The sequence below is a fragment of the Ochlerotatus camptorhynchus genome, unplaced genomic scaffold, assembly GCF_037179485.1.
Source record: "Ochlerotatus camptorhynchus isolate MF236.1 unplaced genomic scaffold, CSIRO-AGI_Acam_v1.1 ptg000351l, whole genome shotgun sequence".
Classification (NCBI taxonomy): domain Eukaryota; kingdom Metazoa; phylum Arthropoda; class Insecta; order Diptera; family Culicidae; genus Ochlerotatus; species Ochlerotatus camptorhynchus.
Window position 1 is genome coordinate 128,632 of NW_027040839.1, and position 279,178 is coordinate 407,809.

The window sequence follows — 279,178 nt, forward strand, 5'->3', positions numbered from 1 at the left end:
ACTGGGTGCGACCATTGTTCGGAGACAATGCGATAAGTCGTCAGAAAAGATGGTAGAAAAACGACGAGTCCTTCTCGTTTCACCAGAAGGCGATTCACGTATGCTCTATACTAGCTTGCGGTAAACGGTGCTTATGTTTTCTGTGTAAGTAAGGGTCCTGCTGCACATCCGATGCAAAGGATAGGCCAAGCTAATTGTTCCACTGGTCGAACAATCTGAAAAGCGACTTTCCCAAGAAAACACAAAAAGGTCCGGCAAGCGGAAAAAACACGACCAGATAACAGAAAATAATTGGGTCTAATTACGCTTTTCGCCTCCTAGTCATTCGGAATGTGGCCTTGTAAATGTGATAAAACACTACACAGCTACATGGGTGTTACGCCAAGAGCGTGAGAGGGGTGTGTGTGCCTGATTTCTAGGCCACAACGAGTATAAGTTCAGCATTTAAAACTACTATCTATGCTACAGATTATGGAATGCAACCGACAACAAAGAGAATACATTTATATTACTTTCGCTGTTAGGTTTTTCCCCAATCACCACTAGGGTAAACGCTCGTATAGTTGCGGTACGTTAGAAGTGTTAGGTTCCTATAGTTGTGTATTGAGTCTCCATGTACAACTATAAGAACCTAACGCTTCTAACGTACCGCAAATATAGGAGTGTCTCCCCTACTGTAAATCTAGGTTTGCTGCTTTAATCAAGTCAAATTAATTCACCTATATAGCATACTTATTCCAATGATTCCGTCATTACACACATAATACAGAAAGAATATGGCCTTTTTGATTCAACTATAACAAACACATTGTCAATTATTAAATTTACATGAAAAGACCATTCTAGCAACTAATAGTAAACTGAACACTTCACTTTTTAGCGATGGCCTGTCTAATAATGCACATGAAATCACTGGAATTACCAATAAAATCACTGGAATTACCAAATCAAATCCATTGATTGATATGCAAAGAATTATATAAAATTTTGAAACACATAAACGTAACTGGTGTTCATTTTACATTTACTCCCCCTGTTTCCCTACACTCTATTTCAATTCTAATCAGATATTGAATAGAATTTTATTGCCACCTACCAGTGTGTACTGAAAAGTTGATGCTAAAACTGTGGCGAAAATGGGACCGATATCACAGCAAAATAATAATAATGATCATGATGTTACACAAAATACGACAAAAAGACTGAGTGTGTCGTTGCTGGTTTATTATTAAAAGGAAATCTTTTTGACGATTAAGGTTGTTTTAGGCTTTAATGACGTCTTTTGGCCTTTTAAGGTCCATTTAACGTTATAAGGCCATTTCCCATCGATTTTACACAATTTCTAAATTTTGAAGTCATTGACGGGTTGCCCACCAGCTAAAATTGTATAGAATCACAGATAATTGAGGGACACATATTTTCTTCAGCAAAGTTGTACTTTAAATATTAAGTCTTCGTGCACTACATTGAAAATGTCGTAGACACTTTTATAAAAAGCTGAGTCGATTGGTGTAAGTACACAAATTGATCTTTTGCTGAATCTTTACACTCAGTTGATGAAACTTGGTTTTACTTATAGCAATTGAAGTCGTCATCATTGGAGCCAGGTTTGAAGGATTACAACGCGATCATGAACGGTGTGATGTCATATGAGAGGCTCGGGGGCCTTAACACGATCGTGTTTGCTTACTGAGCAGAGCATGAAGGGTTTGATATCAGGTCCCTTCACATTCAAGATTCGATAGTCGCTTTCTTTTATTAAATGAATAGTTCATTGAACACATCATTTTAATTCAGCCGACCGTTTGCCAAAACGAACACTGTAGAAAAACCGAACCTATTTATCCAACATCCCAGTTATTTCTCGTGAAAGTGCAGAAGATTTCTCAGCTTCAAACAAAGCGAGTAACACGTCAACACATTCCTACTCATTCCTTAAATGATCTGCATTTGGAGATCACCCGTTTTTACATATTGAGGACGATGGCAACTTCTGTTCGTTATATGTGCAAATACAGATGAGCTGGCAATACCGGATTAGCAACCTTGGGCGATCAACCATGCTAATGCTTTCTTCTCGTTATCCCTGTGGCTGCGCGCTTAATACGATCGTGTTTCTTAAAGTTTATTTAAGTTTTGAGCCGGTCAAATTCGGGATTCGTGGAACAAGTAAGTTGAAGAGTTGAGAGTATTGAAGGTTTTTATTTTAGCCCTTTCCTGATCAAATGAATGCAAAGGTGGTGCAATTTGAATTCTTGGTGTATGAATTTGCAACATTGGACATCGACCGTGGATTGATTTGGTGAGTTCGTTCCAGTTGAAAAATATTTCTATTAATTTATTATCATTGCTGTTATCGATACGCTTTCGTTACCTGGTGGGTAAACCGCGATCACGTGTGATCTGTTGTTCAGATGATGTGGTTTGGTACGTTATTTGTCTGTGGTAAAATAATGCTAGCTCTTTTTTCTCTTCACCGATGGCAGACACGAAGCGACTGCTGCCAGCCGTTATGGAAAATTCGATTGCGTTCGGGTGTAAAGCCAAAATCATGAAATTCAATCTCACCACAGCTTGGTGAGATTTGCAGCTGGTGAGTTTTGTTAGCTTCATATTCCGAGCTGCGTTATCACAGCTTGCAATATCAACCGCAGTTGCTTGCTTGTTGATTTTTGTCTGCGAAAATCAAGCGTGATCTTGTTCTTTGATGAAATTAGATTTTTTGATACCTTTCCAACACTGTTTCAGATGCAGTTTTCTTGCACTATAATTCAATGATAAAATAAATCGATTATATTGGTAAATCGATTTTTTTTTTCATGTGCATAATCGAAGACGATAACTATTTATGAAAAATATATTTGATTATTTGAAAAAATACGACATCCAGATACGTTTATCTTCATTTTCAATAATTTAATAATACTGATTGATAATTTGTCGTTTGTTTTGGTAGGTTTTATGGCTCTTACTGACTTTTCATGTGATTTGTGTCATTTTGTTACATGTTATCACTTTGTATCGTAGCATATTTTTACAAATCCATCTCGCAAAAACTGAATGAAACTCAGCAAATTTTATTTTTAATTGAAAGCTTAGGGCTAGCGTATACTTTGTGATTAACATAACCGTTATGTAAGCTTATAAAAAAATATGGAAACCTCATGTGTCCGACTAGTTTTTGCAGTGATCACTCCTTAAGAACAATGTGAAACAAAAAAGATAAAAGGCATAAGCTACTTGTTTTTTCGAACGCCCTAATTAAAATCGGAGAATTGCTCTAACATGGTCAAACGAAGAGCTAAAAAAATTAAGGCGCCTGAAAAGGTTCTTGGTATCAAATTCCTACTTTGGTTGAAATAGTTGTAGCCATAACTGGTTCATCTCACCTATAAAATTACAATTTGAGGTTCAACTTTTAGTAGTATGACGAAGACTTGCAGAGATAAAAACAGCCTACAAGCTGTCAGACAGTATGTTGTTATGTTTTGGATTTCATGAAAAACATGAAATTTTCGATTTTTTGTGAAGACTTCAAAAATCAATTACTTAAATTTAAAAAAATGGTTGTTCCTCAGTGTAAACTTCAAATGTTTGCTCGTTGACTTTCAGATACCATTTCAAGAAAATTAATTATCTGCCTACCGTCGTGACATTTGTACATTTGAAGACTTATACTTTTGTGTATATACTAATCTTAGCTTTCCAATCTCAGGTGATGTCAACAAAAGTTGATATGGAACTCATTAACATTTGAAATACAGGTCGGACTCGATTATCCGGGGTTCGATCATCCAGAGTTCGATTATCCGGGGTTCGATTATTTGGAATTTTAGGCTCGATTATCCGAAGTATTTTTTAAAGTTTTTTTTATTTTTTATGCAAAAATTTGAAATAATTTAGTATTATAAAATACAATGGGGGTTATTCCGAGAGTCGAAGTGACTTTTGTCATTAGTGAAGTGAGAAAATCACGTCGTGGTGACGTGACTCTCTGTGCAAATCAAATTAAGAGTCACGTCAACACTACGTGACTTTTCTCACTTCACTAGTGACAAAAGTCACTTCGACTCTAAGAATAACCCCAATATGATTATTTCAACAATATTGGACGTAGCTAGGAGGAGAGGGCTGAAAAAGGTTGTTTTGTGTATTGAAACTCGTTTATCCGCAGTGTATATCAAATTCATTAATTAAAATGCATATATTTATTTTATATTCATTCATAATATGAATACAGTGGTGATCCGATTTTGTCAGCTTTTTGACCCAATTTTGTCAGGCTGTAGGATTAAATTATTTCGTTTGAGGTGAACTGTTTTCTACACTTGTTGAAGATATTATATTAATTGCTGTACTCTATAGTGACATTCTTCGAAAATTATATTCGGAATATGGACGCTGAACACCACAGGGTGACCCTTTGGAAGATCCGAAACAGCCGTAAAAGTGGTCAATTCATCAAATTGGTCTTAGAGCTTCGCGTTTTTTTTTTTTTTAATCACTTGTTGATGTGTTGTAAGAATAAATTTCAAGTTGTGACAGGAATATGGCAAGTGAAGGCCTCAAGGTTTTCTTCCTTAACGCGAAGCTTACCATCACGAAAATATAGTATTAGTTTTGCCACGTTCATTCTGAGAACACACCAACAAGTTCATTAAAAAAAACACGAAGCTCTAGGACCTGTTTCATAAACATACCACTTCTACGTTCGTTCCAAATATCCCGAATGAACATACTGTAGTCCTCAAGGTCTATTTCCCGGTCACAATTTGAAATTTTACGGTTGTTCTGGAAATTCCGGAGGGTAACACTGTGGCCCCAGTGTCCTTGTTCGGGTCACGACTGAAAATGGGTAGGTTTTTTTTTCAGTCTGAGGCGGGTCATTGGCTAATTTATTTTTTTCTTTTCAAGATCCCATCATACAAGTAAAATAACAAAAATAGATCAATTTTACGTGCTTTAATTCCAGATTTGATTTTTTTTTTTGTGATTCGATTATCCGGAGTATTCGATTATTCGGAGTGAAAAAAAAAATCGATCTGGATAATCGAATCCGACCTGTAAAAGAATTATAATTTAAAAATAACTATTTGAAGGGACATCCTATTTGAAATCATAAAAACTGTCATAGATAAGTTCTTCAGTTCTTCAACAAAGTTTATTTAAATTACTCAGTCTACAAGTTTGTACAAGGTTTCAAAGTTAAATTTTTATTTTTGTATATTTTTAAGAACCACCCTTTTTGCAACTTTCATTTAATAAAGGCGCCTTTTTGGTGACCAAGGTCTTACTATAGGCAACAACTTAACAAGAGGCACTATGCTGATTTCAATATCTGGTGTCAAATATTTGTGTCCTCCTTATTTTCATTGTTGGATCACTGTAACCACAATTTCAAAAACCCATTCATTCATCCCTGAGCAATTTCTTAATGGGTTCAAGTTAATCCCAGGAAACAGACAGAAAACGTTTTTCAGAGCATGAACGAATTGTTATCATTGATCATCATTATGGGATTCTTAAAAATTGCATCAGACAATAAATTGTCACCTAACTCTAGTGCAAGTGTTTTTACTGAATCCATACTCCATACATCGGTAACTATCTACAGAAGTCCCAAGTTGTACACAAAACCCACAAAGACACATTTCGAGAAATAAATTAATAAGAACTTATAATCATTTAATCAGTGTTTAGATGAAGTCAAACGACAAAAGAAAATGATAAAAAAGTACAGTGAAAAACTGACAGGTTGATTTCTAATAGCGCTTCTGATATGAAACAGACGTAATAGAAGCATAAATGATTATCTTCCCACTTTGCCAAGAGCAAACTCGAACAAGACCGGAAAACGGATAGTGCCATCATAATTCTATGATGTTTGTCAACAGCATCACAACTAAGAAGTAAATATGACTTCGGGTCGCTTCCACGCTCGAAGGTAGTTAAAATAGAAATTAGTAGAAATACATGTTGACACTCTGAAGCTTAAAGCAGTGACTGAATACTGCTTTAACTGCAAACTGGCACCGTTTGATTTGTGATACGTTCTATAGACGCATAATCTTGGAAGAAAGCTTGTGATTAGGCATCACAATGGTTAAATAGTAGATCAAAAACAAAACAGGTAAAAATTTAAACGAGTTAGCCACCATTATAGTAGACGTATTTATTTAATGTTGCAAAAATCAGAACTTTTAATTCGCTTACATCGTGTGACTAGACGTTGAAGAGTTAGTGTCAATGTGGATTTTAATGATACCAAATGTAAGGAACGACGGTTTTTGTACAAGTTCATAACTATTTAGGCCAATAAACTAAATCTTTATTGACAAGCTTTTCTAAATGGAATGATGGATGGATTGTGTGTGTGTTTTATGCGTAGCACTGATATCACAGCATTTCGTAAACCTTCATACTAATTGCTTACGCAAATAAGTGTCTACCCACTCAAATTGCTAAATGAATAAGCCTAATTATCTATCCTCTATGTCGCTTTGTTCTCTCAATATAGCGCAAATCTCAAATAAGGCTGATGCTAATTATAAAAATTGAAAATATTGAAGGGGCAATAAATAATTTTCCCAATCCAAGACAAGAAGATTTTCTTTCGTTATTAAAACAGCATTAAAGGAGGAGAGTCATGATTTATTTATTGTACCCCCCACCCCCTCCTTCTCAGCCTCTCACTCAACCTGAGTGATGTCGGACATAAAATGAAAATATTAGTTGTATCAGCCTAACGTGACATTACTCTTTCGGTATTTCACCTTATGCTGACTCCCACAACGAAGATTTCACTCCATTAATCTCCATACCAAGCAACTGTGAAAACTTCCTCAATGTAGGCAAACAGTAATGCATATTAAAAGCTACTGCCTCACTTTTTCTTCCAACTGCCCACTGCCAGACGAAGAGCAAAATATAAACTGTGGAAAGTGAACAACAACCAACAACAAACCAAACAAACTGGAAAGCTCTTTCACGATTCAGCTCACGAGGTAGGTACTATGGCAAAATCTCACCCGAAGAGGACCATCAGTTCGTCCGCTGAAATGGGAGGTGTATGGCATCCGGACGAAATGTGTTCCAAAGTGTTCTAATAGGGAAATAAATGTGGTGTAAAATTACTTACAATCCATTTGAGGAACCTTTTCATCCCACTTTGCAGACATTTTGCTAAGCAGCAGCGTGCGAAATGCGGCTTACGATTAGGCTTATATAATAAAAGCTGCTGCGTGGGACGAGTGAGAACCAAATTGTTTGTCTTCGCTTTTCCATGTGTGGGGTTGAAGTTCATGTTGATTGTTGTTGCTTTCAGTAGCCAATTCTTTGGTATGAACAGTTGAACTTAATTTTTTGGCGCGACAATCATGAAACATGGCATGCTGATATTAGCCTGGTTCAATTGATCAATTTTAGTTCATTAGATAGAATCTGAGGGAGAGTCGCGAAGAGATAAAAATATATAGTCAATTGCAGCCAGACGGCTGCTGTCACGAACTGTCATTGGGATTCAAGCAATTTTACAATGCTTTTCTTACAGATGAACAAGAATACACAAAGTGGTGTTGAAATCTTTCGTAAAGTAATTTATTAAATTACTTTATCAGAAGAGAAAGCCACCCCATAAAGAAATTCAAATCAACCAGTCGAAATCACCATTAGTAGTTTATGACAAACTGTTGTTTCCATCTATTTTATTCGCTTATTTTTAACCCATTCAAAATACACACAATTTATTATTGAAAGATACCATTGAGCGGTTCCATATCATTAAAGCAACGAGTAATTTTCATCTTTTTTGATTTGCATGAAACCTTGCATACAAGTTTTTGGGGAAGAAAAACGCCGTTTTGCATACTTGGTTCGCCATTTTGAATCTAGCCTTACTTATGAGAAGGGCCTATGAAAAATGCACATGATATCTTCAAAAAATTGTATCTCGGAGACGGTTTGTCCGATTGGTTTGGTGTCTTGCGCGAAGTTTTAGAAAATTGTTGGTGTTATATGGAGAAAATATGCACGGTAAAAAAAAAGTTTGGTATTTGTGTTTTGAACTAAAATATAAATTTTCCCTTTAAAGTGACATGTCAATAATTTTTTTATTATCCTTATGTTATAGCTGACTGAAAATGATATCTAGTGCACAGTAGGTTGTTCTGGAGAAAAATAGGTTACGATGAAAAAAATTGTTTTTTAAAAAAATACAATTTTCAAAAAAGCTATTAAGAAAAGTCAAAAAAGTTTGTCACCCTAATTTTATGAAAGTACATCAAATTTGCAAACAAAAAATACTTCGGTAACATTTTTCTAAGATGCACCGTTTAGAAGATATTACTGATTTAATATTGTTTTTTTTTTGATAACTTAATAAGTTTTGGCCCTTTTCGGATGTACTCCGTGTTTTTCCAGTTTCAAAAGTATTTTTTTCGGAAAGATTGGAAAATTTTGAGTTAAAATGACACTGACAGCTTAAAGATTCGAGTGATATTCTCTGCCTTAAAAGTATTTTGAAAAACAAGTTACAAAATCCCACTATCAGGAACAATGATTTCTTCAAGTGATTTTTGGTGCGTTGTGCTGAAAATGTGCATTCAACTCTTGCATATCGCCTAACAGTTTAATCCATTTAAACTGGATGTGTTTATACTGTGCATATTTTCTCTCTATTGCCGAACATCGCCACAGACATCAAACCGATGAGACAACTCGATTTCGAGATACACCTTTTTGAGAACTGCAAATGTAAGCTCCTCAATTAGCAAGATTCAAAAGAGCGAATTAAGCTTATTTTTCAGGGATGGTGATTGTGTCATCAGTTTATTTTTATTCCTGTATTTTTATAAAATTATTGTTTACACAATTTTTTTAACAATATTGAATATTTTGGCATCATTGTCAGGACAGTTTGATAAAGCTTTGCCTTTATTGTATTTTCTGATAGAGGAAGAAATGAGTGGAATTTTAGAGTTCCTTGAATTGTTTTTGCATTATTATATTGATTATTTAGCTGCAAAGACATATTTTCGTATTCTTCTGTAGTAGAATAACAAAATGACAACTTTTTAAGTTCTTCTTCTTTTCGTTTGTTTGCCCAATTAAATAACTCTCTTGCAGTCTTTATCGGGTGTTCGCGTTCTTTGGCTAAACTTGCTCTGGTAGCCATGCGTTTTATCGTACCTCCAATAGCATCGCATGGACCTTTTCCGTGCGATGTTGCGAAGAAATGCCATTCAGCGTCAATACCATACTTTGACTTAAATTTACAAAGGCTAGAAAAGTTTTTTCGGTTTTTATACTGTGAAGCAGCACCATCTGACATAAAATATTTTTTTTATGTTTTTATTTTGATCAATTTGTAAAAAGTTTATCATTTTATCAATAAACAAATTGACAGCGACTGAATCATGTCTTAGTTCTTCAGAAATTATAATGAAGCTAAAATGTTTAATTTGCATATTTTCAGTATAATATATTACGAAAGGATGGATTGTGGCCTGTTGCACGTTCCAATGGTGTGATTGAACTTCATCCTGCAAAACGAAGCTGTAATTTTCAGAAAAGTCACAAATAGCTAAAAATTCACCATCTTGCAAGTTTTGTTTTGTAGTTTTCAAAAAATTGGATTGTTCGGTTTTTACAAAATCATGCGGAATCAAACTTTCTAATTTTGAGCTGAAAAATGAAACAAACTCATCGGTTTGCTTTACAATAGTTTCTAAATCACATCTGTCAGTGGTAACCCATTGTTCGAATGAAAGCTTTTCAACAAAGTTTTCTTCCAGTTGTTTCAATAAACTGTCTTCTAAAACTGAGGTATCTGGGCAGTTTTTACATCTTCGTAGATGGCAATGAGTTGTCTTATTTTCGCAAAGTAATCTATTCGTTAATGTTTTTAGATCATTCAAGACATTGTATTTTTTTAAGCTATGTAGAATTAAATTGACATTTTCATGCGTAGTGCAAACGCAAACATTATGTGTTCCTGTGATAGTCAATAGTTTACATTGCCTTGGCCGGAGGCTTGCAAATGATGAAAACCCTTTTTTTACATTGACGTACATTTCATTAAAGCGGTTAAAAGCTTCTCTCAATGTCATCATTAACAATCTTTTCTGAACAGCTAATCTCTTATTTCCTGTCTTTACGCTAACAAAATCTCTTTGGCCTGGCATTGCACGGCTTATATCATCGTCCTCAAAAAATTCAAAACCAGTTCTTTTGTTTCATTACTCAAAGCTTTTCCAGAGCTTGAACCTTGAGATGAATCAAATACATTATTTCTTTCCTTTCTTGCATCTGATGCCATATTTCTACTGGTTTTAAATTCGTCTACAATTTTTTTGTACTGACCATGATTTTGGCAACAATGATAAAATTGATAGTTTTTCTTGCCTTGTGGCTGAATTTAAAAATTTAATTTTCATATTTTCTATGACTTCATCAAACTCGTTTGCTTTTTCTGTTTTAGCGTCTAATTTAAAAAGATTTCTTCGTACACCTTCGACGATTTCAGCGCACTTTTTTTCAGGATAGTGAACATTTTTAACCTTACCTAAATCTATAGGCGAAACACGAATAGCTGCTATTCCTCGGTTGAATATTTCGACGTCTACAGGCATCGTGAAGTCTTCATTTGATTTAATTGTGCTTAGCGTTGACTCTGATGGTATCGTGACCAAACTTTCAACAGTTGGCATCCTTGAGCCACCGGCTACGCTTTGTTCCTCGTTTTGGGTGAGGTGAGCTCTTGAATCAATATGTAGACGGCAAGACGAACAAACACGAAAATCCTTGGTGTTCAGTGTGGATACCTTGGAAAATCCAATTGATTTTGTTTTTTTTTTTTTTTTCGAACACTGAATGTCTTTGAATGGGCGAATACATCTTATTTTACTCATTTTGTAATCTGTAACATAGAAAATATTTTCCAATTGTTAGTTTTGTACGAAAATATCACAAAACATATAATTAAAATGTGTATTTAAAACTTACCTTTGCACCAAAACGTGTTACACTTTCCTTTACAATTATTATGTTATCAAACAACACTGGATCTCGTTCAAAAACACAGGATTATGAGCTGAAATTACTATAATCACTATGCTACTAGCAACCTTTCTGCATTTACTGTTTGGTTTTCCCTAGTAGATACTGGATGAATTCAGAACTGAGTCAGACATTATTATACAGCTCACGGGTAGAAATCATAGAATGCTGGGTAAAGACTGTTGGAAGATAGGTAGAGTTGAACGCTCAGGTATCGTCGAACCTACAGGTACGAGTTTGGAGAGTTGGAGCGAGGTAGATTTGCTGGCGTAGGTATATTGTTATTGAAGAAGATTGTAAATTGTATATACCTGGAATGAATAAAGAGTGCGGCGGTTGTTGATTGAGGTATCAGTCGGCAGCCCTCTAGTTTGATGGAAGGTGACTACTGCGTTCTTTTTATTTATTATTAAGGAACGGTCAACGACGGAGCTAGCCTCGTTATGGCCAGCGTGGCCATGGTGGACTAGTTCCAACAAAGACCATGTTTACAATCACCAACTGTACGTAGTACAGCTAACTGGTATCTGATTACCTGTATCTAACTTGTTAGTACGTTTTCAATCTAACTGTATCTAACTGTATCTAACTTGTTAGCACGTTTTCAGCACAACGCACCAAAAATCATTTGAAGAAATCATTGTTCCTGATAGTGGGATTTTGAAACTTGTTTTTCAAAATACTTTTAAGGCAGAGAATTTCACTCGAATCTTTAAGCTGTCAGTGTCATTTTAACTCAAAATTTTCCAATCTTTCCGAAAAAATACTTTTGAAACTGGAAAAACACGGAGTACATCCGAAAAGGGCCAAAGCTTATTAAGTTATCAAAAAAAAACAATATTAAATCAGTAATATCTTCTAAACGGTGCATCTTAGAAAAATGTTACCGAAGTATTTTTTGTTTGCAAATTTGATGTACTTTCATAAAATTAGGGTGACAAACTTTTTTGACTTTTCTTAATAGCTTTTTTGAAAATTGTATTTTTAAAAAAACAACTTTTTCATTGTAACCTATTTTTCTCCAGAACAACCTACTGTGCACTAGATAGAATTTTCAGTCAGCTATAACATAAGGATAATAAAAAAATTATTGACATATCACTTTAAAGGGAAAATTTATATTTTAGTTCAAAACACAAATACCAAACTTTTTTTTTTACCGTGCATATTTTCTCCATATAACACCAACAATTTTCTAAAACTTCGCGCAAGACACCAAACCAATCGGACAAACCGTTTCCGAGATACAATTTTTTGAAGATATCATGTGCATTTTCCATAGGCGCTTCTCATAAGTAAGGCTAGATTCAAAATGGCGAACCAAGTATGCAAAACGGCGTTTTTCTTCCCCAAAAACTTGTATGCAAGGTTTCATGCACATCAAAAAATACAAAAAATAAAAACTGGAAAAATTTCCCACTTGTTCGTGGAACCGCTCCATTAACCAAGGTTTTGCCAAAACATCTAGTGGCATACCCAACAAACAATTTTAGCTGCAGTTTAGCTTATACAGGCAAAAATTAGCTGCATAAGGCAAATTTTGGCTGTATAAGCTAATCTGCAGCTAAAATTGTTTATTGGGTAATGCATGAGGTTTGCTATACGTAAGCTCCCATGGAATGATCCAGTCATTCTTCCTAGTTATGCAGACCGATGCATGCTTATCAGAGCTGATAAATATCACGGCCTTCATGTGACAATGAGAAAACAGGTCCTCTCACACTATCACGAGACGAAACTACCTATCATTAGCTTTCTTGCCATTTTTCAATGATCAAGCATTCATGAGAATAATTCTTATGTGGTTTTGACGTAAACATTTCTAACTAATTTAGATTAATTTAAGAAAGTAACCGTATGTAATCGGTAGAGTGAATTTATTATTAAGATTTGCTCGGTACAAGTAACTTTCAAAGCAATAAATAAGCTTGTAATTACTATGATCACAATACTATCACGTTCTGTCATGATAGTGACAGAAGTACATATCTCTGTAAATATTGCGTGAAATCTTTCATTGAAAATGACATTTGCCAGGCCCTCATGCTGATTGATTTGGAATCTCTCTCAGCAAGGCGTATCAACATGCAACGACTGTTCATGTACGACCTATTTTTTTTAACTAGTTCGTTTATTTACTAGGCTCAGTCGTGTGTGACACTTTGCGGAGCCAAATAATCAGTAATGTTTGAATTTACATTTTAAACAGCAGTAGTTCAAGGTTAGTATTGGATACCAATTACTCGTGGCGGGCTCGAGGTTGATGAGTAGCAATTTCGATTGGAAGAAGCTAAGTAGAAAATTGGTTTATGTAGCCTCCTTTAGATACTACTTTCGGACGGCTGTCCAAGTCCTGGCTGGACAGGGGCTAGTAGCACAGAAACAGCAGGATAATAAGACTGCGACACATTGGCTGGAAATTGTTTGGAAAGGAAGGGATTGTCACATCAAACTCTAACTTCAGACAAACATAGAAATTTGTAGATCGCCTGCATGTAAGGAAGATCACGGGTTCCCAATACATGTCTTACTTCACGGAAGGGATCTCCAGGATATTTTGGAGACCATTTAATATTTTATTGAAACCATTCGATAATGTGTCTGTAGGAAGAAGGCTCTCTTGAATTTCACGTCATCGTTCAAGATTCCATTGAACCTGCAGATATTCAAGATTTGAGTTCCTGAATACTTTGAAGTACGAATGTATTTAATATCTTCTTGAAATCATCCGATGATGTGCATGTTGACAGAAGGCTCACTTGAACTTCACGAACTCTAAAATACTCTCAGGACATTGTTCAAGACTTCATAGAGCCTGTAGATCTTTAAGATTTGAACTTCAGAATACATTGGAGAGCAAAAAGTATCTTATTGATAACATTCCATCACGGGTCTGTTGTCAAAAGTCAGCATAGACTCATGGATTTTCAGGTCATTTTTAAGCTTTATTGAGCCTATATAACTCCAAGATTTGAGCTCGAGAATGGTTTGAAGAACATTGAATACATTATTGCAACAATTCTGAGACGCGCATGTCATCATATAGGTTTTTTAGGGCTTTGATGATGTGTCGAATACATGCCAAACAATGCAGAATGCCTGAAAATATTATTATTTAAAATACCATTTGTACGCTAGGTAGCTTGCAGGACCAAGTGTAACAAACCAATCCAAACAATTTGACGACATCGGAAAATGTCTAGGTATTCGTTTATTTGTTTTTTTTTATAGTAAGGTTAAGGAAAGCTTCAAGAAGCCTGGCCTGTAGCGAAGTTGGCATGGTGTGGTATCCACTAGTTGCCTAGTGCAGCTCCACTAAAACCCATTTCTTACTTCTCTCCATTTACGCTGAAGCTCCGACATAATCTGCGTGACTGCTCTGTAGACGGCATTCCAAGTACCCTCCTCTCGACACATTTCATCGACTAAATTCTCCGCGTTAAAGACATGCATCTCCCTTCGCACTGCCTTGAACCTTGGACAGTCGAAGACACATGCTTCGGCGTTTCATCAACATTGCCACACTCCGGACAGAGGGGTGATGCTGCGTGTCCGAACCGATGCAGGTATTTCCTGAAACAGCCGTGGCCAGACAGAAACTGCGTTAGGTGGAAGTTGACTTCTCCGTGTTTTCTGTTCACCCAGGTCGAAAGAATCGGTATTAGTATTAGACGGACACACACTACCCGAGCAAAGTTAGAGATCAAATTGAAATCAGAATTTGCTGTTATGATGTAACTTACTTTGAATACTCCATTTGATCTCATTTTGGTTGACTTAACGGTTAACACATCAAAAATGAGAGCAAAATTTTACACTGTTGAAGCAAACGGAAAACTAATCCTGCTTTCAATGAAATCAATTTGATTACTGATTTTGCATTCATAATGTTTGACTGAATACGGGCCTGGTGTAAATGGTTAGCATCCAAGCTTCTCACGCTGAAAGACTTGAGCTCAAATGTCACCTCGGGTTGGTTGCGAATGACCTAAAATGTGTTAAACAAAACAATTAAACAATAATCGTTAGTTCAACGACAGATAAGCTTAACTTAAATCTTAAACAAGACGTTAACAGCAGAACTTCAAGTTAAGTTGCTTTCATTTAAAATGTCTTGACTGCATAATGAAAGCACAATATGATATCAGACTAATGTCGTGAAAATTGAAATCAAAATGAGTATTCATTATGATAGGAACTGCAATCTTTAATATCGATTTGCTTTCATTTTGTTAACCGACTTTGCTCGGGTACCGTTCACTCATGACTCGCATGGTCATGAGCCAGAACGTATTGTCAGTTTCCTTTGGTTCTGCTTCGTTTCCAGTTCTGCAACCCAGGCTGGACCTCCATACCTCAGTATCTATGACGACACACTGGCCAGAAGACGCCTCTTGCTACTGCTGGGACCAGCGTTGGTCAGCAGAATTCTAGCTATCACGTTGATGTCATTCGAAGCCTTCTCACAGGCATATTCGACGTGGCTGTTGAAGTTTAGCCGGTCATCGATCATCACTCCAAGGTATTTCAACATACGCTTCGAGGCTATGGCGTGCTCCCCGACGGTGATTTCTTCCCGCTGTACCGCTTTACAGTTACTGATCAAAAGCACTTCCGTTTTGTGGTGGGTTATCTGCAGCTTCGCTCCTTGCATCCAGTTACCAATCATATCGATCGCCTCGGTCGCAAACACTTCCACCTCTTCCCGCGTCTCGCCTGTTACCGTCAAGACGACGTCGTTCGCAAAGCCAACGATCTCAACTCATTTGGGCAGTTTCAGCGTTAGCACGCCGTTGTACATTCCGTTCCAGAGCGTTGGATCAAGGATGGAGCCTTGTGGAACTCCCGCTGTGATCCTAATCGATCTCTGTCGCATGTATGTCTCGTAGACCAGGCAGCCAAAATGGCCATGTCCAGCCATTTTTTTTCGCAGCCAGATTTCTCAGCTTCCGATCCGTGATGTCAAACGATGTTATGAGCATGACCTTGCAAACCTTCGCCATACCATTCACCCCTGGAAGCTTGTAGGACCAGGAAAAAGTACGCCTGGAATTGACAACCTGGAAGAGAAAAACAACACCTATTATGTAAGGGTAATAAAAGGTACAGGTGAATTGGTTGTGAAAAATGAGGATGAAATTAGGTAGAAAAGTAGTAACTGGCTAGTTTTAATTAACGACATATAATATTTTTTGAGTCAGAGACAAACAGACATAGCTCTTTAAATAAATATTCCTTAAAAATATCGTCACGGAACTCACTAGCGACATCTTGCGAGCTATTCGCAGAAAAAAGTTTGCTTGCCAAGTCTCAATCAATGCTGCATACAAGTTTGATAGAATATATAAAAACGTCAAAGTGTTGAACGTTAAATGCGTGTACGATGATCTAGGAAAAAGGACTACGTCTGTTTGTCTGTAGTACACTTAATAACTCGTATTGAGTTAGTTGAGACTGGTTACACTACACTCAGAATATTTTTCACTTCATTGTTACGTGAATTCATACATGGATATTTTCCATAATGGTTTTCATATCAATATTACGTGTTCCACATATAGCTGTAGGCAAGCCAATTTTTAGTTGAAATAACTAAAGATTCACATACATATTATGTGATTTATCCAATGGACTGAATTAACATTTCATGTAAAATTTAGCAATTTAATTAATACCATTATGCAAAGTTATGCTTCTTTTTAAATTATGTTTTGATTATTTTGCGAAATAAAACAGTATTTTTGGTCGTTATAACTTTATTTTATTACCTGATATACAAATTAGAGCTTATAACTAATAGCTATTTTCTAAATTTAAGTTATTTTTCACGCGAAAGTAAAACTTTTCTGTAGCGTTACTGGGAAACTATCAAACAGTTCGATTTCAATTATGTCTACAAGCGGCACTGTACCACGTTTGTTACTTCAACTATGTAATCAGTATCAAGTTTTATAGGTAGTAGTAATTCTTCCAACAAGTCGGGTTCTGCTACCCAGCTTTCGGATTCTGTCGAATGTTCTGCTGGAGGTCTGTTCTGCTGATGGGTACCTGCTGAAAGATTTGTTTTTAATATTTGTATTTGTTTACAAATTATTTCTATTACATACCTTCACTGGAACTACATTCGCCTTCAAGCTCGATGTGACGAGCTCTGAGCAGGCTTAAAACAGATATTTTCTGAGGAAATGAAGCGAAATATATCGTGAATGATATTAATTATTCTATATACGTTGAGTTCTACTTACATTTCGGAATTTCCACGCACAAATCCGCTCGTAAACTTTGCCTGCAACCCAAGGCACATCAGTTCTAAGCAACAACTCTGCTAACAGCTCGGGTGTGATTGTTAACAAATCGAATTCGTCAATGCCGTTTGCTGGGGAATACAACTATGATGCAATTAATTGTGCTTATTAATTTAGTTTAATCAATCTTACTCGCAAAAAGCTCCAATAAATCAACCAGAAATTCCAAATCGTTGAGCATCGATCGTCAGAAACACAACGTTCACTCGCCATCTTGAAATATTTTTTCACACTGGAAAATAACATAGAATCTATGTGACAGCACGTTATATGAAAATCACGTAGTTTTTACACAAACAACCAATAGTTTTGAATAGTCTCAAAATTGAATTTTAATATAAATTCTAATACGTTTTATTGGTGTCAAGTATTTGCCAATCCATCGATATTTTTTAGCTGTACGTGCTTTTTCACATGAAATTTATGTGATATTTTTTTGGAGTGTAGAGTGCCAATATCAAAATCCATAAAATACTCTTATTAGATACCTGTGGACGAACTGTTTTAGTACTACTCATATGGTTAGCAATGAATTGGTTTTGTCCGGACAAGTTGAGATCCAAAATATTTCGAAGCAGTTGTTTTCGGACAGTGTCAGGGTATTTTTCGGAACATTTCATTTTGCAATCGGTTTCATGACCCTTTCTGCCTAAGCAGTTTGTTTAGCTTCCTCAACGACACATTTTTCACTTTCGCCTTATGTAGCTCTTTTTCAAAATTATTGTGGGTTGTATTATTTATTTCATTCTCATTTACTTCCAGTCCTGTGCCATTTTGCCCAAAGCTTGAATTTTCATCTGTAATTTAGAAAAAAAAACCAATATTACCACACATTCTAACATTCACTCCATGAAAATCTGACCATGTCCTACGGCAATTTTAGATTTTGGATTTCCGCTCCGGTGTCTCCGTTGAAAATCATACTCATTGTCTGAATCGGGAAACTCCTCATCATCGGTGTGCATGTTACGGTATTCTTCAAAACATTCGTAAATTGAAAACTCGTTCAGTAGAGTACCCGAGCAAAGTTAGAGATCAAATTGAAATCAGAATTTGCTGTTATGATGTAACTTACTTTGAATACTCCATTTGATCTCATTTTGGTTGACTTAACGGTTAACACATCAAAAATGAGAGCAAAATTTTACACTGTTGAATCAAACGGAAAACTAATCCTGCTTTCAATGAAATCAATTTGATTACTGATTTTGCATTCATAATGTTTGACTGAATACGGGCCTGGTGTAAATGGTTAGCATCCAAGCTTCTCACGCTGAAAGACTTGAGCTCAAATGTCACCTCGGGTTGGTTGCGAATGACCTAAAATGTGTTAAACAAAACAATTAAACAATAATCGTTAGTTCAACGACAGATAAGCTTAACTTAAATCTTAAACAAGACGTTAACAGCAGAACTTCAAGTTAAGTTGCTTTCATTTAAAATGTCTTGACTGCATAATGAAAGCACAATATGATATCAGACTAATGTCGTGACAATTGAAATCAAAATGAGTATTCATTATGATAGGAACTGCAATCTTTAATATCGATTTGCTTTCATTTTGTTAACCGACTTTGCTCGGGTAGGGTTCCCTTCGGCATATTCTTCTTCTTCCACCTCGTAAATGTCATCTACTAACTGATTTTCAACATCACAGGCATTGTTGATGTTATCCGAGAGTTTTGCGACGCACAAGTCCATAGGTCGATAAGATAAATTCATTGAGTTGGGATATCGCAAGTTAAATAGGCATGTCTGATTCAACACTAATCCTTGGAACTGACAAATCTAGAGGTGTCTCATCAACGCATAGTGCTGACGGTTTTGTGTTATGACGTGTCGGCAACGGCGTTGATGTTGCAGCTCACAAGACGGATTTATAGAACGACGGGGAAGAATTAAATCCTCATCCAAATGTTATTGTGATGTTAAAAACACTATTTTTTTGCCAGTGGCTATACCTACCAGAAATATCGGAAAAATCGAAACCACGTTCAGAAACATCATAATGCACGGGATCTGAATTACCTTGCTGCTGGAAAATGCTGGAATGTGCAGAACGGAGAAGCCACTTGCCTTTCCCTTAAATTACTTCATAGAGTGCAGAGGATAGGGTGAGATCCGTGATTTGGACCGATCTGCAGGAGCTGGTAGTTGCAGCTTCAACGAGGATGAGGTCCAAGACTTGGGTGGATTATCGGGAACGTGTAGTTCTGTTCTACTGCTGACATCTGGCCATGACCTGCTTCCAAAATATCGGTTGGGCAAACTAATAGCCCTTTCTTGATTTGGTTTAATCCAGGGCAATGAAGAAAGGTGGTTAGTGGGATCTGATCGTGAATAGAGTATTACATTGACAATTAATTTGACATTATAAACCAAACTTAATTGAATACGAATGAAAATACTAACTAGTATCATCGGAAAGTGCAAAACGTTTGGTAGAACTACTTCCTACCCGAACGGACTTAAAGTCACTCAAAAGACTGTCAGACTTATCGGGATTGATCGAGAAAGCACTAAGCGTTTCCGATACTTCAAAAGAGGTTATGCTGGTATTTGTGTCCATGATACCCAAACAGGCTACGGTGCTGGAAGTCGACGGCTCTATTAGTAGAGCATATCGGTGGTCATGGCCTGGATCGTGATACATATTCTCCACTTCGAGTTGTATAGCAGCATCTACGAAACAACATTATTACTTTAATCGTTTGTTTACACAATCACAATTCCATTTACCCAGAAGCAGTTGAAAACCAGAACAATTTTCCGCATCTATATTCACCTTTTTTCCATTTCTTCCTGAATTTAAAAGAAATTATCAGCAACACTTTTCCACGCATTTTTTTCCCACGTTTTCACTCGCGTTTTTTCCACAGATGAAAAAAAAATAGCGAATGTCGATTTGGTGCAAAGCTTTTTTTATACATCACTGATGTCGTTTTTGTAAGTGCATATCTGCACTGTCAGTCAATTTGACATAAACGTCGATTTGAAACCAAAAGAGCGTATTGGCAATAATTCCAAAAAGCGTGAATAGGCATGTTTGTCGTTTTGCAAACATTATTCAAGACACTTAAATAATCGATTATCACAAATTTTATCAAATTAGTGCGCATATTGCAGATTTTGAAATCAAATGCAATAAAAACCCGCTTTGTTTACATTTTGCGGCTTACGTTCATTTGAAAAAGTACTCGCAACTTTAATAATTAGAAAGCAAAACGACGAACGTACACTTTTCACGGGTTTCTCTGCTCTGTTACTTAAGACAAACGACATCTCCATAGAAATCAGGTGTAAGTAACATCAAAAAATACTTTGATCGGAAGATGATAACGCCAAAAAACAATTTGACTGGTAAATAAATTCAAAAATAAGATGTATATAGTGTAATAGCAGGAGCATCGATTGACATTGATAGCTCGACTTTGTTTACCTTTGCTACTTTCGACGTGATGAAAATTTTCTCTTGATTTTTACTGCAGCGGTGTCACCATACAAATTGTATGGAGGAAACTAATGTCATGACATCTTTCCTTATAACATTTTCATGACATTTTCCAACTCTGGTCGGGGTAACATATTAGAGGTACATATATAAAAACCCAACTCGACCGCGTTACGAAAAGTGGTCAGGTTTTGCCCACTTATAACCTATCAATAGCGGATGGATTTTAATTCGAAACAAGCCAATCGATTGAAAATTTCTCTACGAATCTGCATAAATGAGCATATTATCAATGTTCAATAGTTCACTATTGAAAATTACACAAATATCCAATTGTTGCAATAGTGATCAAAATTATCACCGATTACCTGCAAAAAGCACTTTCCCTGACACAGATTTCAAAATCGAATTTCATCCAGTCTCGCTGCACCGTTATACAATGGTCGTGGTGTTCGGTCGGTCGAAAAATTCTTAATTTTGTCATCAGAAAACGAGGCGTTTCTGTGATGGGAAAAAGTGGTTTCCCTAACACAGTCGCCGAATATTGATATCAAGTACGTAATCCAACACAGCAAAAAAAAAGTAATATCGATCAATGTAATTCAAGCTGATGTATAAAATAATGATGTAATAGCAAAGAGCAGATACAATATTACATCAATGGATGTAATTTTGTTCGCAAAATCGATGTACATCGTACAACGTTATATAACACAACCGATGGATTGACCTGGATGCAGCAGTTTGGATGTAATATTCAACAACTTTTTTTTCTGTGTACGTCAAATCAACGGTCGTGTCCTGGATACAACCTCTTACTTCTTTTTTTCTTATCGTTTATTTTTTTATTTTTTTAAACTTTATTCCACCTCTTCATGAATTTGTTTAAGAGTATTTTCTGTACATTTTTCAAGGTCATCAATCGGATGTCATTCCCATATGATTAAATCTAACATACCATGTATTTTTAAGGCAACATTGGGGGTGCTATTTCAAAAACCAAAGCTGGTCGTGGCATGAAAGTGGTCTGATTTTGATCCAGAGATAATGTATTTTCATTCTTAATACGCCAATCGATAGGATTTTGTTTTTAGAAATCTATTAAAATTAAGACTTTATTTTCAAAAAGCCACTATTTAAAATTGCACTAATGTGCAACTGTTGCTATGATAATTAAAATTATCACCGATTGCCCGCGAAAAGCGCTTTCCCTAACATAGATTTCAAAATTGAATTTCATCCGGTCTCACAGGACAGTGTTTATTCAATCACCGCATGTGGTTAGTGATGGTGTTCTCCAGTACACAACGAAAGGCTCCCCGCAAGCAGCTAGCTACCAAGGCTGCCCTCAACCGATGATCGGATTCTGTAGCTTGTCGTGAGCCGCTGTGGACCATCTATGCCAAGCGCGTCATTCTCGTTCCGAACAACATACAGCTCGCCAGCCTCATCCGTGTTGCACACCCTAATAGCTCAACATTACTATACTATCACGACAAAAAGGTTCTTTTCAGGAACACCATATATTATTGTTGTTAATTTTCATTGAAGTTTCGCTCGCCTTGCTCCCAGCCACATCATCCCCAACACTCTTTGATCGCAATTGGAAAATTTTAGTAACAAATTCTTGCAATCAATTTTCGCTTTTTTATTTATTGAATAAACCAAAAATAAATGGCAATTATTCAGAATTCTAGAAAAGCACCACACCATGGTAATAATCGAAAAATAAAACAATTTTAAATAAAGAAAATCTATAGGTCAAAGTGTGTCATGACTTTTAGTATAATTTTGGTATTGGTATTGTAAATTCAGAGATAAATTAGCATTTGGCGTCAGATTATCAACTTTAATATTGCCGTTTAAGGGAAAATAATTCGACACAACTGACAGCCACAGCATGCTATTGTCAATTCAGAGAAAAATTAGCATTTGACGTCAGATTATCAGCTTTAATATTAGCAGGCTGTGGCTGTCAGTTGCGTCGAATTATTTTCCCTGAAACTGCAATAGCTTCAACCCTGCTTCGCAGTTTTCAAATTTACCAAACAAACTGTTTCTTCAAACCTAAACACTCATACGAAAATAATAAAAAGCAAACGCTGAGACACTGCTGCTAATAGAGACAGCATAAAGTTCTCTCGAAGGCACTCGTATGGGTAAGCAACGCCGGCAACGCCTGAACAAAACATCAACACACCACACCGCACCGTGTTGATTGCCAAAGCAAACACCACTGACTGGGTCGTGTAGAGTGCCAGGTGCGTTTGAAAAATATCAATACAGTGCGAGTACGGTAAGCATATGATCGGAAGCAACGGCAGACCTCAGCTACGCAAGCAAGCATCTGGTATTGTTCGGAAGGCAGCGGATGTGAACACACATCCCAAAGTGTGTGCCAGGAAGGTTGTGACGTCCGGAAAAGTGCGCAGGAAATATATTTTGTCAATCACTGCCGCCTGGTTGGTTAGACCAAGTGTTGTGTCGAAAATTCTGTGGTTTAGTAATGAAATAAGAAAGCAAAATCTGAATAATTAAACCAAGATTGAAAGATAGTAAATTTCAATAAACCTACTAAAGCACTAGAAGTGGAGTTAGAAGAAGACATGTTATTTAGCACCTTGTACACACATAAAACAGCTTAATATATCTTCATCTTTGGCATACAGGGAATCTGACTTTCTTCCTAGTATGATATCACTCGTGCATTATTGATGAAGTCCCTGAAGCGTTTACCGACGTACGTACACATTGCTAGCACGAACCGAGACACGCACTCTTATGTTTTCCAATAATAAGGACGAGTTTTACACGTAAGACTGTATGTATAAATTCACGAACAAGGATACAACATATAAACAACCGTCGACATGAACGATGTGGAAATTCAACTAACATGTCGAGGGGATGTAGGTCACTGAAATCTTACTGAAAAAGATGTCAAAGTGGTAGTTTATTGTAACTTTCAGTAATAGGTGCCCTAAAAATGTAGAAGGCAATAGAGGTAAAATCCTCTCTCATTAATTTAAATGTTTTTTTTAAAACTTCAGAACTATGAGAAATATGGTGGCATATTTATCATCTTATCAAGTGATCATCTATGGTGCCTATACAGCCAATCTTCTACAATATTATGCATAATCACCATATGCCGGCATAACTGTAGCATCTAAAGAAGACGTAATTTCCCCTAGTTGACTTAAAATTCCCGTCAACGTAAAATTAACATTCGACGTGGCCATTTTATAACAAAATAACGACAAACCAATAAAATAAAAAAAAATACGCAGAACGAATTTCGCCAAATGTTTCAGGTTCCTCCAGGTTGACTCACTGCACCATGGTGATTATAGGATGGTGCTTCTGCTTTGAAAATATATGGACGAGGAGAGAGTGGGGGAGGGGGTGGTGCAGTCAAAGAGAAAATTGTAAACAAACTCATTGGGGACCAAACATGTCTGAATCACGAATTTGACACATTAGAAGACCTAGCTATACTTATCTTGCACTGCACTGTCTTACTGGTCCTTCTTTTAACAGTTTTTTTTATATCCACAACGCAAAGGCTTGGTGCGTTCATTACCTACCATGTGCAACGAACGATCATCAATGGTTCCTCTCATCCTCGCTCTTTCTCTCTCGCATTCAACTACTTTTCGTTCGGAATTATTTTCCCGGTTTCTTTCATATTTTATACCTTCGCAAAGCCGGTCGTCCAAGTTCAACAGGCACAACACATTGTTATGTTACGAGACGGCTGTTATTGTATTGGTATCTTACTTGCGTTCACATGCTTATGCTTCGCGAATGTTTTTAGGGACCTTAATTTATGCGAGCCGAAAAAAAACGCATCACATCTGCTCTTTCTACGCCCTCCCCACTCACCTCGTGCCTACTCACCCGGGCCCAAGTCCGTAGTGTGCTCATGAATTTTTTGATCACCCTCGATGCATAGTCAGACTCGAATGCTGTTCAATGGTTAAACTTGTTTTTTTTCCTTGTTTGTTTTCCGTCGTTCTTGTTTTCCGTACGGAGTACCAATGCAACCGAAAAAAAAAATTGAGAGAGAAAATTCTACCTCAGGAGCTCCCTCTCACAGACATCAGAATAGAAGCCATATTGAAAATTAAGGAATTCCGGCACAAACTTGGTTCATGCACCTAGTGAACAATTATGCGAAGTTTCATGGTGTCGAAGAGGGAAACACAAAAAGCCTACGTCAGTTGGCGTTGAGCTGCTACAACAGATAAAACCTGACAATTTTGCTTTCAGAGAGTCGCAATCAGTGACCGAGTTATCAGAATGATGTTTTCTTATCAAGATCAACAATTGAAAAGGTTTCAACTCCATTTTGTAAACAAACCTTATAAGGCCATTTTCTCACGAATAGAAACCTACACTAATAAAATTACACACATTTTTATTAACGAATTTCCATGTGAAATTCCACAAGATTTTCATGTGAAACTCCACATGATTTTCATGTGGCTACACATAAACAGAATCCACCCAGAAGCACACATGAAATTTATGAGTCAAATGAATAGTATATGTGAACACATATTAAGTATGTGTCCGACACATAAATATCATTTGTTGATCACATTGCAAAAATTCATGTATTAGACACATAAAAACAATCTTTGAAATTGTATCAGTGTACATTCGCAAACCTGAAACAATCGGGTAGAAGAGAATTTCTCCTACGTGTTCATGTTGTTGGTTTGCGTTGGTTGACTTCGGTTCGCGACAAAATGGCCTTACAAGGTTTGTTTACAAAATGGAGTTGAGGCCTTTTCAATTGTTGGTCTTGTTATGTGGTTTCCATAACAACGATTAACAACATCGTTGTTGTGGTGAAATTGGTGTACGGGGTATTGAAACATGAATATTATCGAACTTGCATGAACCACGGAGTTGGGCAATATGATTAGAAACTAGATGCAGAATGTTTGCGAAGCAAAATCTATATTTTGAACCACTCTAAAATTTATGTTTCATTAATTTAGAGATAAATCAAGTTAGTCGAATTATTCCTAATTATTTGACGGTAGGCTGTCTGGATAATTTTAATAAAATAAAATAAGCATTTTTTAAAAACTATATCAAAACTTTGAAACTTATATGTTGCGTGGATCGTTATAGTGTAACGGAGCATGTCGTCGAGAAGAAATTTTCAAATTGTCGCTGAACAATATCGACGATATGGAAGACAGCGTGAAAATAACCATCACTAACACAAAAACCAAGATTCTACGGCAGTTTGTCATCAACAAAGGCAATGCACCTGACGTCGACATGCTGGAGCTTTTACGCTCGTATGCCCAGAAGCGTTCAGCTGACATTAAACACTCGCATTTTTTGTTCGTTATAATCTTGGAAAGTGTACAAAACATTGTTTTTGTCGTTCATCAGCGTTTTTACTTGTAGATTCAGGAGTTGACATCTCTGAGCTCAGTAGCTGAAGGCTATGTCGAAAATTCCTTACAGCAGATAAACTGATTGCGGAAAAAATGTTGGGCGATTCGGGTGAAAATTCGGGAAGCACAACAGAAGCAGAAAATGTTCATCCCAAAATCACTGTTCCCCATGCTTCAGAATTTGGTGTGCCGCCACCAATGACAACTACGCCCAGGCAATCAAATCCGAATCAAGTACAATTCAATATTTTAACTAACTGCACAATTAATTTCTATCAGAATAAATAATGTATGATATATTCGACAAAAAAGTTTTGATTTTAATTAAAAGAAGAAGAAGAAAACACGATTATTCTTTGCCCTCTCGATTTAGAAGCTGCTTTGGCCTTTTATCAAAATCCAAATCACAGTACGAAAGCTCGTGAAATTCAACGAACACAGAAAAGTGGCGAAAAGTACTACTTTTTGGCATTTTTGTTATAGTAGGCCATTATGTCATGTTAAAAAATAGATATTATAATGCGTAGTTGCAAACAACTTTTTTATGTATTTCAATCATGTAATGTGATAAATTTTCCGCTACTGTATAGTATGTAACTTCCGGGGTTGGTAACATTAAATCTTTAATGTAAAAACTCAGAAATTCAGAAATTTTGTCCAGTATACAACGATCTCTAAACCACCATGCAAAGGTGGAAGCATAACTCGAGGGCTCCTGGCTACTGCGATGCACACCGGTTGCGGCACTCTGCTTCTCTCAGCCGGCAAGCCTTCTGCCTTCCGCTAGGCATACGGTATGGAATGGGCGTCGGGTATGGGCTCTGCCGTAGGAAACGACGGTGAAAAATGTGTTTTCCTCCCGTCTCTTTCGCACCAACCGGACCCCTAGGCAAGGCAACCGGCATGCATGTTGTCCTCCTGTTGATGTATGTGTAAGCCGGGCGCAGGGGTTTTGGTCGGTTCAACCTGCGTTGGGTGGGACTGTTATGCGCAGATCGGTTTCAGAACAACGCCGTGCAGATCGTCGCTGAACATCGTAGGTACATCGACGTCGGTTTTATTTTTTACGTTCCGTTGTGAGTTTCATTGGATGTCGTGTGTGTTGTTTTATTTTTGCGGTGCTCTTCTTCACGACCGGTAATCGATATATATCCGACGGGCAAGAACCGGCTTTTTGGGCAAATTTCGCGATCGTTATCTTTCCCTCGTCCGATCCAACGATTCGGATGCTGCGCTGATCCTGGGACCCGTTCGTCGCGATGCAGTTTTGCAAGGTCCACTCGAGCGATCGGCAGCAGTGACACACCAGGCGACCAAGGTGAAAACGGATAGAATCGAATTCATTTGAATAATTTGGCTTGGGTGACAGGAAGTGATATTTATTACCTGACGGTGAAGATGGTGCAGGTTTCCTTATATGGATCGTGAGAATTATTTGTGTGAATCAAAACGAAGGAATACGTTAGAAGCAAAAAAATTGGCGCTCCATACGATGTGTTCCTAAAAATTAAAATTGTTTTGTATCAGAGAATAGGTTAATTCATCAAGAAAATAATTGAATTAGCCTGAGTGAATGAGTGAGCTAATGCTATAATCAAGGAAAATAGAGCTTGATTATAATTATTTTGAAAAAGTATTGTGAGAAATACCGGAGAAGCAGAAGCCGATAGTGGTACGCCCTAGGCGTTGTGTTGTTTGGAAGTGCTGAACGGTGCGAGAAATCCAAAGTGCTCGTGGGTTGTACTGAGGGAGGGTGATTTTCCAATCCATCTAATCAAAATATAATAAAGCAACGGCGAGGGAAAACATAGATATGGGCAAATTAAGCAATTACCGCTTCGCTGTTATGATGCTGCTCGTCCACATTGGCGCAGTTTTCGGTAAACTCGAGCCGATCCGCCACAAGTGGTCGAGGTCGGAGATAATGGATGGCAACGGATTGTACCTGTTGGAGTGGAAGGTTGACCAGAAGGATATCGTGTTAACGGTGACGGTCAACACACGTGGATTCATCGGTCTAGGATTCTCATACAAGAGTGAACGGATGAGCGGTTCGGATTTGGTACTAGCTTGGGTAGACGACCGCACTGGCAAACCAAACATACTGGTAAGTGATCTACGTATGATTCAACAAAGATCCAAACGCTGCGATCCTAAATAATTATGTTCAAAAATAAAGTTCTGAATTCTAAACATTGACAATTCCCAGGACACTAACAATTCGTTGGTGTTAAGTAATGGTAAAATATATTATATATGGTATCATTATTAGCTACTTGATTTACGCTGACTTTAGACGAATATTACCACTTCCATTTTGCAGATGCGCTAGATGTGAGTGGGATAGATAGAACATGTCCTACGCACAAAAATCCCGGGTGGGACAATCAAAGCAATGTGCCACCCATAATTTTATAACGAACCGATACACAAATTAACGAACTATTTGAAGATTGGGAGCAATATCAAACATTTATGGAATATAGCTTTGATCAAAACATTCCTTTGCAACCCAAAGATGAAATCCTCTCTTTATTGGTTTTGGTATGTCTTGTCCCACCGTCTCGATAAGTCTCAAAGTCGCCCACTGGTCACCATAGCTGGTCGAACTTCAGCCGAAGCTAGAACCGCACTAACGTTCATGAGACAACGAACCCTACCCCTAGCTCCTCCCCTGATCCTATCCTTCAACAATGTACCCCTCTAGCCTAGAGTAAGCCGCGAGTATTCGGCCCAACTCCTACTAGACATAGATATAAGTGAATATTGTTAAAAAAAAAACAATGAACAATGAATTATTGGCTCCGTAAAGCTAAAGCAATTGAGCCTTCCAACTAAACCAACTAGATAAAAATAAGATGAAATTAATAATGCTCTTGAATCTTTGACTAATTCCTTAAATGAAGCAAGAGCTGCATCAATACAAAAATACGAGATTAAAGTCGATTCAATTATAATAGACGATAATCTTCACCTCTTGATCCGTCTGAAAAATGTCCGTATGAGGCAATATCAACCAACACGTGATCCTGCCATAAATGTTATCTGGTGGGATTTGCAATAACGATTCCCTGAGGAACAAAAATTTTGAAAATAATATTTGGAAGTTAGACCATTTTTGAATCGGAAAAACAGTTTCCGCACATTCAAGGTACGCGAGCAAATCGGCGATCATCTCTTTTGCCAGTGGTGGCGGGGGGGATACCCCAAAAGGGGAGTTTGGAAATGGAGATGATCAACCCGATTCGTACCTTGCTCAAAATTGACCTTTGCTCGCTTTCTACTCTCTATATACAATTGTCACACTGCCTTTCATCTCCTCATCTGTCGTATTAAATTACCACTTTAAGTGTGATATTTGACTTTAAGCATCTCCAACTAGGTTTTTATATGTTAACACTCCACGAACACGATGCCTCCGGTAAAATGTTTAACGGCAAATTGACAAGGTTTGAAAAAACATTGCTCAGCAAATTATCAATAGATTTTTAAATTATTAATATAAAATTCATGTTAAAAGTATGTAGTTTCAAATGGCGTCAAAAGATTAGAAATTCGTCACTAAATGGCTGAACTATGATTTTTCAAACATTGCAAGAACTGCTCATGTTTTCAGGGGAACAAAGAGAATTGCTTCCAAAGCTCAGGGGATAACTATAAGCATATTTATCTATTCAGAGAAAACTTTAAATCACAGTCCAGCACTCTCAATACTTCACAAAGTCCTCAAAACTATTTCCAAGTCAAAATTATCTGAAAAAATAAACTATTCAAAATGATTATTTTGTATATTATCAATTGCAGAGCCTAAAACCTCGATATTATCATAAATTCTCCATAAGGCAATAATCCATCGTTCTGACCGAAAAAAGCAACATAACACGTTCCACAAAGGTATATTCGTGTAAAACGAAAATAATCATTTCGCATTTGATACTCAAAATCATCCCCACCAAGATGATTATGAATATTGATGTGACAACAGAACAGGCAATAATCAATACGCATCTTTTAATGACAGTGTTCACTCGGCTGTCGACAAAAGCAGGCCACTCTCGATGTGTGCTACGCGATCGTCTGTTTTCTCGGCAGCAACCATTGTGTGGTCCTCCTCATTGTTCTTCATCAGCAGTTCTTTCGGTCGATGCGTCGTCGACTTTGGAAAACAACCGTTTCGTGATGAGTGTATGAGTGCTGACCACGTTTTGCGTCCATTGCTGCAATGGACGCGCTCTGACCCTCGTTGGCGTACAACAATTTGCCATACAATGAAACTACTGGAAGCGGCTCCAATTCTGATGGAGGAGGCTTTTTGGATAGCGGAAGATAAAGTGTTTATTGTGTTCTCCTTTTGACTATAGTTTTAAAATGTATTGTATAGTGACCAAGAATCCTCGGCTCTGTAAAGTTAATTCGGTTGAGCCTTATCAAATAAATTAATAAAAAAAAAAAAAATCTTTTAATGAACAAAAACAATGTTGACTTCGAAACTCAGCGGTTGCCTTGATCAAGAGCATGTTATCATGTCAAAATTAAAATTCATGCAGGTAGTTGGTTTATCTTTCACGGTTGCCTTCCTTTTCAGCTTATTTGAGTGTAGAAGATATGATTTTTATCAGCACTGGTGTAAATTCAATATTCGGCCAAACGTCTATTCAACCAAATGTATTTTTGCTAAGCGTCCTGGCTAAGAAAATAAATAAATGAACGTGGACGCTACTGTAGGATCTTCATTCGATCAAACATGGCCTTAAGGTGAAAGAGAGTAAATAAAAATTTCAAAAATTAATGTCTCTGAGATATCACTTCAAATTGCAAAAAGCACTCGTCAATTTTTTTTTCCTTTTATTATTTAGCACAACACGACGAGATTTTTTTGCAATGTGAAGTGATGTCTCAGAGAAATTAATTTTTGAAATTTTTATTTACTCACTACACACCAAATTTTAGCTTTCCTTATCAGGAAAACGGTTTGCTGGATCAGCAACAAAAAAGCTTTACTGAAAAACAGCAAACGATATTTTTACCGAAAAATTCAGCTAACATAAACGGTTTGCTGGACACCCAGTAAAGAGGATTACGAGACGAACCAGCCCAAGGCTGAAAGTCTCGTTAATAAAGAAAACTAAACTAAACTAAACCCAGTAAAGAGCTGTCAATCTCTTAGCGTCACAGTCGCAAGTATTTGCATTCGCACGATTCGTTGGTTGGTAGTTGGTAAGAGCACTGGTTATATTAAATTTTAATAAATTATTCATGGAAACGACCCTAGCGATTTTGCCTTAATTATTTGTGTATTTGTATCAAACTTTTTTAACAGAAGCTGACATCCCCAAGTGAAAATAAATTCGATTGACTGAGTTTATTCAGCAAAATGCTGTGAACTGTCATAATTTTTTATTGCTGAAAAATCAGTGAAGAAATATTGCTGAAATTTTTGCTGATTATCAGTAAATTACTGATGTTGTCATTTTGACAGAAGTTGGAATTGCTGGAAAATTCAGCAGCATTATTTTGCGGGAAAGTTTGCTGATCTTGCATCAAGTCTAAAATCAGCAAAATTCTGTTGATTTTCAGCGATTTAAATTTGGTGTGTAATAATTCACTTTTATTAGTGTTCGGATTTCGATGCCATCGGAAAAGTTATTTAAAAAACATGTTTGTAAGATAGTGGATAATGCGGATCGAATTAGCGGTGCCGGTGGTGTAGTGGTAAGCGTGATAACCTCTCACCCCAGCAGGCCTGAGTTCAATCCCAGTCGGCACCGCCGGGATGTTCTGAGGCATAACATCTCTGATCACGTTTCTTTCGGAAGGGAAGTAAAGCCGTTGGTCCCCCGGTTCATGAGTTGATGAGTCGATAGGTAGGGTCCAGGTGTTTTTTTTTAATACAGGGGGGAATCTGCTCCCAGACACCTAAGAAGATAGCTCAGGGTGTGGGGATGGGAGAGGTAGCTCTCCCGACCCACTAAACCTTACCCTGCGCTCTAGGCGCTTGCCCTCCCCGGAACCGCCCGAAAGCATTACATCATGGGAGGGGGCCGGTTGCGCTATGGCGCATCACTAGTGGTGTGTCAGACGTGACACTCGCTACTGCACAGTGAGCAGCTGTGCAGGGCCTTCCTCTTGTTGTTCGCTGTTAATTGTTCACCTGAGTTCTAGAGCAGACGTGATAGCCAGCCAACTGTCCAGGGCCAAACAGGACAGATGTGACCGCTTACCAGCTGCATGTGCTAAGCACTCTAAGAACCAGGTGTCACTCCTGCCTTTGCACAACGAGGGTTTGTGCAGGGCTTATCGACCTCCTGGGACGAGCTGGATGGGGCTCCAGCGTCCTTACTCTGCTGTAGTTCATTTAGCCGCAATATCTCTCCCTTGGGTTCGATAATTAACGTTTCCAGGGCACACCATGCGGAGGCGCACTACTTCATGCCCCTAGGGTCCAGGTGTGGGAGCTGCCTTCCTGGCGTCGGTAGCATTGGTGCTCAGCACGGAAAACAATATCGACGGAAAACAAATCAAGGGAAAAAAATGCGGATCGAATTGGGTTCAAAAGTTTTGAAAAACATCGAATTTTGGGCAAAATCTGTAAAAGATAATTTTATTGAGCACACAGATTTTGTTTACCTATACATTTGATTATTTCGTTTATTGACACATAGCTAACATACGGACAGCTCATAACATACTAAAGTACGACCAAGGAGCGCTTAGATGGTGATTTTACCAAGGTAATAACACTTGTTTAAAAAAGCTTCTTTACGGGAAAATTGATGACATTTTGAATTTCGGCTCTATTTTTGATGAAGATTACGAATATGCCATTATCCCAATACACATAACGTTCGCTAATTGAAAGAGACCTTTTGATTTTTGTTAAAATCGCATCTTTTGTCAGCCCTTCTTTTATAACTGGAAAAAGTAAGTTACTGGCTGATTATTTTTTGACATTGGATTAGGTTGGACTAATTTTCCATTCGTTTAAATTCCCGCATGCGACAATTTGATTAAATTTGATGTTTCATTCGTATGTTCATGGTACCAAAAAGATAAATTGCCAATCCTAGACGCTGTGTCCTGAAACGTGATCACGGCATCTATTCTTCTATTCGGTAGTGATGCCGAAAGCGCCAGCCACGCAGAATGTTTTGTCATGAGGTAGTGTCCGATGCGAATGTGAATTGTAGCTACCCCTGCACTAGTTCTCTTTGGTAAAGCAAAAAAGATGTTCTGGTGGAGACGAGTTTTGTGAAAAGAACCATTTTTCCGAATTAGCTGTTACCCAATACCATTTGTGCAGGGGTTTCTGCCTTATATGATACAGCATGATTTTTCGGGAGCCTTGATCCGGTTGTGTCAACGGTGGAGAAGGCGGAGAAGTGGCAAGGACGCAGTGATGAAGTGAATGGATCAGAGAAGTGGCAATGGAGAAAAAGTGGCAATAGCAGCAATGTTTACTAATCATTTTTCATGAATAATGAACATTTAGTGTTCAAGATTGCTAGATTGTAAACATTGCTCGCAGCTTGTGTCACTGTTTTCTCTAGCGAGTGAACTCAAACCCATCCTTGCACTCGTCTATTGAAGATGGTGAGCTTTTGACAGAACGTATATCACAGTCTTTTACATAGGATCATCGATTTACAGTAGCCCTAAAAGCAAACTAAGCTAAGATCCTTACTTTTTTACCTAGGGGATGAGTACTTAAAGGGGTTAGATTTTGATAAGTTCTTCAGTGGGAATGACACTGATGAAGACTGCACATTGTAGTCGAAATACTTATCTGTCATGGATACCAAAATTAATTAAGTGGAATTAAATGGAAGATAACCTTTTTTGCTGTTTTATGAAAACTTATAGTTCTAAGTATATATGGTGTAAAGACACCAAATACGCCCTCAGAGAAACTCTACTGGCCTAAACGAGGATCCGGAACGACCGATAAAGTGGCCACATTATAAAAAATGTCCTAGAACCTTGGGGTTTATTCTATATTGCTCAGAATCAAGAGATCAAAGCGTATTCAATATGGAAACTATATTTTGGAGTATAGTGGCCATATTCTGGTTCTCTGAATAATGACCGATGGATCGACCGATAATTTGGCCACATTATAAAAAATTTCCTAGAACCTTGCGATTTTTTCAGTGTTTGTTCAAAATCATGAGATCAAAGCGGCGTCTAATGTATGTAAAGTTGTCGCAGTGATGTTAACAAATGGTATGAGTGAGTCAGATTTGCCCCGTGTACGTTATAGTGTCAATAAAATATTAAACTCAATCACCTAATAGACATTCTAAAGAGAACTAGGATATGATTTACCGATTCGATTTACTGATACATGCATCAATCAGCATCAAGTATCATTTAATTCATGAAACGTTCAGACTCTTCAGCCAAATTAGTAATACCTACTAAAGACGATTATCATTGAAATATTTTTAAGCTAGCTTATGATAATTGAGGACCTTAGAACATGAAGCATGGTATTTATCCTGGATGGTTCAAGGGATCCAACGATAAAATGGTTCAAAGAAAAACAGCGAATGGAAACTAGCTGATACTCGGGGTCAGAGTATGTCATAAAAAATAAATATCTGTTATCAGAAAAGCTGAGAATGGTAATAAAAAAAAGCTATTCTGGTAGAACAATCAAAACCTGAGTTTATCTCTTTCAACGAAACAGGAACAATCCATTACGATATCTACCGGAAGGGATACTGACGCAAAAAGTCTTGTCATGAAACATACTCATAACGGTCTTCTTTAGATGCTTCTGTTAAAGAAAAACAGGGAAAGTCGTATAGGTCATATAGGCTGTTCGAGAATAGCTAAATTCCGGACATACACTTCATCGAATTGAAAGAAATGTATACATATACCTTATTTGGAAAAAAATCTTCCTTCTTCGATGAAATGTATGCCCGGAATTCAGCTGCTTATGAAATAATTCTAAAGAAAATTGTTCTCCTCCAATAGCATCACCGGAGGCATCAACTATTTGGTTAGTATTTAATCTATTCAGATAAGGATATGAAATAGCGCTCAGGATATTGATCTTATTATAATCACTTAACCCAACTTGTCTGTACCCACTAGCACTACTTAGTGAGTCACTTCCGAATTTGCACATCAGGATTTCATCCAGCGAACAATATTGTCAAAGACATATTTTTCTTTTGACGTCAAGATCGATGGTAACCAAAAACGTTACTGATCTACCAACTGTGGCTTTCATCGCTCCTGATTTATGAACTTATTAAGCATTCCTCCACATATTTAGCACGGTGGATGCTGCTGTCAATCCGTTGCTGTTTTTTCGATCCTAAGAATTAGGGGAAGTTGAAACGAAACGCTTTTCGTATAAGCGCTTGTATGAAACAGTCATTTCGACTTGGTTGCCAATGTGAGCCCAGGAAACAGCCACACACCGCAATTGTCGAGGGAATGCTTTAGATCGAACTATTATGCTGCCAATGACAGCTGCTTGTTGGTGTCGAAGGGGAAGACGGGGTAAAACGGTCACCTTTTGTATTATTGAAACAATCAACTCTTTTAAAAAAATATGACGTAGAGTTCTTTGGTATAGTAAAGCTGATGTTGTAAAACACATAAAAGGTTAAGCGTCAAAATTAACAACAAAAACAAACATTGTATAGGGCGGCAATCTGTTATAATGTGTTTGAGGCTATTACATTATTCATTAATCCTGTAAAAGTAACGTTACGTTACCATGGGACCATTCATAAACCATGTAGACTTTCTAGAGGGAAGGAAGGGGTAGAAAAAGTTTGCACTAGTCTACGAGAGAGGAATGGGTATTTGACCAAGTCTACGTAGTTTAAATTTGATTTCCAAATATCTGATTTCTCTTAAAATTAAAACTAAAATCGTTGCAGAAAATAAAATATCATAAAAAAATACGTTAATGTGATTTGTTTTTCGTATTTTATACTATCATGTATTCAAACAGTACCGCTGGAATTTGGGCAACACAATCTATTTCACTCATCGTACAAGCTTAAGGTTTCTGATGAAGTCATCCTAAGCAACATTGCTAGTTTTATCAAGGTTCTAAAGCATTCAAGTCTAGATCTTGGTTTACAGAACCCTTATAAAACCGAAATTGCTACTTGGGATTGCATGCTGTGAGCAATTGTCCATTCGTATAGCGTTTTAAATTTTTGATGAACTTTTGAGAAACTTTCATGCATGCATGATAGAAATTGTAAATTATCTAGTACATTAGGGTCTTTTTAACCCAGCGTCACTTTAAAAAATCTGAAACTTTGTAACGAAATATGATAAAGACCTGGAATTTCCTCACTTTTTCTAACTTTCAAAAAAGAACATTTTGCTGTCAAAAGAAGCTTTAAGCGACCTCTATGAGTGGCGCTACAAAAAGAGCAACACATTTTGCAGTACACGCAAACCAAAAATCTATTACAATAAATGTTAGTTCCGTTTCCTATCATTCTCTGTTCATGAACATCGCAACGAATGTTAGAAATTGACCATGCAGGCGATGTAATGGTTTTTTGTCTTTTTTATTTCGTGTTCTATCTACGCTTTCGACTATACCAGTAAGCTTGTAGAACGACGCACACACTTGCCTCGAATCTCTCCAGCAGAAAAAGCGTACGAAGCCGAGTATGCGAGAAAATTAGCGCTTCCTGTTTGCTTTTAGGCTATCCATATTCAGGAGCATGGAGAGAGCAGTGGAGAAAGCACAGGTCTGATAATTGCAACGTTCGTGGTTCGACTCCAGTTGGCAATCTGATTCCTATTTTTTTCAACATAACTAATTTACCTCACTAATACACTTTACATTTTTCGGTCTACAATTTTCTTGCATTGGACCGCAGCTAGGTATATCGCATCCTCGGTTCATGCGGTCTCCACTAACATCCTCTGATGATGAATCCCACATAATTGAAAGCGAATCTTACATCCTCTGGTTGGGTGTAGGGTCTAAAAAGCCGATTCTTGATCTTTTGGCCTCAAATGAATGATAAAGGTTCTTATAATGTCACCCAGGATTTATCCAAATTGGCCATTTAGGACACCTGGCACTGGTTCCGATAGGGTACAAATGGTCTTTTCCAAAATCTCTTCTACTGGTACCGTCCGACGGCTCAAAATCTTTGATTTTTCATCCAGAAGTAAAAAAAAACATCATGTCATGGACCGTAAGGTGAATCTGAACACATCCGGATACCCGGAGCCAGTTCCAGTAGGGCTCAAAAAGGACACTTCCTAAACCTCATGTACTGGTACCGTCTGAAAGCTCAAAATTGTATGATTTTAATCCAGAAGTAAATAGATATCATGCAACAAACAAACAGGTGGATTTTTCCACATCCGGATACCCAGAGCCGATTTCGGTAGGGCTCAAAAAGGACACATCTTAAGCCTCATGTACTGGTACCGTCCGACGGCTCAAAATTTGTATTTTTTTTTCATCCAGAAGTAAGTAGACATCATGCCATGGACGAACAGGTGGATCTGGTCACCAGAACCGGTTTACTTCTGGGTGAAAACCATAAATTTTTAGCCATAATAGTACCAGTACATAAGGTTTTGGAAGTGTAATATTGTGCCCAATCGGAACCGGTACCATGTAGGCTAAATGGCCAAATTGAAAAATACTGGGCAGGGTGCCATTCTAAGAGCCTTCATCTTTCATTTAAGGCCAATAGGGTTTTTGGGAGCGGGTTGCAGTTTGGGTCATTTTTGACCCGCTAATGCACAATGTGTAACTTTTTTCTAATGCATTAGGAAGGTTAAACACGAATACAATAATCGACTAATTCAATGTTCACTTCCCTGTATCTAATGGAAAAGTTCAACAAACGAATTTACCTTCCTAATGCATTAGGGAAAAAAGTGTTTGAGAAGTTGGGTCAAAAATTACCCCAATGCACTAGGAAGGTTTAGTTCGACTTCGTCGTTTGAATTATTGTGAAACTAGGTTCTGGCTTTCTATGAAGTTTATCTTTCCGGTAATGTTGGTAAGCTGATCAAGGCCTTCAAAATAGTGATGGTGAACGGGTAAATTTTTAATTCTCTAACTACGCAGCGGGATTGTACATGTCAACTTCCTGTACCAATAAGCTGTATCTTGATATCCTGACCACCTGAGAAATTACTGTTTTTGGAAATCTTGTTCAAGTAATCAAGGCTTTTTCGATGGTAAAAAAATTAGTTTACAACCTTCTCACTACGAGGCATAAGTATGAATGTGAATTTTCAGTATGTGCTAACGGGTGTTCAATAAAAAATGAGAATGATTTCAGTGCCGTCCAGCGCTCTTGTGAGAGCATCGCGACTAAGTTGCGTCGTACGGCTGACCAGGGCCCCTTCTCCAATATTCATTGACGTTTTTTTGAAGAATAAACATTATGTTTTTAATAAAAAAATACTGAATCAACTGAAAAAAAAAAATTTTTTTACTAGCTATATGACTGAAAAATCTCTCATTTTTTATTGAACACCCGTTAGAAACATCTAGAAAAACTAACCATCTAGAAGTTGGTTTTATGACTACCTAACAAATATTATTAGCTGATTAAAAGTTGAAAAAAGCTTCTTTTTAGCCGGATAAGCAGATTTTTGCCAGAATAAGCTGTTATTCGGTTATCAATGTTTTTGTGGTAAAACTTACCTTACAGTGATAAAATTGTATCTATCTCCCATTTGAGGTTTAGGTTAAATTTCACAGAATTCTGTGAATTATTCTTAGGGTGTTCATGATCAGGAGATCAACTTAAAGGCCATGTGCACTATAGCACCACGTAGTGACAGAGTTCTGAACTATCTTACCCACCATTTAGAAGACCATGGTCAGCTTTCCCGAAGACAAAAACTTCATATATAGTCAAGATATGTTTTATACTGGAAATTGACTTGTACATTAGCGCCAAGAAGTTAAAAAATTCTGAACTACTGTTCTCTAACCAATTGATCCACTTTACAACTTTGCCGAAGACAGTAATCATCTATATGGCCAGAATCCGTATGGCAATCTTACCCCTAAGGGTTGATGTTTTTCTTGCATTATTTAGGCTTTTCATGTTCGTGATAAAAAAAATCATCAAATTAAATGAAATGAAAATCATTGAAATTAGTGGAAGTCCTCTTAAGATCATTTTTCACTCAATTAACCACGGAAATTTCATATAGTTTTGGCAAAAGTTTACTGTAAGCTTAGGGTGGCCGTCTTACCCCGTCGTCCGCTACATAATTCATGTTCTTTTTTCAGTAACAGCATACAGACGGCTGCTTTTCTAGAGAATAATGTAGTGGTGCTTATTGTAAGCGCATGCAATCAAGAGACAGCTGTAGATCGTGTACAGGAAAAAGCACATGTAGGCCACCACCATGCAAACATTGAAGGGTGAACTTCCTTTTTTCTCCCCCACTCCATTCGACGCACACAACACATCCATCGGATCTGCCCGTTTCCGAACCACGTGTGTGTCTGACGAACGACTTCGAAATGTGGCCATCCCGTCCGTAGTTGAGATGATGGGCGAGAGGGGAAACCCCTTCCCTTTTGAGCTATTTGTCCTCTCTTCTCATATCCTCATCCAGCACTCGATCCTCATCACTTTTGATCCAGCACTTTTCCTCCCGATCCAGCTACTTTCCAAGCATTGACAAGGGATAGAGAGAACAGCCCTTGAACGCCTGAGAGTGTAATACACGAGTATTTTTACAGGATTATATTTCAACGAGTATTCGTGCCGGTGCCTGTGTCTATACACATCATGAGCGAAAGTTTTCCGTATCGAAATGAAAATAATATTGTAGCTACATCATCCACACGGTTGGCATCTGTTCACAATCTGACAGGCCGTCCAGGAGAGGGCTAATGTGCTTTCCTTTTGCGATAATGGCAATATGTGCGGTCGCGGAAATGCGGTTCCGGTTTTTTCGGATGAATTAAAATTAATTACTCCTCACGGAAGGGGATGAGAATTTCAGCATATGCTACAGTGAACTTCCGTCATTGTTGTTACTAAATTGGAGATTATTTGGAGCCAAAAAAGGATGGCAATGACTGGGATGTGCATTTGACATTTATGACGAGCAAGATTTAAAAATAAAATGAATTGAGCATCGATGAGATTTATTTTCGATATGTGTCCAACTATTACCAAGCCTCTGGAATGAATGAGTAATGAATTTTTGGTGGTGGCATGCTTCAAGGAGAATTTAATGGCAGCATAATAAACGCTCACGTAAAGAAGGGAATACACTGGAGTCGCTTTTTACGCGGTTTTTTTTTTTACACGGTATTTTTTAAGCGGTTTTTTTACGCGGATTCCGGAATTTACGCGGTTTTTTTTACGCGGATTTTGGTTTTTTTACGCGGATATCAGAATTTACGCGGTTTATCATTATACATATCATATACTCCCATAGTCTAATACGCAATTACCAATACATCTGCTTGCTCAGGAGCAATAAACTATTGAAAATGAGCAATTTAAAATTAAAAGTTGCAAAAGAAAGTATTTTGTTGGTCGTAAAACCGCAAAAAATCAACAATAAATTGAAAACTTGCAACAGAAAATTCAAAAGTACTTATAGAAAACACATGTAAACAGTTCCAAGCCAAATGGGATAAAAAAATTTAACTTGCATAACTGTTTGTTATGGGCAATCATTCACATTTTTAAAAACATTGGATCTTCTTGTATTTTTTTTTTTTCAAAATGGCTTCTTTGACATTTTTCAATTAATTTAGCACGATGTCGTCACTACTGATCGAAACGACGTCTGCGACAAAATTGTAAAGAAATGTAAAGTCCTCATGGGAAAAATACACGGTTATTTTTTTTTAATTTGGAGTAAAATTAAAAAAAAAAAAAGTGCTGAAAATTCAAATATTTCACAAAGTATATCCTTGATATTAAAAATTTATTGTTTAAATAAAGCTTATGAAACATGCAAACATTTGAAGTATTTAAACCATGGACACATGAAAATTTAAAAAATCGAAGAAGTTCTACTTTTGGTAAAAAATTTAAACTTCTTGTGAACAATTTCTAAACTTCGTTTTTTTTTCAAAATAACTAAAAATGTACCTTTGCTATGTTTTCCAGAAAAACCTTATTTTTCACTACAACTTAATAAAAAAATTATAATACCCGAACGATAACCCAAAGTAGAACGTAGAACGGGTTGGCTGAACGAACATGTAACAAATTATGAAAGATTTCGAACGTTAATAACTCAGCTGCCTCTGGACCAATTTCAATAATTTTAACACCAATCGATCAGAAATATTTCTACGCATCTGATATTGTTTAGACTTTAACATTTTAAAAATGTCACTACTGAAAATTGCTGATCGGATTCAGTTCCAATCACCGTGTGTGGTGGTGTCCGGTCGTCGGCAGCAGCAGTGCAGCATGTTGAACATTGTTTTCCAGTACACAACGAAAGGCTGCCTGCAAGCAGCGAGCTTCAGCCCACATGAGCATCCATAGAAGGAGGAAGAAGTACCACCTTCGTGAGTCGCTGTGGGCCATCTATGCCAAGTGCGTCATACAAAAGAGTATAAATAGGGAGAACCCCGCACAAATTCCTATTCCTACACAAAACACAAGCTCCTGCAGGCAGTTAACACATTAAATTTATTATATAAGACCACGTAGTCCTACGGCACCATTGCGTACAACCACATAGAGCTGTCCCTTGTAGTTTTTCTTTGCGTGAATAAGCTTAAATTTACCTGCAGTTTAAGAAGAACTGATAAAATAGTAAACTTTGTTCCTGAAATATACCAAAATAACCCCCACTTGTTTTGTCCCATGTTGATAATATTCGCATAACAGTCATACTTATGTTCGCACGATACTCTATGAAAAAATAAGTTGGAATAAAGGCTTTTTTTATCAAATCATCCTATCTTATCACAGTTAGAGACCTCTAACTCGTGTTATTACCTATTTTGATTTGTTTCATGGGGTGTACAAACGAAATGGTTATTGTGGGTGGAGACATACGAGGTGACAATTGTCACCTCACCGGTGATTGAGAGTCACGACACGAAAACAATGCATTTTAAGCTTAATTTAATATAGAAAGATATAGAAATATAGATTTTATTTAGAAGATTTTCTGCATGTGATTCACAGTTAACAACAGCGTTCAATTATGTTCCCTTTCGTTCAGGGAGATTAATCCAAAATTGCTTCTGGTCATCTTTGATGATTAGTACATATGCCGACCGGATCAGTTGTAAGGATGTTTAAAAAAAAATCACTATCAGTAACCGTCTTCATCTGTTTCTTGGAAAGGATGCAGCAAGTTTTCATTTCTTCGCTGTCATCCACTGAGCTGCTGTAGTTCATCTTGTAACTGCCTTTCCTTAAAATTATTTTTCTTATGCTCTCTATCTATGGGCGTGGCTTACATTGATTCAATGTGTACTGAGAAACTGTCAACTTCATCTCGAAGAAATCGCTAGCTGCCATGAGCTTCTTCGTTTTCGGGGCCACATCGGTAATTTCTTGGAACGTTGATGTAGGTCGTGACGCATGGCTTTATTGACAGCCGCGTGAAAACTGTCGGCAGTCATAAACGTATGGCCAGACTCAAAAACCTGAGGAGAACTCCTTCACTTTATTTTCTTTCACATTGAGCAAGAGAATTAAATAAAGGTATAATTTTCAATTCTTGTTTTGGCAGGAGCAGTTGTTCAACCAGGACGCAACCATTTCCATTCCGTTGCACCACTTGACAACTTTGTTAAAACAGCTCGTTATGTCAACCGCTGACCTCCCATAGGTAGACTCGACACACGGAATAAGAGGAAATTCTTTGGCATAGTGCGGCTATGCCAATGCGGTGCGAATGTTTCATTAAAAGCTAGCACACGCTGAGTGAATACAATCGACTTCCAGATCATCCAAACGAGCAAGTTAGATGACCTGTAATTAGAAAACAAATGGTAAAAGATTAATAACATATATTATTTTCTAAATAAAAAATCACCTTTTGGAGGACCACAGCAATTATGATCTCTTTAGGCTGGAATTCATCTCCATCACTTCGGTAAACTGATCGTGAAAGTGTTGCCAACCGTAAATCCATACATGCGACTTACAAGCAGAACATACAGTGAAGAAACGATCTTCTTCCGTGTGTGTGTTCAGATGAACTTTGATGTATTGTTACAGCAACACAAACTTCGCATAACTCGTGACCGAGTTTTACGAGTGAAATGTTCATTCGTGACATTACTTTTGAATAAAACGAGTAGTTAACTTTTAAGGCAAGGTTAACTGAATCTAGGTAGCTCTGATGCATCGAAACATGTGTTAAGTCAGATGCAAGGTAGTAATGATTCGGTGCGTGTGCTCGTCGGTAATGTGACACAGTCGGGTTGTAAGACATGATGTGCGATTTCAGAGCGTCCCGTTTGGCTTGACATTTTTCATATTTCGTACGTTTAGTAGGTTTGGGAATCGCTGTCATCGATATGTGATATTTCTGAAATTATACAATTTAATTAATAGGGGAAATGGCTCTAATGTTGGCCTATGGATCTAAGATTGGGCCCATCGCTAAAAATCTGCTATTTATCAATTGTATCTAGATGAACGCGTCATTGGGACGGTACTAATGGAAATTTTTGGTTGCTATTGAAAATTTAGTCGATTGCTGAATTTATGTATGGGCCCAAATTAGAGACACTTAGGCCACATTACATACATTTCCCCTATTTATCATTTCAACAGGCCATTTACCCGCAGTTGTCTCCATAGACAACGGTATTCAAAAAGAATTTTCGACAAACACGCACATCAGCTCCATTCATCAAACAGAGGGAGAAAATGTACGTAGATCTTTTTGTTTTGATCGTTCGCTGTGGTTCGGTTCTTGTGTCGGAGTGGTACTGGGCTTCAGTGTACTTTTTCCCTGATGTAAAGGGTTTGCTTGGTTTTATCCAGCTTCCGGAACCGATCATGAACATTGAGCCGCTCGTCCTTCGATACACTCTGATCACAATTTCTCCGGCATCCGCATTTTTTGAACTAGACGGCTATTTTTTGCATTCATTCTCGATTTAAAAAAAAAAACTTCCGTCGGAATCCTGCAACTCTTCCTCTTCTCTGTTAGAAGTATGCTCTGTGTTCTCCATAGTGTATTTATATAGTTTTTGATTTACTTCTGCGCCATATTTGTCCAAAAGAAGCGTTTTAAATTATGAAGGATCACCAGGTGGTTCACCATCAAATCCAATGAATTCATCGTCAGATGTTTCCTTCTCACTCAATAATTGCAATGTAGACATTTTAAAAGTGTGACACTACTGTAAACGCACGCAAGTATTGCTTTTCAGTGCGTAATATACAAAATAACATAACAAGTAAGATGATCGATTACGACAATTAACTTGTCAAACTGAAGGCACTAGAGCAATAAACTGGCGGATACGAATTCTATGCATTCAAATGAACTGTCAAACTTACATATGGTTGTTGATGTTTATCATACTTACATTACGTGATGTGTATGTATGCATGAAATGTTTCTTTTTATCAGAAAAAAAAACATGCGCCACCCATCAGAGAAAGTCCATAAATTATATCACGCAAAATGGCCAATTTTACCCTCGATGTCATGTTTTTTTTTGCGTGAACATTTTTTGACGTAGGATTACGTCTTTCGGCAAAATATTGGGGGTGCAATTAAAAAAAAACAAGTTCGACCACGTTACAAAAACTGGTCAGGTTTTGACCTCTAATAAATCTGTCAATATCGGATGGATTTTAATTCTTTACAAGTTAATCGATTGGATTTTTTTACGAATCTGTGTCGTGGTGTCCGGTCGGTCGTCATCATCAGCGCACTGCTGCGGCGCGTGGTGTTGAACATTGTTCTCTAGTACACAACGGAAGGCTGCCCACAAGCAGTGAGCTGTAGCCCACATGAGCGTCCATTCACCGAAGAAGGAGGAAGAAGCCGCACCGCTACTGATCTGATTCAGTAGCTCTTCGTGAGTCGCTGTGGGACATCTATGCCAAGTGCGTCACCCTCGTTCCAAACAACATACAGCTCACCAGCGTCATCTGTGTTGAACACCCTAATAGCTCAGCATTACTCAACCATCACGACAAAACGGTCTTTTTCAGGACCACCATAAATTATTGTTGTTTAAGAGTTAATTTTCATTGAACGTTTGCTCACCTTGCTGCCAGCCACATCACCCCAAAGCCCTTTGATAATGTACCCAGCAACCAAACGTTTGTGGTCAAATACGTAACAGTATTGAAGTGGTACAGAAAAATTCTCGCAATGACCGAATACTACATGACCTTGTCAATTAACCAGAAACACTTTGAACTAAGGTAAAGTTTTCTCCAGGACGGTAGGAAAAAGCAAAAAATCACGAATGTATATGATTGATCGCGAATATGTCACGATTGGAAAATTTTAGCAAAAAAATCCTCCAATCAATATTCTCTTTTTTTAAATTATCTATTGAAAATCTATCTATCAAAAATTCCGTGCTTTTTGTGCAATGCGATGCGTAATTTTGTCATCAGTAAACAAGGTGTTTCTGTGATAGTAAAAGTAGTGTTTTCCCTAACACAGTTGCCGAATATTGATACCGAGCACGTAATCCTACGTCAAATCTAAGGTCGTGTCTTGGACAGGGATGCCAAAAATACAGAATAATCTAAATCTATACAAATTTTTTAGCAGTTCTTAAACCAAGAATACAGATATACAGATTTTTTGATTGGGTAAATGTATATACAGATAATTTTGAGGTCTCCCTCTTGGCCTTCTTGAAAATCGGTAAGGAACAGGACTTGGAAAATGAGTTCCGTGATTGATCTGTGGAGAAGTTCAGGTCGATGGAACTTCACTTTTTAAATATTAACTTAAATTTGACAGATGAGAAATTTAAAAATAACTCTGCTATTGAGATTTTCACGGCTGGTTGTATTGGCACCGACAAACCAACATGAAACTTGCACTTAACTCTTGATCAAGACTCCATAACGGCCGATTCAAATCTGCAGTGGCCCATCTGTCAAAACCATAAAATGTTTTAACTAGATAAAAATATGTTGTCCCAAATATATTAGACACGAACCAACCCATAAATGTTGAACGCGTGTTCGTGGCTAGGATAAATATTTCCGCGAACACGGCAGCAGATGTCAGTTTAATGCTTCGATCAGATTTTTTTTTGTAATGTGTATGATGATTCATGTTGGTTTTTCGGTGGTATTGTTGCTATATGTGAGAGCGTGTTAGTGAACAAATCGCTGTCAAACGCATTTTGACAGATCTAATTTCATACAGGATAGCTAGAGGGAAATAATAAACCACTTTACACGGTGATGCACCCGCTAGTGTGTGTGCGTTAAACGTCACTAATCTCTTTGAAAGCATGTTCATTTCTGACAGACAAATACTTAAATCTGACAAGCACTGAATTGAAAACCATTCTATCAACAACAGAGGGATTTTCGAACATCATAATTTATTTTTGAAATGTCTTTTCTAAAGCTGGGTTTAGACTAGGCAATTCAAATGATCAACTCAGTTGAATTCAATTGGCTTGAAAAGTTGAGCCTGGCTCAACTTTTTTTCAATTCAAGTGAGTTGATCAAGTCAGATGAATGGCATGGTTTACACGTTCAATTCGCTTTCAAGTCAGTTGAATTCAACTGACTTGATCAATTGACTTGCCCTGTCTAAACCCAGCTTAAGGGAAAATTAACAAATTGAGTGTGTGAAGCTTGGGTAAGTAAAAATCTCACTGTCATTAAGAGCAAGTTTTGTGTAAATATAAACAAAAAAAAATCAAATAGTTTGCTTTCAAGATATATTGTTAACTGCAACCGACACTACAACCGATTACCCTAAAAGTGCGCAAATTATGATAAAAGTTCGCGATGAACATTAATCTTTTATTTTTTAATCTTTATTTGAGAGATTTTTAGCCGAAGAACTCATAATATTCTCGGTTTAAATCCCGATAACGAATGTTGGGTTTATTTGGTATCGACGGTGCTGTATCAATCAATTGCTAATATCAATTCAATCTCAAGCAAACATTTGGCTGATTTTCCAAACAGGGACGGTATTAAAAGTAAATCCGAGTTGAAGCTTACCGCCGTTAATGTATTCTGCGCAAAACTTACTAACACGATTTGATGCAAAAGCGCTTTTTTATGACCGTTACCGCACTTACAACACTTGTTTGTTCATTTTGGAGCGAAATACGCAATATTAAAACTATACAGATATTGATACAGATTTTTCGAAGAAGAAATACAGATGAAAAGATTTTTATAAGCAAACATACAACCCTGGTCTTGGATACAACCTCATACTTTTTTTTATAGAATGTCATGGCATCCAAACCCCCCCCCCTCCCTCCTCCTCCTTCTATCGGAGATTGTGACCAATAAACACGAAAACATTGTAAAAAACATGAAATGACTAAATCATCTTCTTTTCCAACAATTTGCTACAGAAACGACAACGAAATCAGTTCGATGGCGATGTACTGTTGGAATGTTGGTCAGGTAGAAAGTAAGAAGACATCTATCGAAACCTATTCTCTCCCATTACCTTTATTTGTATAAGGTTCTTTACCGAATGAAAATTGCTTATGATTGTACCGTCGCTTGCCTTCTCAGGGCATATGCTACATGAACAATGAGCTGAATTTGTATTCAGAAGCGATTCATGGCAATCCTCTTCTCCGAACTATTTATGCATAACGAAAGTAGCTGAATTTGATCAATAATGAGAAACCATGTCCGCGCAATGCTAAGGTTGGGCTGATGAGTGATTTTCTCCACACATCTCATCAAAATAGATATAAAGGTAAATATAACAGAACTTAACTTTGTATTCTAATAATTCTATAATGTTGAAAAGGGTCAGTAGTATAATCAGGCTAAGATTTACGTAATCATAAGTAATCATTGATGATTACACCTATCCAAGGCATTCAAAGCCGGCATTGTAAAATGCCAGAAATATGCTACTCTACCCCAGGAAATCATGTACGCTATCCTAAATTGCCCTGGTTTACTTTTCCCGTAAAAGCTGGCAATCAGTGCGAAAACTGATGGAATATTTAAATTCCCCCATACAGGCAAACCATTCGCGCACGTTTTGCTTGAGCAAACACATGATTGGCTCAAAAGCATACAGAAATTAACGGAAACAAAACGCTACCGATCGAGGAGAAATCCAAAAGACCACTTCCACTGTACAGGCACAAGCTGAACATAGGGTAAATTGGCCTATTATGGACCCCCTAGTAGCTGTTTTAGCAACTAAATTCAGCAATGTTTTTCAATAAGGTGCACGATTATCCTTTGCTTCGTATAACTGATATGTAAAATTGGTATATTACTTAATTTTACCCAGGAAAATCCGCTTACAAGTTAAAATCATCATTAACCATTTATGGACCATTATAGGATTGTTAGCATCCTATGATGAACCATATAGAAAAAAATAATTTTAAACATAATAATTCAGATCATACACAAGGTAGATACAATAGATGGGGTTGAAATACATTAAATTTATTTAAAAAAAATGGTAAAAAATTTCCACTTCACCAACAGACACATTTAAATGTTGTGCCCTTCTTTGGACCCTTTGATTATTTGACAGCTTCTGGCGTACTTCACATAAAAACGCAATTTTCTCCTTGGTTTAAATAGTATTTGAACAATATTTCCCCTAATTCGATGAGTTGGAAAAGGTGTTTCCCGACGGAGTTTACTTCTAAATCGCACTAGTTTTTCATGAAACTGCCTCAATTCGTAAGTGGTTCACCAAAGGAAGAGCCCATTGAAGACAAATTTACCCTATTTTGGATTTATGATTTATATTTTCATAACGCGATGTTTTTTTTCATATATTAATCGGGCTGGGCAGCTGCACAAAGCTACTTTGCTTCGCTTACTCAAAATCATCATCATCATGGACATAGGTGCTTTTGTGCACCGTGTGTTTTTTCTTTAATTCAATTATAAGTGAGTTATTGAAACATCAAATGAAGATAGGCGGAAAAAAGTATCTGATTCTCATTCACGGTCTGGTGGATTGGGCCTCTGCTGATGGTGGTAGGTAAAGAGAATAGCCATAGTTTGCGAACGAAAAAAAACGCACCGTCATCGGAACACTATGCGACTGCTATAGCATCCTATAGGTATATCTGTTCCCCGGACTGACTACTTCATCATGGGATGATGTGTATGGTGAAAAGCAAGGGAATTTAGAACCACCAAAAATCATACCTTATTAATGCGAGAACCCCATTGTTCGCATTCTTGGCATTCTGTTCACCAGTGTGTAAACATGAATAGAGAGAGAGAAAAAATAATATTTAAACAGACAGACGGGATAAGACCGGGCTACTGGACACACGGGGTTCAATTTGACGAACCAGAACGTTGTTGTTTTGATTCGAACCGAATGAATCAGGTCGGTATCTGAGCGACAACGAACAGCACATGCTGAAATGATCCGAATTCTTGGGAAAACACGCCGCATGATATTCGAATGGGAAATAGGCACACAGTGTGATTTTTGTCAACCAATTGTCCGTGTCCATCCAATTCATTGTAGTACAGGCAAATTTGATTTATCTCTTGTTATTCAACGTTACACTTTGTCTTCTCATAAGCAAGCGCTACGCGGGCATTGTCAATACTCAAAAATATTGGCAATCATATTGATGCAAATATTAACGACGAAAATATGTATGAACGCAAAATCTGAAAAGCTTGATTTCATGTTCCAATATTTCTCCTCATTGTTCCCTTCTGTTTGACAACAGCAGCACGTGGAGCCTGTTCTTCGGCAACTTTTGTCAAGGGGGTTGTGATTTTACTCGGAATATTCCATCGGATGTTAGTGAGAAACGATCGTGTATTGATAACCCCCCGAAAATATTGATTGAAATATTGACAAGAAAATATTGATGAAAATCAGTGTTGAAAATATTGCCAAAAGCCAAGCGAGAAGTTTTCGATACGAAAAATTCGCATCATTTCGCGTTAAATCCCGAGCAAACTTTCTTGTTTGAGATTGAGAGGAACTGATATAACTCCCGCTTTGACTCACCAGCGTACAAGAGCGTATGTTAAACGATATTTTTTGTTATAACTTCCTTAGATCGCGAACTATGATGACGCTTGAAGTTTTTTTTATTGGTAACTCGTAAGCAGCCATTGAAGTATGAAATGCTGTTATGAGTAACCTATATCAAGAGTTAAAAAATTTGGAAGCCTTGTTGATGTATTATGAGTATTAAATGCATCATGTGTGTGTGTGTGTGTGTCATCCTCTATCCCTCACCCAGCCGGGGGCGTTGGCCAAGTAGAGCTGCGAATAATTTGATCAAATCTCATGCTCCGTAATGGTGTCCTTTATGTTGTGAAGACTAGTACTTCACATAGACGCCCTTATTTACACTAACTACTGCTGAGTAGGTAGAAGGTCAAGAAGAGCCACCGCCGTCAACTAAAGCTTGAACCGGGTACCTGGGACTCCCACGATATACCCACGGCAATGGTCAGCAGACGATGTCCTGTGCGTATTTAATATGTAATATGTTTTACACAAAATGTTTGAAGCCATGCGTCATCTAAACCATACACTTAACGGCGCCGGTGGTGTAGTGGTAAGCGTGATTACCTCTCACCCCAGCAGGCCTGGGTTCAATACCAGTCGGCGCCGCCGGGATGTTCTGAGGCATAACATCTCTGATCACGCCTTCCTTCGGATGGGAAGTAAAGCCGTTGGTCCCCGGTTCATGAGTTGATGGGTCGATAGGTAGGGTCCAGGTGTGGGAGCTGCCTTCCTGGCACGTCGGTAGCATTGGTGCTCAGCACGGAAAACAAGATCGACGGAAAAAAACAAACCAAAGGAAAAAAAAAAACAAATACACTTGTCAACAATCTTCAACTGGAACGTACTCATGAGTATTAAATGCATCCTAAATGAATACTTCCACAAATAATAAATCACAGGTTACTCCTACGTGTATGCAACCCAAATATACACCCCGACAAAACATGCTCGTTTCTGGAGTTTTTGTAAAACAGGCTGAGAGAGCGAAAACAGAATTCTCTTTCGAAATCTTTTGTTGCATGCACTGTTTCACACATCTCGTTCGGGAACTTTTATTCTCATTTCGTTCACGATTTTTGCTAGTTCTGCAGCGGAATGATGCATACTTTTTTAAAATGAACTTTCCAACACTGCTGTAATTATTGATGAATATCTGTCTTGTGGGGTGCACTATAGGATGCTGCACGCTGACGTCACGAATGAACGCGATGAACCCGAATTTATCAGTTTGACATCCAGTGGTGGTTTGTTCACCTTTGCTTGTCAGTCAATTCAAGTGGATTTGAGGTTTTAAATAAAAAGAATTAAAAGATATGATATCCGACTATGTTCGTTTGAAAGATATCCCTCCCCAATAAATCTAAAAAAAAAATTTAATAAATTTTTTAAACTTTTTTTTTCTAAGTCCATGTAAACAAACCACTGCCAGATGTCAAAAAGGCTCAACTTTTTGGCTCAGTTCTGGTACTCTCTTCGATCCCAAGCTAATCGATGCACCCCTCAAAACATAGGAAAATCCACTAACCCCTCATTTTATATGTCAAACTTTCATAGCGAATCAAAACAAACTTAGTGTGGTACTAGAATTTCGACTAGAATGGGGTTAATCGATGTACTTGGGACCAATATGCTAGTCATGTGTAAGCCAAATTAAAATCGTTAGTTTCCATCAGTTGCTCTTACTGCGTAGCTACTCAGATTTACTGTCTTGTCCGTGTTTTTTAGTTATAAGAGTGAAGCGACGAGCAATCATCTAGCATAAGCTACCAACACAAGCTTATTTTAGAATTTTTTTTAGAAGCTTCTTTTTAGTAGCTATTTCTTTAAAATCTTCTTTTATAGGCTTATTCTAAACTCTTGCCCGTCGCACCACTCCTCTAACAAAAACTAAAACACGGACAGGACAGTAATTTAATTCTGAGTAGCTATGCAGTAAAAGAGCATTTCTCCAAGGCTTAAAGAGCATTTAATCGTTTGAATATTGTAAAAACCATTTTCTCGCATCCATTATGTCAAACACCGAAATTTCGGATTGCCCTTGATGTTCCCTTTTCCACTAGATCATAAAACTTTTCCATCACCCAAATTTGATTACACTTTTCAATCTGCAGGAGTCGAAAATAAAAGAAGGAAAAGGAACAAAAAGTGTAACTCCAACAACAAGTTTATTTAGTTTTTAATGTTTTCTAGCCCCGCGAGCAGAAGATTTCATGCCTAAAGGCACTACTCACAATTGCTTCCAAAAGTTACGTCGTGAATCGTGTCCCATTGTGGTTCGTCTGAAAATAATCAACTCGATTTAACTCGACCTAATTATATTTGAATACCGATGAAAGCACAATCGAAAGTTGAATGCTTCAAGGAATCAGTACGTGCTGAACGATGGATTTTCCTTGTTTCCTAAAGAAATTGAATCACTGGTCGATAAAAATGTGGTTAAATTTAAGATTTGATAAAAAGCGATATCCCTAGATTAAGCATAGTATATTTTCGCTTCCATGGTATTCAGTAAATTGTCAAAGGATGTAGTTGAAATCAGTTCCAGGCCAAATAGGAAAAAAAAAAATAAAAATTTAAGACTCCTATTTGCATTTAACATTGCATAATTATGTGTTATGAGCAATCATTCACATTTTTGCAAAAATCTGCCATTTTGGAACTCGTTTTTTTTTTAATCCGTATTTAACATATTTAAATAAAGGTTAGTACTAATACGTCTCTTCTGATTGAAATGAAGTCTGAGACAAAGCTGTTTGGTAAAATAAACTTATTGTGGGAAAAATATACACGGTTATTATTTTTATTGCAATTTTGAGACAAATTAAAAAATGTTCCAAAAATTAAAATATTTCAGTATGCACCCAAGTAACCAAAAATACTGATAAAAGGCTAATGGAGGCTTTAGCAGCTTGGTTGAAAGTGGTTTATAGAATTCTAAGCAGCCTCATTTGTATGTCGTTATAATAACTTGAAAGTTCCGGTACCATAATTCAAGAGTATTCAAAGCAGCTTCTGGTGGAACTTAAACGGCACTTTTAGAAAATATGTTAAACAAAAATTGTCCTCTACACCAATTTTATATATTTAGTCCGCACTTTTATAAAATTTAATTCTTAAGTCAGATGTTTTTGACAGTTATTTCTAAAGCCAGGTATGAACGTGTACTGATTTATCAGCATTTGTAGTAGCAACCGGTGGAAACTAACGATTTTAAATTGGCTCACACTTGACTAACCTATTCGTCCCAAGTACATCAATTAACGGACCCCATTCTAGTCGAAATTGTTTGTTTTGATTCACTATGAAAGTTTGACAGTTAAAATTAGGTGTTCGTCGATTTTCCTATGTTTCGTGGTGTGCATCGATTAGCTTGGCACCAAAGAGAGTACTTGCATAGAGGTAACTCTAAGACCAGATGGTCCCGAAGAAACGTGCTCAAATTTTTGGCTCAGCTCTGGTACTATCTTCGGTCCCAAGCTAATCGATGCACCCCTCGAATCATAGGAAAATCCACGAACCCCTTATTTTATCTGTCAAACTTTCATAGCGAATCAAAAGAAACATTGTGTAGTACTAGAATTTCGACTAGAATTGGGTACGCTTATAGATGTACATGGGACCAATAGGCTAGTCAAGTAGTGAGCCAATTTTAAATCGTTAGTTTCCACCGGTTGGTACTAGAGCTGAGCCAAAACGTTTCTTCGGGACCTTCTGGCCTTAGAGTTACCTCTATGGTAGTAGTGTTTGAATAATTAAACCCAGTCCTTTTGGGGTGAGAGCCCAAGCACGAACCACTACGCCATCTGAGATATATTAAAGTGAGCTGTTGTCCCGCCTACTGTTGGAGTTTTCAGTGCGGATTGTTTCATGCGGGCTTTGACGGACCTTTTTAGAAACTGTCAAGTTGCTGGAACTTCTTAGCAACTAGGGACCTTTTAAGAAACTTTAAAGATCCTAAGAAGTTCAGCTGGGAACTTGTTCGGCCTTGCCTAAAGCTTCTAAGAAATACTTAGAGATGCTTTTTGGGACTTTAGGAACTTCAAGTTGCTAAGAATACGCAACCGAACTTTTTGAAGCCTGAAGTTTCTCGTGCTCTTTCTCTAGCTGTCCACGCATCCTTCGACCCCTGTAGATTCACGAAATTCATAGCTGTTTAAATAAATTTATTTAAACTCGAATCATTTCACAGAATCATCTTTGTGGAAAATGCAACGCAGAAGACCTGGCCGTTTTGATATTTATGTCATATCTCAGATATGCTGCAAACACCAATATTGACAAGAAAAATGATCAGACGCTATCTTACCTAATCATTTTCCAGGATGCTTTCTCGTACTGGCTGCGTTTGTATTAGATTGGATTGAAAAACTTCTTGTTCAACGATTTTTGTTAATTTTCAAGTGACCATGGTTTTAAAAATTCCGAAAGATAATATTGTTTTTGAGCTTTTTAATTATAAAAAATAAAAAAAATAAATTGAAGATATACATTTTGAGTAAATTGAGTTTTGAATCAAGAAGTTACGTATAATTATACAATTTATTGAAAAATTACAGACGCCATTATGAATGAAAATTACAACATCCAAACGGCAGAATTTTTATAAAAATGGGAGGTCGAGTTTTTCTAATACGTCATTTGGCGTGGAACTGCTCAGGCAGCCCTTTTACCCTGTGCAACGAACCGTACGTGAGCAATCTTCAAGGGAGCTATAAAATGTGTCTTCCCTGTGGTTCATGCAATTCGAAGCACATTGGCATCCGTTGACACATGCTTTTGACCCAATTAGAAACCACATATAGGCAGCATTGTGCGTCGTAGTATGTGCACCCCAATTATTTCACTCATTTCTTATAACAGCGTATTATTATGCAATACAAGAAAAGATAACTATTCCATGCATATATACTAGAGTGGTTTAAAATATCAATTTTGCTCCACTAAGCTCAATAGATTTCAAATCAGCTCCTGGTAATGGAATTCGAAGCCAATAACTTTCTGATATGATTAATCGAATGCTTTCAAGGCAACACTGCATCTTGCACATACGGCATAGTAGCCTGGATTTTTTACCCTATTATTCGCGCCAAGCACACTAATGTTGCCTGCTGAGCAGTTAATGTAGCTTGTCAGAAGAACATCATCTTCCTGATTAATTAATAACTAATTATCCTGACGTTCAATCCAATTTCACATTAGTACAGATATAACAGTTTTCCGCATATCATTACAGTGAAGGCAAATATATCATATTAACAATATGATCCATTCATGCCTTTTCCAAATATTGCAATGGCAACCCGCAAAATATCGCTTCACGCACCATCTAGCGTTGAAAAAGGTCAGCAAAAATCATTCAATTACAGTTGAAGTGTGCGAATATAGCACTTATTACAAAAGTAAAAGTCATATTATTTTCTTTAATTACATTGTGTATATTACTTTAACATTTGTCTGACATGCCACTATTCTCATCAAATAAAATAATATGCTGAAATACATTCATTTGAAATATTAAACAAATTTTCATTTGGTTTACCCCTCGTGACGATAAACAAATACATTGCTAGCCTTTTTGACCACAGAGGTGCTTTCATCGCTAAAAATTTGGTTCGCCAGCTAAGCGAAAGAGTGGATCATATTGTTAATGTAATATATTTGGTGAAGGGCTAGAGCGATGAGATTAAATTGTTCACATTTCCCAAAGTAATACCCATTGTAGCCGTCGGTAAAAGTAACACCCGGTTGCGAAAGGGCTACCGTTGGTGAAAGTGAGCACCCAGTTGCGAATGGTGACTACCGTGAACGCGCCCTTCCACTGACGGCAGTAAAGATAAGCTAAATGAAAAGCATGCATACATGCTCTTGCAGCTGATCACGCAGTAGGTTCAGCCATTACTGTTTTGTTATTGTTGACTTGAAACAGTAAAAATAAATGGTGTATTTTGCAATTTTGTGATAGATATTTTCCAGTCAAATGAAGGAAATTGTCCGTCTTTAATTAACTGTTAAAAATGTTACATGTATGTGAAATTGTGTAGATCAATTTTAATATAGTGTAATTTGTTGTATTTTTTTTATTATAGAGTTCCGATGATTAGATGTGTATCAATTTGAGTTGAAAGTGAGAATAGAATTATTTGTACCAGGGAAACTGAATGTAAGTTGTTTGTTATTAGTGAAAAGTATATCTGTGATTATTTTTTGCTGTATTAAAATTTTATTTTCAGTATCGCTTAAAGCATGCTTCGTAAATCATTATCTATGATTCTATGACTACGAGCAACACCCATATAAACTTCCAAGGGCCAGTATAAGTTAGCATCCAAATGAGCTCATATTTTGGGAAAATTTCCAGGACCTGATTTGAAATTGATTGAGCTTGTTGGAGCAATCCAACTTTTTCAACTTGTTTAGAGAGAATAAAAATCAGGATTTTACATACATACATACATGTAGAGCATCAAATAAGGTTGAAACCGAGATTGAAACCAAGGTTGAAACAACAGCAGTACAAAATCTGATGGAAGGTGTGAAACGTACAGCATGACAGTTCACATTTAGAAAATCGGAAACCTAATCAAATAATTTTCCTGTATTTTGTAGTCATTGAACTTCAAAAAGAAATAAAGTTTGATCATGTATGCAATAACATAATCAGTGTGCACTTAATCATGACTGACCAATTTTTAGACCATTCCTCCCTTTAACAGCACGTACATTTTCTTCAAGGCAGCAAGGTCTTTTACGAGCGTTTTGATGGCTCTCAACTAAGTTTTCTAGTTACACTTCAATTTTAATTCAGTTATAAATTGAGAGCTTTCTATGCCAACCAATGCATGAATTTATATATTGTGTGGCAATCACAATGATACTCTATGCCCTATAAAAAATGAATGCACAGCATTCGGTGCCAAACGATACTGAAATCAAAATGCAGTTCCTCTAATAGTTAATCCGACGTAAAAGTGGTCGGACTATCAGGGTGAGTATGATATTCCGACACTTTTATTCATCTGAATTGCGAAGGAAAATTATGTTGCTACTTTCAATATTGTTGATATTCGACCTACTAGCATAGAGGTAACTCTACGACCAGAAGGTCCCGAAGAAACGTGCTCAACTTGTTGGCTCAGCTCTCGTACTCTCTTTGGTCCCAAGCTAATCGATGCACACCTCGAAACAGAAAAATCCACGAACCCCTCATTTTATCTGTCAAACTTTCATAGCGAATCAAAACAAACATAGTGTAGTACTAGAATTTCGACTAGAATTGGATACGCTTATAGATGTACTTGGGATCAATAGGCTATTCAAGTAGTGAGCCAATTTTAAATCGTTAGTTTCCACCGGTTGCTACTAAGTATCTGGTTGAGCACTTTGTAATCCGACATCGCCAAATTATCGAGAGCTCAATTCAAAAGGTGCCAGATTAAAGAGTAACAAATTATTAAGGAAATTGAGGGGATATCATACTGAAACGAATACCATGGAAATAGCTACCATATCACTGGGTTGAATTAAACGCAACACATCTGCCTTTTTTTTTTGCTCAATATATTGTCGGCTTGTTTCTACGGGAGTCGTAGTAATTGTTACCATTCAGATTTCTATCAAGCTTTTAGGTATTTTCAACTATGTTTTATGTCGTTTCTACTAGGCGTACATCGTTATGTGTATCGTAGATTTTACCATGGAACTGAGATATTTTTTAACATGCATTGTACAGTAGAATTAACCATAGCTCATTAGTTGTGTAGTTAGCGGTGCCGGTGGTGTAGTGGTCAGCGTTATTGCCTCTCACGCGAAGGGCCTGGGCTCAATCCCAGTCGGCACCGCCGGGATTTTCTGAGGCATAACATCTCTGAAGTAAAGGGAAGTGAAACCGTTGGCCCCGGCTCATGAGTTGATGGGTCTATAGTTAGGGTTCTGGTGTGGGAGATGCCAGGGGGGAGCTGGCGTCGGTAGAATTAGTACTCGGTACGGAAAACGAGATGGACGGAAACCAAATCAAGGAGAAAGAAAGACAACTAAATTATGGAGTGGTGTGATATTATCCCGTCATGCTTATTTAGTTAAAATCTATTTTAGTGTATTTAAATTACTAAATTTCTTTTTAGCTGTCTTTAGATGTCAAATTGTCTTATTATATTTAACTAAAATGTTTATAATCTCAGCATTTTTATACCTAAGTATACAAGTTTCAATTTATATATCTGTCATATGATGTGATATGTCAGTCAAGTTCAGTATAGTAAAAATAACTACTGGTGCGTACATATAAACGCACTTTACTGTACTTACAACCAATCACCAAAACACAAGTACACGCACGATGAAGCTAACTACATGGTGTTGTCGTCGATTGCTGTCGAAACACCCCATGATAGGACATGTAGATAGGTGTACCGACGGAACATCATGGTGATCTGTAAGCGAGATATACTTTGGTTGAAAGGGATTGCTATTTGCAGTAATGCATCGATGGCCGGTGAATTGCGAACATGTGTTGGTTGAGGATCAAAATTTCCCTAAACAAAAGCGACACACAGGGAGACCAGTTAGAAAAAAAAGGCAAAACTTATTTATTTAGTAGAGAGAAACTAAAATAAAGTAAATACTTGCTCTGTTCTAATAATTTCATGACTTCAATATCTCTATTGGCGCATCTCACAACCGCCTACTGAGTCAATAACAAATATTGTCTCTCGTGTAGGGTATAAGCTGTTAACTTAATTATTATTCTTTAAAATTACGTCAAGTCCGATGAATTTTTAAGAAAAATACAAGAACAAAAACTATTTCGATAATTATTACTCTACCGCATCATTCATACTCAATAATTTTAGCACACAAACACAACTATTCTAGATACACTTATAAATATAGTTCTAAAATGTAGTTCTAGCATGCCAAAAATTAAAGAAAGCACGAATTTGTAATATAAACGATAAGACCGTCTATTATTCAGAATGTTCCCATTGTCCATCAAGCAATGTAGAATATGCTATTGCGTGGAATTAATATTTCCATAGTTTGTAGGAAATTTTCTGAACCATCAATAATGAATTCTCCTTTATGCCGACGAAATCACTTCAAATGGCATGTTCGTTTCGAGTCGCTTATTTTGTCAGCTGACCAAAGAATAATGCCAATGCATGACTGGGAAGAACATAGGTAAAAACAAACGTCCCACAATTAAAATGCAAGCCATCATCCATTTGTCAGAAACGGTAGTCGTTCGGTCCCATAATAAATCGTTCTTTTCTTTGGAGAATTTCCCACCCAACTTGCATTGATCCGCTAACGTGCGGAATTTAAAATTATCATTTTAACCCATTCCCACTGTGAGAACCACTGGAGGCGAGGGCAACACAATGGGCTGGATTACCGAGGTGAAGCAATCGGTTAAGTTGTGTGAGTAAAATCCCTGTACGATACAAGCAATTAGTGACGTCACTACTTGCGTTTAATTTGATTTTTGGTTTACTAATACAACAATATTTCACGATCTGCTTCACCTCTCTCTGTACGACATTGAGGGCAACATACCTAACAGACCTGTATATGAACCTGTGTGCAATGATATAAATTAGTGGCATCAAAAACAGCTACTCTTTCCTGAAATGCTGGTAGAAGAATAAGTAGTTTAAGGAATTATTATGTAAGCCTCTTCCACTTTCGAAGTTAGGCAGTAGAAGAGCCGTTTAGAAGCAACATAAACACAGTTGATCCGAGTATCTCTTGTAATTCTTTCATTAGCAATATTAGTTTGGTGATGTATTTCACAAAGTAATACGAGATGCTTACTCATTTTAGGCCTGCAGCAACGTAATGTTAAATCAAAATGCTTAATATTGTCTTTGTTCCAATTTTGAAGGCTTCCGTTATAACTCAGACTTGGAGCAACTTTTATTTTCATTGTCTTTTCAAACCAGAATTAATGGATAAATATTTTAATTAATTCACAAATAATTGCCCCTGGCACAATTTTATCGTCAGATTTTAATTCGATTATTTCATAACTTTATGGAACGCAGTAGTTTTGGTGAACACGAGACTGTTGAAAGCAATAATAAATACAAGTGAAATGTGGGGGTGCGGATAGAGAATAATCAGTTGAACTCTCCTTTATGTAGGTGAATGGACATACACTAACGGTACTCCCATGCACTACTGCCTAATCTCTCATTTAGGGCTTATCGAACAGAAAACATCATGTATAGGTATCTATGATTTTGGCATTAACGAGTCAGTTATACCTTTGGTGCGATATTTCACTTCAAAATCTGCATCACAAAGACTTTAAAAGTGCATTTTTTCAAAAAAAAATTCTTTTCCTTTTTTATCTTCATCCGTAAACCAACGTGAAGCCAATTGTGTTTCAATGCGTTAGGGCGGATTAAAAATCTGTAGGCCGATTTTATAATTAAGAAGCAGTGTAAGATTTGCAACAACATCGCAACAATTTATTATTCATTATCAAATCTATGAAAAAGTAAATAAAATTAGAAGTCAACTATTGCATTCTTCACGGTTTAAAATTATGCTAAATAAACATTAAATCAAAACTTTCAACCATTAATGATATAACATATATCACATGGTGGAAAAACCAAGTGAAATACCATTCCAGTTCTTCACCAAAAATATTCTAGGAAATCAAAACAAGACATTTAAACATTAAGACATCATGGCTAATTGTTTTAAGATTGACTAATTGATTTTTGTTTTACTTCAGAGCGGAGTTCTTCAAAGAAATTTGAAAACTATTTTACAAATACTCGCGGATGGGAAACAAATAAAACTACTAATTTTACTAAAATTTACATCTTAAGCTCAATTAATTTCACCTGATGGGTCCGATGCCTCGGAGGAAAATTGATTGATTGACTGATTTATCTTTTTTTGGAAGCTTTCAGCCTGAGGCTGGTTCGCCTCCAAAAGGGAAAATTGAAGGTTTTCACCAAAACATGCCTTTCGATGAGTCATGGTTTTCCATGAAGAGGCTATTTATAGTCTTGAAATGAATCATTGACCATATTGACCACACCGAGACCTCCGAAATGCCCCCACAGAAACCTGTTGTAGGCGACACTTGCAGTTTTTCACCAAAAGCATGCCTTTGGACAGCTCTATATAGCTCTAAATATAAATGGGTTTTCAGGAAGAGGTAAATGTATCATTGACAATATTGGCTACTCCAAGACCACCGGGATACACCTCCTGTAGTAGGGGAGAATTTGAGTTTTTCAACAAAACATGCCTTTCGATGGCTCATGGTTTTTCATGAACAGGCTATTTATAGTCTTAAAATTGACCATTGGCCGCCTCGGAACCACCGCGATGCCCCTGGGGAACCTGTAGTAGGTGACAATTGCAGTTTTTCATCAAAACATTCACTTCGACGGCTGTATATTCATGGTTTTTCGTGAATATGCTATTTATAGTCTTGAAATGGACCATTGGCCTCACCTGGGACCAACGCCCTTGGGGGAACCTGACGCGGATATAGAGGTAATGCCGCTATTATTGGGCCCATAATTAAATTTCGAAGGAAAGGATTTTTTAAAGTCTTTCACTAACAACCAAAATATTAATTTGTATTGCCCAGATAAGTTTTCCTTTAAACAAAATTATGAACAGTAGATTTTTTTGATAACATTAGAGCCATTAAGCAGCGCCGGTGGTGTTGTGGTAAGCGTGATTACCTCTCACCTCAAAGCCTGGGTTCAATCCCAGTCGGCGCCGCCGGGATTTTTTGAGGCATAAAATCTTTGATCACGCCTTCCTTCGGAAGGGAAGTAAAGCCCAATCCCTGGTCAATGAGTTTGATAGGTTGATAGGTAGGATCCAGGTGTGGGAGCTGCTGCCTTCCTGGCATCGGTAGGGTAGCATTAGTACTCAGTACAGAAAACAAGATCGAAGGAAAACAGAAATCAAGGGAAAAAAATTAGAGCCATTTCCCATTGGAACCTATTTGAAAGTGAGAAGATATAAGGCTACGCGATTTTAACTAGGCCTAGCCCTTCAACTCAGCCTATCAAGCAAACAAATCCTTTTTCAGTAATAAATCCCAATTTTAATGACACAACTTCACTACTAAATTCAAATTGTAATCCGCATACGTATCACATAGAAATGAGACGAATTAAGTAGGATAATTTACCAATTGTCGCACGCATCATTTTTATGTATGTGTATATTTACAATCCAATTCCCACTATCTGGCAGTAGTATTATGGATAAAATCTCCCTGCAATCATTACGACTGCAAGAAGCATGAACCCGGAAGTTAGAAGGTGACAGCTCTACTGCAGAGCCAATAGCCCATTTCAAGAACGCAAGCATTCCGAAGCTATTTTCACAAACGATAAGCCCCGCCCCAATTCATTATCGATGCCAATAAACCACTGATAATGTATTGAAACTTCCAATCAAGCTGAAGTGCCATTTTTGATTGATGCGTATGTATTTGAGGCGAACCAGCCATAGAGTGAAAGCTTCTTTGGTATAGAAAACAAACTTGACGCGTATTTAATGAGCATCACTTAATTATTGATTGATTTTTTTTTCTTATAACATAGCTGCATTTCAGCGCCGGCTGAAATAAACTGCTGTCTTCCGGAACTCCACCAATAACTGTAAGGAGTTGGGCCTCCATTTGGATACCGCAATCCACTTACACTTTCAGCACGCAATTTTTACTATTCCGCTTCTAATTATTCTAATTCAAAGTACATTTATTTAGCAGTGCGCATCATTTGTATTAAAATTCTTTTATTTTACAGGGTGATTCGGAGTAAATGTCACTTAAAAAATGATCATAACCTGGGAGGGAGAAGCAGACTCAAAAAATATGAACGTCAAAAGGAGCCAGAATCAAGCTTTCACGAACTCTCATTGAGAGCCAAGCAGTTTACTGATGCTTTTCTTACAGTTCAGCAAGAATACACAAGGCAGTATTGAAATCTTGCTAAAATAATTTATGACAAACGGTCGTTTCCTGCTATCTTATTCAAAGGGATACCTTTTTTATTTTACTCATTGAATATACTCAAATCAATATTGAAAAATACCATTACTATAAGATAAAAAAATAAAACATAAAAGTACAATTTCTCACTGAAAACTGCACAATATGAAGATGCTATCTGCATAGGGTAGAGAACTACTTCGTCCTAAGCGCCCATTTTGGGCCTATCAAGCAGAAAACATCACATAAATCCATGATTTCAGCGTCAACAGGTAAACTATGGGTTTGGTACGATACTTTAGTTCAAATGCTACCGAATGAAGTCAATAAGAACGCGTGATATGAATGTTTGCACCCAATATTTTCAAATACAAATGAAGCGCTCCAACCGAATCAATCTTTATCTTCATCCGGTAGGGCGAAGTGAATTCATTGGAGTTTCAATGGCGTTTCAATGCGTTAGGCCGAGTTTAGAATCCGTGGGCCGAGTTTGACGTCAAGAAGCAGTGTTAGACTTTTAACAATATTTCAACAATTTGTTACTCTTCATCAAATCTTACGATTGGTAAGGAAAAGTAAATAAATTTGGAAGTCATCAGTAATAATAACATTCCGTTTGGTGCTAAACTACGCTAGATTAAGAAAGACTAAGTGCGGGTTGTGCTTAATGGACAGGAAATGGGGTAGTCAACCTTATCATTCCCAGATCATAACGATTGAACGCTTGCATACATTTTTAATATCAGTATAGTATAGTATCAGTATATCAGTATCAGTCCCTGGTCCTGATGGTTTGCCTGCAGTTATAATATGCCGAGGTATTGCCGCTTTAGCACAACCGTCGCTCACTTCAGCAAGCAAAATTCCCTCGCATTTGGAAGCAATCGTTTATGACACCCATTTTCAAACGTGGTGATCGTTACAATGTTGTTAACTATCGGGGAATCACGAGTCTCTCAGCTGTCTCAAAATTGTTTGAGATTATAGTGGGTGGAGTTATTCTCGATGCCACAAAAAGCTACATATCCACTGATCAACACGGATTCATGCCCGGACGATCGGTTACCACCAATTTGTTGAATTTTACGTCGAAGTGCATAAAAAGTATGGAGGAAAAAGCGCAAGTCGATATAATTTATACCGACCTGAAGGCGGCGTTCGATAAAATTGATCATAACATACTGCTACACAAGTTATCTCGTCTTGGAGTTTCTATGCAATTGGTTTTTTGGTTGGAATCCTACCTTACAGAGCGTGTACTTCGAGTGAAGGTTGAGGGTTGTGTATGTTCGCCGTTTTCAAACAAGTCTGGAGTTCCACAAGGTAGTAATCTCGGACCGTTGCTGTTTATTCTGTTCTTTAACGATGCTGCTTTGGTTTTGGGCGAAGGATTCAAACTGGTCTATGCAGATGATTTAAAGTTGTACATTGTGGTACGCACACAAGAAGATTGTTGGCTTCTGCAAAACTCGCTGACTTTGTTTGCCGATTGGTGTCAGAGAAACAATCTGACTATTAGCATAGAGGTAACTCTAAGACTAGAAGGTCCCGAAATAACGTGCTCAACTTTTTTAATCAGCTCTGGTACTCTCTTCGGTCCCAAGCTAATCGCTTCACCCCTCGAAACATAGGAAAATCCACTAACCCCTAATTTTATCTGTCAAACTTTCATAGCGAATCAAAACAAACATTGTGTAGTACTAGAATTTTGACTAGAATGGGGTACGTTAATCGTTTGCTTGGGACCAATAGGCTAGTCAAGTAGAGAGCCAATTTAAAATCGTTAGTTTCGTATTGATAGTTGCTATTAGTGTGGAAAAATGTCAGATAATCATGTTTCACCGCATGATACATCCAATTTTGTTTGACTATTATATCGACGGTGATACTCTTAACAGAGTTACCAGTGTGACTGATCTAGGGGTTCAACTAGACACCAAAATGACTTTTGATTTACACCGTTCAGCGCTCATATCGAAAGCGACAGTTGGGCTTTATTTCCAAAGTTACGAAGGATTTGTCGGATCCACATTGTTGGAAGTCATTGTACTGTGCACTTGTCATACATACAATGTTTATTACAATGTTTACTTACATACTATGCATTAATTCTATTCTGTTTTAGCTTAGTTTGTATTTGCTGCTTGGACATAGTGATGTCAATAGTTCCGCAATGCAAATTATATAGGCGCATCATTCGATTGATTGGGCTATTTTTTGCATAGTTTGTTCTGTACGATGTTTCTGAAAATAAATTCCGTGTTCTAAGATATCGACAAGGTGTGTAAAAATTTAATTGTGCGAGAATTTCTGCCGAATCTATGCGCATTGAAATAATGTCGTTGATGAAGAAAAGCATTGCAAATTGGCGGCGCTCCTTAAGTGTTTGTATATTGATGAGCATGCAGCGCGCTTCATAAGATGGTAATGGAAATGCAGTCCAATTCAATTTACGTAAAGCATATAAAAGGAATTGTTTTTGGACAGATTCTATGCGTTCTTCGTGTATGGAAATGTATGATTCCATACTAGGTGGCAGTATTCCAGAATTGGCCTTACATATGTGGTATATAATAGCTTAATAGTGTATGGGTCTTCGAAATTATGACTGAACCTTTTGATGAAGCCTAGCATTCTGTTTGCTTTACTAATGATAGTATTATAATGTTCTATAAAAGTTAGTTTGGAGTCTAGGATTACACCTAGATCTCTTACAATTTTGCATTTTTCTACTATTTGGTTGCCTAATGATATTTCAATATGCGGTGTTTCAATTTTTCTGCTAAATGCTATTGCAGTACATTTTTTTACGTTCAGTTTAAGTAGACTTTTACTACACCAGGTGTGGAATATATTGATTTCATTCTGGAATTCTTCTGCATCGCTAGAATTACTTATTTCCATAAAGAGCTTCATGTCGTCTGCATATACAAGCAATTTTATTTTTTTAAGTATGTAGGAAATGTCGTTTATGTACAAAATAAAAAGAAGTGGGCCTAAATGAGAACCCTGGGGTACCCCAGAGGTGACTGAAATTGGTTCTGAAAGTTTATTTTGAAAGCGAACTATTTGTTTACGATGTGTTAGGTATGATTGAAGCCAATTCAAAAGTCCAGGCTCCATTCCTATTTTCTGCAATTTGAGGATTAATAATGGTATGTCGATGCGGTCAAATGCTTTACTGAAGTCGGTGTATAGCGCTTCAACGTGCTTGCCACTGTCCAACGCTTTAATAATGAAAGATACATATTCTAGAAGATTAGAGGTAGTTGAGCGACCTTTAAAAAAGCCGTGCTGTTTACTTGTAATTAGATTTTTCACCTGCTGAAAAATATTGCCGTTTACGATTGATTCAAAAAGTTTTGGAATGCAAGAAATAATAGCAATTCCACGATAATTTCGAATGTCTGATTTTGCACCTGATTTAAAAATAGGTACCAAATAAGATGATTTCCAAATTCCAGGGAATTTTCCATTTTTCAGAGACATGTTGAAAAGACGCTCTAGAGGAAATGCGAGTTCTTCAGAAAGGTTTTTCAAAAATATGGGTGCGATGCCGTCAGGTCCAGACCCTTTCGACGCGTTTAAGTTTTTTAGTGCATTGAGGACTTCATGTTGAGAAAGTTGGTTGACAGAGATGTTTTTAGAAATTTCAGGAATGAATGCAAAGAAATCGCGGTCACGATCTTCTTCGGAAAATGTGGTGTATACTTCTTGGAAGAAATTTGCAAAGAGATTGCAAATTTCAGAAGAATTCTCACCTACATTTGCATCCAAATTCATTCGCGAAGGAAAATTGCTGCTTTTTAATTTCGTGTTTACATAATTAAAAAAGTTCTTAGGACATGATTTGACTTCATTTTCGACTTTGCGGTTATAGTCCTCATATGCAGAGTTGGTGGCTGTATTTAATTGGTTGCATAAGTTGTGATAGTTTCGCAAATTGGTTTCAGTTTTTTCTTTTTTGTATAGTTTATGAGCTTTCTGTTTTTTATTCTTCAAATTTTTCAGTTGTGGATTGAACCATGCGGGTAGTTTATTGTTTTGTGTTCGTCTTCTTTTTTTTGATGGTACAGTTTCTAAGATTAGGTTTTGTAGAATTAAGTGAAATTTTTCTACTTCAGTATCGACATTTCCTTCAATACTTATTAAATTTTGCCAATTTATTGTACATAGTCTACGTTTGGCTTCTTCGTAATTTGCTTTATGGTGATCCTGACAATTGTGTGAGTGATCCTGACAATTTGCCGCCGTATCCTGATAGTGCCGACTGTTGGGCTTAGACACACTGGAACAACGACGGAAAGTACAGCAATCGTTGCTTATTGCTAAGCTGTTGAATGGTGAAACTGATGCCCCCGACCTGCTTGCGATGTTGAACTTTCGTGTGCCGAGCAGATCTCTTCGGAATACAACGTTACTGCAACCAAGTTTTCACCGAACCATGTTTGGGAACAACGAACCAATCTCAGCGTGTATTCGTGCGTTTACGGCTGTCGAAGAGTTTTTCGAGTCCAATGAACCAACCGAACGTTTTGCAAATCGGATTAGGTCTGTGTTAAATTAGCTCTAATTTATTCATTAAGACTAAATTGTCAGATGAATTATTTTAAATACAAATACAAATACAAATACAAATATTTCAGATATACTACATTACATATGTAACCTTTAATTAAGCATACTTAAATTCAAATCTCTCTCAAACCGTTTCAGCCCAAAACGCAAACCGGTTGGACAAAGGTGTTTCCAATTTGAATGAAACATTACTCAACTCATCTGTTTGCTGCTACCAATGGTTGCATTTTTTCAATTAAGTGGTATTTTTCTTCACAGTAACTTTTGAAAATCACGTATTAAAAAATTGATCATATTTTTTTTCAAAAAACTACAGCAAGAAAACTATTGATCTGATCAAAATGAATCCTGAGAAGAAGTTGTAAATAATTAAATTATCTTTACCTCACCTTCAATTTTTATAAAAAAATATCAAAAAATCTGAACGAATGCCCTTAAATTTGGTGAAGAGTGTAGGCTGATAACTTGCTTCAAGAAAATTTATTTTATTTTTTTTATTTTTTGTTAAGTTTTGAAGTTAATGAAATTGCATATTTTTTAGTAATGTTTTATGCATAATTTCCGATATATTTGAACAAATTTTTTTTTTCAAAGTCTAGCCGAACACAAGTTAATGCGAATTAATAATAATATTTTTTTTAAAGACTATTTTCAAATGTAAGCCGTGATGTCCAGCAACGAAATGTTTTTTTTTTTTTCATGATCATCAGTCAAAATTGGATTCTTTAGTAACAAAAATAACCAATGACACCGATAATGACCATACATCAGAACCCTAGTCTTAACCACTTCAAACTAGGGAACAACGAATTGAAGATCAGGAATCAAATTGATGAAGACTAACTAACTCATTTTTTTCCTTGTTTCAAAATCATCCTCGGTCCAGGCAACCCGAGGACTTATCACTATTAACAAGGACTAAGATGTGTTCCTTGGATTACTGAAAAATCCTGTTCCCCTAGTTTGAAGTAGTCAGACTAGGAATCGGTGGTAGATCTTACATCCCGTAACGTACCACGCAAAGGTGACCCACGTTACGGGGGAAGCTCCCAATTAATAACTGTGAAAGCGCACCAAGAAAACTATGTTGAGAGCAAGCAAAAGCTTGTGTTTTGAAAACGAAACTAAACTTGATAAAAATGTGGCTAACTGTAATACTTTGGCCGATTGAAATATCATAGCCATCGTTTAACAAAACTGGGCGAAAAATTAAAATTTTACTAATCATAAATCTGTATAATTGGATTTGCTTAACGTCAAATATCAGACTTAGAGTGGCAATTTTTCATACGATAGATGAGGAGATAAAAGTATAGAGTTGATATTTCCGGTAGAGTACGGCAGTGTGAAAATTGTATATAGAGAGTAGAAAGTGAGCAAGGTCAATTTTTAGGAAGGCACGAATCGGGTTAATCGTCTCCTTTACCAATCTCCCCTCTTGGGGAGGATGGTGAGGGGTACTACCCCCCGCCACCACTGGCAACTCTAAGTCTGATATTTGACTACGCTGAAGCTTCTCGAACTATGTAAATCTTTTTTTTTTTTTTTTTTTAATCTTTATTTTAGAGATTTTTAGCCTGGGGCTAGTTCATCTCTTACTATGTAAATCATTAACTTCGCGTATGAAGTAATATAAACATAATTAGTTAAATTACATAAATCTGTACTAAATTGAATTTAACAGCAACTATACGTGCCTTTTCTATAAGTGCTGGATATGGAAACATCTTGTGTTTTAATTTGGATGTGTGTGACATCTTCCAATCGGCATGTGCGACTTATGTTGCGTGAGCGCAGCCCAGAATTCATGTGAATCACATACCTAAATAGTTAGAGAAACAAAACAACGAACATTTTAAGAACAAAGAAAAAGAGCATACACTTCTATATGCTGTGTATTGTGCATTCTCAAAAGATAAAAAAATTCAATATTGAACAATAGCTCTGACAATGTTGTAGAGTGGATTATTTGAGAATCCTTTCCACATTTTCATGTTCAAGTTGTGTCTTAGAGAGATTGGATCCATGGCTGTTGTCAACGGTTATATAACATTAAGCATAAACTTCAGTAGTCTTGAATCCACATCGAACGAAATCATCCTGGTTGTTCGGAATTGCGATTAAAGTTGTGTTTAAAAAAACAATAGCAATTGTGTTGCGATATCCGATAGCTGTAGACAAATTAAAATAAAAACCAATCAGCCTTTACTAATATCTGGTAGTTGCAATAATTGATCCTAAATAATCCATTCATATATCAGATTGCCATCGGTTATCTGAAACAATTATGACAAACTGTCATCAAAATGTGCCGGATATCCGCCTGCTAGGTGTGTTTATAGATACCAACAGCGTTTCTTTACTTCACACATAAAACAGGCGTGCACACCCAAAGAGCTGAACAAAGCGGATCGAAATAAAAATAAATTCAATATTATTGGTTCCCGCCTCGGAACCGGTCATGAACCAGGATATTAAGCATCCAACATCATAGACCTTTTCCGCAATTTGTTCTATTTTCATCTCGCTCACAAAAACGGCAAAGTGCCAGCAACCAAAATACGATGGTACATTTTTTTATGATTCCCGGACCGAGATACAGTATTGGACATAAAAAATAATACACTATGTTTCCTTTTTGTCCCTCAATGAAAGCTCATGGAGCTGTTACATTTCAGTATGTGCATCAAAATTCCAGAAATATTGGCTGCTGGTTGATTGAGTATTCAGGACTCATTAGACACATTTCATGTGATGTGACAATCGTTTTTACCAATATTGCTGATTAGGAAAGATCGTTGAATTTTATATAAGAATTGATCAAAAGTTTCGGGTTTGAACTGTCATTTTTTAATCCTTAAGAAAATATGGCGAAATACAAACTAATGACTTTTGATTTTCAAATTAGCCTAAAATAACTCCCATATGAGTATTTAAAAACTAGCATATCGATACTTTTGGATGCAGAATGAAAACTCATTTTTCAAAGACGCAAAAAAAACAAACAAAACTTGTTGTAACTTTTTTTTCGTCGTGAACGGATTATAGGAAATTTTAAGCAGTTATAAAGAATAATGCTTTTACTACATCTGATAAATGATTTAGTAAATTTAGTTCATTGTACTTCAACAAATAACAGATTGAAAAATGGTAGTCAAAAATGAAGCGATTTACTAAAATTGCTCTTGCATTTCAGACTAACTTGGCCAATCAAGTCACAAATTTTACTAAGCACTGAATACTTTATCAACCAGGAGCAAACCATTCAGATATGTTGATGCACATACTGAAAAGTAACATCTCCTTGAACTTTCATGGAGGAAAAAATCAAGGTGTATTATTTTTACGTCCAGTACTGTATAACGCGTATGACATTTCTGTCTGACAAAGTAGGACGCCGGATGATGGCACTCTAGAGCGCTATTGCTCACATGTGAATCCTGCAGTGGACGCATCCTCGGAGGATTGTCAAAGCAGTCATACTTTCCTGAAAAAATACGAAATCCAAAAATCCACTCGTCTTTCAGACGTTTGTTTTTCTTGGCCCAGAAAACTCAACTGCAAATCCAAATGTATTTCATGACGGCACAATCCAAAAGCCGATTATGAAAAGAACCAAACACATGTAGGTGTTCGAAAGTGTAAGTGCTGCTTTGAACACTGAAACACCATTATAAAATCGATAAACTCCATTAAATTGTTTGTACGAAAAATGCCCCTATTAAGCCGTTAAAGTAGACTCCGTTTACTTTCCTGTCTTGCCGCAAGACGTGCATCGCTTGCTACGAGCCTGGATCGAGGTCGTCCTGGAAAGTAAACATAAATCGATGCTGATTATACCCCGTCGTCTTCGATGAGCGGCGCAAAATATGATTACCGCGTTTCGCGTGGCATTTTTCGCGTTCTATTGACATAACGTCCACAAACCATCGTCGTCGCTATCAACTGCTGATGTTGTTGGTTCTTGGTAAATGATCTATTTCTCGATCTATTTTTTGGCTCTATTGGACACAATGTTAGATTAGGCCTGTTTTTATCTCTATATCGTTTTCCGCTTCAATTCGTATCGTAATTGAGTCTCTATTTCGACGCTAATGGCACACAGAAAGATTACGATTGATGAGATGTGATGATATAACAGTCCGTAGCTTATCTTGAACCATCATGAATGATTACGGAATGTATATGACTTTGACGCTAGAATAAATTTCAATGGCCTTCAGAACAGTTATGATATTTAAAATTAAAAATTATGAGAGACGAAAGGTAGGTTATCAAGTCTCATTAGAAAGGTGGCTTAAATTTGACGCATTTAGAATTTCAAACAAGTCTTTCGATGCTTGTTGAATCAGAGATTGATTTCATCACTGCAGTATAGGCCACAGTTAAAAAAGTCGCTTCAATATTAAAAAAAACTAAACCGATTAACATAATTACACCACATAGTATAACATAATAAATGTCAGAAGTCAAGATGGGCTCCAATTGATCCAAAAGGTTCTCATTCAAGAATTTATTTATGCAATTTAAATAAAGGTTTAATTTTCGTTTCGAACTTTAGAAAAATGGTAAATACAGTCAACTCTGCCTTACACGATATTCTTCCTAACTCGATTGAAAACCAGCCTACAGTCAAGAATCCTTATTGCCGGATCCCTTATTGCCGGTATCCCTTATTGCCGGATCCTTATTGCCGGGCTATCCGCGAATAAGGATACCCACAGCTTATGGGATTTTCACTAATAGGGGCTGTGGTGGATTATCTCATTTGTTTCAATATATAGAGCTATACTGTCTTCGACAAAGTTGTTGTAGGGTTTTTGATCTAATTTCCGTCCTACTAAGCACAACGCGCACTTTACCTCTCTTTTCTGAACGAGTTTAAACTAAAAATGGAATATTTCTGTCAAAGATGACTTCTAAATTTATTCACCTTTCCATTGGATTTGATAAAAAGCCACAAATTGTTGAGATATTGTTTAAAATCTAATACTGCTTCTTGAGTCTAAATTCGTTCTACGAGTTTCAATTCCGTCCTAACGCATTGAAACGCCATTAGATTTTCTTCGTCCTACGGATAAACGTAGAAAAAGAGCATTCGCTAGGAGCGCTTCTTTTGTTTTGAGAACAATGAGCGTAAGTATTCATACACTGCTCTCTAACAGGATTTATGTTGTAGCTAATGAACTAACGCATCGAAACAAACCTATTATTGATTTGTGCACGGTGAAATCATTGATATTATTGATCTTTTCTGATCGATAGAACGGAAATGGGCGATTACGACAAAGTAGCGGTCTACCCTACTGGGATAGACCAACAAGCCTGTGTCATTGAATTCAGGTTTAATTGGGAACTACGTCGCTAGAGCCGCTTCACTTTTGTGTTACTTTTAACGGTCGCTATAATATATGGATGTTAGGTCTAACATAGTATATTCTGTGATCCTGGCCATATAGAAAGTTACTGTCTTCAGCAAAGTTGTTCAAGCGAATAAGTTCTTTCGGATGGTGGCCATTTTAGTTCAGAACTCTCTCACTACGCAGCGCTAGTGTGCACATGAGCTTGCTATATAAGCTGTATCTCAAAATCCTGGCCATATAGAAGGTTACTGTCTTCAGCAAAGTTGTTCAGGAGATAATTTCCTTTTGGTGTTCATATTAGTTCAGAACTCTCTCACTACGCAGCGCTAGTGTGCATGTAAATTTCCTATATAAACTGTATCTCGAGAACCTGACCATATAGAACGTTACTGTCTTGAGTAAAGTTGTTCAGGTGACCAAGTCCTTTCGGATGGTGGTCATATTATTTAACAACTCTCTCACTACGCGGCGCTAGTGTGCACATGAACTTCCTTAATATGTTATGTCTGGAAAGCTTGTCCATATAAGATGTTGCTGTGCAAAGAGAGGACACGCAACGGAATAGGGAAGACTTGTAGAGAGGCTGTTTATCGATTTCGGACGCCATTTTAAAATCTAAGATGGCGGTTATCGATTCAAGAAAAACTGTCAAATACTCTACTTTATGGGTATTTTCGGAAAGGGAACGACGTATAGAGGCTGGAAATCTTCGATAACTGAAATATATTTACTATTCACTTAGCGAACGGCATTTTCTATCTGATCTCGGCATAAACTAACAAAATATTTTAACTCCATACAGAATCATAACTCATAAGAAGAAAAATAGGAAAGCAGACACTGCTTAATTTTTATTGAATTATTTATTTCTTATACTATTAAGACAATATTGCACTTTTTACTTTTCATCCGAAGATTTTTTTTTATATTTAAGAAAAAAAACTGTATATTTATTAGTACTAGTCTACGTCGGTTGACGAAATAAATAAATCTGAAATCTGAAATGTATTTCATGTGTCAGACCAGCTGTGGAATGTATTAAAATGCCTGTATGTTCATCCTCCATTCATATACATTTTACGAAAAAAAATCTTTCAACTGAGATTTTTTCAGTTTAGCGGACGTATTAGTTAAAAGACGTAGCAGTTAAAAAACGTTGCAGTTATTTGACGTAGCAGTTAAAAGCAAACGTCTAATGTAATAGCATTCAATTTCTGGTCTTTAAAAACATCCAAGATTCAGTGTTAAAAAAAATTCTGAATCACCAAAAAACATTTCCAAGATCACAAAATTTAGAAAACTATTCAGTAACGGTTTAAGCCACCCACGGGGTTTTCCTCAAGAAATTATTCGAAAACCTATCCAAAAGATGCTATGTATCAGGTGTGATATTTAAATGATATGCATGATGTATCATGCTGTAGGAAACGAAAGTTGAATGTTTTTGAATTCAAAATTCTTGGAATACTGGCATCAACATTCTATTTAAATTCTATGTCCTAGATCCTTTTATGAAATCTCGGATCACCACATTAACGAAAATCAGGAACGTGGAATAGGAAACTGTTCCCTATACCCACATTTCAAAACCCTTTTATTCAAAATGATCAATTCGCTTCTAATATATGGTGATGTTAGAAGTGAATTGAATTTTGACTGAAGAGAAGTGACATGAGTGAAGGTTCTGGCCTTTGTTTAAGAATATCTTTCAATGAATGACTACTTTATAACTACAAAAAAGACAAATTGTCTCACACATCCAGCCCTTCTACACCATCAATGCATTTAACACAATGTCGTACCAATGCTTTCTTATATGTTCCTCATTCATCACCAGAAATAGATTAAGATACAAAGGAGCACTCATCTTAACTGTGACTGACATCCTACCGTTTATACATACCTACACGGTACGTATGTGATCTCAGTCTAGATAATCCCATACCACGCTATTCTGACATCAAATACCCTTTCAAAGACACTTTCGATGTCAGGTAAAATCCTTCATAATCTTCTTCTTCTTCTTCTTCCTCGCATTTCAAGCTTATTGCGTGCTCTCAACTTAGTGTTCTAGATGCACTTCCACAGTTATTAATTGAGAGCTTTCGATGCCTGTACCATTTTTGCATTAGTATAATTGTGTGGCAATTACAATATACATACTCTATGCCCAGCGAAGTCGAGAAATTTTCCAACCCGAAAAATTCCTAGACCGGACCGGGAATCGAACCCAGCCACCTGCAGTATGGTCTTGCTTTGTAGCTGTGCCTTTACCGACTGAGCTAAGGGAGATCCCATAATCTCCAACAATTTTAATCAGTGTTAATTCCGGTAAAATACAGTCCTTCCTCAGAGCAACTTGTCAGCCTTGGTCGTATAGTATCGTTCTAGGAATTTGGCAAACCTTGTAGCTTCTTCGCTTGATCTATATTTACCTGTTATCAATAATCTAAGATTATGCCGCTCAAAGAAAGCTGTCAAACTTCATGCTGTAATAGCAGCAGCAGCAGCACATACTCTCACCTATTTTCTCTCGTTCATCTATCTACTCTGATGCTTCATCGTGAAGCCACTTCAGCAGACAAAGCTACAGTGTCTTCCCCATTTGTGCAATGTTTGCTTTTTGTTTATTCATCGTCCATTTGTGTTGAACTATATCAAATCTATTACTACTGAATGGCTCATGATTTGTGTTCTCTTCTACGTACTAACGCTAACCAACTAACTAACTAAGCTTGAAAAGAAAAATTAAACTATAAACTGTACGACACTAATCAAGAACTCAAATGGGAGCTATACTGTATATGTTTATGTTACAAAACAGGGACTCGTCTTCATGTTTCGCATCTATCTTACCAACAATAGCTATTTCTTGCCATCACAGGAATCGGTTTAACGACAGTTTGGCTCATGCATGCCTACAACATCGGGGCGGATTGGGAACATGGATAATATTCTTAAAGTACTTTGATGCACCAAACCCTTCTCTACCCTACAAACTAACTAGAATATGACATATTTACGTACCAGATGATGGAAAACCCCGTTACGTTCCACTACTGGAGGTTATCAGCAGCGCTCACTCGTTAGAGAAATGAATCTCGTGTAACGAAAACATCTCATCCCAAACAAAAGTGGCTCCGTAAACTGAAACTTACGCTACCGATAAACAAGTAGGTAGGTAAGTATACGCAGACGGCAACAAAGTTGGTGATGATGATTATCCTTATCTTAACAGGTGTCCTTTCGTGCTGAAAATGAGATGTAGGTACTTTGTACACTGTAAGACGATTAACAACAAAGGAAGAAAGCACAAGTTTCTGCTGAGAAGTTGTCTCACAGGCAATGTGGCCTGTTTGGCCTCACAAAAATACCTGATTGACAATCTGATTGACCTCGCAAAAAGACGTGTCCTATCACATTCTAGGAGGTATCAAGGCTTTGGAAATACACTAGACGTATGCTAACTGAAAGACTTTTCACTGAAAACGTCTTTTAACTGAAAGAAGATTCAGTCAAAGGACATTTGTCTGTCAAATGAACGATGGGCATTGATGCATTTTAAACTCATTTGATAGCTGGTTTGACTCATGAAATACATTTCAGTTAGCGAATGCCGTTCACTAAGTGAAAAGTGTTTCAGTTAGCGAACGTCTAGTGTGCCCTTATCTATTATCGTCAGTGTGGGAAGTCTTTTCATGCATGAGGATACATCATGTTTCAGAGCATCGCTTGTTTACGCTTCTTGAGATAATAGGTAAAGGTGTTGCCACTGAAGGTTTAGGCAGTTCCCACAATTCATCAAGAAAGTCTAAATATTCATAGAAAACGCAATACTTTCGCTCTATATTTGGTTCAAGTTGTCAGAATGCTTTTTATATGCGGTTTCCATGACAACGATAAACAAGTCTGTCGCTGATTTGATTTAATTGGTACTGTTTCCAAGCACATACTCAGCTGTCAATTTAACTTATTTTAATATATATTTTTTAATATTATCATCAAACTGACCGTAATACAAGAAAGCTTGTTGGCCATTGCAATCAGGCATGGAAAATCATTTGCATTCATTTCATACATTCATTTACATTCATTTGCCTCTAAATTTTTTCATCAACAGCATTCCGCAAAATGATGTATAGCAGTTTTGTAGGTTTTATTATTAGCTACACATTTTGTTCATAACTAAAATCTGTATCTCTTATGCATCACGAACTAGAGCGGGCAGTACTTGTTACTGTTTTTCAGTGAATGTAAAATACATTCACTGAAAAACAGTAGTGGCTTCTGTTCGCTCTGCTTCATCATGCATAAGACATACGGATTTGACTTGTTAACAAAAGTTGTAGTTAATAACAAAAGCTACAAAAGCTCTATACATCATTTTGCGGAATGTTGTTGAAGAAAAAAGTTAGAGGCAAATGAATGTAAATGAATGCACGAAATGAATGCAAATGATTTTCCATGCCTGATTGCAATAGCAACTAAATATTAAATGTTAACGTCGTTATCAGAACTAGAAACAAAAACATTTTTGTGGAATTTAAACTGATTCCTTAGTAATCGTCATACAAACTTCAAACTATTTGCGCTACCTCTAATCCTTCATTTTCCAACTTTTCTCAGGCTCATATTATTTTATCACAGGTCTTAATGAATGTACACATATTTCTACAGCACACTAATCGCCAGCTTTTAGAAGAAGACTACGAGTTTTTCCTTTCTTAGGCTCGGAGCAGGAATCTCTTTGGACCATAGTTATTTTTTTTAATATAGAAAACCAATATTAAGTCCAATTGTATGTTTTGTTAATCTATTTAAAAAAATATAGATTAAAGCTTGTATTGTACACATTCCATGTTTTCAATGCACGGAGTGTTGCTCTACGGTGTGAAAATGGTGAAGTTTGCTTTAATCAAACTTTTATAAGATGAATTATCAAAAAATTCAATTTTACTTAACGTTAGTTACTGTTTGAAAATATTGACCGAATTTTTTGCGTTGCCATCCCTGGTTCAAAGGGTCAAGTGTAATCTACAAATTGAATCAGTTATTTAGGTTTACAGCAATTAAAAGCTACACAGTTAGAAAAATTAGTATAAATTTATGTTACTATGATGCACATAAATGGAGCGACATAGGGGAAACATTTTAATAAAAATATGGCGTAACGATCTTGCTCAGTCATAAAAATAAAATTAGATTCAAGCTGAAAGACTAATTTTTGATTTCCGAAAACAGTCCATGGGTGCCGAAGCCGACATTTACCCTATATCATACATGTTCACATTATTATCGTGTAAATTTAGGAGAAAAATCCTGAAATATTTCGTGCCAAGTGTTCGAGGCACATTACACTGACCTTTTCCGATTTGCACCAAATTTGGAAAAAATGTAGATAAACATTTCAAAAGGTCCTATCTGCATTGATCAAATCTCTTCATCGAATTTCTCTTCCGTTAATAACTCAACTTCAACAGCATTCCCTGCTATGTTCAACGTTCTAAGCACAATATAGAAATTCCTGCTATCAAACTGTGTGGCAAAAATAGGACGAAATGCATTTGCGTAGGCGTGGTTATCAAAAGAGAAATTCGATGAAGAGAATCGATCAAAGCAGATAGGACCATTTGAAATGTTCATCGAGAAAATGTTTATTTTCATCTACCTTTATAAATCCAAATTTTTGTGGCGATCGAAGCACTCCGAGGGGAGCATTTTCTATTTTTCGTGATTTTCAAGAAGCACTACTTTATTTTACCAATATCTTCGCAACAAATAAAGCTACAATTAACATTTTACATTGTTTTCATGCAAAAATTTGACAAGGAATCGATGGTATTGAACGATTTTAAGTGAGACTACAATATTGCTTCCCTCTTGGATTCCATTCAAATACTACAAAGCACCAAATACATTGTCGTTGAGTAGAGTAAAATAAATCCTGAATGTCTAGTACTATTTTCAACAATTTTTCCGAATAATCTGGTTATCTGTAGAAACGTTCACTGACCAGATGGTGGTCAAATTGATTTATTGATATCAGTTTTCCACTTTACTAAAGGTACTATATTTTGAGGTGAAGTGCTAGATTCCAAAACCAATTCTAGAATTTATTGAAATCGGGTGCTAACAAATTTCCACTTTGCTCTGAATTCTATACTATATGATTTTAAATGCTGAGCCCTAGCACCACTTTTCCGGTAAAACTGAATATCTGGATTACTGTTTTTTAGTCAACCGCTACAAGAATTGGCTTGGTGATGTCATCCTTCTTGGATGCTAATGATCGTTTGCAGTAAAAAAAAATAAGGATCATTATGACCACATAAATTTCCCGGTGAATCTGAATATCCGAAAGGACGTTTTCTGGTCGCTCGGAATCAGGCATATTTGTGTTGATATATTTCCTCTTTGAACAATATTGAATGAATTTAGAAATTTAGAAAAAAAATCGTGGGTCTCCTGGTCTACTTTAAAGAATTGACCTTTCATCGGTGATTCCGGATATCCAGAGGATCATTTTCTGGCCGCCCGGTAGCAGAATCGATTTGGTGATGGCATATTTCCTATATGCTCATGATTGTGTGCAATCTAAAAAAAATCGTGGATCTCTTAGTCTATCTTGACCATTTTCTCGGTGGTTCCGGATATCCAGAGGACCATTTTCTGGCCAATCGGTAATAGAATCTATATGGTGATTGTATATTTCCTATATGCTCATGATTGAATGTAATTTTAAAAAATCGCGGATCTCCAGGTCTACTTTCAGGAATTGACCATTTCTTCGGTGGTTCCGGATATCCACAGGACCCCATCTCATTGCATAATCGATATGAAGATGGCATATTTCCTCTATGTTCATGATTGCTTGCAATTTAGAAAAAAATCGTGGATTTCTAAGTCCACTTTCAGGAATTCAACATTTTCCCGGTGAATCCGAGTTTCCGCGGAGCCAACTCTCACGGGTTTTCCCGTTCCGACTGGCCAACCACAAGTCCTTGTCTGTTTCGTTCTAAAGTAGATAGTCATAGCTTTCAAAAAGTGGCTCAATCTTAAAATTTGGTAACCAAATTGTCATCAAATTGGGTCTTTTCCGAGCTTTTCCATGCCAGCTGGCCAACCACAGGGAGAGGGGGTCTTCATCTGATAAATATGAAATAAGATAGCAATACATTTCGAATAGTGGCGGAATCATAATGATTGATCATTGCATTGTCGAGAACCAGCCAAGTCAACATGCATCGACACATTTTGCAACCTTGGGGTTTTGTTAGTTTAAATGTTTGAATCGCTAAAAAATCTTTAAAATGCGGAGGACAAAATTACACTACATCCAATCCATACTTAGGTCCCAAACATCCAGTAACTTAGCTTTCCATGTTTGTTTGCTTGAAACTCGTGAATCTGACTAGAAAACTGTAAACTGCCAAAGTCAAGGAAATTAAATGCGCCTTTTTGTTAAAATATATTCAAGATTAGACACTAACGAATATTATTCCTAAAGGGCGAAAATTTTCACGATTAGTAGATTTTAAGATACGAATATCTCTAGAATTACAAAAGGGGTCGATTTAAGAATATTGAACGTTTTTGTTGCAAATTAAATTTATTTTAATGTCTACACTGCTTCAAAGATAATCATTGATAATAGGCAGTATTTTAAAAAATGCTACATTTTTCAAAAAAATATATTTTTTTTATTAATTAATTGTCCAGCTTAAACACGATGTCAGTATTTTACGGTAACTTTAATATAAAAAAAATAGAACCTCATGTTCGAAAATGTTTTTTGGCCATCCCCTGACGATAGCAGATGAACGTACTGCAAAGCTTTCATTTACCCTATTTCGTAAAGTACAAGGGATCAAATTATCTGATGTTTTACTCATTTGTAATCAAATTTCACTAAACATATGGTCACTACTAAAACAGTTAGAACACGAGCGTTTTACTGAAATTGCGCAAACTTCATACAGCCTCAGTCAATACAGCACAAAATTTTACAAATAAATCAATAAATATTTGATCAACCAGCAGCTAGGATTTCGTCAATCTATGTAGATACACAAAAAAGACGACAGATATCAAAACCTTGCTACATTAACCAAACTTCATCCAACATGGTATATCTGATGGACGAATACGAAAGAATTACCAAGTGCTTGTCTGGCTTGCTTCTTTTGGGTATCAAATGTGACACACAAGCTAAGCTCTATGGAACCGGATGCAAATTTCTGTAGATGTCATATCATGTCGAAATCTTTTTTAAAGTATTTGGATTATACCTTGGTATAGTAATGGTATGTGTGCCCTTCCACCACTATATCACTAATAATACTACAAAATTGCATCTCAATCCGATTCTCACCCTCGTTACCATGAACGTACCGATGCCCACTCGTGCACCATATACCGCTCTCTGGTAATAAAAAAGCGATATTTTTAAATAGTTATTTACCTGATATGATATTGACGAATATTTACTTAATCGTTGTCTGAAGGATTTTGACATCAGTTGATCGGTTAATCAAGCATGAGCGGAAATTGTTACACTACACCATCCGCCAACGATTGGCACCGGAAGCAAGCCAATAATGTATGTTATCAATATATTCGGAAGCATCTCAAAATATCAGATGCTTCCAACAACAGCTCAAGCACTTCAGTCTACAGAAAGCTCCAAACCGGGGAACATTGGGGAGACCACATACAAAAAGTGGTCATAATGAAAATGTTTGTATAAAATCGTTACCAACATTCTTTTTTAATAATTTGATAAGCCTGATGGTACAATTGAAATTATCTATTCATATGTAGGGGAATTTACATATTTTCGTCAATTTTAGCAGCGTCCGCGCTTCTAATGACACTTTCACGTACATATATGACGTGTTTGTTTGCTTATCTATCAATTACAATCGACATAATTTTCCAAAACTGTTTGAAAGCATTTTTACAACTCTTCAAACTTCTCAGGTGAGTGTGACTATTTTCGGCAGAATATTTTTCTTCGGCAACGTTTCTATTTGAACTGCCTGTTAACCAGCTGTTCTATTACCGGCAGTTCGAAATCAGTCGCATTTTAGAGTGCGTATATTTTGTTTATTGACAAAGCTGGTAAAACAGGATTGCTCAATCGTAAAAATGTAATCAAATTGAAGCTGAAAGAATCAGCAATGGTGTGAATACTATCAGTGAAGTGTTTTGATGGGAAAATAAAGTGAAATTAAATGTTGGTTGTCGAAAACAGTCAGTGTGTGTCGACACTTACCCTATTGAATTTCTTGTCGAAAAGTCGACATTTACCCTATTAAATTTCTTGAAAGATCGATATGTTTTTAATTTTTAAACGAATTTTCATCTTCTTTTGCTGGGCAAAAAATTAAATTCTTGCCTGATTATCCTGAAATTTTGCCTTCGAGGCTAAAATCTATGTTAGCAAAATTTCAATTACGGCCGTCTTCGCCCCACTGTGCGGTGGTAGCAACATATACATCCGATATCGGAGTAATGGTGATGTTGTACTCCTACTATTGACAAGAAGGTATTGTGATTCATGGTTGGTAATCAATTCTTTCACCAGCAGGGTGGGTGAGCCAATAGTGGAGGAAGATTGCAGTGTGATTGTATTGTATATATTTTACGAAAATTCGCCCTCCATTAAACACATTTCTACATAGAAAAAAATTATCAATTTTAACTATCGCGTAAAATCTCCCTTCGTTTAATTTTGAGCTATACTTGGCATAACCAGCGAAACCGGTTACTAGCTTGCTTACAATATTGATAATTTATGCGATATTGCGCTTAAATTTACACGAAATATCGCGTAAGTTTATGCCAAATCTAGCGTTAATTTTATGAGCGCTGTATCTCGCAGAAATTTACATGAATTTTTCGAACGGTGCAGTAGTTGTGGTAGGGGAAATGGCTCAAATGTTGGCCTATGGATCTAAGATTGGGCCCATCGCTAAAAATCTGCTATTTATCAATTTGATCTAGATGAACGCGTCATTGGGACAGTACTAATGTATATTTTTAGTCACTAGTGAAAATTTAGTCAATTGCTTTGTATGGGTCCAAAATAGGGGCATTTAGGCTGACATTACATCCATTTCCCCTAGTTGCCAACTTTGGTTCCTATTTTAGTGGAACGCATTGGTTTCTAATGGACACATTGGACACACGATGGTGTTTTGGAATACGAGAAAGAAATAGTGGAATATCGGACCTTAGATTGAAGGATTTAGGAGGATTTCACATACAAGTTCAAAGGAGTCCGCAGTTTGAGGAAAATTTATTGTTTTTCGTCATATTTGGGTTTTTTCAAGCTTCAAGTATGTGAATCTACTTTATTTTAGGAGTCTTAAAACTAAATTTATCTGGTTTTCCTCCATTATTCTGGTATAAACCCCATACCGCAAACTAAAGGTACACCACTATTACTGGAACAATCGTTGAATATCCAACCTTAATACCCTTGGGAAGGTCTTCGGGGGAATTGTACATGCTGCACTACCGTGTGGCACAGCTGATCATATCAGAATATCAGCATGGTTTCACCAAAAATATATCTTCGAGAACAAACTTGATGTACTACACAAGTTTCATCAATAAGGTGCCTGTTAGCGCGAGAATTAGGAGCGCTACCCTATTCGTTGCAACCGCAACCTATTGAATTATTTGCCTCGCACGGACAGGGTCAATCAACTAACACATTACTCAACAATAAAATGTGTGTATCTCTCCCTTACCGTATTGTAAAGGGAATCTTCTGGGCCTTCTGCCTTTTGTAGTAATGGGTTATATAAACCCCACACTGAAGAGAAAATATATAGCACCCAACGCTAGCTTCAAGCTACAGACCAATCAGCCTCCTTTCAGCGCTGAGCAAATTGTTCGAGAAACTCATTCTCAATCGTTTGCTCAAGTTTGTCGAGGAACACAACATTCTCCTACCGGAACAGTTCGGGTTCAGGAAGGGGCACTCCACAAATCATCAGCTAGTACGGGTGATGAATAACATCCGAAGTAACAAGGCTGTATCCAAGTCTACAGCCATGGCATTGTTAGACGTTGAGAAAGCGTTTGATAATGTCTGGCACAATGGACTTGTATACAAGCTTTGTAACTTCAACTTTCCTTTGCATCTGGTTAAAATCACCCGTAACTACCTTCAGCAAAGGTCGTTCAGGGTATCGTTGAATGGTTGCAATTCAAGCACATTTTCCATCCCAGCAGGTGTTCCGCAAGGAAGTCTGTTGGGCCCTTTGCTATACAGCATCTACACTTCCGACATTCCTCCCTTGGGTAACGGTTGCGTGTTATTTCTGTTCGCAGATGATACTGCTATAACCGTCAAGGGAAGGATGCCTCGTGAAATAACAAACAAGCTTCAACGATGCCTTGACGCCTTTGCTGATTATGCCACCACGTGGAAAATGAAAATCAATGCTTCCAAAACCCAAACAATAATGTTCCTCCATCGGCAATCTCCCAAACTAAAACCAGCTCCCTCTTGTACTGTAATCATGGATGGCACAAGGGTTGAGTGGTCCGCCGAAGTAACCTATCTCGGGATGTTGTTTGACGAAAAGCTCCTATTCCGCTCGCATGTGGAGAAAACCGTAATCAAGTGTTCCACCTTGGTTAGGTCTCTGTATCCGCTGATTTGTCGTAGATCCCGCCTCTCAAGGGTGAACAAACTGGCTGTCTACAAACAAATCATAGCACCTGCGATCCTCTACGCAGCTCCGGTGTGGGAATCATGTGCTCAGACTCACAGGAACAAAATCCAGGTTGCTCAGAACAGAGTGCTTAGGATGATCCTTGATCGTCCCTTTGACACAAGAATTTCAGACCTCCACCAAGAGGCGAACATTCCAAAATTAGATTTCAAAATTGATGACATTAAGACTAGGTTTATGCAGAAATGCATTACATCAGAACATGCTTTGATAAGCAATTTGTATATAGTAGGTTAGGTGTATATAGTAGTTACAGGTTAATTGTAGTTGTAAATAGTAGTTATAAGTAGTCTCCTTTTTCAAATTCAAAACAAACCAATCCCACCAAGGTGGTCATACTCTAATAACAGGCCTGATAGGACTAGGAACTGTAAATAATAATTAAAAATTTCAAATGTACTAAAGTTGAAAAGACGCATCTGTGTCACTTGATAATCCATACATGTAAACCAAACAAATACAAGAAATAAAGATCATTTGAATTGGTAGAACTTACCTTTACAGAAAATATATAGCAAGTATTGAATTGTTAGAAGTAGCACGTCGTTTTTTTTACCCCGTTTTCTGAAAGTTTCCCGGTAGTTTGTCCGCCTCTTCTTGTGATTTTCCGCGCAGTTCTTTTGGACCTCACGCTAACAGTGCCCGAGAAAAGGATGCAGGTTGATGGAATTTACGTCCATTTCGCGAAAGCATTCGACAAGGTACCACACTCTTTAGCAACCGAAAAATTAGATAGTTTAGGATTTCCGAATTGGATCACCGACTAACTTCGTTCACACCTGAGTAATCGTTGTTCTTTTGTGAAACTGGAGTCTACACGTTCGTAAGTAATCCAGATTATGTCAGGAGTCCCTCAAGGCAGTATACTTGGGCCCAGGGTGCCTTCCATTCATTTTGACTAAAAAAATGTTTTAGGAAATTATGGAATAATACGATATTATGATGGTATTTTGTATGTGTAAGGAACAAGACAAATTTTTAAAGGTTGTGTTTGACACATAAAACCTGCAAATTTAGCTTTGACAGAGCCACAATGAGCGATTTTCTGATCGCCTCTTCGCGAAGAGTGAAGAGTGAAGAGTGGGTGAGATAAATGACAAAATCGCTTATTGAGACTCTCATGCAGCAACATTGGCTGGTATTATGTGTCAAACACAAACTCCACAATCTTTTCTTGTTGCTTACACAAACAAAATATTATTATAATATCTTATTATTCCATAATTTTATAAAACATTTTTTTAGCCAAAATGAATGGAAGGAACCCTGCAGAGGCCCATTACATTTATTCTTTTTTTTTATCTAGTTCGTTTATTTGGAAGGCTCAATCGCGTTAGCTTTACGGAGCCGATAATTCATTGTTCACTGTGTGTAACAAAATTCACTTAATTCTATGTCTAGTAGGAGTTGCGCCGATTACTCGCGGCTTACTCGAGGTTAGAAGGGTACATTTTCGAAGGATAGGATCAGGGGAGGAGCTTGGGGTAGTGTTTCGTTGTCTCATCAGAGCGTTGTCGCCAGTATGAGCGGTAGTGCTGTTCTAGCTTCGTCCGGAGTTCGACCGGCTATGGTGGGTGACCAGTGGGCGACGATGAGACTCATCGAGACGGGGGGACAAGACAAACAAAAACTAATAAAGAGAGACAAAAGACAAAAGGAATTAAATTCTTATACTAGACATTTGAAGAAAAACATAAACGGACTGCATATAGCAGAGATCACGGGTTGCCAACACGTCTCTGATAGGAACATAGGGTTGTCTTCCTTGGGCCTCGAGGGTATTCAAAAGTCGCTCTCTGGCGGCGTCATTATCCGTACATTGCCAAACTGCGTGTTCGATGTCATCGTAACCGTTTCCACACCGACAGATGTTGCTGTCCACGAGGTTTATTCTATTGAGATGAGCATCTAGCGAGTAGTGGTTGGACATAAGTCTACTCATCACGCGAATGAAGTCACGACTTAAGCCCAAGCCTTTAAACCACGCTTTCGAAGAAACATTAGGAATAATTGAATGTAACCACCGTCCAAGATTTCCAGTGTCCCAATCGGTTTGCCAACTCGAAAAGGTACTCTGACGCACTAAATGGTAAAATTCATCGTGTGAAATTTGCCTGTCGTACAATTTGCCTTCCTGCGCGCCCACCTTTGCGAGAGAGTCCGCTTTCTCATTGCCTGGGATTGAGCAATGTGAGGGGACCTATACAAAGGTAATCATATATGATCTTTCGACCAGCACACTCATCTGCTCCCTTACCTTTGAAAGAAAATAAGATGAGTGCCTACCTTGTTTCATCGACCGAAGGCATTTATTCTTTTTATAAATGATTTGATCGGGATGATCGGGAGCACGGTTGAAATCGGAGAAACTATTATTTGCGGATGATTTGAAGATCTTTCGGACCATAACGTCATCATTGGACTGCTGTGCACTTCAAGCCGATATCAATGAGCTACACAGATGGTGCATTTTAAATGATATGTCGATTAATATTAACAAGTGTAAAAAAAATTTCGTACACGCGCCGTCAAACTTCTATCGGAAATAAGTACTACATGAATGATGTAGCTCTTGAACGTACAGATTCAATCCGTGACTTGGGAGTGATTGTGGACAGCAAGTTTCGTTTCACTGGCCACACTTCCAAAGCGTTTGCTGTTCTAGGATTTATCAGACGTATCACGGTAGGACTCGACGATACATACACACTAAAAGCACTATACTGCTCACTTGTTCGGAGTGTTCTGGAATATGCCTGTCCCATTTGGGCGCCGTACCATACCTGTCAAGACTTGCGTATCGAAAGGGTGCAGAGAAGCTTCATTATATACGCTTTGTAACAGCTGCCGTGGCGTGATCCACTTATCTTACCAGAGTACCAGTGCGATGTTAACTAATTATTTTGGAAACGCTCTCCAACAGAAGGGTTAGTATAAGGAGCTTGTTCATTCGCGATCTATTGACAGGCGAGATAGATTGTCCTATGTTGCTGGCTACATATAGCTAAGGATCAACGCTTCTTAACACCAACTTCGTAGTCGTCATCTGCTATCTCTTCCTCTACATCGGACAAATTATGGCAACAAAAATCATCTATGTGCTTGTATTCGTGTTTTCAACAATGTTTGTGACGCGTTCGATTTTAATATTTCAAGACAGACTTTTAAATCATCCATGTTAATGTTAGTGTTAGTGCAATTTGTTTCTGTGTAGTCTGTTCAAAGATGAAAAAATACCCTAGTTGTTCGTTCTTGTGCATTAAATATCTTCCAAAAAATCAAACAGCGTGCACAAAGCCTATTGATGATTGATTTTTCTTGTTTTTCTCTATTTACAGGTAGGTTGACTGCATTTCCAGATATGATAATTGGCCTGAGCTCATGCGTGAACGTAAGATAATTTTGCACAGCCATATTCAAGTATTTCTAATATATCCATTGTCCATATATCCAAAAATGAGCAATGAGTCTGTGAAATATTTCAAGCAAAACTGGTCTACTTGAAACACAAACATGTCCAATGTTTGCAACACGTCGCCTTTTTTCCGTAGTGCTTCCAGGAAGGTTCAACAGATACGAAAAATGCTAGTCGCAAACAAGAACCGTTGATTATCAAGTGCTTAGCATACCGGAAACTCGCCACCGGTTGGAAAATTCTTTGTGATGTAGATTGGCATGTTTGTTTGTTTCGTTAGATTTCATAAATATGTTGATTACAAGCTAGACACTAGAAACAATCAATTTGGAAACAGGAATATAGAACCATAAGCCACAAGCTCTATGAACATCCATCAGAAATAAGGTGATGCCAATATTTCCGGTACTAACCCTTTCCCATCCAGAAAGTTTTTCGTTATTTGAACTGTAAAAATTCTGTTTTGAATAAAGAGCTTAAGTAAAAATATACCATTCAGCTTAAAAATGTTTAATTCATTAAAGAAAAGTATTTGTTCACAATCAATAATATTTCGTTGTATTTCATTAGTTGACCTATTGAAACAACAATAATAGATGTGGAGGATGATAATGAGCATATAGAGAACCTTAAATCTATGCTGACTATTTTAAGATTACCTGTGCTACCATGGGAAGAAAAGGGTTAAATTTTCTTCCTTGAAGTTTAAAATCATGATACGATCAGAAAAGCATACCAACCTGCATTTATGAATTGGGTATATCGCATATGGTTTCTATGGAACAAACTGGTTACAAGAATTCTATTGACAACTTTCAGTGCTTGATTCCGTCAACAGAACATGGAACGATACATGGTCCCAAGTCAAGATCGAGACGACGCAACGTTGTATGGTGACTAGGGCAAGAGCTCCATTTAAAGCTATGTGTAAGAATTCTCCCTTTAATTATATGTTTCACCTATGGTAGCATGACATTTTATTGTACTTACGTTACTGACAAGAGCAATGTTCATCCCATAGCTGGTACTTTTACCCTTACTTTTTTGGTATGATTTCACGCATAACAGTACAGAACGCATCATCAGTATGTAGTGTATAGCGTGCTGCCGTGAATCACATAAATATTCCAATATAGAACATGTCGTGTCGTTTACTGCATCGATAATAAGGTAACTGCTGACTACATGTTGTGGTTATCATCGGAACAGTGACTTCAACTGGCAGAGGATGACGATGCTGAACTAAAATTTATGCTTGAATACGCACAGTAAAGCAGGCACCACACGAGCAAAAATATTGTGTTGACGATTTCCTGTTTCAACATTTCCCCTCATTTCCCTGTTTTGCATGACTACAGCAGCAGATGGGCCTGATCCTAGGAATTCAATGAAAGGCAGTACATATATCACGTGGATCGCCTAGGAGGGGGGAGGGGTAAAATTTCCATGATCCATACCCAGGGGGAGGGTGCATATAAAATAATTTCGTTTTCATGGAGTATGATCCGTAGATAGGTAAATTTGTTTCTACTGTAGGAACCATGGCTGAATATAATATAAATTTTCCATAAACTGTCACACAAGTATATATTTTGATATTGATGTGCAGGGAACGAACTAAAATGTATGCACTTTTTTAAAAATCAAGAAAATCCGTTGAATTTAAGCTCAAATGTTAAACATAAATATCCATAGATCTACGACTAAAAAAGGGGCATAACAAACATTGTTGACAAAAGGAGATAAGTCACTTTTAAATGTTTCGCGAGACCCATTCACGTTGAATGCGGACAACCTCTGATAGGAAAGTTGTCATTTTAGTCGAAATAGTTCACCGTTCCAAAAAAAAATAATTACGTTTTGATTTTTCTAAATAATATTGGTAAAAGATATCAAAAATCTAAAAACATTTTTTCTTTCTAATTTTTCAAAAAAAATTCACATGCGAAAACAAATTTTACAAGTCATCATGGCATAAAGTTGGACTTAAAAAACAACAAAACATCAACTTTTAGGTTTTGCTGAGGGTCCAATTTTTTTTCATGATGAGATAAAACAAACATTTTACATGTAGATTTTCCCAGGAATCTAAGGAAACAACTTATTTTCTTGGATTTTTGATTATTTTTAAAATGTTTTTAGAAAAATTAATAGCTTGCAGGAAAAAGATATTTTCGGGGCGGTTAACTTCCCCTTAAGTACCAACACTAGTGGGAAGCGACCCTGTATTGATGACCTTGGAGTAAACGGAATTTCCCGGCACCTATGCGGCACAAACTTTGACATTTTTGGGTGGTTTAATTTGGCATCTAAAAATTAAAATGGATACAACAAAAACAAAAAGTTAGAATAAGTGAGACCGTACATTGATCTATCGTTGCAAAAATTGGCGTGAAACTGGTGTGGGAAATATTGACGAAATTTCTATCGTGTGGGGTCCACTTAACAGAAATGTAATAATAAACCACGATGACTGAATATGCACAGAGAGTAACGTTGGTATTGGGATTCACATTTCGTTGCTACCATCAAAATGCGATTTTGAATAGCGTAGCAACGTTTGCATGCTTTCGATTTCAATACCAAAGGTTTTTGATTCAGAAAGTCAAGGGTACTATGCTTCAAGCAGAATTAAATTTTATTGCAAGCGCTGTATGGAAGATATGTCCCATGTTCACTGATATCAAATTGAATTGATGCGTTATCCGTCAACATTTGACTAAAATTGAATTCTTTTCGATGCGTTTTTGTTTTATTCGTTTTTGAGTTATATATTGTTTTAAGTTATCAAGTTTTGGGCTTTCAAGCCTACAAAAGCAGATGCAGAAAATAGGTATAGATTATGAGACTATGTTAGCTATGTATCAATGGTAGTCTAGTCGCATAGGAGTATTGAGCAAAAACCCTAAGCTTGAAAACTTCTAAAAAATATAACTCAGAAACGAAGAAAAACAAATTACTGATTTCTTAATAGGGTAAATGACAGCTTCGGCAATACTTTATTCTATTATCGCCAGCAGGGTTGCTTCCACTCACTCGCTATAAAAAAATGTTTTTCGGAATTATGAAATCATGAGATGTAATAATGATAATTAGAATTTGTAAGCTACAAGAAGAGGTCGTGAAGTATGTGTTTGACACATAAAATCTGTCAATATTGCTTTTAGTGCGTCACAATCAGCGATTTTACGACTCATGAGCGCTCACTCTGAATGAACGCTCACGAATCATAAGATCGCTGATTGTGACGCCCTAAAAGCAAAATTGACAGGTTTTATGAATCAAACACATAATTTACACCCTCTTCTTGTTACTTACAAGTACAACAAATCATTATATCATATAATGATTATATGATCGCCATGGGGGTTAATATCGTCCTTGTGAGCTCAACTTTGGCATGTGGATACATTGTGTTTCATAGCATCTATTGGCCAAATTTGAGTGCTCTAGGACTTTGTTTATCCCCTGACGATAGTAAGTTAAGGTATTAGGCCATAAAAAAGCCTAATTTGTCAAGGAAAAACATAAAAAAAAATATTGCGTCCTCTATTTACAAACTTGGTATCCTCTATTTACAAACCCACATTACCTTTCATTTGATATTTCGATCTTTGAAATCGGCCAAAGGTTCAAAAGTTATGAATTTTTGAAAAATAAAATATTGTTTGGACCACTCTAATAAAAAAAATCCGGGTCTAATGTTTTGCGATAAAGAACAAAACTACACATTTTTACAAAATTCTGCACTAATTATTTTCTCGCCCTGTGTACACGACAATCGTCAGAGAGGTCTATTTCTTTCCTACTCCCTTTAAAGTAAAATTAAACAAGCGTGTAAGGACTCATGGGACAAGGCAAAACTACCCTGGTTAGAAAACTTTTACGTTGTTGCTATATACTATTAGGGGTGCTCATATTTATGAGTGAGCAAATGTTTCTCGTTACAGTTACTTGCATACGGCGCTAATAAATTACAGTGGAATGTGATAGAATTCAAAAGAATGCCCATCTTCGTTTCCAGCCAACAAACTTTTTGAAGTCAACAATATGCTTCATCCACCATTAAAGTACTAATAATGTACATCTCACACAATATTCCTAAGCCTCAGCGGAATTGCAATCTCAGTGGTAATAGTAATAAACTTCATAGAAAATTACATCCCACACCGTTCTCGGATCAGACGACAAACTTGGTAGCACCATCCAACCAAGTGCAGTGGTGGTAGTGCTGAAGGCGTCAGCAAAACTGGGAAATGCATCACCGGGCGAAAGTGGTGTCACAGAACGGAATGAGAAGAAACATTTTTTTTTATTCGACAAACACACAGAAATAGATAATAAGAGCTGTCCATGCCCGGATCTGACGGTTCGTTTTCTATACAGCTACAGTGGATATACATGAATCCCCCTGAATAGCGCGATGGGTGGTGCCGTCCACCCACCGCAATTTATCGGCTGTCTCCCATCCAATTGAGCTGGTTTTTCTGTGTGATTAGAAACTAACCGCGCTATTCGGGGCATTCCTGTACCTAGTGAGGTGGATTTTCACCCATTCGCTTGGTTGCTTGCCACTAACGAAGTGGAGCCACTTTTGAGTGACCCGTTGAAAAAAAAACCCTAATTAATTCACCTACCGATGACAAGTGCCTTTCTCGTACAGTGTGAACCTTTTTAACATTCAAATTTGTTAACCTGAGTGACATACAATGTCTGTTATCGTGGGTTATCCATTTTCGGGTGAAAAAAATGCATGAATATGAATAGTTTTTTATTATTTTTTTTTTTTTTTTTTTTTATAGTCACTTTAACACTCTTGGGTCATTCGTGACTTGTCCGGAGGTGAGATTTGAACTCGTGACTTTGGCGTGAGAGGTATGGATGTTAACCACAACGCCGGGGTCGCCCCCTATTATTATAGTTACTTTAACACTCTTGGGTCATTCGTGACTTGTCCGGGGTGAGAAATGGACTCGTTACTTTGGCGTGAGAGGTATTAATGTTATGCACTACGCTAGGGTCGCCCCCACATGAATAGTTTGTGACCTGGCGGTATATTAGTTCAAATGCAAACGTGAAATTCCCGTAACTGCTTTGTAAACGATAACCGTAAACGTCATATTTTAGAAACATGCTTTTTACCTTTACGTTAACTTAGACCACCATTAAGTAGAGCTAAATTTGCCATCCTTGAGGTTGCGTGTGAGACCTCAAGACTATTAATAGTTGGCATTCATTTTCAAATGCAAACAATACATCTAATTTTAAGTTATTGTCACCCAAACTCAACGTCAACTAGGGTAGAGAACTACTTCGGCCTAATCGCCCATTTTGGGCCTATCGAGCAGAAAACTTCAAATAAATCCATGATTTCAGAGTAAACAAGTCAATTATGCGTTTGGTACGATACTTCAGTTAATAAGCTACCGAACGAAGTCAATGAGAACGCGTGGTATGAAGGTTTGCACCTATTATTCCCAAAAACAAAAGAACCGCTCCGACCGAATCAATTTTTATCATCATCTGATAGGCCGAAGTGAATTCAGTGGCGTTTCAAAGGCGTTTCAATGGCGTTTCAATGCGTTAGGCCGAGTTTAGAATCCGTAGACCGAGTTTGGAGTCAAGAAGCAGTGTTAGACTTTTGGCAATATCTCAACGATTGGTTTCTTTTTATCAAATCTTACGGTACGTACGGAAAGGTAAATAAATTTGGTAGCCATAAGTAATAATAACATTCCGTTTGGTACTAAACTGCGCTAGATTAAGAAAGACTATATGCGGGTTGTGCTTAATAGGCCGGAAATGGGGTAGTTAACCCTACTCAATACAAGTTCTACACCACTTACTCGACACTTACGTATTTTCGGGTACCCATGCCTCGACCCATGTAGTAGTTACCAGGATATGGAGTACAGCTATTTAATATTATACGAGAAAGGTACTTGAGCCATCCCCGAGAAAAGTGAGTAAGTATCACACACAATCTTGTGCACACACATATATCACACACTGTGAGTTACTCACACAAACACCAGATATTTTGCGATTTCGTCGAACTGAGTTGATTGGTATACGACACTTGACCCCCCGGACCGTTTATCGAAAATGTGTTCTTCAAGTGATATTATAGCCTTTCGGTAAACCTAGGTGAACAAGAAAGGAAAAACCTAGAACAATCTCGCTGGCGAATCTGAGTACCTGAGCTTAGCCGGGATAATTTTGATTAAACGGAAACTTTAATGATGATTTTTCCTTAAGCTATTCTCTTCTTGAAGAGTAATGGATACTTGTGTTCCAGTTTGCAAGGTAGTAGTCAAAGAGCAAAGATGCTAATGATATGTGTGAAGCCGGTTTTAAGATTCTTCATCGTATCGTTTATAGTTTTCTGACCGAAGTCTGCACTGGATCCGGGGTAAAGGATTTTCATTCTGAATTCAAAAGGGGAGCAAGGGTGTAGTGCGCATCAGTGGGTAGTAGTAATAGAATAGAAGCTTTGAAGTTACGGGCATCGATTCTTCTAGCGGGACAGACAATAAAACGCATAGTTTTCTGCTATTGCAGATATAGCAGTAAAATTTAATAAATTCTTATGTATGTAGGGTTAACTACCCCATTCCCGGCCTATTAAGCACAACCCGCACTTAGTCTTTCATAATCTAGCGTAGTTTAGCACCAAACGGAATGTTATTATGAGTGTACCCCATTAGGCATAAATACGGTACACAGCAAAAAATTAATTTTAATATTACATACAAGAGGATGAACTTCAATCATGTCAAACATCTCATGTAATTTTTATGGCCTCACAAATAAACAAATGCAGTAAAAGCAACGTAATGTCAGCACATGTACTGTATTAATGATAATTCTGCACTTTTTGGTAAGTAATATTACACCATATTTTCGACACGATTGAAATGCATCCACTTTGATATGATATTAAAATTAATTTTTTGATGTATAGACATACGGACGATAGACATACGTACGGTAGACATAATGGACGTTATCTATAAATTAATGAGGCATAATGGGTGTTAGGCGTAATATACGATAGGCATAATGGGCGTTAGGCATAAAAAACTCATGCTTTTAAGTGTGTGTTTTATATATGTTCTGCAACTTCAAACATGGATCTGGAAATTCAGCTTGCTTTGTCATTATCACAGCCTTCTTCTAGCTGGCTTCTGATATATGCTGGTTCGATAGTCGATAGGGATATCTGAAGGGCCAGTTCCCCCATTCATACATTAACAGCAAAAAATTGAGAATTCAGAAATCTATACTATGTAGACAACAGATGGAACGATTTTTTAGCAATTGTTGGAACTATATACTAGTCTCCAAGTTTTGATAACTTTTTAAGTACACGTTTTTGTTTTAGGAAATTAAGGCCATACATCCTTGAAATGTTAAATTTGGAAAATTGAGAAATAATTCAGAATACAAGGATTTTTACGTTATCAAAAATCTCAGAAATCTCATGCTTAGATCAATCTTCTTGTACCCGGTTTAAAAAACTTCTTAAGTTTGAATTATGAATAAGAAATGCGAGATCTCCGATTAAGTCAATTTGTCATACAGTGGATTTAGAAAAAAAAATAATAATCACGAACCACATCTTTCAAGAATTTAGGTATTGACAAACTTCAAAACTTCCAGAAGCCACTCAACTCACAAAAATATAGAACATGCTGGGCTCCCCAATTTTACTATTTCTTTTTTCAAAGCATCAGAATGGTAAATTTTATGATAAGGATCAATGACTTTTCATATAAAAAAAATTCCATATCAAAACCCAGCTAAGTCTTTGGATCTCATTTGAAAACAACAGAAATAATTAATGTTTAAAAGAGATGAAGAATATTATTCTCAAACAACAGCTCATGAAAAAAACAATGGTAAATTTTGTCATTCGGACAAATGACCCATCATAAAAAATTGCCCATATCAAAACCCCAGATAAGCATTTTGCTCTCATCTGAAAATAACCAAAATGTACAAATGCGATTAGCGTAAGATTGAATGTACAAATACGATTAAGATTGTTTGGAAAGAAGAGGTTATGACAGAAAGAATGATTTTTTTTTATTTTAAATATGATTTATGCCTATCGTCCATTATGCCTAACGTCAATTATGTCTGTTGTATATTATACCTATCATATGTACCTTTAGATCTTATAAGGGGTCGCAAAATATTCGTTTATTGTTGAAAATGCACCACTGCTTCTGGCGGCTCAACTTGGCCTACGGGATTTTTTGGGCCTAATAGCCATTGAAACGTCATTGGGATCCTCTTTGACGTATCGAACGGAATGAAAAGTGAATTCGCATGCACCTTTTGTTTTCGAGATCTTATTTTGCGTTCTTCAACACTTCGTCTTGCAGCTATTGAATAGAAGCATCGTACCAAACGTTTGTTAGACACGTTCACGCGGAATAGGCCAAGAATGGGCGATTAGGCCTAAATAGATTTTTCACCTAATATTTCAAATCATTATAATTTAAAACAACTCACATCTTCGGTGATTATTAATAGCAAATGAGTAACGCCCGTGCTTTTAGTTCTAATGTTCATATCACTGCTCTTGTTACAGTTTATTTAAGTTGTCATCAAAGCGAAAGCACATCTCCCTAACTAAATATAAACAAAGTGCACTCACTACACACTAAGATAATCTCAACAGCTGAACGTTCGTTAAACAGATCGGTGATTTTTCACAGGTTTCCTGTAATTTTTCGAAGAATATCTGTGAAAAATTACAGGAAAACTGTGAAAAATTAAAGAACGTTCAGCTGTTTGAGATTTCGGTAAAAATACATATAAATCTATGAAATATTCTTAGTGTCTATAGACAATAGTGCACTCACACTCATGCGATGTTCTTGGTGAGGGGTGAGCCGATGCGTTTTCACGTACCAGGTAGTATGATCGATTGTTGTTTTTTTTTTTTCATACGTTTCAAATTTCGAATTGATATGACAATTCCACCAAATGATAGTTTTTCAACACATTTAGCAATTCTTTATAGCTCTTGAATCTATTTTGAAAAGTCAGCGCGTTTTACATCATTTTCCCCTACCGGCACAAACAGCACGTTGGAGGTTTCATCTTCGGAAGCATCCATAAAGGACGTAGCATATTTTTGATCAATTGTAGACTTCCCCTCTAGTACCTAGAACATGGCCGGTCTCAACTTCTGAACCCGCTAAAAGTCTGCGTCATTTATACATGTTCCCTTATTGATATTCCGCTAGCATACATGCGAATTCATATCAACCTGTGAATAGTTTTAATCAAGAGAAATTAAAATTACCGAGAATTGGAAAGCGAATGATGAAATGCCAAACCAACCCGGTTGGCATGCGCGAATGACAATGAGATCCTTGAGTGCCCATAAATGATGATCTGGCTAATATGCCAAATGATGTTTCCTGGTTTTTAGCGTTAAAGCAACATTGTTTTTAAAGCTGAAATTTTCTGTTGGGATGCCTTTTGGGGTTATGAATTCAGTTTTTACTAGCAATCTAATACCTGGTGGTGCTTTTAGCTATTTGACATGGATGGTATATTAGCCATTTCCTCGCAGGTGAGCAGTCTTCCTCTCACACCAACACGAGGTGGTTCAAGAATGTGGAATGCGGAAATTTTGCTTCCCAGCTTTTTTCTCTTCATGCAGAGTTTAATTAATGATTTATGCAGTTGATTGATTGGAGTTTTTTATGCCTTTGTCTTCCATTATTGAACGGTGAAGTAATTATCATTTTTAATTGATTGTGACTCAGGTCAAGTTTTAACAATGGAATTAAATATACTACACTCAACATTTGGTATCTGAAAATAATTACATACATCATACCGTCAGATTGCCGCAGAACCCTCAAATCTCAAATTAAAGAGCAAGGATCTCTTTTAAAGATTTGTGTTGCTTTGAAACAAACAATCGATTCTAGTTTCAACTATTTACCTACATACATTCACAAAACACTTAATGCTTTCACTTGTAAAATCGCCAAGCGTCATATGAACAAGGATTCTACATACAGTTTATCTCAAAATTTACCGAAGATGGTTTTTAAACATGGTGAATAGACGTATTTGTTTTAAATCATGGCTGGTGAATGAACAGATGTTTATTGATTTATTGCTATAATTTTGGTCTTTATTGGAGGAGCATGTGTGAAGTTAGATTTATTTTAGTAAAATGCTCGATTTTCAACTTTTTACCTAGTGGACTAATTTTAGTAAAATTTGTGGCAGATGAATGGTCTTAGTGATGACTAAAAATTGAACATAATTTCAAGAAGTTATAATCATTTTATTTCAAAAAAATAAAAAAAAATCAAGAAAAAGGCGTTTTTCTAAAATTGCTCTAACTTTTTGTAAACTCAACCAAATATGCCCAATACTGAAACAATAATTCATAAATGTATGCTGAGTCAGCTGCCAAAAAATTTGAGACGTATCTTTTTAACTTGTGCTTTTAGAGCCGTTTTTCTAACATTTAAGCACTTCTGTACGATCAATTTTGAGATACACTGTAGATTCTCTTTAACAGAAACTTGTATCCGTTAGCTTAACTAGTGAGTTAGTTTTCTTAAACAGTAAAAAGGTTATCTTACTTTAATTCCACTTAATTAATGTTGGTATCCATGTCAGATACGTATTTCGACTACAATGTGCAATATTCATCAGTGTCAATCTCACTGAAGACTTATCTAAATCTAACTCGCAACTTGGAACTCATCCCCTCTAAGGAAAACATGTCAAGATCATAGGAATACAAATGAAACTACAACGTGCATAATCTTTCGCTCGTAGCTGTCAGCAGCTGTGTTTTTTTTCGGAGCGGGTCACGCGATAGTCTGTTTTCTCATTGTTGCGGTGCTTGCTCATTGTCTGAGTGGAGATGTCAGGAGGAATAAAACTGACGATTAGAGTCAGCTTCCCACATGAATCGCCGAAATTATCAATAGAAGAAATTGTGAATTTTCCCTAATATTTTTTATGGTTATTTTGCTTAACGCCGTGTTCGAGATATCATCCAAACCATATATGGGTCATTTCAGCTCAGGTGGGTACAGAATTTAAAAAAATTGTCGTCGATGTCACCGATTTGAGCCAAAACGCTTATTTTGGCATTCTGAACAAACGCTTTTTTTTAGTTTACTCATGTTCTGGGCAGGATTCTCATTATATGAAATCATAACTAGCGCATTTATTTACTTCTGTCCATAATTTAATTGTGGTCCTAAAAGTGAAAAATACGTTCCTATGAGATACAGCCAAAACGTTGTGCTTTAGAAGTACGAAGAAATTAGATAGATTAGCAGGTATATACAATGTGTTGATGGTAGCTGCTACTTGAATAATACCCTTATTTGAGCATTTTTTTTTTAGATACAATCTCACGAGCAAGAATGCTCTTTTTTATTATAGTCTTAAAGATAAATAAACTTTGAACCTTTATTTTTCATTTTTTGAAAACACACTTTCCATTCATGTAACGTAACTGTCATGTTCTTCTTCTACCCATTTGAAGCTTATTGCTTATCGCATATTAGCTTTTTGCGTGCTCTCAACTTAGTGCACTTCCACAGTTATTAATTGAGAGCTTTCGATGCCAACATCAATGCATGTGTTAAGCGTTAACCTAACTGTCATGTATCGTCAGCAAAACCATAGTTCAAAATCAGTTTGTAAACCATTATTTACCATTATTTCTGTCTTTTAGAAAATCTATCTATTTTCTTTACTAGTGCTATAGTACTCTAAATTAGTCATCTACAATTAATCGGTTCGATTGGCTAGAGGACAACCGAGAAATAGCGATGGTACTCATTTTACATACTTGCGATTCAACCTGGTCTATACGTCGTCACCATCGTCTCCCGCAAAGTTTACATTTTTCCCTCTACCAACACATACGTCAGGGCTAGATCTCCACACCTTGTATAGACCATGTTGCTTGCGATTTGGGTTTAGATAAATCAAGCTGAACATTGCATTAGGTCCTAAGTAACATTTACAGATTTTCTTCGTCGACTTTCTCTTTGTATCCCTAAGGCCATGTAAATACATTACCAGGTATTTTCAGCACACTGCATCTAGCATCTAATACGACAAACACAACAAGAAACGGTTATGAGCTCAAGTTATTAACGAAAGAGAAGGTCGACGAAGAGAATCAATCAATGTTACTTAGGACCTAATGCAATGTTCAGCTTGAAATATCAGTTTTCTACCAGCCAAGTGAGATGAAATAATTTTTGTAGTGCTCCCAACATTGAAAATATACCTCTTATCACAGACAAACAGACATAACTCTCATAAGTTGTTCATCGAACAAGCATTTAACGGTCATTTTGAAACTATCTCAGTTGTTAGTACTGCCACCTGAGGCGCGCATAGTAAATTCCCTTGCGTTTGACGTTTACACACTAGCACCATCTGTTCAGCGTACTACCCACCACAGTGTACTCAACAGATGGCGGTAATGTTTTAGCGACGATGTTTTACAATGAGAAATATTCAATGTGTTATGTCTGGTTGTCTGTGCTCTTATTATGTCCCAGGCGAATTTTGTCTTCTGAGTACAAACACAACTTACTACATGTTTTTTTTTATTTCTCTAAATGAACACGTATAAGTGCAAGTTCATCCACTTGTATGCGTGCAAGCCTAAAAATCTATACTAATACTTAGACATAAAGATAAGTAGCAGCTGCCATCGACAACTGAAATTTTATTAACCTGCTAATCTATCTGATTTCATCGTACTTCTAAAGCACGACGTTTTGGCTGTATCCCATAGGAACGTATTTTTCACTTTTAGGACCATAATTAAATTATGGACAGAAGTAAATAAATGCGCTAATTATGATTTCATATAATGAGAATTCTGCCCAGAACATGTGAAAATAACATAAAAATATTAAGTTATAGTCGGCTTGAAGGAATTCAATAAAATAAAAAAAATATTAAATAGCATTGATTTTCCACCAGAAAAGCTCAAAACTACCACTCACTCATATGGTCATATCTCAAAAACTGTTTGTCCAAATAATTTGTCCTTGGAAATAAATCAAGTAGAAGATTTTTCCAAAGTGTGATGAAAATTTGAGCCCAAAATATTAAGAAATAAAAAATCCCGCCCAAGGTGAAAATAGGTCATTTTTTACAATTTGGATACCTTCCGCTAATCAGCGTTCTTACTGTAGTTACTATAACAAAAACAAAATGTGGGTACACCTATAACCTATAACTTATAAGGAATCTAGGCACTTCAGAGCAAAATAAAAAAAGGTATTTGTTCAGAATGCCGAAATAAGCGTTTTGGCCAAGTTTGGCTCAAATCGGTGACATCGACCACAGATGGTGTACCCACTTGAGCTGGAATGACCCATATGGAATAGTTCTATGAGTTGGGTTATCGTTTGCTTATGGTATTTTTTAATTAGGGTTGTGAAATCGCTGGACTTGGATCAAGTTCAAATCAGAGAATTCGAAGCTTTATTGTTTGCTAGATAACCGTAAAAAATTCATTTTCCATTATGCCGATGGAAAATCAGTCGAGGTACGCATTTCGCCTGCTGGAGGCACCGTTCAGTACGTGAGAGTTTACGGCTTACCACACGAAGTCCCGGATAGTGATCTAGCATTGGTGCTAGGGAAATACGGTGATTTAAAACGTGTAGTACGGAAGAAATTTTCTGTCGCCTTGGGCCTCGATATGCTTACAGGTGTGCGGGGCCTATATATGGATGTAAAAAAGGAGATTTCTTACTCGCTGCATTTCCTCAATCGAAACGGGGACATATTGAATCAGGGGAACAAAAATGTGTGTTTGCTTTGTAAGACGGAGGTGCATTGTATGAATTCCTGCCCCAAGTGGAAGGATCGAAAACAGCCAGTACAACAACGAACAGAAAAAGAAAACCAACAACGGAATGATGAAGAAACCAGTACGTACGCTGGAGTGAAGGTGCATTCCCAAACGAGGAAGTAGTTGAGCTCCTGGAAGAAGAGGTGGTAGTGACGAATGTGACGTCCCAGGACACCGAGAAGAACAATGGAAAGGAAGCAAGCACTGCTGAGAAACAGCAGCCGCCTGTTTCAAGTACAAAATCGATGCGTATTACTACTACAAATTCGGCATAGTGGACTATACCGAGAAGGAGCGGATAAAGGACGAAGAGGAAGCCAATCGGCTGGCACTGTTGAAGGAAAAACAATTGAAGGAAGCAAGGCAGTTGAGGGCACGAATGAAAGCGGAAGCTAAACTCTCGCCTCTAAGGAAGTTCTTCTTAACTCATAAACTATGTCCCATTCAATATTTTAATGAAAAACGTGCAGAATCGGAACCTACCTAACTAATAACCCAAGACTGATCTTTACATGTTTACTTGGGGATAAGTACTTAAGGAGATTTTGATAAGTTAGAGTTTGATAAGACTAAACGTGGTACTTTCTTCAGCAAAAAATTTCAATGTAATAATTGCAATTTATGCATTCCATCATTGTCTACCCAAGCGGCGCCATTAGTGTATTGGTAAGCGTGATTGCCTCTCACCTCAGCAGGCCTGGGTTCAATCCCAGTCGGCGCCGCCGGGATGTTCTGAGGCATAACATCTCGGATCACGCTTTCCTTCGGAAGGCAAGTAAAGCCATTGCTGCCCGGTTCATGAGTTGATGGGTCGATAGGTAGGGTCCAGATGTGGCAGCTGCCTCCCTGGCGTCGGTAGCATTGGTACTCAGTACGGAAAACAAATAAAAATAAATAAAATCAGTTCCTCTTAAATTTTTTTAAAATCCTGCTTTTAAAAATATATTTTCTATATCATCGTGAAAAGTTACACTCTTAGTAAAGTCGAAAGGTCGAATTTTGCAATTTTTCGAGTCCAACTTTATGCCATGAATATTGTCACACATACATTTTCTATAGAAACATAGAAAAAACCTATTTTTTTTTCCTAGATTTTCGATACCTCTTTCAATATTTTTAGAAAAAAGCAAAACGTAATTTTTTAACTATAGAATTAACTACACCAGAAAGACACTTGTCACAAGTAAGAGGATTAATCAGAGTTTTCCTATGTTGCAACCTGCTTTTTTCCTATTTCATTAAAGGAAATTAAGCTTTCAATCTCATGTCTGTTAGCTGATTATTTTCTTCAATTTAACGTTGACGTTGAAATGAAAACCAACGTAGATTCGTTAGATTATTTCGGCGGTAACGAACTTTTTAACTTGTGGCTGTTGGTGCTTTTTTGCGTTGTCATTCACCACGGGATATATGTATGTAAACGAAATAACGAAACGACACCTAACGAATTCAATTGGATGTGTTTTACTGATAGCATTTGATAATAAAAGATGTTGTTGCCACTTGTCGCTGCCAAAAGTTACTTTTTTTCTCTGGTTTAGAGAGTCTTTCGCTTTTCGAGACACTTTTCCAAAATCACGTCTAGGAGCTACTTTTTTCCGGTCAAGAAGACGAGTATTCACTTCTAAATATCGAGAGTATTTTCGGATTCAATGCAATAAGCTTCAAACTTAATTTTATTCAAAAAAAATTGTACAAAGTGATCTTACGGCTACGTGTTGCATTAGCAACTTATAATTATGTAAAACTTTTCCTTGTTTCGTCCAAGATTTTACATTTCCCTTTTCAAAACCAGAATTTTGCCTTATTTTGCCTGTTCTATTAGCTATGATTCCAATCGCCCTTGAAAGGGTAAATTTGTATTTTTAGACCTTATATTCTTTTATTTATTTATTCGTCAATCAATCAAATCATAGACTACATATTAACATTAGGACTTATGCTCTATGACTTCGCCGGGTTCTGATATTTATGTTAATTCTGTTGAGGGCATATTTAGGTCAATCATTTCACAATGATGATTATAAACAGTTATCATCTGATTTACCGGTCGTAATTGGTACAATGGCGATCTACGTATATACTATCCCAAGTGACATTGAAAGTTTTATCGAGGTTTTAAAGCATGCTACAAGTTTAAATCATGGTCTACAGAACCCTCATAAAACCAAAATTGTTACTTGGGATGCCCTCTCAGATCTGGTTTATTGCATTTCTTCTACTCGAATCTGAAGAGGCTTACAAGATAAGAATGACGAACATTTGTAATATTTAATTTTGAAATCATATCCTTCCTTAAGGATAAATAGGGAGAAAAGCTAAACCACTTATCAGCTACATATGGATAGAACGCGTGGGCGTGTTTAACTTAACTTAAACACATTATCGTTCCTAGATAAATAGTGCAGGCAGATTATGTAAATGAGCGATCGTTCATTTTTCCATGCTTTTCATTTCATTTTCTTGAATCTGGCATCGACATCAGCAGAACTTTTGCAACTATGTGGATTAGCTTATGGCTTCGCCGTAACACCGCTACTACACTACTTTACTACTTGCCACGTGTAACACAGTGAACTCAATTTCGGGAATATAAATTTGTACGGATATGATAATTTACGATAAAACTAAACAGTTTTGATGACACACGTTCCTTTTTTTCAACTTTATAAAACTTATTTTTTTATAAAAAGACTCAGCTCCAGTAAAATTTATCATTATCGTCTATTTCGATTGGAGTTTGATAACTAGTTATCCGTCATTGAGTAATATGATAGTGAAAAGTTTCGGTTTCTAATAATCATAAGCTTGATTCATCATAAATTAACGTCACTATTTAAGTATTAAACAAAATTAGGGCATTTCGTCACGATAGCCTGTTTTAGCTCAGCTTTCAGCTATTATTCTTGCCCTACCCGTCTGGTTGAGCATCTTTTTGCATATAACTCGCCAACAAAGCTGAAGACAGGCGTAAAATTTCAGTTTGGACATATTTAACAGTCTAGAAGCAAGAAGAAGAACAATGTGAATCATGAATTATTCATCGTTTATGGAAACTTGGCACACCACTCACATGATGTATTCCCATCCATCAATCACTTGTTATGCTAAATGTTTTAAATCCACCAAAAGTGTAAGGGTACTATCACATTCTGCAGAAAGCATCTTTTGTAAAGTCTTGGAAAAATCCTGAACAACAGTTCCCACACTTGAGAACCGTTCATGGAGATTCAAACAGGCAAACATTAAAGTTTAACATTTATAATATCGATTTTCTTTTTCATGAGTAGAAAATTTGATCCTGATTTGAAATCAGCGTATGGTTGCCATGATAGAATGAAATGGATGGCAATCATACAAGAAACAAGAGAAAGCAGCGTAATATAGTTTGGTCTTGATCCTGTTCGCCTTTGATGTTTCAAAAAGATGACTATTATCAAGTGATGTGTCGGTTATTTGAGCTGAGTGGAGTTTTATTTTGTGACGAAAGTTTTCCGTCATTTGTGGAATTATTTCGCGAAATTAAATTGTCAATTGTCAATTTAATTTTGCGAAATAAATCCACAAATGAAAAGAAAATATAGTGAAGCTACTAAGATTTTGATTTTTATTTTACCGTCGCTCTCTAACATCTGGATTATTATTTTTATCAAATTTTCCCAGAGGCCAGAACTTTTTCATTTGTGCAATTAAAATTTAACTATAGACCATTCTATTAAATATTTTTAAAAGCTTTCAAGGAACAATTTGCATTGAAAAATTAATCAGTCTTAATTTCCAAAAAACGGCTAGTCCACAAATTCTTCAATAAATGAAAAACCTCAAAATGATTTGACAATCGTACCCACCATATGACTAATTGCACCATTATACAGCGGAACTAATGTTTTTCCAACGTCAGAAATCTGTTTAATATTAAAAAGATAGTGAAAATTAAATTTTGGTGCCTCAAAAAGTGAAAAGTAAATTTAAATTCCACTGTGGAAGAAATTTGGCATAAAATATCTGAATGTATCCCCCTATGGTAAAATCTAACCCTTCTTATTTAAATAATTTCCGACAAAGTTTCTCAAGCTCGCATTGAGGGAAGAGAAGTACTATATCTGATAAAGCTGACTTTGAATTTTCAGGCGATACGTTTTGGCTCATGATAAATTTTGGCCAAGGAGCACTCAAAAAATGCCCAGGTATGACCAATGCGAGTTTCCGCGATCAAAATGCCCGTAAATGATCATATAGGGTAGGATGTACCAGTTACTACAGGCTACACATTCCTAATAGGGAGTGTTCCAATTATGGCCTATGAAATTTCCCTATGCACTTGGATTTTAATGTGAGTTGATGTAACCACTAGCGCAGGCTTTAAACCCCGTCAGAGCCTTGAGATAAATATAACATTGTCTTTTTAAACAAAATGTTACTCAATTTTTACACTTTTTCATATGCACAGAATGGGAATCGTTTTTTTGCGATTTATGAAAAATATCGATGTCATATTTTTATGTTCAAGATTCCCGATGAATATTTTGTGTTGAAGTATTAAAATCAGAGAAATGTGTGTTCTTTTAAATCGTGGAGATTTCTGAATTGAAATTCTCATGTGTTTTCATGTTCATTAAATGTTTGTTAAATGAATTTAACAAATTTAATTTAATATTTTGATTTACACTGGAAGACCACGTGAATTCTCCCCAAAAGTTTCGTCCGACTTCCCTGAAAATCAACTTGTTCCAGATGTTAAATCCAACTACTCCAGGAAGTGTTATCCACCTTCTCCAGATTATTTTCCCAAATTTCCCGGTTTTTTAACTTTCTTCAAGAGTTTCTTTTCCGGAAGTTTCTTCTGATTTCCTTTGAAAAATTGTTCAGTCATCCCTTGGAAGTTTTTTTTTCACTTTCTCCGGAAGATTCTTCCAACTTATGCTGATATAGTTGAAGATGCTAATTTCAAATAACAGACTAAAGTGGTAATTTTTATACGATAGATGAGGAGATGAAAGTATAGAATTAATAGTAACTGGAGCGCGGTAAAAATCGGTAGAACTGTTTCAAACACATCGTTGGTACATGAGCGGGTCGGTAATCATCTCTTTTTGCCAGTGGTGGCGGGGGGACACCCCTCACCATCCCTCTCCAAAGGGGGAGTTTGGTAATGAGAGATGATAAAACTGATTTGTACCTTCCTAAAAGTTGTCTATCTCGCTTTCTACTTCTATATGCAATTTTCACACTGCCGTACTCTAAACGGAACTATCAATTCTATACTTCAACATTCTTCCATCTGTTCTAGTTTTATTATATTATTATTTTTAATATTAAGATGTTTTTTACGGCATTCACCGAAAGAGTCCTGCAACTTTTCCTGGAAGATTCCGGATTTGATAATCTTGATCTGGAAGTCGAGAAGGCTGTTTTTAACACCGATTAAAGAAGTAGCGGCAGCATATCTATAGGAGCTCTTCGAAATCATCGTGATGTCATTGATTCCTTTGCAACAGCGGGTGAGATCTTCCTATATTTTCTTATAACTTGCATTCCATTATTATATGAAACATTAATTGCTGGGGACTGGACGGTCCACCAAGGTACCCGATAGAAGCGATATGCCCAGACAACCAGAAGTCGTATAACAATGTACAGAAAGTATCGTAAATTGCTACCGTTTAAGTCAAAATCGCATATAACAATGGCATACCTCGCATTATGTTTAAGTGAAATCGTATAGAATGCAAATTTCCGACCTATATGCGATGGCTCAATTTTTCGTCGTACTGTATCACAAATCAAATCGCATTACATCGTAAGACTTTTCAAAATGAATTTGTTATTACAGATTAAATCGTATATGATGTTAAACCAACTCGTTTGAAGTTAAATTAAAATATGCACGTATATGGCCTCCACTTTTCTTTGCATTTTATACGAATTGTTGGCTTATATATATATGTTTGTATATCACAAAAACAACTTTGAATATACGTGCTTTCTGGTTGTCTGGGTGGATGGGGGGAGTGGAAATGCCAACTCCCTGTCTTTAACATTTCGTGAAAAGAGGGCGGGCTCTTCTTCCCACTAATTGGGACATCCTCCTGAATGGCTTGTTTTTTGACCGGTTGTATGATGCTGTTGTTGGAAGGAGATTCTCATTTATCCCGTGGATGCACGTGGGCGATGTTGCCCACGGATTCACCCAAACCGTTTTTGGCCCTTCATACAATGGCAGTTTAAGTACAATTAGAGGTTATTAAACTTGATCAAGTCGAACAGCGAGGATAGTCCACAGTCTACCGACAGTTGTCTTGCTACAGTGAGAGGTAGTTCCATAACATATCATATCATGTCAGAAACTGGAAACTACCCAGAGTGCATCCGGTACATTTCTGGATGGGACCTATGTGATCCTGAATACTCGATATTTTTTATAGTCACTCTTGGGTCATTCGTGACTTGTACGGGCATGAGATTTGAACTCGTGACTTTAGCGTGAGGATGTTAATTACTATCGGGCCGTTCCCAAATACTCGATATGACTACCATTGAACTTGTTTTAGGATTCACATGTAATGTTAGGAGCTGCATTATGAGTTTTGGTCCAAGTCAGAAGCCGGTCACTTCTCCGGGGGTACCCAGAAAATGTCCGTATGCAGCCATGGGCACTTGAAATGCTTACAATTGAACTTGATTTTGAATTCTCATGTGATAAATCGCATGATGGGTTTTGGTCTGTGTCAGAAACTGGCCACTTCACCGAGGATACCCGGATCATTACTGGATGTGTATAATGTGGTCCTGGGCACTTTTTTTTCCTTGATTTGTTTTCCGTCGATCTTGTTTTCCGTGCTGAGCACCAATGCTACCGACGCCAGGGAGGCAGCTCCCACACCTGGACCCTACCTATCGACCCATCAACTCATGAACCGGGGATCAACGGCTTTACTTCCCTTGCCACAAACATAATGCCGACTGAGATTGAACCCAGGCCTGCTGGGGTGAGAGGTAATCATACTTACCACTACACCACCAGCGCCGCTAGTCCTGGGCACTTGATATGGCATCCATTGAACTTGTTTTTGAATTCATGTGGCCAATTCAAGTCCCCGGCAAGGTGACAGATAACCTTAGTATCACGTACCCACTTGCATATAGTGGATGTCGCCACACAACGTAATCGAAAGGATTGTCCATCACCGCTGCAATGGTATTTCTCTATGGGAAACCAACTTTTTGTTTCACCATGTGTGGATGACAAACAACAGGTAAGAATGCTATATGAAAAGAGCGAATTTATGATTTTCGTGGTGAACTAAAATAAATGCAAGCTTATAATAACGAAAGATTTAAGTAAAGTAAAGGAGAAAAATATATTTAAATCTCTAATAAGGAAAAATTCCCAAAGGCTTGGTAGCCACCATAATAAAGTAGTGAAATTGGGTTGTTAGAGGAATGCAATTTTACTGTGAGAAAAGCAAAAAATTTCAACAGCGCAAACACAATATCATAGAACGCATCAAAATACAAATGTAATGAAGCAACAAACGTAAATCCTGCAAATATTAAATGTAAATTTGCATCGATGTGCTTAATTCCATCAAATTTCAATACATTCATTTCACAAATTCGTCCTTTCATGAATATTCAAATTACACCGTATTAGCGACTTGGTTGCACTGCATCCTCTTTTTACTTTTTTTCGCATCCGCGTTTTTATTTAGTGCTTGTAGAAAATTCAATTTTGGCTCAGCGAACTGAGATTTGGGCGTAAAGATTTTTTGATTGGTATTTTTCATTGTTTGCTGTGCCAATTCAAACCGAAAACTTTAAATTAAATCAGAGTTAAATGAACAAAAATTTAATTCTGGCTGATATTAACTCTTCTTCCCGAGCTATTGCTGTCAAGCTCAAGACCTGAAATTAATCCGGTAGAACGAAATTTGATTTGAAAGCGGGTTGGTCTGCTGTGACTTTGTGCATTTTGTTTCCGAGCACATTTTAATGGGTGTTGAAAACGGTAGATGTGATGGTTATAACGCTTACATCAGAGAAAATGTAGAGGACAAAGTTTGATGAAATTTTGCCATTTTTGCGCTGCCAGCTATGCAAATGCCATGCTATAAGCAATTATACCTAGCCAGCATTTCTGGTGGCGTCACCTAATAGAGAAACTTCTCCTGCGGTACTTTAGCGAATGGAGCTTACCGCTTACATTACGATTGCTTGAACTGGACAAAAATAAAAAAAAATAAATGAAAAAGTCTGCCGACGAAATGGCAAAACGAATAAACTTAAATATGGGAGTGCAGGTATATTTCGACGTGACGTAACTGTAACTTTTCACCTCCATCCCGGATTTCGCAATACCAATAATTTAATTGGAAATGTTCATTTGTGTGATTGAGTTATTATTTGCTAGAAATCCACGATGGAAGTGAAAGTTACGTTCGATCGTGGTACACGTGTACCATTTACGTATTTTTTTATATATATAACACGTTCCAACTGGAGCTTTTCGAATGCCACAAACTGTTCTTGCTGTTGAGCATTTCCACAGTTGGAACCTCTAAGCAGAGACTTCAAATTAATTTTCTTTAAAAATATCGTTACTGAACTCAATAACAACATTTCGCGAGCTATTCGCGGAAAACAATTCAAACAATGTTGCACACAAGTTCGATAGAATGTATAGAAACGTCAAAGTGATCCGATTCCAGCGTTGGGGTGGTGAACGTTAAATGCGTGAACGACGATTAAAGATAAAGACCTACGTCTGTTTGTATGTGCTTTAAGACTGCGTGTCTCAACCTATGGTTCCGGGTGGATCACACAAACAGAGTCAATTGTTCTTACAATTTCTGAAAAAAAAATATCTGAATTTAAATCTTTGCTTGGGTAGGTAAAATACCGGACCAAAGTATATAAGGTCATGAATTCAGCGGTGCCGGTGGTGTAGTGGTAAGCGTGATTGCTTCTCACCACAGCAGGCCTGGGTACAATCAAAGTCGGCGCCACCGGGATTTTCTGAGGCATAACATCTCTGATCACGCCTTCCTTCGGAATGGAAGTAAAGCCTTTGGTCTCCGGTTCATTTGTTGATGGGTTTGATATGTAGGGTCCAGGTGTGGGAGCTGCCTCCCTAGCGTCGGTAGCATTGGTGCTCAGCACGAAAAACAAGATCAAGGGAAAACAAATCAAGGAAAAAGAAATAAATATCATATTATAAAAACTGCAAAACTAACTGTTTGAATTACTCTAGACTGAGAAAGCCATATAAAAGAAATCTCCATACATACCAGTCGAAAAATCTAATAAATTATAAAGATATTCAACCAACTGTCGTGTTGGTCATATTGTTTGTTCAATATCGTCACAAAGATCGAGCATTGATCCAAACAACATTAGAAATAATTTCGAAACTGTCCCGAAAAGATACCGAAAAAAAGTTTTTTTTTTCGTAGTAATTTCAAATAACGTTGTCTACAACATGCCACAAATATCAACTCAATATTTTCGTTACATTTATGTAACCGTTAAACGGTTAGAATGATCACAAAATTATTAAATTTTTCTTTCTCATCTTAATGATATTGATATAAGATAATTTGTTAAGTATTTAATTAGGTAGTTTAAAATTGTACTTTTGAAACATTTCCCCTCACAAACGATGCTTTGCGATGCAATCAGCATTTATTATGAAGTTGTGTTTATTGAAATAACTTAATTTTGGGACACATAATCCGAATATGAAATAAAATTTTGGTAAAATGAACGATTTCGTTACATAAAAAAAATAACCACAACTTTTGATGACATTTTAATACCAGATTCTTCTTCATTATAAATGCTAACTCCTAAATATTATATTGCATAAAAACCTGCATTTTCAACTTTACCCCAGAATTTAAAATTGTAATTTCTGGAATCCAATTTTAAATCTTAAAAATAAATCAAGCATCAAGGGGATGGTCACTCTCGTACAGTTTGCCAAAACGCAACTTGGGCACACTCATTGGCACTGCTTGGCGCCCATGGTGGGAATTTTTCATAATCTTTAAAGCTACTGGTTGATACATACATTATTGGGAACTGCAACCGTGAAGTCCCGCAGAGGTAATAAATTACTACTTCTGCTTAGAGCAATTAGTTTTTTTTTTTTTTTTTTTAGTAGGCGAACCAGCCCAAGGCTGAAAGCCTCCCTAATAAAGATAAATTAATTAATTAATTAGTTTTTTTAGCGTTCGCTAGCCTGATAAAAAATGCTTCTGTAGTAGATTGGTCGAGCTTCTCCTGGATGTTCTTCTGAACTTCCTCAGGCATCTTGCTCTCATAGTCGGCCATGAAACTCTCCAACGTGTGCTTAGTTACATTGTTACTGCACAGAATGATCGCTTCCGTCTTCATCTTGTTCGACAAGTTGTAACCGCTTCGACTGACCAGCAAATTTTAATTGCATTGGGTTCACCTTCGCCCCATGCTACAATAAATTGTAGATGCATGATTCTAGTTCCGGGTACAGAGCCACGCTAATACAGGCTACCTGCTCCACGTTGGCACACGGCTACCTGTTAGTACGGCTTCTCAATGATAAAAGGCAAGTAGGACGATAGAAGCTTCAGATCAAGGTTCCAGCAAGTGTGGAACGTCTACCGGGTTAAGACCTTAGGTCCCGGGACTGGAACTCCGGCTTCAAGCACTCCAGCTAGACATCGCACAGATAGTACAGCCAAAAGTCGTGGCACGCACTGGTGGTTTGGGCAAACTCGTACGCCTTTGTTGGACATCTAGATGCTGTTTGCCAGCCGGTACAGGATCCAGCGGTCGATGTTGCTCTCGGAGCCACTCTGGAGCATGGCAATCTTACCATGAATTGCCATGCACTGCAGCACATCATACTGCTTCTCGTCGGTGAAGTACATCAGCACAAACTTAGTCGCGATCCTCACTTTGTTGTAGACGAACCGATAGCCCTGGATGTGCATAGTGTCCAAGTTGATGTCCCGTTCCTGGGTGTTGTACACACACAGGACAAACCACATCGCGTCCGTTGCGCACTCCAGAGTACCGTTTGGGGAGTTTTGCTTCTGACCGGTCTTGGCTTTCTCGATCTCTCTCGGGTCCAGGTTGGAATCCTGTATAGCTGCAGGTGCAGGTCCTCCTCGCATTAACTGGCATCTGTGAGCATTTATCACGCTAATTCGTGTCTCGGTTCAGACAATCCCTATGTTTTTTTAAACTTGTGGTTTCATCAAGTAAAACAAAACATACGACCTGTCAAAATACCGGGTTGCCAAACATGAATTCACAAACATACAACGTCACTCCGATGACTGGCACTGTCGACACTTCCCACACAGTAAATATGGCACACTTCATGCACACTGAGGAAAAAGTGGGTGCAAAATCAATGTGTAGAGTGACCACCCCTTGCCAAGAATGCAATTGCAAAGCTTCCTTTATTTAACGTCGGTCTCTGTTTCGCAATCTAGTCGCAATCACCGACGGACATCGATTGCCATCCATTGATGGCAATCGAATGTGCAAGGAAGGCAGCTTCCACACCTGCGTAGGATATCGCACCCATTCAACACACACATGAGCCGGGACCAACGGCTTACTTCCCTTCCGAAGGAAGACGTGACCAGAGATTTTTATGCCTCATAAAAATCCCACCAACCTCGGCTGGGATTGAACCCAGACCCATCGGGGTTTTAGAAAGCAGTCACGCTTACCACTACACCACCGGCGCCGGCTAATTTCAAAGCTAAATTCGTGCATTAGAAAAGCATTTGATAGCACAGGTTTGAGAGGTTTTATTTTGTGTGAACAATATTCGGGTTTATTGGTAAAAATGATCAACTTCCCCCCGTTTTACGGTATCTTACTTGAATTCAAGTTGAATATGCGATTTTTTTACGACTAAAGCCAACGGTGTCACGCCACGATGCCGCAGCCGCTGATGAAAAACCGTCGCACAGGTATAACGTTTAACGTTTCAAGATGATTATGAAAGTTGTCGTTTTTAAGAATATTTTAAGAGTTGTCAGATTGTTATTTGATATTTAAAGGCCATTTTGGCGTTGCTTAACCGAATAGGTTTATTCGTATGAGGCTATTTTAACGCTTTGAGAAAAAATTTACGTTTTTTGGCAATGTTTAATGCTTTTTGGCGTTGCAAGTTAGTCCACACTTGACTGCAGTGTTTTCAGATCATATTCGCATTTTTGTTGATTTGGTGTTTTAGCGCAATGTTTTTGTGTACAGTCATTTGAATTTGGCATTTTTGGGGGATATTTTGGCTTTTTTTAAGCCCTTTTAATTTTATTCTATTTTTGGTTTTCAAGTAATCATGCAGTTTTTTTTATCGAAAAACAATTTGAGAGTTGTTGCTCTAAGACAGATCTAAGCCTTTCTATACCATTTTTAGATTTGTAGGAAGGAGCATGTCGTGAAATTTCGCATCCTGAAAAATTTCTTGATCGGGGATTGAACCCGCCACTTCCGAGAAGTGCTGACAGTTGAGACGCTTCACAATTAACATCGATGTGCTCAATCCCATTTAATTTAAGTGCACTTGCTCGCCAAAAATAAATTCACAACCTAGAAAAAAAAGCATCTGTTGAGCTGTGAAATTCTTTTTTTTTTGTCCCCCGATTATTCCTAGCTGAGTAGAACGCTACCAATAGCAATCTCCACCAACGCATTTATATCGAATGTTAACACCTCGCCTTCATTCCTAGTATGAACCTAATCGAAAATAATATGATATCTGATCCTTTGAAGATCATCAAACAGGAGCACCGACATCACCTTGTTTGGATGTCGGTCTAATTTTGGTTCGCCATCGCGAAGCGATTCCTATTACATGACAATATTAAAGAGTAGAAACCCTACATAGCCGTCGATATAACGTAGGCAAAGGTTATGTCTTCAAAATGTATTAGTTAGACTGTTCAAATTTTTGGTTTGAGAAGGATCCATTGAACTTCAGAATTGTTTTCAACTTTATTTATATTTATTTTGCTAGAAATCAATAAATTTTCAACCGCCTTGTTTTTGCAATTATTGCATAATTGGATCATACTTTTCCATAATTAAGTGGGCACTTTATGTTATGAATAAAGAATACTATGTAGCTAATAAGTTTCATCTTCACTAGAGAAAAAAATCGAACCAACGACCTGCATATCACGCAATATAGAATGCAAATTAACCCCCTTATATTCTGTAACTATGGCACAACTATCGGAACCACCGTCTGTTGCACAATTTTAATTGTTCACAGTTTGAGATTTTGTGTGGCTCTTTCTGCTGTTTTGCATTCTTTTTTTATTTTTTCAAATGCACAGTGCAGCGTACAGTGTGTTCACTGGAATGTAGAAAATAATTGCATGCACTTTATGCTTCCCTGGTAGCCAGAATGCCACAGTTTATATGATACTTTAAAATGTTTCGCCATAGGAAGGTTGTTCCCGTTGGGGTTTCTTTGCGGTTTGGCCATTAGAGTTACGTTGTCGCTGTCGTCATTGCCACCGGTACCGCTTCCAGTTTGATGGTGCAGCAACGGAAAACCACCCAGCGAGTAAACAAAACACAACCGCTGACGATAGTGATGATGATTCCTACTCCCGTTGTTGTGGTGCGGCCGCCAGCCCCAGTTGAAGAGATAGCGCATTTCCGTTTTCCACCCAGTTTCGGCTAATGGTTTCTTGCTTTTAGCAGCCGGAACCCTCGAAAAAGTTTATTTCTGCGAATCTCCTTTTTCTCCATGCAAGAAGATATCCTATTTACGTGCAAATTCAACTGGAATAGATTAACGTAAAACATATTTTCGGTAGTTCTCCTCATTATCACATCATAGCTTCAGAAGCACAAATATCAGCTTGCATAAAACATATAGCTTTTAAATCGTTAACCCACATGTATTTCAGTGCAGCAAACATGGGATAGAAATTTTATACACGCAGTTGTAGTAGACTCCACGATTTGTGCACTGGAAAATTCTAAGTGGTAGCGCGACAGTGCAGTTCACCCGGTAAGTCCTTGAAAACTGTTGTAATCCTTTTAACATCCATGCTAAGTGGATAGCAGAAAAACAACAAGTTTGATCATTTTCTTCAACCACTGGTGCTGAAAAAGGGAACGCAATTGTATATCGAATAGAATCTAATTTGGTATGCAGCTGGTAACTGTCTCACGATTGTTTCGTAAAAACCTCCTTTCTACGAAAAAAATAACCTTCAAAAGTGGCAGTGCGAAAGAAGCGGCGAATCAAATGAAACCTTTTGTTGCTCTGCCAACGGGTTTTCTATCAGTACCGTTCTGATTCATGTTTCGGACACTTAAGGCAGGTGCTGCAGAAAATGAACATATACTGTACATATGTATCCTTAAATTGATTTATCTGAAATTATATTTTAAAGTATATATCAAAACATTTCGAAAAAATGAAGTTTTTAAGTGCCCTGTTGTGTTTGTTGAGGAGAAGGCGTTGTTTCTCGGAGGTAATCTTCCGAAACCGATTCACCGGCAAAATGGATACCTCTAGAGTGCGCGAAAAACCGTGAATTACATTGAGGGATGTGGTTAAGTGTCGAAAAATAAGTTGAAAAGTGCAGTGACCTTTTCGATTTCTGTAAAAGGACATAGCATTGATCTTTTTGTGCAGGGTTTTTGTTTTTTATTCATCAATAGAATTAAGTACTGGTATTTCCGTTCCTCATAGTTAAACCTAGAAAAAAATTTAAAAATTATGCTAATCCTCAGAGATACCCATCAGGGAAGAATTGCAACAATAGAGTTGTTCCCCTCGCATAAACGCTCGATCCCCATGGCAGTTACGAAAAAAATTAATCTCCATTGAACCTCCTACATCCAATCGTCCGATACATCCACATCAAGAAGAAGCGACCGAAGGAGTACTCCATTTGAAGCTCGGAAAAGTTGATGATCACAGTCAAGCAGACCAGTTTTGGTGAGATCATTCCATTATTATCTATAAATTAGGAATTTTATGAACATTGGAGGCATTTGGTGAGATTGTTCAATTGTACTATATTATATAAACCATTAATTACTTTTAAATTCACTGTTACATAACTCGAAGCATTTGGTACGGTATGTCCACGCATCCTTCCACCCCTGTAGATTCACGAAATGCATACCTGTTAAACATAGGTATTTATTTAAACTCGAATCATTTCACAGAATCATCTCTTTGCGCAAATGCAACGCAGTAAGCCCGGCCGTTTTGATATTTGTGTCATAGGGGAATTGGCTCTAATGTTGGCTTATGGATCTAAGATTAGGCCCATCGCTTAAATCAGCTATTTATCAATTTTATCAAGATGGGGCGGAACAAATGGATATTTTTAGTCGGTATTGAAAATTTAGTCGATTGCTGATTTTTTGTAGAGCATTTAGGCCGACATTACATCAATTTCCCACACTAAAATATTAAAAAAATATGTTGATGCCATTCTTATTTATAGCATGACATGCTCCATTCAGACATATTTGTGTTTTTTTAATTATGCCATTCGATTACCTATGGCTTAAAACGGATAATATGAATTGAATCAACTAGATAGGTTGTTTCGTTATCGATAAATCGTTACAAACGTACCGTGTAAATTTCGACTCAGCGGTACCAACCGTGTAAAAAAGACGATTTCCTACACACTGCTAAAAAGTCATGTAAATTTCGGTTCCCTGAGACCGACACATGTAAGTGGGCCTTTTGACATAAGAATCAGTTGAAAGAAACGTGAAAATCAATTCAATCAAACGTTCTCTTCGTCGACTAGCTGATGTTTCGGTTTGAGAATACTTAATTTTACATGAAATGTTTGTTTACGTTCTATGATTTACGTCCAATATGGATTACGTCTCGTGTAAAAGTAGTTATTTCTAAGTGTGTACGCAAGTAATTTGAATTTCGCGAATAAACACGAGGAGGATTGAGTTCATTTTAGTAAACAAACTAACACTTCTTCCTTCTGTGGCACCTGTATAGACGACTGCACCGATGGAATTGAGTTCATGTTGGAAATTTGACAGGAGAGCGGGGAAATTTTTATTAATAATGAACATTTTTCATAGAATGTTGTTGAGTAAACTGCTATACAACCAAAACTAGTCATACAAAGGTTATAAACACTGTTATAGAACATGTGTGTTCCTTGGGAGTTTACATCCCAATCACTCAGACTCCCACGAGGCAGTGAATGATGAGGTGGATGGCTGTTCATATTCATATGAAAATGAATCATTGAACCTGACTGTTTTACGCACTGGTAAAAAGCCTAGAAAAAGACCAATGTTTGGTTCAACCCATTTAAATCACACAAGCCGTGACTGGTACAGTAACCCCTCCCTATATGTGGTGGGTGATATCGTCCATCCACCGCGGTTTTTCGGCTGATTACGCTGACTTTTCGTATGTGATTAGTGTCAACCATATACTAGTTATCTACAGAAAATCAGCTCAATTAGTTGAAGGACAGCCGAAAAATAGCGGTGGGTTGACGGTACCACCCACCGCATATATGGAGGGGTTACTGTACATGCCTTTTTGATGAATGATGTTTCTCACTTGATTTCTTATTATTTTTCTTCAAGTGTAGTACTTTTATGTGTCACGACGTAAGAATACATCCTAAACGTCATTCGACATGAAAAGTATTATAGCTGAACATAAACTATTAGAAACCAAAGTGATCAAATAAACGTCGCTGATCAATTTGAAACCGTTTTACAATAAATCGTAAAGAACTCTGAGGGAGAATTCAATATGAACATCCAAGCAAATTCGGATGAGAAATCCGTAGGAATTGTGAAGAGAATTTGTATGATGGCATGAACATCAAATGCAAGTATGGATTTGCCAACAAACATTGGAAGCAGAATAAGAGCTTATTCAGGCAAAAATATGCTTCTTCAGCTAAAAAATGGCTTATTCAGCCTTTAATCAACACAAATTGTTTATTTGGTTCTTACATCCTCTGTATATGTTTCTGAATCATCACAAATTCTGTAAACTTTTTATGCAAATCATTAATAGAATCCAACATTTCCCAAATTCAGGTTAGAATGTCTGGAAGCAGTCCAACTTTCCGAGAGTGAGGTTAGCGTGAAACTTCAAATGCACAAGCGTCTGCTTCCACAAAATATACAAATATGAAATTGCTGCTCCTTGGCTGCTGCTCTATAGCAATCAGAGAGCTGCAATTACTGAATTGTATTTTTTGTGCAAGCTGACATTTGTGCTTTGGAAGTTTCATGCTAAGGCTTTCTTATACCAAGGTGTTAAAAATTATTCAATGGTTAATGATTATTATTTCTGAGGGAGCAGAGCTCTCTGTTACGGCAATGCCCCAGATCCCTGGTCTAGAGCCACGATGATGAATGAGATAGAATGACCACACCGAACCTTGTGCCGATCATTGGGTATCCAGAATAGCGATTTCGCGATGACTCCGGACGCTCGCTTGAAGGGCTGACCGGCTCCGAAGATAGTGATCGCGTTGAATTTCAGACGCTCGCTTGGGGGGGGTGGGGGAGGTTGATGGCTCCGACGGTCTAAAAAGCGTTCGGTGACTCGACCCTGAACAGCGGAGGCTTAAATTAAGGACAATGGGTCCTTGGGTGGAAAACAATAGGAGGTCTTTGAATGGGGAAACTACTGGGCATTACACCACCGGGTATGTTAGCTGGTTCTGTTGCCTAAAAGCGATCGAGTTTTTTTTTCACTTTTCCGCTTTAGTTATTAGTTTAACTTAATAGTCACATTGACTTATAATAGCACTAGTTTAAACTTAGCACTTGCACTTTTATATTCAAACTACGGTTCAAACCTCCTTCAAGAAGAGCAGAAGTGGAAAAGAACTTGCGCGTTCGATCTGATCCAGTAGTAACCTAGATTTCTCCTCTTTAACCATAATCCCATAACCATAACAAATTATGTTTTGATAATTTCAATTGGACCGTTTCGTTGGAATAGTATATTTAATCTATTCTACTAATCTTTCAAACATTTTAATTTGTTTTTTAAGAATTTATAATTTTATAATCACAGCTTTAGAAAATAGAACATTAGATAAATAAACTATAACTTTCTGTTTAACATTAAATAAATAGAAATATATACTAAATAACTCAAAAGCATATTAATAGCCATAGTCAATCGCAACGGTGCCGGTGGTGTAGTGGTAAGCATGATTACCTCTCACCCCAGCAGGCCTGGGTTCAATCCCAGTCGGCGCCGCCGGGATGTTCTGAGGCATAACATCTCTGATCACGCCTTCCTTCGGATGGGAAGTAAAGCCGTTGGTCCCCGGTTCATGAGTTGATGGGTCGATAGGTAGGGTCCAGGTGTGGGAGCTGCCTTCCTGGCACGTCGGTAGCATTGGTGCTCAGCACGGAAAACAAGATCGACGGAAAAAACAAACCAAAAGGAAAAAAAAAAAAAAAAGCCATAGTCAATCTTTCCACCCCCATAATGAACAGCAGTATGAATTGCCAATACCTACACGGAGAAAAAACACTACCCAAAATTTGAGTTCTTTTTACTTAATATTGACTTCAGTCTCTCACTTGCACTCGTTTTTGTTGTCAAAAAAGGAACAAGAGATTCGACCCAACGATATAGTTCAGCCCAATAAGTTACTTTTGAGTAAAATGCATATTCTCAAATTTACGTGAATTAAACTTAATTTTGGGTAGAATATACTTAAGAGTAGGTAATTTTTTTTTTGCTGTTGTTAAATGGAAACTACTATATGCGATTTACTCAAATTTGGGTTATTGGGCTGAACCCCGGAATTGAGGGAAAAGTACTTAATTTTGAGTAGTTTTTCATCTCCGTGTACACTCACTCTCACCACTCAGTGCTGATGATATAGGGTAAACTACCCAAATGGTAACATATCAGAAGCATTTAGCATGAATTTTACGACATTTATTATCAATCTTCAACCGCCATCACAATGAGGCAATTGATGAATATTTAAAAAGCTCGTAGATAGAAATTTCTGTGAATTTTTAATCATTAATCAATTAACGTTCTGTTTTAAACGAAGTTCAAAGAAAAACTATACTGACAATTTGAGGAAAAATCCATAAGATTAGTGACGATTGAGTCTATCCAAACAACTCCTTTGGATTTGTCTGATCCACACATTTGAATTCTGAAGACAATTCCAAGGGATTCTTATGAGAGCTTCAAGAAAACTTTGAGGAGAATTGCACGGAATTCTAAACAGAATTTCTTATATTTTTTTCCAAGGAGATTTTGAGGAATATTCGGTATATAGTCATTAGACTTAATGACATTAAGCCGAAAGCCACTAGCCGAGTGGATCATTAGGCCAAAAGTCATTAGACCAAATTTTGAAGAAGGGTATTATTTGAAATTTTAATTTCTCACACTCTTGGACTTTAAAAACAGTTCAACATATATGTCTGGGAAGACACAATGTAGGCATGCAAAAGTTCCAACTTTAAAATATCAAAATTCTATATATTAAAAAAAAAAGTTCTAATCGTCGCCCACGAAACTAAGCCTGAATAATTGGTTTTCTAAAAATTTCTGATTTTACGGTGGGCCCGAAACTGCTTGGGTAAGTGATTATTTGTACACAAATCAATCTAGCTATCTCCGAGAAAAGTGATTGCTGCAAATGTTCGTTCGGGATAAAATTCTATCGAGTTCTGTGGAAACCAGATACAAACAAAATGGAACCAGTTGTACTCGAATTGGTTCAACCATCACCGAGAAAAGTGCGTGAGTATCACAGTTTGATTGCAAAACATGCTCGTAACTTAGGAATCGAATGTTTAATCAGGGTGAAATTAATAAAACTTCTGTGGGAGTCAAATACAAACCAAATGGAACTGATTGCATTCGAATAGGTTAAGCAAGCTCCGAGTTAAATGGGAGAGTTCCACTGTTTTACTTTCAAAATCACTCTTTTTTAATTATATCTCTGGAAACAGATATCCAATCGGGATGAACTTTCAGTAAGATTTTACGGAAACCACAAATCACACAAACTGGAACTTATTCCTTTCAATTCGGTTCAGTAGATGCCGAGGAAAGTGTTGTTTCCTCAATTCTTGTTTCGCACAATTATCTTCTTCTTCTTTTTTTCCTTTATTTAATGTCGGTCTCTGTTCCGCAATCTAGTGTCAATCACCGACGGACATCGATTGCCATCCATTGACGGCAATCGAATGTGCAGGAAGGTAGCTTCCACACACGCACATCAAGCGTTCCACCGTTGCAATCAAAACCTAACTGGGCGCCAAAGATTCAACAGATTAAAAAAGCAAAGAACAAATCCTCCCAGAAAAATTAGATTTACTTTGTACGCCTTTGATGATGACGTAGGAGGTGAATTAGTGGGAAGTGTAATGGAAATTGATCGCACAACGATTTCCATAGAATGTTATTACACAGAAATCCTGCATGTACATGACGCAATTACTCCTTGTTTCACCGGAAATCAACTTTTTACCTATAGCGCACAGTGAAAATCAGGCACATGCTGAAATTGCGGTACCGTGAAACGGGGTATCTTTGATAATGCGGGTAACTTTGATAGTATAATATAAAGAATAAATTTACTCGCTGTGCTTTTTCCAAATAAGAAACATTGGTTCGATATTGTAGCTTAGGGTATTTCCGTTGATATCGTATATTTTTTATATAATACTTGTTACATATTTTACAAATATATTAAAAAACCATTTTCGTGTTTTTCGCCTTTTTGAAAAAGCACTCAAACCATCACTTATAAAATGTATTTCCGATACAGCATCACAAATTTAATGTTGTATTTTTATAGCTCATGAAGTTTTCTGATTATAAACCCATTCAATGTTTCATATTTAAAGAACTAAATTGTTCGAGATTCACTTTTTTTTTAACATTCATCGAGTACTATCAAAGTAACCCCAAATCAAAATACTGAAGTTCGGTCACAAAACTAAAGAAATAGTGCAAATGCTTTAATTTTCGTTCAACATATTACTAACGAATTAACTCTTAGATCCTCAGTATTTGTTTTAAAAATATAACATTTGAAAAACATTCATTGCTGTAAAAAGTATTTAGAATATTTACTCCGTTTTACGGTACACATAATTTTGTGATGAATAGGGTAAATTACTTGGGGTCTCCCTTAGCTCAGTCAGTAAAGGCGCAGATACAAAGCAAGACCATGCTGAAGATGGCTGGGCTCGATAGTCGGTCCGCTCTAGGAATTTTTCGCGTTGGAGTATGATTGTTCTTGCAACCATGCTTGGTATACACAGTTTTGGTCACAAACTGCTCATTTGCTAATAACTTTGCACACAGTTGACCGAACATAGTTTTTTTTTTTGAACCAGTAGATAGAATAAAATTTAAGTTTGTTATAGGTATGTAAAAAAAGTATATTTAATTCTAGTAATAAACATTATTTGTTTTGCGTTGTAAAAATGAAGTGAGAAATGCTCGCTGCACATCTCGGACCTTAAGTGCAAAAATTCATTGGTGTTGATTCAAATGTTAAGATTTACCTACTCTTTGCATATCTATAGTAAACTATGATCCTAATCGATCAATTACTTTAAAGAAAACCAAATTACAACAACTGTGTGAAAAGTTATTAACAAATGACCAGTTAGTATGTACAACTGTGCATGCCAAGCATGCTTGCAACACAATTAACTCTACTAACGCAAAAAAGGAACAAGCATCGAAAGCTCTTAATTAATAACTGTGGAAGTGCATCTAGGACACTAAGTTGAGAGCACGCAATAAGCTAATATTGCTAAATGTGAGGAAGAAGAAGAAGAAGAAGAAGAAAAAGAAGAAAAAGAAAAAGGGGTAAATTACGTCCACAGTTAAATTGCAAATACTTGTAAAAAAGTAGTTTTCTTTTGATTTGCTCTCCGACGAGAAAAAGTACATACATTAATGAAGTCATGACTAACCCAATCCTCTCTCATTAATCTTTTTGCTTCCTACAAGCTCCTTAACAAACCTTACCACTTATCGAAAGAGGAAAGCGTTTGTTATGCGCATCTATGTATAGGAAACGGATATAGATCGTGAGGTACTAAAGGAAAGAACAATCACCAATTGCAATTGCTTTGTTTGATAGTTTTTGTCAATAAAGAGAACTTTCAGCAAGCATCATAAAATGATAGGTATACATGCAGTATTTTATTGGAGCAAAATATTCGTGGAACTTGCTGGTTGCCAATTTAGCTGGATATGTAGGTGTGCTTTCTAGAAAAGGTCAATCCCACGTACTGTTGGTAAATGTGTACGCTAAAGTTCATCCTTTCCGGTTTTAGCATGAACCTCAATCCTCGCCTCAATCCTACGTACGAATGAGAAAGGCGGAACATTGGGAAACGGCAGTTAAAATGTACAATTGACAAATCGCGAAAAAATAATCTAATTTTCGAGTTTACCTCTCAGAATTTCATAAAACTTCGCTAGGAGCAATGAACCATGTTTGAACCATTTTTACTCACGCCTAATGTTTCAAAACGGCGTATTCTTTCAATAAATCATGCATGAAAATGTCTCATCTAATCGAAATGACGTCTGAGAAAAAGTTGGATTGTCTTTTCAGAAACAAAAAATACACATTGATTAAAAATTACAAATTTTCGTCAAAAAATGAAAAAAACATTCCATAAACAAATAATTGCTTCTATCTTCTGCTTCTTCTTTTATTGAAGAGATTTTCAGCCATCGCACTATGGTCGAAAACGCAAAATTTCACGACAAAAATCGATATCTCGAAAAATATGCACTCTAGGGGGAGGGGGTTTAACGTCTTAAGAAGAGTTTGTCTGCAAGATAAGATCTTCCTTTTGGTGTAGGCGGTGACTAGGGTGGTCCTCTTTTTTCAAATTAAAAATCGTAACTTTTTATTTACATGTTTTAGGGGAATACTTACTTCTACAAAGTCAAAGATAATTTAATGTCAAACAACTTTGCCGAAAACATTAATATTTTAATGAGAAAGAGAAGGATTAGTATTTTCCATTTAATTCCACTACTTTATTTGCTTATCCTTGACAGATACGCGTATTTCGTCTACAATGTGCAGACTTCTTCAGTGTCTTGTACTAATACTTCTTCAGTGTCTTGTACTAATACAGTCGAGTATTAGTACAAGACACTGAAGAAGTCTGCACATTAAAGACGAAATACGCGTATCTGTCAAGGATAAGCAAATAAAGTAGTGGAGTTAAATGTAAAATACTAATCCTTCTCTCTCTCATTATACAGGTATTCCACTAAGCCGACCACATTCATCAGGATTAATATTTTATCTCATCAACACATAATTCTATGAACGTTTTTCTAAATTCAGATAGGGTGGTCCTGAAAAAAAAACTGTTTTTGTTCTAACTTTATTCTTTCTGTTTTATTCTGAGAGCGATATTGAAAGAACTTCAGGATCATAAGAGGACGCATCTTTTGAGAAGAGTTGGAGATTGATAGATGTTGTTTTACGAAAGTTATTCCAGTTTTTGTGTAAAAAAAAAGTTATGTTTTCCAGGACACTTTCCTCCAAAAGGAGCAAATATGAGCAAAACGTCTATGCATATTCTGAAAGAACATGGTTTTGCTCACAAAGGTTAACCGATCTCGTCAGTACCTACTGATTTACCGGTGCATTGGCTCAGAGCTAGATCGAGTTCTGCAGCTTGGAATGGAGTGCTAATCGGTGACATGGAGTAGGTATCTTGGATGGTGATGTTGTCAAGGCTTTGTCGGGATACTTTGTTCCTACGAACGAAGCTTTCGTCGTACTGGGCCTCAGCGATCGTTTGTGGGTCCCGTTTAAAACCGTTGGGCAGGTGGAAGCCCAGCCTTTCGACTTTCCGCTTGCCGCTGAAGGCGTTCTCACGACGCTATAGTAGTCGTTTGCTTAGCGTTGATTTCCTCAAGGAATTTCTCCCAGCTGTTTTTCCTCGCGTCTCTGATGGTTTGCATGCAGTAATTTATTTTTAGTCGGTAGTTTTCAGCTGCTTGAGATCTATCTGGATGAACTATAGGAATAGGATGTTAGGACCAGTAAGAGAGATATCAATAGCAGATTGTGAGCCATCGTTGAAGGCCACTAAATCAGGTAATTCCATTGCTTACAGTACCTATATGTGGAATTCGGAATATCGCTTACCAAGAATCACCCAGCACACGCATTCACTGGGACTATCTGTCTTACCTATCCAATTGTCCGAGGGGATATGCGAGGAACACTCAAGCAGCAACAGGCTGTAGTCGAGTCAGCCGTGAGTCGCGCGCTCGTGCCGAATGAACATCAACAATGTAACGCGTGATGTTCATCCACTTGACAGCTTTTCGACACCACGTTGATTATTAGAGAGGCGACGTCAAACTTGATGGTGCCGGTTGGCGTATCCCAGAAAAGGATAAGGCATTTAAGGTGAGATAACAGGTCGAAGAGTTTTTCAGGTAGGTTCGGGATTCTCTAGCAAGGCAGATACACTGAGATCACTGCAATCGGAAACGGGTATTCTAATCTAACCGCAGCTACAGGTCAATGGTGAGCTGAATCGTGGAAAACGGTAATGGAGTTTTGATGCCAATGGCCGTGCCGTGCCTATTGTTATAGTTACATCCCAACTTCAACAAGAAACAAGTACGTTTTTAAGATTTTTAAACGTATGTTTGTATGCAAGCTTCTAAAACATGCTAACATTTCTAAAATGGACACAATGGACATTTAAAATTTTACCCAAAATCGTAGAACATAAAGTTTAACTGAAATTTTCGAACATTTCTGCATAAAACCAAAAAAAAATATATTTGCGAAAAAAGAAAAATTGTACTTATTTTGGCTTTTAAAAGTTAAATACTAAGTGAACAGATTAGAGGGAGAGGGGGCATGCAAATTTCCATGTCTACGGTCCATAAAAGAATCTAAATCCCCCCTTGTGCATGCTAGTGCCTGAATTTAAGCAATTGCAGTGGTCGATTGAAAGGGCTGTGCTTTAAAATTGATTGATATTTTGATGATTATATTGGAAAATTTAAAACCGACTTTTTGAACTTCCCGTTTATCTGAGAAAATTTAGACAAAATCAATGCACACAAATATTGAAAATCCATTACATGACAGGAGTCCCTGGGCATCTACTTTAGTATAATATATATATATCATAAATCCATGGAGACAGACATTGATGATAAAACATAAAAACAATAACAACATCAAGTCAGTCTATCCCATCATGCAAAGTAACCGCATATCAGCCCAATTCCCAATTGCGCACACATAAACGGCTGTAGCTTTTTAACGATGGTACTAAATAGCTTGAAAGTTTTTGTGTTTTTTAGTCCATATTGCCCAATTTTTATGAAGAACTATATCCCGAGTTAAAGCCGAGCGGATAAAATGTTCTTTGAAAAAGGTCTCTAATTTGAAATCACCAGTTATGCAACGACATTCGTCGATTATTGTATCTATTGATTAGTGTTAGTGCATGACCAAATTTGAGCAATTTGTCTGAAATTATACTTCAAAATTTTGGCTATTTTTTACGTAAAACAAATCTAAACCCACATCGATCTCAATCTTAGTCTCAAGTTTGGCCAAATTGAGCAATTTTTTTAATGTTTGACAAGCACTGACAAACTGAATAGTTTTGTTCCGTTTCTCGTACATTTTCCCATACAAACTTTAAAATTCTCCCACAAAATCAAATCGTAACCAAATTCACTCAAATTTGGCACAGTTGTTGGGGCCTGATTTTATCTGATTTTTCATACATTAGGTATCGCACTCGTAACTACATCAACTTGTTCCATATGGGACTGATTTGCGATTATAATAGGTAGTTGAATGCTCATGAGATTTTGTTTTTCGCCATTTCCCCGGTGGTATTCCTCATTTCCTCAATATGACCCTCAATGTTCATGTTGTTGAATTTTAATGTGATGTAATGCATGATAAGTCATGTTTTTTTTATCCTCAAATATTTTCTAGAATTTATCAAGATGGCCATACATTTTGGACTTAACAGAAAACTTCATTCATTAAAATAAAACTGTTCTCTGGCAACACTTCTTCAATATTCTTTTAACAGTCCAATCTAATCCAAACCACTTGAACTCAAAGCATTCCAAGCGATTTGCAGATCTTGATACTGACCACTGCACTCAAAGGAACGATCGCATCTCGACGTTGCTAAATTTTGACGCTACTCTTTCGGCACGTCCAACGCCAATGTAATGGATAAGAAAAAAAGCGATAACCATTCTTAAAACGATTTCGCACGGAAATGCAAGACAGACCTATACCTATTTGTATGTGCCCATGCAGGACGGGACGAATACGGGAAGAAAATGGAACAAATTAACTTTTTTTTTCTGCAAGCTATTAATTTTTGGCCATTTTTTGTTGAATGAATGGCACGCAGAACCGGTTCTCTTGAACGAAAAAAAGCAATTTGCTACGAATCCTTTTGTTTTCGGGGGGCTGCATTTCCGACCGTTTAGTCATTTTCGCCGATTTTGCACTCAAGTCAGCAAAAACGGACGTTTAAAAACTCGCTCAAGCTTCGAGGAGCGCGCCGGTGCGGCAGTACGAAATTGATATTTAAAAGGATATCTCGCGTGGAACCGAGATACAGATGCAGATTATGAATGATACGCTTAACCATAATGGAGTTGCGGCAGCTTTCGAATGCTACCTGTCAATTGTCATTTTTGTTGAGGGACGATTTTATTCATGTTAATACATAAAATCTAGTTTCATCCTGCCGATGGAGCAGTCCAGAAGGGGTAGCCATGATTAGATCAAATTGTTTATCTTTGCGCTTTATGGATAAGCGGTGCTATACATACGAAGTAAAACCCAGAACAAATTTCAATCGAATCAGATAAGATAACTGTTATTTAAATTCGTAGAAGGATGCTTCTCAGGCCTCCTGCTACCAACAGAAAAGATTAGGGATCTCTTTCCAATTTGCATCTAAATAGATCCGTGTCTAAGCCAATACAAGCAGAAAGCGGTGGCTGACTGGAATAGTTAAATTTTGACTCAGTACTGCGGGAGAAATGTAACAAAACAAAATTCGACAAAATTTCAATTTATTTCCAACTAATGACAATGAAATAATGAAAAACAATGACAATTAAAGTGCACGGGAAAAGACGATTCTTCAATTTGATTTCCCAAAACTGTAAAGGATGCTGCAGCCAAACCGGTCCATTGATAGCAGGACTCTCCCTCAGAAAACATCCAAATCGCTTCCGAGAGAGAAGAACAACACCACATACTAATTACCGTCGTACCATACTTCAGAGATGAATTATGACTTTAATTGTGGGGCAACCGAATAATGACCGAGTGGAAGCTCAGGAGATGAACGATAACCGTCCAACCAATGCACACTTAGGATTATAGGGACAAAAAGGATTAAAATTGTCTACCGCTGATATCCCAAGATGATTTTGTTTTTTTTTTTCATTTAGGTAATTGGATAAAGGAATCCTTTTCGCACAATTTCATTCGGCGCATGCTATGTCAGCACTTATCTTGAGCCTATTCTACTCTATTCTTGTCCATTCCATGAAAGATTAGAAAATTCTTGAAATAATCGATTTTTTCAGACAAGGGTTACTTAGTGCAAAATGAGCTCAAAAGTTACGTCTGGTTTGTTTTCGGTATTTAAACTAGTGTAAGCAGCTTTCTGAATATTGTATGCATCGTAAACAGTGTTTTTCAAAATGGAAATCCACTTTTCATATATATTTAACAAATGTGGTATTTCAGCGGCAGCCAATTTCAATCTTTTTTATATTAAAATTCCCACTGTGCAGCGCAAGAAGGTCAGTGCTGTAAACGGGTATGATTAAATGCAATTACAAATTATTGTTTGTGGCTGCCATTTCCACTGATGAAGAGAAGACGCAGCATGCATATGTATGGGATAATTTATATTTGCTTTATTCCAATATTGGTGTGGTAAAATGCATCCGTTTGCATGCAATCTCCTGCTAGGCAAGGATCGCGTGTGCTAAAATAGCTTGCAGGCCCATATCGCTACAGGCAATAGGGTTACAGGAATTGATCTTTTTGTCAATTAGCTCCCTAAAATTAATGAGATTCAATAGTTCCTCCGGACGAGCTATACGTATACTTAAAAAACATATTTTTAAACTTTATAACCCCATCATTGCATGTTGTATTGAAGCGCGCTTATCTCCAGTAGCATCTTGCACTTTTTTTTATCTAATTTCATACTTCCTCCCAACTTTGTGCTCGCGTTGACTGGAGCAAAGATAGCGAGAAATGTCTGACGAAAGACTGAAACACAAACATTCATGGATGCTCATGCATGTTGAGGAAAAGTGCCGCTGGCTAGACGGTGGCAAATTGTAAATAAGAAGTTCCTTCCTTTTTACATTATCAGCATTCTTTTGTTTGGCATAATTCCTTCTTACCGCAAACACTTTCACGTGCACCGTGGTAAGTGAAGAGCTACATCATCAAGAAACTTTTAATTAGATTTGCCATGACAAACCACATTTGAGACCGGCTTAGAAATTACATGGAATTGTTTATATCCTTTATTTTTTATGAGTCACACATGCGTCTAGATAAAAAAAAATATTTTGTTTTATCCACTGATACATTTTGTCATCTCAAAATAGCTTCCAATCATACACCTATACTACGAGATGATCCCTTTGCATACCCTCTTTCTGGTGATGCAATGCAATGCAATTTTAAGTGTTCTGTGTGGCCTTTATCTGAACAGTACAATGCTGACGAATATCTTGGCCAGTATGTGACAATATGAGAATGACAAAACAGAACCGGTCACTATCACGAGATGAAACTACATATCAAATTATTTCACATGTGAACCAGCAATGTGCACGCTTCGAATATTTCACAAAATTTCTGTGAAATTTTACCGAAATCTCAACAGCAGGTGATTTTTTCAAATCACCGAATAATCTGTGAAGTTGCAAAAAAGTTATCTGTCAAAACTACCGAAAATTTCTAGGGTTTTTCATAGTTTTCCAGTAATTTTTCACATAGGGTTACGGTATGTAATGTGGGTCTAGTCCTTTCATTCGGCCTATCACGCAAATAAATAATTAATTAAGGAATATTACACAAAAAATAAGGAAAATATTGATCACTGATGATTGATAAATGTGTACCACACACAAATCAATTTATATCACAACATTTCAATACATTTTCAGCTCTCGTAAGTAATAAAACTGGTTGAGAATATCACTCTGTTCGGAGTTTTTAGCCGCCATGACTTCTAAGGTTAAGATGGGAAGGTTGCACTGACGATCATCAAATGGCCTGATTATGGCATTTATTGAATGGAATTACCTGATAATACACACTAGACGTAAAACTCACAGTTACTGTTTGAATATTTTATGTTTATTTTAATTGTATAACAACGTTTTCACAAGTAAATCATGGACCCAACTTTAGGGACACATTTCTTTTCTATGTTCCTAACTTTGGCCCATGAAATTCATTTGACAGCATATAGCAATAAGAGTAACGTCAACAATGTGGTTTGCATTTGGATGATAAGGAACGAACAGGAAGGGAGATTTTTTCTGCCAAATCTGTATAATGAACATCACAATGTTTTGATTTAGATATTCTGCGGTCGAAAGACGATAAGCGAAATTTTTAATTTTTAATTTTTAACTTGAGTGATTTAATGTAGTTTTCGTAAAATTTTCTCTAAGAAATGTTTTGAGGAATGAAGAGTATTAAGTTAACAGTGATAGTGATAAAAAAAAATACATAAGAAAACGTTACCAAGAGCGTTTTTTTGAGAATCAAACAGGATAGGACGAAGTTGCATCCATAAATAGACCCAATTTGGGGACAATAGACCGATATTACATACATTTCCCTGGTGAGTTTTTGTCTTAAAAAAAGTAAGTTTTTCAACTTTTTGCGGTTCCTGATAGCAAACGACATGATAAGCATATCTAAGCATACCATTTAGCAGTAGAATATCGTTTGCAGGTAAATTAATTGATGAGTTATGATTAAAAACGTAATCTATGGCTGCATATTAGACCGAGGTTAGGGACGTATACCCTATATACTGTCATTTTTTGTAAGCAAATAAATAAATTTATCGAACGATTTGGTATTTTTTTTTTACAATAGTTTTGTAAGCTTAGTAGTTATTTCTTTCATTTTTTTTTATTCTTATGTAATAAATACTGAAAATCAAAATATTCTGACTGGTGTCCAAACGTAAGAAGCAATCGAAAAGATTTTTATTGCAATGAAAAATTTGTGATAAAAAATAACTTGTAAAAAAAAAGTGCAATCGAAGAAAGTATCTCTCGGGATGAAGTAGTTTTTCTTCAAATGATTGTTTACGGACGATGAAAATGCTAAGAAAAACCGGGAGCTTTGACGCGGGAATAAAACAGATTATCGGCAACTAAAACAAAACATAGTGTTCATAATACATATTTATCATACTTACTGAACATACCGACGAATTTTTAGTTATTCTTCTGCTTGGTTTCCAACATTTCTTCCACTTTCAACGGATAACATTATAAATTTTGTACAAAAACCACAAAAACTGAAACTGCTTAATATGGGACGCAAATGACTGTCAAATGGCTGACAACTGTATTTACAGCAGGTCGGTAAAACACACAGCATTCGGTAAAAAATCTCCGAAATGAAAAAAAAAAATCATGATTTCATGAACTAAGCGTATTTTCATGTTATGAAATACACCATGAATAATATTCATGATATCATGAGCTATTTTTGCGTAACGCAGCTAAGATTCCCGAAATCATGAATCATTCCAGTTGAAGTGATGAGCTAAATACATGAATTTAATTTTTATCTTTTAAGCCAAAACATGTAAAAAAATAAAATAAAGCAACAGATCAGACTGGATTCGAACCAAGAAACTTTAGATCATTTAACCCATACTTTAATCAGTAATTGTTTAATATGGAAGGCATAAGGCGTTAAGATACAGCTTTGTAGCGCGTTGTATGAACACGGTTTGCCAGGTACGTGTAACGCTTGAAGCGGTCATGATTCCGTTGCATTATGAAATCATGAATTTCCATAATGAAATCATGAATCATTGTTATGATTTCATAGGATGGCAAGTTTTTTAATTCATGAAAATGGAATCGCATTTATTCCCGTGCACGTCACCGAACTATCCGTAATTATTTCAAAGTTTTTTTGTAAACCTGTTTGTTTTCACCGATCTTTCGGCGAGTTTGTGAAACAAATAGTGGAACACATTGATTTTACAAAAAAATCTATAAAGTTTTCATTTACAGATCATCTTCGGTTATTTTTTATCACAGATTTCTGCGATCTATTCTAAGTGTGTGACGTCTCCGAATTGGTGTCATATATCCTGATATTTTTCTTCATCCTGATAAAATGATAAAGACCTCATTTATATTGATTTTTATTGCATTTATCCTGATTAATAATAATTGATACCCACCCTCCGCTCACCACTACCAAAATTTCCGACATAAAATGGCAGAGACTACTTTTTTTCGTATAAGTTTAAGACTAAGAAATACCTAGGCCCTAAACACCATTTGTTTTGTAACACTGATTTGTTATTCCTAAGTTTCCTAATATTTTGAGAAAAAAAAAATCTGGCAACCCTGCGTCTCAGCGCACACGTCATATTTTAACGGGCTTTTTTACGATTAATCATCGTTCTTTATCTAGCACACGGGGATGAATGGATTCATTGCTTTTCCACTAATTTAATCTTTTATTTGAGAACTTAGACACTTTGATTAATACACCTCTCCTACAAACAGGGATGGATCGCTCTTTTGGGATTTTTATATTACTTTTTAATATAGAATGCTTATGTTAAATCCAATAGAGTCAACCCATTTAATCAGTTAACCCATCTTAAAATAGTTTAGTGTTATTAATCTCCATTTTAAAATTCAAAATTTCAAATTTCAAATCAATTAGTTCCCAATACGTTCAGCCAATTCATTCCATTTTACCCGAATACGCTACCTGTTCGTTAAAGTCCGGGGTTCGCATCTGAATCGTTCTAAAAGAGTAACCAAAAATAGATTTGAGCAAGACAGTATATTGAAATTGCATGATAAGGAAAAAGATGTAGCATTGAACGTTTTTCAGAGAAAGATGATGCGAATTGTCGTTTGAAAGGTTGTTGAATTACTTCGGTAATTTGACGTACTTCCGGCCATGATGACCGTTGAGGTCACACCTATCTGAAGGTTTCTGGAACTTCTACTCGTTCATTTTGACGGTTAAAGGAAGAGGCGGGAGTGCGAGTAGTTAGTACTTAAGTGTACGTAGTGTCACGGTGTGATTTTCGTGGTATGTGAAGTAAAAAATGTGAGAAGCCTAAAAGACTGAATTTAATCGAAGACAACAAATCAAGAAGGCTGGCAACTTTGCCAGAATCCAAGCGACAGATACATTTACCTTTGAGCAGCAGATGACGCGATTGTACCTGTCTCATAGCGTTCGTATGAGAAAATGGAAGAGTTGCCAGTCTTCTTAATTTGTTGTCTTCGATTTAATGCTACATTTCTCGTTCCTTTCTGTTAGCCAGTAGAGTTCAAACGTTAGGTCAAAAGTTACGTGTAGTCAACTTTTTGTGTGTGCAAAGTGTGTAGAAAGGTAAGACAAATAATGTCTTTTGTGTGGAGATTTTATGGTAACGTGGTGAACAGCCGTTCGATGGCTGTTTGTGCAGGATCTTTTTTGTGAAGATGGCGACACATGGCTTTGCTCGGCACACCGCACCTATGATAAAAGATCGCGCTCTCTAGACCCCAAGCTTCAGCGTCAAGGTTCCCGGTTTAGTTATCGCTCAGCTTCTGAGACGTGCAGACGTTTTTCTCGATTGCGCTTATCACTAGTGAAGCATTTACGTTTTGGATATCCTTCTATCCGCTGCGCCGCGTCGCGTGCAAAAGTGTTTCGCGATGAGGCGAGAAAACACTTTTAAGATTGACTATTCGCAGTTCTCCGTCAAGCCGTCGGTCGAAAAACTCTATGGTTTTTGTCGTTCGGTTCTCGGTCTAAATAGGGAAGACATTAAAAGACTTCAGTGCCACAGAGGTGGAGCATGTGCCTTCGTCAAAGTCAGTGACTTGACGCTGGCACAAAAAGTCGTTGACGAACATGACGGGAAGCATGAAGTGGAGTGTGAGGGGAAGAAACACAAGCTTCGGATCACGTTGGAAGATGGTAGTGTTGAAGTGCGGGTTTACGACCTTCCCGAATATGTGTCTGAAGAGAAAGTCTTTAGTTTCCTAAGTGCGTTCGGGGAAGTGATCTCAGTTCACGAGGTATCGTGGGGTGAGAGTAACGAATGTGAAGGCATACCGCTCGGCATATGGTCTGCTCGTATGCTAGTGAAGCGGAACATTGACTCGTGGGTCACCGTCGATGGAGAGCAAGCGTTCGTTGTTTACAAGGGACAGCTGCAATCCTGCCGCCACTGCAAAGAGCAAGCGCACACTGGCATATCATGTGTCCAGAACAAAAAGCTACTGTACCAGAAAAGCTACGCGAATGTCACGAAGCAAACTGGACAGGCCAATAGGTCAACAGCCGGTCAGCAACCCAAAAAAGCTGGTGCGAAACCACCAAACACGAAACTAGTCGGTCAAAAATCCACTACTCCGCCATCGTTAGAGTCAGACGTTTTCCCCGAACTGCCGAAGAGCCAGAGTGAATTCTCAGGCCCGAAAACACACACACGCAGCCAGCCTGCAGCAGGGTCTGCGCAAGTACAACGAGCGCACAATGTGTCAAGTTCGTTCCTAACACCACCACAAGCTGTCGTGGCTTTGGATGACGTGTTCAAAAAGCCAGAAAATGCGCTGCGATCGCAGAGCAGAAGCGGCAACGGGAACGAAACCGATGAATCCTCCGCTTCCACGAGCAGTAGACGAAGCCGAGGAAAACCAGCCGGTAAAAAACCCCGCCGGGATGACGACGACGACGAGAGGGACGAGGACAATCGCTTATAAATGGCTCTCACGTCGTACAACATCTCGTCCATCAACATCGGCACCATCACGAACCCCACGAAACTGAACGCGCTCCGAAGCTTCATAAACAGCCATAGCCTCGATATCGTGTGTCTACAAGAAGTAGAGAACGAGCAGCTCTCCTTGCCTGGCTACGTCGTTTTCTTCAATGTGGACCATACGAGAAGGGGAACAGCTATTGCCCTGAAGGAACACATCCAGGCCACTCACATCGAGAGAAGCTTGGACGGCCGACTGCTTGCGCTGAGAGTGCAAGACACAACGATCTGTAATGTTTACGCTCCCTCCGGCTCTTCGCTACGTGCAGCTCGGGAGAACTTTTTCAATGGGACGCTTGCCTACTATCTCCGCCATCGTACCACGCATATCATTCTGGCCGGCGATTTCAATTGCGTGCTTCGAACAAGTGATTCTAGCAGCCCAAACACTAGTCCCGCCCTCAAAACAGCCGTCCAGCAACTGCAGCTCCACGACGTATGGGAGAAACTGTGTCCGCGTGATCCAGGTTTCACGTACGTCTGCCGTAACGCACAGTCGCGACTCGATCGTATTTACGTCAGCAGTGATTTGCGCGATCACCTGCGAGCAGCACATGCACACGTCTGCTCATTTACCGACCACAAAGCGCTGGTACTCCGACTTTGTCTCCCCCATCTTGGTCAAGAGCATGGCCGTGGATTTTGGTCCCTTCGGCCCTATCTTCTGAGTGACGAGAACGTTGCCGAGTTCCAATACCAGTGGCAATATTGGACCCGGCAGCGCAGAAACTATGGCTCCTGGATCGAATGGTGGATTTTGTTCGCTAAGCCCAAGATCAAATGCTTTTTCAAGTGGAAATCTCGAGCCGTCTTCGATGAATTCCACAGTGAACATCAGTATCTCTACAGCGAGCTTCGGTTAGCCTACGACGGGTACTACCAGCACCCTGAAATGATAACCACCATAAACCGGTTGAATGGTGAAATGCTAGCACTTCAACGGAGATTTTCCTACACGTTCATGTGAATGAATGAAACACATGTGGCGGGAGAACCCATGTCAATATTCCAATTGGGGGAGAGGCGAAGGAAGAGAACCGTCATCACGCAGCTGCAGACAGAGCAAGACGAAACGGTAGCAGAGCCACGAGCGATCGAGACGCATATGATGGACTACTTCTCGACGCTGTACTCGGAGGAGCAAACAGTCTGCGAGAGTGTTATCCCACCCAACGACCCATCGAATGAAGCCTGCACGGACGACATTACGACGGCAGAAATCTGGTCTGCAATAAAAGCGACCGCCCCACGAAAATCTCCCGGCTGCGATGGTATTCCGAGAGAGTTCTACCACCGCATGTTCGACGTCATCCACCGAGAGTTGAATCTGTTGCTGAATGAGGTACTCAGCGGTAATCTTCCTCCAGCGTTTGTCGATGGCATCATCGTGCTGGTTAAGAAGAGAGGCGGCGACGACACAGCCCCTCCATATCGTCCGATCTCGCTGCTCAACAGCGACTACAAGCTCTTCTCCCGCATTCTCAAAACCAGACTCGAGCAAGTGATGAGAGAGCACCACGTCTTGAGCGACGGGCAGAAATGCTCCAACTCAGAGCATAACATATTTCAAGCCACTCTTGCTCTCAAGGACCGGATAGCACATCTCCGCCACCACCGCCGTGCCGGGAAGTTAATCAGCTTTGATCTCGATCACGCTTTCGATCGGGTCCGGCACTCTTTTCTATTCGAAACCATGCGCTCGCTCGGCTTCAACCAGGATCTCATCGCTCTACTCTCGCGAATCGCCAGCCGGTCCACCTCTCGGCTGTTGATCAATGGGCACCTTTCTCGTCCGTTCGAAATTCAACGCTCTGTACGGCAAGGGGATCCGCTATCAATGCATCTCTTTGTTCTTTACCTGCATCCACTAGTGTGCAGACTCGAAAGAGTGTGCGGGAATGATCTGCTAGTGGCGTATGCGGACGACATCAGTGTGATCGTCACATCGACCAGGCAAATCGATGAGATAAATAGGCTGTTCACTCGTTTCGAGAGAGCTGCTGGCGCAAAATTAAATTTGCGGAAAACTGTTGCCGTCGATGTTGGCCTTTGCGAAGGCAACAGATTCAACACTCAGTGGCTACAAACAGTCAATGTAGTTAAAATTCTGGGTGTTGTTTTCGCAAATTCAATACGACTGATGACAACGATGAACTGGAATGCGCTAGTGGGGAAGTTCGCGCAACAAATGTGGCTGCACTCTCTGCGCACGCTGACGCTGCACCAAAGGGTCATCATGCTCAACACGTTCGGAATGGATGGATATGGTACCTCGCGTCCATACTACCGCCGTTGGGAGTGCATACGGCAAAAATCACATCAGCAATGGGTACGTTCCTCTGGAGAGGGACTGTCGCCCGTGTCCCAATGATGCAGCTGGCACGCAGCAGAGAGAATGGAGGCCTGAAGCTGCAATTACCAGCTCTGAAATGTAAGTCACTCGCAATCAACCGACACCTACAAGAGATCGAATCCCTTCCTTTTTATAGATCCCTTATTTTCCACGATAATCCCCGCCCAGCCATCTCAATAGATCTTCCCGACCTTAGACAAATCCTATCAAACTTATCCCAAATTCCCCACCAAATCCAACAGAACCCCTCCACCGATCAAATTCACCAGTACTTCGTCCAGCAAACTGAGTTACCAAGGGTGGAACGTAACAGTCCAGCAAGTGGCTGGTCACGCATATGGCGAAACATTGCATCGAGGCAACTTACTTCAGCGCAGAGGACGAAGCTTTACTTGTTGGTGAACGAGAAGATAGAGCACCGCAAACTGCTATTCGTGATGCGGCGAGTAGATGACGAAAACTGTACGCATTGTGGCAACCGTACAGCAGAAACTCTCTCCCACAAATTTTGCGCTTGTGCTCGCGCCGGCCCGGCTTGGACGGTTCTTCAGCAGAGAATAGCTGTCATCTTGGGTGGATGGAGGCGAATCGAGTTCGAAGATTTGTTAAGACCTGCCCTATTAGGAATAAACGGCAGACATAGAGTGGCAATTCTGAATATGTTTATTACATATATCTGCTTCGTTAACGATTGTAACGGTAGAATTGATTTAGCTGATTTGAACTTTCATCTTGATGTAGCAAATTGACGGTAAAACAAAAAAACTTTGTATGCTAAACTGACAAATAAAACTTCACTTTTACAAAAAAAAAAAAAAAAAACACAGTTACCCTATTCTCCAACAGAGCGTTGGCCAAATCCGCCAGCATCCACCACGTGAATCAACGTGCTTTTATGCATATTCGACGATCCTCTCGTCGGCATCTGCTCCACCGGCCATCGGCGCTATTATCAGTACCAACTCGAAGGTCGATTGGTAATTTTGGGGTGCAATGCGCAACACCACAGCCGTTTAATAGGATGCTACTATGCCGACCTCACGCCGACAAAGAGATGCTACTTTGCCGATTCGGTTGAAGCAGCGGAGGCATCGATGTTAACGTGAGTAAACGAAATTCATGCAAATCTCCACACACACAAACACATGAGCTCGAAAACAAGTAACAGGATAGGCTAGCAATCGCTAGAACTTGTTCAAAAAACCACACACACTATTAAGGAGAGCTAGCAAACAAACAAACTTATGGGAAAGGAACAAGTACTATGAACAAACCTATCTTAGGAACTCTAATAAATTACATAAAGATTTCCGTTATTTTCCCCTGAAATAAATGTTGGTTATGTTGTTTATATTAAGCTTTCCCAGTAATGTAAATTTTGGTTGACTAGATTTTTCACATTTGGCGTCGTCTATTTTTGTTTTATTTGTTGTAGTATTTGATTGTTAGCTGAATTTACTCCAGGTTGTAATGCCTAGGAAAACAGTATCCGCACTTACGTGTCGAGATCGCTGGAGGAAATCTGAAAGGGGAAGTTCCTCCAGTGATAATAAATGTGAGGGGGGGGGGAGGGTTGTTGTGTTTCGCTAGAACAGCGGCTAGCACCAACTTTCGCTTAAGACTGTTTGAAGCAGCCTCTATCTGTGAGGATCTCAATCCCTCGTGGAATTTCAGTCTGCTGAATCGCCCTCACGCAAAATTTCGGTCTTTTCTACACATAAACCCGCCCTGAGGTTGGGTTTCATGCCGGGCAAATCAAACCGCGACGAGTGGTCCTCTTCGGAGGTGGCACTTAAGCTAAACGTTTTTGAGACAGGAATCGTATTCAGTGGTCGAACGCAGGTTGCAAGACGTGCGTTACAAGTTGACCATTAATTGAGTTGAAACTTGTGGGATAGATATACACGCAAGTTGAATTTTGCATTTATGAATTATCAAATTTCATAAAGCATGAAATAGGTTCATTTCTTTTATTTAACGTCGGTCTCTGTTCCGCAATCTAGTGCCAATCACCGACGGACATCGATTGCCATCCATTGATGGGAATCGAATGTGCAGGAAGGCAGCTTCCACACCTGCGTAGGATATCGCACCCATTCAACAACAACACACATGGGCCGGGACCAACGGCTTTACTTCCCTTCCGAAGGAAGACGTGACCAGAGATTTTTATGCCTCAGAAAAATCCCACCGACCTCGGCTGGGATTGAACCCAGACCCATTGGGGAGTTAGAAAGCAGTCACGCTTACCACTACACCACCGGCGCCGGTTCTGAAATAGGTTATATTGTTCGAAATAAGAGCATATTTCTGCATTTTTCAAGTGTCATTCAATAAAGGAGTGTTGCTTGATTAATACATCAGGAATCATTGCTGTATCAGGCCCGGAGGGCCGAGTGTCATATACCATTCGACTCAGCTCGACGAGATCGGAACATGTCTGTGTGTGTGTGTGTACGTGTGTATGTGTGTATGTGTGTGTGTATGTAACGAAATGAATGCGCTCACGTTTCTCAGCAACCGCTCAACCGATTTGGACAAACTCGGCGCCAAATGATAGGTCTTGGGGTCCCATTGAACGCTGTTTTGGAATCGGTGAACCAGTTCCGGAGATATGGCCGGCATAAGATCCGGTGAATATGGGCCTTCACGCTGGATTTAACGGAAAACGTATCAAAACCATCATGCGACACATCAAATTACTACAGAATTCAAAAATAAGATCAATGCAAGTCGTGTTAAGTGTTCCAGACCACATTGGACACACTTGGACATGTTCCGGGTACCCCGGGGAAGTTGTTTGAATATGAATTGAATTAAAACCCATTAAATCACATTAAAATACGATGATAAGGTGATTAGTAGCCTCACCAAATAGACTACACCCGGATATATTCCGGGTACCCCCAGGCAGTGGCGTAGCGTCACTGGATGACACGGGGGTGGGGGGCTTGGTCACTGATAATCACAATAAAATAAATAAACTTGAATAAGTAAGAAGGGTCTGATCACACCATGGGTGGATAAATTCGGGTTTTTTTTCAGAAATAACTAGACTTACTCAACTTTCTAAATTTTTCATGATGTAATCAATTCTTTATCTCACTAATAAAAATATACGGAACAGTATATAATGAAGTTGTTTTTAGGTTTCTTTCACTACGCAACAACGGTTACCCCTAGGCTCGGATTGTTAGTACAATGCTCAAAAACAATAAGGGTAACTAGATCGACCACAGTGACGTATCACGTAGGACAAACCTTCGATAGCAGTCAAATGCATGCTTCACTGGGTGAGGAAGACAATAGGGATGCCCGAAATCCGACCATATCGAAAAAAAACCGCCTTTGTAAAAAAATTCCGTGAATATTTCGTCTCAATACAATCGCAGGAAAGCATCCAAAACAATGATTAAGTTAGAGAACGCCTAATATTTTTCTTGTGAACAATGATGTTTGCAGTAGGTATATCTAAGGCAGGGCGCTAGTGATGAACCATTTGTCAAATTAATCCCCGATTCACTGATGGCATAATGTTGTTGACCCAAGCTGACTGAGAAACTAATCAGACGAAAAATCCAATTTTATGTCACAAAGCTCGCTGGCTTTAGATTTCAAAGCGTTCACCTTGATAAATTTTCCCCGATTCTATTTAAATGCGACCAACCATCAAGCACAGAATATGTACTACCTAATTTGAAGCAAACCAGCTCTAATTTCGTCAGTGCCATTGGAAAATAAGTGCCGACGCGGTTTACAACAAAACCCTAAGCACGCTGCGCTTTCCTTCAACAGCGAGTCGCCTAATTATAAAGTGACAGCAATAAATAGCTTCATTCTATGAACCTCGTCAAAAGTTTAAGCAAAATTCTTATGGCGAAGTTTTATTGAGAGAAAAACTGATTCCACAGAATCAAATCGCAAATTAAGTACAAAATTGCTTTTTAAGGACAAGACACAAGACAGTCATGGCGGATTTTCCTTGTAAAAGCAGCTATAACCGCGGCCATTTGTGGACTCTTCCAATCTTGTCCTTAACCAACGTAAAGTGAACTTTTTCGAGCTTTTAAAGCTAATAAGCAATCATCTACCCAATTCCTAGAACTGTTACAACTTTATGACTACCTTGGCTTCATTTCCGCTATGCTTATATTATACCGCAGAAACCGCACATTTTTGGCTGGTTGTAATAAATTATACTTCAACCATCACACGGAGCAAACGGAACTTTCATGATGTCTAATAATAGCCACGTTGTATTGAGAGATTGGCATAAGACCAACTTTGGACGAGTTTCGGCTGTCGATGAGGCAACCGAGAGCTGGCATTTTAAATTGATTGATGACCGCAGTCGGATCAATGTTCTCACGCCACCGAATTCAAAACAATATACGCAAGTATGCAAATGATATTCCTTTCTTGGAGGCGCCAAACAAAAGATTTCTTTCACTGAATCGAGCGACAGGTGTTTTGCATACATGATTAACTCTAGCATGGACATAAAATTCTCGTTTTATATCCAAGCAAAAACTTTTGGTAAGATGGTTGTGTGAACTATTCTGCATTCAAGGTTCCTTCTACGATTATTGGTTCTAGGAATTTCCCACATTGTGATTGCTGGAAACGGTGCTAATTGTTATAACACTGCATTAAATGCTGAGAAATGGCTTGGTGATAAAAGTTGATTGCAGAGTAAAAAAAACATAAATCCTGAAATGATCCACAAGTATTATCATGCACTTTAAACACCTCACAAATTTTCCTGAAAATTATCATAGATGCTCAACATTACATGATATTTTACTTATTATTTTTTTCCATTTCAAATAAATAAAACTGTCTTGTCCGAAATATGAATCACATTTTTTCGTAGTGAAAAATTGTGATTCATATTTCGGACACTTTATTTTTTAGAATGTTGGAATCGCGTTGATATTTTCACCAGCAATGTTATCATTCAGGGGTGATACCTATAAAAAATGGTTGTAAAACCGTGGGCTAGCTAAAGGAACAAGCGTAATATATTTTTAATGTTTATATCATGTAGGTGTATAGTTTGTGTGTGTGTGAGTACAATCCATCGCCCTCTGTACCGGCAGAGTTTTTATGGAAGAAACTTATCTGCATTTTCTGTATGTCGAATGTGCAAATATTTTTAGCCCTGGAGATGGAAGGTGACAGCTCTATCGTACATCAAACGACCCATTTCAAGAATGCCTGTTTCTTCACGTACATTCTGAGGTCATTTTCTGATACAATATCATGTAGGTGTATAGTTATTTCAAAATTTAATTATAAAGCCTGCAAAATATGAATCAGAACGGTACCTTGAATTGTCATTATAATCGAACAGTAGAAGAAACAAACTGGCGGATTTTGCCATCACTACATCAAATCACGTCGGAAGTAACGTAAGAAATCATTTTAAAATTAATAGACAATTGAGGGATGAGAAGGAGGTTCGAACATTTGTGATTTTTCTCACAATGGAATACATATTGCTTGAAAAATACTCAGTAAATTTATTGCCTGACTGCAACTGCCTGACATCCGCCACGGTCTGCCTTGACTAGCAAGTTTTGTGGCTGCCATCTCCTTCTCGACATAACTAAATAACCGAACCGAGCGCCATCTTGGAGCCCTTTGCTGCTGAAAACAAAATAAAAATCGTAGGATTTTAGGTAATATTTAACTAAAAATGAAACTTTTGGTGTTGTCAGACCTGAGCAGGAGAGGCGTGCACGGAGTGGGTTTTACGTAAGAGATAGCTAGTACTTTTATCTCTATCCCTTAACAACGCAAATCCCGCTCCACGCACGCTATGAATGTGAACCAAATAAGCGGTTTTCATTTTATATAAACTTGCTGACTACTTACAAAATGGCAGATTGCGCCATTTATATTTCAAAACTGCTTACCTGCAAAAGTTTCTTCCACTCTTGGAAGAGTTTTTTGCAAACTACTGCACTCGAGCTGGAGGGCATTTTAGTATCACTAATGAAAGCATAATAATCTAACTTAATCACTTTTCTGTTTTTTTTTTCCAAGGAAGGACACACAGTTTTCACGTTTCTTTAGCGGTACAAAAAACGCTAACGTACGACGCAAAGACAAAAATGCCAACAATGGGCGTTCTTGGATGCGCATGTTGTAATGGGCGATCATGCATTTTATGTCGATTCCAAGATCGTTGAAAAAGGTTCACTGTTAAAATAACAAAGGTTTTATTCATAACATTCCTCACATAAATTTAATACACAACACATGAATGTCATATTTTTTACATATGCCAAGTATGTGTGTCTCTAATAAACGTCATGTGAATTGGCAGATAGGGTAGGAAACTGGTTTCAACCAGCTCATGCACTCACTGGGATATGTGACTATGTGGGATGTGTAAATGGAATTGCAAACATCTGAATATAAATCTTCCTGCTAACTTTTTATCTAACAGCACTTACCTTCAGAACGGAAAATCAGCCTCGCAAGCTTTTGGAGCAATTGGATAAAGTTTCCAGTTGAAGGACACCAGTTTGAAGTTGATCCAAAAAATGCTGTCTTCAGCATCTAAATCCGTACACCTACTCACTACATTGCATTGAACGTGCGTAAAGTCTGAGATCAAATTGAAATCTAAATTTGATGTTGTGTTTTCGCTGATAATGATTCCTCAGGTTGCTGTCGTTTTGGTCATTTTAACGGTTAAAATATAAAAATTGAGAGCAAAAAAATTTTCCTGTGGCATCACATTGAAAACTATTTCTGCTATCAGTGAGAGCAAACTAAAAACTCAATTTGATATCAATTTTTCCTGTTGATTACAAAACAAGTATTCAATTTGATGTTATGCTAAGGCAATGAAAACATACCCGCAACAACATATTTTTGAAAAGCAAATGTACAGCAAAATGAAAACAAAATTTATCAATTGCATAAACTGAAATCAAATTATGATTTCAGTTTGATGTTGATATCAAAACTTGATTTCAATTTGCTGTCATTTTGATGCTGGACCTTGCTCGGGTACCCTCCCCCAGACCTAGAGCTAGCCCACCCCAGAGAGTTTAAGAAATAAATATAGGAGCAATCTATTTGTGCATTGCATGGAGGAATTGGGATATTTTTCCAGATTATCTACAATAAACTCTGATGCGGCTTTGAATTTCTTAATTATTTGTCTATTCGCGGCTGATTGACCTTCATCTTTTAGTCACTTATTTTCTACACACAAACGTCTGATCTTTAGAATAGTACAAAATAAACCATTTCATGTTTAAAAACATTTCAAAACATCCAGAGAACTTTATTGAGTTTACCTATATTGTGCTTCCGTGGATATCATCTAAGTTTCATAAAACTTATGCAAAGGTTCCAGTACTTATCCCTGAGCCTTTATGAAGTTCACTAAATTTTTGGAAAGTTTTACGAAATGCTGGAAAGTTGCTTCCGATTCTACGAAGTTTTCAGAACTTATACGACATGTTTATTGCTTACACAAAATACAACTAAATTTTTACCATGATTGCTGAACTTGTAAAGATTTCCTAAATCTCATTCGTTGTTCGCGAAAATTTTATCAAGATCTCTGGACGTTATGTTGAATTTCTACAATATTACCATCTGCACTCAAAAAAGTCCACACATCTGATCGAAGTGTTTAAACATTTGATTTTTCATGTGCACAATCACATTTATTTTAAATGTATTTCACCATAGTTCATATCGAAAACATGAGTTGTGACTTCATCCTTATCAACCAGCCTCATATATGGTGTGGCCCAGTGAGATCGAACGAAGACAACGGCAGCAGCACACCCCAACAGTCCAGGATTAAATCCCAAATCAGACCCATTAAAAAAAGGCTTGTGGATGCTCTGCCCTCTGGCAGCTTTGTATATATATTTTACGATTCAATTTTGGAGTCGGACAAGTAGAAGTTGATAAAGTAGAATATTGTAGAACATTGAACTACACGCAGAAAAAAATAATTTAAACGCAATAATATTTGACGTAAAATCAATAAGAATTTCATTTTGCTTTGGCTGCAAAAAGAAATCATTACTGTTTCAACAATCCAGTATATTTGTTCCTCAAAACCCATAGATTGTTAAATCAAAAGGAATCTTTTCGAATTTACAAGAGCTTTCATGGTTTTGACGTAAGCTGTCAAATTCGGCAACTGGGTCAACAACAAAAATATGTTTATTTTTAAAAGAGATTTCTTGTTGATTCAAAAATATTTATTTTATGAAGTCTGACAATTCACGCAGTAGAAGTAAAAATATGTTTATTGATTCAAAAATCTTTAGTGATTTGAGATTTGGGCGTAATTGTTTTTGTAAACAAACACGTCAATTACTGATCTCTAGAATAAAAGCTCAATCTCACAAACAAACTATACCAAATGATAGAGGAATCATTCTTCTATCACTATGAGATATTATTACTTTTCGAGATTGAGCTTTTATTCGTGTGAAATCGGTGATTGACGTGTTTGTTTACAAATGCAATTACGCCCAAATCTCAAATCACTAAGGATTTTTGAATCAATAAACATATTTTTATTTCTACTGCGTGAATTGTCAGACTTCATAAAATAAATATGATTGAATCAACAAGAAATCTCTGCGCTCTCGGGATTTTGTTTGATGCCAAATTTCTTAAAAATGCATGAAACGTCGAGATCTACTGTGACTCGAAAAAAAATTCCGGACATCAACTTTCTGAAAGTTGATAAATTTTCGGAAATCGATTTTTTTTAAATCGGGTTTCAAAGTCTCACTTCGTGGCACACACACAGTTTACCTAAACTATGGGTAATTCCACTAACTGCATTAGCACAACAGCAAACTGCATTAGCACAACAGCTACACGTCAACATTATTATGATCAATATACGATGTCAAAGAATAATGTTACTATGTAACTCAAATTGAAGTCTTTTATGGATTTATATTTTTCATATGTCCTAGATCATGAACATTTTTGTTGGCCTGAATTTCCTTGAAACACTTCACAGGATATCTACGACCTTTTTTCGAAAATTCCTTTTGAATCATCTTAGAATTTCATCATACTTCTTTTCTAAATTCCCCTCCAATAATCTTGAAAATCTCAAAACTTTGATATTGTGATACGATACTTGAAAATTTGATTCCTCTCCACTGTTATTCTTGGCATCCGTGGACGTCACGTCCATCTACACCAGCACCACCTTCTTCCAACACCTCAACCTCTGCTTCTGTGTATTTATTGTAGTTGTCCATTTCTGATGCGCCTCCAGTCTCTACACCAGCGTACGTACTGGTACTGCGCTGTTGTTGGTTCCGTTGATGGTTTTTCTGCATCTAGTTGTTGTTCTACTGGCTGCTTCCAGCCCTTCCCCTCCATCTTACATAAGAACCACAAGTTTTGTTCCTTTTAATGGAATATAATTCTTCCTAATAAGGAAATACAGCGAGTTGGGAATTGCCTTCGTTACGTCCATATTTACAATATAAACTCACAAGTATTGAACGTTGCCCCCCACAGGGGACATGCGTACCTCAACTACCTTTCCACCAGCATAATGGAAAATAAATTGCTCACGGTTATGCAACAAGGCATGAAGCATCGATATCTCTTATTTTAACCACATGAACAGTGATTTCTTCTCCGCAATCCGGTATTTAGCAATCATCTTAACGGGAACCGTGTCCAGCGCTTCCACAAAATTGGCCATTCCTCCTATGGTGGGTTTCACACTTCCATTTGCGAAGCTGAATTTGATCGTCAGCTTTATTTCAACGGACATTTCCAGTTGTTTACTTCCAACGGCAACGACAAAGGCGACAAACAATGAGCAAGCAGCGCAACAATAGTTGTTACCGATTAAACTGACTATCGCGTGATCCGCACCAAAAAACACAGCTACTTCTGTCAACAGCTAAGGGCACACCATGTAACAATAAGTTGTATTGTATTTTATGATTTTATTTATTAGAGTTGCGCTTAAATTTACATGAATTATTGTATAATTTAACACCAAATCTATCGTTGCCTACGTGTGCGCAGAAATTTAAATGATTTTTTTCAAATGGTGTAGTGTTTTCGTTCTAATTATGATTTATAGGTCCTTCAAACACGATTTCTACATCCACTCAAGCCCTCATTTTATTTCTCCATCGACCGTTCCATTCAAATATAATCGAAGCTTTCTCGAATCTTCGCTGGCTTCACTAGCATTGAAGTAGAGATTTCATAAATCCTTGGCACCTGATAGTTTTTTTAATATAAATAATGGCAGTAGGCAAAAATCAATTATAACTTCATCCGCCTTCTTCAAGCTGCATCCTCGGTAGAGCCGGAAGAGATTCTTCCGTGCAACGGAACAACGAACAAAGCTGTGCAAACGGAAAGATTGCATTCCCTTATTGCACTATAATCGAACCGTTCGATCTCGTCATCTCGCTCATCCTTCAGCATTTAATCCCCACCATGTCTTCATCTGGCACCGTTCAAAAATCTATCGGTGAAAATCAAATAGGTAGATGGTTGACACTACATGCATCATCGTCATCATCGTTTTTCACCCTAGCTACCAGACCGTATAGGCATGATCATTCAATCAAGAGCTGACATTTAACGAGTGCTTGGTTTAGTTTAGATTCTTCATCGATTGGAAGATTTCTTCTTTTTCTTTTCATATTAGTCCCTGAAGAGATTTTCTACTTGCCCTGTTAATCGATAAGCAGGGGTTCCGAAAGCCTTGCTTAAATGATCTACCCCTAATGGAACATATTTTTTGGGCAATTATGAAAATTTGTCTTACATATACAAATCATCTGCCAACTTGAGCATGGCAGTCTTAGTTCATATCTATAGTGTGTATTAATAAATTAAAATCATCCCATTAATGCATACTCGTCGTCACTCTCGTTCTAGCAAGGAATAATTAAAATGAAAGCTGATGCTGCTGCTCCAACACCAAAAGCAAACTTTACAAATCAATCAACAACTTTCCCCTGGCATGACATGGCGCGCCCATAGACAAACTGCTTCCTAGACAGTTACTAGTTGCTTCTCTACCATAAACGGGACGTGGCAGCATCCTGCCACAAAACATTTTCCTGTCTTTACTCTAATATTCATGTTACACCCAGCTATGGCATATTAGTGCTCAATTTATTAAATGGCCACGAGTCTGTATGCCGTCGCCATCGCCAGGATTAGACACAGCTCTTCGCGTTGGCTGAAATAAAATTTCAACGCGTGAAAAAAGGTTGACCGGTCGACCGGTCGGCCCGGTAATCATATTTTATCTCTAACGATTTTTTCCGCTTTTGTTTCGTTCTGTTTCCCGTTTGCAGGACTGCCACGGTGGTAAGGATAGCCGACAGGCACCGATTCAGGATGACACGCAAAATTACCTGGTGGAAAGTGGATACCAAAATCTGACGCACACCTCCGTCACGTTTCGACGCCCGCTGGAGACGTGTGATCCACATGACGTGATTATTGGGGTAAGTAGAGTTGCTCAGCTTCTGTTTTCTCAGCAATTTCGTAAGTACAAGGTAGACATACCAAATGATGACAGGCTGCCGGCGAATGTGACTTGTATGGAAATGAGCATCTTGGGGATATGAATACCTATACATATACGAAAACTGTACACCGGTAGAGTATCATCGTTAACTTGAGTTTAAGAGTTCGGAGGTAGACAATAATGGTCTCAAAAGACAGGTTACCTCAAATGGAATACGAGAACATGTCAACTTAATTTGTACGCAAATTATATTGCTTGACTAACGGTTTACCTGTCCTGGGTAGAAGAAAATATCAAACGAATTGGTAAAATTCATGAAGTTAATAGCTCTCTGATTAATGCGCGCATGTTGACGTTTAGTGTGTTGAGCAGATATTCAAAGTAACAACTTTCGCATGTTTTGGAATATGCATATGGTCATTACGCCGAAAGATCACTAGGCCGATCTAGTTGACTAGAAAAAGATTACAAACAACAAATAACTTACTTAACTCAAAGCACCAGTATAAATTTCAACTTATGTTCGAAAAAATATTAAACACAGTGTTTCATTCAGGGGTCGCGGTCTCGAGTTGCGTTTAGTTTTCATTCCAGAATTTGTCATTACATTCACATTTAGTTGAAGATGCTAATTTCAAAAAACAGACTAAAGTGGTAATTTTTATACGATAGATGGGAGATGAAAGTATAGAGTTGATAGTTCCGTTATAGTACGGTAGTTTGAAAATTGTATATAGTACAAATCTCTAAAGAACTGCTCATGTTTGAAAGATGGAAAAATCCCTTAAAGTGTAACATTTTAATTTCTCAACAAATTGCCAAACAAATTGAATCCTCGGAGAATTGGCTAAAAAAAAATTGGCTAAGAATGCTCTAAATTATCAATTGTGGAAGTTCTTTATGAACTTTAAGGGAAAAATGCACCGCTCTGAAAAAGAAAATACTATATGATTTTTCTAAAAATATTGAAAAAAAGTATCAAAAATCTAAAAAATTTAAATTTTTTGTAATTTTTCAAAAAAAAATTCACGCGCAAAAACTTTTTTTATAAGTCATAATGACGTACAGTTGAACTCAAAAAACCACAAAACATTTTGGTTTTGCTGAGAGTCCAATTGTTTTTCATGATGAGAAAGAAACTGATTTTCTTGGATTTTTGATTATTTTCCCAATAGTTTTAGAAAAATAAAAACACGCAGAAAATATTTTTTTTCGGGTCGGTAAACTTCCGAGCCGGCGTTAAGTTTTCTCTGCTTCTTGAACGCCTGTAGACCATTTCTTGCTTTGGCACGTTTGACGTTTCGATACTCTTTGACGGTACAACTCATTTCACATAACCTTGATTCGAATTTATTTGCATTCGTTATCTAGATGCGTCTTTAAAACTTACGTTTGTGCAATAAGATCACTGGAAAAGTGTAACATTTTATCGGAAAAGTATTAAACCGAAGACAACAAATCAAGAAGACTGGCAACTCTTCCATTTTCTCATACGAACGCTATGAGACAGGTACATTCGCGTCATCTACCGCTCAAAGGTAAATGCTTCGAATGAATTTGATAGCAAAGGTTCCATCCTCAGAAGAAAGGTTCGTGTATTTGCTCATTTTTCTATGCGTTGCTTCCACCTTCACTCAAGCGTAGCGCTTTTGTATCTGTCGCTTGGATTCTGGCAAAGTTGCCAGTCTTCGTGATTTGTAGTCTTCGATTAAACGTTATTTTAGATCATGGCAACCATTGATCTAAAATAGTCGACTCGCGTTTCACAAAACGACGTTTCATAGGCTGGGAAAAGTGTTGACATTACTTTATGTATGTCTGCGATCACTAAAATTAACTGATAAAAGTTGTTGGTGCGACCCTTCCACGATAGACGTTCAATCTAGCAGAAAAAAAACCCTGAATGTATCCACCTATAGTGATATTTGTCTATTTTTTCCTTATTTAAATTCTCACAAAGTTGCTCAAGTCCACAATTACGGGAGAGAAGTAAGACAATTTCTAAATTATATCTGGGTCAACATTGCATGCGATATGTTTTGACTCATGGCAGATTTTGAACAGGGAGGACCACTTTCCCGGTGGTACGCTGTGGTAAATGTGGTTGTATTGAGCTTCCAGGAGGTATGATGCATTGCAAGATAAATTTTGACTTATTTAAAACTCTGGTCACTTCCTGTGAGGCTCCCCAAGATATAACCGGGTATGTCCAATGTGGACGCTGGTACAAAATATAATCGTCAGAAATGATTATTTTAAATTCCCATGTGAGTTGATGGGTAATATGAAAGATTTCGATCTAGTCAGGTTTTGGCTTCCCCGATGGTACCAGGAACATGTCCGGAGGTGACTAATGTGGGCCTAGGAACTCAAAATGATCACCAAGCTTATTGATTAAAGGGTGTACCGTTTAAAATCCGAACGCCTCAGTTCGAGATGAGGCTAAAAAGTTGCATGTGAGCAAGACTTTCGTGCAGAATACCAAAACTCGAGCTGGACACGTACGTCTAAGGTTCAGAAATCGTCTAACCGTGACGAGAAACAGAATACGGTCGCAAAAAGCCGTTCCCGGAAGTTGTACGACCAGAAGTTAACGAAACCACACTGCTGCGTAATGGATGACAAGACATATGTGAAGGCGGACTTCAACCAGATCCCATGAAACCTGTATATGACTGCCAAGGATAAGTGTGATGTTTCCGAGAACCTCCGAACACAGCAGATGTCGAAGTTTGCCAAGAAGTTCTTAATTAGGCAAGCGATTTGTACTTGCGGAAAGCGGAGTACACCTTTCGTTACCGCAAGCACCATGAATGGACAGGTGTATTTGGAACAGTGTCTCCAAAAGCGGCGTGTCCCTCTCCTGAAGGCTCACAACGGTCCGATGATCTTCTGGCCGGATTTGGCATCATGCCACTACACGAAGGACGTGCTAGAGTGGTTTAAGGCGAATGATGTCGATTTCGTGCCGAATGATCTGAACCAACCAAACATTCCGGAACTGCGCCCAACAGAAAAATACTGGGTCATTATGAAGGAGCACCTTCTAAAACGGCCTAAAGTTGTGAAGAGTGTAGAAGAAATAAAGAAAGGCCAAGGTTCGCGCATTCGGATATATAGGCGAAATAAATTAAATGAATGTTGCCAACACTAACTTTAATTGTTTCTTTTTACTCTCTGAAAATTTGGTGATAATCGAATAAAAACTCGAATTTTGAGAATGAATTTTGTGTGTACGAATTTTAAACGGTACACCCTTTAGTTCTCATGTAATTTAATGATGGGCTTTGGCCAAGTCAGAAAATGCAAACTACTCGTAAAACGTCCGGGTAGAGCAATGTTGTTCTGGGTACTTAATATAACACATTAAAATAGGTTTTGAATTCCCATGTTATTTATCACATTCTACGTGACGTTACAACGGTTTTGGCTAGTTTTTTATAGTTTTTATGCTGTAATTGAAAAAATAAAAAATAATTCCTAAATATTATTCCAGATCTGGAAAGAGTGCTAAATTTCCTATAACAATTGATCAAGAGTTTCTGAGTTGAGTAGCTCAAAGCGTGTTGGTGGGTAGTATACTGTCCATTATCGCACATCAGTCCCATATGGATTTTCGTCAGTTTTGAGATGCATCTACTTTCATATGATGTGATAAAACTAAGGACTTTGATTATGAAAAATGTGAAAACAACATTAAGTCAGTTTGTCCCATCAAGCAAAATAATCCCATATCGGTCCCATCCTGAAATTCAATCGTCCATAGTTCAAGTTATAGTTCTGCTTTTCGAATTGCCATATTTTTCGCTCATATAATAAAATTATAAATTTAATAAATTTCATTGCAATAGATTTTAACTTCAAACATTATAAATAAATTTACTATGATTATATGCAGTGTAATTTACTATGATTATATGCAGTGTAGTAGTGTAGCAAAACGTTGTATCGTCACGCAATATAGTTACTCGCCAAACCATTTTTTTTTTCTATTCATATCATAAACTCTTGGTCAGTTCTTATAGGAAATTTTACACACTTTCCAAATCTGCAATCATATTCGAGGGTACATTTTTTTCCAGTCACGATGCAAAAACTGTCAAAAAATCAGGCAATCACGTGGATACAACCTAGTATAAAGTGTCATTTAATAACTGTCTACCATTGAACTTGCTTTTAAATTTTCATGCGATTTGATGTATCACATGATGGATTTTGGTCCAAAGAAACTGGCCACTTCCCTAGGGGTACCCGGAACATGTAGATGTCGTTGAACTTGGTTTTGGATTCTCATATAATTTTAATTACTCTTGACATAAACCGCAGCGATCAGTTATTTGATCTATTATATTGTATCTAAATCTGTTTTCTTAATTTAGTGCATGTCATATTACTCCTTCAGTATTTATAAATGATAAAGTAGGGTAGAGCACTACTTCGGCCTAATCACCCATTTTGGGCCTATCGGGCAGAAAACATCAAATAAATCCATTGTTTCAGAGTTAACAAGTCAATTATGCGTTTGGTAAGATACTTCGGTTCAAAAGCTACCGAACAAAGTCAATGAGAACGCGTGATATGAATGTTTACACCCATTTTTCTCAAAAACAATCAATTTTTATCATCATCCGATAGGTCAAAGTGAATTCAGAAGCATTTGAATGGCACTTCAATGCATTAGGCCTAATTTAGAATTCGTAGGCTGAGTTTGGGGTCAAGAAGCAATATCTAAACAATTTGATTCTCTTTAGCAAATCTTATGGTACATACGGAACGGTAAATAAATTTAGAAGTCAGCTGCAGGGAAAACATTCTAATTGCAACGTCCCGCTATTTATACCCTTCGAAGAGTGAGAGCACCCTCCAAAGACAGGCCCCTTTGTCAGTCAAAATTGGATCCTAGGCAACAAAATCAAGCAATAACACCGGTAATGACCAAGAATCAGAACCCTCGTCTTAACCAAACTAGGGAACAACTAATAGAAGGTTAGGAATCACATCAATGAAGACTAACTAACTCATTTTTCCATGTATAAATATCATCCTCGGTCCAGGCAACCCGAGGACTTATCACATTTAACAAGGCATAAAAACTAACAAAGACTAAGAAATCTACCCTAGCCGGTTCATTTTGAATATCTAGCCACTACCGCAAAACTGGAGTGGTCAACATACGATACCGAACATCGTGACAATTGGGTTCTTTAATTTTGAAAAATATATCGGTTGTTATATATCATCTGAAAAAGCTCCGTTTTGTGAGCACAGCGATATTTTTTTCGAACCCTTTCATCTCGATTTTTAAATCAAGATTTAAAGCAAAATAATAACTTCACTGTTTGACACTAAACTGACAAACTTACAGCTCGCTCCCATACAAAGTGACACCGAGGGGCGCTAATAAGGTGATTTTTGCAAATGTAATCGTTCTTATTTAAAATAGTTCTAGTGTACCAAAATTGATGAAATTTTGGGTTTGGATTCCATTTTTAATGCAGATTACGAATATGCATTTACCTCAATACCCTTAAAGAACCCAATTGTGTCACGATGTTCGGTATCGTATGTTGACCACTCCAGTTTTGCGGTAGTGGCTAGATATTCAAAATGAACCGGCTAGGGTAGATTTCTTAGTCTTTGTTAGTTTTTATGCCTTGTTAAAAGTGATAAGTCCTCGGGTTGCCTGGACCGAGGATGATCTTTATACATGGAAAAATGAGTTAGTTAGTCTTCATCGATGTGATTCCTAACCTTCTATTAGTTGTTCCCTGGTTTGGTTAAGACGAGGGTTCTGATACTTGGTCATTACCGGTGTTATTGCTTGATTTTGTTGCCTAGGATCCAATTTTGACTGACAAAGGGACCTGTCTTTGGAGGGTGCTCTCACTATTCGAAGGGTATACATAGCGGGACGTTGCAGTTAGAATCGATTCCTTGCGATGAAGGCAAGAATGGAAACAATATCAAAATCGAATAGGGCTTAGATCCAATTTTGATCCGACTTAGTACAACCCGCCCTTTGCCTCTATTTTTCGAGTGGATTTTTTTTCACAAAATGGAATGTTTTCACTACAGCTGACTTCTAAATTTATTTACCGTTCCGTATGTACCATAAGATTTGCTAAAGAGAATCAAATTGTTTAGATATTGCTTCTTGACCCCAAACTCAGCCTACGAATTCTAAATTAGGCTGTGGGCTCTTAACCATCGTTGCCAGTTTTCCAGATTTATCTGGATTTTACAGATTTTCAGCAGTCTTGCCAGATAGACAGACAGATCACGTTTATATCCAGATTTTTTAAATGTGTTCCAGATTTTCCCAGATTTTTAAAATGTGTTGCTTTATAAATATCACTGTAATAAATGGACCCTCTTCTCAAAAAATAAAAAGCCAAACTTACTACTTTAATTACTACAGGTCCATCGTTGGACATTATTGCAACATCATACATGGAATTGTTACAACATGTTTGTAATGGGTTGCAGAATCATGAAAATTGAGACATTTTCTAAACATTCTTCATTCTTCAAAATATCGAGCCAGGATTGATTTTTTTATTTTGAGTTTTTGTTTAGATTTTGACTATCGAAATGAGAAATGAGAAATCGAAAACTGTTCAGGATTGAAAACAATAAATTGTGGTGTTGAGTACTTGGCACTGATGAAGTCTGCAAGTAGTAGACAAAATACGCGTATCTGTCAAAATATAAGCAATTATATCGGAATTTAAAGGAAATAAACCAACACACTCAAAGCTCTTCATAATAAATTGAGCTTTGGAAAATTAGCAAGGCTTTCGAATCTATACAACCACCAGGACTTAGAAGTATGTTCGTGATATTTTTGAGGATAATTAATTAGATTTTTAAATAGAATTTTAAAGTACCTGTGAATATTGAGTTACCTTAGCAGTTTGAAATACTTTAGAATTCTGAATTGCCCTAGATTTCAGAATTTTAAGGTAATTCTGAAAATAGTTTACAGTGAAGTGTAAGTATGCAGTCTGTGCAACCTTTTATTGAAGTGGAGACGGTATAAATTTTCTTTTGCAAACTCTGGTAACAATTGCATGGAGATTTTGTGAAGAAAGGAAGAAGTTAGAATTCGGAAGAGAAATCATAGAAAATTCTTAAGATGAAATTTAAGGAGAATGCTGATATGAATCGTGAGAATAATTTCAATGGAATTCTTTCCAATGTTTCTATGGAGATTAGGTTTTATCAAGTTTTAAGAAATCTGAAAATTTCTGGGAGACTTTCAAGGCTATTTTGGCAAAGTACTTGAGTACTTAGAGTATACTGAAGAGAATAAGTCTGAGAAGAATGAGACGGTCATTCTAAAAAGCGTACCAAGGAAATTATTAAGAATATTCTAAGGAAATTTCAAAGAGAAAAATTGAGACAAAATTATGCCAATTCTTGGAAATTATTACCAGTTTGAGGGAATTGTGGAATCAGAGAGCGATTTATTAGAGATTATATGAGATAATGATAATAACTCTTAGAATGTTACTGAAAAAGTTTGGATATTATCAAGATTAGTTTAGGGGAGTCTAGAATAGAAGTATGATGAAATTCTAGGATGACTAAAATACATACAAGTACATTCAGACTAACAAAAAATTTCATGATCACAGGAAAAATATAAATTCCAGAATTTAGAATCATTTCAAGATTCTGAGACTTAAAAAATGACGCTTTAAGACTTTCATTTTAGTTGTATAATAATATTATTTTTTGACATAAAATTATTTGTAATGGTCACGTGGAGTAACCCGTAGTTTCGGTAAACTGTACGTAAGTACCACGATGTTAGGCTTTGATTGTCACTTCAGCCAGGAGAATTTTAGCTTGAAATAAAATTGCCTACTGGTCTACCGAGTGTTGTGAGTTGAATGATGTCAAGAATGAAATTGGAAGTCTGATCAATCTCAGAGTAATATTAGAATTCTATAGAACTAATAAAATCTTTAAGACATATTCTGGTATTGCATCAAATATTAAGGACTAAATCGACTATTAGTTTAAAAAAATCATCCCATCAAAGTTGCTTGACTCTTTGCTGCTTCAGAATCCTAAAAAAAAAATTCTGCAGTATTTTACCAAAAAATTAAATCAATTTTAAAATGCTGCGTAATGGATATTTACACTTTTTGGGAACACTGTGTCAATACTTTTCTCAACTTTTTGATGATTTTAGCAATGCTAACAGTTGGCTTTATATATTTTTTTAAACATGGATTTCATAAACATTCTGGTAGACTTTGAATAAATTCCAGATGATCATCCTGATAGATTTTTATGGGAGATTGACACATCACTTTGATTTCAATAGGATTATGTTAAAAACAGGATTTTTTGGAGCACATAACCTTCAATATAAACCCTTCTTTATAAAAAGAGTAATAAGCAGTTCCAAATTGAATACACATCCTCAATTTGCGAAACTTTGCTTCATGATGGCTTTTATCCGCTTGCATCACACTGTAGAGGTGAATGGGATAAAACAAAGTTTGATTATTGAGTGTTCCTAGTTCGTACTTTGGTGGCATGTTCTTCTCTAATTCGATTGTGAAGCAACAAGAATTCCAGAAGTATAACCTGAAAACACACGGCATCCGGATGGTACAGGCTCCATCGACCTCACTTCTGAAAGAGCTATGAAAAAGTTTTCACCATAGCTGGCGGGTTTTCTATAAACTTCCACTGTATATTTGCAATAGAATCATCTTGCAGTTCACAACTGGGTTATCGTATTAACCTTTGTTAAAGCTACATGTTCAACATGTTCCACACAGAAAAAAAATCTAAAATTAATTCATCGCATAAAATCTCCCTTCGTGTAATTTTGCGTTATATTGGCATAAACAATGAAATTGTATGCAAGCTTGTATACAACATTGCTAACTTATGCGATATCGCGGTTAAATTTACATGAAATATCCTGTAGATTTACGCCAAATCTAGCGGTAATAACGTGTGCGCTATATATCACAGAAATTTACATGATTTTTTTTCAAATGGTGCAAAGTAATTTTCGAATCTGGATTTTTCATCATCTGGATTCATGGATCTGGATTTCACATTTACCATCAGGTTCAATAGGCTCAACAGGCTAATTTTATGTAAATTATATGAAAAAAGTGTATTTTAAACCAGTACACTTACCCTAATAGTTATGACGACTGTTGCAAGGGGAAATTACCATTTTCTTAAGATTTTCCTGTGTATTAGGACCAATACCACCTAACTGAAAACTTCGAATCGGTGACCATGCATAAAACAATGAAAATAATAATACTATTCTTTCTCGCAACCATTTATAACGACAACCATTCGGAAATGGTTCCCGTGTACATTCCACTCACTTCACCGTGCAGAAAGCAATTTTATGCATTATGTGACAAGCTGCCCGTAAAAAGTTTCCCATTTCAAAAGGATAATACAGTTGCCGAGCTGCCGAGGAAAGAAGGACGGAAGTCTTGGGAAATATAACGGATCCATTCCGGCAACATGGACTCTGGATTGCTCGGGAGTGGACATTAACGTCATGCCGTAATAGTTATGGTTCTACATGAAAAGAGTTCACCATGAGCAGCAAGGACAGACAATTTGATGCCACTGCTGCTTGGTATTGCTGATGTTCTTTTTGACGACCCTAAACATACATATATTGCATTTTTGTTTTTATTTTGTTACAAGTTAAATATCTCACTGAGTGGCTACATCTGAAGCTGGCTGATTGTTCTCCGGAGATACATTAGCGACTGCTATGGCTTTGAATATGATGACAAGGAAGTACAATAGAGATGATCAGGAAAATCGTTAGAATGTTTATCATCCTTTGTACATTCGTTTCATCCTCCGTATCTCAGATTGAAAATGAATTCCGAACGTGGAAAGCACAATCAGCAATGATAATTTAAAGAAGGGATTGATTCCGTCGCACCGTCACTGCACTTGACAAGAGACCGCATAATTGTCATAAAAGAGAAATCATGATTAACAATTAACTACACTAAAAAAATCCATATTAAACTTACAATTCAAAGTGATTTTATTGATGCTTGACTTAGTTTCATGTTCGAAGATATCTTAAAAAGTGAAGAATTTTAAAATATTTGTTTTACGAACTTTCCACTTATATGATATAAAAATGTGTAATTTACGGCATAATGTAGGATGTAATGTTCTAGAAATTTCGTTCAAACATAGTTTTCGTGTAGATTCCATAGATTGAGAGATAAAAATCATAAAAGAGACCTTTATAGCTAAAATTCACAAGATAACAGAGCCAATAAAAGTTTCAATTAGATTGACAGAACATAGTTGCATTGCTTTTCAATGACGACCGATGTTTATTTCATTTAAAGATGATTTTTTTAGAAATATGAATCCTCATTAGACGTGTTTTTTTTTTATCTAAGGCAAGTGAGAGTTCTGTTGTTGAGGTGCTCTGTCGGTGTCCATGTAGCCAATCCTGGACGATGTGTCTTGGATACAAGCTCTTATTTGAAGCCTTTAGTTAACTCTTTTATCAGTAATGTGTGGTCCTGAAAAGGAACGATGGGTTGAAAGCTTGGAATCCAGTTTAGAACAATGTTGTGGAATTCTTTCCTTGCACCTGGATCGATTGGTGAACAGTTTGGTGACCACTTGTCGTGATGGTTGAGTAATGCTGAGCTATTAAGGTGTTTTACACAGATAAGGCTGGCGAACTGTATATTGTTGGAACGGTGGCGTGCTTGGCATATATGGCCCACAGCGGCTCACTGAAATCCTATCAGTACCTGTGCGACTTTTTCCTCCTCCGCGCTGCGGGCAGCCTTTCATCATGTAGGGTAAAGCGCTTCTTCGTCGTAATCGCCCATTTCTGTTCTATCGAGCTGAAAAGATCAATAATATCAATGATTTCATCGTGGTTTGTTCCGATGCGTTAGTTCATTAGCTACAACATAAATCCTAGATTCTCTTACAATTATGTGGGATTCATCATCAGAGGATGTTAGTGGAGACCGCATGAACCGAGGATGCGATATACCTAGCTGCGGTCCAATGCAAGAAAATTGGAGACCGAAAAATGTAGAGTGTATTAGTGAGGTAAATTAGTTATGTCGAAAAAAATAGAAAACAGATTGCCGACTGGACTCGAAGAACCACGAACGTTGCGATTATCAGACCTGAATATGGATAGCCTAAAAGCAAACATGAAGCGCTCATTTTCTCGCATACTCGACTTCGTATGCTTTTTCTGCTGGAGAGATTCGAGGCAAGTGTGTGCGTGGCTCTACAATGTTCTACAATGTGCGTCGTTCTACAAGCTTACTGGTATAGCCGAAAGCGTAGATAGAACACGAAATAAAAAAGACAAAAAACCATTACATCGCCTGCATGATCAATTTCTAACATTCGTTGCGATGTTCATGAACAGAGGATGATAGGAAACGGAACTAACATTAATAGATTTTTGGTTTGCGTGTACCCGTTCCAGGTTGGCACTTGAGCTAAAATAAACTCGGTATTAGTTTAATCGTTTCACAGTCCGAACAGTCGATGAGGATCCGTAGGATTTGTATTAGTCCCAAACAATCGAATTCCCTTTAATTTCGCAGTGACCTCGATCACGCGTGATATATTGTTTGGTTGGTATGATGAGTCAGGCTTTTGTTCGCGTGAAATTGGGCGGATTAAGTACTAGTAACAATTGTACCATTGTTGTACTTCTCGACTGTAGTGGAAGCCCGAAATATCCGGTCAAAATGTCTGGATGAAGGTCAGAATTCGCTTAGAATCTGCCAGGGACTCCTCCTCGAGCCTTGGGTACAGACTTGATCCCCTTTTAATCACATGCATTTTTTATAAGGAATAGTGGCCTCAGGGATCATTCATATGACTTTTTTTATAATTTCCCGAGCCTCTGACATGATATACAGAGTTCCTAACAGTTCATTTTTCCCAAATTTGCTAGATCCCCTTTTATCGACATAAATTCGAATATTATTTTTTACACATATCCCGGGATCAAATGTGATGAATTCTGGGGGATCGGGTCTCCTCAAACAGAGTTTTATTTATTTCACCCTCATATCTCAGGATTAAGTGTGTGTATTCCTTAGGGGGATCTAAACTCCAAAAGGGTTTTTTCATTGCTATAGTCACTCTTGAGTCATTTGTGAATTGTCCGGGGATGAGATTTGAACTGGTGACTTTGGTGTGAGAGATATGGACTACGCCGCGGCTGAGACCCCCTCCCCCCCCCCCCCCATAAGCTCCCTAACTATGATTTCAACTTCAATCTAATCTATGTTTTAAATCTAATTTCCGTCCTACTAAGCAGAACCACCACTCAACCCTTTTTTTTCAAACGGATATGAACTCAAAAATAGAGTGATTTTACTATAGATGACTTTCAAATTTACTTACCTTTCTATACGTACCGTTGGATTTGATAAAGAATCACAAATTATTTTGATATTGTAAGAAATCTAACACTGCTTTTTGATTGCAAATTCGTTCTACTAGTTTCAATTCCGTCCTAACGCATTGAAATGCAATTGGTTTTTCTAGGTTTTCGTTCTACGAATGAAGACAGAAAAAAATAAATTTGCTAGGAGTGCTTCTTTTGTTTTGAAAACAGTGAGTTTAAATATTCATACAACGCACTCGTATAGGCTTTTTTGGGGCCTCCTTTAGCTCAGTCGGTGAAGGCGCAGCTACAAAGCATGACCATGCTGGAGGTGGCGGGTTCAATTCCCGGTCCGGTCTAGGAATTTTTCGGGTTGGAAAATTTCTCGACTTCCCTGGGCATAGAAATATGATTGTACTTGCCACACAATTATACCAATGCAAAAGACTCGTATAGGCTTTATGTTGTAGCGAAGACATCATATCAAGAAGACTGGCAACTTTGCCAGAATCCAAGCGACAGATACAATAGCACTGCGCTGTAGTGAAGGTGGAAGCAACGCATAGAAAAATGAGCAAATACACAAACCTTTCTTCTGAGGATGTAATCTTTGCTATCAAATTCGTTCGAAGCATTTACCTTTGAGCGGCAGATGACGCGATTGTACCTGTCTCATAGCGTTCGGTTGAGAAAATTGAAGAGTTGCCAGTCTTCCCAAGTAGCACACATTCGTCACAGAAGGTTGCGGCAACTTGATTGTGACCAAAATAAGTCACATAGAGGTAACCTCAATAGGTTTGTGACCAGTGTGCTACTAGGGTTCTTGATTTATTGTCTTTGGTTGTAGCTATTGTCGTAACTGGGCATCATCCTACTCGAGTTTTGGCTGGATTGCGCTACTTATTCAAATAAGAGGGCTTTTCGTGCCAAGTTCTCGATCGTAGTAGGCTGCTGATATTTGGTGATCGGTACTCGGTGGTTGCCTTGGTTACCATCGACAGAGGGCTCGCTTGGAGACTCTCACTTCCAGAAGAAGGAGAGGGCTCGCTTGCTCGTCGTTCGGTCGGTTCGGTCGGTTGTTGCTGGTTGATTTGCTGGTTCAGCCGGGTTGCCTTCGTACCGTCGTTCGGTCGGTTTTCTTGCTTTCAAAGTAGGTAGATGCTACCTTTTCAGCGTCAGAATGGAGAATGACCCACATGGACAGTACATCCAACCGGTGAACACTCGTGTTTATTTCAGTTACCATGGAGACGTAATTTGTGATTAGCCCCGTTCCCTTTCAAATTGTATCATTATTTATGAACGGCCTTATATTTGAAATGACGTTTCACATTCATCTAGTGATGTCCGATTTTCATTCGAATAATCGTTTAATCGATTAACGAACCGAAAAGTAAACTATTTATAATCGGTTAGATCATGCCGATATAAGCATTAACATCTCCACAGGATCATCACCGATCGTTTCAAACATGTGCTGCACTCTCATTCGTGGAAAAATGGCAGCACAGCGAACAAAAAATAATCGATTAGTTGTTAATCGAGTAATTAAAAAATGGGACATCTCTGATTTTGGTGTGATTGTTTTGATAAAAATGAGCGCAAAATTTCATCTCTTCCGAGGGGGCAGCAAAACCACAAAATTACCTTGAATACGTGGGGTTCTCATTGGATGAAAGGGACCGTGAAAGAAGACACTAAAATAGAAAGTTTTTCTTCCGACAGTTTCATCTTAGTATTCATCTTTGGTACATCCTCCTTAAATAACTGAAGGCTTTTACACTTCAACCAATCAGAGATTGCGAAGAAGAGTTCAATCTCATTAGGGAAGTTCAAATATTCTTATTACTATTATTATTATTATAATTAGTAATGGCGGTTACCAGCTGATTAATGGGGAAATGACTTCGTTAATAATTTTGTATATGCTGGATATTAAAACACTATTATTATTTTCTAATTTTATTTTATTTATTTATTTTATTTGCTCATCGCACCTCTAAACTACAGCTATGAGCTAACGCATTGATACAAACGTATTATTGATTTGTGTACGGTGAAATATTGGATATTATTGATGGTTTCTGCTCGATAGAACCGTATAAAAAAAATATAAAGATTTTTCATGCTGGATAAAAAAAAAGGCTTAGGGCGAGGGGGCGACATATCTAAATCTATATTCTAGATGTTTAAAAACTATAAGGGACAGCCCTATGGGGTTGTACGCAATGGTGACGTAGGACTACGTGGACTTGTATAATATAAATCTTATTTTTTAACTGCAGCAGGAGCTTGTGTTTTGTGTAGGAATAGGAAATTGAGTGGGGTTCTCTCTGTTTACACTCTTTAGTATGATGCGCTTGACATAGATGGCCGACAGCGACTCACGAAGAGCTAATGATTCCGATCAATAGCTATGCGGCTTCTTTCTTCTTCTATGGATGGTCATGTGGGCTGCAGCTCGCTGCTTGCAGGTAGCCTTTCGTTGTGTACTGGAGAACACCACCACTCACCACGCGGTGATTTAATAAACACCGTTTGGTGAGTGCGGATGGAATTCAACTTTTAAATCTATGTTAGGGAAATCGCTTTTCGCAGGCAATCGGCGATAATTTTAATTATCAAAGCAAAAGTTGCACATTCGTGCAATTTTCAATAGTGACATCTAAAAAAAATTTAAAGTCTTAAATGTAACAGATGTGTAGAAATATATCTGATCGATTGGTGATAAAATTATTGAAATTGGTCCAGGGGTAGCTGAGTTATTAACGTTCTTTCATTTTTTGTTACATATTCCATTTTCGGTTTTCACAAAGTGTATAGAAATCACAGACGTAGTCCTACGTCAAAAAATCTCACACTAGCGAATCAACCCATGTAACATTTCTGGTTTTATGAAGGTTCTGTAGACCATGATTTAGACATGTAGAATGCTATAAAACCTTGATAAAACTTGCAATGTTGCTTGGGAATCTTCGAAAAATCATCTTCTTTTGCATCGCGTTTATCTTTTTGCAGGAAATCTTCAAAATCAACATAAATCTATCTACTCAGCATGCGTGCAGCTAGCCACAGCAAAACACAATCTTTTCTGGATCGTAGATAGAGTTGTCCCCCTCGGCTTAGGGAGCAAAAACCTAAGAACTGCTCTCAAAAATATATTTGTTTCACAATCTGACGTAAATATCACAATAACATTATCTTCCGTCCAGACGAAACTTTGTGGAAACTCACCCGAAAAATCGACTGTCCCCAGGGATCAAGTTTGTCCAGTTTCTTCTACGCTACAGTTTATTGCAAGAACTGTCATTACATTTATTGTAAGAAACATTTGGGATTTTTTATTATTTCCGGACAAAATGGGCCGAATGTTCTCAGAATGATTTGAAATTTCGCCACAGGTAGAGTTTATGATCATATGAATGAAACAAAAATTCAAAAAATCACTCAAAAAATTATGTTTTGCTTTTTCTGTGATTTTTCTCCTTGGTGAAAATGTTCGTTGGTAATATTTTTTTGATTATATTTTATGTGGATTGCTGCGATAATTTCCTCATCATTTGGTTCATGAGTTATGATTTTTCAAAGTGGGTCATGTCTGGAATAATCCGAAAACAACAACTATGGTTTTCCCGGAAAATTTACCACCCAGTTTTTTTTTTTTATTTTTGTTTTGTTCAAATGATTATACTTGTAGGCTAAATTTCATAATATTCTGAGAACCTTTGGCCCAATCCTGTCTGATAATTTAAAAAATTCCCCAAGTGCAGAGGATGTAAACAATGCACACTTACAGTTATCGTTCATACCATTTGTTCTACGTGTATCTGTTTAAGTTAACAACAACGCAGGAGAGGAATTTGCACGACATTTCCCATTTTGCAATTTCATAGTTTTCTTCTTTTTACTATACAATTCACAAAACAGGCCATTTATCCCCACTCCTGACTAATTTTTATTTTTTCCCATTTAACTTACAGACTGACACGATGAAGGTTCTCTGGTCCTACGGCGATCGGGATCCGGTTCATGGTGATGTGAAGGATCACGGAAAAAACCGGGGTGCCCGCTCCATCCACTTTCTTGGACCATCGTTCAAAAAGCCCTCGGACCCGCAACTGAGAAACGACATGCGCCAGTGGGATGTTACGGTGAAGAATGTCTCAATCGACGCCAGTATGGACACGCTCTACTGGTGCAAAATCTTAAAAGCTCCTACCCTAAGGGAAAAACATCACATCATAGGATACGAGGCAATACTGACCAAAGAGAGGTGAGCACCAGCAATAGATACTTATGACAGATTGCTTAAATTTATCAAACGTCCTGAGAATCACTCATTTTGTGATCTATGATTAATTGAACTGCATTATAATTGGTTGTTAATTAAGGTTATTATGTTCAAGCATGATTAATAGTTGACGCTGAAATTAACTGATAAACTGATATGATCCTTATTAATAATTGACATCATGTTAAAGTATTATTACATTCGAAAACATATACAGTACACAGGTACATGTATGATATATGATAAATCCTACATGCCGTAAAATGAAGAATGATTCGTTGCATCGGTCGCATAATTAACTATAACGATATGCTACCTAGGAAGCAATCAATTATAGATTGCATACATTGGACCTCGATACTGTTACCATCCATTCTCTTCATCTCATTTCACGATCGCCACATAGATGGGCAAACTTTATCAGACTAATTTCAATCTATATTGCAGCTCTACGAAACAACCGCTGGTACATCATATGACTCTGTTCGAGTGCTCTCCAAATTCCTATCCCGGATCCGACCCAAACTCGTGGGATGTGTGGGTTAAAAGCAGCGGAGCAGTTTGTAACAGTAATCTACTTACTCCACGCGATTGGGATTCCTGTATAACACCAGTAGCAACGTGGGGAGTAGGCGCTTCGGGACAATTCCTTCCAGAGCACATAGGTATTCCAATTGGGGGTAACAAAGGAGGTGCAAAATATTATATGCTAGAAGTGCACTACGATAATCCACGGGCTAAACGAGTCTTGGACCATTCGGGGTTTAGAATGCACTACACAAGACATGTACGGCAGTACGATGCAGGCATGATGATTTCTGGAGTTTCCATTTCCGACACTCAAATGATTCCACCGGGACAAAAACTATATCGGAATGTGGGAATTTGTGGTCCTTCGTGTACGGGAGCAGTGTTTCCAGAGGATGGAATAAATATTGTATCAGCAGCATTACATTCCCATGTTGCTGGCCGTAAAATGAAGCTTAGACACGTGCGAGATGGAAAGGAACTTCCACGGATAGTAGAAGACGATAACTATGATCACAATTTCCAGCAAATTCGTCAAATGGAGAATGAAACTACAATCCTACCAGGGGATTATCTGATTACGGACTGTGCTTACGAGGTATTTGTTTGCTGTTCCATCCAAAACTGTAGATTCTGATAACTTTTTTCTTCCCATTACAGACAATCGGCAGAAAGCGACCAACGTTGGGTGGTTATTCCACGAAGCAGGAAATGTGTCTCTCGTTTATCACATACTACCCTAAGATCGATCTCGCCGGTTGCTACAGTATGACCCCCGTGAAAGAATTCTTCGAAACATTTGGGGTGTTCCAGTTCTATTCGATGAATATGACCGACGTAGAGAATCTATTTCTCTACAATGGAAACATTCTTGATTTGCTTCCTACCACCGTTTTCCCCAATTTTGCTCCGGGAGGAGATATTGACGACGAACAGAATCAGATCGCCATCAAGGCGCTTCAAAATGCGAAAGAGTACAGCATCATAGATGAGGAAGACATCCTCTACAAAGAATCGATTCTGAACAAACTGATCATCTCGGATCCAGTAGAATTCCACGATCGAACGTTTCTGTCACACCTGAATCAACTACCTTGGCAGGAGCCGCTATTCACCAGACGAGTCGAGCAAAGCATTCTTACTGGGAAGCACATGACGTTCTGCAGGGTCTCGAATGAATCCATTTCTGTGGTAGGTACCAATATGTACACTTTAGTTACGCATAAGTTAATCGCTTTTGAGCTCACCTGAGATGCTTTAGAAAGAGCGCATCTTTCAATCGTATTTTTCCTCTCTATATATAATCTTGTAACTATTCTACTATTGAAAACAAAACCTTATTTTTCCTTCAGGCTGCCGAAATATTCAAATACCCTTCCTTCGAAGCGTTCGTCAAACCACCAAGCCACTGCCCATATCACCTCTTCATGGAGTTCAACCAATCGTCAAGCGCGAGAAAAATATCCAGCACGAAGGCTCTGGTACTACTGCTGCTGTTAGTCATTCGTCGCTACCTTTGAAGCGAATTCCAGCACGATGCCATCCTTGACAATTTCCAATTGGTTCAACCATCTGAAAATGTTTACCCTCTTTTATGTTTAAGAACCTTCCCTGTTCTAATTTATTGTCCTTTTAATTGCCCATCCCTTTACGTTTACATTTTCGAAAGTAAGTCTCTAATTTATTTAAATTCGGTGTTAATTTTTACTACTATTCACACTTATCTTGTCCAATCTCAAGTTAGGTTTTAATTGCGTAGCACGATTTCGACGATGTTCGTTTTACTCAAGGAATCAGATAAATTGTTTTCCTCATATACCTGTACCTCTTTATATCCACGGATTACACTCGAATAGAGCTGAAAGTATGCCAAAGTTTAATATAATTTTCTACGAATATTCGAGTAACTAGATTGTATCAGATCGATTAGTAGACGTTACACTTACACTTACGCTTACAATAGAAGCAAACAAAATGTAGAAGCTTGTCTAATTCATGGGTGAGTTGTTTTTAGAAAACTTATAACTTCACTGCTTCACTTCGGTCAAACATTGTACATGTATAGCAAACTACTGAGTCAAATTATTTGAAATTTAATTAACAGTAGGAAGTAGGAGTAAGTTTATTGATGCTTCTTTTTTGTAAATAATTATGGAAATTACTTAATACGTTTCACCGTAATACGCCTGTTCATCATTCATGCAGAACCACAATTCTTCATTGAAATATAGATAAAAATTACGTTGATGCAAATAAATGTGACAATTTAAATGAAACGTTGTATTGAAATTATAAACACTTAATTTAGCTTGCCTACACTCGGCAATTACGTTTGGTTGCTAAGTCTCGGAAAATGTTTCACTGATTCTCAGCAAACAAACGTGATGTGTGCTGATATCTCAGTAGAATGTGTTGCCTGTGCAAATCTTAGAAAAGTAATGCTGAAATGGGGAAAACAAAACTGAGTGTGACTACATTTTTACTTTCGTCACATGGACTACAAATAATTAATTTAATAGAATACAGCTTTAGGCAAATGAACGGTGAATGGGTGCATTATGGCAGACTGTATGTTTATGTTGTTAACTTAAAACTTGTATACTATTAGGAAATTTATTTAATTTGCTTGATAAACCTTAAATTAACTTTAAGGACTATACATTCAAAATAGAGTTAACTTTGAAATACGTATAGGTATATTTAATAAATCCGAAAATCCAGAACCTTTTTAACAACAACAATAAATCAAGTCAGATTATCCCTCGAATTAAATGCTCCTAAACTACCCATTACATCCTTTTTGTTTTAAATGATATTATTGAATATATTTTTTTATATCGTAATTTGGCCGTTCACCCACTTTTCGTTGAGAAACAGTTCTCATCTTCTGCGGGCCTATGGCATATTATAATGATAAGTTGTATTTGTAAGATGCATGAAGAAGATGCAAAGTTTGTGTAGGAGAAAAGGAGGTGAAATGCCCATAGTGGGCAAAATGCGACCCCTTATATCTCAGCTGCTAGCTGATGTGATGGCGAAAAAATTCTGGCACACTTTGCACTTCGAACGCACTAAATATGTGAATTGATGTAAAAATCTGATTATTGAAAGTCATTTGAATTTTATAAAATTTAAAAACGATTTTACAAAAGTTATTCCACGAAACATCTAAAATCTCTAAACAATACCAAAATCAACGATTTGATTGATGCAAGTTGTTATGTACATTCTTCATCTTTCGGCTCTTTAGCGCTCAACATGAAAAATAATAGTTATTTTTAACAATACTATTTGTTACTCTAAGTGGGGCACAATGCGCCCCGATAATTGTACTGTGGAAAGCATAAGCATCAGGCGTGAACTGAGCAATAGAGGAAGAACAGCCTAAATGTATGCATTCTTGGCATGAAATCTCCCTTACCACTTACCAATCAGGCTAAGGCCTTGTTGTCCTCTGCTGTCCGAAGAAGTCGTTTCCACTCTACTCGATCTATGGGCATGGCCACACTTCACCAGCCTCGTAGTCTGCGAAGGGTTCGCAGGTCGCCTTCCACTTAGTCGATCCACCTTGCCCGCTGTGCGCCTCTTCTTCTTGTTCCTGTTGGGTCGCTTTCGAGAACCATTTTCACTGGGTCGTCGTGCGGCATTCTTACGACGTGCCCAGCCCACCGTAGTCGCCCAATTTTTGCAATGTGAACGACGGATGGTTCTCCCAGCAGCTGGTGCAATTCGTGCTTCATTCGCCTCCTCCACGTTCCGTCAGTGTGATATTCGTTTCCGCCATCGTCTCAAAGCTCCATGCCATGATGTCGATGTCATCGATGAAGGCAAGAAGCTGGATGGACTTTCTGAAGATCGTACCACTCGTGCCTATCGATGTTGAATAGCAGACATGAAAGCCTTGCCGTAACCACCTTCGAGATTCGAAGGGACTCGAGAGTGTCCCCGATACTCGGACAATGCACATCACTCGATCCATCGTCGCCTTGACCAATCGCGTCAGTTTATTGGGAAATCCGTACTCCTGCATAATCTGCCATAGCTGATCTCGATCGATTGTGTCGTATGCGGATTTGAAATCGATGAACATATGATGTGTGGGCACGTTGTATTCGCGGCATTTCTGCAGAACCTGCCGAATCGTTGAAATTGGGTCCGTGGCGCGGGCACCCATGAATCCCACCTGGTATTGCCCCACGAACTCTCGCCGGCGGAATAGAATTTGGGAGAGTACCTTGTAGGCGGTGGTCAGCAGTGTGATCGCGCGGTAGTTGCAGGAATCCAACTTGACGGCCTTATTGAAGATTGGGCATACGACACCTTCCATCCACTCCTCCGGTGATATCTCCTCCTCCCAATTCTTGGCAATTACCCAGTGCAACGCTCTAGCCAGTGCTTCACCACCGTATTTTAATAGCTCACTTGGTCGAGAGGCACGCACTAGTCTTTCAATACTACGCAGCCTACTGACCAAATATTTAAAATCTTTTTATTACTGCTTTTATTACTTTAAATACACTCTAAATTTCGTTAAATACTTTAAATACTGACAATATTTGATACTTAAATTATTTTCAAAACATTTACAGGGTGCGTGACGAATTTTTGCAGTAAATGGCATATTTGAGAAAAAATACACCAGTTAGTTATTCTAGCAATGAATTTTGTGCGATTTATTTTCTTTCGCAACATATGGAAGTTGTAAGTAAATTTATTCAAAAAAATTGCCTTCCCTTTCGACGACTGTAGTTAGACGCTTCCGGAAACTGCAGTATGCACGTTTTAAAATGTTTCGATCCATAGATGTCATCACTGCCTTGATTTTAGCTTTTAGCAACTTAAGTGTGGTGTGAGGGGTTCTATTGGTATCCCGTTGGACGACGCCCTATACAAAATAATCCAACGGATTGATATCGGGACTGCTTGGGGGCCAAATTTCTTCCTCCCAAATTTACGAAATATTTTCCGTAAGCCATTTCTGTTCTTTATTAGCAGTATGAGCAGGTGGTCTTACACTTTCCCAAGCCTTTTTTAATATTATACACTGTTCTTTCAGACACATTTACCGACCGAATTATTTCTTTCATGCATACTCCGGCGCGCAACAAAGCGAAAACGGCTGACAGATTGCTCTCTTGTTTCAACATCTTGACGTTTACTCAACATTGTCTGTTTAAATCTTACACCTAACAGTATAAGCTATCCAGTGCTGCCAAATATATCTAAATCATGATGCACAAGCATGAGAAATGACTATTTGAAATTTACTGCAAAAATTCGTCACGCACCCTGTAAATTATTTGCGATTATATTAATTATTGTTAATTATATGTTGATTACTTTCAATACCGCTAAAAGTATTAAAAATCAAATGATTACTGTCCTCAAAGTATTTAAATTACTACGATCTATTTTAACTATCACGCACTCATACCTGGTAGTGCCAGTTGCTCAATTTAGCGTGAAATGAAATACAAGTCTACGTGAATGAATGTTTACATCACAATTAAAATTCAGAATTTTTATCTGTGTATGGGCATTTTTCCTCCATCTCCCCCCTATGACACATTTTTCGCATTCAGAGGATCACAAAAAGCGATTTTAAAAAGTCGTGAATAAGCACTTATCGTTATAGCTTATCGCTAGTTGTGATACTTAATAAGCGAAATTTGCATATAAATATGTCATATACAAACTTTACATCTTCTTTTTGCATCTTCGGCAAATTAGAATGGGAGCGGGACATTTCGGCGAAGGTAATTTCGCCGAATGGGTCATTTCGCCGAATGGGTAATTTTGCCGAATGGGTCATTTCGCCGAATGAGTAATTTTGCCGAAGAGCAAGCCATTTTCTATGGTTTTTGTACTTTTCTCAAAGCTCAGTAACTTTTTAAATCAGTTTCGAAAAAAGATTAAGAAGGTTCGACTTTTCAACCTGGCAAGCTATTCGAATGTAATGCTTCATCGTTTTGAACTTGAGCAGTTCTTTTGAGTTGTACTCATTTCAGAAATGTTCAAATAATAGATATTTTTGATTTATAGGCACTGCCGCAACCGCAACAGAATGAAGGAGGATAAAGCCAGCTGTTTTGCTCGTTTAACCACTAGAACGAAAAGCGATGCAATCGAGGTTCTGAATACTTTGGGTGAAAACCAGCACGAGCACGATAGCAGGAAAGTGGATTAATTTAAATTCAAAAATGCAATCAAACGGCAGGCACAGCATGATTCTGGTTCACCTACATGGAGGTCGGTAGCGGCGGATTTTCCTGGATCAGTGCAAGAAAAGCGCAAAGGAAACTAATACATCGAGCCCGTCCGATTTCGAAATGGAATGATGACTCTGCGGATAGGTGTGAAGTTCCTGAAACTCTTAAACGCACGTTGGACGATGCCAAGTTTTTCCAAGGGGAAATCATATTTGAAGATGACATAGCGTTTCTATTCACAGCACATGAGTATTTGAAAATGCTAAATTCATCTCTATTCGTGATAGCTAATGGCACGTTACAGTGTATGTGCTCATGACCAACAAAAGTGAAAATTTGTACAAACAGGTCCTGGTCAAGGTATCGGAAGTAGCATCCAATATTGACATTGATTTAGTCCCTCAGGTAATCCTCACTAACTTTGAGCTAGCAATGATTAACACTTTCAAATATGAGTATCCTGAGGCAGAACAATATGGCTGTTATTTCCATTTATGCCAAAACATATAAAAACACGTGCAGAATTGAATCTCAGCAAAATGGATTGCTAGATTAAGATCAGCAAACATATGTTTTACTAAAAACGCGCTAACTTTTTTTACTGGAAAGTTTAGCAAAAAGGAGGGATTTGTTGGAAATCAGCAAACAATTGCCAAATTGCTAGTCACAGTCCAAGGAGCAAACATCTTTGTAGAAAAAATAAATGTTAGTGTGTTGTATGCATAGCTATACCGGGAAATTCAGACAACTCGTAGTTTAACACTTGCTTTAAAAAAAAACTTATTTAATTTTACTTTCTTAGGTCATCGACAAAACATCATGTCAAGAATAACAACAGCAGGAGGTAAATTATTCTTCGTCCGTGATAGAGGAGCTGATACAAATCTCTAGCTTAATGTGCATGGCCTAGCTTTTATCAATAATCAACAAATATTTAGATATTAATTTACTGTTGTTGCAGTAATAAAGGGTGTCCCACATGAAAGTGCAAACTTTCAGACAATAAAATATAAACTCATTACTAAGCTTTGGCACATTTATTTCATTCATAACCGTACGCTCACACATTTCACTTAGCTCCACTCATTAAATTATGTACATCTGGCTGCAGCTTCTTCTGTACGGAAACCCACTTTTTCTTCATGTCTTCCTCAGATTTAACCTCCTTCGGATGCTTTCGTCGAGGCTTTCGTAGTGCCTGCTTCATAATAGCCCAGTGTTTTTCGATGGGCCTTAGTTCCGGTGCGTTGGGAGGGTTCATGTCCTTGGGTACGAAAGTGGGGGCTTCGTACCACTCCAGGACAACATTTGAATAGTGGCACGAAGCTAGATCCGGCCAGAAGATCGTAGGGCCCTCGTGTAGCTTCGACACTCCGGAACATCAAACTTGTGCTGGGTGGTAAAAAAACAGTAGCCCCGGAAGCTACACCTTGTGATCCTGATCACTAATAGAATATTCTGACCGCATTTCTCCTTCCGTTCGATGCTCAGAGTTTTGTAGTTATGTTTAATCAAACGACTCACCGTTTACTGCACGATTCCGAGTTGTCTTCCGATGAGAGAGTTGAGGATGTTGCAGTGTATAAATACCCTCTAAACTACTTCTTTCTACAGCGTTTATTTCCGTGTTGCAATTTGATGTGGGACACCCTTTATTTCGCTTAAATATACTGGAAAATCAGTTAAACCTTGTAATTTATTCTTGTGCTGCAGCTTCAGCAAAACATAAAAGATTCAATAAAATACTGTCATTTTGCTGGAATTGCTGGAAGAAATTCAAATTGCTGGAAGTTTCATCAAAATCATTCATCAAGTCTAAAATCAGCTAAATTAAGCTGATTTTCAGCGACTTAAATTTGGTGTGTGGTTTCATAATTCCGAAAAGTAGTATTTTAGCTAAAACAAGTATTTCCAAGCTTGGTTGTAGGAAACTGAATTGATGAATTGCCGCAAAAACTGCTGCCAGATGTTGCTTCTGCAAAATTATGATGCTTGTGAACAGAGCTGGTAAATATCACGGCCACCATGTGACAATGAGAAAACAAGTCCTCCACGCAGAAAAATGTATCGTTGAAACAAAAATATTTGAGGTAAATTTAAACGTAAACTCAGTTTGTTCTGGCCACAAAAATAAACAAGATTTATTTCAAGCGTATTCCATGTTTGAAGTCATGTTATATTAATGTTTAAAATAAAAATAATCTTACGTTTATTTCAAAAATATTCGTGTTGAAAATAAACGTGAATATTTTTGTTTGGTATGACAACTATGCGAACAAAATTAAATATGTTTATTTTAAACATGCTTCTTTTTTTTTTTTAAAATGCGTTTATTTTTCCAGGCTCATTTGCCGTAGCTTTGCGGAGCCGATATTCATTGTTTGGATGACAAAATTTCTTAAAACTAACGTTAGTAAAGCGGGGGCCGATTACTCGCGGCTATCTCGAGGTTAGGGGTAACAAATTGTAACAAATGGATGGCAGGGTAGGGATTGAGAACACAAGGTTTGGAGAGCAATGTGCTTTTTATCTCGAACGAAAAAGACAAACATGGGGGTACACCGATGGGCAGCTAACAACTTGGGGGAACACAAGATGACACTAACTACTAAATCCTCAGATCGATCCGTTTTAAAAACACATAAATTAAATTAAAATATTCGAGATCTCGGCTCGCCAAGATGTCTCTAACGGGCCGCATAGGATGTTTTCCTCGGGCCCTGAGGGATGCGGATAACTCGGATCTAGCAACACAATGGAGGGTGCATGACCAAAGCACGTGGTCGATATCGTGATAGCCACTACCACAAGCGCACAAATTGCTGCCTGCGAGCCCGATTCGGAAGAAATGCGAGTCTAACGAGTAGTGATTGGACATGAGCCTTGATATGACACGTATAAAGTCACGGCTCATGTCCAATCCTTTGAACCATGGCTTGTTCGACACCTGTGGGAGAATAGAATGTAACCATCTTCCCAGATCACTCTCATTCCATTTTTGTTGCCAGTTGGTGAGGACGTGCTGACGGGTAATTGAGAAAAATTCCGCAAAGGCGATTTGTCGATCAAAAATATCGCCTTCCATAGCGCCCACCTTAGCTAGCGAGTCCGCTTTCTCATTACCCGGAATTGAGCAATGAGATGGGACCCAAGCTAAGGTGATAGTATAGGAGCAGTTAGATAAAGTACTCAATTTTGCTCGGATTTCGGTCAGGAAATACGAGGAGTGCTTCATCGGCCTCATTGATCGAATAGCCTCCAACGAGCTAAGGCTATCAGTAAAAATAAAATAGTGATCAGATGGTAGTGAGGCAATTTGCTCTACTGCGTAAAATATGGCTGCTAGTTCCGCAACGTATACGGAACAGGGTTTTTGCAGTTGATATGAGGCGCTATGAAATTCGTTGAATACTCCAAATCCAGTGGAAGCGTTTATAGTTGACCCATCTGTGAAAAAACTCTTATTGTTACTAACATGGTGGTACTTGTTTGCAAAAATTAAGGGAACAACCATCGATCGATGGTGATCTGGTATTCCACGGATTTCTTGCAACATGGTCAGATCAAAATTTACAGAGGAACTATAAAAGTCTTGGAGGCAAACACGAGAGGAATTGAATGAAGAAGGGCCAATCTCCAGCGTCATGTACTCGTAATAGAGACTCATGAATCTTGTTTGAGGATTTCTGTCGAGCAGCTTCTCAAAGTTTTCTATTACTAATGGGTTCATTACTTCACAACGGATAAGAAACCGGAAGGACAGTTCCGCGAAACGATCTGTCAGTGGGAGAACACCCGCGAGTACTTCGAGGCTCATCGTATGCGTCGAGTGCATACAGCCAAGCGCGATTCGGAGGCAACGGTATTGAACCCGTTGCAGCTTCAGGATATGTGTTTTCGCCGCGGATTGAAAGCAGAAGCTTCCGTACTCTAGAACCGACAAGATGGTTGTTCGGTACAACCTGATCAGATCTTCCGGGTGTGCTCCCCACCAAGTTCCAGTGATTGTACGAAGAAAATTGATTCTTTGTTGGCATTTTTGTTTCACATACGCAATATGTTTTCCCCATGTGCTTTTGGAATCGAACCAGACACCTAAATACTTGAAAGATATACTTTGAGTGATTGTTCTACCCTTTAGTTGAAGCTGTAACTGTGCAGGATGATGCTTCCTAGAAAAAACAACCAACTCAGTTTTCTCCGGAGAGAATTCGATACCCAGCTTCATAGCCCAAGTAGACAAATTGTCTAAGGTATCTTGCAATGGTCCTTGCAGGTCCGGTGCACTTGGCCCTATAACGGATACAACGCCGTCATCTGCAAGCTGCCTTAGCGAGCAATTTTCATCAAGACAACCATCAATGTCTTTTACATAAAAATTATAAAGAAGGGGGCTTAAACATGAACCCTGGGGGAGACCCATGTAACTAATTCGTGAAGTTGTCGAGTTTCCATGAGAAAAGCTCATATATTTCTCAGACAACAAGTTGCTCAAATAGTTGTTCATAATTGGTGAAAGCCCACTATCGTGGAGTTTATCCGAAAGGACATCGATACAAACAGAATCAAAAGCCCCCTTAATGTCCAAGAAAACTGAACCCATTTGCTGTTTTTGCGCATAGGCCAGTTGAATTTCAGTTGAAAGCAACGCAAGACAGTCGCTCGTTCCTTTGCCTCTCCGAAATCCAAATTGCGTATCTGAAAGTAAACCATTCGACTCGACCCATTTGTCTAGACGAAAAAGAATCATTTTCTCCAGCAATTTCCGTATACAGGACAGCATCGCGATGGGACGGTACGAGTTATAATCCGACGCGGGTTTACCGGGTTTTCGAATGGCGATAACTCTTACTTGCCTCCAGTCATCCGGAACAATGTTGTGCTCCAGAAATTGATTGAATAAGTTCAACAAGCGTCTCTTCGCGACATCTGGGAGATTTTTAAGCAAGTTGAACTTGATTCTATCTATTCCTGGAGCTGAATTATTACATGAAAGGGGAGCAAGTGAGAATTCCACCATCGAAAACGGGGAATCTATTTCGTTATTACCCGACGGACGATCACGAACGTTGGTTTGAACCGACACCGAATCCGGGCAAACTTTCCGCGCGAAGCTGAATATCCAACTGTCCGAGTACTCCTTGTCTTCGTTAATCGGTGATGACGCGTTTCGCATTCTCCTGCCGACATTCCAGAGTGTTCTCATGGAAGTCTCTCGCGACAAACCATCGACGAACCGACGCCAGTAACCGCGTTTTTTTGCTTTAATTAAGTCCTTAAAAGTTTTCTCGAGGTCGGTGTACCGCTCGAAATCCCCGACCTTGCCGTGTTTGCGGAACCGTTTAAACGCGGCGGACTTCTCGCTGTTCGCGTCGGTGCAATCCTTATCCCACCACGGGGTGGGAGGTCGCTTGCGGACGGAAATACCCGGAACACGTTTCGTCTGTGCTCGCAGCGCAGAATCGATGATAAGACGCGCGAGAAAGGAGTACTCGTCCAGCGGAGGAAGTACGTCAACCGATTGGCTGGCATCAAGAACCGCGGTCGCGAATTTTCGCCAGTCAATGTTTTTTGTAAGATCGTACGCGATGTCGACCGAACGAGTAGAAGATGAACCATTGGTAATAGAAATTTTGATTGGCAAATGGTCACTACCGTAGGGATCTTGAATTACTTTCCACGAGCAATCCAACGATAGTGAACTCGAACAAAGTGAGAGGTCTAATCTGCTTATTTTTGCTGGAGGTTTGGCTACTCGTGTTGCTTCCCCGGTGTTCAGAATTGTCATTTTGAAGAAGTCGCACATGTCGTATATCAAGGTTGAGCGGTTGTCGTCGTACAGTTCCCCCCAGCCTGTACCGTGAGAGTTAAAATCTCCCAAGATCAACCGTGGCTCCGGCATAGCCGTGCAGATATCCGAGAAACTTTGACGAGAAATCGCAGTTCGCGGTGGAAGATATACTGAGGCAATACTGAGGCATTTACCTCGAATATTAACCTGACATGCAACAACTTCAATGTCTGTCACCGAAGGCAGATCGATTCTGTAGAAGGAATGGAGCTTGTTGATCCCCAGAAGCACCCCTCCATACGAATCTGCGCGGTCAAGGCGAATAATGTTGAAATCGTGGAAAGCAAGAACGTTGTCTGAAGAGAGCCATGTTTCACAAAGGGCAAATGCATCAGAAAGTGAGTTGTTAACTAAAAATTTAAATGTGTCAAGTTTTGGCATAAGACTTCTACCATAGAGGTAACTCTAAGACTAGTAGGTCCCGAAGAAACGTGCTCAACTTTTTGGCTCAGCTCTGGTACTATCTTCGGTCCCAAGCTAATCGATTCACCCCTCGAAACATAGGAAAAACGAATAACCCCTCATTTCATCTGTCAAACTTTTATAGCGAATCAAAACAAACATTGCGCAGTACTAGAATTTCGACTAGAATGGGATACGTTAATCGTTTGCTTGGGACCAATAGGCTAGTCAAGTAGTGAGCCAATTTAAAATCGTTAGTTTCGTATTGATTGTTGCTTCTACAGTTCCACTGAAGAACAGAGATCATATCCCCGACCTCATTCGGAGAATTATCCATCGAAAGATATGATCGATGCAAGGAAGGACCACCTAGAAGCTAGTTGCTTCAAAAGAGTTTTCACCATTGGCAGCACTAAATTAATAATGCTCCTCGTTGAGTCAGAGACATTGAATATACTGAAGAAGCTATCCACAATACCAGAAAACGTGAACATGGGGGCATGTTCTTGCTGATTATTCAGCTGCTTTTCTGGCCGAAAACTGGGACATCTGGGGTTTTAGATGATCCTGGAAGTGACGGAAAGTTCTTGTCATAATTACAAGGTTTAAAACCCGGTGGAATGGGTTTCGGTGTATTTCCGTTACCTCTTGAATTTTCCAAGGTGGAAGGGTGGTCCGTACGAGTGGCCTTACGAGGCTTTTCGGTGGTGTGTTGTTTTGCTCGTTTTCTCGTATTGCCTTTAAAGACAAACGGACTACCCTCACCGCCCTCTGAGTCAGAGTCTAGATCATCAACTGGCAAAATGGAGAACGTGTTACTGTTTTTTGGTGTGATCTGAGAAGATGAAGCGGTATTCTTCAAGAGTTCTGCTAGTGTTCTCTTGGAGCGAGCTTGCAGAGACCGCTTAAGTTTTTCTCCCTGCTGTTTATACTTCGGGCAGTTAGTCAGGGTATGCAGGCTCTCCTTGCAGTACACGCATTTTGGTGGAGCACCGCAAGGGCCCTCTTGATGTTGCTCGCCACACTGATCGCAGCGTGGTTTGTTCGAGCAGTAGTCCGATGTATGACCAAGTTGTTTACATTTCGAGCAGTTCATTACCCGAGGTACAAACAGGCGTACAGGCAGCCGAACCTTGCCAATAGCGACGTAGTGAGGTAACGCTGAACCCGAAAACGTCACACGAAACGAGTTTGACAAGGAATAAGTTTTTTTGGAGCCTACTACGGATACTGACTGCATTTGAAGGCAGTCCAATATCTTCACCTTCGGCAGAGCACGGTTTTTAAAGATTCCGAAGGAATCGGGACCCAAGAAATCATCACTAGTCAAACTCGCTTCGGTGACCACTCCTTCAATTTCTACCTCACTACTGGGTATGTAGACTCGGTATTCCAATGAAAAAAGCTTGCACGCAACAATTTGGTTAGCCTGCTTCCGGTCATCAACGGTAACGCGCAGTTTTATTGGTGTTACCTTGAAAATATCGGTAACGGCCGAAAAATGTGTTGTTAGATCCTTAGAGATCCTCGGAATGTTCAAAGGTTTTTGTTTGGGCCGGAAAAAAACAACCCATGGGCCTTTCGAGGCTTCTGGGTAAGCCTTTAGGCGGGGGAGCGCAGAGGTTTTTGGGGGCAATGGTGTAGGGGGTGCAGGTGGACGAGGAGGAGATGGTGGGGGAGAGGGTTGTGGGCGATACCTTTTCTTGGGATATGCTCCAGTATTTTTGCTGGAGAGCGAGTCAACTGGAACGTCAAGGGTTTCCATTTCCACAACTTCCTCGAGACTTTCGTGTGAGGTGGAATTAAGAGTTTCGTCGTCTGAGATGGAAAGCGACCATCCCCCGCCTTTATCATTTTCATCCATTGCGGTTAAATATCGCCGCAATGGTGTTTTTTGTAAAAATTTTTACAAATAATTGCAGTAATTTCAAATAATATAAAAAAAAAAAAATATATATATATATATAGTTTCACTCTACTAACGAGTAATACATGCAAAGAAAAAAAAATCAAAAAAAAAATAAATAAAAAAAAAAATAATGACTATATACTATTTACAGAGTTTTGGATCACCCTAAGTAATACAAAAATAATAATAAAAAAAAAATCAAGAAAAAAACAATCAAGCGAAAAAAAAAATTGGATTTTTGGATCACCCTAATTAAACACCAATCTAATATTGGACCAGGGAAACAAGGAAGATGCTATACTGGCGAGAACAATACAAACGACACGATTTATACCTAACGCACTGAGGCGGCAGCAGACTGGAGAGATATAATTGTTTGATCCAACGGCTGCAGAGTCAATAACCTTGATGCTGGTGTGCCTCGGTCGACTCGGTAGGCAATATGACGCTCTTTCGTTGTTGCTATCGATGGGGTGATGTACCGATAGTGGTGATGATTTTGCTGATGATGTTGCGATGATGCTGGGTTAAAGCTGGACCGTAATGAAAGCACTCGGCATATCATTAACGGCTTCCTCACTCGCGCACTAGTCGTCTAAACACTATGCCAATTAACTTTGGCGAGAAAAAACCCTCGCGTGGGGAAAAACTCAAAACTAAATGATAGTGTCGTACAACGAGACCGATGCGACTTGATCGGCTCAGCGTGCGAGACGGAATGAAAACATGCTTCTTATGTTTGAAAGAAACATATTTAATCTTAAATTATATTACCATTTGAATGTAGGATGAAGCAAAAAAAAATGGATTGCAAAGAGATGAAAAAACGATCTAAAGACAGGGCATCTGAACTCCTGCTCTTTTTCAGGTGCGATTAAGGGTGGGCTGTGGATGTTGGGGTCCTGGTCCGAGATGCGGGGACCCGTGGGGGTGAGTGTCCGGAAGTTCCAGCACCGACAAACCGACATGAATGATCATAGCAAAAACAATAAAATTACTGACCAAAGCACACTACTGACATCTGGCTCTGTTTTCGCGGAACATATTTAGCTAAGCCATGAACCCGCTTGAAATAGTTATGAATTGGTTCGTGTATGATCTATTCTGGATGAATTATTTTTATCTAGATCAAAAAATCACATGGTTTTGACAGTTCGGATCACTGCACATTTAAATCGGCCGTTTACGATTTTCGGGCATAAGTCAGAATTAAGTGTCATGTCGGTTTGTCGGTGGTTCCAGTTCAGTAAAACCAGTGAAACTTTGTGTCGTTTTGTCGTTTCTTTTTTTTTTTTTTTTTTTTCTTTCTTTATTTAGGAGATTTTCAGCCGTAGGCTGGTTCATCTCCGAGAGACCCTGAAGTGGACTCCCCGAGTAGCGTGGTTTAGATTTTTTCGGTGAACCCTGAGGGGGTTCTCCTGGGTATAGATGTGCTTAGGGTGTTCCCTTGGTACATAGTGGTTTTTACAGAGTTTGTTAACGTTTGTGTTTTGTGGTTGTTCAGCGTGATTGGCGGTTCATAAAAGGGATGGTCGTTGTGAAGGGTAATCAGATAATCGTTGTGTGGTATCCAGTCTAGAGTCAATCGGGTCCGTGTTCGGTGCGTTGTTATTTTGTATAGGGGGTCGGTGATTAAATTTTATCGAACAATCCAGCATCTTTAAGAAAGGTTATTAGAGCAGCTTCCGTGGATGGGTCGTTAGACAGGGCATTGCGTATGTTGTCCGGGATTCCGTTGTAGACCCGGATGTTCTGGAAGCAGGGACAGTTAACGATCAGGTGTTCGACAGTCATTATAGTGTTGCAGGTGTCGCAATACTTCTGAAAAGATGTAGCGCTGCCCATATTATGGGTTACTCGGGTGTGTCCAGATCGGAGCCGAGATAGGATCTGTTGTTCCCGTCGACTCGTAGTGTGCTTCCATTTGAATATGTCGTCCTTTATTTTTCTTAAGAAAGGTCCCCTTTTTGTAACCCACTCTTGGTACCAGGCGTCTCGAAGGGTCGTTTTCACCCATGTTTTTATATCTGAACTGGGAACAGATGTGGTAGTCATCCGGCCGGTGCGCCCAGTGGCGGCGAGATGGTCTGCTTCGCAGTTACCGCCTATACCACAATGGCCCGGTACCCAGACAAATGAGGTGTTCGGTGGTGCGGTCTTTTGTATGCCTTGGATCCAGGGATGTTTTGATGTTGCTGAATTCAAGGCACATAAAACGCTGGCAGAATCTGTTAGAACGCAAATGGGTTTATCGGAGGGCGTAGTGATGGCTAAATAGATGGCCGCGGCCTCCGCCGAGAAGACGGAGCATTGATCGGGAAGTCGAAAGAATAAACTGTTGAACGTATCTGCTACTCCGTATCCTACTTTTCCCGCAGCCTTGGAGCCGTCCGTGAAGCGGTGTTGAAACTTGGCATACTTAGTTCTGAGTAACTCCGCTAGGTGGCTGTGCATAGCGTGAGAGTTGTTCCCTGCCTTAAAGTGCTTGGCAATCGAAAGGTCAACATGTAGGGTTGGTTCTGTCCATCCTCTGGCTCCGATCCAGTGTAACCTGGACACGGATGGGAGTTCCTGATGGACCAGGCTTCCTAGGGCTCTATTCCCCTCTCTGAGGAGAAAGACCTCGTGGTTCCCAGTGGTCTTTTCTAGGTAACTGGATGTTCTGCAGCTCAGCGTTTCGGCGATTTGATATTGGAACGGCAGTACACCAAGTTCAACGCATGCCGATTCAGCGGGTGTAGAGGGCAGAAGACCTGCGACGATCCGGATGGCCTTGTTGTAGGTTGGGGCTAGATGCGTGGTTAGAGAGTCTTTGGAGAGGCAGGTTAGTTCAATCCCATAAAATAGTCTACTGTTTACGGTGGCCTTGGCTACCTTTAGTAGGATCTCTCTGTTGCTGCTGTGGTGTGGTTTTGAGAGTGTTCGCAGGAGGTTTAGTCGCGTACGGCAATTGGCTTTAGTGTCAGTAAAGTGTGCGTTGAACCTCAGCTCTCGGTCCAGGCGCACTCCGAGAACCTGAATGGTCTTTTTGTTGGGTATCGGAATGTTGTTCGCTAAGATGTTCGTTGGTATCGGCCGATGGCGGGAGCGGCATAGATGGGAAACCATGCTCTTTTCTGGGGACAGTACGAAGCCGGCCCATCTTGAGATGGCTGATACAGCAGCTTGCGATTTTCTTCGCAATGCTTTGAGGGTGCGTCCGATAGCTAGCAGAACAAAGATGAATATTCCTTTTGGCAGGTCACTAAAGACACCATTCATTGCAACCAAGAAGATGGTGACCGCAATGACGGAGCCCTGTGGGACTCCAGTCTCTTCCGCTCGGGGTGAGGAGCGGTGGTTTCCAATCAGAACCTGAAAAGTTCTACAACAAAGGAAGTTTTTAACGAAGTGAAGGATATGGCCACTTAGACCCCAGTCAACCAATTGTTTTATGACCTGAGGGGTCCATGCGCGGTTATATGCCTTGGCTAGATCCAAGGCCGCTATGTCGATGTGGAGTTCCTCCTCCATCGCTTCCTGAAGTACGTCTCCCAGGCCGGTAAAGTACGTTCCAGTCCCGTGGCCGGGTCTGAACGCATGCTGTCGGTGATCGAGATGGTTGTTGTCCTCTAGGAACCGTATTAGTCGGCGACTCCACAGCTCTGACACCGCTTGGTTGGGGTTGATCCCCTCCAAAAATTCTTCCCAGCTACTTTTCTTAGCATCCCTGATGATTTGCCGGCATTCATTTCGCTTGGAGCGGTAGAGCTCGGTAGCTCGTTCCTTGTCTGGGTGATTCATGGGTAGGCGTTTGGCTGCACGAAGAGCTTTTCTTCTCGCTTTAATGGCAGACTTTGCTTCTGGACACCACCAGTGTAAGGGTTTCCGGCCGGGGTTTGAACTGGTCTTTGGAATGGAGACTTTTGCGGCCTCAGAAATGATCTCCATGAGTTCTTCAATGCTTGCCACTGGATGGTCGATGTGTGCCTGAGTCACGGTATCGTTGAAGAGTTCCCAGTTAGCTTGATCGTAGAGCCACCTGGGACGCCTTGAGGTCTCTGGAGGTTCTCCCCCTAACAAGATGATGATAGGATAGTGGTCACTCCCTGCTGGATCATCCAGAGTTTTCCAGAGGAGGCGCCCGGTAATGGCTGGGCTGGCTGCAGAGATGTCGATCGCTGTTTCGCACTGGCCACGGACGAAGGTGTTCGATCCGTCGTTGAGGGTCACTAAGTCGAGGGACTCGATGAGTTCCGCTATGGTAGCACCACGGAGGTTTGCTTTAGAGCTCCCCCAAGATGGGTGGTGCCCATTGATATCGCCGAGGAGTATAAGAGGGCCATCAATTGGGGCCAAAACTCGTTGAAGTTTGTGTAGAAGGTCCGGGATTTTCCCGTTTGGTAGGTATAGGTTGATGACTGAGACCGGGAATGGGGATTCCAATTTGGCTCCTACGATTGGGAGGTCGGTATTAAGGTCGATAGGGATGAACGGAATGCCATCGGCAATTCCGAGGGCAACCGAGTGATAAATATTGCTTTGACTGCAATTGTTGATCCACCGGTATTTGCCTGCAAGTGTGCGGTCTAGCTGCATTATGTTGACTCTGTGGGTCTCCTGGAGAGCCAGAATCCTGGGTGAGATATTATGAACCAGAACTTCTAAGTCCCCAAGATTGTTAAAAAATCCGTTCATGTTCCATTGGATCGCTAAAGTAGTGCTGCGGGGTCTACCAGGGCCGATAGGACTAGTGGACAGTGAGGGCAGTTGCGCTTGTCTGGTGTGGAGCCGTTTGGAGCTGGCAGAATTGGAGCATGTCGAGGTTGGAGAGCTAGAGATGGACTCCAGCAATTCATCAACGGTAGACGTTGTCAGGATTGTTTCCGCTTCCGGTAGAGTTGTCTGGGTCACCGAAAGGAATGGATATCTGGATAACGGACCGACGGCCATAGGTCGTTCTTCACCAGTAGTGACCCGCGACGTTTGTCCGGGTCCAATGACTGACTTGGCATGGAATCGATTGGGTTCAGATGTGTGGATGTTTATCAGTGTTGAGGGGAGAATGGTGGGCCCCAGCAGAGCTCCACCAACAGAAGCAGCCAGAACTGGCCCCGCTGCTGGCAAAGTCGTCTGAGCCATCGATACGAAGGACGGACTAGATGAGGAACCAGCGATCGGAAGGGGACTCCCTCCAATCCGGGTTCGCCATTTATCGTACTCGCGGGCATTTGATAGTGCTTGTTTGGGAATATCTCTCATGTTACTTAATTCATGCAGCGGTGTTTCAAATGTTCGGGGTGTATTTATGTCACTCAGCCTGCCGACTTGAGCCTTTTCGGATTCCACGTGGGGGAGAGTGAAGTTATCACTGGTCCTTTCTCCTTCCATGCTATTCTCATCTTCCTTGGGATCATCGTTTATGCTTCGTTGGGGGAATGTGATGTTATCACTCGACCCATTATTTCCACAATTTTTGACGTTGTGCAGCTTGTCCTTCTTGAATCCCTCGTCGTCCTTATTCATTACGGTTGCCTTTGGTCCCACGCTGTCCCAAGGGGGATAGGAGTGTCCTCCTTTTTCCGTCCCTCTTCCGGCGGTCACAGGGTGACGAGGGTTGTCCGTCGATTCCGGTGGGATAATGACTTCCGCATCGAGGGGGCCTCGACTGCTCTGTGACACGGCCGAGATGATGAAATTCCGGTGCTCGTCGGAGTTTGCCAACGAGTGTCGGGGGGTGTCTGCCAGTTCCGGTTGGTCCATAGCGTCCGCACTGACAGGGCCCCGACTACCCGAGGCCTTATCCGGTGTTTTCAATGTCGTTGTAATGTTTGTGGTGATTGAGATAGATGCAGTCCGCTTTGTTTCCTGATTGTTTCTAGCCTCAGTAGAGGGTGGTGTAGATGTAAACCCAACAAACAATTGCCCATTGAAGAAACGACTTCTTGACGATTTTATTCCACTTCATGCTTAATAATACTTGTACTATTTTTAATAATAACTTCTGTTCAGGCTTTGTTCACACAAATCTGGAGAATTTATTCAACCACAACATCGAAATATTTGGTGTTGAATAAGGTATGTCGAGAAGCTTTTATTCGACTTACAAGAGTTGTAACAGAGCTTATTCGATCAAATGTTTGATTATTCGGCGTTTATTAGACATCATTACTTCCTTAAACAGCGATGGTATAAAGGTGTATATAGACGCTTGATTATCATGTAAAATAATGTTTAATAAGACACTTTATACATTTATATTAAACGATTATTCAACTACAGGATAATTAATCCGAAAATAAGAACGGCACAGAAGAGCAGGGGTTGTGTTCTCGTTAGTGTTTAGTGATTGTGGTGTCATTTATTTCTGTCGAAGCATGCACCCACAAACAAGTCTAGAAAATCTATTACATACATACATACCACACACATGTCGTTATATGGGATTCGAACAATGACCTTCGGATCACCAGCCGCTTGCCTTGCCATCTGAGCTATCCTAGATTACATCATATGGGCAGCTAAATAAGCAATAAAAGCTTGCAGCTGAAAACCTATCAGCACTTCCAGCCGTAACTCTAGCTAATTCAAGGAGTTGTGAGAATGATTAATTCATTCATAGTTGTTTAACATTAGACCAACGTTACCTCTCCATCTCTCTTATTTCGATGGAAAGGATGCTATTCTTTTCGATAGATCTATGAATTGGTTGTCCTGAGTGATACGATTTATGATTACGATTTAAATTAATTAGGCGTAGAAAATAAATAAAAAAAGTGTTGAGGCTGGGATTGAACTCGCGACCTTCTACTTGGAAAGCGGAAACGGTAACCACTATGCTACTAATTTCGTTTTGTTGTTAGCCTGAAGCAGTGTTGTGGAATAATGAATGAATACGCCGTTTGTAAAGCATTTACAAAGCATGCAATTAAAACATGGACGCATAGTGGTATAAGAGCTATTATGCTGACTGTATTCACCTTTATTCAGCAATATTGTTAAGCAATGCAATGGAATCTAGTAATGGAGCTAGAAAACAATTATTAGACGTATAATAAAGCATGTTATTAAATCAATTGAAACAGTTGGATTAAAGCGTCAATGTATGTGAAAATTACACTTATTCAGTATGTTATTAGATCAAACTTCTGGTGTTGAATCAGGAAAACAGTCATCGTTTGTAAAGATTTTAATAAGTTTATTAATCAAATCAGAGCAATGAGCGGAATAAAGGCGCATCTATCGATCTCAATGAGGTTTTCTGAGCACATAATTTGACAACCTGTTGTATTCAGCATTGTACACTGTTATAAGGCATTTATTCAATCTATATGCTTATTTGTGACTCTGAATTGTTTTTCGGGCAGTGTTGTGGAATAATGAATCTAATACGTCGTTTATAAAGCATTTACAAAGCATTCAACTAAAACGTGGATGCATAGTGGTATAAGAGCTATTTTTCTGACTGTATTCACCTTTATACAGCAATACTGTAAAGCAATGCAATGAAATCTAATAATGGAGCTAGAAAACATTTATAAGACGTCTAATAAGGCATTTTATTAAAGCAATTGAAAACAGTCAAATTAAAGCGACAATGTATGTGCAAATTACACTTATTCAGTTTGTTATTAGATCAAACTTCTGGTTCTGAATCAGGAAGACAGTCAACGTTTATAAAGCTTTCAATAAGTAAATTAATCATATCAGAGCAAACGGCGGAATAAAGGCGCATCTATTGATCTCAATGAGCTTTTTTCAGGACATAATTCGACATCCTGTTTTATTCAGCATTGTACACTGTTATACAGCATTTATTCAATGTGTATGCTTATTTGTGACTGTGAATTGTTTGTTGGGAAGTGCATGTTGATTGTTTTGGGAATTCTTTTCCGGTTGATCAGGTAAGACGGACTGGGTTGTGGAGGTCTAGTCTTCCTTTGGAGTTGAGTTGTCCTCGGTGGACATCACCTCGTCTTCCGAGGAGATAAGCTCGTTGTCGACAACCTTTTCTACAGATGGCGAAGGGTCGAGTTCAATTTCAGTATCAGAGATGTATGCCAGTGTTTTTGACCGTTTTGAGTCTACTTCGTCGCTTGTCTGTTTATTTTGCTTCTTCTTCGTTCCAGAGGGTTTTTCGTGTGGTGTATGTTGGGATTTTTGTTGTTGTTGCTCCTGTTTGGTGTTCTCTTTTGGGACAGATGGTGTCGGGAGTTTTGAGCTGGTATTTGTGATGAGCTTTTTATACTGCTGATTAACAAGGCGAAGATTGGCAACCTCCTTATCTTTTTGGGATACGGTGGTCTCGAGAGACTTGACTCCTCTGGCTACTAAGTCTTCGATGGTCCCGTGTTTCTGTATGATGTTCAACCGACTTTCCGGTTTCAGGGCTGATTCTAGGGCTTGAATACGTTCGTCTTTACGTCGTACTTCGGTTTGCAAGTTCACGATCATCTGTCGGAGTTCATCAATATCCGTTTTGCTAGTGGTTGAAGAACTTTGGTTCTTTGCCTCCAATTCTGCAATCTTGCGATCCTTTTCCTCCATTTGGCTGAGGAGAAGGTCAAATTTAGCTGAGAGGTCAGCGAAATCGGAATCTTTACTCTTGTTGGTGACTCCAGCAAAGGATTTCTCTCCGGTGGCCACCTCGAAAATCCTTTTGGCCGCTGGGTATGGGATTCCCTTGTCAACACGGATACGTTGTATTGCGTCTTCCGTCTTATACACCGGGCAGTTCCGACTAGCTATGGAATGATCATTCGTGTTACACCTGGGACAGAACGAGATGGCAGAACAGCTTTCTCCCTGAACAGTAATGTGTTTTTTTGCGCATTGGCCACATGTCTTATCTGCTTGCTGACATCGTTTGCTTGTGTGCCCGAAAGCGAAGCATTGGAAACAGAGCATCGGTCCTGGGTAATAGGGCCGGGTTCTGCACCTTAGATACCCAACGTCAACGTGTTCTGGAATGCGGGTTCCATCGATTGTCAGAATAACAGTAGCTGTATTCTCTCTTTCGGTCCCGGTTCTTGCTTTCCTAGTAATCCGGCGAATTTGTGTGACTTTCTGATCCTTGAGATACGACAGAATGTCGGTATCGGTTACCTTTGCTATGCTTGGGCAATTGATTACGCAACGGGTGGTATTGAGACTGGCATGCTTGGTGATCCTGATCTTGGTTCCATCGGAGAGCTGATCCATGGCGAGGAGGCGTTTCATTTGGTTCTGCGAACGGACTTTGAGTGCGTATGTTTTACCTCTAGATTCAGGGAAAGCACCATCAATTTTTCCTTTTATCCACTTCTCGATAGACGAGCGAATCAAGAAAGGATGCTCCGGTAGTTTTCCGGATTCGGTATCGGATTCCATCCTTAACACCACAATTTCACCGTGCAAACCTTGTGGGTCCATGTAGGCCGGCAGTGTCGCACCCGTATATGATCCATAGATTGTGTCACTTGCCCCTTCTCCGGAGTCTGGGAGGGGGGGAAAGTCCCACGCCAGCGACATGGCTGGGGGGAATCGGTGACGGAAGTTGTTTGTCAGAACCGCTTTTTCGATGAAACTCTAGAGAAAATTAAGCTAAAATCGAGAGAAACACTTGCTCGAAAATTTTTTGTCTTCCACTCGCGCCACACAGAGAATATAACTCGCAACCAATTAATTAAATGTAATCAACCGTCACTTCAAATCACGACACAATCTTCTTGTGATTATATAAGAACTTGCATGCAAGATCTCTACATCACCTGATATGGGTCAATTGACAGCAATGGCTGTCGCCACTTTTGCGACTCTATACGCTTGTCCGATAATAATGGTTCACTATTTATTTCAATTTTACTCGCCGGTATGGTTTTATCGGGGTAAACCCCCACTGTGACACGACTTCCTGTCAATTTATCAAACTATTCGCACTCACTGAAGGAATAAACAATCTGTTAATAACTCGCAATCTCGCGAAAAAGCAACGGTGTAAAAAGCAACTTGACTGATCTTGGCGTATACGAACTGTCCAATGATTTGTCGTTTCTAACGTCCTCATACCGGCCTCTTTCTACGTTCGGTGTTGGAGGAGGATGGGCTGGAAGATCCGGAATAGATTCAAAATCCATTCTGGATTTTCGTTTTTCTTCCGACGTCAGTTGTGGAGGAGGATGATACAGGGATCGGCATCAGAAACGACAGAGTGACGTCGATACTGTCGAAACTTCGGTTTTGTTGCGGGTCGTTTTCAGTTGATTGGCAAAGCTGGGGCAATTTTTTTTCCGAATGTAAACAAGTAGGAAAAAAAGGCAAGGTACGCTAAAAATCGTAAATTCAAACATATATATTTTTGTTGCAAACATGTTTTTAATTTATTTTGAATTATTCATATGTTAATAGAATGAACATTTATATTTTTGATTTAATTCTATCAATGGATTTTTTAATTTTAGCAACGAGTTTTCTTTGCGTGCATTTATACATTTCACTTGACACATGATCTTCATTAACTTTTTGCAAGGTGTCTGTTGACTTACACATTTTATGAATAATCCTCGGAATAATCAGCAATAGAAATTTGCCAAAAGATATAAGGGCAGGCATAACATTTGATAACGGCACAAAAGGCCTATAACAAACTTTCTAAGGCCGTTCACAATCTGTTGTATTTTTCAAGGACTGTTTCAATTTGAAACTAGAACAAAAACGCACCTCTCGCAATGCTGAGTTGCAGTTTCATTATTCGAGCACTTTTTTGCACCAGATTTGCAACTGCTCGACTATTCTGTTTTATTTCTGAGCGAGTTTGAAACACAAATGGAACTCTGTTTCAAATTTCGGTATGTATTTAAAGATGTTTCGAAGAACTTCACAAAAAAAAACTCTATGAACTTCATAGGGAACAGTAAAGTTTATGGAACTTGATTATTACAAACATCTTTTAGAACTGTGCGTTGTGCTGATCGTGTTGCAGTTTTATTTTTGACAGTTTCAAATTATAGAATTGTCGAGTCGTTTAAAACAATTTTGAAACTCAGCATTGCGAACGGCCTATAAGGCCCTTTAAACGCGAACCAAAATACGCCCACACAAACCAACAACATCATCGGATAGGGGCAACTATCACCTTTCCGCAATTAACCACTTCATTCGAGCAGTTAAAATGACGTTTACTACCATCCGTGTATACAATGTGCAATTTTCACCGATCTGGGTGGATTCTATCCAAATTTGGGGAGTTTTGAAATAGCGTGTACCTGTACATACGGTTACCTGTTTTAAGTTAAGGACTTTGTAGTGTATTGTTATTTTGGCGGAAAATTTACGCTTTGCCTCAATGTATTTATAAAGGTATCCGTCAAAGGTCTTCTTGTTGATAGTAACTAAGCACATGTTTTGTTTAGTGGTGTTCGTATTTCATTTCAATGTTTATCTTTTTACACGTTGGCAGTGACGTTTTCTTTCTGTTTGCAGTATGTTCAGCAATGTTTACAATATTTTTCCTTCTAACACCAGCAAGCTTCCTGATGGCCTAGACCTTATATTAATGTCATTGGCTTTGGCTCGCATTCGCATGCACATTTATTCCAATTTGCTTGTAAATTCGTGTGCGGTAAGTGAAATCAATGAAAGTAAATTGTTTTTGCAAGTAAATGCGTATTATAATAATCATCAATCGAAGCTTATTTGTATATCTGATAGTGCTGTGTTATTTTCCTTGCTAATCGTCTGACTGGAAGCGTGTTGGAGACGAGCCATCATGGGAATTAAAGGACTTTCCCAGCTCATCGCCGATCTGGCTCCATTTGCGGTAAAGGAAGGGGAAATTAAAAACTTCTTTGGTAAGTTTGAAGGACGTTGAATCAAATTGACTATTTTGTTTATAACTGAGTTGTTCTTCAATGTAGGAAGAAAGGTCGCTATAGATGCGTCCATGTGTCTGTATCAGTTTTTGATTGCGGTAAGAGCCGAAGGAGCTCAGTTGACATCCGTCGATGGAGAAACAACTTCGCATCTGATGGGGACCTTCTACCGCACAATTCGCCTAATGGAGAACGGGATTAAACCGGTTTATGTCTTCGACGGTAAGCCTCCAGATCTTAAGTCAGGAGAATTGGCTAAACGTGCCGAGAAACGGGAGGAAGCACAAAAGGCGCTGGACAAAGCGACGGAAGCCGGTGTCACCGAGGATATCGACAAATTCAATCGGCGTTTGGTCAAGGTCACGAAGCAACATTCGAATGAAGCCAAGGAGTTATTGAAGTTGATGGGAGTGCCATACGTTGATGCTCCTTGTGAAGCTGAAGCACAGTGCGCAGCATTAGTCAAAGGAGGAAAGGCTTATGCGACCGCTACAGAGGATATGGACGCACTGACTTTCGGTTCCAACGTCTTACTTCGTCATTTGACTTTCAGTGAAGCTCGGAAGATGCCGGTGCAGGAATTCAATTATGACAAAATACTTCAAGGGCTTGAATTGACTCGTGACGAATTTATTGATTTATGTATCCTTCTAGGATGCGATTATTGCGACAGTATCCGAGGAATTGGTCCCAAGAAGGCAATCGAATTGATCAATAAGCACCGGTCGATCGAAAAAATTCTGGAAAATCTGGACACCAAGAAATATATCGTGCCCGAAAATTGGAACTACCAGCAGGCTCGTAGCCTGTTCAAAGAACCGGAAGTTGCCAACGCAGATGAGCTAGAGCTCAAGTGGGGAGAACCAGATGAGGAAGGTCTAGTAAAATACTTGTGCGGCGATCGACAGTTCAACGAAGATCGCATTCGAGCTGGAGCGAAAAAGATTCTTAAAACCAAATCGACTGCCACTCAAGGAAGATTGGACTCATTCTTCAAGGTGCTCCCATCGACGCCAAATCCCAAGAGAAAGGCAGAGGACAAAAAAACTCCGGCTTCGAAGAAGGCAAAGACCACTGGAGGAAAGCCGGGGCGTAAGCCTAAGTAAGAAGAGATGTTTCTCGTTCTGATAAGTAACTATATTGAACCTCCTTTATTATTCATTACATTAAGCGTTTGCTTTTACATCAATAAACATAATACGGTATTATAGATGTGGACGACTTTTTAATTATAATATTATAGCATATATTGTTTTGCCAATGAGCGAAGGAAACGAGTCTTTCTTATCGCAGCAGCTTCACGTTTGATTTCTTCGTTATTGTTAGCATTGAGCTCAAGCTGTCCCAGGTATGATATCTATAAAAGGAAGTTGTTAGGAATTACCGAGATATGAACAATGGCATACGAAATTACCGCTTGCAGTCTTCGTTTATGTTCGCCCTTCTTGAAGTGCCAGTTGACGATAAATTCCAACATGGTTGGATCCCAAATGCAGCTGTAGTATGAATCCATGGCATCGGAAAAGCTGGATGTTTTCTCGCTGACACTTTTGAATGCCAATCCGTAGTCGGTTTCATCCAAGAACTGGCACAAGACAGCCGCTTGCATGAAGCAGCCTAGATTCGAGCTGCACTTTATCATCCGCCGTATGATGAAATCATCGATCAACGGACGTTGCAAATGAATCGTGCAGTATTCCGAACCTGACACCAGAGCAGTTACATAGTACCGCATCGCCACCTCGAAATTTCCGTTTGCAAACTCGAAATCGCCTTTCAGCTTTATCCAAGGAATGTTGTTCGGGTAAAATTTGAGAGATTGTTGCAGCAAATTGTTCAGCGTCTCGTCCAGGACCTTTATATTGTATACTGCAGGACTGCAAAAGATGGATGGCTCATTTAATAATACATGCTGGATGTAAAGGCTAGTCCACTTACTTGTTAACATTCGTCGGCCACAAAAACATGTACTCTGCATTCAGATCCAGGTTGGTTTCGTCCTTCAAAATATTATGCAGCCTAGCCAGTAGTGAAAGCACAATCGATATCACCACAGGATCTCTCAGTTTGTAGAAAAACTGTTGCAACATGATACTACTGTCGGATGGATGCCGCCGTGAACCCGGTTGATTGATGAACATTTGGAGGATTTGATCCCACGCTTCGCGACTGTTTTTCTTCGTACCCTTGAATTTTTCGATATCCAGATAAGCTTGTGATAAGGCTGCACTCAATTCCAAGGCGGGATAGCGTTTATCCGGGGTCAACAAACTGTTCCAATCGTTCAAGTTCAATAGAATTGCAGCACAATGCTCAAGAACGTTTGCCCGTGGCGCTACATCGTTGCTGGAACTTGCATTGAGGCATTGTTTACAACTGCGAATGAATTGTACCTGGTCGGTTGGCTTTTTTGGCCACTCGTCCAAAACCTGCTGAATTTGAATTAAAAGACCTTCCCAGGCGGCCATTTTACCCAGTTTTTGCACCAGAGGATTGTTTGCTAATTCTGGCCGCGTGGTTTCACTTTTGAGACAAGTGAGCAATGCGATAGCCGCCGAATAATCCTTTTTGGCAGCAAGCTCACGAGATTTGCCCACCAAGATGTAGGCAAAATCTTGTAGAAAGCCACGTTGCATTGAAATCAACAGCTGCTTCATCGGCAGAGGGATAGACCAACTTGGATTGATACACCATAGGGGTTTTGTTGGATTTGTACCGGCCAGTTTTACTAACATTTTGCGCACACCACTCGCATGGGTACAGGTGATCAGTTGACGTTCGTAAGTACCAACATCTAGTCGTAACACTGCAACGAAAAAACAAAAGCATGTAGCAATAAAACACGTTTCAAGAATACAATTTTCACTAACTTTTAGACTCACAAACAGTCCAGTCGGCTAGAACTCCAATTCCTGTAAATTGCACGTCGTCCTTCGTTTTTTGCTTCTTTAAATCCTCATACTCTTGGAAAGAAATAAGCTTTTGGTAGGTCTTCAGCACCGGCTCTATCCCATTCGCGTTGTTCATCAAACTGATTGTCTGAATAAAGTACTTCTTCAACACTTCTCGATCCGATAGGCTGAATTCCTCAAACTGCTCATCTCCATACTGCAACATTAGCTCCAGAAGCTTTAATTGCTGCTGCTTGTACTTCTGTAAAGCTATGTTCGAACCAAGTATATCATCACCATCCAACACATGACGAATCACGTTTAACGCCACTACCGCCAATTCCAGTTCCTTCTGATCGTTAGCGTGAGACTCCGGGCTACCCATCGACACGTACCCTTCCACATTCAACTCCAACGTTTTTCTCTGTGTCATGGGAATCTCTCGTCTAATGTTGTCCTCCTTCAGAATAACAACGATATCGGAATAATGATTAACAACGGATTCATTCAAGCGCTGAAGTAATCCATTCGGTTCACCAGTTACTCCACACGCTAGCATGTACCCATACAGTTGTTCCTCATCTACACTGCAGTAGAGAAACGTTTTCGATGTTTTCTTGCTATACTCTTGCTTAAGTTGTTCAAAATTATCTTTGCTCAGAAGAATGTTCTGCTTGGCCAGTTCGTATTTCTGCACGTACAGATACAATAGGCACAGATCGTAGTGAATTTGGGCTTTCAACTCCACCTTAGATATCACCAGAGCCGTATCGAAACGCTGCTGAACTCCGTCAACGTGCGCATCCAGTGCAACAAAAGAATCATACGTCAGAATTCTAAACGGTTCAGAATCGACTAGGACCTGATTCAAGAAATCGATGCTGATGTTGGTGAAAGGTTCTAGTGAATTAATGAAAGAATCGTCCCTCATCGAGTATGGAGTGGTGTCTGGCACTCCAGCAACCAGATTAAAGGGTTTCATGCACTTTGCAGCGGATCCTCGAATAACCTGCGCCCTCAATACCCAGCGATGGTATAGAGTTAGGGCAAAGTTCAGCGAATGTTTGGATCCTTCTGGACCAATGATAGGACATTCATGTACTAACGAAAGCGGCAGATTAACTGCCTTTCCAGCAGTTACGCTGCACAAATCACTCAGCAACTGGACCTGCCTTTGCAATGGGAGATTATTTTCCAATACATCCAAATCCCATCTCAAAAAGGCTGCCACCTTGAGCGCCAAAACTTTCAGCGCCAGTTGCTTCTTGCTGTACTTGAGTCCTTCGTTCTTGTTCATGCTGTCTGCTTCCGGTGAGTTGAGTTCGTTCTGGTTCTGGTTTTCCGGGGCAATCGATAGAAACTGCGTTATTAGTTCCGTAGGTGATGGATCTGAAACAAGGACAAATTTATTTCAGGATAGACAGTATCGAGAGAGCATACATACCGGGCAATGCCTTGGACAAATGTTTGGTAAGCAAGTTCGGCTTTAAGAGAAATTCAAACCATAAAATGGTTTCCTCTGAGAGGGGAACTGTTTTAGGACGAAGAATGTCCATTTTCTTAAAGAGGTATAACGTGATTTTCACAATAAAATTAAGAAATTATACTGTAATTTCTCGCATCGAATTCGGGGAAATAAAAAATCAGTGTTACGACTCAAAAACAAAACAAACTTTACAAAACTAGTGACAGTTGCTACACACTAAATAAGACCTAATAAGACCAGTCTGATTTTGATCATAATCAAGTTCGACAGTGAGCATGCATAATGGCCTATACGCGATGATCGATTCTCTTCGTCGATTTTCTCTTTTGTTAATAACTCGCTAGATTTAACGTTTCTCGGTGCGTTTGCTGTTGCTTTTGATAGCCAATCCCTAATCAAATTTGTATGGTTATTTTGCTTAATGACGTGTTTGGGGTATCATCCAAACCATTTGTGGAAAAGTTCAACAATTTGGGTTATCGTTCGTTTATGGTATTTATTTATTAGGGATACAACCTGTTACTACTCTGCATTGAACTAATTCTAGAAAATTGTTTCGCTTAGCTGTAGCAATGCAAAGAGAAAATCGATGCAGAGAATCGATCATCGCGTATTCGCCCTTATGCATGCTCACTGTCGATATTATCAATAGAGCTTGCTGACGTTTATCGTATGCACACTACGTTACGTATACGTATACGCAAATGTTTTCATCGGGAAAAAAAAACTTCATAGTGAAAAATTTTCCAGATGAAAACAAATCACTGACACAATCACACTTTAGCAATCTCTATGAATTAGATTACCGAGGTGAAGCAATCGGTTAAGTTGTGTGAGTAAAACCTCTGTATGATACAAGCAATTAGTGACGTCACTACTTGCGTTTACGTTGATTTTTTGCTTTACTAAACAACAATATTTCACGATCTGCTTCACCTCTCACCTCTTACCATATTATAACCATTATAACTGGTGCTATATTGTCTTTTTTCGCGCCAGTTCTACACTCAAAATTATTATTAATCAAAGATAGTATAAAAATGAATCTACACACTTAGAAATTATCACCGACTTCGGTAATTTTTACAGAAATCTGAACAGCTGAACTGTTCGGTAAAATTTATGCAATTCAATTCAATTGCTTTTCAGCTACTTTGAAACTAAATCTCCACTAAAATGACAAGATTTGATAATTTAAGCAAGGTTGAAATGGCTGCGTTCCATTTGGTAAATTTTCACTTACGTGAAAATCTCCTAAATAGAGATAATAATAATAATAATAAATTTTCACTTAAATTTGACACTTCGAAAATAAATTATAATGTTCAAAAACCCCTCTGTTGTTGATCTTCCGATTTTCGAAGAGGTGTTTGTCAAAATTGATTCCTTGTCTGTCAGAAATAAGTCTGGTACAATAGCAGGTTTATTTTAAAATTTTCCATCTGTCAAATTTAAGTGAAAATTCACCAAATGGAACACAGCCTAAATATTTAAATAAATAAATTTTATTATTATTTCTTGCGTGAGTCGTATCGCGTGTCGCGTCCAATGACGTTTATATAAGGTCTGTGCCAAAGGGTTATTGGCGTTAGTGAAATGAGGAAATGTTTAGTGGTGTTCGTATTTTATCGCAATGTTTATCTTTTTACACGAAACAGCTGTTGGCAGTGACGTATTTCTATCGGTTCTCAGTATGTTGGCAGTGACGTATTTCTATCTGTTCAGCAATGTTTACAACATTTTTGTTTATAACACCAGCAAGCTTCCTGATGGCCCAGACCTTATATAAATGTCATTGACTCCATACAGCATGCAAAAATGAGTGCGATCCACCCAGTCACTGAGTAGCCTCAAAATAGCGTGTGGCCGCGGCTTCATCAGCAAGGGGGGGGGGGGGGGGGGTGGCTGTCAAATACGAACAATCGTCGCCTACCTCGGATAACTGGTTCCAAACGTAAACAAGCCATAAGAAATCTACAGCGTTTGTTTACGTTTGGAACCAGTTTCATCCAAGATGATCAGTAGGCTGATTTGACAGCACGTCCCCCCCCAGTTCATCAGACGTTCACGTAACACGGTAACCGCAAAATACCCAATTATGACTACAAAGTAAGCATTTTCGGGGGAAACTGAGACTCCCATTAAATGAGTAAAATTTTACCCATATACACAGCAAAAAAAAATGTAATATCGATCAACGTAATTCAAGCTGATGTATGAAATAATGATGTAATAGTGAAAAGCAGATACAATATTACATCAATGGATTTAATTTTGTTCGCAAAATCGATGTACATCGTACAATGTGATATTACACAACTGATCGATTGACCTGGTTGCAGCAGTTTCGATGTAATATTCAACAGCTTTTTTTGCTGTGTATGATTAATTACATCTACAAAAATAAGTATCAAGTATAGAAATACTAGAAGGAGAGATGAGCCGAGAGAATGTTTTGAGCCAAATGAACTGTCAAAATCTGAGCCAAACGAACATACCCATTAGATTTTTTCCGAGGATTTCTTATTCTTACTAGATTAAATTTGAGAGTATTGCAATCGAACAGAAAGTCAATCACCTTTTTGTTTCGTGTGCTTCTCAAATTCAACTAATTTTTGGAATCAAAAGCAATATTCCATCGCTATTGATTAATTGATCTTAGTTGGTTAATTAATGGCACAAAAAAATGAGCAAAATATTGCGATGCAATCAATTATTAATTTACACGTAAATCGAATTAAAAGTAAAAGTCATGTGTCAAGTCATTTACTTAGTTAGTGGATATCGAGTCTTTTATAGCCATTATTTTGTATTTTGGGGTTAACATGTATTACAAAACTACCTAAATTTGAGTAGGATCCACTCAGATTCTTAAAACGAATCTGAACCTACAAAAAAATGGGGAAACTAAGTTGAGATTGACAAGTTGACGATTGGAAAACAAAGATCTGAATCAGAAATGATATCCATCAAAAAAACCGATTTACAAGATTTATCTTTGTGGATTCCTCTCCCTTGCACTTGAAATTTATTTTTATTCTTAAAATGAACATAAGAGTAAAAAAATACATTCTGCAAAACGAACCTCCATTTCATTTTTGATAAATAGATAAATATGCACAAGCAAAATTAACCTGCTTTGATTTCCTGTTTTGGTTTATGTGAGCCAGAAGAATCAAAATGTCCATCCCATGTAGACCACTGTTACTTGTACATGCATGGCTGGGATTGTCAAAGGCTCTATAGGAAACTATTACAAGAAATATATACGTTTTTAGAAATACTTTATACTTTAAAACGCAGTCCAGACTGGAGAGTTATAACATGTTATAACGGTTGTCAAATAATTGCAACACAGAAACCACCATCAAGATAGTGCTATAACATGTTATAACTCTGTAGTCTGAACCTCGGTCTGAACGTACTATAAGCACAAACGAATTGACGGACGGAGCGGCTCGAAAACTTTGGTGACTAACCTGCTATTGCAATTTTTCAGTGTACCACATGGCAACACCACTACTACTGGATTGTACCACATGGCAACACTACTACCAACAATCAATACGAAACTAACGATTTTAAATTGGCTCACCACTTTAGTAGCCTATTGGTCCCAAGCATACGATTAACGTACCCTATTCTAGTTGAAATTCTATTACTACACTATGTTTGTTTTGATTCGCTATGAAAGTTTGACAGATAACATCAGGGGTGTGTGGATTCATGCAGAACATGCAGGGGTGAGTGAAATAGCTTGGGACTGCTTGGGACCGTTGTTCTGGTACTGAGTGAGCCAAAAATAATAATGATTTTCTTCGGGACCTACTAGTCTTAGAGTTACCTCTATGCTACTACCAACAATCAATACGAAACTTACGATTTTAAATTGGCTCACTACTTGACTAGCCTATTGGTCCCAAGCAAACGATTAGTGTACCCCAGTCTAGTCGAAATTCTAGTACTACACTATGTTTGTTTTGATTCGCTATGAAAGTTTGACAGATAAAATGAGGGGTTAGTGGATTTTCGAGGGGTGAATTGATTAGCTTGGGACCGAAGAGAGTACCAGAGTTGAGTCAAAAAGATGAGCACGTTATTTCGGGACCTTCTAGTCTTAGAGTTACCTCTATGCTACTACCATAGAGGTAACTCTAAGACCACTGGGTCCCGAAGAAAATCATTCTTATTTTTGGCTCACTCAGTACCAGAACAACGGTCCCAAGCAGTCCCAAGCTATTTCACTCACCCCTGCATGTTCTGCATGAATCCACACACCCCTGATGTTATCTGTCAAACTTTCATAGCGAATCAAAACAAACATAGTGTAGTAATAGAATTTCAACTAGAATAGGGTACGTTAATCGTTTGCTTGGGACCAATAGGCTACTAAAGTGGTGAGCCAATTTAAAATCGTTAGTTTCGTATTGATTGTTGCTACTACTGGATTGAACTAGCAATTTCACCAAATGTACTAGAATGTTTTGGTTCTATCTCTTTCACTCTACTCAAAACTGAAATGCATAAAAAAATGACAAAATGATACGCACTCTTTGCACACTGTCAAAGAATCATTGTTCACAAAATCAACTTTGTGCAAAACCAAAACAAAAATACTATCCCATCTGGTGGATGATGGCAGAAGCTTCTAAGAAAATTCTATTACAGTGAACCACATTATTTTAATTGATTTCTTCGCCAGTTAGTCGTCTGTCACTTCGTTTGTGCTATAAGCTAGTATTACAAACGTTATTCATTTTTCTCAACGATAAAACAGATGTTTCATTTGGAGTAAAGTTTAAAAAATAAAATAATAAAGAAAAAACCAAGAGAAAAACACAGTCAACTCATGACCACCGTTCCAAAGAATAGCGTTTTCTTCTGCTTGTGCCAATTGTAAAAACATAAAGCAACTATAATAGTACGTTCAGACCACAGAGTTATAACAACAATCAATACGAAACTAACGATTTTAAATTGGCTCACCACTTTAGTAGCCTATTGGTCCCAAGCAAACGATTAACGTACCCTATTCTAGTTGAAATTCTATTACTACACTATGTTTGTTTTGATTCGCTATGAAAGTTTGACAGATAACATCAGGGGTGTGTGGATTCATGCCGAACATGCAGGGGTGAGTGAAATAGCTTGGGACTGCTTGGGACCGTTGTTCTGGTACTGAGTGAGCCAAAAATAATAATGATTTTCTTCGGGACCCACCCTAATAAAAATTGTATGGTTAATTTGCTTAACGACGTGTTCTGGGTATCATCCAAACCATTTGTGGAATAGTTCAATGATTTGGGTTATCGTTCGTTTATGGTTATTTTTTATTAGGGCAGTGGTCTTAGAGTTACCTCTATGTTATAACCACAAACGAAGTGACAGACGGAGCGGCTCGAAATTTGATTTGACGCACTTACATTTACAATTTTCGAGTGTACCTCACGGCAACACTATCTACTCATATGTACTAGATTAAACTAGGGGGTACCGCCTGTTATCTCTTTTTCTCTAACGAAAATTGAAAGGGAGAGCCTGTTGTCAAACAGCATGTCATTATATCGCTTCTTTTGTATAATGAAAGACCATAGGCCAAAATGATTAGGGATGAACACATCGGGTTAACATTTGCTTACAAGTAAACGATGTTGAGCTGTCAATGACTCGCGCTTGTTGCAATTGTTGCTACAGATTTCTTCAGTCCGTGCTAGAAGCCTAAGTCACAGTCATTCGCGACCGAGAAGACATAGACATCGTTGTTGGACGCCAAACAGAACCCGGCCATACTCGGTATGCTGGTATACATTCACTCCTCCGTAGCGGAACTGGAAGGATCCACCCAAGCTGCCGGATATCAGTTTTGTCTGCTCCAGCTTCTTCTTATTATTCTGCAGAACCAGACAGTGCGAGTACTGGTCGTGTTTGCCAAACCAACCGGTGGAATACTAATCTGAAAGCCGATTTCTTAGGCACGTTGCATTTGTCGCAGTAGATCGTCACTTGCCGCTGCACTTCCATGGAGCGGATTACAATCGCCGTGGCAGTACCCAACAAACAATTTTAGTTGCAGACTAGCTTATACAGGCAAAAATTGACTGTATAAGCCAATTTTTGGCTGTATAAGCTAATCTGCAGCTAAAATTGTTAGTTGGGTAGTTTCGTCGTACAGATCGATCACTGGATCGATATCAACCCGATAGGTATGGCCGGCATACTTCGCGTAGTGACGCTCGCTCGTGTCACGGGGAATCCTTTCCGAACAGGCGGCGCATTGAAACTTCTGTACGAATCGATCGGGACATAGGATTTGATGTCACGCTTTTGTCTCTTGCTGCCTCGACTGCTCAGCCTCTTCTTATTCATCATTCCAAACATTTTCCGGTACGGGTGCGGGTAGTGGATGTCCCTGTCGAATTGGTTGATTAGACGAGATCATCGTCATCGACAAGTACCAGTTATCAAACTTTCCAGTTATCATGCAGATGAAGTTTTCAACGGAGTAATCTCTTCCACCTATGTAGCACAAGCTCGGTTAACAATCTGCGGCAAGTTTTTACGTCGAAGCAAATGGGAAATTGGAATTCAATCTGAAATTGAAAACCAACCCTAATAAAATTGTTATGGTTATTTTGCTTAACGACGTGTTCGGGGTATCATCCAAACCATTTGTTGAATAGTTTTATTATTTGGGTTTTCGTTCATGTATGGTAGTTTTTTATTAGGGAAACAGTAAAAAAAAGTTGTTGAATATTACAGCAGTTAAGCTGCACATAACATATACACATTAATCCAGTCAGTAATGTTTTACTGGGTTTTTGAATTGCGGACTGTTCGAAAAAAGTTTAAAACTCTGCAGGAAATTCAAAAATATGAAACTTTTTCTGAACTTGTACAGATAAAGTTCTGTTAATCTCATTTCTTTTTTTTTTTTCCTTTGATTTGTTTTTCGTCGATCTGGTTTTCCGTACTGAGCACCAATGCTACCGATGCCAGCACTGATAAAAATCCCCTTATACCTTTTGGCAAATTTCCATTGCTGATTATTAATAAAATGTATAAGGCTACCACAAACCAATTTGTTCCGAACGGCCGGAAGACCAAGCTGAGGCATGGGATGCTCATTATGCCCCACTTGTTCACTATGCCCCTCTCATAAAATTCACTATGCCCCTTCCATAAAATCACAACGAAAATCATGGTATATGAGAAATGTACAATAAAAAGCTGCATGGCACAGTTTGCCCAATCGGCGGGGTACTTTTTCAAGTGCCCTTTGTGCAACAACAAGGACGACTTTAGTCAGCAGATGCAGCAGCGTGGCATTTATATTCCACTGCCACGAGGAACTTCCGTCGAAAACTTCGAGGAACTTCCGTCGAAAAATTGCTTCCAGCCAAACCGGTCGTATCAAATCGTTGACTTCTTCGGATCCATGATCGCGTCAAGCGGTTGGGTTCCAAACTCAAGGAACTACTCATCCTTCCCATTTATGCCAATCTGCCGTCGGACATGCAGGCGAAAATTTTCGATCCAACTCCACCGAACGCCCGGAAAGTCGTACTGACCACCAACATCGCCGAGACATCACTAACCATCGATAACATAATGTACGTGATCGATCCGGGCTTTGCAAAGCAAAATAATTTTAACTCCAGCACCGGGATGGAGACCCTGATGGTCGTGCCCATTTCGAAAGCGTCTGCCAATCAACGTGCAGGTCGAGCAGGGCGCGTTGCCCCTGGCAAGTGCTTTCGTCTGTACACAGCCTGGGCATACAAACACGAGCTGAAAGACAACACCGTCCCGGAAATTCAGCGCATAAACCTGGGCAATGCCGTGCTAATGCTCAAAGCTCTTGGAATCAACGATTTGCTTCATTTCGATTTCCTCGATCCTCCACCACATGAAACGTTGGTTTTGGCATTGGAGCAACTTTACGCCCTAGGGGCATTGAATCACCACGGTGAACTGACCAAACTTGGACGACGGATGGCGGAATTTCCGGTCGATCCCATGATGGCAAAAATGCTGCTTGCTAGTGAAAAGTACAAATGTTCCGAGGAGGTGGTGGCCATCGCTGCAATGCTATCGGTGAATGGAGCCATCTTCTACCGACCGAAAGATAAAATCATCCACGCAGATACGGCCCGGAAGAACTTCAACCACATGCACGGGGACCACTTGAGTTTGCTGCAGGTCTACAACCAATGGGCCGAATCGGACTACAGCACTCAGTGGTGTTACGAAAATTTCATTCAGTTCCGTTCGATGAAACGAGCTCGTGATGTCCGGGAGCAGCTGGTTGGGTTAATGCAGCGAGTCGAAATCGAAATGGTTTCCAGTCTGCCGGAAACGACCAACATCCGGAAGGCTATTACAGCCGGGTACTTTTATCACGTCGCTCGGCTCTCCAAGGGGGGTCACTACAAAACGGCCAAGCACAATCAGACGGTGATGATCCATCCGAATTCGGCACTGTTCGAAGAACTGCCTCGTTGGGTGCTGTACCACGAGCTGGTGTTTACGACGAAGGAGTACATGCGGTCGGTGATTGAAATCGAAAGCAATTGGCTGCTGGAGGCGGCACCGCATTACTACAAACCGAAGGAGCTCGAGGATTCCACCAATAAAAAGATGCCGAAAACGATCGGTCGGGCCACGCTGACCGAGGCGTAGGTTGTGATGAGACGGTTTGGGGTAAGTAAAGAGCATTTTTCGCACTATGTATTCAACGGGAATTGTTGTTATTTGCGATGACATTATCCTACCTAGGGTGTCGGGTGTAAATTAGTGATCCTTAGGGACAAATAGGTGAAATATAAGGTTGCTGCAACCATGCTATATTGTATGTCAGTAGAGAGCTTCATTAGGCTAGCCCGTCTAATCCCAGTCGCGCTCCTTTCCGTTTCTTCAGGTCCGGTTAGGTGGATTAGGTATTCTCTTGCACGCCGAAGCCAACTGCAGGGCTGTTACAAGTGTCGCAAATTTTGTGCGGTTTTATAGCTTTTGAAGTGCGGATTTTGCGGAAAGCTTATCGACATTGAACACATTTTTTAAATGATATTTTAGCTTTCCCAACCAACTATTAATAACTTTACTGCTTTACTTCTTTATTAAATAATAGAAGGTCTTTCTAAACGTAGATTTTCCTGGATTCTTCAAATAATTAGAATCGAAACTTAGTTGAATTAACCCTAAGTGGAACTAATCCGCGCCAAAGCAAATCTGAGATGGCAGTCCACGAATACCTCAGATTTGCGAATTTAGCGTAGTCGTAACAACGCCGTCCTTGACGGGAACTAACAAAGTTTATACTATTTCAAACAATCGCTGATAGGAAGTTTTTTCGCCAAGTGAATGATGAAATACTCACAATGATTTCACTGTCTAAGATTTATTGCTGCCTCTAATAGCATATGTAGCAAAGCTATACATTATTTTTCTCTCGTCTCAATACCTACTTTCTACCAAAAGTGGATGTGTTAATAACACAATCAATGATTAACAATTCAAAAAAAAAAACCCTCACTGAATTCAACCATACACAGCAGAACATACAAAATCAAATCTCTCTTTAAAATATGCCCCGACCCGTCCGCTCTAATGCTGCGACCACTGGATCGACTTGATGTCGATACCTTCCTGGACCATCTCCCACAGCGGGGACATCTCTCGAAGTCGAGTCACGTGCTTGATGCACTTTTCAGCTATGTAGTCGATTTCCTCGATGGTGGTAAACCGTCCGATGCCAAAGCGAATCGAGCTGTGAGCCAGATCTTCGTCGGCACCAATCGCACGCAGCACATACGACGGTTCCAGCGAAGCCGAAGTGCAAGCCGACCCACTCGAGAGGGCAACGTCTTTCAGCGCCATCAACAGCGATTCACCCTCAACGTATGCAAACGACAGATTGATACATCCGGGATAAGAATGAACTGGATCGCCATTGCGGATGACTTTCGGTAGCGATCCGAAGATTTGGTCCATCAGGCGTTTCGAGAGGAACTCCATCCATTTGTGATCGTACTCCATTTCACGGCTAGCGATTTCACAGGCTTCCCCCAATCCAACGACCAGTGGAGTCGGAACGGTTCCACTTCGAATGCCACGCTCCTGGCCACCTCCGCTCTGAATGGCTTCCACACGAACTCGAGGACGAATGCGAGTTGAATACGAGAGGCTCCCAAACATACAAACTTTGCTCTTTCATTATCACGACGTTCTTATGCATAATCTAGTGTGACGTAACGTTGGATCATGCGTAAGAACACCGTGAGAACGAAGGAGTCGACTACATTCTTTCTGCCGAACCTATAGTACCGCACACGGTTCCCGCGCTGACTGTTCCTTACACTCTAATCAAAATTTCCTTCGATGAGTGAGAAAACAGCACCCCGTCAACGCGAGTGAGAACGCGAGTTGCCAGATCATTGCACACAAAACCAACTTGAATTAATTCAAATCAAAAATACTAGCGAACCTGGCGGTGAGCGGCGGAAAGTGGTCTTAAATTCTATTACAGAGAACCACCTTATTTTAATTAATTTCTTCGGAGAAAGTCGTCTGTAACTTCGTTTGTGTTATAACTCTGTAGTCTGAACAAGGCATAAGCGTTGTAAAAGTTGTTTACAACTTTCATTCGTAATATTTTGCAACAGTTCAATATAGTTTCTTATAGTTGATCAACCGTAAAAAAATGTTGCTGGAATATACCAAAAATTATAACAGTAAAAAGTAATGTTTATTTTATGTTTATTACATTCACGCAGAAAAAAACAATGAGGCGTAAATTAACAAAATATTTTGTTGTTATTTAAAACGACATTTCTATTTGTTTCAGTTCAATAAAAAGATTCAAATGAATGCAGAAGTTCATTTAACTCAAACCTATAAAATTGTTTAATACTGTTTTTATTGTTTCAACTAAATATTTTTAAGTACACGTTTCAAACTGTCAGCCTGTATCGACATCGATGCTATTTATAGTAAAAAAGTTCATCCTTATGGAAAAGCTACCTCCAAACTTTGATCTTCAAAAGTAAGTTTTAGTTTTAAAAATAATATTGATGAATAAAGTTTCTTGCATTTAAAATTTCAGCGCTGACGTGCGATAGGGCGAAATTGGGCTACACTGTTGATCATCGATGGATTCGTACTTTGGCACTGCATATGCAGAACCTCCCTTGGTACCCCCTGTGCCTCACCGAACTTTGAGGAACAGAATTTAGCCAACTTCAACCTACGTCTGGTTCCGGAGATTCAACGGAACCATCCCTTGTTGAAGCAGCATCGTCACCATCAGCAGCTTAGTGGCAGCCGAGGTAGCAGCAGAATCGCTTCAAAATTACCATGAATAATAACAAATTGACATCATGATGCACATCAAGGCACACAAGGACAACACGTTCTACAACTCATTCACGCAGCAAATGATGCAACGCAATACACTAAAAAAATTTATCACATATCTCATGGATGAAAACTATGTGAATTTCACATAGCTTTCATGTGCTCACATAGCTAAAAATCTCACCACAAATCACATGAATATTGAAAGGCAGATGAAATTCATATGAAAAATCATATAAAATTAACGTGATCGCATAAATGTTATGTGAAATTTAGATGAATTCCATTACTTTTGTTTATGGATGAAAATCATTTGCGTTTCCAATGGAAGCTACATGAAAACTATTTGCGGTGTAGGCCAATTGATAAATAAATAAATAAATAAATAAACAGTTGCTCAGTAAATAAATTGTTTTAAACCAGAATTGAAAAATATTGGTTCATGTTTCAAAAAAGACTAGTTAACCTAACCTGGGATTTAAATAAATTTGATTCTGAAACAATAAAAATTACGTTTCAATACAACTAACAACGTAAATTTCTTTGAATAATGCTTCAAGTTGATCCAAGCAAACATTGTTTTGAATCAATAAAAACCGATGTTTCATTCAATAAACATTGACATTTTTTGTTGACATATTCTATTCAAAATTTTGTTAAAAATGAAACGAATTTTGTTTGGTTGAACTATTTTTTTTCTGCGTGTTCCATAAACCATAACAAAACTATTTTGTATAAAGTTAACATAGCTAGTAAGGTTTCAGAAAAGTTTGAACTGTTCAGAAATGGTACTTTTCCATGCGCCAATAATGGGTTTGAACTGTGAAAAATGAATCTGAAATTTCGAACAAGAATAAGCATAGCATAGCGAGATCTTAAGTTATTTAATTATTGGTGAGCATAAAGTGTGATAAATAAAAATATTATTATTTTTAATCACAACTCGAAAAAATAAAAATGTTTCATTGACCTTTCTGACGTTTATAAGATACACACTCGTGTAATCCCATTTTCAAGTGCGATGTTTGCTATTCTCATGTTCGCTACAGCCAAAAATGTTGCTTTGTTATTTTTATCCTCACTTTCGGACGTGCATATAGAATGGGCCATGTACCCTATTGATTTATAGCATCTTGTATCATCCCGAGGTAATTCGCCCGGCTGCGTTCACAGAAGAAATTTCGAGCCTATGTTTCGCCCGTTTTTATGACGGTTAGATACTATCGACCTTTTCCAGATTGTTGTATTCCAGATAAATTCATGTGACAGAGGCGAACCAGCCTTTTGGATGAAAACTTTAATAAAGAAACAAAAAAATGTGTGTGGTGTTTTCGCTTCTTTTTTATGTATCTATACGCTAGTGGCGTTCCGTAATCTCACTTTTTACCTATGCACCAACTTTCAAAACTACATTTAATGTCATATTCATACTCGAATCGGTTGAAAAATACGAGGTGCTGTCAACTTGAGTATTTTCGATTCATCTATCCGACTTGAAAAGTTTTGTATTTTTTCGTATTTATGTCTTTTTAAGATTAGTGTATTTTTGTTATAAAATGTATTAAATTCATTATGAAATGTATTTTTTTCGTGTACAAAGTATTTTTGATGTATTTTTGAGTATTTTTATTAGGATATTTTAGTTTCAACGTGTACAAATTTACGTATTTTTCGAAGTGTGTATTTACAATCAACCACTTTATTCGAGCACTTAAAATGACGTTTACTACCACTCGAACTTTGAAATAAAACATTATTTTGAGTTTTTTCTTCTAGAACCTCGAGAAAAGTCATGCCGTCATGTGCAATTGGCGTCTTGCAGTGAAACTTTTCCAAGATTTCGCCACCTACATTTCGAAGTGAGAACTACTAGAAGGAGGATAGTTTCCAATTTCTCCAAGTAAAACAGACGATTTTTGGGGCAAATCGGTCCATAAAGAAAAACTAATAATTTCCAGTGGAAACTTTTGCTTGAATCGTGTAAGAAAACGTGTTTGAAAACTAATTGTTATTATTTCGGTATGGATCGGAGAGGTTTTCATGGAAAATAATGCATAACAAGTTTGCACCCACAGCGAGAGGTTACCTCCTGCGCAGCTGCATTTTTCGGAAAATGGTGAATATGTGCGATTTCCACTAGGATGAAAGTGGAAATTATGTGAATTTACTTAGGAAAGATTGTATCATGCTGTTGATAATGAAAATGGTTGTATAGGACGCTAATATTCGATAAATGTTCATTTTAGCCTTTTTTAGGTAAACATATTGATACTCACAATTTTCGACGGAAAACGTAACGGAACTTGATTTACTCAACACGCACCATACTATAAAATGGTGCTAGATGGTCTTCAAAGTGATAACAAGATGACAAATCATCTTTATTTGGGGAAATTGAGCAATTTACTTCTGTTTACCATCATATTTACGATGCAGCATTGATGGAGCCATGAAATGAAATGAATATATCTTATGAATATATCTTATCAGTGCTAACATTTGAAAACGGCACAAAAGCCATTTGTAAACAAATGGTTTGTGGGCCCTTTACTCACTACTTGAAGTACACCCACGCGACACAACAGTAACATCGGGTAGGGGAAATTTTCCCCTTCCTGACGATGCTGTTGGTTTGCGTGGGCGTTCTTCGGGTAGCGAGTAAAGGGCCCACAAACCATTTGTTTACAAATGGCTTTTGCGCCGTTTTCAAATGTTAGCACTGTTATGAAAGTTCACCTGGAAAAGTCAAAGATGCACTAATCAGTCTGATCGTAAAAACGTTTTCTTCTTCAATTCGAATGTTATATTAGAAGCACAGACAAACAGACATAACACATTGAATATTTCTCACTGTAAAACATCGTCGCTAAAACATTACCGCCACTTGTTGAATACACTGTGGTGGGCACCAAGCTGAACAGATGGCGGTAGTGTGTAAACGTCAAACGCAAGGGAATTGACTTTGCGCGCCACAGGTGGCGGTACTACCAACTACGATACTTTTAAATTGTTCGTTAAATGCTTGTTCGATGAACAACTTACGAGTGTTATGTCTGTTTGTCTGTGTTAGAAGGATTTCAAGCAGGCTTGATGAAAATTATGATTTAATGCTAATTTTCACGAATTTTATATGCAGTCTGTCAACATTATCATCATCATGCAGTGGTGACATCTGCGTTGAGCTTTTGCGGCAATCTTCCAATAGCTGCTCGACAAAAAATAGTCCTCGCGCAACGCAACAGGCGTTGCGACGTTGTGCTAGACGGTGTGTCCTCTGTCCTAGAAACAGATCCTGAAAATCTGGCAACATTGGTCCGTCTCGGCTTCACATGTCACTTATGTCGGAAAACAAAAACGCTGCAAAGAAGAAAATTCAAGATCAGTCGTCATTCTTCGCAGGCGGACCGACATAAATTTTATTATTCGCTGCTGCGTGTGTTTACATATCCAATTTGGAATCAGATTTCGTCGCGTCAGGACATTCATTATTTCTCGTTCCGTGTAAAGAAAACAATCTCTTCGGTTCTTCGTTCGATACGACTTGATAGCTCTTCATTACGTTGCTCGTGACTTGGGTTGTGTAACTTAGCAGAGAAACTGGAAGTAGTGGGGAACAAACTGTTTGTTCTCAGTTTTCCTTATCAGCTGAAAAGAAAGGAGGCAGCAGAAAGTTTAGTGAGCAAGCACAAAGCGCGAGAACCGACACCACCTTCAAGATGATTCCCAATAAAAAGAACTGATATTAGCTTCACGGCCCTACTAGGAAGAGGATCATTCCCTCGAGTTCTTTAGTTTTTTTTTATGTTGTTGGTTTGTGTTCTCTGTTAGGTTTTGGGTTAGTCTTTTTCGTTTCTTGTGTGTACGTGCGCGATTGGGTTGAAGTGCTGAAAAAATTGTAAAGGGTGGAGAAATCCTAAACCGAACAAAACTCGAGTCAACTGTACTCCATCGATTAATGGCTAGTTCTATGAACAGCAAGACCCGTTTTCGTCGTAGATTGGCTGCGATCTCCTTTCTGTCCAACATTTCGCTGGACGGTACCCACAGAGATACGAAACTAGGACCATTACACGGTTCCGGAGCAGGTGCTGGAGGCATCCATTCCAACATAAACAACAACAATGGCGATGCCAACAACTTTGATGACTCCTCAGAGGACAACATCGACACACCTGGGACAGGTGCGGATGGGGAATATTCGAGCAACCATGACTATCTGGAGTCCAAGCTGAGTGGGGTGGGCAGCGTGACAAATGGATCCTTTGCACCAGGAGGTGCAGTGAGACGAATTCGTGCCCGAACCGGTACATTCGGCAAGAGCCCCGACAGGAATGCGGTCCATCGGATCGACAGCGAGGGAAATGTGATCATCTCGAAGGTCACTTCCACGTCGCTGAAAGATCGGTAAGAGTGGATGTTAAAAATGTACACTGTACAAAATTTGGTATGTTGAAGCAAGAACAGTGAACGATTGATGTGATCTGAGTTGAATTAATTTTAAAACTAACCAGTTCTACCAAAAGTATTATGATGATTTTATCTCGGAATGCTCGTTTTAGTTTATAACCCAAACAGTAATAATGTATTAATATATTACGAGTTAGAAGTAGGACGATAATTCCTCGTTTAAATCTAGGAAAAACGAGTGCCAGTCGAAGATCTACAAACACAATGACTCTCAGGCTTCTCAGGCTGCAGCTTCATCAAAGTTAACTACCAACAAAATCACGAGTGACCTTGATGTTAGACATTACAATCTTGATATAAAGGATGATGCTCCTATTACGTACCACTTTAAGGGGGGAGGGGGAGGTTGTAAGAATCTGTGATAAGCAATGCATTAGGTATAGGAAAAACGTGACGAAAGGGAAGGGGGGAGGGGTAATTGTTTTAGCAATTTAGCGTGACATAATTAATGTATGGCCCCTAAGCTTAATTTCCGCAGATTGTTTTGAATACTATTGGCCAATGTTAAAAATGTGGTGAGGTTAGCAGTGAATAAAAATTACTTTCTATTGTTACTATTCCCCACAGAGAGAATGTGAATCCCAACGAAGGGATTCCTCACTATTATCCGGCGGACAAACGGGCTCGAGCCAACTCCGCCTCGCTCCGCGGTGGAGCGCCTGGAGTCAAACGAACGCTGCTGGTGAACACTGGTGCTGACGAGAAACGTGAGCTGCCAAGCAATAGCAGCACGGAGAGCTTGATCCAAGGACGCCGCAATGTTTTGATCCAGGATCCGTCGTCGCGTGAGGTTAAATTCTTGCCTCCGAACGTTGGCCGCAATCATAACTTCCGTGACGAACGTGTGGTGTTAATGTCAAAACGCACTCCCTGTTTCCTATTTTCGGTGATACCTCACTACAAAGGAAAAACTTCGCGTGCTGAGTTGCGTCGCGAGGGTCGTCGCCGTAATCCATCCGGAACCAGGCCCTTGTCGTCGATCAACGACTTACCATTTGATGCATTCCGTCTTCTTGGAATTGAACGGGGCGGCGAGCCAGGACAAGAAACATCCTACGGATATTTACTGATCCCCTCGAGACAATACCATCGAGAGAAAAAACACGAGAAAAGCTCCCGCAGCGGCTTTGAGATAACAAATTTTGCATCGTTGGAAAATCACGCTGCTGCGCGGTATTACAGCTATGAATCGAGCATTCGTAATACCACCGCAAGCCCTTTACAGAATTTGAGCAGTCTGGATGCTGTCAAAGGTGACCTGGAGGAAGGATTTACATCGATTTCTGGAGTAAGTTTTAATCAACAGCCACAGCGCTTTATAAGATCAAACACCTTATATGAGAGCTTCTATTTTCAGATGCAATACTCGCCGAACATTTTGGACGATCCGGAATTGATCGCCGGCAAGCATCGTACGCTGTTGACCTTTACCTCGTACATGACATCCGTGATCGATTACGTGCGTCCTTCTGATCTCAAAAAAGAGCTCAACGATAAGTTTCGGGAAAAGTTTCCCCACATAGAGCTGACGCTCAGCAAGCTAAGAAGGTGAGTGTTTACCGAGTCTGATTTTTGACCGCAGTAAAGTAAAGGACGGACGTTATCAAATCATACTGCCTTGCTAATGTGAGACCAAAGTGACACAGGCTGATAAGATTCCTTCTTCTTCGCATTCATTATGACTTCTGTGTGATGGGTGATTTGGTGTCACACAAGTATTTATACCCATATGCAAATATTATGTTACTCCTTTGCTGTTATGATTTTTTGCTTCGCAGCATCTACATCAACTAAGTACCTACAAAAGATAATAATATCCGTTAGGATATGCATAGATATATGACCTCCGAGAATGAAACACTGTTAGCCGGCTACCTTGTTTGTCATTAATTTTATCTTAGCAAGGCTTCACGCGATAAGAATGATGAAAACAATTTTATCAAATAAACAAAGTTATCGCGCAGCAAACTTTCATGTATAAGATTGTAGTCCGCTAGCTTGGAATTTTGTTGAATGCCTTATTGTTGCAACAAAATCTTACAGAGTTTTTCCTAATTTAGAGGTTCTGTTTGACCTTGTTGGACACAGTTCAAAAGGCTGGTCAGGGTCTATTATCACGATTTTAACCGTGTAAAAAAGTGACGCACATAATCAGTCCAGACACGTAACGTGATGGAGATAATTTACCACCATTGTTATCATAAATTCGATCGGAAGTAAATCGGCTCCTATGCCTTTGTCACTGAAACAAATCAATGTGTATGTTTCATTGGATTAGTCATATGATAAAGTATTATCAAAAGGTGATTGGTGGTCTCGTCACTTACTTCTTTCTTCTATTGATATGAATACCCTCGAATGTTTTCAGTTATGTTTTTCTTGATTGCAGGTAATGCTTACAAATATTTGTGGTCGAGCGACATAAGTCATAGTCATAGTCATAGTCATAGGCCTTAACCAAAAATATTCGTAATTGATAGCTTAAAATCCAATCCAAATTTTAAACACAGCATTCAGAATTCAGGTTGGTTGGTTGGTTGGTTGTCTTTATTAAGGAGATTCTCAGCCAGACACTGGTTCATCTCCAGGTTCAGCATAACTTAAACGCTTATGACAATGCCACAACACACAGCCAAGCCATTACGGGTTTTTCCCAAAATTTGATAATTTTCCCAGTTGTCTGGTAAATACATTTAAATTAACCATACAACCGAATCCGATTAAGCCGAAGAGATCACTAGGTTAAATAAAACGTGTTATGCCTTGTTAATAGTGACAAGACTCAGGCTGCACCACCAAGAATGATCTTGAAACAAGGAAAAATTGGGTTAGTCATCATCTATGTGATTCTCAATATTCTATTCGTTGTTCTCTAGTCGTGGTTAGGGTTCGATTAATGGCCAACATCGGTGCCATTGCTTAAATTTGTTGCTAAGTAGTCCGATTTTGACTGCCAAAGGGACGCACCTTTGAAGAGTGCTTTAACTCTTCGAAGAGTTTAAATATAATCTATTAGAATCGGTTCCTTGCGATGAAGGCAAGACGTCAGACGTCTATCAAAACGGCATACTTCATCATTTCTCAATAGTGATAGAGTAATATTGGATACTATCGAAGACTACAAATCAAGAAGATTGGCAACTCTTCCAAAAATCAGGAGACAGTAACGGCAACGTCTCTTCTGAGCAAAAGTTGAATCTTTGTATGATGGTGTGTGTTAATTCACGAGTCCATTCACACACATAGAGATCTCCAAGCGCAATATCCTTACCTTACCTTACCAATCAGGCTAAGGCCTTGTTGTCCTCTGCTGTCCGAAGAAGTCGTCTCCACTCTACTCGATCCATGGCCACACTTCGCCAGCCTCGTAGTCTGCGAAGGGTCCGCAGGTCGCCTTCTACTTGGTCGATCCACCTTGCCCGTTGCGCGCCTCTTCTTATTCCTGTTGGGTCGCTTTCGAGAACCATTTTCACTGGGTCGTCGTGCGTCATTCTTACGACGTGCCCAGCCCACCGTAGTCGCCCAATTTTTGCAATGTGGACAATGGATGGTTCTCCCAGCAGCTGATGCAATGCGTGGTTCATTCGCCTCCTCCACGTTCCGTCATCCATCTGCACTCCACCGTAGATGGTACGCAACACCTTCCGCTCGAAAACACCAAGGGCGCGTTGGTCCTCCATGAGCATAGTCCAGGTTTCGTGGCCGTAGAGGACCACCGGTCTAATCAGCGTCTTGTAGACAGTCAACTTCGTGCGGCGGCGAATTTTATTCGACCGGAGCGTCCTTCGGAGTCCAAAGTAGGCACGATTCCCTGCCATAATGCACGAAACGAAAATCAATTAATATTTTCATGTGTTTCACTTATACATTTTTGCCAAAACATCAGCCTTATACATTCCATAAGTCAAACCACATAGGTCCTATAAGAATGCATAAAAGGTATGTGTGATCGCTTATACATTTCATTTGACACATGATCTTCATTAACTTTTTGCAAGGCGTCTGCTTATTAGTTGACTTATACATTTTATGAATAATCAGCAATAGAAATTTGCCAAAAGGTATAAGGAGATTTCTATCCGTGTGATGTCTTTGAATTTCTCTGCTGGTATCATTTTCGGCGGTCACCAGTGAGCCCAAATACACGAACTCATCGACCACCTTGATTTCGTCACCGTCAATCTGGGTGGGATGCGTTGATGGCAAGTCCAATCCACCTAGCTTCAGCCTTCAGTCTGATGTACGTTTCCGCCATCGTCTCAAAGTTTCGTGCCATGATGTCAATGTCATCGGCGAAGCCAAAAAGCTGAATGGGCTTCCTGAAAATCGTGTCACTCGTGTCTATCCCAGTTCTTCTGATCACACCTTCGAACGCGATGTTGAATAGCAGAGACGAAAGTCCATCACCTTGCCGTAACCCTCTTCGAGATTCGCTACTCGAACAACACACATCACTCGAGTCATTGTCGCCTTGACCAATCGCGTCAGTTTACCAAGAAATCCGTACTCGTGCATAATCTGCCATAGCTGATCTCGATCGATTGTGTCGTATGCGGATTTGAAATCGATGAACAATCATTTAATGATGTGTGGGCACGTTGTATTCGCGGCATTTCTGCAGAACCTGCCGAATCGCCCAGCCATCTTCAAGAGAAGTTGCGCAAAGCTGCCCCTCCGTGGGTAGTGCAACTTCCAGCTGCTGCGCGTAGTCCTGGGCAACTCCAGCGTCCCGTAGTTGCTCAATGTTGAATTTACCGTCCATTAGAACGTGATCGATTTGGTTTTCTGTGTGTTGGTCAGGTGATCTCCAGGTGGCTTTGTGGATATCCTTGCTGGGAAAAAAGGTACTTCGAACTACCATTCCTCGAGAGGCTGCAAAGTTCACGCATCGTTGGCCGTTCTCGTTCGATATGGCATGCAGGCTGTCTATACATTGCCTCCCGTCCTACCTGAGCATTCATTTCGCCGATGACGATTTTGACGTCCCGTTGCGAACAGCCGTCGTACACCTGCTCCAGCTGCCCATATAACGCTTCTTTCTCGTCGTCGGGTCTCCTTTCGTGTGGACAGTGCACGTTGATGATGCTGTAGTTGAAGAAACGGCCCTTAATCCTCAACTTGCACATCCTCGCGTTGATCGGCTGCCAACCAATCACGCGTTGGCGCATCTTACCCAGCACTACAAAGTCGGTTCCCAGCCTGTTGGTGGTGCCACAGCTCTGGTAGAAAGTAGCCGCTCGATGCCTTTTCCTAAGCCCTTTACTGATTCATTTATGTATGGTGCATTAGTAAATTGTATGCCCGTTCCGCTCGGCTTTGGCACCTGGCCACAGCGGGGGGAGTTAAGTTGTGACGCTGGGCAACTTGGTACAGTACTTGCTGACCATTTGAATGTCACTGGCCAATTCGACACTGTTGTCATAATTCTCTGTAAGGGGTCGGTCGATTCCAAGAATTGTTAAAGCATACAGAGGATCACTATCCGATGGTTTGTTCTGACAACATCTAAAATGGAAATATATTCTTTATCAATACGTCCCGTTTGGGACGGATCTTTCTTCTTTTTGAATCCTTGAATTCTAAGTAGCTTCCGAATGACGGTAGTTCACTCAATGGTGATGGAAGCTGCCAATTCCTTATAATTGATTGCTTCCAACAGGCAAAATAAACAATATTTCGGTTCCTCGTTCACAAGTAAAAGTTACTTTCACTCAGTGGCGTCGTGTAACCTCACTTTTTACCTGTGCACCAACTTTCAAAAACAGATTTAATGTCATATTCATACTCGAATCGGTTGAAAAATACACTTAATCTTCTAGTTAACTCGATATCTATCCATTGCAAGTGATATTATGATAATTGTTTATGTTTTGAGAGTTGGTGCACAGGTAGATTGAGGTTAAGGCGACGCCACTGCTTTCACTAGGTATCCGATCCAAGATCAATCCACTACTTGATCCACCATGACAAGTTTTTTGGTTTGGAGTTGGAAAACCACCTGGGATTAGGATAAAAAAATGTCGTAAAATTTTGTAGAGCAAAACAAAAACAAAAACGAGTACCGTGTTATGATTATTCGTTTCGGTGACATTAGGTCACACACACAGTCACTGTTTATGAGCAGTCTCACTAACACTTGTGCTTCAAAGTTCCACCTTTGATTGACAGAGGCACTGTTATCAGTTTCACCGGAAGTTTCACTTGCACTGCTTCATTGAGTAAGTTCTCGTGGACTCGCGGGAACACTGTTTTCCTTCTGTTTATGTTACGGAGCGGCTGAGGTGGCGTGTTTGTCTGGAGTAAATTAACTCAGAGTACAGAGTACTTCCAAATTTTTGTTGTTGGAAGGTTGAAAGAACTTTGGAATATGGTCTTCTGTTAAACAAATAATACAAATTAATCTACATTATTTATACAATAAAATTTCTTTTTACCGTTCAAAATCTTCTATAAATAACTAGCTATCTGTAAATCAGCTAACACCTCTTGCAGTATGTACTGCACAGTGGCCATGTTTCTTATTTTTTTCATACGTGTAAAACACGTAGCATGTACGTGAAAGTCTAGCTGTCAAAAGAGTGTCTTCAACGTACGTGATTTTCACGTAAGTGTTATGCGATAAAAAAGTGGATATGAAATGTGTTCCTTATGAACATCAAGTACTGATAACTAAATTCTACTTGCGTCTGGTAAACTCACAAAAAAAACTTAGCATTAGCGTGTAGAATTTTTTGAGTGTAGTCATGAGCGAGCACTCGCAATGAGCGGTCCGTACAGATTAGTATGAGATGGTGTTATATGCAAAGTGCGAAAAGAGAACGAAAGGGATTAGTTTCAAAAAGTGACAGTTTCATCGGATCCGCTAACTAACCATACTTAAGCATAGTAATTATATACAAACTATTTTTCGACTATATGGTTCCTTGGGTACTCATATGGCCATCAGAATGGTTCATCGGTTGCGAAGAGAAGTATTTCTGAAAGTGATGCGTTATATTTCTCAATGTTTTGATTTTATCCTAACGTTAGCTCAATATTACAACACGGACAAACAGACACAACTCATTGAACATTGCTGCTACACTACCGCCATCTGTCGTATACACTCAACAGATGACTGTAGTGTGTAAACGTCAAACGCAAGGGAATTGATTATGCACGCCACAAGTGGCGGTACTACCATCTAAGAAACATTTAAATTGCATTTTTCTCAGGCACTTTTGATCTAACTGCAATCCCTCTCTTATACTCGAAATGTGCCCAGACCAAATTGGCACAACGACGCCCTAAATGCTCTCTGTCCAAAGCGCAGGGCGGAACTGAAAGTCAGTGCTAGACCGATATCTTACGTCAATTGACATTGTTGACAGCACGCAGCACTGGCCAAAACCAGAGTCAATCGAGCAGTGCATATCTTAATTGCCTTGGCAGTGTTGCTAGTATGTTTCAAATCCGCTCCTCTCTTATGCTAGACTCTCTCTAGTTTCTATTTCAGTCTGAAAACAGCGAGGAAAACAGTTGGCACCCACAGAGACTAAAATATTAACACCGGCACCTGTCACGGTCACCAGCTCCCACTTTATCATTTTGTTTTGATCCATCAGTAAAGAATACAACACTGATCCTGGGCGGGTTTGTCCGATTTGAGAGTGCGGTCTATTGAATAATCGACTAAAATTGAATTTGGTGACTGTAACTAATGGATGGATTCGAAATTTGTTTTAAAATATGTAGGTGTTCCTTAGAGTCCCCTTCATACAATCCAATTGCTTAAACACCCTTTGATTAGCTTTGTTAGTAAATCGTCTAACGCTAATGAGCAGAGGAGTAACCCCTGGTCCCCATTGCTTTTTCGATTTGTATTGACCAACTGTGCCAAATTTGAAAGAATTTGATTGCGATCTGCACTGCTGGTGGACGCATAACTGTCTCATATTCGATTATACTTCCATAAGCCATGGGAAAGTTATACGGTTATATGTCCAACGGCAGTGCATGACTGCTATGCCCATGCCCATAATCGTATCCCAAATGTCATAAATATTGTTATTCAATAAGTCGATAATTCTATTACTCAATGGTCCCTTCAATATAGAGTTATGGCTGTATTTAAAATTTCACATTTTTTTTCATTCTTCACGAAAAACAACAATCCAAGACAAAGAAGAAGAAGAAGAGTATATGTATCTACCCAAATGAAACCATTAAAATTTATTTCAAGTTTGAATTAAGCCTTAGGGCCAAAACTGGAGCAGTGCTGCCAAAAAATTTACACTTACCAATAAACCTTATATATGACGTAATTGCTCAACTTCTCCATTCTTTTCAAGTGAAGTATAAAACTCATCATATCATCTTTCACTTTTTCCCCAGTATTAAACGTGAAATGAAACGCATCAACAAGCTGGATTCACGCATCGATTTCCTGACCATCTCGCAAGCATACGTCTACTTCGAAAAGCTGATCCTGTCTAATCTGATCAACAAGGAGAATCGTAAACTGTGCGCCGGCGCTTGTCTTCTGCTCAGTGCCAAACTGAATGACGTCAAGGGCGAGGTGCTGAAAAGTTTGATTGAAGTAAGTATTGCTGGATTTTGCTAGTAATTTATTTCCGGGTGCCAACATTTTGTTTCTCTCTTTTTCAGAAAACAGAGAGCGTCTTTCGCTTGAACCGGAAAGAATTGATCGCTTCGGAGTTTGCCGTTTTGGTTGCACTGGAATTTAGCTTGCATGTTCCGACCAGTGAGATTCACCCACATTACCAGCGTCTTCTGTACGAATCCTAAGCTTTTCCATTATATCTAATGCAATGAGCCAATTTATATGTTGTTGCTAATACATGTGCTATATTTTCGTTCTTCGTTATTGTATTCAGAATTTTTCAGTCAATACTATTATACTTTTTATATATATTTTTTTTACGTTAAAACGTATTCGTTCAGAACTTTAAAAACAGTTTCGTGTAATTTAGTATTTAAGGGAGATTCAGGGGAGTTCTGTTGCAAACCATGGAATGATTTAAACGCATATTTTTTGATAAGTTTACCCACGTTTATCAAGATCATGATGGTTTGCAACGTACTACTATTTTGCAAAACGATTATTGTTATGAAATATTGAGAGAAGTTTTTGAGCGGTACCTTACTTAAGTAAGCATAGTTTAGACGGACCATCGAAGAGAATAATCATTTTCTACACACAAAACAATTAATTTCCATTTTGACGCATAGATCGTTTGCAATTTATTTAAGTTGCCTTTTACATTTCTGTTCTTTCTATTATTCCTGCATAATAAACCTATGAATGAATAGGAATCTAACTGGTATAAGCACTTATTTTTTATCACCCACATTTTTCGGATCCATCAGTTTACCTAAATCCTTTAACGAAACATCAGCTGATCCTCGTTCCAATGGTTTTGGCTGACTAGGACATGGCTTCCATCCAACAAAGTAAATGATTTGAAACGTGGCTGTAACTCCGTCATCTTTTCCATACATATCTTTATAGATTGCAGCTGCGGCCAACAGCGTGTCCCGGCTGATATGAAGCGGCCTATTGAAGGCGGCATTACTCTCGGCCATGCCCTTCAAATCCCACATCAGTTCGAACATTGACGGATAACCTACCACAACCTCATCAGTGTCAATCGTCAGCATAGTGAAATTTGACCGATTCAATAGCATTCCCACGTCTCTTATCTGCGTAAAAGGAGACAAATGCGGCGAGAGACCACCCCTTCGTTCTTGTTCAGCTAGATGTAAAGACGACCGCAACTCGTACAAAGTCTCCCCGCCAAACATAGCTCCAATAAAAACTCCATCCGGTTTCAGTGCCTTATTTACAGCTCTGAAACACTTCGGCAAATCGTTGACCCAATGAAGGCTTAAACTAGAGACCACCAGGTCCAGACTGCTAGGCTCAAAGTCGAACTTCTCTTCATCCATCTCGCGCACACTGAAATCCAGCCCAGGGGTTCCTTTCACCTGCGATAGCATGGTTGGACTCAAGTCGATTGCGGTTAGCTTTTTAACTGTTTCTCCTAGCACATGATTCGTAACATAGCCCCGACCAGCTCCTAAATCTACCGCATTTACAAACGGTCGCTTCACATCGAATATACGGTCCGATATCCTGTAACCTACTTCATCTTTTATATAGTCATACAGCTCGACATCTTCGCTGAAATTTAAAGATATTCATTGCATAATAAACTTTAAAAATCTACCACAACAATGCATTCTCATTTACCTTTTAGCGGCACGCTCTCGTTGAAGTCGTTTTACATTCCTATCGAATATATTGACAACCGGAACACAGTACGAACGAGTTGAAGTAGTATTAAGATACTGGTGAGTCATGCAATATCGAACAGTTTTGAACATTTTTTGAAGAAATTCAAACTAATATAATGTTGATTCTATAAAAAAATTAATGATTACGAAGCTGGAACTTTGGTTTTAGCCTGTCAGAAAGACAAGGCCAAAAAAAAAGTTGCTACAACTCGAATTTGTTTACGAAAATTGCACAGAAAAACGGATAAAGGCTGTAGGCGTGGAACTGTCAAACAAAGCAATGTCGATCTCAAAAAGACCACAAAGGAACTGGAAAGGTTGGTCGAATATAGGAAGAGAAAATCTAGACCAACATAAGAAAAGGGTGTATAGCCAAACATGTACACGGTAACAGCTGGGTGGCAGCCCTCTTGTTTGCCTTGCCTTGAAAAGAGCTAACATCGCTGCGGGCCCGCGAATCGTGGGCCCCACACGGTGTTTCGCAAAAACCCATTAATGGGTATAAAAATACCCATTTCCGCTAAAAGTGCCCCTCCTCATTTAATGGGTAAACTATGGTTTACTCATAAATGGGTAAATGGGTGGTCTGTCAATAAATGGGTGTTTTTTCACCCATTTTCTTATATTGTGTTTACCGTAAAATGGGTGAAAAAATACCCATTTTTACAAATGGAGGATGCAAGCGCTCGTTGATGTAAAAATGTTTTTAAAACATTGACAATAAATGCAGGTGTTCCACTCAAATTTTTCACGAAACATTATAATACAAATTATCCATTGTATTGACTTATCCGTAAGCCTCTCCAACGTTTTGGATTCTAACATTTTCCGGAGATCGTTGCTGCGGACAGTAACTGTTTGCATCGAGGTTTGCCCCGCATAAACAATAACCATAAGAAGCGCCTAACCACCAATTCGGGATATCATCCCAACTTTATGTGGGATGGTCGTACCATCTATGATATCGTTAGAGTATGGTACCCGTTTATTAGGGGCATTCCCAATGAGCCGGTGACGGAAATGAGACGATAAAATTTCGAAGTGTTTTTTCACCCATTAATGGGTAAAAAATATACCCATTATTCAACCGTGAACTGATTCTTTAAATGGGTATTTTTTCACCCATTTTATGATTTCAAAATTCCCCCATTTTTTGACAGCTGCATACATGGTTTGAAAATGGGTATTTTTTTACCCATTAATGGGTATTCACGAAACACCGTGCACTGACAGCTCATAATGTGTAAACAAATAGAAGATTCAAGCCAGAATTTCAAAAAAGGCGTGACTGATATTTTAGATATTCTTAATATTTTTGCTTACATTTTGTGAAAAATAAACTTAGAACTCATAAAATATTATTTTCTGGTTTTCTACCACGAAGTCAACCATGTATATGGCATAAAAGGGAAAATAATTACTATATAGTATACAAAGTGGAGGGACACTATCTGGAGTCCGGTTTTGAACCCCTTCGGATACGGTTGTGTTGTAAATTTTGCTCTCTGTTTTGTGCGTGCGTTTGCTTTCATAGTTCTCGGGTGCTTATGTCTTTATAGCGCTGGCACTCTGCACGTGTGTGATTGGTGGAAGTTTTAGAATCGAGAAAGAAAACGTGTTTGCAAGCATCAGAAGAGATTTCGTCATCTATTTCTATCTAGTTTTTAATTTCAGTGTCCAGGGCGCGATAATTTGATTTGAACGGCGCTGATGTATTGTTAGGGTTTTGCGATGTGCATTGCTTTTGTGCACAGGGTGACTTGAAAAAGAAAAGCAAAGAAAAGTGATATATGGTTGTTGTGTGGATGGAGCCGCTGCAGGAAGATTGTTTTTAAAATGACTAGAGAAAAATATGCGTGGAAGCATCGGTAATACCACAAACGAAGTGATAGACGACTAACTGGCGAAGAAATCAATTAAAATAATGTGGTTCGCTGTAATAGAATTTTCTTAGAAGCTTGTGTCATCATCCACCAGATGGGAAAGTATTTTTGTTTTGGTTTTGCACAAAGTTGATTTTGTGTACAATGATTCTTTGACAGTGTGCAAAGAGTGCACGGATAGAAATCTCCTTATACCTTTTGGCAAATTTCTATTGCTGATTATTCATAAAATGTATAAGTCAACTAATAGCAGACGCCTTGCAAAAAGTTAATGAAGATCATGTGTTGAATGAAATGTATAAGCGGTCACACATACCTTTTCTGCATTCTTATAGGACCTATGTGGTTTGTCTTATGGAATGTATAAGGCTGATGTAATGGCAAAAATGTATAAGTGAAACACATGAATAAAATAATTGATTTTCGTTTCGTGTGTATCATTTTGTCATTTTTTTATGCATTTCAGTTTTGAGTAGAGTGAAAGAGATAGAACCAAAACATTCTAGTACATTTGGTAAAAATGCTGGTTCAATCCAATAATAGTGTTGCCATGTGGTACAATCCAGTAGTAGTGGTGTTGCCATGTGGTACACTGAAAAATTGCAATAGCAGGTTAGTCACCTAAGTTTTCGAGCCGCTCCGTCTGTCACTTCGTTTGTGGTAATAAGCTCCCGGGTGTAATGATTTGGTGAGTACGTTCCAGTTGAATATTGTTGAACAGTGTATTTCTGGTGATGCGAATTATGGTTATGGTTACGCATGGCTTCCAACATTTTGTATATCCAAATAAAACATATTACATACTAAATACGTCTGCTGACCATTGCCACGGGTATATCGTGGGAGTCCCAAGTACCCGGTTCAAGCTATAGTTGGCGGCGGTGGCTTTTCTTGACCTTCTACCCCATGAGTAGATAGTGTGGATAAGGGCGTCTATGTGATGTTTTGCTGTTGAGGACATCTAGTGCATCCTATTCCCTTAACTTGTTGAGGACACCCTGTCTTGCCTCAAAAGTTATCCTTTTTGAAGTACTAGTCTTCACAACAAAAAGAGCACCATTACGGAGCATGAGATTTGATCAAATTATTCGCAGTTCTACTTGTCCAACGCCCCCGACTGAGTGAGGGATAGAGAATGACACACACATACACACGCACACACACACACACACACACACACACACACACACACACACACACATACACACAAACACACACACACACACACACACACACACACACACACACACACACACACACACACACACACACACACACACACACACACACACACACGCACACACACACACACACACACACTCACACACACACACACACATACACACACACGCGCACACACACACACACACACACACACACACACACACACACACACACACACACACAAGTGGAGGGACACTGGATCTAACTCGAGTACTACCCGCATAAACGCGAACCATAACTTGACCTGACCGAAAATGCTTAAAAATTGTTTATAATCCTTGCTAAACTTTAACTGGAATGGTTATGAACGTTTGTGTGATAAAGTTTTAACCTTATGAATAATGGTTCTTTGGAAGTGTAGCCATAGAAGAATACTAAGATGAAACAGTCAGAAGAAAAAGTTTCTATTTTATACCTCGTTCACATTACAGCGTATATCACGTGATATACGCTGTCTTGCAATGAGCACTCATACATCTAGTTTTCACTGGAAATTTTATGTATGAGTGCTCATTGCAAGACAGCCTATATTGCGTGATATAGGCTGTAATGTGAACGGGGTATTAGTGTCCTCTTTCACGGTCCCTTCCATCCAATGAATACCCCCCGTGTGCAAGGTAATTTTGTGGTTTGCTGTCCCCTCGGTAGAGATAAAATTTTGCGCTCTTTTTTATCAAAACAATTACACCAAAATCAGAGATGTCTCATTTTTAAATTATTCTATTAACAACTATTCGATTATTTTTTTTGTTTTGTTCGCTGTGCTTTAATTTTTCCACCAATGAGAGCGCAGCATATGTTTGAAACGATGGGTGATGATCCTCTGGAGAAGTTAATGCTTATATCAGCATGATATAACCATAGAGGTAACTCTAAGACTAGTAGGTCCCGAAGAAAATCATTATTATTTTTGGCTCACTCAGTACCAGAACAACGGTCCCAAGCAGTCCCAAGCTATTTCACTCACCCCTGCATGTTCTGCATGAATCCACACACCCCTGATGTTATCTGTCAAACTTTCATAGCGAATCAAAACAAACATAGTGTAGTAATAGAATTTCAACTAGAATAGGGTACGTTAATCGTTTGCTTGGGACCAATAGGCTACTAAAGTGGTGAGCCAATTTAAAATCGTTAGTTTCGTATTGATTGTTGATATAACCGAGGATATAACCATAGAGGTAACTCTAAGACTAGTAGGTCCCGAAGAAACGTGCTCAACTTTTTGGCTCAGCTCTGGTACTATCTTCGGTCTCAAGCTAATCGATTCACCCCTCGAAAGTCGAAACATAGGAAAATCCACTAACCCCTCATTTCATCTGTCAAACTTTCATAGCGAATCAAAACAAACATAGTGTAGCACTAGAATGTTGACTAGAATGGGGTACGTTAAAAAACGTATTGAGCCAATTTAAAAACGCTAGTTTCGTATTGATTGTTGATATAACCGATTACAATTATTTTGCTTTTCGGTTCGTTAATCGATTAATCGATTATTCGAATGAAAATCGGCCATCACTAGATGAATGCAAAACGTCATAACAAATTTAAGGCCGTACATAAATAATGATACAATTTGAAAGCGACCGGGGCTAATCACAAATTACGTCTCCATGGTAACTGAAATAAACACACGTGCGGACCGTAGTTGTTTCTCCATACATTTTCGGTGTTATTAGAACTTCTAAGCAGAGTTAATGCACAGACAAACAGACATAATACTCGCAAGATGTTCATCGAACAAGCATTTATCGATGATAGCACCACCACCTGTGTCTCGCATAGTCAATTCCCTTGCGTTTGACGTTTTCACACTACCGCCATCTGTTCAGCGTACTACCCACCACAGTGTACTCAACAGATGGCGGATATGTTTTGGCGACGATGTTTTAAAATGAGAAATGTTCAATGTTATGTCTGTTTGTCTGTGGTTAATGTACACGTCGTGAACCTGTTACTTATGGTTTGAGAACTTTAATGGTGATGGTTATGGTAGGCAGTAAAGTCCATTAATGGTTTTGTACTATCGTGGAATATATCGCGAATTTGGTAATCAGTAATTTAACCAATTCGCGATATATTCCACATAAAGTTGATCGATGTTACAAAACCATCTATAGACCTTACCAACTACCATAACCATTACCATTAAAGTTCTCGAATCATAAATAAAATGGTTCCAATATAATTCCTTTCTCAAAAATGTATGAAGAAAACAAGAATTGGGAATGGAATTGGCTCTTAACAAGCCATTATTTGAAAGGTTCACTTCCAAAAAACTATAATACATAAGGTTAACACTTTTTCACACAAACGTTTATGCAAAGTTCCATAACCATTTCAGTTAAAGTTCAGCAGGGATTTTAAACAATTTTTAACCATTTTTGGTAAGGTCCAGTAATGGTTCGCATTTATGCGGGTACCCATTAAATGAGGAAAATTTTACCAATTTATGAGAAATTACAACTACGAAAATTAATAGTATGTATTCATTAGTGAGTAACAAATACTCATATATAGGTATTTTTTTTAGTTTCGCTGATATTGTATTTTTGCATTTCAAACTGGACTCCTCAAAAATGCGGAATCGCTTTTAAAAGTGCGCTCGTCCAAGGTCATCGTGCTGGTGTTTTCTGCGCACTTGTTTTTAGTGAAAGCCTAGTATACAGATCGAAGCGAAACGAAATTTGAAGCATACGAAAAATCATGAAATTTCGCTAGCGAAAAAGGTTGTGAAAAAATGAGTGTGGAACATTTTCCAGTTTCCTTTTTCGCAGTTTACAGTTCATGTGAAACGAAATCGATCAGTTTACACCTCCGGTGAAGTGAAAATCTGACAGATACGCTCTCCCGAAACGTCAACTTTTCGCTTAGCTGCTGCTCTTTTCGCGAGCGCTGCATGCGCGAAAAAAAGTAAACGTAAGCGAAAAAGATGCGATCCACAACGTTAGATTTCGCTGGATCGTATCTGTTTACAGTTCAAAGCGAAGTGAAAAATTTGCCAATTGCGTTTTTCACGCTGGTGAAAAATTTAGTATTTTGTATGAGATTTTCGCTTCGCTTCGATCTCTATAGCCTAGTATACAGATCGAAGCGAAACGAAAATTGAAGCACGCGAAAAATCATGAAATTTTGCTAGCGAAAAAGTTTGTGAAAAAATGTTTGTGGAACATTTTCCAGTTTCCTTTTTCGCAGTTTAAGGTTCAATTTACTTTGATGCATTTTTTAAAAATTCAAAAGCAGTTTTTTTCGACGCATTATTTTAGATTGCAAAAAGTTCGCGTCATTTTGTGTAAAATATCAAAAGGAATCGAATAGTGCGAGCTTTTTGCAATCTGAAATAATGCGTCGGAAAAAACTGCTTTTGAAATTTTTCAAAAAGCATCAAAGTAAATTGAACCTTAAGCCTAGTATACAGATTGAAGCGAAACGAAAATTGAAGCATGCGAAAAATCATGAAATTTCGCTAGCGAAAAAGGTTGTGAAAAAATGTTTGTGGAACATTTTCCAGTTTCCTTTTTTCGCAGTTTACAGTTCATGTGAAACGAAATCGGTCAGTTTACACCTCCGGTGAAGTGAAAATCTGACAGATACGCTCTTTCTCGAAACGTCAACTTTTCGCTTACCTGCTGCTCTTTTCGCTAGCGCTGCATGCGCGAAAAAAATGAACGTAAGCGAAAAAGATACGATCCACAAAATAAGATTTCGCTGGATCGTATCTGTTTACAGTTCAAAGCGAAGCGAAATATTTGCCAATTATGTTTTTCACGCAGGTGAAAAATGTAGTATTTTGTATGAGTTTTTCGCTTCGCTTCGATCTCTATACAGGCCTTATACAGGCCTGAACCAAGAAATGAGTGCGCCGAAGTATCCGGAATTATTAAATGTAAAACCGCACTTCATAAGCGTTTCCGCTGTGCGCAATTCGCAATACAAATCTTTAAAAATGTGTATGGGAGGCTTTCAAGTGAAGTGAGGGGTATTAAAAATCCTTGAATACTATATACGCTGTTTGTGGATAATTGGGTTGTTTAATTTCGAAAAACAATACATGTTTTTATACATCTGAAAGAGCTTCGAGCTCAAAGATATTTGTATCGATTTCATACACTGAGAAAAAGTCAATGATTGTTCCTATGTGTTCCACACATAGATTTTTGCAATTAGATTTATGATATAGTTTCTATATGCCAGACACATAAATCTCACTTGCACATATCATCTCTATATGTGATCACACATACTGTTTATATGACACATAATCTGTATGTGTTTTGTTCCATGATATCTAATTATGTGTGGCCAAATGAATATTATGCTTAATATTTTATAGAAATTTTCTATTAGTTATGTGTGGATTTTTACTAGTGTAAGCATTCATCCAAGGGGGGGGGGGGGGGGAGGTGGCTTTCAAATACGAACAATCGTCGCCTACCTCGCATAACTGGTTCCAAACGTAAACAAGCCATAAGAAACCTACAGCGTTTGTTTACGTTTGGAACCAGTTTCATACAAGAATGATCAGTAGGCTGATTCGACAGCATTTATAAATCAAGATTTAAATATTTTAATTGGGTTCTTTAGGGGTATTCGTAATCTGCGTTTCAATTGGGTTCTTTAATTTTGAAAAATGTATCGGTTTTTATACATCATCTTAAAGAGCTGCGTTTTCTGAGCACAGCGATATTTTTTTTAGAACCCACACACTTTCATCTCGATTTTTAAATCAAGATTTAAAGCAAAATAATAACTTCACTGTTTGACACTAAACTAGCAAACTGACAGCTCGCTTCCATACAAAGTGACACCGAGGGGTGCTAATAAGGTGATTTTTGCAAATGCAATCGTACATATTTAAAATAGTTCCAGTGTACCAGTGGGTTCTTTAAGGGTATTGAGGTAAATGCATATTCGTAATCTGCATTAAAAATGGAACCCAAACCCAAAATTTCATAAATTTTGGTACACTGGAACTATTTTAAATAAGTACGATTACATTTGCAAAAATCACCTTATTCGCGGCCCTCGGTGTCACTTTGTATGGGAGCGAGCTGTCAGTTTGTCAGTTTAATGTCAAACAGTGATGTTATTATTTTGCTTTAAAGCTTGATTTAAAAATCGAGATTAAAGTGTGTGGGTTCGAAAAAAATATCACTGTGCTCAGAAAACAAAGCTCTTTCAGATGATATATTAAAACGGACATATTTTTCAAAATTAAAGAACCCAATTGATGAAATTTTGGGTTTGGGTTCCATTTTTAATGCAGATTACGAATATACATTAACCTCAATACCCTTAAAGAACCCGATTTTGAAGCACTGGAACTATTTCAAATAAGTGTGATTACATTAGTAAAAATCATTATCTCTGCGCCCCTTGTTGGTACTTTGTATGGGAGCGGACTGTCAATTTGTTTGTTTTGTGTCAAACAGTAAAGTGGTTATTTTCCTTTAAATCGAAGATAGGCGTAAATGGGATCGAACAAAATAATATAGTAACAACTGTTGTGCTCAGAAGACGAAGCCCTTTCAGATGATGTAGTAACCAATAAATTTTTCAAAATTAAAGAACCCAATTGTGAATTTCGGTGGGATATGAGTGAAATGAACTTAATTTTGGATGTTTTGTTTTTTATTTGTGGGTACCGATTTGAACTGAAAAATGCATGAACAAAAAATTGGCCAGCTTTTCGACCATTTTACTGCTCGAGTGATGTGATCTTTTATATGCTGCTTAAAACAAAACATGGATTTCTTTCAGTACCGTAACGATGACGATTTAATCCAGTCTTTATAACAAAGAAATCAATTAATCAATCAATGATATTGAATTGCCAGCATCTATTTCAAAAATCCAAATATTTCCTTCTCCCCTAAAGGCTTGGTATTATTCTCTTCATCCGCTTTCAGCGCGGCCAAAAGCGCCTTGTCCAAATAGGCAGCCGCGCTAACGCCTAAATCCAAGCTTTTCATCAAAGTATCTGCATGGAAAGACCCCTCTCCGGATGTTCTGATTGATGTGACAGACCCCTTATGTCCCTTGCGAGAAACACCAATTACAACGCTGATCGCACTGCATTCCTCTTCTTCAGCTGATGGGTCGACCACGCAGTGATCTCCAATTTTACATACGGTTACCAATAGTGGAGCAGCCTCTATGTTTAATCGCTCGCAATCGTATGGATCGTCTGAGAGTATGATGTCCATAGCTCCTCCGTCAAGTTCCGCTGAAGACACTCGTGGCAATTTCGTGTTGTAAAGAGCCGCTTTCACCGCCAAGGAGACTGCATCGAACAAATTTCCCCCACACTCCAGAATCAGGATATCCACGTACAACTTCCAGCATTGATGCTTAGCCAAAATACACAGGGGCGTCAAATCGAACGCTTGCTGGGAGAGATAGGCTTTCGACAGGGTGTTGGAAATTTCCGTGGCCAATTCTTCACCACCACGCCCCTCAAAATCAGGCGTAGCGTTAGCAGAACAATCGACGAAGAACTCAATCTTACCCTCCTTCGGCCGATCGGGACTAGGTACGTCGATATCGGCTTTCACTGCTACAAGAATATCCGTGTTTGCCAGACGTAACCGTGCCGAACCCATCGCATGCACGACGATATCCGTTTCCAGTTCCATCGGGCGGTAGTCCCGGTTCGTTCGGCCGTCATTCCGGTAGTCTTTCTGCGAACGTAAGTGGAACAGTGTTAATCCAAATAAAGTTCCTATTTCTGATATTTTTTACTATTACCTGAATACCGTGAAGAATGTACGTTTTCTCAGCTTCACTCAACAAAACATTAGCCATTTTTATCAAACACTTTTTCCAAAAAATTAAAAACAAAAAACAACGCTTTTTAAAAATAAAATCCGCGTGTTTTGGTCAAATTTTACTTTGTTTTGTTTTGCTGGGAAAGGAAAGGATTCTGATGTGACGGTCGAACAGGAAAGTGCGACGATTTTTAATTTCGACAGTTTTAGTCGGTTTTAGCGGTTTCAGCGGTTTCAGCGTACGAAACGAAACGAAGAAGAAAAGGGGAAAGCAGAACGTAAAAAATCGTTGCCGACATTACATTTCAGGGGAAACATGTCAGAAGGGTATAACTCGAAACTTAAACAATGACTTCGAACGTCGATTTCTCTTGAATGACCACACACCCTTGGAATATGACTACACCAGCTCATAGAACAAGGATTGTTCTGTCAGCGGCTGTGTTGTCATTCGGAAGAAACCGACGATCCATGTCATTGTTTACGTTTCGAGTTAGACCCTTCTGACATGTTTCCCCTGATTTTGTGATAAACTGTGGACAGTGGGCATGCACCGAAAAAAGTTTTCATGTAGCTTCCATTGAAAACTCACATGATTTTCATCCAGCATCAAAATTAATGGAATAATTCAGTGCTAACATTTGAAAACGGCGCAAAAGCCATTTGTAAACAAATGGTTTGTGGGCCCTTTACTCGCTACCCGAAGAACGCCCACGCAAACCAACAGCATCGTCAGGAAGGGGAAAATTTCCCCTACCCGATGTTGCTGTTGTGTCGCGTGGGTGTACTTCAAGTAGTGAGTAAAGGGCCCACAAACCATTTGTTTACAAATGGCTTTTGTGCCGTTTTCAAATGTTAGCACTGAATTCATCTGAATTTCACATAACATTTATGCGATCACATTAATTTTATATGATTTTTCATATGAATTTCATCGGCCTCATAATATTCATGTGATTTTGTGGAGGGATTTGCAGCTATGTGATCACATCACAGCAAAAAATATGTAATATCGATCAACGTAATTCAAGCGGATGTACGAAATAATGATGTAATAGCAAAAAGCAAATACAATATTACATCAATGGATGTAATTTTGTTCGCAAAATCGATGTACATCGTACAACGTTATATTACACAACCGATGGATTGACCTGGTTGCAGCAGTTTAGATGTAATATTCAACAACTTTTTTTGCTGTGCAGGCAAGCTGAAAATCACATGGATTTCATCCATTAGATATGTGATAAATTTTTTGAGTGTGGAAGCGCGCAAAGTTTGTAAAAACCAACAAAATAATAAAAAATAATATTTTGAATCATTTAGCATTAATGCATAAATGCGAAATTATTGCAGTACTGTAAATAAACAACGAAGTAATTAAATTTAAACAAAAGGTTCTTCCAGCAGGGTATCGTAGTCTAAATAAATTTCACTTACAATCGGATCAAATGGACCCCGGCGTAATTCGAAAACTTGACGAAGTGGTGGTGAATCGAATAGCTGCCGGAGAAATCATCCAACGACCCGCAAATGCTCTGAAAGAAATGATTGAGAACAGTTTGGACGCTAAATCAACGAGCATTCAGGTGGTTATCAAAGTTGGTGGGCTGAAGTCCTTGCAGATCCAAGACAACGGAACCGGAATTCGCCGGGAAGATTTGGAAATCGTATGTGAACGGTTTACTACGTCGAAGCTACAAACATTTGAAGATCTGTCTTCCATAGCAACGTACGGATTCCGGGGAGAAGCACTGGCAAGTATCAGTCATGTTGCACGTCTGACGATAACTACCAAAACCAAGGATGAAAAATGTGCGTTCAAAGGAGTGTATGAGGATGGTAAACTGAAGGGAGCTATCAAGCCTTGTGCGAGTAATCAGGGTACACAAATTATTGTTGAAGATTTGTTCTATAACGTTCCTATGAGAAAGCAGGCTCTCAAAGCTCCCAATGAAGAGTTTCAGAAAATTTTGGACGTAGTTAGTAAGTACGCAGTACACAATCCGCAGACTGGTTTCATGCTCAAAAAGTTTGGAGATAATGCAAATATTCGAACGCAAGCCAAATCAACCGTTGTAAATAACATTAAAATGATCTACGGTTCATCTATTGGTAAATCACTGTTGAAAATTGATATAGACGATGATATCCTACAATTGCAAGTCAACGGATATATTACCAACGTAAACTTTTCGCTGAAGAAAGGCTTATTTCTATTGTTCATCAACCATAGAGCGGTGGAATCCAGCAACATTAAGAAAGCTATCGATCAAATCTACTCCCTCTACCTACCGAAAGGCATGGCACCGTTCGTATATCTTTCCATCGAGTTAAACCCCAACAATGTTGACGTCAATGTGCATCCAACAAAGCACGAAGTTCATTTCCTTCACGAAGAAGAAATCATCGAGAAAATTAGAGACGCTGCGGAACGTATACTACTTGGCGGGAATGCATCCCGGACGTTCTACACTCAAGCACTACTACCCGGAGCACCCGATCCTGTAGAGACGACTAAATCGAACGAATCGACTGCTGAGAAATCTAAATTGGATTACAAATTCGTTCGAACTTCCCACACCGATCAGAAATTGGATAAGTTTTTCGGGATGAACGTCTCGAGGAATGCCAGCATTAACGAAAGCTCAACCAACTGTGGAGAGTTAGGACCTTTGCTTACTCCAAAAAGGCAGACAAATCTTAAGTAAGTACCTGCTAGATACCTGTAGCTGTGAAGTATTTGTTACAACGTAACCGACCTCTTATTTTGCAGAGAAACCAAATTAAACAGCGTGCTGAATATACGTAAGGCGGTGGAAGATGATTGCGACCGAAACTTGCGAACAATTCTCAGTGAATTAACTTTCGTAGGAGTGATCGATCGCTACCAGGCGGTCATCCAGTACGATACAAAAATGTTTCTTGTCGCTATCAGGACTCTGTTTGAAGAACTGTGCTATCAGATGCTGATGTTCAACTTTGAAAATCTGGACTGCATAACATTCACGAACCCTTTGCCTCTAACGGAGCTGGCAGTACTTGCCTTACAGCACGTCGACAGCGGTTGGACCGAAGACGATGGTCCAATGGATGAACTCGCCGAAAGAATAGTGGAAATATTAATCGGTAAAGCACCACTTATGAGAGAATATTTCAATTTCTGCATCACTGACGAAGGTATGTTGGTATCCATCCCTATCATTGTCGACGATTATATTCCCTCGATGGCTTATCTTCCGATGCTCATACTCCGTCTCGCAACTGAAGTGGAATGGGATGAGGAGAAAGAATGTTTTCACACTTTTTGCAAAGAAATGGCACGATTTTATGCAAAAATTTCCCTGACAAAAAGTGATCAAGAATACAAATGGGAAGTGGAACATGCCATCTTTCCGGCCTTTAAACAGTATCTGCTGCCTCCAAAATCGTTCGCAAGGAATGGATCGCTTTTGCAAATAGCCAATCTACCGGATCTGTACCGCGTTTTTGAAAGATGTTGATCACAATCATTAAGTACCTTCATTTCTATTATATTTTTAATTTACGATTCATTAAATAACTTTTACATTTCATCCGAAATGCCACCATGCTAGATCAAATTGTTGCTCCTTCTCCATCAAATAACGCAGCCTTAGTACAAATCTGGCTGGCAAAGCCTCTTCTCCCGATTGGCATTCTTGACGTGTTCCTTCAGCATTGCCATAATTTCGGTTTCATACTCGGCTGGAGTCGGCTTCACACCGGTGGCCCAGTAGAAGATGTCCCAATCATTAGTGGGCATATTAATCAGCTGATCGTACAGCTTTGTTTGCTTCGCATCCAACGATTCCAAGTATTTAGCCGCAAAAGTACTCAGCAGTAGTCCATTTTCCAGCATACCCCGCTTGCGAGATTGGTATAGCAACCTGAGGGGAAGAATTTCATCACATACCGCAATGGAACATCACATTTGCTATCATATTTACCTCGACTTCTGCAGCCGGAGTGGTTCGTTTTTCTTTTCCTTGTAAATGGGGATTGGGAGAGACTTATCTTCTAGATCAATCATGGGAGTTGGAGGTTTGTTCCCCTCATTAGATGGAACCAACAAGGTTTTACTGGTGCAAATCAATCGTGCCGGTCCGTATTCCAGGCTCCAACAGGCTCGTGGCTAGAATATTTATATGAACATTGATGAGTTTTTGATGTGCTACATAATTTCGAATCGATACCATTAATCTTACCAAGCGCAACAGCAACATGATCGAAGACAAATAATTAAGAATGCAACGATGTTATATAAATTAGTTAATCAAGAAAAAAAAAGGAACGATTTTCCTTCTCAAAAGCACAACGCAATAATTCAGTGCCAACATTTCAAAGGGGCGTAATTGCATTTGTAAACAATGGCTTTAGTAGTCGATTTCTCGCGAATGAAAGTTCACTCATGAAAATGAATGACACCAGCACGCAGAGGGATGTTTCCTGTACCAGCTAGTATTTGTAATTTAGAGGGGTGGGCTTTTATTTGCGAGAAATCGACGACTAAAGCCATTGTTTACAAAAGCAATTACGCCCATTTGAAATGTTGGCACTGAATTATTAATTTGTTTAGAATAATGCATAAAGAAAATGACTAAAGGAAGGGTAGTCGCTGCAAAGGTCGACTAGTATTATTATCAGACTACCTCTAGTCAACTGCGACAGGGGCGTTCAAATGTTACGTAACACAGGATGGAGTGGAGTATTCAGGGTATCATCCAAACGATTTGTGGAATCGTTCAGGTATAGTCGTTTTTTATAAGGAATAAAAGCTCACTCATGAAAAATAATGACACCAGCAGGTAGAGGCATGTTTCCTCTACCAGCTAGCATTGTAATTTTGGAGAGGTAAGATTTCATTCGCGAGAAATTGACGGCTAAAGTAATTGTTTACAAATGCTATTACGCCCCTTTGAAATGTTGGCACTGAATATGTAAGTTTATGTTTTGCTGTTAACGTCTTGTTGAAAATTTAAATTTTTTTCATCTATCGTTGAACTAACAATTATTGTTTATTTGTTTTGTTTAACACATTTTAAATCATTCGTGATATGGCCGGGGCGTTATTTGAACTCAAGTCTTTCAGCGTGAGAAGCATGGATGCTAACAGTTGCTAACCATTAACGCCAGGCTCGTATTCAGTTAAATCACAGACAAACAGACATAACACATTGAATATTTCTCACTGTAAAACATCGTCGCTAAAACATTACCGCCATCTGTTGAATACACTGTGGTGGGCACTACGCTGAACAGATGGCGGTAGTGTGTAAACTTCAAACGCAAGAGAATTGTCTATGCGCGCCATAGGTGGCGGTACTACCAACCACGATACTTTTAAATTGTCCGTTAAATGCTTGTTCGATGAACAACTTGCATGTGTTATGTCTGTTTGTCTGTGGTTAAATATTAATATTGCAAAATCAGTAATCAAATTGATTTAATTGAAAGCAGGATTAGTTTTCCGTTTGATTCAACAGTGTAAAATTTTGCTCTCAGGTTTGCTGTGTTAACCGTTAAGTCAAACAAAATGAGATCATTCAGGGTATTCAAAATAAGTTACATAAAAAGCACATTTTGATTTCAATTTGATATCCAGCTTTGCTCGGGTTGTTACTCATTGTCTATTTTTTGATTCTTCACCTTTCCCTTATTTCATGGCATACGTATACGCAAAATGTTTTCATCAGGAAAAAAAAACTTCATAGGTACCGGAATATTTTCATGATAAAAAAAATCACTGACATAATCACACTTTAGCAATCTCTATAGGGGGCCCTTTATGAACCAGTTTTCTGTCTCTTTGTGAAACGCAAGAATTTTTACAACAGGGACTCTATTTTCTTGTATTTTGACAGTCGACTGCGTCGCCTACACTGATAAAATTTCAAAGATTGTTTTTATGTGTCCCACACATGAATTTTTGCAATGTGATCAACAAATGATATCTATGTGTCGGGCACATACTTAATATGTGTGCAAATAAAAGCCATGTGTAATCACACATACTATTCATTTGACTCATAAATTTCATGTGTGCTTCTGGGTGGATTCTGTTTATGTGTGGTCTCATGAAAATCATGTGGAAAAAGCAGATACAATATTACATCAATTACAAAATCAATTACGCCCCTTTGAAATGTTGGCACTGATATAACTTTGACTGCATAATGAAAGTATAATATACTATCAGACATATGCCGCGAAAATTGAAATCAAAAAGAGTTTTCATTAAAATAGGAACTACAAACTTCAATATCGTTTTGCTTTATTTTGTTAAGCGACTCGGGGTGCGCCTCAAAAGCAACAATGAAATTACCGGTGCAGCTCCCTAAGGATGTGCTCATAATTCATTTTAGAAATAATGCTCTTGGTCATAGTTGGTCATACTAAAGTCGGTGTATAATGATTCACGCCAAGAGAAAAACAGATGAACTCGCATCACAGTTTTCGAAAGATCCCTTTCTTTTCACTTGGCATCAGAGGACTTCTACATCAACTTCAAATGACTTCTAGCGAGAAAAAAATAGTGAAGTAGTAGTGAATCATTATGTCAGTGATTTCGTCAAAAATCTTATCAAAAAATAGTAGAAATTCTCATAACTGATCATTACCAAACGTATCCCATGACAATTTAATGCTCACTGCGTGTTTATGATCATTTCTTCAATTATATTTTATATTTTATTGCAATACCTTTCGTGGACCTTTCATAGCATCGTAATTTTTATTTACATTGCACGATAGGTAGCCGGTTTGAGAGTTCAATAGGTATACTTGGCTGCACTCTTGGCGTGACTCATTATACACTGACTCTAGGTCATACCCAGCCCAGTGGCAGGCGCGTAGACAACATGTTATACCGTGACAGCGAGCCCAGCACAGCAAAATAAACGGTTTGAGCCCAGGACATGCTGCATACTGTCGAACGCTGCATACTGTCAACGGTCATACCAGAGTTGATAATAGAAGAGTTACGCAGAGTGAAGCTTGCAACACTAGGTCGTATGAATAAAAGCGTTTACTTTACTTTTCCCGTAAGAAAAGCACGGGAAAGTAAAGTAAACTCTTTTTATTCATACGGCCCACTGATGTCGATTATTGGGCATTTTTTTTTGTTTTTCTTTACACCTCGGATAACTTCACCTGGGTTGTGAAAGTTTCCTCTGTTATCCCGCTTTGTGCAAACAATACTTCCCACACAACACTATGACTACTATGCTCGATATGGAAGACGGTTTGACAGTTCGAAAGGTATATTTTGGTTTCAGTCTGCGTAACTCTTCTATTATCAACTCTGGCAGAGTCAATGTTATAATAGGAGTCCCGCCAACAGTGCCAGTGAACTAAAAGTATTGCATTTATTACTGACAATATTTTAGTAATTACATTGTGGTATTTATAAGTTATACCAAGCAATTGTTTGAACATTTTTCAGGTTCTATGATTGTTTTTGTCTCGCAGAAGCTCCGTTATCGAATCGACATGAAATTTTTCACTTCTGAATGAAAGTCATGCGATGCTAATGCAAAAAATCTGGTTGCCGTTTACTCTGACGAAAAATGAATCACAAACAGTGTTCGCAACATTTTCTCTTGGCGGGACTCTTATCACCGACGAATAAAAGTCCACGTAAACAGTACCAGTGAACTGTTATCTGATTGAGATTAACCCCGAAGGTGTAAAACCATAAACGAAGTGACAGACGACTAACTGGCGAAGAAATCAATTAAAATAATGTGGTTCGCTGTAATAGAATGCCATCAGATGGGCTAGTATTTTTGTTTTGATTTGAACAAAATTGATTTTGTGTGCAATGATCTTTGACAGTGTTCAAAGAGTGTATCATTTTGGCATTTTTTATGCATTTCAGTTTTGAGTAGAGTGAAAAAGATAAAACCAAAAGATTATAGTACATTTCGTGAAAATGCTTGTACAATCCCGTAGTAGCATAGAGGTAACTCTAAGACCACTGGGTCCCGAAGAAAATCATTATTATTTTTGGCTCACTCAGTACCAGAACAACGGTCCCAAGCAGTCCCAAGCTATTTCAATCACCCCTGCATGTTCTGCATGAATCCACACACCCCTGATGTTATCTGTCAAACTTTCATAGCGAATCAAAACAAACATAGTGTAGTAATAGAATGTCAACTAGAATAGGGTACGTTAATCGTTTGCTTGGGACCAATAGGCTACTAAAGTGGTGAGCCAATTTAAAATCGTTAGTTTCGTATTGATTGTTGGTAGTAGTGTTGCCATGTGGTACACTGAAAAATTGCAATAGTAGATGGGTCACCAAAGTTTTCGAGCCGCTCCCTCTGTCACTTCGTTTGTGGTAAAACCATTGAGTTAAGTAAAACCGAGGACAACAAATCAAGAAGACTGGCAACTCTTATCGAATTAGAATACGAATTTGATAGCAAAGATAACATCCTCAGAAGAAAGGTTTGTGTATTTGGTCATTCTTCTATGCGTTGCTTCCACCTTCACTCAAGCGCAGCGCTATTGTATCTGTCGCTTGGATTCTGGCAAAGTTGCCAGTCTTCTTGATATGATGTCTTCGGTAAAACTCTAAGAGGAAGAGGGGACTAGTGGCTTCTTACTCTCTTATCTCTATCTATATCTATCTCTATCTCTATATTACGCACTTCAAATCGGCCAATCACGAGCTGTTTCTCGTTTGACAGAAAAGTGGTTCGTTTTCGCCCCTGTGTTGTCTCCTCTTCCTTTTAGGTAAAACCATATTCTTCGCGCCAAGTAGGGGAAGTGCACCAGTATTGGCCATAGGTTCCTATTTTGGCCACATCTCAGAAAACCGATTAAATTACAATATTCGTGCATTTTGTCTATTACTGGTCTATTTAAGCAAAATTGTAGCTGAGAAGTACACATTAGTGCAGATAGCAAAAATTTCCGCGGATCATTACAGTGAAGGGCTAGAATAGAACTTTTAAAACAAAAAGATCACTTTTCCCGTAGTAATTCCCGAATAAAATTCAAAAGGCAAGTTGAGTTCGCATCCAAATTTTGGGAGTATTACCAGGACCTGATTTGAAACCGATTGCGCTTGGTGGAGGAAAATCGATAATTTGATCCACACTAATGCACATACTGCTATGAAGCTGTCGGAAGAGTGGCATGTAGGCAAGAGTTTTGACGCGAGTAGTTTTTTAACTCTTGAAAATGCTTGATGTTTGGGCGTAATTATTAATGAAACCCTCGATGAAACCTTCCGCTAGTCAGAGGAAGTTTAGTTTTATGAACTCCTCAGAAAAGGCATGAGTTTTCCCGATAAGTCCTTCGGACTTCCTGAGAAGTTCGAATTTTACCCTCCATGTTAACAACATATAGACGTTTGTATTTGACACAAAGTTCGGTCAATTTTGGCTTGATTTATTTAACTTTGGCTAGTGTATAAATTTGGATTTAAAAAGACCACTAATTAAAGATGGTACAAACTAGAGTCGGTGTATAATGAGTCACGTCAAGAGTGAAGCCAATTGATATTGATGTCCCTTGAATTTCACAGGGAGTTCTTATTTAACACACTTACATAATCAATGAAATGTACGTGATTTTCACATAACATAGATTCATGTGCGTTTCACGTAAAGCTAATGAATGAGATGTCCACATGTAAACAAAAAAGTGGTACGTACACTCAAAGCGGTGCAAATCATGGCGGCATAATAATGGGTTTTTGTTCGGTATTTTTTTAAAGAAAGTGGCAAGATGTGAGTATAAAATTATGGATTATTTGTTTCTGTTTGACATACACAAACTGACTGTTTCATCGTACTCAACAGAATGATGTCAAGCTGTCCAACAGTTTCTTCCCCAAGGGAAAAAAGCATCTAGACCCATCTCCATGATCGTCCAGATTTGTGCTGGGTATCGAATTTAAAAAAAATATTAATAAATTAAAGGAACATTACTATTAATACAGTAAACATTTTATCTGCATATGAAGGAAATATATGTATAAATCCTCCAATGAATGTCACCGACCAAATCACGTAACTTCTATGTGATAATCCTATGACGGTTAAGTTTCATGAAATGAGTGCCCATGAGAATCACGTAGCTCTTATGTGAAAAATACGATGGAAAAAATCTACGTATGTTTTCACGTAGCATTAACGTGAAAATTATTCTGAGTGTTGTGTAGTACTAGAATTTTGACTAGAATGGGGTACGTTAATCGTTTGCTTGGGACCAATAGGCTAGTCAAGTAGTGAGCCAATTTAAAATCGTTAGTTTCCACCGGTTGGTAGAACCCCATTAGTTCATATAGCTAAAATTGCAATTACACGGTGCTCATCTAGAATTGGTTAAACTGATACCCATACAAAGGTGGGTAACGCCATTGGGCACCTGTGCAGCAACAGTTCAACCAATTCTAAATAAGCTTACTCCTCACTGGCTCTGCTTCACCCTCGATTTGAAGCATAATATCTACCATTTTTCACAAGCACAACGCACGCATGCACTGGCTGCTTGTGCGAGTATATGTGCAGCATCATTGCAGTGACAAGCGAATCTATACGATACCAAAGGTTATACCGAAGACAACATATCAAGAGGACTGGCAAGTTTGCCTGAATCCAAGCGACAGACACAGTAGCGCCATAGAGGTAACTCTAAGACCACTGGGTCCCGAAGAAAATCATTATTATTTTTGGCTCACTCAGTACCAGAACAACGGTTAATGACGGGTTATTGAATAAAAAGATTATAAATCAATGTTATGCACAATTATACTAAAATAATATTTTTTTTTTTTATATTAATTTATTTGTACAGGCTCAATCGAATAAACTTTACAGAGCCGAGTTATCATTTGCATTATACATGAATAATGTCTTAAATCTAGAGTTAAAGGAATTGAACCGATTACTCGCGGTCGTCTCGAGGTTAGTGGAGATTTACAATTTTTTGGATGGGGAAAGGGAGAAGGAGGTTTGAAATATGATTTATTATATAAATATTTAATTAATCCTAAAACATGAACTTATTTCTATTCATCTTGAAAACAAACATAAAAAAAAAACTACACGCACAATACACAAACTAAACACAAGGTTAATCAAACTTACAATCTAAGGTTAGTATTCTTAAAGTAAACATATATGAGTTTCATAAACTCCAGATCACGATAATATATATTTCAGATGATAATTGAAGATGATAGATGAAGACAAGGAAAACAAAGAAAGAACATAAAAATGGAAGTAAGGGCTGCCAGCAGATGAATCAAGAGGTATTCGAAAAAAAAATTGGTAAGAAATGTCCATTAAAATTGATTTAATACAGATGAAAAAATTTCAAAACTATATACATGCCAGATTTGGAAATAATAGTTTTTGAATCTGGAACTGTGTTTATGATACCATTATCCATTTGATAAAGGTAGAGTAAACATGCGGGGCTTATTGTAAGTAAAAGTGACCTCGGAGTGGTCGTGAATTACCAGGCATTCTGAAATGGGTCACTGGAGCTGCAATAGAGCTAACACCTTCTAACTCCCGGACTAAACCTGCTTTAAATTAAGAGTAATAAAAAGCAGTTTTCTTCCTTAATAACACTGCCGGACAGTGGGGGTTGGATTGTACACACACACACACACACACACACACTCAGTACCAGAACAGCGGTCCCAAGCAGTCCCAAGCTATTTCACTCACCCCTGCATGTTCTGCATGAATCCATACACCCCTGATGTTATCTGTCAAACTTTCATAGCGAATCAAAACAAACATAGTGTAGTACTAGAATTTCAACTAGAATAGGGTACGTTAATCGTTTGCTTGGGACCAATAGGCTACTTAAGTGGTGAGCCAATTTTAAATCGTTAGTTTCGTATTGATTGTTGGTAGCGCTGCGCTCGAACGAAGGTGGAAGCAACGCATAGAAAAATTAGCAAATAATACACCCAACTTTTTTCTGAGGATGGAAAATTTGCTTTCCAATTATATAGTAGCATTTACCTTAGAGCGGCAGATGACGCGATTGTGCCTGTCTCATACCGGTTGTATGAGAGAATGGAAGAGTTCCCAGTCTTCTTGATATGTTGTCTTCGGTTTTACGGTAGAATTTCGACTAGAATGGGGTACGTTAATCGTTTGCTTGGGACCAATAGGCTAGTCAAGTAGTGAGCCAATTTAAAATCGTTAGTTTCGTATTGATGGTTGGTTATACCCTATGCTACACGGTAAGAAAAAAGTACCCAAAAGAAATTTTTTTTTCACTCATATCGGCACTATACTGCAGGAACCCAAAAGTAGGTAAAGCGGGGCTAAGTAGTTTTCATTTACTTGTGTGCAATTCGTATGAAATTTTCCATTGGCCTTCAACGCAAAAGTGGTAAGTTGAACCCAAAAGTAGGTAAATATGATTATACTCAACACTGGGTTCCCACACTTCACTGCCCCTGTTGGGTGGTAGTCAAAAGTAGGTAAAAGTGAACTTAGGTACTTTTTTCTTACCGTGTACAAAATGGAACCAATGTTGCCGATTCAGAAATAGTGCAGAGTGTAAAATTAATCATTATATTCTACTATCAAAGTTACCCGCATTATCAAAGATACCCCGTTTTACGGTACTATCACAGACAAACAGACATAACTCTGGCAATTTGTTTATCGAACACGCATTTAACGGTCAATTTAAATGTTTTTATTTGGTAGAACTGCCATCTGTGGCACGCACAGTCAATAACCCTTACGTTTGACGTTTACACACTGCCTCCATCTGTTCAGCGTACTACCCATCAACAGATGGCGGTAGTGTTTTAGCCTCGGTTTTAGCGACGATGTTTTATATTGAAAAATATTCAATGTGTTATGTAGGTTTGTCTGTGTTACTACGATTTACCGAGAAGAAATTTTAGTTTAAGCACAGACAAACAGACGTAACACTTCATTGTGTATCTTCGTTCACGCATTTAACGGTTGGTTTGAATATGATCAGTTCCGCGAACTACTCGCCGCAGCGCTGACATCGGATCACTTTGACGTTTCTATACATTCTATAGAACTGCAATATTGTTTGCGAGTTAGCGAGCAAGCTTGTTTTCCGCTGAGGTCCTATGTTTTGAGATACTATGTTTTCAAGAAAAACTTTTTCAAAGAGTTACGTCTGTTTGTCTGTGGTATGACACTTGAAATTCATTGCTTCTTACAAGTTCCCTCACTTGCGTTTGCTGAAGGTTGCTGCAGCTTTCTGCAAGTTGCTGTAAGAAAATAATATGGTGTATCAAGTACGGGAACATATTTTTGCTTATTGCAAGTACCGTAAACGGGGTATGTTTGATAATGCGGGTAACTTTGACAGTAGAATATAATGATTTAATTTCCTCTCTGCCCTTTTTCCGAATTGGAAACATTGGTTCCATATTGTAGCTTAGGGCATTTCCTTTGATATCGTATATAGTTTTTATATTATAGGTATGTGTTACATGTTTTCCAAAAATATTAAAACACAATTTTCTTGTTTTTTCCTGTTTGAAAAAGTACTCAAACCAACACTCCGTTATATCCATCATAAATTAAATATTGTCTTCTTATTGATTATGATGTTTTCTGATCGATACTCATTCAAAGTTTAATACTTGTTTAATTAAATTGTTTGGGTTTCAGTCATGTTTTTCCACATTTATCGAGCATTATCAAAGTAAACCCAAATCAAAATACTGATGTTCGGTCACAAGACTTAAAAAAAAAGTGCAAATGCATATTACTAACGAAGTGACTCTATGATCCTCAGTACTTCTCATACTCAAACATTCTTTTATGTAGAAAATATTTAGAACATACTTTAAAAAAACCATCAATGTTACCCTGATGGTGAATTGGGAAGATGGTTACATTCTATTCTCCCACATGTGTCGAACAAACCATGGTTCAAAGGGTTGGACATGAGCCGCGACTTTATACGCGTTATATCAAGGCTTATGTCCAATCACTGCTCGTTAGACTCGCATTTCTATCGAATTGGGCTCTCAGGCAGCAATTTATGTGCGTGTGGCAGTGGTTATCACGATATCGAGCATGTTGTTTGGTTATGTACCTTACACCGTGTTGCCAGATCTGAGTTATCCACATCCCTCAGGGCCCGAGGAAAACAACCCGCGATACCCCTTAGAGATGTCTTGGCGAGCCGAGACCTCGACTATTTGAATTTAATTTGTGTGTTTTTAAAACGGATAGATTTGAGGATTTAGTAGTTAGTGTCGTATTGTGTTCTCCCAAGTTGTTAGCTGCCCATCGGTGTACCCCCATGTTTGTCTTTTTCATCAGAGTGTCGCATAGTTCGAGATCAAGAGCACATTGCTCTCCAAACCTTGTGTTCACAATCCCCACCCTGCCATCCATTTGTTACAATTTGTTACCCCTAACCTCGAGATAGACGCGAGTAATCGGCCCCCGCTTTACTAACATTAGTTTTAAGTAATTTTGTTGTCTAAACAATGAATATCGGCTCCGCAAAGCTACAGTAAATGAGCCTGGAAAAATAAACGAATTATTATTAAAAAAAAAACAATGTTACCCGTTTTACGCTACGGAAAAAGACCTAATGTAAGTAGTATTCACAGCTGCAAAAGACAATGTTTGAACATATAAGCTGTCCTGCAGTAGGGATAGCTAAAAATTCTTCACGCCGATGCACACCGCCAACGTAACCCGACAGAAATTTGACCTGGGTCAAGGGAAAAGCGGGCAGCGGCCCAGGATGGAAGTCTTTCACGAGGCTATATGCGCTGATAGTGTTCTTGATAGGCCCTTTTCAAATGGTTTGCGAGAAATGAGGGAACGTGCCCAATAAAGTGGGTCCTAATGCCGTCCATATCATGACGCCTTACAGGCCCCTAAATCTACATTATTGATAAGAAATCCTTTGATTGCCAATGTGTGTCCGGGTATCAATAAATTGAATAGCACTTTGCGAGAATAATATACATACTTGAGAAGGTGATTTTTTTATCTACATTCTGATAACAACCCGTGTGCGCGTTGAATGCGAACTTTTGTTGGCCCAGTCAGTCTACAATTTGCAGCGTTCTGGTGCGGTTTAAGCTACACCTGAAATTAACAAACATTCGAGGATGGAATTTTGGATACCTGTGCACCATCAGCGATAGTGGAAAAAGTGTGCCTCCTTATCAACGCCCAAGCCCTTGCACCACACTCATCATAATTGATGTATTATTTTCTTCAAAACACTTAGTGACTGTGTGACAAGAGCCCGTGTAAACCAGTAAATCAGGTGTACTGAAGTGATTTTTTACTTGTAAAAACGACATTGAACAAAACTAAATAATGGAGCTTCAAAATCAAATTTATTTGATAACTGCCATTTTCGGTGGAGTATGCACACTTTTACTGGTGTTCATCATGGTGTTGGCAATCTATGTGATCAATCTCAAGAAGACTATGATTGTTAAAGAGCCTGAGTAATGCGCACATTTATGTTCACATTTCATGAAATAATTCAATGTTTGCTATTGATCAGGAGAAAATATGAAAACTATGGATTCGAGCATGACGTTCCTGTTCATAACATAACGGATGATCTGCGGTCTATGAAGTCTGAAGTTAACCGACGACCACCACCACCGCACAAAAGCAATCTTGCGAAACCGTAAGTATGATGAAGTTAGTGTTTAGATAAGATCTGAGTAATATCTACTGTTGTGCAAGGTGCTTTAACGAAAGTCCAAGTAGTAGTAGTAGTATACTTTACAGTTCAAAGCGAAGTGAAAAAATGCCAATTGCGTTTTTCACGCTGGTGAAATATTTTGTATTTTGTATGAGATTTTCGCTTCGCTTCGATCTCTATACAGGCCTTAACAAACACTTAGGCTCTGAACCATTTGGTGGATTATTTTAACTTTTGGTTAAAATTTGACAGATGAAAAGTTATCGATTAACCCTGCTATCCGAGCATGGTTATTTCTGACAGACAAGAAGTTAAATTTTGACAACCGTGGCTCGAAAACCGGTCGATCGACAGCACGGGGATTTTCGAACATAGAAAATAACTTTCGAAATGTCACTTTTAACCACGAGTTAAATTTAACTCGGCAAATGGTTCACAGCCTTAGCGTTAGCGCTTCTGCTCGTTACTGTCAAAGATAAAGCACATCAGTGACAACATTTTAAACCAATATTAGGTAGAAATGCCGTCAATACTTTAACATGCACTTTACTCATAATCTTAGTAAAAAGTATCGTTATTTATCTTTAAATATTACTGATATTTTGCATTTTTCTACGAAAGAAGCTCTCCTTGATGAAGTTCGAGGAAAATTCTAAGAAAAGTTGAAAAAAAAACCCGGGAAACTTCGAAGACACGAATTGAGAAACTTTGGAAACTATCGAAAAAAAAAGGATCCAAAGGAAGCCAGAAAATTTCGGAAATCGGACGTAAATTTCCAGAAGTAGCCATTTCCAGGGAAAGCCAGAAGAAGCTCGGAAAAACTTTCCAATAGAAGTCGAACAAAAAAACCTTTGGCTTATGGTCAAACTTCCAGAAGAAGACGAAAGAAATTTCTGAGAGAATTAATTGAATTTCCTGGAGAATACGAAATAAACTTCCTGGAGACGCTGGCAGAAACTTCCTAAGGCAGATTGGAAGAAAGTCGGAAGCCAGAGCGCTTACGGAACAGTTGAAAGAAACAAGGACATAATTCATAAAACATCCCTGAAGACTCCGCAATTTCCCTGAAGTTTTCGGAACATTCCTGAAATGCACTTAGAAATATTGCCTAATTCCTAGAAATTCCTTAAAAGTTCTTGTAATTTTCCTAAAATTAGGGGCTGTTTTGGAGTTCTCTGGTCATCCTCGAAGCGCTTGGAATTTCCCTGATTATAATAAGAATACCGGAATATTTCTAATCATCTTTGAAGGTCTCTGGACTTTCTTGAAGATTACTAAATCTCTTAAGTGCTCTCACAATTTTCTTGAATTTATTGAAACATCAGCACTGAAGCTCTCTGATCTTCCCGATTTTTTAATTTTTAAAAGTTATCGACCTTAGCATTAAAAAGCATAGAACTTCGCAAAAAATGTTCTCACAATGTTCTAGTGTTCATGTAACTTCCCTTACGTTTCCTAAATTTGCATGAGCCCCTCAGGACATTGCTGAAGTTTTCAAAAATTGCCTGAGTTTCTCGGAACTCCTTTATAATTTCCGAGGGGGACGACTCTATCTATGATGCAAAAAAGATTGTGTTTTGCTGTGGCTAGGTGCGCGCACGCTGAGTAGATAGAAAGAAGATTGATGACGATTCTGAAGATGATGAGCTATGCAAGTAGATGCGACAAATGAAAGAAGATTTTTCGAAGATTGATTCGCTAGTGTGAGATTTGTTGAGCATCTAAACTTGAGATTTAGATGAGTTGCCCCCCTCGATAATTTCAGCAATTTCATTGAAATTAATTGATCGGTCCTGATGTTCTCTGAGCTTCACTATAGTTCCTGAATATCATTAAATTTCTCTGAGTTCTCTGATTTCTAGAGTTTGCTGGACTTTTCTGAAATTTCCGGCTTTTCGAATTTTAAAAGAAGTTAATGAAACAGTCTTTAATTTATCAAAACTTACACAAAAGCCTGGATTTTTCTGAAATTTCAGAACTTCTCAAATGTTCCTGCAGCTAGTGTGGATCCCCAATAAAAATCTTATAGCATCCTTGAAGTTCCGGGAAAATTGGAAAGCCGAAGAAGCTTCCATGGTAAGTTGGAAGAAAATTCCAGGGAAAGTTGGATGAAATTTCAGGAAGTTTAAAAATGAATAAAAACTTCCGTAAGTTAAATAATGTTTAAACAATATTTATCGATTCCCTAAGAATTACCGGAACGAGCCATCGACTGTTTCTTGATTGATGGATAGTCAAAAACGGTGAGGAAATGCAAACATGAGTCGAAAGAATATAAAGCATAAGGCATCTTTAGAGATGATTGTTTAGAATTTTGAAGGCTCAAAAATATGAGGTATTCAAAAAGATACAAGTCTCTCTCAAAAATTTTCTCCAAAATTTGAGTACGGGCAGGCAATAATAAATTTGATTATTTACAAAAAAATCGGTATAAAATCTCAAAAATCGGTATTCTGAGGAACCTTATCTGTGTATCGGTATCTAGTTCGGAAATCGGAATAAATACCGATAAATCGGTATATCTGGCAACGCTGCTGCTGACATCTGGCTCCGTGTTTGCGGGAAATATTTAGCTAAGCCATGAACCCGCAAGCAAAATGTATGAAATGGTTCGTGTCTGATCTATTCTGGACAAATTATTTTTATCTAGATAAAAAAAATCCTATGGTTTCGACAGTTCGGATCACTGCACATTTAAATCGGCCGTTAACGATTTTCAGCCATAAGTCAGAATTAAGTGTCATGTCGGTTTGTAGGTGGTTATGTGTTGTCCGTTGTTTAGTGTTCTGTCTGTACATCTTTTGGTTAAAGACGGTGTCAATAAGACGTCGCCTTTACTCACTGGTATTATATGCCGGAAGGAGGTGCTAGATATTATAGATACTATAGATTCCATAGACAATATAGATAGGAATCTATAGCACAGACATAACACATTGAATATTTCTCAATGTAAAACATCGTCGCTAAAACATTACTGCCATCTGATCAGTACACTGGTCAGGTGGGTAGTACGCTGAACAGATCAGGGGATGGATATGGATATGTCATATCGCTTAAGTTTGCTGCGTACCGAACATCTGCAACGTTGTCAGCGGTACCATGATATGTTTTGTTGTTTTGATGTTAAGTACGTGTATTCAGCTATATGCCAAACCCCTGGAACAGATGGCGGTAGTGTGTAAATGTCAAACGCAAGGGAATTGACTATGCGCGAAACAGATGGCGGAACTACCAACTACGATACTTTTAAATTGACCGTTAAATGCTAGTTCGATGAACAACTTGTGAGAATTATGTCTGTTTGTCTGTGTCTATAGTATCTATACTAGTTATAGAGCTGTTTGGCATTTAATCGGCGCACCCTACTGCACCATTTAAGGTGATTCGCTGTGACATCCTTATTCTCGTAACCACTTCGAAACATTAAGTGCACAAATATCAGCTAGCTTCTACGGCACGTGTAACATTCAAATTATTACTCCACGTTTGCTGTACTGCAGCAAACATGAAGTAGCAATTTCAGGTGAAATGGGGCACCGATTTCCGAGATTTGTGCAATTGAAAATTTGAAGTGGAAGTGCATGTATAGCCTGCGTTGCGGCCATTTGTGGACTCAACAATGAATCATCTTAAATCAAACGAGTGCGAGCAAGAGGGAGACAGATTAGTGGGAAAACAAACCGTCTATTCATCCATGTGTGCTAGTTGGAGAAAGACGATTGAACGTCAAAAAGGTCTATAGACTCTTTAATTCAGTGCCAACATTTCAAATGGGCGTAATTGCTTTTGTAAACAATGGCTTTAGCTGTCGATTTCTCGCAACTAAAAGTTCACCCCTCCAAAATAACAACGCTAACTGGTAGAGGAAACATTCCTATACCTGTTGGTGTCATTATTTTTCATGACTGCTAAAGCCATTGTTTACAAAAGCAATTACGCCCCTTTGAAATGTTGGCACTGAATTGATGAATTTACGTGACGGTCGACCAGCAGATAGAAATGATGTGAAAATGATAATGACATTTTGCTACCTGTCAAATCGTATGAAATATTTTTTAGTACATCATCAGTTTTGAAACTGCAAATCTCAAAACTAGGTGTCGCATGTCCAGTTTTACTTACCTTTGCTTAAATTCATCAATTATTGCGCATTTCACACCAAATTGAACTAATAAGCGCGTTTTCACTTATTAAAAAGTGTGATAAAATTGCTGGTTTACGTCTAATCGTCTAGGTGTCTTCGGTGCACTTATTTCTTATGATGCAAGCAATAAGTGCTCCGAAGACACCAAAACGATTTGACGGAAGCGTGCACTTTTATCACACTTTTTGCATTTTTGGGACAGTCTAGTTTCAGATGCAATTTTTTGTTGTCTTATCAAGCAGCACTTCTAGCATAGCATCTGAACTCAAAATCCTGCATGATAAATCCTAGAATTGGATTTAAAATTCCAAGAAAAACTCAAAATAAAATGAAAAAGTGCGTCTTACCCCGGGGTGCGTTATGTACTGTTCTCCCCTACCAGAATTAATTAAGTGGAATTAAATAAAAGATACGCTTTTTTGCTATTTTATTTTATTTGCTTTTCTAGGTAAAAATATTACAGCATTCAAAGAAGATTGATAATTTGTCACAAGCAGGGTTCCGGGTAATGCTAAGCCAATCCTGTAAGGTTTTGCACCGCCGGGGTTAACCTCAATCGGATGACGGTTCAGTTGTATTGTTTACGTGGAATTATTCGATTTTTTCCGGATATTGCTCGTGAACATTGCAGAAATGTTACCATGTTTAAATTTCACTCAATTCACTAGATTTTTAAATTTTGTTATGTTTCATACAACAAATGTAATGGCAGTTCATGTAATAGACTACAGTGTACAAGTAAGTTTTTCCAGAATGCATTATTCATATAAAACCGTCATGAGATGATTTTCTATAGGTATGCAATGCATTTGGAAAAACAAACTTTTTTCGAAAATTAAGCTATCATAATACTAATTACAAAAAAGCTTAGAAAATCTTCCAGCGACCACATGACATAATCTGTTCATGAGGTCAAACATTGCAAATTCTGCATACTTTTCATGCTAATCTGTAATCCTACATTTCCCGGTTGGGTTTATATTGATTGCCGAAATATCAGCAAAATCATGAGTTGCCGTGTCGAATCAATTTTTTTTTCTGCCGAGCTCGACAATCAGTTTTAAGTGTGTAAGAAAAAAAATAGTGAATTCAAACATTGAAAATTTTTCAAGATCCATGATTAACAAAATAATTTAACATTCTGAGACTTCCATTAATAAAAAATTTCAAGATCCTGGTCTTAGAAAACTGTTTAAGATTATGGAGCTTGAATTTATAAAAAGTATGCTGGTGGCGGCTGGGTTCGATCGATTCCCGGTTCGGTTTAGGTATTTTTCGGATTGCAAAATGTGTCGACTTCTCTGGGCATTGGCATTGTACTTGCCACACAATTATACTAATGCAAAAATGATACTGGCTTAGAAAGTTCTCAATTAACAACTGTGGGAGTGCTCAAAGAACACTAAAAGTCCAAGCACATTGGGGCAAAGTGACAGCTAAATCTATTGTCTAACTGTCAAATTTACGTCAACGCAACGCAAACCGATCTAAAGTGGGTGACCCTTAAGTTGAAAGCCGGCGTGAAGTCCATGTAGGGATGTAATAAAGCCTAAAAAAGTAATGTACTTATAAACAGCAAAAAAAATGTAATATCGATCAATGTAATTCAAGCTGATGTATGAAATAATGATGTAATAGTAAAAAGCAGATGCAATATTATATCAATCGATGTACATCGTACAACGTTATATTACACAACCGATGGATTGACCTCGTTGCAGCAGTTTGGATGTAATATTCAACAACTTTTTTTTCTGTGTATGAGAAGAATCTTCTATGGATGTGCATTTTGTAAAATTTGTGACATGAAAAGTTTTCAAGGTTTTAACCTCGCCTTAGAGTTACCTCTATGGTGAAACGATGTTGCTCGTGGACAATGCAGACATGTGGTTTATATCTCATTGCAGACTAAATAATTATCGAGAATATCTGCCCAAGAAAAAATCAACTAAGTCCACGTAAACAGTACCACTGAACTGTCATCAGATTGAGGTTAACCCCGACGGTGCAAAACCTAATTACGTTTGTCCACAATTCGATTTGTCAAACGAGCGATTCGAACTGCCTAACGAGTGTTAAGATCTTTCAAACGAGGTTAGCAAACCAAGGCAATATAAATTCTACTTGTGTTCGTGTTGTTGCTCATAATACGACGCGATTGGATGAGTACATGGCCTCCCTGGCGTCGGTAGCATTGGTGCTCAGCACGGAAAACAAGATCGACGGAAAATAGAGCAAGGAAAAAAAAACTAGGTTCTAGATTTCTAAGAATCTTCTGTTTCCGGCATTATAAGTAAGATGATCAAGGCATTCCAAATGGTGATGGTGCACAGATATATTTAGAATTCTTTCACTGCGCAGCGCCAGTATACATGTGAACTTTCTCTATATGTTATATCTTGAAATACATACTCGCCATATACGAAGTCAGGACATCTACGTGAAGTCCACACACAGCCTAGCGTCGCGTAGTGAGAGAATGGATCACATCATTCGAGCAGTTTAAAATGACGTTTCCTACCACTCGAACTTTAACGTGGAACAATATTTTGATATTTTTTCCTCTACAACCTCGAGAAAATAGGGTCTTATTTGTTATATGCTTGAAAAATCTGGAATTTATTGTTTCATTTCCGTAAAATTGCTGGTAGAAGGTTGTCCCAAAACTGCTCGACAGTATGATTAATTAACCACTTTATTCGAGCACTTAAAATGACGTTTGCTACCACTCGAACTTTGAAATAAAACATTATTTTGAGATTTTTTCTTCTAGAACCTCGAGAAAAGTAGCCAACATTTGTGCGTTTCATAAAAAAATAGAAATTATTTGGTCCAGTTTTGTGAAATCGCTGGTAGAAAGTCACGCCAAAACTGCTTGACAAAGTGGTCAATTCTTTCTCTTTTTTTTTCGTTCTCCTTGTGCTTTGACAGCCGGCGTTTGTTGGTATTTTCAATGAAATCCTTTGTTGCGTTTGATGAGCTGGTGCTAGAGTTTTCGTCGTTGCTTTCAACGTTTGAAGTGTGATGATCCTCAGTTGATTGTCGGTGTTTCGCTGTTGTTCTTCTGGTGAGAACCCGGTGAAAACAGGAGATGATTGACCCGATGCCGTTGGTTGGTGTTGTTCGATATCCATCGACGGCTTGTCGTACGTTACCAACGTTGTTTTGTTGTCGACCGTGATGGAATGACGCTTTCGAGTAGCATTCGCAAAACTCGATAACCGCTCAGGAATCCTTGGAAGTAGTGCTTCCATTTCTCATGTCGACTGGAAATCACTGTCCCGTACTTTGCCATGTGGTTCATAACAGTGGCTTGAGGCCATGCCAGAGGAAGGTCATGCACTCGAACGGTCACTGCTTCACAATCCACATACACCAGGTTTTTGAACTCACTCTTCGCACAGAGAAACGCATGTTTATAGTTGTGCGCCTTTTCATAGCGCAAGGCAACTTCATTGTCTATCATCTCAATAAAAACACAATTTCGGACGTTATGAAACTGAATGGATCTAACGTCCGAATATTGCAGCTTAATATTGTTCTCGAGGAATTTTTGCACTTTTCCCGCATTGGGAACTGGAAGGACACTGAAGTCAACAACAAGTGTGTTTTTACGAACTACACTCATTTTCGCTACAATATTTCCCCAAGTTAAGCAGAGCAGAAAGAGCACACGTCCGATGTATACGAGTAATGGCTGTCCTATTTTCAAAAGATGTTTCACTAAATTTTAATTTCAAAACACTGTCATGATGGTATGGTGCTTCATTTTGATGGGTACTGGCATCAAATAAAAAAGAATAACCAAGCAATATTAGTGACTGTAGAGACTAAAACAACGAAAATAGTGACCACATAGTGACTTTAAAATAATAACAAAGTGACCAATAGTAACATTTATTGATCGACCACTTCGATCGAGACATTTTATTAACTCATAAACCAATCATGAGCATTTTTATACTTCTGAATAAAACAAATGGTAATTCCCATAAAATTGTTCTCGAAAAATAAGTTTGAATTTAATAAGCAATAGTACGGTCCAATTCTAACCTCCATTTCCTCACTCTGCAGTTCTGCACTCTTTTATCTAGGGTAAGTTTGCCAGTTTTTGGCCCAAGTAGTCCTCCAATTGGCTCTATCTTAAATTTCACATATTATTCATTCTTTACAAAATGTATTTCGATACAAAGTTAGGACATATATTTTGCCATATTATTTACAGAAATAAAACCATGTGCATACATTTCAAACTATATATAAGCCAATAACTGGAACACTAAGTGCCATAATTGGTACCTTCACCTCTATTTTCTTGAAAGCAAACAATTTACAAAGTTGATTTTAGATGCATATCGCGAATTGCACATTAGAAAGAATGATTGGAAGACAGAAAATTGGTTAAAGTCTCGGTCCTCGGAATTGGACAAATTTTGACAATTATAATACTGTCAAATTTAAATATCTAGGATATAGAAACTTGTGTAACACTTCAAACATAAACAAATTCATAACTCTGGGACACAGACAACTTTTTTAAGTCGCAGTCTAAGAAAAAATGTCATTGTTCTGGAACGAGAAAAATTTCCCAGTATGTTCGCCTTGAAACCAAAAATTTGTAAGTAATTTTTTAAGGTTCACCGGACAAGTAATAATATGAGATTTATGAAGGTTTAGTCCTACATATATTTAATGTGTAGCAACTTGATTATTTTAGGTTATTTAAAAAAACTATTTACATTTGTTATCGTAATTGTTTATTTTTGCTAGGCGCAATGATGACACTCACATTCACAACAACGTTCGGCGAACAGAAAAACGTCCAGCGACAGCAGGGATGGGTCGCGATGAACGGAAGCGTCAGTATTCCGAAAGCGGTGATACTTCTGGCCGGGACTTCGACAGTGCTTTCGACAATGAGATAAACAACATGTTCGATATCGATGATGAAGATGATGACCAAAGTGTGGTGAGTGATCGAAATTCACGTTACAATCAACAGGGTCGTCAAAAGAGCACAGCACCGCCGCCACCGTCAGTTGGGATATCAGCTAACCGAGCAAATCGCAACCATCAACAGCAGCAGATGGGACGACAGGTGAGAGGGAATGGCTATCCCAATTCTGCATACCATTCGGGCAATCCACACGAAGGGAAAACATACTTTAATGAGCGAGGTATGTATTAGATAAGTACCGAACGATTGCGAACATATAAATAACACATTTATTATTAAAAATCACGATTATATTACTTAACAAAAGAGTATTATTAAAATATATTCAACAATACAAAGAAACACTCTACAACAACATCATTAAACTCTAAAACGACCCCGAACAATCGGAATACCCCTAGAAGAAGACCTACTAAAGGTTCGCATGCTGCGTTTCGGTTTCTTCATGATTTTCCTCGTTTTCACTGAGATGGGAAGTGGTGGACCTTTGAAGTAAGGTTTTTGCATCATGCTTCCACTTGGAAACATCATTTGACGAGGCATGGGGGGAAATCGAGACGAAACAAAAGATGGAGTATCTTCGTATGAAATTTCTTCTTTCAATATTATAGGACGTGCATTCTTGTCGATTTCGTAGTATTCCACTGAGTTATCCAGCATTGGCATTTGACGATACGGTACAAACTTTGGAGCAGTACGATATTCGAAGGAAGGTAAGTAAATTGGATCTTCCAACTGAGCTAACGATTGGTAGTTCCTCAAATTTGTGTTTTGTGGCAGCATGTCGTAGTAAGGAAAACGGTCCATTAGAGGTTCTCTGACAAACTTCTGCGATGAGTACGGTGGGTAAATTGCATTGTTCCGAAATAAGAATGGTTTTTTAATCAAACCATCTTCCTTGAATGAAGGAGGAGATTTTACCATTTTTAGTGGTGACATAAGTGCTTCCTTCCCAGCTTGCTTGGAACCTGTGACAACTAGCGACGATGCAACTGGTAAACTATCACTGTCATGAACTAATGGCGATTTTTCTTCAACTTTCAAATCAGCCACCTGAATGCGGAATTCTTCATCATTGTTCAGAAAATCTTTGCCGATTTCATTGGACTGTTTTTCGAGTTTAGGAAACGATAAGTACAATTGGGGATCACTGGCGATCAGTTCTTCTGCTAGAGGACCTTGCATCACACGCCATCCGTCTTCGGTATCCATGCTGGCTGATGGTATGAATTCACGTTCTGGAAAGCGAAATATGCTTTGAATACTACACAACAATAAACTAACGGTAAGGTATTACCTTCCACATAATCTGCCACTGCACAACTAAACCAAATCACTAGTAAAGTTTTCAGTCGATGCATTGCAAAAAATCAATCAAATCACTTCTGCTGTGCACCAAAACCACCAACGATCAATGAGTAAATGATTGCTGATTACGAATTGACCTATGTTTTATAGAAAGCAATACTAGAGCTTTGTCGTGTGGTCAAGCATGGTCGGTCACAGAAGAAAGTGCAGCGAGTTTCTCAAATATAATAACATATTTCCGAGCCATGCTTCACTATTCTCTTAAACCGATATACTTCGTGCTCTTGGTTCATAATATGACCTTGGATGTCATAGGCCACAGACTTACTATTGTCTCCACTCATCATCCAAAGGAAAGCACACCTGGCGATAGTTCTTGGATCAAATATTAAAAATTAAAATTCAAGGTCAATGTCATCGAATACATCTTAACATAGAAAATTGACTGGACAATTGGTTACTTTCAATACTTTTTAATACTTAACAATAAACCCAATGATAAATCACTAAACAATGCAAGATTCTAAGTTCTACTCAGTGCCAATTGATGTCTCTTGTTCGTTAAATTTCAGTTCCATAGTCTATCACTAATGCAAACGTTCAATCGTGCTATAATTATTTTAGTTACCTACTACGTTACATATTATTATAGGTATCTGTATGTGTTCGGTTTGGTAAAATACTAATTCATAATCTATAAAATTTGTGTCTGGTATAACAGTGGCTCTGATGGAAGGACGTGGAAGGACAACAAATTGCCAACAAATAGCAAACGGTTGGAAATCTACGGTTGATAATTGTAAATTCGGCTTTGTAAAATGCAACGTTTACTCGTTCGTTCTGGTAACGTTTCTGTTTGTTCGATTGACGTTCACTGGAGGGTTGTTTTGAATTGTAATACACATACCGATACAAGGTCAATAAACTCTAATTCTAGCTCTTAGCGTAGTATTTATAAGGTTTTACCTTCGATGGCTGCAAAGAACAGATATTCATGTCTATGAAAATGTAGAAAAACTTTGTAAATTGGGACGATACCAGTGTAAATTGGATAGATCGCTAGGAAGTACTTGGGTTGTAAATTTTAAACGAGAAATGGGTGTTGCTTCTAATTTCAAGTGTTCGCAATGTGCGACAGATCATTTCCCTTGGCAAACATTAAATAAATAGCAGCTGTCCATTTACCGTTAATGGAAGAACGGATTCTTGTTTTGAGCATTCGTTGTCTTGGTCGTGCAGAGTATCTGGCGTTCGAGATGGAAATCATATTCTTTTGCAGCACCACTCACAACGTACATCGTCGGAATCTAAAACAATACATAAAATTATTCAGTAGTAATGCTATGTATTGGCATGAAATAACATACCTCAAAAGAGTATTTACAGAGCAAAGGGTTCAGTACAAATGGCACTCCTTCCATCTCAGTGTGAAAGTTTAGGGTTCCCGTCGAATATGCCGGTGGTCTGGGAGCCGGTCGCTTCGGTGACAGTTGATATGATAGCAGTAACTGTTCATAGTCATGTTCTATAGGTTCAGCAGGCACCTAGAATTGGGGAAGTCGTAAACATGAAGCGAATCCGAAAAACAGCTTGAAGCATGACAGACATAAACCTTCAATGAAACTTATTTATAAGCACACACACTGGTAGCTGGCAAATTAAACACGTGCTACGGTTCATTGCGTACGTTAATTGTGTTATTAAGCTGTTGCTTCCTTTCAGATTGTTATAAAAGCTCAGCAAAAAGCAACAACTTAAGCACAGAGAAGGAAAAGAATTGAGAGCTGGTTTATACATCGTACTTACCGGGTGGAGAGGTTTGTCTTGGCCGGCCTGAATCTTTAGATCTTCAATCGTTTTCTCGAGATCAGTAATGCTTTGTCTAGATGGAACGCTAGGTGGTGCACGGTGGGCCACCAATGTAGTCTTGTAACATATGAGGATGCCATTGATCTCACTGAGGAAAATAAGTTCAACGATGACTGGTTAATTTCATTGCTCAAACGTCAATCCAATGATTATTGTTTAAATTGTTTATAATAGCGTTATTGTTTATAGCGTATTGTTTTGTATAGCGTATCTTATGTCACAGAGTACTTAAATGGATTAATGTAGTGTTCTTTACTATCAAGACTGGTACATATCTACGTCTGTGAAAGCTCAGGACGGAAATCACCTTAGTTACAAAGTTTTGATTGAAATGGGAGGGGCTCCAGAAGAAGTCCCCCTACAGACAAAGTTTAGGGTGGAGGTCCCAGAAGAGAGCCCCCCGTATAGAGTTAATGCCACAATGCATAGTTATCTGATGGTCCAGTAGAGATTCACTGATGACATATCCGGAGCAAATTGTGGTAAGGGCGAAACTACCATGGAGAAAACCCGAGCAAGTTTGCACGTATTGGTTTAATTTTTAATTGAAGGTGTAGCAAAAATTTGTCCAATGCAATTAAATGTATGGTCGTAAAATTTACCCATTTTTATTAGTGTTGAGTGTAAAATCCCCGTTTTGGTCATTTTCCCTTGTAAATTCGTCATTTTTTTTTATAATTTCGGTCGTAAATGCGGAACGTTAAGAATTAATTTTAAGTTATCCATCATTGGGGCTACATTAAGTTTCTTGATGTTAAAAACAACAATTAAATAAATACGACCTCATTAAATCGCCCCAACAGTATATGACAACAACAATATCGCATAATACTATGCAACTTTTTTGATGTTTTTTGTGTCTAAGACTTATCGAGAGGGTACTTTATCCACTAGAAGCGCATAAATTGTTTTGTTCGTAATAGTATCTCCTTATTGTAGAATTGTAAATTAAAATGTACTCAGCCATTTTATATGTTGTCTTTTGTATTTATTGTGTTGCATATGGCTGAGTTTTTGAGTGTCCACAACCAGGGGGCTCAAAATGGAGCTTTTTGGTGTGGGGGAGAGCGAAGGGTACTCAAAAAAAAAACCTGTCACCTTCAACATTTCGTCGTGTTTACGTTTTAGTTAAAAATGAACCTTTTACTATTTTTGCTTTTGTTGGTAAACAACATTGGTTTCGCCCATTCATTGAAATGTTTCAAAATTGGGCCCTGTTCTATAGTAAACAAAGGAAATAGCGTAATCATATATATTTTTAATTTGTTTAGAATTAAATTCTGTTTCGCCTTTTGTTTGGCATGCATTTTTCGATAGTGGAACATTAAAAAATGGGATTTGGTTATTTTTGGTAGATCTTTGTCTGCTCCGTCTGATTGCTTTAAAATCTCCATTTGTTAAATTTTCGCCCTTAATCACTATTTACTCCGGATATATGATATAACTTGCACCATAAATACAAAACTAGTATTGGAGTTTTTTTTGGTAATAGGGGAAATGACGGCTTCGGCATGCCAGACTATTTTCGGCAACCCAAATTGAAACACTATTTTCACTGGATTTTCTTACGAAAACACTTCGCTGAACGCATGCAAACGATTCTTTATTCTTTCAGCTTCAATTTGACTATATTTTTACCACTGAGAAAAAGCAATCTAGCAAGGTTTTCTTGAAATGAAACACACGCACTACAAATTGTAGCTGATTTCGAGTTGCCGATAATAGAACAGCAGATTTACATGCAGTTCAAATGGAACGGTTGCCGAAGAAAAACTGGTTGCCGTATTGTCCCTGGCGTCGGTAGCATTGGTAATCAGTACGTAATAGTACGTTCAGACTACAGAGTTATAAAATGTTATAGCGCTATCTTGATGGTGGTTTCTGTGTTGCAATTAGTTGACAACCGTTATAACATGTTATAACTCTCCAGTCTGTACAGCGTTTAAAACAAGATCGACGGTAAAACAAATCAAGAAACGAACCGAGCCTTACTTCTCGGCAGGGTAAAGTTACCTCCAATCGAATCAGCAGACCAGGGTTGCTTCCACTCACTTGGTATAATGGTATTCCCAAATGTCACAACCGAACATATAACAGAACACACAGCCTTAACGGAAGTATTCACCCTTTTCGAAAATGAAGCAATACATACATTATTTATGATGCCAACTGCAAAATAGGTATTGTTGGTTATTCATTCAATGATAAGTAATGAATAAAAACAATGAAAGTACGTCACGCAATTGAAAAGTCGTTTTCCCTAAAGTATTTAGAATAGAGATAGAAGTGCATTATTTAATCTAACTAGTATGTATAGTCCAATTTAGGAGTGAATTGCGGTAAAACCCGCCGGTACCACATTTGATGTCAGTGCCTTTATACACACTTAGAAATTATTACCGTATTCTATATATAGTTAAACGTACTACGACGTGGCTAAGAAATGAATGAAAAGAATATGTGATACCACAGTCTTGGTCTCCCATGCAGGCTTACAGCATGAGATTAAGCTCTCCCACCTTCGACATATGTGCTTAAGAATTGCCTACGCGAGGGCAAATGACGTCTAAGACAAAGTTGTATGGAAAAATAAAGTCTTTCCAGGCAAAATATACACGGTTATTTTTTCAGTAATTTGAGTTAAACATTAAAAAAAAGTGATAACAATTTAAATAACTCAAAATGTACTTGTTCAATTTTTTGCTTATCAATAATGCAAAATTTTATTACATTAAAATTCTGGGAAAATTAAAATTTGACCATAATTGTAACCATAAAAAAGACCCTTATAAACCATAAACCAACAATAACTCAAATTATAGAACTATTCCACAGATGGTTTGGATGATACTCCGAACACGTCGTTAAGCAAAATAACCATACCAATTTTATAAGGGGAACTCTTGGTATTTATTTTTATTTTTTGGTAGTACCGTAATCCGGGAGGAATTTCTAGACTAACATTTGAAATAGACGTAATTCCAAAATCACCATAACGAGAAAATCGCTGCCGAATTTTGATGACCTAAAAATTAATCCTATTTCACGACCTTCCATTTTCTGAATGTTTTTATAAGCTTGACATATAGTTAATAGTGTAATCTATCATATCATGCATAACTAAAAACAAAACAAAAAAAGTTTTCTTTGTCGTGAAATTGAGAAAAAAAAACATCATACGCCCTGATTAAAGGGCGAACACGAAATTATTGCGACACATTCAACAGGGCATAACTTTTTTACCATTGGGTAAAAATCAACCAAATTTTGCACACTTTCTTATTGATGTGTATTGTGTAAATGCTGTCAAACTCGAAGTCGTGTTTTTCGATTCAACGAAAATGGAGGTGAACCAACGCGAGTTGAGAGAACAAATTCTTTCCAAACACCTGGAATTTCCTGACCTGTCGCACCGGCAGTTGGGAAAAATGTTGAACATTCACCATTCAACCGTCTCCAGAGTGTTGAAGCGGTTCCAGGAGCGGTTGACGTTGGACCACGGCAAAGGAGCTGGAAGAAAACCGGGACCGGAGAACAAAAAGACGGAGGGAAAGGTGAAGCGGATGATTAAAGCAAATCCCAACGTCACAAGCCGTGATTTGGCTAAAAAGATCGGCATGTCGCAGAGCTACGTCCAGAATGCAAAGAAGAGAGCTGGACTACATACATACAAGGTACAGAACTTCCCAAACCGCGATGAGCGGCAACAATCGACGGCTAAAACTCGGCACGGAAGCTCTACGAGAAGATGCTGACAAAATATGGCTGCTGTGTGATGGACGACGAAACGTATATAAAAGCCGATTTTAAGCAAATTCCGGGGTTGGAGTTTTTCACCGGCAAGAGCAAGTTCGATGTGGACGACAAATTTAAGAAGAAGAAAATGTCGAAGTTCGCCTCCAAATATCTCATTTGGCAGGCCATCTGCTCTTGCGGACTGAGGAGTGAGCCTTTCGTGACAAAGGGCACAGTAAATGGCGAGATCTACAAATCTGAGTGCCTCGAGAAGCGCCGTTCTTGCAGCAGCACGACGAAGCTCCGCTATTTTGGCCAGATTTGGCATCATGCCACTATTCTAAAAGTGTCCTGGAGTGGTATGAGGCCAATTCTGTCCATTTTGTTCCAAAGGACATGAATCCGCCAAACTGTACGGAGCTGCGCCCGGACATGAATCCTGCGGACATGAATCCGCCAAACTGTACGGAGCTGGGCAATAATGAAGCGGGAACTTCCGAAGAGCAAGAAGACAGTCAAAGACGAGAAGGACATGTTAAGAAAATGGAAAAAAAAAACTGAGAAACTGGTACCGGATGACACTGTAAAGACTTTGATGGAGGGCATCAAGCGAAAATGCGTTCAATTTTACACTCAAGGCTCCATCGATTAACTTTTCTTTTGATTTTTGAAGTAAATATATGTATAAAACTACCCTAAAATTTTGGTTTGATTCTAAACATTATAAGAAAATTGGCATGACATTTTCGGTGTCGCAATAATTTTGTGTTCGCCCTTTATTTCTTACATATTGTTACCCCCCGGATCTTCCATCCTTTGAACTGCCAACACTGGTGGTACGCCGTGGAAGTAAACCCTCGGGATTTTTTGTTTGTTGTTCCGCCTTGGTTCTTCGTTCGCAAATTTTGTGAGAGTGGAATTATGTCTGGAGATTGTTTGGTCTTCTTTTTGTTCGTTGTTTACACGTGAAATATCAATCGGATGCATTTCAAATGAATCGGGCGTGACTAGATACTACAGAATCAGTACGTTTGGCATATCAAAACAATATAATTCGTAGTTCTGGTGCAAAGCGTAACAACCAGATGCATCATAGAGTTGAAAGTTGGAAACGCGCCATGTAAGAAGAAACGTTTTTGATGATTTGAAGTAATATTTTCTTCTACTTTTTCGTGTTTATCGAGTAGTTTGTGAACTGTTCTCTCTATATGTGGCAAAATATGATTTGTTTACATTTTAGCTCTTCCGCCCCTTTCAAATGTTAGTCTAGAATAGATCACTTAATGTAAATATAAAAACAAGTTTCTACTTTAAAGGAACTAATGATATTGAGGGGAAGTTTACCGCTCCGAAAAAAATTATCACATTTCGATTATTCTAAAAAATATAAGAAAAAGATATCAAAAATAAACATCACATTTTCTTCTAATTTAAAAAATCACGTGCAGTATTTTTTTGGGCCGTGGATAATTGCCAACCCCCCCCCCCCCCCCTTCCTACTTTCTACGTAGTTTATGAACAGCCGCTCATGGAATAATGCTCAAAACTATTCCAATTGTAATATTCTGTTTGATGATTGTTCTGTAGGTCCAAACAGCGCAACATGCTTTTCTTCTGCAAGAAATCCCTCGACTATTGATTTGGTCTTAACTGATTCATGTCAACTTTGTAGCCAATTGGTTACCCATGCTGACTTCGGTTCTGATCAACTTTTGAAGTAGCTTTTCAAATATCCCAAAAAATAATTTCTAATCCCAACAGCTCTACTTTCAATTACCATAGGGCAGATTGGGAGCAATATCGAACATTTATGGAATATAACTTCGATTCAAACATTCCTTTGCAAACCAAAGAACAAGATGAAAATAAATTATGCTCTTTAATCTCTGACTACTTCTATAGAGATCTCCAAGCGCAATCTCACGAACACTAAAATCCAACATCCATATATAAAAATAAAGAAGAAGAAGAACCAAAAAGGTATCGCGATATCACAACTACTTAAAAAGATAGCGCGCGGTCTCACGCACACTTTTGTGTATCTGGAGAACTCTATAGAGTTATATATAGTTGAAGCAAGAGCTGCCTCAGTACCAAAATGCGAGGTTAAATTTGGTTCAACTATAATAGACGATGATTTCAGCTCTTGATCCGTTGAGGTTAAAGTGTATTTTAAAATTGAGCGTACACCTGACAGGATTTTTTTCGATGGTACTTTCCTGAGGTTATTAAAACTGCCCAAAAGATTTCTGAATTTCCTTAAAGTATTTTTTATAAGAACCCACAATTTTACTAAAATCTAAAATTAATTTAATACCCTTGAAGTTTCCACAATTTTCCTTAACTTTTATAAACTATATAAACGCTTACGGAACTTAAACGCTGTACAGACTGGAGAGTTATAACATGTTATAACGGTTCTCAAATAATTGCAACACAGAAACCACCATCAAGATAGCGCTATAACATGTTATAACTCTGTAGTCTGAACGTACTATTAGCCTTAAATTACTAATTTCCCCAGAACTTAGAATTTCTTGCCCCCCCCCCTCCCCATGCGTAGACAATGTCCCTACATTTTTTTTTTTAAATTTGTATGGGCTGTGGATAATTGCCACCGCCTCCCCTAAACTCTGTCTACGTAGTTTATGAACAGCCCTTATTTGGACATCCCTGAAATTTTCTATGCTTACCTGAAGTTTTCGAAATTTGTTTAAAATTCCGGAAAATATATTCATAGATCCCTAACGCTTCTAAAGTTTTCGGATCAATCATAGAATTCTAGGAATATCCCACAATTCCACGGAACTCCTTTTAAGTCGCTGTAAGTTTCCTTAAGTTAATGGGATTGTTCTGAAGTTTTCTGATCGTCGTCGAAGTATTCGGACGGAACTTCGCTGAATATCGTGAAACCATCTAAAAATATCTAAATTTCTTATAAGTTCTCTGGAATTTGTTGAAGATATTGGTGCTTGCTAAAAAAATTCGCATTTTTTTATTAATGGAACTTCGTTGATGTTCTCTCATCAACATTGTTGAATATTTACTTTTTTTTCTTGAAATTTTCATGATGTATCTTAACTTAAAATACTCCCACATTTTCCGGATGTTCACATATTTTTTTGTTGCGTTCGAGAAATTCTATCGGAACTTTGCTGAAGTTTCCGGTAATTCCCTGAGTTTCTCGAAACTTTTTTAAGGTTTCTGTAATTTCCTTGAAATTATTTGAACTACCTTTTGATTCTCTGATCTATCTTGATGTTCTCGAAGCTGCAATGAAGCTCTCAATTCTATTGAAGAGCTCGATTCTGCTCTGAAATAAATCAAATTCTCGAATACACGTTTAAACTTGCCTGAATTTATCTGGACGTATGGAACCAGGTAACATGGAAAGTCATTTACATTCATTTGCCTCTATCTTTTTCATCAACAGAATTCCGTAAAATAATGTATGAAGCTTTTGTAGGTTTTGATATAAGCTCAATAACTCAAAGATTTACCTCGTTTGCATGATGAACCAGAGCGAACAGAAACCACAATTGTTTTTCAGTGAATGTAAATTGCATTAACTGAAAACAATAACAAGTTCTGCCCGCTATAGTTCGTTATGCATTAAGAGACACAGATTTGAGTTATTTACAAAAGTTGAAGCTTATATTAAAACCTACAAACGCTTTATACATCATTTTACTGAATTCTGTTGATAACAAAAGTTAGAGGCGAATTAATGTAAATGATTTTCCATACCTGCATGGAACTATGCTGATTTTTTCTAAACTCACGCTTATAGATCTTTAAACTGCTCCAAAAGTCTGCAATAAAGTTATGGGAACATAACTGATCTCTGAAATTTCCTAAAGATCTCTAGATCTAGCTTTTTTGAGGTACGAAGAACTTCTTAAACGTCCTCAATGTGGCGTTTCCTTAACCTCAATCGACATGTGCACAGACTCTCAAAACATGAACATATAATATAGCTTACAATGGATAGATATCGAGTAAACTAGAAGATTAAATGTATTTTTCAAACGATTCGAGTATTAATATGGCATTAAATCTGGTTTTGAAAGTTGGTGCACAGGTAAAAAGTGATATTACGAGACACCACTGATTGGGGTGAGAAAGCAATCACGCTTACCACTACATCACCGGCGCCGGCGTGCGTTACTTTCTGTTGTTGTTGTTTTACAAAAAGAAAAACATATTTTATGCATTTATAAAAAAAGCTTTCTTAATTTCCGTTAAAGTTCTGGAAAAACCTGAAAACTGGAAAAATTCAGGAAATTTTATTTAGCCACATGAGAAGACACCCTGTGTAAATAGAGAAAGACGATTAAACGCCAAAAAGCTCTATAGAAGCACAATAACAGTTAAGTTACTTTGAATTGTTCAAACATAAGGACAAAATGTAAGCATTGATTGGACTATCAGATCCTACAAGAAGATTGATCAAACTTGAAATAAATTCCCGCCAAAAAAGTTGAAAATAGCGACTGACTACAAGAAAAAGTAACATTAGTGACTTGACCGTAAAAAAAGAGACTTTTTAGTGATTGATTTGAAAAAAAAGTTACCAAGTCACTACAAAGTGACTCGCTATCAGCCCTGCGATTTCCCAGTTCACTGGTCACCCTGGAAAAAGCTTTAGAAATGAGTATCGTTATTATTTGCAAAAAAAAAGCAGAACAAGTAATAATGTTAAATTTTTCAGAATTATTCAAATCTAAACAAACTATAGAGGCTGAAAATTGAAGAATACCATATTTCGAGCGCTAGGAAATTTGGTATTAGGTAGGTAGGTTATTATGCTCTTTATTGCAGTTTTTCCTTTTTTTCCAAATATGAGCAGTTCTTTCGAGTTATATTGTAGCAATTAATTTTGGTATTTTGAGCTTCGCATACTGAGTGAACGGTCACAAATAGTAGAATCAGGAAATTATCGACAACTTTTATGTGTCAAACACATGCTTTACAACCTCCTCTTGTAACTTACAAATACAAAATAGCATTAGAACATCTAATGATTTCATAATTCCGCTAACCATTTTTAATACCGCAGTGAGTGGAGGCAACCTTGCATGTAAGGAAATGTTTTTCGGGGAAAAACCAAAGTCGAAAGTTGTAGTACATATGTATATTGTACTGTTATGGGTCAACAATAGAATTAGATGGTTTGCAATAACATTTTCAGCTCATGCTCATTTATTTTAGTGTTTGAGCAACAAAGAAAGGTAGATAAAATATAAATTCGAATTTAATATAAGCCTACACTACTACTGAACTGAGCTGATAAAAACCATGACGCATCATGGATATTATGACTAATTACGACAAGAAAACAACTTACCCCACCAAGGTAAATCCCTCCGGTGCCTGCCGCAGTCTTGAACATAGGATGATATCGGTGATGGCTTGTTTGGCTACTCCTTTTTTGGCCAGTCGATAGACCAACTGTTTTTTGCGCCATGCTTTTTGCTCACTGTCGGCCGTCCGAGTCAACTGCGAGAAGCCTTCCGGTAAGGCTTCCTTCTCGCCGATTACTCTCAACGTTTCTAGTATGTAGTCGGGCAGTCCTTCTGTTTTCGATTGGCACAGATAGCGGCAACTTCTTCTGCCGAAGAGGATATTTTCATGCCAAAGATCTGCATCCTGGTCTTGGTCGTAAGTCTTATTTATTGGCTGAAAATTTTTCGGGCATTTCTCGTAATCCTCTACAAGCTGCAGGGATGTGATTGGTCGATTATCTGGCAGAACACTGATAATAGTATTGAGAATGTTTTTCTGTTGCTGCGTTTTCGTCTTCAGCATTATGCTATCGATGGATTATCTTATCTGACAAAACCCAAATAAATATGACTCACGGCTATTTGCTTCGCCTTCAGGCACTTATCAGCATTAATATTTGTTACCTAGTACCTTTACAACTTAAATATACACAGCAAAACACATAAAAATTAATTCTCTTCACTATGCGTAGAAAATTTCCACTTTCACTGATCCTCTGCCTTGATGTTTCGTTGTGACGAAAACTACTAAACCATCGATTCGATTGGAATTTTGAAATCCTACACATTCAAAATTATTACTATCCGCTCTATTTTCTCCTTCCACTCTGCCCGACAAAAAATAAGTTAGTTTTCTTCTTTGACCGTCGTCACACGTCCAAAGGGACTGCTAAATCGAAAAACGGTACAACCGAAAATTAAACAAAGAAAGGCCAATGATGCCTAATGGTGGCGAAGCTATTAGAGAAGTAGTGCCAAAACCAACCCTAATTCTTATAAGCCAGTGCACTAGAACTAGAAGTAGCTAGAATTTAACTTATTTTTTCAGTTTCAGCCTCCCTGAAGCGGACCACCTCTCGACGACCAAACCCGAACTAGAACTACCAACCAAAGCGACTTTAATTAAAGAAGCTCAATCGACTCGAAAATGTAACTGGGGTGAGTGAGAGCGAGAATAAACACACTACAGCTTTCAGATTGACTTTTGGGCCTGTTTTGACATTAAAACTGAGACTGGGACTGTCAACACAATTAGGTCTACTACTCAAAATAGATCCCAGTGGCGAAATTTAGTCCGCTGTACTTCAAATTTAAGAATTTTGGATTAACAATAGAAAAGGGCCTATCAGGATTTGTAAACAAACCGTTCTAAACTGAGTACTGCGAATAAAGAGCCTGAATTTATAAAGAGACGACTTGTCAAAATTTGAACAATCGATTATCTGTCAAAGTCATACGAAAAGTTATTCCAATCGAGCAGAAGACCTGTCAAATTGATAAGATGTCGTCTCTTTATAAATTCAGGCTCTTTACTGCGAACTAACTCCAAATGCTTGTCATCTGGGAGCCGAGTCAAACTGTCAATCGGGAGCTCAATATTCAAAAGAGCTCAGAAGTCACGTAGGTAGTTACTGTTTGAACCACAAGTAAAGGTGTTGTCACCTACTGAAAACAAATTAAGAATAATAATTATGAAACAGGCAAAACATCAACCTTAGTAGGCGGATAATGTAAATCATCGAGCTCGAAAAAGTGTTTTTATTTGATATTAATAATGCCAAAACTGGGTTGCTGAAACAAGAATGTAATCAAACTTTACAAGAGTCATGTGAGCTTTGTGGGCAGGTACAATCCCATCACCATGTATACGTTATTTCTGGAGCAGAGGAGGAAGAGCCAAGAGTTCATTTGACAGCATGTATATATATACATTTTCGTGAGCGGTTTCAGCAAAACAATTTGAAACTTCGGAAGATTTTCAAGATGTTTTCTAGCTCACTTGAAAAATAAAATCGGCTGAGTTCGCAGTACTCAGGTTCTAAAGCCCTTTCCTCACAAAGCGGTAGGGAAAACTTTCTCTTATCCGATGATGGTGTTGGTTTGCGTGGACGACCATCACTTTGTGAGGAAAGGGCTTTAGAACGGTTTTACAAATTCTGATATTTCTGATGGGCCCTTTTCTATTGTTGATCCAGAATTATCAATTTTGTCAAGCTTCTACAGTAATTTCCCACCAGATGTCACTGCTGCTGTTTGCGGTGACATCTATCGGAAACTTTGCATAATCTGTTTTCCGTTAATTGTTCACAGAGGACAGTGCAGTGAAAAAACACGTCTGGTAGTACCTCTATACATGTATTTAGATTAACATCCAAAGTCCCTCCTTTCCTGGCTGGATCAAATTACTGGTCGCAGTGGTTTTATGTCCCGAACAGAGAAAAAAAAGAAACTGAGAGCCATGAGCAAGAAAGAGAGCAACACTAGTTTTTTTATATCGAAAATGACCAATCTCAGTGGTTTACTGCACGGAGAATAAATACTACCCAAAATTTGAGTTCTTTTACTTTATATTGAGTCCAACCTTTCACTTGCACTCTTTATTGTTATCAAAAAAGGAACGAAAGCTTCGACCCAACGATATAGTTCAGCCATAGAGGTAACTCTAAGACCACTGGGTCCCGAAGAAAATCATTATTATTTTTGGCTCACTCAGTACCAGAACAACGGTCCCAAGCAGTCCCAAGCTATTTCACTCACCCCTGCATGTTCTGCATGAATCCACACACCCCTGATGTTATCTGTCAAATTTTCATAGCGAATCAAAACAAACATAGTGTAGTAATAGAATTTCAACTAGAATAGGGTACGTTAATCGTTTGCTTGGGACCAATAGGCTACTAAAGTGGTGAGCCAATTTAAAATCGTTAGTTTCGTATTGATTGTTGGTTCAGCCCAATAAGTTACTTTTGAGTAAATTGCATATTCTCAAATCTACGTGAATTAAACTTAATTTTTGGTAGAACATACTTAAGGGTGCTGATGTTAAATGGAAACTATACTATATGCGATTTACTCAAATTTGGGTTATTTGGCTGCCGCGGAATTGAGGGAAAAGTACTTAATTTTGGGTAGTCTTTCCACTGACAAACCGACATGAATGACCATGCAAAGTATCATAAAATTTCTGATCAAAGCACAAAACTGACATCTAGCACCATGTTCGCGTAAAATGTGTATCCTAGCCACGATCATGCATACAAAATTTATGAGTTGTTTCGTGGTTATGCCGTTATGGATTTTCAAGCAAGAGTTAAGTTTTAGCACAGGCAATCAGACATAGCTCTCGCAAGTTGTTCATCGAACAAGCATTAAACGGTCAATTTAAAAGTATCGTAGTTGGAAGTACCATAGAGGTAACTCTAAGACTAGAAGGTCCTGAAATAACGTGCTCAACTTTTTGGCTCAGCTCTGGTACTCTCTTCGGTCCCAAGCTAATCGATTCACCCCTCGAAACATAGGAAAAACCAATAACCCCTCATTTTATCTGTCAAACTTTCATAGCGAATCAAAACAAACATTGCGTAGTACTAGAATGGGGTACGTTAATCGTTTGCTTGGGACCAATAGGCTAGTCAAGTAGTGAGCCAATTTAAAATCGTTAGTTTCGTATTGATTGTTGGTAGTACCGCCACCTGTGGCGCACATAGTAAATTCCCTTGCGTTTGACGTTTACACACTGTGGTGTCCAAAATCTGCTGATTCCTCCATAACGAACTACTCGCCTCGAAAATCGTCACAAGAATGTCGTTCCATCAAAGAGCACAAGATGAGTCCGCTTGTCCTCACACGCATTCTCTTTCCCTCTTGATGCTAAACCCTTACTCGATAGTTTCTATCTCACTCTTCCTCTCTCTGTCTTATTCCAAAAATGCTATCTTCCGGAAATACTTTTTCTCTTGTCTTAACCGTTTCTACCGTTTCGTTTTATTCCATTCCCAATACACCACCTAAAGTATACCTTGTGTCGAACCTCGACTGTATCCAAGAAATATTTCTTCCTAATAATATTATTTTCATAGGGTTAGAGAAACGTCATCAGATCACTGTGAAATATTTCTTCCTAACAATTGGTTTGGGTCTGAGATCATCTTATTTACTTGTATGCCATTAACATCATTTTCATTTCAAGTCTTTATTGCTCAGTTTCATTTAATTACTTCCTTACTTCGTACTCTACACACACTACCGGCATCTGTTCAGCGTACTACCAACAATCAATACGAAACTAACGATTCTAAATTGGCTCACTACTTGACTAGCCTATTGGTCCCAAGCAAATCGACTAACGTACCCCATTCTAGTATACATTCCAGTACTGCACTATGTTTGTTTTGATTCGCTATGAAAGTTTGACAGATAAAATGAGGGGTTCGTGGATTTTCCTATGTTTCGAGGGGTGAATCGATTAGCTTGGGACCGAAGAGAGTACCAGAGCTGAGCCAAAAAGTTGAGCTCGTTTCTTCGGGACCTTCTGGTCTTCAAGGGGGGCGACTCTATCTACGATGCAGAAAAGATTGTGTTTTGCTGTGGCTAGCTGCACGCACGCTGAGTAGATAGAAGGAAGATTTATGTCGATTTTGAAGATTTCCTGCAAAAAGATGAAGCACGATCGAGAGCACGATACAAGTAGATGCGAGAAATGAAAGATGATTTTTTGAAGATTGATTCGCTAGTGTGAGATTTTTTGAGCATCTAGAATTGAGATTTAGATGTGTCGCCCCCCTAACTGGTCTTAGAGTTACCTCTATGGTACTACCATAGAGGTAACTCTAAGACCACTGGGTCCCGAAGAAAATCATTATTATTTTTGGCTCACTCAGTACCAGAACAACGGTCCCAAGCAGTCCCAAGCTATTTCACTCACCCCTGCATGTTCTGCATGAATCCACACACCCCTGATGTTATCTGTCAAACTTTCATAGCGAATCAAAACAAACATAGTGTAGTAATAGAATTTCAACTAGAATAGGGTACGTTAATCGTTTGCTTGGGACCAATAGGCTACTAAAGTGGTGAGCCAATTTAAAATCGTTAGTTTCGTATTGATTGTTGGTACTACCCACCACAGTGTACTCAACAGATGGCGGTAATGTTTTAGCGACGATGTTTTACAGTGATAAATATGCAATGTGTTATGTCTGTTGGTCTGTGGTTTTAGTTTCATGTCGGTTTGGTTATTTATTAGGGCGTTCAAAAGTTCCATGGAAGATGTAGTTTAACTCGTTCATCAAAAAAAGATAACGCCTGTTGGATGAATTCAGTACCCAACGCTACTACAATCAATTGCTGCTTCTACTATCGCCAGTGGGCTTTTCAGGTCGAATCCTTCCTGTTTTCTAGATTGTAGATAATTCCAAGTAATTCAGAGAATCTTCCACTTGCTAGTTGGGTACTTAGGCCTCGACTTAGGCTGTGTTCCATTTGGTGAATTTTCACTTAAATTTGACACTTTGAAAATAAATTAAGATGTTCGAAAATCCCTCTGTTGTTGATCGGCCGATTTTCGAGAAGGTGTGCGTCAAAATTGATTCCTTGTCTGTCAGAAATAAGTCTGGTACAATAGCAGGTTTATTTGAAAATTTTCCATCTATCAAATTTAAGTGAAAATTCGCCAAATGGAACACAGCCTTAGTTCTCGACTTAGTTTCGGCAAACGTGTGTCAGAACTGGATTGAACAAATTCTAGAAAATTGTTTCGCGTTTACGCCCTTATGCATGCTCACTGTCGAATTATATGATTTGAGTAATAGCTGTACTGAAGATCCGAAAGATGTCACCCCTTCATTGGAAGGAAAATCTTGACTTGAAAATCTTTCACAGAAGGAAACAAATTAAAGTGTTTTTACCTTATCACATAATGTACTCGTGCAATTTTTGTGCATCTAAAACTGCTCATAAAGATGATAAAGAATAAAAACTGAAAATTTTCATACATTTCCAAATGGTTTCCTTCCATTCCCATACATTCGAAAGTGATTGGCCCTCTGGATGTGAATGATGTCAAAAACAACAAAACATGATTAATTGCCAAACTCATGGGACACTGAGACTGATACCAACCGGTGAACACTCGTGTTTATTTCAGTTACCATGGAGACGTAATTTGTGATTAGCCCCGGTCCCTTTCAAATTGTTTCATTATTTATCAACGGCCTTATATTTGAAATGACGTTTCACATTCATCTAGTGATGTCCGATTTTCATTCGAATAATCGTTTAATCGATTAACGAACCGAAAAGTAAACTATTTATAATCGGTTAGATCATGCCGATATAAGCATTAACATCTCCACAGGATCATCACCGATCGTTTCAAACATGTGCTGCACTCTCATTGGTGGAAAAATGGCAGCACAACGAACAAAAAATAATTGATTAGTTATTAAAAAATGGGACACCTCTGATTTTGGTGTGATTGTTTTGATAAAAATGAGCGCAAAATTTCATCTCTTCCGAGGGGGCAGCAAAACCACAAAATTACCTTGAATACGGGGGGTTCTCATTGCATGAAAGGGACCGTGAAAGAAGACACTAAAATAGAAAGTTTTTCTTCCGACAGTTTCATCTTAGTATTCATCTTTGCTGATACCTTGATCACCGACAAACCGACATGACACTTAATTCAGACTTATGCCCGAAAACCGTAAACGGCCGATATACACAGCAAAAAAAAAATGTAATATCGATCAACGTAATTCAAGCTGATGTATGAAATAATGATGTAATAGCAAAAAGCAGATACAAATTTACATCAATGGATGTAATTTTGTTCGCAAAATCGATGTACATCGTACAACGTTATATTACACAACCGATGGATTGACCTGGTTGCAGCAGTTTGGATGTAATATTCAACAACTTTTTTTCTGTGTAAATGTGCAGTGATCCGAACTGTCAAAACCATAGGATTTTTTTATCTAGATCAAAATAATTTGTCCAGATTAGGTCAGACACGAACTTATTCATGCATGCGGGTTCATGGCTTAGCTAAATATTTCCCGCGAACACGGAGCCAGATGTCAGTAGTGTGCTTTGGTCAAATTTTGTTTTGTTTTTGCTATGGTCATTCATGTCGGTTTGTCGGTGAATTGATTGCTACACACTTCTGCATGTTCGGAACTGTCCGGAATAAAGGCTGGGGCACAATGCATAAGTTTCCATGTTGTTTGACAGATAATGCATGGGCTAACTGTCAAAAAACCTGAAAACTTATCCATTGTCCACCGGCCTAAATGCTTGGCCAAGATTTCGGCACAGATTGAGATACCCTAAAAAATAACCATAAAAGAGAGCTTAACGACGTGTTCGGGGTATCATCCAAACCATTTGTGGGATAGATTACCAATCCTGGATACAGTTCGTTTATGGTATTTATTTATTAGGGTATGCAGAGTTGAACACCCCGTTAGGTATTACTTCCCGCATAAACAATACCCATAAGGAATGCCTAACAACCTATTCGGGATATCATCCCAACAATATGTGGTACGGTGGCACGATTTGTGGTATCTTTCATGTATGGTGTTCGTTTATTAGGGTTGTGTGCTGCGGAGCCGTTGGATTTTGTTTTGCAAGCCAATGGAAAACTGCTTGAAAATTTTCTTAAGTTTAAAACTGTTTTGCTCGTTCTCAGTTGATTCCCGCTAAAAGCTCTGCCAGAAAAAAAATAACAACAAAAATACATTAAAAAACAATGTAACAATAAGACGAAAATTATTGTCTTAACAATGATTTATATTATTACGTCTGCAATAAATTTACCTTGATTTATGTTGTACAAAACAGTAAATTTCATGGTTAATGGAATTTACAATAAAAAAGGGGGGTTGTTAACGAGGTTGTTAAGTATCTTAACAATTAAATTTTCGTGATTTCCCCACATATTTTTTTTTCAATAACATTATATATTATTGTTATTTTGATGTTGCTTGTCGAATTTATTGATTAAAAAAATAACAGTGTACTTTAGAGTGTATGTATTGGCTTGACAGATCTACTT

General features: G+C 38.3%; 14 protein-coding genes across 14 annotated transcripts in view; 7 read left to right on the plus strand and 7 right to left on the minus strand.

Annotated features, from left to right (window-relative positions):
* Nucleotides 1-527, plus strand: part of LOC135709133 (neuropeptide CCHamide-1 receptor-like) — a 78,615-nt gene extending 78,088 nt beyond the window's left edge. The window contains exon 8 of the mRNA XM_065231337.1: nucleotides 1-527. This exon is cut by the window's left edge and continues 488 nt beyond it. The gene's annotated coding sequence lies outside the window, so the exon portion shown is untranslated.
* A 27,217-nt stretch (nucleotides 528-27,744) lies between these two features.
* LOC135709143 (MOXD1 homolog 1) lies at nucleotides 27,745-169,212 on the plus strand. The gene is made up of 6 exons (XM_065231359.1): nucleotides 27,745-28,338; nucleotides 150,169-150,321; nucleotides 166,731-167,023; nucleotides 167,489-168,167; nucleotides 168,230-168,760; nucleotides 168,922-169,212. The coding sequence occupies exons 1-6, from the start codon at nucleotides 28,045-28,047 to the stop codon at nucleotides 169,087-169,089; spliced, it is 2,118 nt and encodes a 705-aa protein (XP_065087431.1). The 5' UTR covers nucleotides 27,745-28,044; the 3' UTR covers nucleotides 169,090-169,212.
* A 24,399-nt stretch (nucleotides 169,213-193,611) lies between these two features.
* Nucleotides 193,612-194,967, plus strand: Fen1 (flap endonuclease 1). Its single transcript, XM_065231339.1, has 2 exons — nucleotides 193,612-193,747; nucleotides 193,814-194,967. Exons 1-2 carry the CDS (start codon nucleotides 193,666-193,668, stop codon nucleotides 194,872-194,874), a joined length of 1,143 nt encoding a protein of 380 aa, XP_065087411.1. The 5' UTR covers nucleotides 193,612-193,665; the 3' UTR covers nucleotides 194,875-194,967.
* IntS8 (integrator complex subunit 8) lies at nucleotides 194,905-198,299 on the minus strand. Its single transcript, XM_065231338.1, has 5 exons — nucleotides 198,104-198,299; nucleotides 196,639-198,048; nucleotides 195,707-196,574; nucleotides 195,183-195,645; nucleotides 194,905-195,125 (listed from the first exon to the last, which is right to left on the minus strand). The coding sequence occupies exons 1-5, from the start codon at nucleotides 198,213-198,215 to the stop codon at nucleotides 195,006-195,008; spliced, it is 2,973 nt and encodes a 990-aa protein (XP_065087410.1). The 5' UTR covers nucleotides 198,216-198,299; the 3' UTR covers nucleotides 194,905-195,005.
* Nucleotides 198,300-205,657: 7,358 nt separating this feature from the next.
* LOC135709131 (pre-mRNA-splicing factor ATP-dependent RNA helicase DHX16-like) lies at nucleotides 205,658-206,824 on the plus strand. The gene has a single exon (XM_065231335.1). It carries the CDS (start codon nucleotides 205,658-205,660, stop codon nucleotides 206,822-206,824), a length of 1,167 nt encoding a protein of 388 aa, XP_065087407.1.
* Nucleotides 206,825-207,603: 779 nt separating this feature from the next.
* Nucleotides 207,604-208,339, minus strand: LOC135709132 (cysteine desulfurase-like). Its single transcript, XM_065231336.1, has one exon. It carries the CDS (start codon nucleotides 208,337-208,339, stop codon nucleotides 207,749-207,751), a length of 591 nt encoding a protein of 196 aa, XP_065087408.1. The 3' UTR covers nucleotides 207,604-207,748.
* A 4,545-nt stretch (nucleotides 208,340-212,884) lies between these two features.
* LOC135709144 (CDK5 and ABL1 enzyme substrate 2) lies at nucleotides 212,885-223,565 on the plus strand. Its single transcript, XM_065231360.1, has 6 exons — nucleotides 212,885-213,901; nucleotides 214,532-215,252; nucleotides 215,322-215,512; nucleotides 222,338-222,542; nucleotides 222,611-222,738; nucleotides 223,476-223,565. The coding sequence occupies exons 1-6, from the start codon at nucleotides 213,453-213,455 to the stop codon at nucleotides 223,507-223,509; spliced, it is 1,728 nt and encodes a 575-aa protein (XP_065087432.1). The 5' UTR covers nucleotides 212,885-213,452; the 3' UTR covers nucleotides 223,510-223,565.
* Nucleotides 222,749-224,396, minus strand: LOC135709145 (arginine-hydroxylase NDUFAF5, mitochondrial). Its single transcript, XM_065231361.1, has 2 exons — nucleotides 224,217-224,396; nucleotides 222,749-224,147 (listed from the first exon to the last, which is right to left on the minus strand). Exons 1-2 carry the CDS (start codon nucleotides 224,348-224,350, stop codon nucleotides 223,298-223,300), a joined length of 984 nt encoding a protein of 327 aa, XP_065087433.1. The 5' UTR covers nucleotides 224,351-224,396; the 3' UTR covers nucleotides 222,749-223,297.
* An 8,790-nt stretch (nucleotides 224,397-233,186) lies between these two features.
* Rrp42 (exosome complex component Rrp42) lies at nucleotides 233,187-234,242 on the minus strand. The gene is made up of 2 exons (XM_065231363.1): nucleotides 234,115-234,242; nucleotides 233,187-234,047 (listed from the first exon to the last, which is right to left on the minus strand). Exons 1-2 carry the CDS (start codon nucleotides 234,169-234,171, stop codon nucleotides 233,208-233,210), a joined length of 897 nt encoding a protein of 298 aa, XP_065087435.1. The 5' UTR covers nucleotides 234,172-234,242; the 3' UTR covers nucleotides 233,187-233,207.
* Nucleotides 234,243-235,536: 1,294 nt separating this feature from the next.
* Nucleotides 235,537-237,650, plus strand: Mlh1 (DNA mismatch repair ATPase Mlh1). The gene is made up of 2 exons (XM_065231364.1): nucleotides 235,537-236,841; nucleotides 236,911-237,650. Exons 1-2 carry the CDS (start codon nucleotides 235,586-235,588, stop codon nucleotides 237,635-237,637), a joined length of 1,983 nt encoding a protein of 660 aa, XP_065087436.1. The 5' UTR covers nucleotides 235,537-235,585; the 3' UTR covers nucleotides 237,638-237,650.
* LOC135709150 (succinate dehydrogenase assembly factor 2, mitochondrial) lies at nucleotides 237,647-238,470 on the minus strand. Its single transcript, XM_065231366.1, has 3 exons — nucleotides 238,361-238,470; nucleotides 238,103-238,287; nucleotides 237,647-238,042 (listed from the first exon to the last, which is right to left on the minus strand). Exons 1-3 carry the CDS (start codon nucleotides 238,376-238,378, stop codon nucleotides 237,769-237,771), a joined length of 477 nt encoding a protein of 158 aa, XP_065087438.1. The 5' UTR covers nucleotides 238,379-238,470; the 3' UTR covers nucleotides 237,647-237,768.
* A 10,748-nt stretch (nucleotides 238,471-249,218) lies between these two features.
* Nucleotides 249,219-259,239, plus strand: LOC135709139 (uncharacterized). The gene is made up of 3 exons (XM_065231342.1): nucleotides 249,219-249,612; nucleotides 249,672-249,800; nucleotides 258,736-259,239. Exons 1-3 carry the CDS (start codon nucleotides 249,479-249,481, stop codon nucleotides 259,151-259,153), a joined length of 681 nt encoding a protein of 226 aa, XP_065087414.1. The 5' UTR covers nucleotides 249,219-249,478; the 3' UTR covers nucleotides 259,154-259,239.
* A 25-nt stretch (nucleotides 259,240-259,264) lies between these two features.
* Nucleotides 259,265-260,659, minus strand: LOC135709137 (uncharacterized). Its single transcript, XM_065231340.1, has 2 exons — nucleotides 260,220-260,659; nucleotides 259,265-260,160 (listed from the first exon to the last, which is right to left on the minus strand). Exons 1-2 carry the CDS (start codon nucleotides 260,281-260,283, stop codon nucleotides 259,283-259,285), a joined length of 942 nt encoding a protein of 313 aa, XP_065087412.1. The 5' UTR covers nucleotides 260,284-260,659; the 3' UTR covers nucleotides 259,265-259,282.
* Nucleotides 260,660-260,687: 28 nt separating this feature from the next.
* Nucleotides 260,688-272,218, minus strand: Mvb12 (multivesicular body subunit 12-like Mvb12). The gene is made up of 4 exons (XM_065231341.1): nucleotides 271,182-272,218; nucleotides 262,037-262,187; nucleotides 261,598-261,774; nucleotides 260,688-261,537 (listed from the first exon to the last, which is right to left on the minus strand). Exons 1-4 carry the CDS (start codon nucleotides 271,640-271,642, stop codon nucleotides 261,418-261,420), a joined length of 909 nt encoding a protein of 302 aa, XP_065087413.1. The 5' UTR covers nucleotides 271,643-272,218; the 3' UTR covers nucleotides 260,688-261,417.
* Between the last annotated feature and the right edge of the window lie 6,960 nt (nucleotides 272,219-279,178).

Bases quoted from the DNA above. Each gene is read 5' to 3' on its own strand.
- LOC135709143 (XM_065231359.1), top strand. From the start codon at position 28,045: ATGGGCAAATTAAGCAATTACCGCTTCGCTGTTATGATGCTGCTCGTC. The intron at 167,024-167,488 runs GTGAGCACCAGC...TCTATATTGCAG, and splicing joins GCAATACTGACCAAAGAGAG to CTCTACGAAACAACCGCTGG. The intron at 168,761-168,921 runs GTAGGTACCAAT...TTTTTCCTTCAG, and splicing joins CGAATGAATCCATTTCTGTG to GCTGCCGAAATATTCAAATA.
- Fen1 (XM_065231339.1), top strand. From the start codon at position 193,666: ATGGGAATTAAAGGACTTTCCCAGCTCATCGCCGATCTGGCTCCATTT. The intron at 193,748-193,813 runs GTAAGTTTGAAG...TCTTCAATGTAG, and splicing joins GGAAATTAAAAACTTCTTTG to GAAGAAAGGTCGCTATAGAT.
- IntS8 (XM_065231338.1), bottom strand. From the start codon at position 198,215: ATGGACATTCTTCGTCCTAAAACAGTTCCCCTCTCAGAGGAAACCATT. The intron at 196,575-196,638 runs GTTAGTGAAAAT...TTTTCGTTGCAG, and splicing joins GACTGTTTGTGAGTCTAAAA to TGTTACGACTAGATGTTGGT. The intron at 195,126-195,182 runs GTAATTTCGTAT...TTCCTTTTATAG, and splicing joins ATAAACGAAGACTGCAAGCG to ATATCATACCTGGGACAGCT.
- LOC135709131 (XM_065231335.1), top strand. From the start codon at position 205,658: ATGCAGGCGAAAATTTTCGATCCAACTCCACCGAACGCCCGGAAAGTC.
- LOC135709132 (XM_065231336.1), bottom strand. From the start codon at position 208,339: ATGTTTGGGAGCCTCTCGTATTCAACTCGCATTCGTCCTCGAGTTCGT.
- LOC135709144 (XM_065231360.1), top strand. From the start codon at position 213,453: ATGGCTAGTTCTATGAACAGCAAGACCCGTTTTCGTCGTAGATTGGCT. The intron at 222,543-222,610 runs GTAAGTATTGCT...TCTCTTTTTCAG, and splicing joins TGCTGAAAAGTTTGATTGAA to AAAACAGAGAGCGTCTTTCG. The intron at 222,739-223,475 runs GTACGAATCCTA...ATATCTTTATAG, and splicing joins CCACATTACCAGCGTCTTCT to ATTGCAGCTGCGGCCAACAG.
- LOC135709145 (XM_065231361.1), bottom strand. From the start codon at position 224,350: ATGTTCAAAACTGTTCGATATTGCATGACTCACCAGTATCTTAATACT. The intron at 224,148-224,216 runs GTAAATGAGAAT...TTTAAATTTCAG, and splicing joins CGAGAGCGTGCCGCTAAAAG to CGAAGATGTCGAGCTGTATG.
- Rrp42 (XM_065231363.1), bottom strand. From the start codon at position 234,171: ATGGCTAATGTTTTGTTGAGTGAAGCTGAGAAAACGTACATTCTTCAC. The intron at 234,048-234,114 runs GTAATAGTAAAA...TTACGTTCGCAG, and splicing joins ACATTCTTCACGGTATTCAG to AAAGACTACCGGAATGACGG.
- Mlh1 (XM_065231364.1), top strand. From the start codon at position 235,586: ATGGACCCCGGCGTAATTCGAAAACTTGACGAAGTGGTGGTGAATCGA. The intron at 236,842-236,910 runs GTAAGTACCTGC...CTTATTTTGCAG, and splicing joins AAAAGGCAGACAAATCTTAA to AGAAACCAAATTAAACAGCG.
- LOC135709150 (XM_065231366.1), bottom strand. The intron at 238,043-238,102 runs GTAAATATGATA...TCTTCCCCTCAG, and splicing joins CTCCGGCTGCAGAAGTCGAG to GTTGCTATACCAATCTCGCA.
- LOC135709139 (XM_065231342.1), top strand. From the start codon at position 249,479: ATGGAGCTTCAAAATCAAATTTATTTGATAACTGCCATTTTCGGTGGA. The intron at 249,613-249,671 runs GTAATGCGCACA...GCTATTGATCAG, and splicing joins ATGATTGTTAAAGAGCCTGA to GAGAAAATATGAAAACTATG. The intron at 249,801-258,735 runs GTAAGTATGATG...TATTTTTGCTAG, and splicing joins AAAAGCAATCTTGCGAAACC to GCGCAATGATGACACTCACA.
- LOC135709137 (XM_065231340.1), bottom strand. From the start codon at position 260,283: ATGCATCGACTGAAAACTTTACTAGTGATTTGGTTTAGTTGTGCAGTG. The intron at 260,161-260,219 runs GTAATACCTTAC...TTCGCTTTCCAG, and splicing joins AGTGGCAGATTATGTGGAAG to AACGTGAATTCATACCATCA.
- Mvb12 (XM_065231341.1), bottom strand. From the start codon at position 271,642: ATGCTGAAGACGAAAACGCAGCAACAGAAAAACATTCTCAATACTATT. The intron at 262,188-271,181 runs GTAAGTTGTTTT...TATTTTCCTCAG, and splicing joins GAGGGATTTACCTTGGTGGG to TGAGATCAATGGCATCCTCA. The intron at 261,775-262,036 runs GTAAGTACGATG...CCCCAATTCTAG, and splicing joins AAGACAAACCTCTCCACCCG to GTGCCTGCTGAACCTATAGA.